The sequence below is a fragment of the Rattus norvegicus genome, chromosome 15 (assembly GCF_036323735.1).
Source record: "Rattus norvegicus strain BN/NHsdMcwi chromosome 15, GRCr8, whole genome shotgun sequence".
Lineage (NCBI taxonomy): Eukaryota > Metazoa > Chordata > Mammalia > Rodentia > Muridae > Rattus > Rattus norvegicus.
Window position 1 is genome coordinate 39,431,405 of NC_086033.1, and position 210,708 is coordinate 39,642,112.

At 44.7% G+C, this 210,708-nt stretch overlaps 2 protein-coding genes, 2 long non-coding RNA genes and 1 pseudogene across 15 annotated transcripts; 3 read left to right on the forward strand and 2 right to left on the reverse strand.

Annotated features, from left to right (window-relative positions):
• The first annotated feature begins 14,615 nt into the window (after nt 1–14,615).
• LOC102553894 (uncharacterized) lies at nt 14,616–24,142 on the forward strand. 2 transcript variants are annotated; one of them, XR_010057928.1, is made up of 4 exons: nt 14,616–14,723; nt 21,778–21,975; nt 22,220–22,330; nt 23,897–24,142. It is a non-coding gene; the product is annotated as an uncharacterized LOC102553894 (long non-coding RNA). The 2 variants fall into 2 exon arrangements; XR_001841344.3 differs by lacking the exon at nt 14,616–14,723 and adding an exon at nt 19,724–20,113.
• A 6,306-nt stretch (nt 24,143–30,448) lies between these two features.
• Sacs (sacsin molecular chaperone) lies at nt 30,449–115,015 on the forward strand. 10 transcript variants are annotated; one of them, XM_006252167.5, is made up of 11 exons: nt 30,449–30,758; nt 41,260–41,719; nt 70,754–70,904; nt 78,088–78,172; nt 79,742–79,827; nt 82,709–82,820; nt 88,314–88,460; nt 89,797–91,291; nt 92,160–92,251; nt 98,083–98,109; nt 102,216–115,012. In XM_006252167.5, the coding sequence occupies exons 2-11, from the start codon at nt 41,700–41,702 to the stop codon at nt 113,771–113,773; spliced, it is 13,773 nt and encodes a 4,590-aa protein (XP_006252229.1). In that variant the 5' UTR covers nt 30,449–30,758; nt 41,260–41,699; the 3' UTR covers nt 113,774–115,012. The 10 variants fall into 10 exon arrangements, with proteins under 10 accessions (XP_006252229.1, XP_063130346.1, XP_063130345.1 ...); XM_063274276.1 differs by having other exon boundaries at nt 30,455–30,758; nt 98,088–98,109; nt 102,216–102,420; XM_063274275.1 differs by lacking the exon at nt 102,216–115,012 and adding an exon at nt 101,058–101,804 and having other exon boundaries at nt 30,455–30,758.
• An 18,500-nt stretch (nt 115,016–133,515) lies between these two features.
• On the reverse strand, nt 133,516–179,745 carry Sgcg (sarcoglycan, gamma). The gene is made up of 8 exons (NM_001006993.1): nt 179,659–179,745; nt 163,672–163,869; nt 152,060–152,161; nt 148,585–148,672; nt 144,470–144,589; nt 140,598–140,673; nt 136,450–136,573; nt 133,516–134,219 (listed from the first exon to the last, which is right to left on the reverse strand). The coding sequence occupies exons 2-8, from the start codon at nt 163,864–163,866 to the stop codon at nt 134,046–134,048; spliced, it is 879 nt and encodes a 292-aa protein (NP_001006994.1). The 5' UTR covers nt 163,867–163,869; nt 179,659–179,745; the 3' UTR covers nt 133,516–134,045.
• Nucleotides 173,904–175,414, forward strand: LOC103693662 (ATP synthase F(0) complex subunit C3, mitochondrial pseudogene; annotated as a pseudogene).
• Nucleotides 179,746–185,121: 5,376 nt separating the features above from the next.
• LOC120097004 (uncharacterized) lies at nt 185,122–194,107 on the reverse strand. Of its 2 annotated transcripts, none has more exons than XR_005494001.2 (4): nt 192,674–194,107; nt 192,406–192,520; nt 190,303–190,497; nt 185,122–190,038 (listed from the first exon to the last, which is right to left on the reverse strand). It is a non-coding gene; the product is annotated as an uncharacterized LOC120097004 (long non-coding RNA). The 2 variants fall into 2 exon arrangements; XR_010057929.1 differs by having other exon boundaries at nt 192,396–192,520.
• Nucleotides 194,108–210,708: the final 16,601 nt, after the last annotated feature.

A 210,708-nucleotide genomic window follows, 5' to 3' on the forward strand; every position in this document is an offset into this window, starting at 1 on the left:
TTTAGCATGTGTGAAGAATACAAGACCAGTAAATAAAAATCAGTTGAAGTTACCAATGAAAAGTCCCCAAAATGAAATTAAAAAAGACTACTTTATTTAAAAAATAATAAAAGAGATTAAATGCTTAGAAACAAACTTAACAGAAGGAGTAGAAAACTTGTGTGGACTACTAACTATAAAACATGGCTGAAAGAAATTAAAGATCTACAGAAGTGCTAAGGCCTCATGCTCACAGGTCAGAAGAGTTAATATGGTAAGAGGGGAATTTGCCCGGAATTTGTCTGACAAACCCACACTGTCCCATGACAGGTATGAAACCCCTGCAAGCTGCCAATAACGCTCGAGATTTCACACTTTTCAGCTTCAGATTTTACTGAGAAGTTTTGGTCATCAAGACAGTGTGGTATAGTGATGTTGAGGGACGTCCGGACAGTGGGCCATGGTGGCAGTCCAGAGATACGCTTCTGCATTCATGGGCAAGTGACTGACAGAAACACCACCATGTTCACTAAGTGGGGCAAAGCCATCTTCCTGGCAGGGAGCTGGAGAATTGAACCTCCAAAACAGAGAATGCTCTTGGGCTCCTATCCGACACCATTTTAAAACACCAATCCAAATGGATAAGACCTACATATAAGAAATCCACATACAAGATTTCTAAAGAAAGCATGGGGCGGGGGGGGGGAGCGTATTTATGATTTAGTTAACGTCTCTTCGATATGTAAGCACCAAAACCAAAAGTGTCAGCTTGGACTTGGTCAACATCTTCTGTATTTGAAAGGACACCATGAAGAGAGCTGGCCCTGGGAAAAGAAAGACCACAAGATGAAACAAAATATCTGAGAATCATCCATCCGATGGGCATCTTCTATCCAGAACGTGTGAAGATCTCTCGCAGTCCACAAGGCAAAGGGATGCACAGGAACCCCTCTACCTGTAAGACTTGTCTTTTTCTAGTGAGCAAATGAGTTGACATTTCTCAAAAGAACGCATGAGTGGTTAAAAAGCACACGAAGAGATGGTGGTTGCAGTGGGAGGAAAAACCCTTGGTCCTGTCAAGGCTCGAGATGCCCCAGTGTAGGGGAAGGTCAGGGATATCGGGTTTCTGGAGGGGAAAGCGGGAAAGGGGATAACATTTAAAATGTAAATAAAAAATCCAATAAAAAGAAACCCAAAAACTGTAAAAAAAAGAAAGAAAGAAAGAAAGAAAGAAAGAAAAGAAAAGATAGTAGTTGCCAGTGGTTATTAATCAATCACTAGAGAAAGGCAAGTAGCAGCAGCAATGAGGTACTTACCATACATTTAACATATACCCGAGTGAGTATAATAAGTATTTTTACAAGGCAAATCAATGTTGGCAAGGATGTTGAGAAATGGAAACCTTCACAAGTTACTCATGGACCATAAAATGATGTCTTCAGTGTAGTTCAACATAAAGTTTCCATGTTGCTTGGTAATCTCATGCTTAGGAATATGACCAAGAAAACAGAATGCGTGTGTTCACACAGACACTTGTAGATGCATGTTCATAGCAGTATTGTTCGTAATGGCAGAAGTGCAATGGAAGCAGATGTCTGTAAACAGATGGGTAGCTGAACAAACTGTGGTATAGCCATGCAAAGGGATATGATCCACGCCCTGCCCCCGCAAAAGGAACGAGTATCCAGACATATGACATCATGCATGAAGCTTGAGAATGCTTTGCTAGCTCACAGAAGAAGCTAAGCATAAAGGCTGCTGTGTCTTACTGCCTTTACATGACAAGTTCTATGCAAAACCATGAAGACAGAATAAACCAGCACTTGTCAGGAGTGGGGGAGAAGGGACCACAGAATGATTGGTGTTAAGTATGAGGTCCTGGGTGTCGAAGATGCCCCTGAAATAGTCAGTGCTTCTGTGGCAGAGCTTATGGATGATACCAGGAACCACTAAAGGACAGGCTTCAAACTGCCAGGTTTACAGTATGTGGATGCGGCACTGTCAACAATCCATGGAGGCACCCTAAGTCTCAAAGCGAGCATCAGTACGTTTAGGGATGCAGCAGGCTGGTCTTGAACTCTTGGCCTTTCCGACTCAGCCTCCTAACGACTGGGATGTGTGAGCCACAATACCTGGCTGGCACACACACATTAATGTGAAAGTTGTCCGTTTTAATGACCTTCGTGCACACTTCCAATAGATGTGTGTTCTGTAAGTTTTCTGTGTACCAGCTGCCGACACCAACTGAGGTGTGCTCTTGTGTTTGGGCTCGAGCTTTCTGTGATTTCACTTTTAATTTTTTTCTAGTGTTTTTAAACAGTATTTTTAAAAGTAACGATCAACAATGGACAAGGAATCTAAAAATCAAGACTGGTCGTTCAGCAAAGGAAATTCCAGAAGCACTGGAATTGTGAACTTTGGTATGAAGGGGAACTGGCCTTAACGCTGTCTGTCTTAGTGGTCAGATGCAATCTAGATCGACTGGTGTTTCCATTTTTGTTTTTTTGACCAGAGCATACTCTGTGGCCGTCATCAGCCTGGACTTCTATGTAGCCCAGGCTCAAACTCAGCACCTCTATTGCTCTAAGTACTAATGTGTGGACCGGTCTCTCACCTTCATACTGTCTTAGGTGTATTCAGTACCAAATTTGCTCTTTTTTATTCCTTTATCTGCCTTCTGTAAGTTGTAAGAGGTTCGGTCCTCCGTTCCTCCACATACATGACTCATCGGTCTGGGACTCACCATCGTAGTTCAGGCTGGACCCAAACTCAGTCTCCTGGGTGCTGGCGTCAGCTCCCATGCCCAGCTCCATCTCTCAAGACTTGACATAAGTTATATTTGGTCTATTTTATATAGTTTAAACGTTTCTATGTTTGTAGATGTTTCTATTTCATTACTGGGATGGTTGTCAAATAGAGGAGGCTCGTGAGCTTCCGCTGTCTTTCTCCTTGTGTTAGCATTTTAGCTGGTGAATTCACAGGAATTCACCCATGAGGTTCCCAAGGCTGGAATAGCAGCATATAAAATTCCACTGGAGAGCCTTTAAAAGTCCCAGTGCCCTCTTCACACCACTGACAGGGAAGCCAGAAACTCAGAATCAGCATTAGATATCTGCATTTGATTTTAGGTCTTTGAGCCTGGGAATTGAACCCGGGGACCTTGTGCCTACTTGGCAATTACTCTATAACAAGCTATAGCTCTCAAGCCTTCATTTTTAATGGAAAGCACGATGAAAGATTTGATGACTTACGAAGTTTGTACACCCTCCTGTCTTTGCTTCCCCGAAGCTGGGATTACAAATGACTGCCACCCCCTAGGGAGTGTGGAGGGATGGGACTCTGGTCTTCATGTTTCTATAGCGAGAGCTTCATGGGCTGAGCTGTTTCCCAACCTTCATCTATGATACTTTTGACATTAACGGATGGAGTCCAGTAGCAATGGCTCCATGCACACTGGTCTCTCTGCTTGTGTCTCACTTCATTCTTCCCCTAAACCAATGAGAGAAAGCTGAGCATATGATCACCATCTTAAAAGCAGACCTAGCAGTATCCTGAGCTTAAGTGGCCTAGCTTCTCCATTCCCCTCACTATGGACTTTCAATTGGTCACCGAGGCGGAAGACAGCAGTAAAACCAATGTTAACTGACAAAGAAATGGAGTTCATGAACTAAAGTCTGTTTCCCAGCGTAAGTCTGATCCACACTGCCTTCTTCTGAACCCTCAATGGCTTCCATGTATCCAAAGGAAGGAAATTCCACGTGGCACAAAATCTGGTCCTTCCCTGCCTCCACCTCTCAAAGGAGCCCTGAGTGCCTTTCACTCCTTGCTGCAGAATCCTAAGTTCTCCATATGTGCTGGTTTGCTTCTGGTCCTGCGGGCTCCCCTTGTTCCTGCTAAAGGTTTTCTGCAAAAGCCTTCTCCCTCCTTCCCCATTTCCTCATTGGTGGACTGGCTTCGCTTTAGAGCAGGACTCAGCTTCAGGCCCACCTCGTCTGAGCTCACCTTCCCTGAATGTTTTGTAATTGCTGTTACCCAAGTAGACAGATCTTCACTCTCTATCCCTCACATCTGGAATACAATGCAAAATAAAACATAATATGTAGCCCACACCGACCTTGAACTTGTGATTCCCTTCTCTCAGCCTTTTGGCATGTGTTACCACTTCTGCCTAAAATATATTGTAATGTCTGATATGGGCCATTATCAGCAACTGCAGGAGACCTGCCAGTTGAACTAAAAGTTTTACCTATTAAACCCCTGCTTCTGCTCAGTCTCTGTCCTAGGCGCCAGAGGCTTTCCACAGAGTCTGTGGGTCAGTCACTTTCCCACGGACATGTTGTTTTTGGCTATTCTGGAGCTTTCTCCTTTCCTCAAAAGGAATCACAAAATGCAAGTAAATGAGTGCCGTGTCCTAAGAGTGTCTGGAAACAGAAGTGGCGACGTTCACACGCAGCCTGAGGTTTAGTGACTGACAATTGAGTCTGGACTGAGAAGATAGTTGGCTCAGTGAGAGCACTGTCTGCTTCCTAGGCAAGCATGAGGACCTGTCTTGATCTACAGGACCCACAGGAACATTGGATATACCCACACATGCTATAGCATGGCTGGGGCTTGCTGCCCATCATACTCTACATACAGTGAGACACCCTGTCTCTACAGACTAAGGCAGAGTGACATGGCATGCCCACCAGTGCACATAAGCACATATACGTGATAATACCATTTATTACCGACGTCAACTTCTCATTCCTGATAGCCAGTCTATGGACCACTGCTCAGGGACGTTTGGATTCCTGACTTCACTTAGAGTAGAATTTCAGGATGGGCCAGTGTGCAGCACAGTTGCCATTTATTAAGGAGAAATGTTTTTAGCATGGATTTAAACATGGGGGTTAATAGAAGAGGGGTGCTCAGGGGGAGGAGAAAAAAACCCAAGCTTGACTACAGTCTTCTTAAGAGACTTTGCATGTGTCCTCAGTAGGGATTTGGTGGTTCCTGAAGTTATGTCTTTTATAAAGAGCCGCTAAGAGACACTCCACTGAGAGCATCGGGCATCTCCAGGCCACCTGGGTTAGGGTGGAAGCTAAGATGTTTCCTTATAAACAAAAGCTATCGTCTTGCTTGTGAGAATCAGAGAAGGACAAGGGTGCATAGGCTCAGGCCCGGAACATGGTTCGTGGTTATTTTACATTGTTTTTAATTAGAGAGAGAGATTGAGAGAGGGGGAGAGAGAGCGATTGGGAGAAGGGAGGAGAGAGATAACAGAGATACATACACAGAAACACAGAGAGACAGAGACAGAGAGATGTGGGGGAGAAGGGGAGAGAAAGAAGGAGAATGTGCAGGTCACAGGGAGATCAGAGGACAACTTTGTTCTGAGTTCTGGGGATCAAACTTCAAGATTGTCAGGCTTGGTGAAAGCCTTTCCTTGCTGCTTCCTCACCAGCTGGTTCATGATATTCTAAAATTCTCCTTCAAGTGTCCCCGTTTCAAAGAAATGTTGTCACAAAGAAGTTTGATAACTGCTGTGGAAATATTCAGCTAGGAGACTTGAGCCAGACTCCAGAGTGAGGAGCTCCTGTCCCTCCCATGTCCCGTTAACTCTCCCTTCCTGTCCTACCTCAGCTTCTGGTGAGTGTGTGTATGTGTCTGTGAGTGAATGTATGAGTTTGTGTGTGTGTGTGTAAATGTGTGTGTAAATGTGTGTGTGCATGTGTGTAAATGTGTGTGTAAATGTGTGTGTGCATGTGTGTGTGCATGTGTGTGAATGTGAGTGTGTGTGAGTATGTGAGTGTAACTGTGTATAAATGTGTATGAGTGTGAGTGTGTGTATGTGAGTGTGTGAGTGAATGTATGAGTTTGTATGTGTGTGTGCATGTGTGTAAATTTGTGTGTGTAAATGTGTGTGAATGTGAGTGTGTGTGAGTATGTGAGTGTAAATGTGTATAAATGTGTATGAGTGTGTGTGTATGTGAGTGAATGTATGAGTTTGTGTGTATGTTTGTAAATTGAGTGTGTGAGAGTATGTGAGTGTAAATGTGTGTAAATGTGTGTGAATGTGAGTGTGTGTGCATGTGAGTGTGTGAGCGAATGTATGAGTTTGTATGTGTGTGCGTGTGTATAAATTTGTGTGTGTACATATGTGTGAATGTGAGTGTGTGTGTGTGTGTGTGTGTGTGTGTGTGTGTGTGTGTGTGTGTGTAGGATGGGCTAAAGCAGGTTCAGTCTGTGTTCCTGGACACACACCAACAGTTTGTAGCACAACTTCTTGTGCACAAAGCTGGGCATAGGTGCATGGGCCAATGCTATGCCTGCAGCCCAAGCCTCATTCTTCTGCAGAAAGTCCTGTCCTGGGGCACTCCCCCCAGTTTGTCGTGTGTGTGTGTGTGTGCCAACTGCAGGATTAATGACGATGAGAAACGTGCCTGGATCCCTGCACAAAAAATGATGTCTGAGTGAAAGGGCGCCAAGCATGGATTAGAAGTAAGAATGTGAAAGCATTCAGGACGCCATGCTGGAGTGATGAGTTGGAGTGATGTGGCTGGCTGTGCGGGGCCTGTGTTTTGTCCACAGATAAGACTGTCTCCTGATTCACTTCATGAGAAGCTGTTTTGTCCTTTAGATCGAGTGGGAAACAGGGATCTAGTGTAAATTTGAGAAGTTAATGTGGATCTGCATAAATATTTGTCAGATTGGAGGAAAGTAGAGAAGTAGACTTTTCTTAGTCCCGCTGCCAAGCACCACCCATTCTCCCTTGAGGTCCTTCCCACGATGCTTCATCCTTCTGGTACTCTGGTACTGGTTCTCCTTTCTGGAATCTTTGAAAAATGAAATAAAGCTTGTTCATTTGTTTAGTTGGTTGGTTGGGGTTTTTTGTTGTTTTTTGTAATGTAGCCCATGTCTACACTAGTTAGGTACACATTTTAATTAGCATATTAATCAGCTCTCTGGCTGTAACAAACAAAATTCAACCCCAAAATGTAACCATGGCACAAAGCTGCAACACAGACACAAAGCTGTGACACACAGTAGCGATTCCAACAATCTCCGTTCCTGCACAAGTCTGCCAGTCGACCCTGGTCAGACACAGGAGCAAAGAGACACAGTCCTCTCAGATCACCGACGCTGTGTCCCTGCACATTTCCCTTTGGTCAATCTCATTTGAGCAGATGCTGGGACTCACAGCAGTGAATAGTTGGGACAGTCATCCCTCTCCCCAAGTCTCTGTTGACCAAGGCTCTTTTCCAGAGGTTTGCTCATGCAAACCCACCTCTCACAAGGTTGATGTCATTCGTTATACTGTGGCGGAAATGCCTACCCTTTCCATTCCCACACCAGCCCTGAGGAGGAATATTCTTTATTCTTTATGAACATGAGAGTTCTTACTCGGAGAAATGCTGTTTACATTCAGTTTCTAGGAACAAAATTGTTTGAGACAGGATCTCATGATGTAATAATTCTGAGTTCTGGAACTAAGGACAGTTTCACCATGCCAGGTCTGGAAGAATTATTGTTATTGTGGTTTTTAAACTTATTTATTTTTATTGAAAATAGTTTTTTTCATACAATATATTTTGATACAGTTTTCCCTCCCCTAACTCCTCCCAGGTCCCCTTAACTTCCTCATTCACCTAAATTCACACTCTTTCTTTCTCTAATTATAATAAAAGCAAGCATCTAAAAACAATTAATATTAATAATAAAATATGATACAGACAGACAGAAAAAAAGAGCCAAAGAAAAGTCACAAGAAACACACACACATGTACACTCATAGAAAACACATAAAAAAAAAATCAGAAACTATTGTTGGTATTCTGTCTAAGTTCCACCCACACGGCTACCTGGGAACAGGCAGGTAAGCTCCGCCCTACAGTTGCCGGGCAACAGCCAGTTGTTCCTGACTATAAAGGAGGCTGCTTGCCCCCTCCTCTCTACTCCTCTCTTGCTCTTTGTTGTCTCTTCTCTTTTCCCCTCTCCCTGTCCCTTTTCTCCCCCTCCACCTCCCCACTTCCCTCCACATGCTCATGGCTGGCCTTTCCTTTCTCCATTCTTCTTCTCTCATTAAACCTCTCCTATGGAACCATGTTGGCTTGGTGTGCTTGGTCTGTGTGTGGGCTGAGATTTATACAACAACAACTATAATATATAAGCAAAATCTCTACAAGGTAAGGAGTGGGGAGCTAAGACGAAGCATGGTAAAACAAAACAAAACATAATCTTCCAAAATTGCCATTACCATTGACTTTATTTTGTGTTATCCATGTACTGCTTGCTGGGTCTGGGGCCTGCCTAAGAGTGGTTTGAAATTCCATTGGAGAAAACTATTTTCTTCTTTGCCAGAAGTTTTTTGTTTTTCATTTTTTGTTGTTTTTGTTTGTTTGTTTGTTTTGTTTTTTACTGGAGATAGCTTCTGAGGTTCATGTCTAACTTCCCTTTCAGCACTGGGGCCCTATCTGACTTAGACCTGCAGGCCCTATGTGTGCTGCCAGTCTCTGTGAATTCATATGTGTGCCAGCCCTGTGGTGTCGAGACGGCCTTGATTCTGTGTGGCCTCCTCCCCTCTGGCTCTTACGATCTTTCTGCTCCCTGTACCTCAGTGCCCTGAGCCCTGAAGGGAGGGATTTGATGGAGACCTCCCATTTAGGACTCTGCACACTGTCCAGTTGTGGGCTCTGTATTTGCTCTCATCTGCTGTAGGAGGAGGCTTCTCCGATGATGGCTGAGCAAGGCTCTGATCTATAGCATTACCAGAATGTCGTTAGGAGCCATGCCATGGCTACACTCCTTCAGCAGGACAGTCGTACTTTGCTATCCTGTAAGTCCATAGCCTCTCTAGTCTCAGGTTCCTGGCCACCTGGGTTGCGTCTGGCATGGATTTCACCTTTGCAGTGGGCCTAATTCCAAAATGATAGTGGTGAGTTACTTCTATAGCCTTTGTGTCACGACTGCACTGGTGTGTCTTTCAGACAGGCTACCACTGTGGAGTACAGAGTTTGTAGCTAGAAGGGTGTTTGCCTTCTGTTAGCTTACAAGTGGTTCTGCTAGGCTCCTCCTAGGGACCTAGCAATGGCCAGGTCATCACCTGCTATCATTACCTGCCTAAGGAAGGACAACTTGCTACTCTCTCCCTCCCTCCCTTCTTTTCTCCTCTCTCTGTCTCTCCCTCTCTGTCTCTCTGTCTCTCTCTCTCTCCTCTCTCTCTCTCTCTCTCTCTCTCTCTCTCTCTCTTACCTTTCTCTCTCTCCCTCTCCCCCTCCTCCCTCTCCTCCTCTGTCCCTGCTCTCTCTGTCCTCATGGCTCTGCTCCTGTCAGTCTGCCTCTATTCCTTCTTCGGGCCTTCACTCCCATCCCTTTCTCCAAACAAAGTCCCTTTTAATCAGGTCTGTTGCATGCTGTGATTTCTCAGGGGGACACCCTGGCATGGGCTGGACAGGTGCCCCCTCCACCACCACCGCATGATATGTCACCCTATTTGGTGCTATCACTCGGATTAAGATTCCCCTGTGCTTGTGCTTCCCGTAGGTCTAAGGCACACTCTGGAGCCCTATCTCCAGTCTGGCTGTTATAGGCTCTCTTTCCGGACACACAGTCACTGGATTTTCTGTATCCAATACAGACCAATTAGTGAGTTCCCTTGGCCACACTCTTTACCTTTGGTGAAGCTTCACTCTTCTACCAGCCCAGTTCCTTTTTCTAGTCTCCTAATTCTAGAGGAACCGTGTTCGCTTGGGCATCTTGCTCTGGTCCCTGTCCAGCCTCATGACAGCATGGCTGACCAGCTTGCACCAAGATAAAGACCACTGCTTTAAAAATATGTTTAGTCTTGTTTTTGCAAATGTTATTAAGCTAATGCATCTTTAGATTTTTAAAAGCTATAGGTTTTTATAATGGTATACCAAATAAAGGTCAGGAAAGCTCTTGGTCTCCGCATAGACTATATTTATAGATTAAAAAGTTTTATTTTTAAGAAGAGCTTCAATTCAGGAAAATGATTTTAAGGGCTCAAACCTAACAGTGTCTAGTCTCAAAAGCTACTATAATGGTTCTAGTCTCATTAAAGCTACTATAATTAATAAATGTAAGTCAATAGTAACCTTACAAGTGATCATATCTTAATATTTTCAGCATTATATTTAAAGTCACACTAAGAACTGTGATACAGTTCATTACAAGACTAAACTTTATTTAGCTTCCTGCTTTATGTTTGTAAGGTACAGTTTAGAGCAGACGACTAGAAACAAAGGTCATTTAACTCAGACATGTTTGGTAGGTAAGAGCCCTCACACCTATCAGAGATCTGCTGATTATGGCATTAAATGTTCAAACTTACTCTGACAGAGACTCCCAATTACTCGCAATGACCCCTTCCAAGGTCTCCAAGAAGATATGGGCACAGCAACAAGGACTCCACCAGGACTGTGGTACGCCAACCACTGGATGAGACTGCCCCAATGCCTTCTCCACTGTCAGAACTGTGGACAAACCTTGGACGCCCAGAGAGTTAATTGTCTTAGGTTGCCTAAGACGAGGGGAGGTCTTCTGCCCCATGTTCCTCCTCTACAGGAAAAAAAATGCCTCTCATCTTCTGGGCCTGGTGGCCAGACTGACTCTGCCTGTGTTGCCATAGACACCACAGGAACCTGGGAGAACAGTCTAGGTAGTGGACTATGGGCTAATCTGTCATTTCAATTAATATTTATTAATATTAGATTATAATTTACCTTTCTATGGTCTCTGATCACATTGATGGCTAAGCTAACTGTAGCTTGACAGTTAGAGAACAACAGGCAACTAGCTTTTTACTCCAAGCCACTCCACTACCATGGTAGCTCCTTAGCTGTTACTATCCATTGGCTAGTTAAAACAACCAGATCTCTTATTAGAGCAGATGCAACTTTTTACTATTCCTTTATCTCAAGGAACTCGCTGCTCCCAGTGATCCACCACCTGTGTCTCACTCGTGGTAAATAAATGGTTAGGAAAAAGCACAAAGTTTATGTAAGGTCTAAGGATATAAAAACTTAGGTTACAGGGATCTAAGAAGGTGTTTTGGGGTTGGTAAATACAGGTGAAAGCGTAAGTGGTGATAAAAAGTGATTTAAGGCATAGAAAAGGAAAGAAAACTGCTTCAAATTTCTTCCCCTTCACTGTGCTACTACATCAGGACTTTGAAAGTTCAAACGTTGATCAATGGAGTTCTAATAAGTCTTACTCTGGTAAAGCCTTTCACTGTACAGTCCACTATCACAGTCACAAGCTCAAGATTTAAGTTTCTTTTGGTTATCTTTTAAGTATAGACCTTTTTATAAAGCTGTATGTATGTATGTATGTATGTATGTATGTATGTATGTATGTATGTATGTAATATAAGTATACTGTAGCTGTCTTCAGACACACCAGAAGACAGCATTGGATCCCATTACAGATGGTTGTGAGCCACCATGTGGTTGCTGGGATTGGGTTTCCGGACCTCTGGAAAAGCAGTCAGTGCTCTTAACCACTGAGCCATCATCTCTCTAGCCCTTAAGTATAGACTTAAAGGTGTTTCTCATTATGCTAATTTACATGTACCCAGTTTTCTTGGTAGAGGGAAGAAGCCCCTCTTTCATGGTCTGTAGTCATATGAAAATCAGGATCGAGCGAGCTTTTGCCCCTTCTGCACCATGGAAGGTTTCTGTCTTTCCTGAGCTCTTACAGAATGTTCACACTTTTAACCAATTTATCACCTCTTGTAAACTTAAAGAGATTCTTATAAGCTTCAGGAAATCCACTCGGATCAAAGATAAGTACCCCTGTCAACCAACAGCCTACATTTCCCACCTACTGCCTATTCCAGAGGGCAGGATTCCTCCCTAGTTCCCTGGTTTGGGACTCCCTTCCCTGCGGCTACCAAGAACACGTACACCCAAGAAAACTTTTTTCTCCCTAACCTACTTAACTTTATTTTCTGCCTCTAATATGTGTATGTGTTTTAGTAACCTGCCAAGTCCAGGTGTTTACTCAAACCTGCACTGAGGACAGATCCAGAGAAGCCACCCACAAGTACCCTACCCTCGCAGACACTTCAACTGGCCTGCCCTTTCCTAGCCTCAGGTGGCCCCACACATCCTGGACAGCAGGGAGGCAGCCAGCTCGCCCAGGACTTGACCAGCATCCCAATTCTCTTAGTGTCTCCTAGTCAGCAGGACCTGAACACAAGACCTCACTCCTGCCCCACCATTACCCCTTCCCAGTTCCTCGTTTTTAATTAAATCAATAAGGGAAGAATGTTAGCTTTCAGGGGATTCTGCCAGGCTCCTCCCAGGGACCTAGCAACTGCTTATGTCATCATCTGCTGCCGTTACAAGTCATAGCCAGGTTCAGCTTGTTATGTAAAAAGACTGCTTGCTACCCCAGTTCTCTTTCCCTTTTCTCTATTTCCATGCATTCCTGGCTTGCACTCTCTCTCTCTCTCTCTCTCTCTCTCTCTCTCTCTCTCTCTCTCTGTTCTTTCTTCTGTCCTCTGTCCACTGTCTCTGTCCTCCCATCTGTCTGTGCCTGCCCCTTCTCCAGGCCATCACCCCCTCACTTCCTCCAAAGAAAGCGCCTTGAGCCTGTTGCTTGGCATGATTTCTCAGGGGTGCTCCTTGGCACGGGCCTGCCAGCACCCTCCTGCTGCCACATTATATTTGCTGACACCTTTCCCTCCCAGTAGCTCTCAGAGTAGCTTCCGGTACCACGGACCCTAGTCAGTAGGGGCGAAGGCTCTATGTAGTTATGTAGGCGTTTGCTTCTGGATGAAGAAGACCTCACCATCAGTTCCTGGAGAGCGACCAACAGCCTTGGCCACAGCCTGGGTTGTTTGGGGGTTTCCAAGGGGCCCCTTTGGCTCGTAACCTTGATAAATGTCACTCATTCCTGGCACCCGAGGACTCATTTGATGGTGAGAGATGTCGTGGTTGGGGCTCTGTCTTCCCCACTATTTGGTGGGTCCAATTAAGATTTCTTTAAAGAGGCTTCTACAGCACTAGGTTTCCAAGGACGCCTCAAATAGCCCTTAGTTTTAGCTGTCCCTTTTGCCTCTCCTTCTCCATTTGATCCTCCTGATCCAGGTCTCCCCTCTCCTTTTCCTCCCCCTAATGGTACTTCTATAACTATCTACCCTATTTGCCCTTTCCCCTGAAGGTTGTTCCTTCCCCCTAGTCCCTTACTCTATACCTAACCTCTGGTTGCTTACTGAATCAGCTAACATCTGCATATAAATGGATACATGCCATATTTACCTTGTTTCGGTCTCTACCTCACTCAGGATGATTTTTTTTTCTAGTTCCATCATTTACCTGCAATTTTATTTTTAAATAGCTGGATAATATTCCATTGTACAAATGTACCACTTTTTCTTTATCCATCTGTCTGTTGACAGACGCCTAGCCTGTTTCCAGTTTCCTGCTATTATGAATAGAGCAGCAATGACTATGGTTGAGGGTCCTGGAGACTGAGACGCCTCTGGGGCTGAGACCCTGCCCTTGAGCTTCCTTTCATCCAGGATAGAAAGTGTTGCTGAAATCCAGGTACATCTACTCTGGCTTTTCCCTGTGCTTCGTTTAGACAATGGCGGGGAGCGGTAAGGGGGCTCCCTGAATTGTTCTCCATTTGTAAACACCCATCACTGCTTCTCAGCAATCTCGGTTTGAGTTTATGGCACCAGCCGCTTTGCTCTTAAAATGATCCCGCAGCGCCCCCCTGTGGCCACAAGTCAGGTGGGCGGCTGTCCCCGAAGTCCGCAGGGCTCTGCAACTCTGCCTGGACCAATCAGGCATCCTTTCTTTCCCACCCCCACCCCCCCCCGGACTCCCCACTTTCGATTCCCCAGACAATTATACTTCTGCTTTCATGTATTAATATAAAATTAAGGTATAAAATTTAGGAACTACAAACGAGAGAAAAAAATGATGGTTTTGGGGCTGGGGATTTAGCTCAGTGGTAGAGCGCTTACCTAGGAAGCGCAAGGCCCTGGGTTCGGTCCCCAGCTCCGAAAAAAAAGAACCAAAAAAAAAAAAAATGATGGTTTTTTCAAGACTGAGTTAACTTATTTAAGGTCGGTAGTACCAAACAAACCCTAGCAGTTTCGGTCTTTGTGGTGGGAAACAAATACCAGTGTTTACATAGTCACCACCTTCCCCATCCATCCCGATGTCGGTGCCGCTGCATTTCCCCACCTTGTCTAGTCTGGAGGTTTGTCTTGGACTGGTGTAGTTTGCACACTTTGAGGAAAATGCGTCCAGGCCTGAGGAGGTGACTCAGTGACTACAGCACTTCCCGTTCTTCCAGAGCTATCTGAGTTCTGCTCACAATTGCCTGTAAGTCCAGTTCTAGGGGATCCAGCACCCTCTTTTGGCTTCCACAGGCATCTGAATTCATGTGCACATACCCTACACACGCAAATATAAACAAATGTTTTAAAAAATTAAAATTAATCTAATTTTTTTAGAAAAGAAAATACGTTCCAAGGACGCATTAATCAAACAGAACCTCATTAATAATCAGTATTCCAACTGATTTTTAAGACGATATATTTTATTACATATATTTATTTGTGTGTGTACACACGTCACAGTCACGTGACGTATCGTCACGACAACTTACAGGAGTCTGTTCTCTTTACCGCGTGGATCCTGGGAGCTAAACGCAGGTCATCAGGCATAGTGACAATTTTTTACTAAATGAGGCATCTTTCTTGGCCCCCAGTTGATTTTTCAAAGGTGACTATGTATTCTCTCTTTTTTTAAACCAGTTAAAACACTTATTACAAAATGGCCTTTAGGATGAAAGAAAACATTTCTATGAAAAAAATGTCTCCAACTTAAATTTCTAAAAATATTGTGAATTTAGCGCTAGAGCAGCAGCGTGGTAATCTGATAAGGCACAGATATTCACTATCATCCATCCTCCTGTGTGTCCTTTTCATGTACTTATTTACTCCATCAATCTATGCGTCTATAAGCTATGTATTAAGATATAGATATGATATATGATAATATAATTAATAAAAAATATAATATTGAAAAGAATATAGAAGAGAATATAAAATATAATAGAGAATAGAATATAGAATATAATGTATTAATTATAATATATAATTGATTAGATAGATAGATAGATAGATAGATAGATAGATAGATAGATAGATAGATAGATAATCAATATTTCTACGACAGGGTCTCACCCTCCAGGCCAGTCCTCTAAATCATGGCAGTCTCCTGACCTAGTCTCCTGATTATTAGCCATAATGCCCTGTTAGATATCTACATTCTTATTAAACATTAAATAAAGAGCTTGCAATTACATATATATATTCAAATATACATTTGTTTACAGTTGTGAGTTTAGTTCATAACTGCCTGTAACTCCACTTCCAGGGATCCCATTCCCTTTTCTGGCCTCCACAGGCATCAGCACTCATTCATGTGCACACTCCTCTGCCACACGTATGTACAAAATAAAAGTAAATCTAAAAAAGAATATAGAAAATAAATTTACTCTAAAGGTGCATTTAAATGACCAAAACCTCATTAGTAACGAAATTCTAAGTGATCTCAAGAAAGATCTATTTTATTACACGTGTGTTCTTGTTTTTTCTGGTTTTGTGTTTTTATTGGGGTTTATCATGGGCAGAAGGAGCTGCCACCATAAGGTTTGCCCCTCCCACCAAGCAGGTCCATTCTAATCCTCCTCCTGTGCCTTCTGGGACTTTTTCTTTTTCTTTGTGCTGCTCTCTGTGCAGTTAACAGCAGCCTCGGGCTCCTCAGAAAATTTCCTTTTCTTCTTACGGGACACATATGTATTTGTATGAGTGTTTCTTTTATTTTTAATGAGACAAGGTCTCATGTAGCCCAGGCTAGCCCAGAACTCGATACAGGATGGCCTGTACTCTAATCCTGCTTCCACCTTGCATGTGCTGGAATCTCAGAAGTGCGCAACCATGTCCAGCTTAAACATTGTCTTCTTGCTGTGTCCTTAGCTGACTTGGAATTTGTGTCAACCAGGCTAGGCTGATACTTGCAATCACTCCCCGGCCTCTGCCTCTTGAGTGCTAGATTATAGGCACGGGCCTCCACACCTGGTTCCACACTCCTATCTTGTGGGTTAGTGCACAGGCCAAGAGGAATCCTAGCGTGGATACTGCTGGTTGGACTCCATGACCATAACTGATGGTTGTAAAAACTCAAAGACCTTAAGAATAAATAAGAGTAAAGGATACTAGGAATTAACTCGTTTCTTGAAACATAGCATAGGGCTGAGGATTTAGCTCCATTGGTAATTGTTTGTCCCAAATTCACTGGTGCATTTGAGTTCAGTACCTTTGGTTTAATGCCCATCATTGAAAAGAATCAACATATTTGTTGAGTGTGGTGGAGCTTGCTAACACTTGAGACCACAAGAAGAGTGCTACATGTTTGAGGCTAGCCTGTGCTACGCAATAAGTACTGGGTAAACAGGGCTACATAGTGACAGCAGATTCATGCCAGGTTTCAGTGCATACAGTTGGTAGGAGAGGATGCTGCAGTTGTCAGAGGGGCCTGAAGGTCATGGGAGGTGGCCATGACACTCACTACCAGAACCAGTCCAGGTGCAGTGCAAGTGAGCTTGCCTCCCCCTTTTCTTTCCAGGAGTTAGCGTGAGTCCTTATTTCTGACATTAGATCCTTTAGAGATCACTCATTGTTCAGACCAGTATGGATGATGACGACTTATAAGGTCTGCTTTCTGTTGCCATAAGAAAGTGCCAGAGACTTGATAATTCATGAAGAATGGGGGCGTATCTGGTTCTGTGTCTGAAGGCTTGGAAGTTCAAGAGCTCATCAACCCTGTTCCTGGCATCAAATGAGAATCTGGTGCTACATCGTGACTCAATGAGCGAATCTTTCAGGGAAGACAATGTCTCACCAACCATCAATCACTGAGCACCTAGCCAGCCTACATCCTCTGCCCTAATATGACTGGCAAGCCTCCAGGCAGACATGTATTTGGAGACACATCCATATCTACCTTTGGCCACAGCACCCTCACCGGCCCCTCCCCCTCTCCTCCTCCCCCATGCCGCTGCAGTGAGCACCACTGGAGAAGCCTCTCACTGGGAACTTCTTCACCACCCACCCAAGACTTCACTGGGGTCTCTCCACAGCCTCATGGCCTTCTGTGGAGCAGAACTCAAGATCCCAGCACCTGGTTAGACACTACTGGCCCAAATGCATCCCATTCAGCAGAAACAGCGGGTGTCTTGTCTCACTTCTCCAACTTCTTCCTTGCAGGTGTCTGGACCTCAGCTCTTGCTGGAGGGTCTCTTAACACCCTCATCTCATAAGTCAAGCCCAAGCCAGAACTCTGACTGCAGCTAGCTGCCTGGGAAGAAGGGGCAGCCTGGGCGAGTTAGTTCCCTGGAAATCAAGAGAGCAGGAGGTGGCTGGCAGCAGACTTTGCTTGAATGTTTGCACTCATGAGGCCAGCGAACAGAGCGTCTGTACTAACTGACATTTGTGTGCAGAGCTTAGATGACTCCTCTTTGGTCTGATCTCCCCTGTAACCAGGCAAGACCAGCATAGGGAAGAGTCTTTTGCCTTCTCAGGGCCCCATCCCCTGGGCACCCAGCCCTAAAGTAAAAACCCCATTGGAAAATGCAGGAGTCAGCACAGTGGCCGTGAAGCGGGACCGTTTTGCACAGTCAGTTAACTGGACCTGGGAGACTGACAATATTCAGCCAGGAGCTATCAACATACCACCGCCACACAGACAATCCAATCTTTTTTTTCCAAACTTGAATCAAGGGTAGCAGGTGGGCATCAGACATGGGGCACCTCTTGGACGTACAGTCTGAGAGAGGCAGGCGTGTCTATGGAGAGGCCACATCCCCTCACAGGTGGAGCCGGTAATCCCATGCTGAACCCATCATCGATCCAGGCTCCCAGCACGAATGCTCAGCCGGCAGGGAGGCCACGTTCTCTTTGCCGGAGTATGTGGTGCGTACTCGCCTCTCTGATGCACAGGACATTTTCAGTGCATGCGCATCCTGTCCAGAGTTCCCCAGCTGGTCAGGCATCGTGGGGACCGTCTTGGTCTACTCTATTTCTTGCTTGTTCCTCAGGACCTGCCTTGCTAATATTTTGCAGTGTTACAAGTCTCATAGCTGAGACTAGCTCTAAATTTAGAACCAAAACGACAAGAGTGGTTTCCAAAATTGGAAATGCGTTTTCCATCCAGGCTTCTAGTTAAAATTCTTGAATTGTCTTTCAAGTAGTTGGTCCTTCTGCTCTGAGGACGCCCTGAATTGACTTTCCATGACTCCAACTGGCTTGAAGGGAAGACCTTGGGATAAGCAATGACCTTGACATTCAGAATAAAATGGAGTTGTGGCAACAACAGGTCAAAGAAGGATTCGCCTCTAAGCACCGAGCACAGCCTGGCCAGCCATTGCAAGAATCTACAAGCAGAATCCAGCAGGTTCACACATGCAGGACAAGGATGTCAAACGATCTCATGCTATCCCCAAGAGGAGGAGAAGACACAGCTACAGGCTGAGCTGGGAGCTTTACAAACTTGAGATTACCTTTGAAAGTATTTTTACCACATTTCACCGCAAGAGAAATGCAGCTCAGTATAAAGTCAGTGGGCCTCAGGCGTAAAGGAGCGATGCTGGAGGCAGTCACACCGGCCTCAAATCCCCTACTCCCTTCATGCCGCATCAACTGACTTTCGGTGATCGATACCCCACTAACATTTGAGAAGTATATTTTTCAGATCTGCTGTAATCATCTGTTATTTGAGCATAATGGTGGTTATTAATAACGAAGAAGCTGTGCGGCAAGGCACCCAAGAATGGGGGAGTTAAAACTGTGCAGCCGAAGGGGCCTCTCCTCCTCCTGGCTGCATTTTGGACTTGTTCCTTCTCTTGTGTGCACTAACATTCTCACCACAAAATGGGGTTACACAAGGTATAATGTCGAATTCAGAGGAAAATGTTCTTAGGAAGTTTACTACTTTGTATGCTAATTAAAAGCATTAGTAAAACTAGCAGGAGGGGCCGCCAAGATGGTTCAGTGGGTAAAGGAGCTTGCCGCTCAAGCCCGAGTTCAATCTCGAGGGAAAGTGGAAGGAGAGAACCGACTCCACAAAGTTGTTCTATGACCTCCACGAGTACACAGTCCCACCCCCAACATATCATACATAGGCACATTAATAATAAAATAAAATTTAAAGGTAGCACGCAGAAGTGATGGTGCATTTTGTGACATTCGTTAACCTGGACTCATTTAACATCTGCTGCTCTCCTGTTCACAGGCAAAGTTCACTAAAACCAAAATCACCATTATAGAAAGGAAACCCCTTAGGTGAGTCTATAAACTTTCTAATGCTTTTCCTTTTAGATTATACTTTCCCCAAAGGTTATGAAACATAGGGAAATGTACAAATTGAGGAAAGACGATTCCACTAAACTCATTCCGTGATTTATGAGGTAAGCTCACGACTGTTGAATTAAACGGTTGTGATAATGTAAGTGATTTTTGCCTCGTGGGGTTGGAAGTGTCAAACGAGATGTCATAGCTACGACGCCTAGACACTGCAAGAAGGAAGATGCCCACAGAAGCTCCTATTACTAATATCTACTATGCTTAATGATCGGGCAGAAGGATGCTGACTCCATGCCAGCTGTCGCCTGTGGCACTGTATCTAAGCAACTACAGAATTCCGCCAAAGCCCCACCTACTCAATAGCTTAACAGGGACTCGAGTAGGTTCCATATTAATAGTTAATCTTCACCCACCCTCAGGGTGGGTCTTTCCTCCGCAACTACATGGTTTTGGAGACTCCCTCGGAAGTACGCCGAGTGATGTATTTCTGTGGTGATTGTAAAGTCTGTCAAGCTGACAATTAGGATAAAATAAGCAAGACGTAAATTCTAAAACTATGATTTCAGAACAATGAAACCAACAACTGCCTCAATATCGGTGCTGAAGAATAAATTTCGTGTTTGGTGTTTCAAGGTTGCAGTGGCGATGACTCATCATAGACCCCAGTGTCAGTAGAGGCTCAAAGTCTCTCATACAAAATGGCTGAAGCCGCACAATTGTTCTCTTAGTGGGTCGGCCATTTTCCAGGTAGGTTTTCACCTGGTGCAGGAACACACAGGTTCCTGGGCTGAGAAACTCCACACATTCGGATTAATTGCTCCCTGACCCCAGACACCAGGTTCAGCCCTGCAAGATGGCCTCCACCTCCCATGGAAAGGGATATCTGTGCCCATAGTCCTGGGCTTTTACTTGGCCCAGCCCCTTAATGAATTCCTTTGCTCACTCCGGGATATCTGCAGTTACCAGTTGTTACACCACCCGTCTGAGCTTGTGCCTGATAATCTGATCAGTTAGAGAGCAGACCCTGTTCAGGCTGTTCAGAGAGGAAGGTGGAGACACCTCACACCGGGACTCCAGTGGCTTGTGTTTCCTGCTAGTTGGTTCAGGTGGGAGACACTGGAGTCAACCGTACACCTCTTTTCTCAGTTCCACCGCCATGACAGAGCCACCCCAGCCTCTGACTTCCTGCCATATTGGACTATATTCTCTGAAATCACAAACCAAGGCTAATCACTTCTCCCTTAAGTTGCCTCTGTCAGGTATTTTATCAGTCGTGAGAAAAGCCAATGCACTGTAAGTGGCTGTTACACTGTCTTGTTTGAGGAGTATGGGTAAGAGGAAAGGAACAGTGTGTGTGTTCTCTGCATAATGGTCCCTGTGGATACAATCATCGTGTCTGTGTTCACCATGTATCTGTCTGCGTCCGTCATGTTTATTATGGACATGTTCCCAATAGACTGACTCTTCCCCCCTGTATATATTTCTGGTCCACAGTTGATTGATTTCACAAATGTGGAACCCACAGATATGGAGGGTCCATGACAGTTACAATGTGTATAACATAAACAAATCAAAAAAACCTGGCAACACTCATATAAACCTCATGGTGCAGTTAAAAACATGGTACCCAGTACCATGCTTGTTCACACCAGCTTGTTCCAGTTTTACTCAAATGACACACAATTAAGATAATTTGTGACTTGCATCATACGTTTATCTGATTCATAGGAGCCTTTCAGGTATACAGGGAGGTTTTCTTAAACTATTGCTTACGAGAATAGCTGCAATTTCACGTTTACGAGGCAGAACTCTCGTTTAGTTGTAAATGTTTTCTCAGTAGAGAGCTGAGACTCAGTAGAATCCTAGTATTCATTTCCTAAAATAATAAGATTTATAAATTGGATTATAAAGTAAAGGAAAAATTAGATTTTAAATCATGTAGCAAATGAAGTGAATGCTAATTTGGAAGACGAATAATATTAAAGAAATATTCTTGTCTGTGAAAACCACTCCCTCCTGGGGATATTTAATGGCGTTTCATTGTTGCCTGCCTTTCTACGCCTTGTCCCTAGCCCTTGGTACATATGCACAGTTGTGTACAGGTCACAGCTACTGTGTAAGTGCCTGAGATCCCCTTTCTCGAGAGCTGGTCTTCCTCGGAGCAGGAATCAGTCTTATTTCTCTTGCACTAAGCGGGCTCAGGACGGTTGCTCCAGGAGTCCATAGCAGAGGACTGAAGAGGGAAGGGCTGTCCTCTGACGAACTGGGGCAGGTGTGGAAGGGAGGCTGAGGCTGCTCTGACTGGCCTGGCTTCACAATGGCTTCGCTTTCGGGCTTCATGTGCCTCTGCAGCTGCTGTGTCCTAGCTTTGGGTCTGTGTAATCCTAAGTGTGGCCTTCTCCACATTCCAGACGATCACTCACCAGGAGGTTATTCCAGCACTAGCCCGGACACCATTCGTCGAGAGATTCACTAAAGCCTGACACTCCATGGCCTGATGCAGCTGTCCTGGCCCACCAGAAGCTACCGTCTCAGAGAAACAACATCTGCCCCCTTCACGGTCCCAGAGAGAGTGCCCTGTACACCCCCTGCCCTGATAACTTATTACTGTAGGTGGAATAATTTGTAAAGAACAGATTGATTTGGATCATGGGTCTAAATGTGGAGGTACTTGGGAGAAGGCTGCAGTGTCTGCTTGTAGGGCTGTCTGCAGGGTTCCATAGTGACACAAGATATCACACGGTGACACTGAGCATCCAAGTTCAGCCCTTTCTCCCTCTTGTCAGAAAGACATGGTCCCACTGGGTTAGAGCTCCAGATTTTGGACCTACCTAATCTTATTCTCTGCTACAGGCACCAAACAGAACAGTTGGAGTAATCTCCTACCTTCTTAACACCGAAGACATGAACTTTCCAATAACGTTCTGATGAAGACATTTAAACTACTGTGGGAAGTAAAAGCAGGTGTGTGAATATTTGGGTATAAATAACATTTCTTATTCAGCATGTTTATGTTTTAATTTTTAGAATACTTTATTAGTTTCTGTAATCAAACTCTGGATAGAAAACACTACATTCATATGTAGTACTATGTGTTACTCTTATACAAATGGGGAAAATAAGTTTAAAGTTTCAAAACCAATATAAGTTTCTATGAAATGCTAACCCAACATGATAAATTGTAACATGTTTTGCCAAGTTAGCATATATATGTATGTGTGTATATATATATTATTTGAAAAATGTAATTGAAATACATATAATTTAAAATATATAACTTAAATATATATAATTTGAAATATATGTACATAATAGTAGTATGTTATGTATATATTATATGTATCAAATATGTATATATTAATATTATATATATATAAAATCAGTATTATGTTATACTCCAAGAGCAGTAACAACTTTTTCAGGCTCTGCAAAAATTTGAACAATTTGAACAAAATTGTAGAAACATCCAGTGTACTCCATTTTAACAGAAAAAGGAAAAACCAAATCCCAGAAAACAGCACAGTTGTTACTGTGCTCTGACACCATTTTTTTTATTAGCTTCTCAGTCATCATCTGCAAAGACCATAGTCTAATAACGTCATTTTTCAGGCCACTCATGCGCTGCAGGTGCAGGTGTAGTCTAATTTACATTCGTGGGGTGGGGATGGGGGTACACAGCCATCTTCCATCTGCAACACTGTAAGACACACCAGAGAGTAAGGCTTGGTTCTACTTTTCCAGCAGAGGGCGGGGAGGCCAGGGCTCTGTAAAGAAGTGTGCCCTCATAGCGGCGACTTCCTTTCTCTGGTGGTGCAGCTCTGAGGCTCCACTCTCTTCCGGATGTTAAATCCGTATTTGTTTTTGTAGAACAGCTGGCTATGAAAAAAAAAACGAGACAAACTTCAGGGTGTCGAGTGGGTGTGGTTTTCACCTCGTGATTATGCCTGGGGTGGGGCTGTAGAGATGGCCCCCTGCTGAGGTCGCATAATAACGCAATTGTCCGAAGAAGTGAGGGATGAGTAGGTAAGGTCCGGAGGTGGCTGTGAAGGTGGCGCTCACCCCACTGTGCACAGTCCCCCTTCCTTGCTTCCAGACTGAGGGCTACCTGCCTTGTTCCTCAACTCTGTGTGTGGGTCTGGAACCTGAGCCAATCTGAGTCAATTCAAGGGTTCCATAGGCTTCCTCCTCCATGGGCCTCAACAGAGGGGACCAAACAGAAAAGAGAGAAAGAGGGGGAAGAAGGGGAGAAGAGGGGGAAGAGAGCGCGCAGAGGGACACAGAGAGGGAAACAGCCTTTCAAGCCCCGATTTACTAATCTCTGAGGTCGTTAGTCTTTATACTAGCTTGAGGTAGCCATTTTTAAGGACAGAGCCCTTGCAAATAGACGTAGCTGGTGCTGGTGTTGACAGCTTACGTCCCGGGTGCGTCTATGTACTAGCTGCTTTTCTAAATGCTCAACAGTTGTTAGCCAACTTAAATGCTTGTGAAAATTGTAGGAAGTTAAATATTTTGTATTGATTTTTTTTTAAGATGAAGAATCAGGACCTATTGAGTGAAAGTCATCTGTCAAGTTCACCCAGGCGTTAAGAGAAGCGCTCAAACCCAGACAGCTGGAAAGCCAGGCAGCTGACGCTAGCTAGCACAAGTGCCTAACCGAAGCCATACGACCTGCGTCCTGTGCTCCAGCCTTTGTAATAATGATAAGCTTGGTGAGCTCTTCCCTCCAGAGGGACATTAGGCGGGAGGGAACCTAATTATAAAGGCCATCTGCAGTTATCTGTTTCTGTTTCAAGCATTTTGGATACTCGATTGTCACAGCGGCATGGCCAGCGATATCCTTGGCAAATGACATCGTCAATCACCAGTGTTTCTCTTTACAAATGGCACATTCAGTGGCCAGGAACATCCTCTACAAATTTAGGCGTGCTGTGCCTCCATGTCAGACAAGACTGGAGAACTGTTTTGAAGTAAAATGAATGTTATGACCAGACACCTCTGAGGTGGGTGAGTTAAGGGAAGAGACGTTTATTTTGGCTCTCAGTTGGAGGCGATACAGTCCGTGATGTTGAGGAAGGCATAGCCAGGGAAATGGATCTTAGGTGTCAAAGCAGGATGTGTGGTTGCTTGCCTCACATCCAGACAGATGAGTGAGCAGATAGACAGACAGACAGACACAAGTGGATGTCCACCTCACTTTCTCCTGTTGTTTTTATTAGTCAAAGACCCAGGCAATGAGATGCTGCAGTCCATGTCTGGGGTAATCCTTCTCCTAACTTAATACACTCTTTAAAAGAAGCACCAAAGGTTTACTTCACTCAATCTAATCCAGTTGACAATCAAAATTAACTCTCCCAGTTCCCTCTCACAAGTCCTTCCTACACAGCTGATCACAGGCGTTCACTGCAGAGCCCTTACTGACTTCTGACTTAGAAAGCTTCTGTAACTTTCTCCCTCTCCCTCTTCTTCTGATCTCCCTTCTCCAGTGCCAAATTCCAAACTCGATCATTTTATTATTTCTCTTCCGAATTTCAAACACTCTTAAATTGCTTTTTAATATGTAGGACCAAGAGCCTGTGGAAAGGGACATTGTATCCTATGGTGACACTTCCACCATATCAGGAGCAGGGACAACCTTGCAGTCCTTTATGCAGTGCAGGGGACACCTTGGCTGTAACCCATCACTGGGACTGAAAGGTGGTATATCATGGCCAGGGTAGTTGCATGAAGTGCTGTTGAATTCGGAGGCCTTCTTGAGTTGGGATGATGACTTTTGGTTAGTGCAGCGTGTGATACATTATGACAGACCTGGGGAGAAGAGAAGAGGCACAGATGGGGACAGGTAAAGGGTCTTGGGCCTGACTGAGTCCAGGGTGGGTCCTGGTTTCTGAAGCTTCATGCGGATTTACAGCTGACCAATGCCTTCTATTTCGCCTCATAATCATCACTGCTATTGTCATAGTTAATTTTAATATGCATATTAAATATTCAATATTCATATACAAATTGTCTTATTCTATTTGGGCATTCAATTTCTCTCTGATGCCTCAGAACAAAGGCAAAAGGTAAATATATAACCATATAGTTAGTTAAAAACATTTGAGGAACTCCATCTGTACTGAACGTGTGTCAACTTTTCTCCTTAAGAACGTCCCCCAAATGGAGGCTCCTGCAGTGATTGGATGTGCCAGAGTGGGCTGATAACCAATGAGGGAGGCCTTCCCCTTCTTAGAAGAGAAGGGAGGATGAAAAAATGGACTGTGTGAGGGAAAACTTGGAGGAGAGGAGGCTGCAATGGAATGTAAAGTCAATAAATAAATTAATGGATAAAAAGGAAAGTCCCCCGAAGAACACAATAGAACGACTCTGTGTTGCCTTGCACATAACTGTATTTGGTATTATGACCATATGGAGATGAATTACAGTTAATAGAAAGATGAAATGAGGTTATATATAAATACAAACACATGTTACATAAGGTATTCAAGCGACAGTCCCCTAGGGTGCCTCAGTGAATGTGGGTATGGGGGTTGGGACTCTGAAGTCAGTCCCTTGCAGACATTGAGGGATGGACCTGATAATTGAGCACTTCTTACAAGTGCCTCTCGTAAGAAATTCTCGAACTTTTCACCTGAGTGAAAGCATTGTTTTAACCAGGAGTCTGCCTCACAGGGAATATTGGATTAAAATGTTGAACAAATGTCTTGGGCTGCTGCTGGTAGACATAGAAACAGCAAAGAAGCGGTCACTCCTTGCTAGTGTTTACAGAACTGTACAGAAAGCCTTCTGCACGTACATCATCCTCACTGCATACGTGAGAAACTGAGGCAGGCAGGTGACGTTGCCAGGTCCCCAGCTATAAGTTGAGAACTAGGGCTTGAGCACAGTGGGCATGCTTTCACTTCCACCTGCCATGTTGAGTGTATGCCAGTGTCTTAGTCAGGGTTTCTATTCCTGCGCAAACATCATGACCAAGAAGCAAGTTGGGGAGGAAAGGGTTTATTCAGCTTACACTTCCACATTGCTGTTCATCACCAAAGAAGTCGGGACTGGAACTCAAGCAGGCCAGGAAGCAGGAGCTGATGCAGAGGCCATGGAGGGATGCTACTTACTGACTTGCTTTTTTATAGAACCCAAGACTACAGCCCAGGGACCCACAATGGGCTGGGTCCTCCCCTCTTGATCACTAATTGAAAAAATGCCTTACAGCTGGATCTCATGGAGGCATTTCCTCAAGGGAGCCTCCTTTCTCTGTGATAACTCCAGCTTGTGTCAAGTTGACACACAGAACCGGCCAGTGCAGCCAGTGCAGAGCCCTTCCCCTAAGCAGAGGATTCAGTCCCTTCAACAAAGTACTCACAATTCTGCCTCCGTGAGCAAAACCCAGGGAACGCTCTGGAATGCTTCTCTAAAAGTGGATATAGTCATTCTACTCTGCTAATAGGATGGCCTACCTGCAGTCCTGTATAAAACTTTGGAGAGTCTCACATAGGGCATATTAAACTTGTTTGTTTCCTTGGAATCACCATTAACTTCAAGGAATATACAATCAGGAATCCAGCCCCAAGAAGTGTGATCCATCTGAAATCTAGGACAGTAGAGAAGCAGTTAATAACATTATAATGTGGCTACCGAGATGGGATACTTTGCTCCATGAGTCTTTTAAACGAATACTTCAAACAGAAAGGCACATCCATGTTGTCTTTGTAAGCAGCATAAAATAGTAGCCATCATGTAAGGAGAAAAACCCTAATGTTGCTTAATTGCCAACAGCACACCCAGATGAAGGCTGGCACAAGTGCCAAGGGTGAATAAGTGGCAGTTCCTGTGAGGGTAGATGTTGTGAGCCAAACCTATCTGTTCTTCCTGTCTGTCCAGAGTTCTTGGGAAACTGAACCCTGATGGTTACAGTGTATATTAAAGGCAGTGAGGAAGCATTTAGAGTCTCCCATGCTTGTGAGGCTAATCCACCTGTCCCTGGACTATGACAAGGCAGATGGTGTGCAGGGTTGCCCATTAGGGGAGGGGTCATGAGGGCATGCTGTACAAAGTCCTATCCAAATCACCCAGGCGTGTTTACTCTCACTTGACCGGACGGAGAATCACCTAGGAGACAGGCCTTTGGTCCCACCTGTGCAGGAGGTGGGACAGGTGGGTTGGGTTAATTAAGGGGGAGGTACCATTCCCTGGGCTTGAGTCCTAGACTGCATAAAGAGAAAAAAGCGATCACTATTCATTCATCACTTTCAGTTTCCTGACAGTAGATTCCACGTAGGCAACTGCCTTAATTCCCCACCACCAGAGCTTCCCCTCCATGATGGACTGGGATGAAAAGGAGGACATCACTGCTCCTAGGCAGGATTGAAGAGGAGGTCTGTTATGAGGCAAGAACAGCCAGAGGCATCTGGAATGGTCCAGGCTGAACTGGGCCATGAGAAGGGGAAAGGAGGAGTGGAAGAGGAAGAGAAAGTCCAGAGGACACATGGACCAAGAGAGATTTAGGAGTGCAGCCAGCCAAGATCCAAGAGAGCACATAGCCAAAATGGCTGAAGTATACGGGCAGGAGAAGCTGTGAGGAGGGAAGCAGAAGCCCAGCTCTCGGGCTGGAGAGATTTAGAGTATGGGGAGGGTGAGAAGTGCTGGGAGGAGCCACAGTATTGAGCCTTGCCCAGGCTTCTTTGAGACCCAGTAGACTGCAGCCTCAAACTGTGACCCAGAATGCGCCCTTTCTCCCTTGAGCTACTCTTGGGAGGGTGGGAAGGAACTGAAGCTCTTTGTAAGCTGCTATGATTTCAATACGCTCTCTCCCCACGGAAACCAAGCCTTCTGTACTCAGTGAAGAAGGTTGGGAGTGGCACCTAGTGGAGGCCTGAGGTCATGGAGGCAGAATCTTATGGGTCAGTTAAGCATCCCTCTTGGCCAAGAGCTCTGCTCCACTGCACTTCAGCTACCTGGGGTTCGTGCACCCCACCCCCAGCCAGAACAGCAAAGAGCCTTCCCAGGTGGACCCCTGAGTGTCGTTCTTTACAGCCTCAGAAACCAGCCAAGTAAACTCTTCTTTTTATAGATTACTCACTCTTGGATATTCTGTTACAGCAAAAGAAAAACATCTGAATATAATCTAAATATAGCCAGTATCGTGTCACATTCCGATGGTCCTGAGCCCCAACTGCAAATGTATGGAGGAGAAATGAGAGTTTTTAAAAATTAAATTAAATTAGATTTTCTTTTACATCTATGTACTAATTGGTTAATTGATTGTGTGTGTGTGTGTGTGTGTGTGTGTGTGCACGTGCTCGCATGTGTTTACTGCACTCACAGTACATACAGTGCATATGCGAAGATCAGAGGACACTTTCAGGAATTAGTTTTTGGGTTTTCTATTCTGTGCATCCTGGGACTCGAACTCAGATGGTCCGGCTTGGCAGCAAGCACCTTACTTGCTGAGCCATCTCACCCATGCTTTTTTTTAAAGAATATTTTCTGTGTTTCTTTCTTACAAATCACCTGTCAAAGCAACACTTTGGCTCTTGTCTCACTTTCGTTTTTCCAGCCTTCGCTCCCCCTCCCAGCTGCCTGGATTTTGCTGTTCCCAGGATGGAGATCTTGGAGTTGCCTCTAAGCCGGGCGGCACTCTTGTACAAAGGATCCAGTTCTCTTCCTGGCTGCAGTTTAGCCATCAGTATTCCTATGTGGAATGAAACAGAGGATCTTCCTCAGGACCTCCTTGCTGGGGAAGCCATGATGTAAAGTGTATGCGTGTGTGTGTGTGTGTGTGTGTGTGTGTGTGTGTGTGTGTGTGTGTGTCTCACTGATCTGGAAGAGTTCAGGAGACAGGAAGCTCTACCTGTCTTAACATTCTTGAGCTAAGAGCTGACAGGCACACAGCCCCACCGCACGTTTTGTCGGTACTAGGCATTTGAACTTGGGTACTCACATTTGTGCAGAGTGGCCTTACCCACTGTGCCATTCCAAGCACATCCCTCTACTGTCCCCTTTAAGATAAGGACCTTGGGCATCTTTGGATTTTGGCAGCTTCAAAAAAAAATTTCCATGGACGCCGAGGGATGACTAATAGGAGTCTGTGGTGTGGAAGAAATGCCATTAGATTTGGTATCGTCAGTGTCCCCTGGGAAGGGCTAGACTACAGCAGAGGAGGCTGGCCTTTCTGAAGTCAGTGCCTTTCCCCAGAGATGTCATTTGAGCCTGCACAGAGCTGGCTGAGCTGAATTGGGTAATTTCCCCAAGGGCACAGCAAACAGAAGCCTCCAATCTTCTGAAGCTCTCACCGGTGTACACTCCCCATTCACAGGGTGCCGAGGCTGTTCTGCCCGAAACTATAACTAGAGCACAGTGCACCCAAGGGCAGCCGAGGAACGGGGCTGCACACAAAGCCTGGAGCTGTAGGGATTCCATGTCTCCGTTTGCGGGAAGCAGGTGTCTATTGCCTCAGTGTCCTCATTACTCAACCAACAAGAACCAGTTTGCAACTGTAGAACATTTTACAAGACGCAGCACATTTTGAGTGAATTCTTTTTTTTTTTTTAATTTATTTGGAACCTTGGGTCCACATCCAACAATGAACAAAGGCACCGTGTAACATAGAATGTGCTGTTTTTTTCTAGGCATGTGCTTCTGGTACTATCATATAGCTATCATTTGTCACCTATCCATCCATCCATCTATCCATCCATCCATCTACCCATCCATCCATCTATTTTGGGACCAGCTGTCCTTGAACTCACTATGTACAGGAGGCTGATCTTGAGCTCTTGATCCTCCTGTCTTCAGACTGGGCAGTGTCTATTCAGAACTCTTTATGGGGCTGAGGAGGCCCACACCAAGCCCCTAGCACCAACCTTCTATGGGGAATGACTTTGTTTTAAGCTTTATGCCTTCCACAAAGTTAATCTTTGCAAAACCAAAAAAAAAAAAAAACTAAAAATAAAAACTAAAAATAAAACTTCCATCATGACTTTTTACCTCAGTGACCCACAGCACTGGGTCTGTGGCATCCTGGCATTCTCTGAAGCTGCTATCTCTTTAACTTAAAAAAAAAAAGCAAGGTAGGGGGAGCTGTGACTGCCGCACTCTGCCGGTCCTGCGCTGAATGCAGTGGCGGTCACGCTGGGACTCGTTGTTGGTACAAAAGGCACACAAAGGGCAGGCGACCAGGTTGACGATGGCCACAGTGAGACTCTGAGGGTCCTTCGGACTGCGTCTGGTCTAGGAACAGCTGTATCGGGTGTTGCGCCCCGCCAGAGCCGGGCGGCCCAGTCGCCCCCGCAGCCGCTGCCGGTCCAGGCCGGTCTCTGGACAAGTGGACCACGGTCCTCAGCATCCACACCCCCAGGGAAGACAGAACAGCTCTGGCATGTAGTGCCGCAGCGCACCGGTGAGGAGTTGCTACATGGCATCCTTGGGTGGGGTGGGTCCCGCGCTACCTCCTCCTCTTAGTTCCAGAGGGGCTCGGACTGCAGGCTTTGTCTTTTTAATTTCCACTCCAAGTTGCCAAGAGTGGTCACAATGGGCCCCGCTGTAATGCAGAGCGGGGGTCCGGACTATTGGTGGCATTCTCAGAATAGTTTTTTACTTAGTCTGTAATTGCCCTAATTTTAGTCTCATGTTCTTAAAGGCCAGTTTTCATTGCCTTATATAATGATACTCGAAAACCTTGTGGCGAAAACATTCTCCTTATTTCATTTCATTCTAGGGGATAATTAAATTCTTAGAAAGAGTTCTGTAATTTTAGCAAAGTTCTCTCCCACTCTCCTGCTGTCCTTTTTGCTTGTCTGCGTGTTTTCTTAAAACAAGGTCAGTGAGGAGCGTTGCCTTCAAGCCTGATATGGTGATGATTTTAGTTTTACTCTTACTTTGTGTGTCTCTGAAAATGGGAAAAAGGTCTTCCATTTCTGCCAAAGACAGGCTGGGGGTTGGTTCCAGGTGTTTTCCAAGCATAAGCTGACACAAACCCATATTGATCTCTTTATTTCTGCGCCAATCAGTATAGAAATAACTCAGGCTCAGCTCCATTTGTCTTAGGAGTTTTAAAAGCACCCCCTGGCAGCAGATAAGAATGAGGACAGTGTGAGGTTCTCATGTCTCCTGGGTGTTGCCGTTGACTAAGCAGCCCTCTTTCCTTTGCCTTGACCGTTAGCTCCATTCTGCGTGGTTCCTTGTCTTCTTTTTTTTTTTTTTTTTGGTTCTTTTTTTTGGAGCTGGGGACCGAACCCAGGGCCTTGAGCTTCCTAGGTAAGCGCTCTATCACTGAGCTAAATCCCCAGTCCCGTTCCTTGTCTTCTTTATCCTTTCTTTACTTCTCTTGGCTCTTGGTTTTTGGCTGCCCAAGTCGCCCCACCCCCATGATCCTCAAAGGCTCTATGTCCCTTTCAAAGGAACCAAGTTAGCTTATGCCACATTCCTGCTTCTCTCCTGTTGTGCTCATCTTTTGAGAACAGCTGTAATAACTGTTGAACGGTTGTTTCCCATTTTTCCCATTAGAAGAAAAGCACAGTTAAAGCTTTCGAAGAACACAGACAGCTTACAGGAGTCCTTTGCTTTCTGCTGGACTGACCCTCAGCAGCCCTGTGCTCAAATGTTAGCTCGACTGGACCTTCATGCACCCTAGAAGTCGCTAACAATCTGTACCTCAGTTTCTATTCTATCCAAGACACTGATAGGCATTGCTCACATGATGGTGGTATCACTGAGACACCAAAAGTTTGTGAGGATATCTAGCTTGGAGTAGGCAGTGTGTTGCTAGTATTTGATTCATTCCATCCTGTCCGTCCGTCCATCCATCCATCCATCCATCCATCCATCCATCCACACATCCATCATCCATCCATCCATCCACACATCCATTCACTCATCTTTCCACTCATCCATCCACACATCCATCCATCTATCCATCTATCCATCTATCCATCCATCCACACATCCATTTACTTGTCCTTCCACACATCCATACATACATATGTCCAGCAACTTATCCATCCACACATCCATCCATCCATCCACACATCCATCCATCCACTCATCCATCCGCACATCCATCTATTCATTCAATCTATGAAACACACCAAATAGCTCCATTTATTAGTTCTCCCTCAAAAACTGAATTTACAAATGGGCTTTGGCTGAGTGCATCCTAAACAGCCCTTGCTTTGGGCTCTTCACTGTCCTATCAAGCTGTTTTTATACCTTTGACCTATGAAGGCAGGGTTAAAAGTGCTAAAACTTCCTCATTGACATGGGACTGTTCTCTGAGGGGAAGGAAGGCCGATTCCTCTTGCATACCATTCCCTAAACACATCATGGTGGCAGTGACAAAGGCTATCCTGGCCATGTCCAACACGAGTCCAAGTCAGGACAGTTAAATGTGCTCAAATGTGCCAAATTGGAAGTCAGAACAAGTCCCATTACTGTTCTGATCTTGGCCACTCACTCTTTATAGGCATTGCCAATCCTGTGACTATTTTTCATCTCTACTCTGTCTTTCTCCTTTCTCTTTGCTGTTTTTCCTTAAACTCTACATTTAACATGTGCTGGGTTTTAGTGTCTAGGAGGGAGGCATTGTACCCTTCCCCGAGTGAGAAGGAAAACAGAGAAACTGGAAAAGGCACTGGATTGGGAACCAGAAAGTGACTTTAGCTCTGCTGGCTTTTCTTTGCCCATAACAGAAAACCATTTTTCCTCTTAGCTAAGATAAGAGGTTTGGAGAGAGACTCTAACTTTCCTTAGAGTCCTAAGTATATGATCTTAACAGCTCTCTGGACTCTGCATACTGCCTCAGAAGTATTCAATCAAAAAATCCTCTTCCCTTGTGTGGTCAAAATTAGAAATGATTCAATAGCCCCATTTTGTTGGTTACAAAATGCAAAATTGAAAGAGTAGAAACTCAGTGTATTCTTATTTGAAAAAGAAGAGGTCTACTCAATGTAGCTTTCCTTGCTGAAGATCACTGGGCTCTCAGACCCCAAACCCCAAGTTCTGGCATTGTGTTCTTCCCACTGCACTTAGGATTTAGGGTGACAGGAGATCTGAGGGCTCACACTGTCTGCCAGTTTTGTACAGAGCCATCTTTAGTCCCCTTATAGCATGCAGACAGACATTTGCTTTTAAAATCCTGCTTCTGATTGTGTTGTGTCTCTCTCTCACCTTGGCCAGAAGACAAAGGCTCTGAAGTCCACGGCCTTTCACTTCTTCCAAAAAGATAAAAGCTTAAAGTCAGTCAGGCACCTTGTGAGTGGTGACTTAAATTTCACGTGCACCTTTATTTCACTAAACTGCTGAGCACTAGAAAGGAACGCACGGAGAATATTATAGGTCTCTGGGATTTTTGGACATTTCTACACAATAGTAAGTTTAGCATTTTCCCTGTTTAACACGAGGATACATTTAACTGTTAGAAATCCCCAATGAGACAAAGGAAATATTGGATAAAGTGTGCGCACACTAAAATATTATTCACTGTCTGGAACTGAAGCTTAACAGGTATACACATATTAATAACTTTATAATACTGCAGAAGCAAACATTTAACTGTTGGATTAAACAATAGTTGCTTTGCACGTAAGGACCTTAAATTGTTATATTTTATATAAGTACCGCGCGCTAACCGATTGCACCACTGGAGCTCCAAATTGTTATATTTTGAAGCACGGCATGTAAATTTTATTCAGTCTATGTCGGCTCACACACACACACTTATTTTTCCTTATCAGTGCTTTTGTTAGGTGCTTGTGCTGGTGAACACTTTAGGAGAACTCTAGTCCTGGAGAACTTACTTGTTCAACTCATTATAATCCTCAGAGACCCATCTAAGAATGAAAACAGGATAGCCCGAGACTCTGAATAGATTTATGCTGAGACAGACTTGGGTTAGCAAGATGGCTTCTCATCATAGCAGTTCTGACATTTAGCCCCTGGAGCTTCCAGGTTCCTGCTTTTGAAAGGAGACTGAGAACAGATCAGGAACCTAACCTCAGCGGATCAGGTAACGGGACATAGCCCCTGGCATGGTGTTGCAGGGTAGGCTTCTCCAGCAAGGTAGCTTTTAACAACAATAAGTAAATTCTTTGTGGGGTTGGGGATTTAGCTCAGTGGTAGAGCGCTTACCTAGGAAGCACAAGGCCCTGGGTTCGGTCCCCAGCTCCGAAAAAAAGAACCAAAAAAAAAAAAAATAAAAAAATTTAAAAAAAGTACATTCTTTGTGTCTTCTAAAAGCTACGTGATATGCACCAACTCTTGCCAAATTTAGGAGATTTTAGCCATATTTATTTTAATGTTATTTTTAGCAGCTTTACCAAGATTGTATCCATATGCCATACAATTCTCTTGTATGTTACGTTTATAAATTTTTATCTGTGAACATAGACAGGGCTTTTTTTTTTTTTGCCAGTGTCAGACCCTGCCTACCACAGTCATCGCTACGTATCACAGAGTCAACTTGAACTTGATTCAAGGTATAAACCTAGGCGTTTGTTCTTATGATGTGGGAATGAGAGTTTCTGCACGTTGGTGCAATTTGTACACCAAGTTGCTAAACTGTTCGCACTGTCGAATGCCTCCTGCATCCACGATCAAGAGCCTGAAACAGAGAGCAGAAGAGGAGTCAGACGGCTTTGAGGAACTGATAGCAAAGGAAACAAGAGAGGCCTGGGTTGCACAAAGGGCAGCTTCAGAACACCAGGAGTTACACTTAGCTGTGTTCCTCATTTAGCCTGAAGTAGGTGTTTCCATGGCCATTCCGTGGAAATCTGTGTGCCTGTGTACACACTAAGTACACTTCACCTTTAGCTCCTTGTTGAGGTGTTGACGTAAACACATTTTATTTCTGCGTTTGATTGCCCAGGTATATGAGGGCAAATCTGGTTGTGGTGACCATGTGTCCTCCAGCCTATGGCCCACGGCACTGACCCTGGTGACACAGGCGGGGCCTACTGTGCTAGATCTTACTCTGTTGATTCATTGGGTGAATTCATCTGACTTTGCCATTTTGCAAAGATTCGGTTTCAACCTGTTCATCTCTGCTGACTCATGCTTTGCTGTGTCCTGAGAGGATAGGTCAGTCTTTCTTGATAGATCAGTGGAGGCCAAGGGCTAGAAGTCTGTCTGCCTTTGGCTTCTTGCTACTGTATTGCAGACATTCGAAGGGAAGCTTTTGTCATGCCCAGCAGGGTTTACTGCTTGCAAATTTGTTTACACTGTGGAATTTTAGTGTTATCCTCGGATAAATGTGTACACTACTCTCAGGGGAGGGCCAGGTGCAATGCTACACCCAGTTGTTATAAATGGGTTAGCTGCCTGCTTCTGGGGACACTGGGGCCGTTTTGATAGGTTAAGCCGCAGCGAGCTGTAGCTGTTCAGCATGGCAGCATTTGTGAAGGGCCTCAGGAGAGGCTACCCCTGCATCCCACCTGAGTCCTCTCCATACATCCTCTGCTTCGCCAGGTCCCCAGTGTTTCGAGTCTATTTAAAAGGCTCTGCAATGTAACAGAAACCCTAAATAGGATAAAGCGCTATGGTGGCTCTAGTTATGTTTCTGTGCCAATCCCGTAGGAAGGCCTAGCTTCTCGTTTCCTTGGTAACAGCCAAGTGTCCGTGTTGTAGCTTCTAGGAGGTCAGCGTTGACCTCGATGTTTCAGTTCATTTTATTGCAGCCTAGACCCTTTTTGTCTTCCACCCACTACGCACTGCTTACCTCTACGGAAGCACGGCCTTGGATTCGGGGATCCTGGCCCATTGGTTACTGATGGTGCCTTAAGCACCGGGACTCCTGGCTGTTTGTCTCAATCGGTGTAATTCACAGACACTTTCGCATCAGTTAGTGGGTGAAATTGGCATGTCTTTCTTCCTACTCCCCAGATGAAAGCACACAGTGCCAAACCTTGCTGTGAAGCTCAGGTTGCCAAAGTGGGATGATTCTGCTGAGAAGGCAGAAGGGGCGCGGCGTAGACACGATGCTAATGTCAACAGTGGAGAGAGGCTCCAGATTTCGGAGCCAAATGAATGACCGATTCAGCAGCTGGCCAGGAGGAGTGTCCACCTCATTCCCTCACAGTCACCGCAGGGCACCCCGTTGTTTACGCCTTGAAGGAAGAGTGTGAATTGGTGGACAGAAACCGTCCCCATGCCATTTCCTCGGTACGTGGGAGGCAATGTACACAAGTCCAGACGGCGGCATCTAGAAGTTGCACTGGATACGCGCGCTCTGCTAGGTGCTTCCAGACACAGTTCAATAGCTTTTTTATGGAGACATTGTTCACGGGCGGCACACGGCCACGTGTTACAGATGTAGAAAACTTAGGCACAAAGAGATTGTAGGATTGGCAAGTGGTGAGAAGGCTCCAGAAAGTTATATGATGCTTTGTTCTTGCCCAAATGATGGGGACCAGCAGGCTTCCCTCTCCTTTGAGCGTTAGAGGCCATCTGAATGCCTGGGTGATCCCGGGAAACTGGCAGGGTGTTCTGTGACGGATCTCTGGTGCGCTGGCCCAGTGCTCGCTCTCAGCCTTGGTTCTAACTTCCTGTTTCCTTATGATCAATCCTCATGGCGTCTGCCAACTTCAGTAGCGTCTTTCTAGAACCAACTCTGTCCCCTTCCCATATTTTCGTCGGAATTAATCCTGTGACCTTATTTCTCAGCTCTGTAAGTTAAAACTTAACCCAGTCTTCGACCATCCTTCCTTCTGAATGAAATCATGGAAGACTATATACTTCTAAGAAATGCACTGTTCCCAATTCTAATAACGAGCCCACAGGTGAGGGCTGTGTATCCAGTCTGAATTATAGGTCTGTGTGCTTTTGTTTTGGCTTTAGGTGGTCACCTGGTACTGCGTTTGTGTATAGAGATGGACTGTTTCCATTCATAATTTGTTTGGAGCTGAGGGTGCTTTGTATTCTGTTGCTACTAAAACACCACAGCCTCGGTAAATTATAAAGAAAAGATCAAGCCTCACAGATCTGGTTGAATGTCAAGTGGCACTTTTGTGTGTCCTTGTTGCTTCTTGCTGGTAGAGTCCCCAGGCTAAGTGGGTCATCATGTGTCAGAAACAAGGAGCGTGTGTGCCTTCTCTGTTCTCAGTCTCTTCTGATAAAAGCTCTAGCAGTCAGTCGTGGGCATCATTCTTGTTCTTTACCACATCAGCTCCCCAGGGCCCCTCTAAACTCTAAACTGGGTTAAGTCTCTTCCTTCTACAGGCTTTGTAGTGGGGATGAGACTTGAGCATGTGTTATGAACCTGCATCTGCTCTATTGTGTTTGCCTTTAAAATAAACATTTAAGGAACAAAGCCATTTTCATTTTAGGGGAAAAACCCCACCGTTTCACTGCTAGCTTTAGAAAACAGCACTGATCGGCTTTTATGAATGCCAATCAAAATGTCCTGTAAAAAATTAAACTACACCAAATCACTGAGAAATTGTCTTCAGGGATGGGTCTACTATAGCATTTGGTGATTAATCCACTCTAATCTCCCAGGTAGTAATAGTGTGAATTCCTTGCTACCCATTCCAATGCTCTGGATTCCTGAATAAAAGACACACACACATACACACACACATACACAGACACACACACACACAGACATACACACAGACACACACATACACATTCACACAGACACACACATACACATACACACAGACACACACAGAGAGACACACACAGACACAGAGGCACACACAGACACACAGACATACACAGACACACATACACACACAGAGACACACACAGACACAGACACATACAGAGACACACACAGACACACACACAGACATATACACAGACACACACACAGACACACACACAGAGACACACACAGACATACAGACATACACAGACACACAGATATACACAGACACACAGACACACACACACACAGACACACACACACAGACACAGACACAGACACACACAGAGACACACACAGACACACACACACACACCCTTACTTTTACTATGCCTTAATGAGCTCAATGGCTGGGCTACCCCGCAGTCCATGTTGCTAACACCTTCCCTCCGACCCTCCTGAATTATTGCTAACTAAACCTACACTCCATCTTTGTTACCTCAGACCCAGTTTGGGGACCTCCTCTCTTCCTGCAGCTCTCAAGCCCAGATCTGATTCCTTCCCTGACATAGGTAGAGATTCTCCTTTTTTCTCTCTCTCCTGAGCTCCTTGCCCAGGAACCTAAAAGTCCCACATTGTCTCCCTTCCCAGTCATCGTTTGCTGGCAACTTTATTTATCAATCGAAGCCAACAGGAGAGGAGGGCAGGGGCCCTCAGCGTCTTACATGCAGATATGTGGGTTCCCATGTAATTTGAACCAAATGAACACAAGTGGCAATTAGAACCAATCCACAACAGTCTACACTGAGTTTTAAGTTCTCCGTCTAGATTTTACTGATCATCCAGAGATGATGACTCGCTAGAGCTTCCGTGATCACTCCTGCAGACATCTTCTCCAGTGGGAGCGAGGGCAGCTTGGGATATACCGAGTGGTAGAGTGCCTGAGAGCATGTGTGAGGCCCTGGGTTCCATCATCAGCATCACCGCAGTGAGTAAACAGACGGGCACACTGGACACACAGACGGGAGGCCCAGGAGCTGAGTCGCTACATCTTCAGCCTTTCACCTTCCTCCTGGAACGTGATTAAACAAAATCGCATAGTTTCCAAATTTCCTTAACATATTACCAATCCCACCTCCCTTCAAACAGCTCTCACATGTGGTCATGTCTAAGAAGTATAAAGTATTTTGTGACCATTATAGTATAAATGTATAAATAGAAAATTCAGTCTCCTGACTTACTGTCATTGCAAAGGTTTGTGATTTCCCCATTTTGTTTCTTAAAAGGTGAGGCTGTTTCAAAGATTAGTGGTTTTTAAGATCTTCCAACAGGGGGTTGGGGATTTAGCTCAGTGGTAGAGCGCTTGCCTAGGAAGCACAAGGCCCTGGGTTCGGTCCCCAGCTCCGAAAAAAAGAACAAAAAAAAAAAAAAAAAAGATCTTCCAACAGGCACACTCTAAGACAATGTGTGTGTGTATGTGCGTGCGTGTATATATGTGCATATGTATATACTACGTGTAGCTGCCCACATGTTTCTTTTCATGGTTCTGGGTATCCAGACTCTGGTCTTCATACTTGGACAACCTGCACTTGACTCCCTGAGCTGTCTCCCAACCTTAGTATCTGTCTTTCAAACGTGAGATTTTTGTCTGTGTTGACTTGAGGTCTGGATTTTAAGAATGCTTTCTGGGTCCGGCATGGCCGCCTAAGGGGAGGTGTGACACGGTTCCAGCCCTGCAGCACTGCCAGGCTGTTGGTCCCCATGGTCTCCATGTGTGCTGATGGTTGCTGGCACCCTGAAGCTGATCTGCTTTCTTTACTACTTTACCTCTGATCCTTTTTCCCTAGGGAATATACTCCCCACATCACTCAGAGCTCATCACACCTAATAAATGAAACAGATGGGGTTCTCAGAAATGAGGAATGGAGGTGGTCATGAGGCTATGGAAGACGAGGAACAGTCCCTCCACTTGGCCTTCACCACCATGGGGAAGGATCTAGGCAACATAGCCACAAAAGTCATAAAAACCTACAGGATTCTTTGTAGAAAAAGTTCACTGCTAGACTTGGCCTTGAATTGGCAATCTGGAGGAGACACATATACCCTCTGGCCCAATGACTGCTGCATTAATTAGCCAGGGTGAATTTGGCAACATTAGGATAGAGAATTAAAGTGGTCTCAAGAAAAAAGAGGCATGGATAGAAAAAATGGGAATCTATAAAATACGAGCAAAGGATAGATGGGTTTATCTATAGGAGTCGGGCTTGCATGTGATCTAGAAGTAAACAGGATTGGAAGGGGAGTATATGAGGCTATGGAACTGCTAAGCTGAGGAAACAGAGATCAGAGAATTAAAAGACGGAATAGAAGTATATAAAAAGTTAGTACCTTGCACCTTCTCCTAGCTACTTGAAGGACTGGAGATGATGATGCCTGGAGAGATAGAAGAGAGAGCTAACTGTTTTACTTACAAAGATTCTAAAACTTTGTAGGGAGTAATTTTAATTTTAGCAGTCTGTTGTCTTACTGTTTTTACATGAAAACAGTTACTAAAGACCACTGTCTGCTACAGTAGGAAACCACAAGAGCTGTGCCCAGCTACCTGTGAAGAGGAGGCTGTGTAAAACCTATAAGGAAATAGTGCTTCTGCTTTGTGTTTAGTTCTGTTCTAAGAAAGCAGGAGCTGGGATTATTGATCCGGGACTCATAGAATTAGAATTTATGTAAATCCAAGGATTTAAAAAATTATTAACAATGATCAAAGCCTGAGTGATGTAATTTAAAAAAAATAGAAGACAGGGTTCAAGCTCTGATGAGAAAGGAGGAGGAAAGATGAGAATCCTCAGGGAGCAGAGAGAGCTCCTGAACTGAAAGCTTGCAGCCCCTACTGACTCTGAGCCATTACTGATCAGCCCTGCTGCCTTTCCTGCCTTTCTCAGGACCCTCCTCATGCTGAGGATGGAGCTCAGCAAATGCTGTTTCTCCGAGAAGGTATATGGTGTGGGAAGTAGGATTACAGTAGGGAGAGATCACGGAAAGAGAGCTCGTGAGGCAGGTTGACAGATGCATTTATTATTTCAGAAGCCTCCAGGTCTAGTAACGCAAGTGTGTTTGTTGATGTGTGTTTTGTTGGGAGGCTGGGGACAGAGGGGAATGTCATGCCGGTTGGCAGAGGTGCAGCACAATGATACTTTATATTTAATAGGTCACTCAAGCTAAGGGCCCGGCTGTCTTCTGTGCAGGCTGCGTTCTCGGCATACACATTATTCTTTTCCTTACCTTGTTTTTTTGTTTTTTTTTTGTTTGTTTGTTTTTCTTTCAGAGTCCCCGAGATAAAGCCAAGATGCTAGTAGCTCCAGACCTGGGAGAAGTGCTCTCAACGGCAAGCATCTTGTATCTCCTGAGATGAGGGTGGGCGGCATCTGCCCTCTGCAGTTCCAGCAAGGAATACAGAAGAGCCAGAGAGGAGGAACACGTTAAGGTTGCCCCTGGAAAAAGCCCAAAACTGCCAGCCAGCTGATACTGGTTTGCTTTAAAAAGGCAACCTTATCAGATCAGAGCAGCATACAGAACACAGGAACAAAACACAATGTTTTCTGATGTCACACGGTGACAGATGCTGGGGAAGACTGGCTTTTCATCAGCCAGGAAGAGCTTCGTTCAGAGTGCACATCGACAAGAAACACAGGAAGCACAAAGGACCCTTAAGCAGAAGGAAGCGGGAACCGTCTATGGTTTGCAAGGACAACTGCTCCAGTGACCATGGGGACCGAGGAGACTAGGTGACTAGTTACCGTTTTAAATGGGATTTATTCACTTATTTATGTGCATGTGCAGTCGTGAGTGTGGGGGACGAGGGACTAGTTTCAGAAGTCAGATGTCTTTCTTTCTCCAATGTGGGTTCCAGGAAGGAAATTCAGGCTATCAGCTTGGTAGAGGGTAAAGGGCACTTTTGTTCTCTGAGCCATCTTGCTGTCCCCACAGTTATTTATAAGAGTAATACCTGCTCTCACAAGCTTAGGACTAATTTAAAATTATGTTTACTGATTGTTACTGAAATGTATATGGGCCTTTCTTCATTTTGAATGTTTTAAATTGAAATAGAATTACATCGCTTTCCCCCTCCTTTCTCTGCCTTCAGACCCTTCCAGCTACCCTCCCTTGAACTCCTCCCACATCCCACTCCTCATGTTATAGCATAGTTTCCTTTAATAATTATTGGTGTGTGTGCGCGTGTGTGTGTGTGTGTGTGTGTGTGTGTGTGTGTGTGTGTGTGAGACTCTGCAAATACATATAAACATGCTGTCCCCTAGTCATATAACAGAGTGGTACTCTTTTATTTCTGTTTCCTTGTTTCTTGGTCTTTTTTTTTTTTTTTTTTTTTTTTGAGACAGATTTCTCTGTGTAGCCCTGGCTGTCTTAGTATTTGCTCTGTAGACCAGGCTGAACCCAAACTCGGATCTGCCTGCTCTGCCTCCTGAGTGCTGGGATTAAAAGCATTTGATACCACAACTGGACCAGAGCGCTACTTGTATTCAAATGGTGTACTGAAGTAACCAGTTCAAAAATTGAATTTTTAGTACTATAAAAACAAGAAAGACTTCACATCTTAGCCTAACGATATCAGCAGATTAAAAGACTTTCCAAATTTTATTTCCCACACTTGAAATACTAAATTAACTTTTTAAAAGCGAACTCGTTTTTCTATACTAGTTTTTGGAGACCGCACGTTAAACAGGAGCACCGTTACTTTGGGGAGTAGCTGCTCTCTAGCATTGTCAAGAGGATTCATGGAACTGATTCTTCCCATGCACCCCAGACTGACCTTGAACTTGCCCTTCCCGCAGTGCTGGGATTACAAGCCGAGCCATCTCATTTAGCTGTTTTTACAGTGTGTGAATGCACACGGGTGCCATCAAATGCAGGCATACTCAGGTGTCTTCTGTATTTACCACAGCAGCGAGAAGTCACCTGAATCAAGTCCTTTACTAGTACCGATGCTGTCGTTAAGCACGAGAGGCATGAGCACAGTTCTCACCACCCATGGCTCTTTGCAGCATCTTGTAGATTTTCAAGAAAAAACTTTCCCAGGCACTTCCATAGTGCCACCCACTCCCTTAATTTTGGAAGTAGATACTCTTTTTTTTTTTTTTTTTTTTTTTGGTTCTTTTTTTCGGAGCTGGGGACCGAACCCAGGGCCTTGTGCTTCCTAGGTAAGCGCTCTACCACTGAGCTAAATCCCCAGCCCGGAAGTAGATACTCTTACAAATAAAGAGTGAACTGCTTTTCTTTAGCTTAACAGTTGGCCCATTTGTTTTATGAAATTTCATTTGCAGTAATTACGTGGCACCACCTGACACTAACCAGGATGTGTCAATCACCAGCAATGTAGTTTCTCTTGCCATCGCTATCATGGTTGGTAAATTCTATTTGTATCTATATCTACATTATATCTACATGTTTATAAAAGGAAATATGAGTCAAATTTGAATGTGCTTTTTCTGAGGATGGCATTAGATGGGCTGTAGGTACTTTTGAATTCTTACTTTACTAAGAACCATAATGTCAGTAACCAACAACACACACATACATGTAAGTACATTTTTCTACACACACAACAGTACAGCCACTGACAGCTTCACTCAGCCTGCTGACTGTAGATCCCTCATGTCTCTGCACGTGTTCAGGCTTGAGCTGATCTGAATGAATACTAACAGAGGCAGTAGGGAAAATTACCGAGAAGAGACAGGCGGAAGGAAGGAAGGTTCTTGCTAAACTGGATCCGACAGAATGATCACATGGTTTGGGTGACAAGGGTGGATTCTAAGGGGACTTAGTGGTTGCTTGCTGAAGCTAGGCCAGGTAGGCTGGAGACAGGACCAGGTTGAATAGAGATGGACTGGAATTTAGTTAAGGAGAATCTTGTCATCGCTCCTCTTATTCAAAGAAATATGAGACGGCCTTCTCCAAGTCTATTCCTCAGCCCATCCTCATGTTTATTGCCGACCATTGAGAGCATCTGTAGAGACTTCAGGGTTCAAGAAGACAGGCATTTAACGAAGGAATTCCTATGAACATCAAAAGAAAGGCAAAGACCTTTGGGATAAATTATAAAGCTAATTTCTGAGTCTGAGGGGTGGCAGTTGAAATTTCTAGATGAGTCAGATGCTTCCTCAGATGATGGAGTCGGGGCACCATGGATCCTGTGGACGTCCTGTTCAAATGTCTCTGAAGATGGAGTGGACGCCAGTGCTAGTCGTGGTCACTGCCTGGAGCAGAGGGTGAGGATGCAGGAGGAGGCTGATGGATGGAGTGTGGTTTTTCAGGAATAATCGGAGCACAAGAGCAACTATGAGTTAGTGGTAGGAGACTTGGGGTGCGGTGGTTAAAGAGCAGAGACCATGTAACAAGAGGATAACGTGTTGTCTGTAGATCCTAAGGTTTGCAAGTAAGAACCAGAATTGTGATAAATAGCATGATGCTAGGACATGTCGTGGGAAAGGCATTTTCTAAGTGTATGGTAAAACTTCTTCAGTAGCTGTAAAATCAGTATTACCTCCCTGTATGTCTAGAGAAAGGTAAGAGCCTTTAGAAGATTTGATACTGTGTTGTACTCTATTCAATATGCTAAATAAACCTTACTAGTCTTATAATAATGACTTTATTAGTCATTAAAATAATAACTTTATTAGACTTATAACAATGAACACTCATTTCATTAGGCAGAGAAAAAATTTGGGGGATTGCTTTGCCTCCTGGGAAATCTCAAGGTCAACTCGAGAGATAGATTCATTTAGAATCTAACTTGGAGAAGGCATAAAAATAATGTCAAAAGTATCAAAAGGTTTGAACATTTAACTAAATGGAATCTTAGTTTACTGTGATGAAAATTTTGTCTACTGAACCAAAGTAACAAAGATTCAAAAGAAGAAAACAGTTATATACAAATAAGCAAACAAACAAACGAACGAACTTCAGAGACTGGAGGGACGGCACTGCACTTAAGAGCGCACGCTTCTCTTTCAGAGGACCTGAGTTCAGTTCCTAGCATCCACATAATGGCTAACAATCATTTCTAACTCCAGTCCCAGAGGCAGTTGTGAGCTGTCCAACAGGGCTGCTGGGAACTGAACTCAGGTCGTCTGAAAGAGTAGTGCATACTCTCAACTGCTGATCCATCCCTTCAGCCTCAAACTATAACACTGAACAACTGATAATCACAATTTTATTGTGAGCATGCACATGCACATACATGTATGTTTTTGTGTTCATGCGTGCATGCATGAGCACATGCATGGGGTTGGGGATTTAGCTCAGCGGTAGAGCGCTTGCCTAGCGAGCACAAGGCCCTGGGTTCGGTCCCCAGCTCCGAAAAAAAAAATGAGCACATGCATGTGGAGGCTAGAAGTGAACCTCAGTTGTTGCTCTTCATGAGTCATTCACCTTGTTTCTTTTGAGGCATGGTCTCTCATTGGTCCAGGGTGTGCTGAGTAGGCAATGCTGGCTTCCCATCATGCACCAGGGATTCAGATCTGGGACTATAGATGAGCATTACTATGTCTAATCTTTTACATGGGTTCTGAAGTTCTTATGTTTGCATGGTAAGCACCTTGTGGATCGAAGCTATTCATAGCTCCCTGATAACCCTTTATTAATAGTTTTAGCAAAATAGGACCTACACATGGTGAATTGCTTGGTATTTATTAGTCAGTGTTGCAGAGAAAACTTTCTTATTTTCTTCTGACACCATCACAGTGTTTATAGGCAGGCTGATTTGTAGTATAAGGTTTTATATTTCTCAAGACAGAGTTGGCAAGTCTATGCAATATAAAAATAAGCTAATACCACATAATCCCGTATGTAGTAATGAGTGTGTCCGCAGTGTGTTTTACTTAGAGATTATGTAGCGCAACTCTAAGTTTGCAAGTTGCAAAAAGATTTTGGAGCCTTTCCAGCAGGCATGTTATGACACTAAAAAGCCTAGCTACCACTTCTAGTAACTGGCCTTTTAACTGTATACAGCATAGGTATGTCAGTCATATATTAAGAAAGAGAAGGGGGAGAAGAAAACATAAAACCTGAAAATGAGAAATACACCAACTTTGGTTTGTTTCTTCACTGCTCTGGATGTCCGTGTAGTTGGCTGGCATCCAGCAATTCATCTTTTACTTATGCATCTGTTGTAGCTTAAATTCATAATTTCATTTAAAAGATTTATTTTATTTCTTAGTTCTGTATATGTTTGTGTGTGCACATGTGAGTACAGGTAGCCGCAGAAGCCAGAGAGGATGTTGGGTTCCCTGAATTACCGCTGGTTGTGAGCTATAGCATGTGGATGCTAAGAACCGAACTCCGGTCCTCTGAAAGGTTAAGATGGCTCTTAACCACTAGGCCATCTCTTCAGCCCCTTAACAATAGTTTCAAACGCTTTGCTATATAGTATTGTTGACTGTTAAATTGAATACAGACAATTGAAAACACACCCCTTTTTAAACTCGAGCAGTAATTCCAAACAGGTCTTGTTTACTAAAGATTTACTTAAGTCATCTGAACCTGGAAAATGTTGGAATTCTTTTCTACTGTCTTAGGAAGTTGGGAGTTTCCCTCATGTACGTGTTTCACTGTTGCTGGGCCAGTTTTCACATATATGAGTACACTGTAGCTGTCTTCAGATACAAGAAGAGGGCATCGGATCCCATTACAGATGGTTGTGAGCCACCATGTGCTTGCTGGGAATTGAACTCAGGACCTCTGAAAGAGCAGTCAGTGCTCTTAACCGCTGAGCATCTCTCCAGCCCCTGCCGGGCCGGTTTTAACAGCACCTTGTAAAGGGATTCCGAAGTTAATATGGGGATGCCTTGGTGAAGTAGAAAATCATACATACTAACACATGTACACATGTAAGCACACAACGGCTGTTCTAAGTTTTTATCACAGGTGGCAGGCAGATGACAGTCACTAGATTTTGTGAGGCAGTTGGCTCTCATCTTCATCTGACCTTGCATTATTTGGTGTTCGGTTTTGTTTGTTTGTTTGGTTTTGTTTTTTGTTTGGTTTTGTTTGGTTTGGTTTTGATGTTACATATGGAGGGTGTTTCCAGATGCTGTTTGTCCTGATACCCAGCTTTGGGGCCTCTGAGTCCTTTTGAGAACCCTGATGGCAGTAGTCTCAAATTCAAATAGCTGTGTGGAATGGAGAGGCTGGCATAGGAGGGAAGGGGTCTGTTGGGTGGGCTGAGGAAGTGGGCGGCAGATTCGAAGAGGATTGGAAGAGAACACTAAGCTGGATGATGGGAGGAGAATGGGGATACAGCTGGTGAAATAGAGCCAGTTTGAGGATGTCATTGGTGGTCAGAGTCATCCTTAGTAAATCAGCCACAAGAAGGGACTTCAGTGAGAGTGTCATGAGCACGGTGTGCACAGTCACACAGTGGGGGTGGCAGGTATTCAGATCTCAGAGGGCTTCCTGTATACTTAATTAAGGGTCCTCTGCAAACAAATACTCAGGACAGCTGTCCCTGCACAAACCCAGCCTCCATGAGCTTGAGTCTCTGATGGAGTCTCTATCTACTCAAAACTCCGACAGCCTCTAGCATGTTCCACTCAGGACTGTGGGGAGTAGATTCACCTCTCATTCTCCTTCCAGGAGATGTCATGGGAGCAATGGCTCAGGAGTATGATCTCCCATTGACTGCCGATCAGTCAGTCAGAAAAGACAACTGGAGTCTTCCAAAGTGTGCATTTGGGGTTCTGGCTCTGAGAGCCCAGTGATGAACTTGATCTTTCTTGCACAAGGCATGGCACCATGATTGTTACAGAGTGCATTGTTCCTGACTCTTGTTACAACAGTGAGGAAGAGTAGGACTGCAGGGACAGGTACCAAGACTTCGAAAATGGGGGTGGAATGTAAGCTCAACTTCTAAGGCATCACAGCAGCTGAGTGTCCCAGCCAATGGGCAGTGGGAGGGATCTATGGAAAACCATGAAGGGATTCTTGTTAAACAGACTGCACAGGATTCCTGAGGCAGGAAGCAGAGTATCTAGGCCAGGGGATTCTCCCTGAACTAACTGAATAGTTCCTATCATGACCTTACCATTCCTACTGACCTTAGACAGGACAAAGACAGCCTACCTATTTAATAGGGGTCTATCTGTAGTTGGTAAAGAAACTCCTGGGCTTGGCCCAGAAGAGCCCCTCATCAGACTCACATGGAGGCATTCCCAGCCTCCTCTCCTGTCTTTCTTTGCGTGAGACTTTACTTTCTTTGAGTAGGACCTCAGCATACTGGGAATTCTCTAAACAGTTCTGTCTTCAGAACCATGCATTCAACTATCACGGATTAAGGATTTGTTTTACACCAAGGCCCTGGATTAGATACAGGAATAAAACTAACACAGACATCAGTTTTTTTATTTTGTCTTTTTTTCCCCCAAGGCTGAGGACCGAACCCAGGGCCTTGGGCTTGCTAGGCAAGGGCTCTACCACTGAACTAAATCCCCAACTCAGACATCAGTTTTAATGAATCTTACGTATTAGCAGGGTGTGCCGGTTGACTTTTGTTTTTTGTCAACTTGACACACACTAGAGACACTTGGGAAGAGGAAAGCTTCATTAAGGAATTGTCTCTACCAGACTGACTTATCTGTGGGGCATTTTTTGATTGATTGATTGATTGATTGATTGATGAGTGATTGATTGATGAGTGATTGATTGGTGTGAGAGGACCCAGCTGACTGTGGGTGGTGACACAACTGGACAACTGTCCCTAGATTGTATAAGGAAGTAGGTTAGATAAACCATGGGAGCAAGCCACGAAGCAGCATTTCCCTTAGTTCCTACCTTTGCTCCTGCTTGAGATCCTGCCCTGACTTCCTTCAGTGATGGACTGTGATTGGGACATGTGAGCCATATAAATCCTTACCTTCCTTCCTAAGTCACCTTTGGTCATGGTGTGCACCACATCGACAGAAAGCAAAGAAAAACAGTGGGCAAAAGAGCAGGAGAAAAGGTAATAAGTTACACAGCGTATGGCTATGATGGGACCAAGCGGGGAAACGGGGACACCTGCTGTGGCTCAGTGGGACCAAGAGCCACAGTTTTAAATAGCATGGTTAGACAAGGACACTTGGTGATTAGTGGAGGTGACAGCTGAGCAGGCATTGAAGGCAAGGAGAGATTGGGTCATAAGCTGTGTGGGGAAGAATGTTCCAGTGACCAGGCCCTGGGTTCCTGTAATAGAGAGCCATTCTCCAATGTCCCTGTAGCTGATCTGTTCAGGAGCAGAGGTAGACACTGGGAAGTCAAGCACAAGATGTAACACTCCAGACAAGTGATGGTAGCTCTGGCCAACAGGCTGAATGTCAGAGATGCTGACCCAGTGGCTGTGGGCTGGCCCACTCGTCAGTCTCTCCAAAGAGACTATTTCCTGGGTGCATCAGAATACTGACTATACCTCAAAAGAATGTCAGCACCGGGCTATTATAAAAGTTGTAGTGGTTTTCCCAGAAACAACAGTAATTTTCATATCCATTGGGTGGCCCACACTTCAGTTTTGACACTAGCTACCCAGAGTTAGCCCAACCCCTGGATATTAAAGCCTGAGTCCCAATGAGACTGTACCCACCTGAGATGTCAGCTATGAACGGATGAGATGCCCCGACCACCTACACGTCTGCCTGACCAGCTGAAACTCAGAGAATGCCTAAGATGGGCCCTAAACCCGGGTTTCATAATCTGTTGAAACAACTTAACCCCGAGGAAAGCGTTCTTCCTAAGACTGCGTCGTATTACTGTAAGGACTCTGTACGTTCTGCCTGCTCCACAAACACTGAACTGAAAGGGACACAGGATGTAGTGTGGAGAAGGTGGTGGCATGAGTCTTCCTGCCCTCCTCCGAGAATCCTCCCTCCCAGCGCCTTGATACATTCACCAATTACAAACTCGCTTAAGCTCCATCGCCTCAGAGTTTGTATTAAGCTTCCATTGAAATAACTCAGTCATTGGCTGTTGGTGATTGAATCCAATCTCCCTTTCATTTTTTTTCTCCTTGGGATTTCTTATGGATGGGAAAGAAAAGGGGGCTTAAATACATGGTTTGTTCCCCTGGCTATTAGCCCCCATTTGAGGTCACTGAGAGTCACCTCTGCACTTGCACTGAAGGTCCAAAGGAGCCTTGTGAATAACTAAGTGCGCTCTCCCATTACTCAGCAAGACTCAAAGGCGCTCTGTGCCAGGAACCAGATACTAAAACCAACTACATACGTGTATGCTCCCAAAATGGAAATAACACATCTGCAGAAGGGAGAGCGGTCTCTTCACCATGGCAGATCTGCAGCCCAAGAAGCTGAAAAACAGGTACAGACAGGGAGAGGCAGGTGGATGGGCGAGGGCCAAGACATCCTGCTAACCCAGCATGCCGGATGAAGGACAGACACAGAGGTCATTCAGGCTTCAAGCCATGATCAAGTAGCAGTGCCCAGTGCTGGGGCAAGGCTGGGCCAGTGGCTTAGAGATTACTCCATGCCTCCTGGGTCCATGACTAAAAGTAAGGGCAGTTAGTGCGCACCGTGTGTTCGTCTGGCTCCAAGCCTTCTCCTGTGCAACGGGACCCCAAATCTCTTCCTCTGTCATCTGCTTCAATTTTCCCTCAGCTATTTCTGGGTGTGCTCCGGGCAGGGATACTGCACAAGAGTTCAGGGATAAGTTTGTTCATGTTCTTTCCACTTGAGTCTCTTGGCCCTAGAGTCTGCAGCTGGTGTTCTGGGCAAGATGTCATCTCTATGGTCCCAGTGGAGCCCTGGAACCCTAGGCTACTTATAGTGGGCGGGTGGGAGCAGGCGCCCGTGTGGTAGCCCTGCGTGAAGGCAGTCTTGCCCTCTATTTTTTTATCAAAGAATTTTATTACTATAGATTTACTATAGAAAACAGTTTCATCGTGGCATTTTCCACGAAAGCTTATCACAGCCACCTTTGTCATATCTTTTCTTGTCCCCCTCCCTCTCCGATCCCTTTCTGCTTTCATGAATATAATTCTTTTTTTTTTTTTGGTTCTTTTTTTCGGAGCTGGGGACCGAACCCAGGGCCTTGCACTTCCTAGGTAAGCGCTCTACCACTGAGCTAAATCCCCAGCCCCATGAATATAATTCTTAAATCTACATTCTTCATGCGAGAGAACACACGGGACATTTGTCTTTCTGGGTCTCTGTCCCTTATTGCCTGGGCACTGTGGCTTCACCTTGTATTGTCCCAGGCTCAGAGCCATTGCCCTGTCTGTGGCCAGGAAAGAGGAATGTGGGACCTGCCCTGTCCCTAAGTCTCCCCTTTGCCTTAGAAACAGCCACGTCCAAACAGTGCAAAACAAGCTCCCTGGAAGTCCCCTTCCATCTCTGTGAGGGGAAGAGCATGGTGGACCAGCGTAAGCCAAGCTGCCTCTGCTTGCTTTGACTCTCTGCTTTGCCGTTTGTCGTGGTGCAGACATGAATCTGACCTCCGTCATTGTGAGAAAAACCATCCTGACAATTCTGTTGAGTTGGACCCGTGATTCCGCACAGTTGAGCTTCTGTTCACCTGCCTCATGGCTCCTTGTCATTAACAGGGAGCTGCCGTGTAAATGCTCAGTCCCCACCATTACCTCATGTGTTTGGATACCTGGCCTCAGCTGGTGGCGCTGTTCCGGGAAGTTATGGAACCTCTAGGATGGTGGCTCAGAAAGAAGTGGGGAGCTACAGTCAGTCACTGAAAGCTTTGCCTGCTGCTGGTTCCCGCCTGAGTCCCTTCATTTTGGTCTGTTGCCGTGTGAGCAGCTACTACACACTCCAGCCTTGCCTGTCTGAAACCCTGAGCCAGAATAGACCCTCCCTTCAGTAGCCTCTGTCAAGTACTCTGTCATTACGACCAGGAAAGTAGCACAGGGAGCTTGTTTTACCGTCTTCCTTGGATGTTGAGTAGACAGCTCTTCCTTGCTCACATGCTTGGGGCCAGCTTTACTGATGCTGACCAACTCTCCCGAGAGCTGCAGCCAGTGAGGGGCAAGGTTTTTGCTATTGTTCTGTTTGTTTGACTAGGGTAGTTATATAGAATTGGTTCTTTCTAAACTCAGAAAGACAGCAACTGTCCTTTCTTCAGCCTACTGACCAGAGTCACTAGAAGACAAAAACACTCAGAGAATCATCTAGTTAAACTTTGCTTTGATAGTTTCACACATGTATACAATGTATACAATGTATCTTGGTCATGGCCACTCCCAACTCCTCTACTCATTCCCCCTGGACTCATGTTCTCTCTTCACCTTCCTGTCCTCTTTTAAGTGTTGTTGAAACCCACTGAGTCCAGTAAGTACTTCTTTCTTTTACTTTCCTTTTTTTGTTGTTGTTGTTTTTGTTTTGTTTTGTCTTGTTTTGTTGACACAGCATCTCGCTGTGTAGCCTTAGCTGGCTTGGAGCTCAGATTGTGTTGAGGTGGTTAGGAGCAGAGCTCTGGCTGTCCCTGCCTCCTGATGGTGGGATTAAGGGCATGGACCACCACCCCAACTCAGTTCGTGCTTCCTTTTGGAATGTGACTGACTTTGTTGGCCTGACCTTGTGTGGGTAGCCACGGTGTGTTCCTGAGTGCAGCCATGATGTTGTGACCACCACACTCCTCCCATTCACTCCTTCCCCTCTTCCAGCTCTGGCATCCTTCCCTCCTCTCTTCCCTGGTGTTCACTGACAATCCCTTAGGGAAGCCTGAAGGGTGTGAAACTACAGCTCCTTAGCCAGGCCACGACTGTGAGGTAGATTCTCTAGGAGACACCGTGGGCCAGTCGGCTGGTTGATTAAACTATGCCTGGTTGCTAGTTGTTTCTTCTTAGTTTTAAACAGTGAAAATGAAGTGACAAACATTCACGTTTTTAAAAATCTTTCTAAGGAGTTTTAACATTTGTTGCTTATGTAGACATGTTAAAACATCAGCTATAGAGTTAATCATTAGGTTAAGTTGCACATCATGCTTACAGACAGCATTCTCTGGATCCAGCTGTCCCCAAATGAACTGCAGGGACCCTACTCATAAGCTGTATCACTGCACCAAACCATTACCCTGCCTAGTCTTAACATCAGCCATATGCAAAAAAGCAGAAAGAAACGTTTAGGGTGTTTCCGAAGAGTCCTGTTAAGCAAACAAAATCTGAGCTATATTCTTTTTCTCTGAGTGATTTTTGTTGATGGGTACTTTGTGTAAATCACTCAATAGTTATATTTATAATAATTAAGAAAATAGTGGACAATGACAGGTTTTTTAATGAGTTTTGAATAAAATACACTTTTATTTATCTTAATCGCTAGTGAGATGATAGATAACTTCCCATTTTATATCTATGTAATGTGAGCACTTAGAGCCTGAAGAGAAATAGTTCTGGAAGCGAGTAAATGGTGGGTGCTTCTGTTTGAGTGGAGTGGTACTGAAAGACACAGCCATCCTGGTTTTTATGAACTCATCCCCAGTTTTCCTTAAAATAAAAAATAGCTGCCCCTTCTCCCCCCATTCCTACCTGGCTTCTTCTCTAGTGGATGCTGCCGGTGTCTGTAACAGCTGAGGTGGCACAGGCATGCGCTGTCTAGACCCTCAGCTATGTGAGGGAGGGGCGGCACGTGCTCCCCTCTTCTCCAGACCTGTTATTCCCCGGCTCTGTATTTCCGGGTGTGTGATTTCCACAATTTCCTGTCCCAAGCCATTGTAACAATGGGATAGGAAGACACAGCATAGGAACCCTTGATCTGCTTCTTGACAACCCCAGATGTTTAGAAATAGTACAAGCCAAACATGGATGTATTATTTTAAATAATCTGTAGCTGGGATGAAGGTGTAGCATAGCAGCAGGCCTGTGTCTCCCATAAGGCCCTGGGCTTGATCCGTAGTAATGAAAAGAAGCCCCTCCTACACCAACAGTAAAAATCTCATAAGCAAGAAATTTAAAAAGATGACAAAAACTAGTACCTTGCATTTTTTAAATAAAGTTTACATTTCTCAGTGATTTCTGACTAGAGAATATTTAACCAAATCATACTCTTGAGGTCCTCTCTGATATTTCAAAGCAAAGCAGGAGAGGGTGTGTTTTTAGACAAGTAGCTTAGCTCAGTAGACATGGGCACTTGTAAGAGGTTTTAGGTATAGATGATTACAAAATGTTTGCTGAATATCTGCTTTGTAATTTCTATTCGTACATGTATCCTACACAGTTGGCATAAGTTGATGAAATCAAATCACAGAAGTATAAAATCCTAAAATGCTCAAAAACCCTTTTTTTTTCAAGGTCTTGGATGGAGCATTACAGAGGAAGGTGTGCTAAAAATCATTGTGTAAAATTACCTTTAGGCTACGTGTATAAGACGCATCCGAATCACAAATTCCTGTCTAAACTCAGGTCTCTTCCCAAAATAACTCCTTATATGTGCACACATATTACAAAATTGGAACAACCCCAGATCTCAAACAGTTCTAGTCCCAAGTATTTCTTTTAAGACATAAACTGTTGTAGGAAACATTTAATCTGAATTCCGGGCTTCTACCCACCTCGAATCAATCAGTTCCTGGATAAAAGACACGCACGACATTTATATTTATAGTAAGCCTTGATTAGCACTAGCACTGAGCAGATACCTACCCTCTATGCTATTCAAATCCACTTCCTATTGATAGCCCCGGGTTATTACTATGCTTCATCTGGGCTGCACTTAACTCCAATTGGCCGGCCCTCAGGGATGTGTGGAGTGGTAATTTTTTAATCCCCTCTGAACTCCCCACACTTAGCGTGACAATACACAGAACAGGCCAAACCTCAACATAAACTGTAGTCATGTTTTCTATTGCATACATGAGGGCTTCTATATCCAGCCAGACTCTAAAAGCACCATGTTCTTGGGAATTTAAACTGTCCTTGTAGCCGTTAGGTGAGAACTTTGGGTACTGCTGTCTCTGAAGAACACTGTCCCCAGAGAACACTGACTATGGTCTCCGACAACCTAAGTAGAGTGTCACTTCAAAGTAGAAGACACACAATGGCACAGGAGACACCGACCAATCCAGGCTCCACGTTTCCTCACACTCACTCTCCCAGATGCCAGGCTTTAGATATGACTGTGGACAATAGCGCCTCCTTGCAGGGCTTTCTGGTTATTAAATATGACAGTGTGGAGGATTCAGAATGTATTGGGTGGTCAGTGATTAAAAACGAGAATGGTTCCGATTATTGCTGTCTCTTTTGTCGACTGCAAATGTGAATACCTGGTTGCCAGGGACTGGGGTAGCATTTTGAGAGTGAATAGGAAGGTCTGATGTGCACTGTCTGAGCGCTCAGATTGACAGTGGGCGCTGTTCGCTCTCACAGGGCCTTCCTTTCGGTCTCTTCCTTCAACTGCTGCTGAAATTGAACCACTCCACAGTGTGGTTTCAGAGGCAACGGGGCAGAAACCTTCCAAGATATGAGCCCCACGTTCCACACAGTAGCAGACATTAAAATCCCCCATTAATGTGCAAACATTTTTGGGAGAGGTGACTGTTGTCTTCCCATGTACAGTGATTTAATGCCACCAGTGCTGCTAGCAGACACCCCCTCTAACCCAATAGAGGGGGAAAATCAACTCCAATTATAAATGCACATGTGCACACACAGGCCTGCAAATACACACACACAGGCCTAGAAGGGAAGGCCAGAGCCATTCTGAAGAGATACTTTGCCCCTGAGCAGGAGGGAAATAGAGGAACTGGAGCCTGGTCTTGATGGGGACACTGCAGAACCAATGACAAAATATGATACCCAGATGTTGCTCTGAAGTGTGCTTGGGAAGAAACAATAAGGGAAGAAGAAGAAAAGAGCTCTTCAGATGCAAGCCGACCTTTAGGACAGTTGCTGTTGGCTCGGGGCAGCCGAGTCAGTGGAAGACACCCTCCGCACACTGAAGAGCGGCTGCTGATTACGCCGGTTTCCATGACATCGGCACCTGCCCTTGTGGGGCAGTTCTGTTGGTCATATTTGTCGATTTCCCCTGCACAAGCAGGGATGGTGCTAGGATCACCACCATCCTAGGTTTCCCAGCACCCATAGGTCCTGTTTACTGAGCTCATCAGAACGGGAGGGGGGGACGGCACTGGGGGGAAAAGCAAAGCACAATGGGAAAGATGCCAAGCTGAGATGATAATGGGTGTAAGGCTCTCAAGACCCTCTTGCCTACTTTTATATTAATCTCGATTGCTTGATGATCAAGCCAGAGAGGAGGGAAGGAAGAGGCCCAGGGGGAGAAGAGCAGGGAGCCTGCCACCCACTTGGTCACGTTCCTTGGGAAGCAGTGTGATCATGAAGCATGGCAACAGAGAAAAGGCTACAGGAGGGCAGCTGTGGGCTTCTCAGCCTATCCTCTTTTTTCTACATTGTGCTGTCTCATCCGTTTTGTGATGGAAGGACTTTTCTGTGACCTGCCTTGGTCTGAGCCTCTCTTATCGTATACTGTTCATTTGGACACATTCCTGCTACAGCCAGCTCACTCTATTCTTCTGAAGCCAACTCACCACAGTCCTGCATTTCCTATAATAATTGCAAAAGAGGAAGTTTAATCAGCATCCGTCATAAATTCAAAAACCACACGTGGGCACAAGATGTGTCAGCTCACAAAGTCTGGGGGCTTTGAGTCATGGCTTTCCCTTCTAATGCAAAGTGCCCTGTATCACTTAATGGCGGTGGTAGGTCTACAAGGCTGTTACTGGTTAGTCTTACTTTGGCAGAGCTGCCTTTCAGGATTTTTGGCATCTAAACACCCGGCTCTCATTAAAATTAATGGTGGAGTCAGAAGCCTCATGTGAAGTCTGGACCATCCTATTTTGAGGTGACTTTGCAGCACTCCAGGGAATCCATAATGCCCCTCTTTGGAAGTAGAAAAGGCAGGAATGCGAACTCAGAAACATGACCTCATTTCTCAAGGCATGCTTAATGACACTAAAAATAAACCGTATCTGACTCTGCCTACATGAGCACAAGGGCAAGGGAAGTTCGGCCCCTGTCAGGCTTCCCGGGGAGCGAGTGTGGCCTGCTGGGTGATCTCTACCCAGGTCCTCTGGGCCTGCTGAGTCTGCGATGCACGCGTGCTGAAGAGGGGGTGAGACATACTGGGCAATGCCTCCTGAAGCGCCAGGCATCCCCCGCAAGGACAATGCATTGGATTGGAAGGACTGAGAGCAGAGGAAGGAGAGTATGCAAAGGTTATGGAGAAAAACTTGGCAACTAGATGTCCTGGGTCCAGCACAGAATGAGGAGAGGAAGCCATGGGGAAGCAGGACACAGGAGGGAAAGGACCCGTGTGCTGATGGAAGCAGCTGGAGTTGCTTTGTGTGCATGAGAGAGCGAGGGCATCTGTGGGTGACTATTCTGGTTGTGGACTGAGGATTTTGAAAGACAGCTAAAACAGGCAAACAAACAAACACTGCACCAAAACGACGACGACGACAACAGCAGCAACCACTGAGTCCCGTAGAAAAGCCAGTGCAACTAAGTTAGAGTGTTTTGCTCGCAGAGGGATCCTACACATAGTAACCTGGGGGCAGATGGGGGCAGACTTTTCTTTCACAACAGCTATGGAGTTTAATTCTTTCAAATATTATTCACCCTATGAAACATATCATTTTAACGCATATAGGTTGCTTTTTTTAGACTATCACAATATTGCAAAAACTATTGCCACCCTCTAACTCTAGAATACATTTGCCACCCTGCAAAGGAGTCCCAAACTAATGAGCATCCACAAGTCATTTCCACTCCCCATAGTCTCTGGCAATCACCCCTCTGCTTTTGGTCTATATGAATCTACCAACGCTGGACAGGTAAACAAATGCAGCCATACAGTATGTGGTCATTCATGACTGGATTTTTTTTTAACTTGGTGAAATGTTTTCAAAGTCATCTTTATGGGTTCAGTAATTCACACAACTCTTGCGGTTTATGATCTTCCAACTGGAGGGGAGGCCCTTGAGGGGAGGAGGGATCCAGCGACGCAGACTCCCAGCATGCTGTGTGCAGAGGCACAGCGTGTGGGCAGTAGTCAGGGGTAATTCAGCTAGTTGTGCAGCCATGTTTAAATTGAGCATTTCTGATGCTGTGGACTGACGTCATGTTTGTGTCGCCTTACAGTTCATGTGTTTCTCAGCTGAACCTTCAAGGCAATGGTGTCATTGGAGGTCACTGGCTGGATTTGGGGCTTGCAGAGTCTTGGTGCGTTATTTAGAGAATTGAAACGTACACAGGGGGTTTGGGAGAGACAGACAGATAGACAAAGATAGACAGAGACACACAGAGAGACAGAAAGACAGAGACACAGGGGGACAGCAAGACATTTTATTGAGAGCGACAGGAAAGCATAACTTTAGACACACTGCCAGGAAAGGCACTGAGCCTGGGAGAAGACTCAGGGCCTTGGATATTACTGAGAATTTCTTTCTCAGGGTCCAAGACAAGGAGTTGACTGTTAGGAGTGTAGCTGCGGTGATTCTGTTTTGATTGGCAGTTTGGGTTATATAGCCTTTTTCTCTTCTACTGTGCATATCCCTTCCCATGATGCATCTGATTTTAATTATCTGTGTACACCTGTTATAGGCATATGATGGCAAAGAGATTTTCCTAAGATTCATTCAGAAGACATGATTTGCCTTCCTGAATATGTATCCCTTGTCTTGGTTAGGGTTTACTACTGTGAAGAGACACAATGACCAAGGCAACTCTTATAAAGGACAACATTTAATTGAGGCTGGCTTACAGGTTCAGTCCATTATCATCAAGGTGGGAGCATGGCAGTGTGCAGGGAGATGTGGGAGTGGTGGAACTGAGAGTTCTACATCTTCATCCAAAAGCGACAAAAGACTGGCTTCCAGACAGCTATGCCACACCTACTCCAACAAGGCCACACCTACTCCAACAAGGCCACACCTACTCCAACAAGGCCACACCTCCAAATAGAGCAGCTCCCTGGACCAAGCATATTCAAACCACCTCAATTCTCAAACCCGTTTAGGTCAGATCTGCCCAATGTCTCCTAATCCCAGATACATCCAGAAGCATGTTCGAATAGGTTGCTAAGGGGAATTACTTATTTCCATTGTTTAAGTCAATCATGTGGCTTAACACATGTGACTTTAAGTCAGTCACATGTGTGCGCGTGAGTCCCAGGTAACTAAGCTTTTCTGATACTTGCCAGCCTCGGTAGCATTCAAAGGTAAGGTATTTTAACAGGGTAATTCGGATCAGATGAGTTTGTAAGGGTGGGGATCCATGATGGTATTGGTACCCTCACAAGCAGGTCACAGACAGGGCAAAGAGGCTATGTGGCTAAGCTAGGAAGAGATGCAGGGATGCGACCTTTCTTACATGCACTTTGACCTAGAACTCCAAGTCCTCAGTACCAGGAGGGGCACATAGTTCAGTTCATCCTGCTTGTGGTGTTCTGTGGGTGGCAACCTCAAGCAGACTGAGGCTCTGTGGCACATCAGGCCTTGTCACCTGCCCCCTCTCCCTCCAGTGCTTGGAAAGGGAGCACTTAGACTTGAACATGTCAGCGTCGCTCTGGGGAACACAGAGCAACCTTGTGGATGAGGTAAACAAAAAAGATGAATGCACATCTGAGGGTAGCTACGAGAGCGGGGATAAGGCAATTCAAGGAAACTTTGGGGGAGAGTGGGGCTGCATTAAGGGTGTTGCTGTTTTTATAGAGCAGTAGAGGCAGCTTTCGGACTGTCAGTCAAAGAATGGTGCCTAGGTGTAGACAGAAGTCGGTGAGGGAGTGGGAAAGGCCCAAAGGTGGAGGAGCCATGTGAAGACCTGGGTGAATACCTGTGCTTTGGTATTTGAGACTTCAAATGCCAAATGTGGTGACCTTGGTAGACTGAGATCAGAAAGCTGGGGTGGGGTGGGACAATGCTCAGTCTGGGAAGAGCAAGCTGGTATGAAGCAGCAATTGACCAAGACCGTAGGATCGGTCAGGTTGTTGACAGTGGTTCTGAGTGATAGTCCACACTGGCTTTTCTCTGAAGCCACATCTTCCTAAAGACCCCAAATGCCAACCCCTGCAGTTCTCAGTCATGCTTTTGTGTGGACATTAGATTGCCAGACAGTTTTGCATGGAGTCACATGAACTCAAAATTGTTTGTCCGGGTGGGCATTTATATCTGAGTATTCATCTAGAAAGTGCTGTGGGCAGAAAAAGAGAGGCTGACAGTGCTGAGTGTGGCACAGATGGGGAATGGGCGGGCAGTGGGAAGGCAGAGGGAAGGTGTTGGCAAGTCACAGGCCAGTGCAGAGGAAAACCTGGCAGGGGCCCAGCCTGCCTGAGAGAAGAGAGCCCTTCTTGGTTCCTGAAGAGCAGGAGACTGATGGAAAGCAGTAATGAAGAGTGGTCAAACAAGGAAGGTAGACCTGGGGGGATGGAAAGAAGAAGGCCGAGAAGTCAGATGCATAACTTCACACCGGCCAAGATGAAATACCACTCAGGGAACTGGGTAGCGCCGAGCCCTGCCTTGCTGTCAAGGCATCCATGTGGGCTCTTCTCAGTCACACGTATAAACCGCATCTGCTACTGATGACCTATCGTCTGGCTGTTGGTCCTGCATTTGGCTTCTATCAATTTTAACAGTTCACAATGGCCTAGAGTCCAAAAGGCTTACAGTGTGTTTTGTTTTGTTTTAAAGCAGCAATCACCATATACCACATACCAAAGCGCACACACACTTGTATACATACAATCTCATGCACACAAGCTGTCTTGTAGGAACAAACACCCATGGAATTGTTCCTCCTAAAGAGACATCGTGCTTGGTTTGTCTTCATTGTCAATTTGAATGGATGTGGAATGCGTCTGGGTGCATCTGTGACAGTGTTTGTAGAGATATTCACCAGAGTAATGGAGACCCACCGTGAGCATGGATGGTACCTTCCTGTGGGCTGGAGTCCTGGGCTGAATAAAAAGCAGGAAAGGGGGAAGCCAGCAGAATGCCAGCATTCATTTGTCTCTGCTTCCTGCTTGTGGATGCAATGTGACCAGCTACCACAGTGCCTTCCCTTCTGTGATAGACTGTAACCTCACAGTGTGACCCAAAACCAAATCCTCCCTTCTTGTTTTGTCAAGTAATGCATACTTAAAAACCAATATTACACAGGAATACACACCAGTTTGAAGAATTCCTCAATTAAGAAGGTAGTTTGACTGTGGAGAGATTTTCCACACAGAGATTTGTACTGGATATGAAATGTCATATCCTGTAAAGAAACTTGAAGCATGCTGAAAATTAGATACTCTGTATCAGTCAGGATCTCTAGAGTCACAGAACTTATGGGATGTCTCTATATATTAAGGGAATTTATTGAAATGACTTACAGTCTGCAGTCCAACTAACTCAACAATGGGCAGCTATGAATGGGAAGTCCAAGAATCTAGTAGTTGCTGGTCCCATGAGGCGGGTGTTTCTGCTGGTCTTCTGGATAAGCCGGAAACCTGAAGAAGTAGGTTCCAACAGATGTGCTGGCAAGCAAGTGCAAGCAGGCAGAGAAGAAGGAAGCCTTCCTTCTGCCATTGTCCTTCTGTAGGCCTCCAGCAGAAGATGTGTCCCAGAGTAAAGGTGTTTCCAGAGGACAAACACCTAAGCTGTTTATAGGTATGTCCCACCTTGCCAGGGCCACTATGCCTCAAGATCCAGATCAAAAGCGTGTATCGTCCCATGTCAAGATCCAGATCAGAAGCCTGTGTCTTCCAGCCTCAAGATCTGGATCACAGGTGTCCCTCCATCTCTGGATTGCAGTCCGTTCCAGATATAGTCAAGTTGACGAGTGGGAATAGCTGTCTCACTGTGCAACAAATTTGTAGTGGATGGGTGTCTTAGTTAGGGTCTTACTGCTGTGAGCAGACACCGTGACCAATGTAAGTTTTATAAAGGACAACATTTAATCGGGACTGGCTTACAGGTTCAGAGGTTCAGTCCATTATCATCAAGGCAGGAACATGGCAGCATCCAGGCACACATGGTGCAGGAGGAGCTGAGAGTTCTACATCTTCACTCGAAGGCAGCCAGGAACAGACTGAGCACCCTCAGGCAGCTAGGAGGAGGGTCTCCAAGCCCACCTCCACAGTGACACACTTCCTCCAACAAGACCACACCTTCTAATAGTGCCACTCCCTGGGCCAAGCATATGCCAACCATCACAAATGGATTCTGATATGATTGTCACCTCAATTTTATGTACTTTAAGCAGAGGTTATATAAGGAGCCAAATTAAGTAGAATGAACAGGAGTGGCTATTCATAATTTCCCTTGTATGGAAAAGTCATTCCTTTGCCCTTGGCCTTGGGGAACCCATGTTTCCAAAGTTACCAGTAACATCTTAGTGCTTTTTTCAAAAGGTGTCCTCAGAGCTTTGGTTCTCTTCACAGAGGGCATGCATATCAGAGCAGCCTAATCAATTCAGACATTTTCTGTTACTTTGCTCATATCTCAATGGTATTTATCTTGGCTAGGCAGGGCAGCCTTACCCTTCCCTTTCCAGCTCTCCAGCTCTGGCCAGTGAGACAGCTGCCTCCTCCCCAGGTAGAGATGGCCTGAGTGAGGAGAGGTGATCTTTGAAGGAGATGGGAGGTTGGACCATATGCCTTTGGCTGGGTTTGTTCTAGTTCTAGAATTGAGACAATGTTTTAAAAGTGGTCTCAAGACTGTCATTCTAGGAGAAGGGTTTGAAAGACATGATTTGCCAACGTGAGATAAAGTCACCTGCATGAAATGTCCTCCCTCCCCTACGCCTTTGAAAATGTGTTTTATGTTACTAAGCAGGTTTGACGGTTTTCCGGTTACTGCTTTCTGACATTCTTGCTGACACTTTGAATGTACTCTCCCCCGAGTTTTCCCATCCACTGCAGCACTGTAGATGGCACAGTCAGAAGATTTAGCCATCGTTCCCCGTCGCCTCTTGATAAAACCATCTGCTACAAAGGCTTGAAAAGCTATCGTGTCCTCTGCTTACCTTGCAGCTATTGTTGGTCATGTGACACATGATCAATGTCTTAATTTCTGAGGCAGAGCTGCGCTGCTGCAGGTTTCCCTCCCTGGTGGGTTCTTGGTCACCATGGTTTCACATGTGCTGATCCTTATCTTAAAGGTCATTTCCTTTGTCTACATGGCTTACACCTTTCACTTGTTCTGAGGACTTTGAGGGATACCCATACTTCAAATGAATACTATTTTGTGTGTGCGGAGTGTATGTCCCGCACTCTGTGTGGATTCCAGAGGACAATGTTGTGGGGCTGTCTCTCTTTAACACAGGCTCTGGGGATCACACTTGTCATTAGGCTTGCAAGACAAGCCTTTACCATGCAGAGTCAGTTTCTAGAACACCCTCACTTTAATTTTCAGGTAATAGCCTCGTGCCGACTCACTAAGCAAAGGAGCAATGATCGGCTCTATTTTTGTCTCTGCCTAATTGGTGAGGGGAAGAGGCGATGGTTCTCTACTGGGAAGACAAGCCGCAGGACTCAACTCACAGACCCTCGGCATCCTGGGAGTGGCTCTCCTCCTCATTCCAAGCAGAAGAAATACAAATATTTAAACTTGTTTTTTCCAAGTTTTCTGGGCATTTTATTCCTCCTTGTTTCCTCCCTCCTAATCTCTCAGCCCAGTAGGTTTCCCTAAGGGGCCAATCAGATGGAGGCTTTTTCTCATCTGAAGTTCCCTCTTTGCAGATGATACTGGCTTGAGGCAAGTTGATAAAATCTAAGTAGGACACCCTTCTTCCTTCTCCCCCTTCCCATGCCCCTCCCATTTCCCTTCCCAGCCCCTTTCTCCTTCCCCTTTCTCTCCTTTCTTCTCAACCCCCACTTTCCTTGCCTACCTTCCTTTCATTCCTTCCCCTTCCCTCCTTCCCTCTTTTCTTTCCCTCCCATTTGTATTTTCTCTATCCCCTTCTCCATCTTCCCTCCCTCACCTTTCCCTGCCCCTCTCCTTCTTCCATTATCTTTTCCCCTTCCCTGTCTTCCATAGTTTCCTTCTTCTTCCCTCCCCCTCCTTCTCCTCCCCTTCCCTTCCCTCCCTTTCTGTCTTCCATTGTTTCCCTTCCTCTTCCCTCCCCCCTTCTTCCTTTTTTCTCTGTCCCTCCCTTTCTTATTCCATTTCTGTTTCCCCTCCTTCCCATTACCACCCCTCTCTCTTTTCTGCCTCTTTGCCCTTCCAGTCCTCTCCTTCCTTTCTCTCTCTCCCTACCCTTTTCCACTTCCCCTCCCTTTCCCCTTCCTCCCATTTACCTCCTGTCCTTTTCCCCACATCCTCTCCCCTTTCCTCCCTCCCTCTGCTCTTCTTCCTGCCTTTCCCCTCCCTCACATATTCCTTCCTTTTTTTCCCATCTCCTGTTCTTTCCTGGCTTCTTTTCTCCCTTTCTCCTTCCTTCCCCTCTTTCTTCATAACCCTCTTCATACTCTCTCCCTCTTATTTCTCAATGCTCTTTTTTCCCACTCCACCATTCTTTTTCTCTCTGTGTTTCATTTCCTTTTCTTCTCTCACCCCTTCCTCTTTTTTGATATTTTATTTATTTACATTTCAAATGTTATACCCTTTCCTGGTTGGTTTCCCCTCTGCAAAGCCCCTATCCTATCCCCCTTACCCTGCTTCTGTGAGGGTGCTCCCCCACCCACCTACCCACTCCTACCTCACTGCCCTGGCATTCCCCTACACTGGGGCATCGAGCTCTCACAGGACCAAGGGCCTCCCCTCCCACTGAGCCCTTTCATCTCCTTCTTAGTCCTTCCCCTAACTCCTCCACTGGGGTCTCTGTGATCAAGATGGTTGCCTTCAAGCATCAGACTTCAAGGATCTGGCAGAGCCTCTCAGGAGACAGCTGTATCAGACTCCTGTGTGCTTTTCTTGGCTTCAGCAATGGTGTCTGGGTTTGGTGGCTGCATGTGGGATGGATCCCCAGGTGGGGCAGTCTCTGGATGGCCTTTCCTTCAGTCTCTCCCCTTCCTTGCCCATCGTTTCCTTTTTGTCTATTCCCTTCCTTCTTTCCTTCTCACTTACATTTCCAGCCCCTAACCTTCTACCACCACCCCTCCCTTTGAATCCCCCTTTTCACTCCCTTCCCCTTTCAATCCTCCTATCCTTTCCCTAGTCCCTTTTCCCTCAACCCCTTCTCTGACCTCTCCCTTACTTTAATCTCCACATTTCCCCTTTCATTTCTTCTTCCTGCACCCTTCCTTCCTTACTCCTTTGTTCTCTTCTTTCCTTCCTCCCATCTCCCCTTCCCTTTTCTCTTCCTCCCCTCCCTTCTCTTCATCCATCCCTTTATCTCCCCATCTCCCATTCTCCCTCATTTCCCTCCATCCTTTTTGTCTCTTTCTGCCTCCAATTTACCTCCCTCCACTTTTTTCTTTCCACCTCTCCCCTCCTCCCCCTTCCTTCTTTCTATCCATTATTTCCTCTACTTTTAGCCTTCATCCATTTCCTTCCTGTTTTCCTCCCCCATGGCCTTTTCCTTCTCTCTCCTCCTTTTCCTGTTATCTCCATTTCTTCCTCTGCCTCCCTTTAAAAAATCCTGTTCTTTCCCCCTTCCTTCATTCTTTCCCTCCTTCTTCTTGCAGTTTTGTTTTTCCTCCCTCCCTCCCTCTCACCCTTTCATTTTTTTCTGCCTCTTCCTCTGTCTCTCTCCTCCCTTTCTTGTGGTGGTTTGAATAAGAATTGTCCCCATGGGCTCATATGTTTAAATTCTTGGTCCCTAGTTAGTGGAACTCTTTAGGAAATGTCTTAGTTAGGGTTTTTATTGCTGTAATGAAACACCATGGCCAAAAAAGCAAGTTGGGGAGTGTGGTGGTTTGAATATGCTTGGCCCAGGGAGTGGCACTATTAGGAGGTTCAGAGAAGTAGGCCCTGTTGGAGTAGGTGTGGCCTTGTTGGATTCGGAAGTGTGTCACTTTTGCATTGAGACCTTTCTCCTAGCTGCCTAGAAGACAGTCTTCTCCAGCAACTTTCAGATCAATGTAGAACTCTCAGCTCCTCCTGTGCCATACCCACCTGGGCACTGCCAGGCTCCTGCCTTAATGATAATGGACTGAACCTCTAAACCTGTAAGCCAGCCCCAACTACATGTTGTCCACTTAAGAGTTGCCTTGGTCACAGTGTCTCTTCATAGCAATGAAAACCCTAGCTAAGACAGGGAGGAAAGGGTTTATTTGGCTTACACTTCTACATCACTCTTCATCCCCAAAGGAAGACAGGACTGGAACTCAAGCAGGGCAGGAACCAAGAGGCACGAGCTGATGCAGAGGCCATGGAGAGGTGCTGCTTGCTGGCTTGCTTGGCTAGCTTTCTTATAGAACCCAGGACCACAGCCCAGAAATAGCACTACGTACAATAGGCTGGGCCCTCGCCCATCAATCACTAATCAAGAAAATATCATATAGATCTTATGGAGGCATTTTCTCAATTAAGGTTCTCTCTTTTCAAATAATTCCAGTTTGTGCGTCAAGCTGACACAAGGTTAGCCAGCACAGGAAGGATTAGGAGGTGTGGCTTGTTGGAAGAAGTGTGTCACTGGGGGTGGGCTTTGAGGTTTTAAAAGCCAATATGAGACCTTAGTCTCTCTCTGTCCCTCACTCTGACCACACTCCAAGCTCACCCACCTCCTGCTTGTGGACCAGATGTGGGCGCTCAGCTACTGTACCAGTGCCATGCCTACTTGCCTGCTGCCTTGCTCCCCTCCATGATGCCTCCATGATGTTCATGGACTCACCCAATGAAACTGTAAGCAATCCCTCTCCCAATTAAATGCTCTCTCAAGTGGCCTTGGTCATGGTGTCTCCTCCACTACAGTCCACAGTGACTAAGATCCTTTCCTCATCCATCCTTTTCTTTTTTTCTTTCCTTCCTCTTTCATTCATTACTCCCCTCCCTTCCATTTCTCCTACACCTCCTTCTCTTCCTCTTTCTCCTTTTCCTTTCCATTCTTTCTATTCCTTCCCTCTGTCCATTCAGTCCATTTTCCCCTCTTCCCCTCCTTCATCTTGCTTCTCCTTTTCTTTCCTTCCTTTTTCTCTGCTAGTTCTTCTTCCTTCCTCCTCCTCTCCTTCTTTCTTCCCTTTTTTCTCCTCTCTCACCTTTCCTTCACTTCTCTCTCTCTTCTTCCCCCTTTCCTCTTAGCCCTCTTTTTCTCTTCCTTTCTTCCTCCTCTCCCTCTCTCTTCTTTCCCTCTTTCCTCCTCCTTTCTCCCACACTCTCCCCTTTTCCTTCATCATCCTTCTCTTCCTTCCCAGTTCCTCCCTCCCTCGTTCTCTTCTCTTTTCTTACTTACTCCTTTCTTCTCCTTCCTTCCTTTCTTCACCCTTTCCTCCCCTCCCCATCCTTTCTCTTCTTTCCTCTCTATTCTTCTCTTCCTCATTTTCTTTATTTCCACCTTCCTTTCCCTCCCTCCCTCTCTCTTTCTCCCCTCCATTTAAGCCTCCCTCTTTCCCACTTCTCTTTTTTCCCTCACCCTGTTCCTCTCCCCTTTTATCCTTTTCTTTCATTTTCTCTTCCCTTCCTCCTCCTTCCCTTCTTCCTCCTTCTGTGCTTCCTGTCCTTTATTCTTTCTTTACTTTTCACCTTTTCTTCCTGTTTCTTACAATGTGGATGTGAAAACAAGCGTCATGTATGTTGTCTCTGGGTCCCTTTCTTCAATGCATGGAGCTATGTAAGCTCCACTTCATTTTCTTCAAGCCTCTAATTAAGGTTTTCTCTCAGAGTGGAACAGTTCAAGCACTCACCTTCACTGTGGACAGTGGCGTGTCTTGCTACCTGACATTAGTAATGTGTCTACTTGCTTATTGTTTCTTTCCCTTCCTTGGAATGTAAGCATAAAATTGGCTGCTTTAGTTACTTTCATTGTTTATTAAAATATGGTGCTTCACGATCCCCACCAGCACTATGTCTCCTGCATGGGAGGAGCTCGCAGCGCAGAGTCAGTCTTTATTGTTTCCAAGCTGCACGGTTTTCAGGATACATCAGATTCATGAAGATCCTCACTAAAGATGGATCCCCCTCAGTAGAATATGCATGGCCCATGTCCATGCATGTGCATATGTGCACGGATGTGTGGCTTGTTTTCATCCTTTATTTCTTCATGTTGTTTTGAGAAAAGGTCTCTGCACTGAACTTGGAGATCACTGGTTGATTAGACTGGCTGACCAGTAACCTCAGAGATCTGTCTAGCTCCACTCAGCCCCTGCCTTCCTGATTACAGAAACCAGGAAGTGCCTTTTATGTGCAGGGGTGGGGAGTACTAGTTCAGATCCTCACACATACATGGCAAGCACTTTACCCACTGATCCATCTTCCCAGCCCCGAATGAACTCATTTATTTATTGATGGCTTCTGTCAAAATAGCCATGTCATTTATTTAGGTGTAAGACATATTGCAAGGTGTGGTGGTGCATACCTTTAATGAGTTCAAAGCCATCTAGGTTTATGTAGTAAATTCTAGGCCAGCCAGGGATACATGGTAAGACTCTGTCTCAAACAAACAAACAAACAAACAAACAATAAGACCTTGCGAGTACAGAAAGTAGAACCCCCACCCCACACAAATAGACTAATGATTATCCTGTTGCTACTTTGCCACTTTGTCCTAGTCACCTGCTAGCTGCTCAAGTTTATCTTTGCAGTCTTTTGTATCTTATTGCTACCTGCCAGTCAATATGTAATAGAAAACCATTGTAAGAGGACTCATGTGGTCACTGCCCTGCCGCCTGCCTTTCATGTTTCTGCCTCCAAACCTTGACAGCTGTTCTTATCAACTTCCTTTAGTGTCTCTGTGCTACCTAAAAATATTGGGAAAGAAAGGGGGGAAACCAGCTCACTATATGACCATGTAGCCTATCCTAGCACTTAGGAGGCAGAGGCAGAACAATCCCAATACTTCAGAACCGCCCCATGCTTTGTCTCAGCAAACAAAATGGAAAAGATATTTTAATATGCCGGTACACGTAGGAGAACCTCAGAATCATTTTTGAATACTGCAGTTCTGTGGTATTACAGTCATGATATTGGGTAACCACCAGCATGTTCATGTCCAGAATTCTATCTGGTAAAATTGCAACCCCGTGTCTATTCAAACAGTTGCTTAGGATACGTTGTCTCACTCCTTGGGTGTCCTTGTCATTCAGGAATGTAGCCAGTTGGGATACAGTAGCGTTTCCCGTGAGTAATGACATTGTGAGATGTGTCCCAAAGGCAGTCTGCTCTAGAGGTTCAAAGCTGTTTCTGATCAGCCTCCTTGTAGGCTGACTCTGCCTCTCTGTGGCATGCCTGATGGCTGAGGTCATCCCTCCCTTTCAGGGTTTCCACTCTTTGCCTGGGTTCTATTGTGACGACATCCTGCTTGGTGCTCAGAGAAAGACCTTATGGGAAGGCAGAGGAATAGGGGTGCATCCTGAACTCTAAAGACTTTTAACCTGGAGATTCGTCATGGTACATGTGGTACATGTCACATCACAGGTGCTAAGCATGGAGTTTGGGAGGAGCTTGGGATGGGGAGAATCTGACTTCATAGACAAAATTCCATGTTTTTTCCTATTTGTTGATATCCTGATGCATTCACTTGTACAGGCTTATCTGATTTAAAAATCAAGTATTTGTCTACCGGGGTTTCTAGGCAGGATCTTTTTACTGAGTTTCTGTATTTTCCTCTAATTGATGAAACTGATCCCTTCCAACTGCGAAAGTAAAGATTGACTAAGATTATGGTCTCCTAAAGAGCTCTCAGGATAGTTTTTACTCCTAATGATGAATTCTGACTATATGGAAGGGAGACAAGAGAAGTGGTAATTAATATCGTTTTTAGGGTTAACTCTAAAATGGCGTTTTTATTCCAGGAGAATATGTCAAGTAACAGGCATTTACTATTAACACTGTGTGGCTTTTGCGTTGCTGTAATAGATGAGTTTGTTTTGCTATTTTCATCAGTATCTGAGGGAAGTTAAGTGGAAGAAGGTATCTGGGTGAGGCGTAGCTTTTGGGGTAGTGCAGCTCCTCAGTATAGTTAGGTAAGGTAGATCAAGCTGCTCTTTGCACTCCTGTGTGGAGAGTTCGGGAGAGGTGTGGCCTAGAGGGAGCCGTTGGTGCTGCTCCTGAGTGAATAGCCTGGGAGAGAAGGAGAGGCAAAAGCCAGACCCAAGCAAGGATCCTAGCAATAGACAGCCTCTCCTGGGAGGGGCGTGGCTTGGCGCCGGCGCAGGGCGGTCCTTAGCCTCCCGGGAACGGGGCGGGGTCGAGGCAGGGCTTGAGTCTCCTTAGAACAGCCGCAGTCTGCGAGGTGTGTCAGAGGAAGGCGTGGCCTGAGGAGGGGGCGGGACCGTCCTTTGGCATCCAGGAGAGAGGCGGAGCCGAGGCGGGGCCTGAGGCTCCTCCAAGAACAGTAGCAGCTTTTAGGGCGCGTCTAGGAAGGCGTGGCTACGCGGAAGGGCTGCTCCCCAGATAACGGTCCCGGGGCTGCGCATGCCTGCGGGCGACGCCTGGATGGCCCTTTACAGCCCTGAGCGCGCGGCGCGCTAGAGCTCGCTCCTCCTCCCCAGCAGCGCCTTCCTCTGCCCTTCTGCGGGCTGCGGCAGAGCGCTGCGGCGGAACAGGCCTCTGCCATGAGGATCCCCGCCTCAGGGCCAGTGGCGGGCCTCTCGGAGCAGCGGGGCTGGGCGTGAGGAGGAGGCCTGGGAAGCCCGCCATGGGGGACAGGTGATGAGACCCCGGGAGGGAGGGCGGGCAGGCCGGCCGCGCGCGAACCCCGCTGACCGTCCCTTTGCCTGTCGCAGGTGGGTCCGCGTGACCGTGCTCCGCGGCTGCGTGGGCTGCAGGACCGTGGCGGTGCGGGCCACCGCAACCGGGCGGGACCTCAAGGAGCGCATCTTCGCTGAGACCGGCTTCCCGGTGGCGGAGCAGCGACTGTGGCGCGGAGACAGGGAGGTAGGTCAGCGCCAGGCCTGCCCTCTTAGATGGGCGCAGTCGCCTGCTGGCGGCAGGAAATTCACCGGCTCCTGTCTGTCACGGAAGACTGATGCTCAGATGATTCAATAGAGCTTTGTGAATAGCTGGAGCTTGGGAATGGCAGGAGCGCCATTGTAGGTTGTTAGGGGGTTTTTGGTGTGTGTGTGTGTGTGTGTGTGTGTGTGTGTGTGTGTGTGTGTTTTGGGGGGGGGGGTGTGCATTTACAGTTTCCACATTTGTGAATCTTCACTGCCCAAAACCAAGACACGATTTTTGATGGGCGTTGTGAACCAAGGAATTTTTAAGTTTCACAGACATCACCATCCATAGAATGGAATCATCATTTATAGTTTTCAGTTTCTAAGTTTAACAAGAGTCGTGTTTTTAAAACAGCCTATTCTGGAGCCCTTCCCACTCCCTTTGTGGATCTGGGACTGAGACCTATGGCTTTGCATGTGCTGGGCAAATACTCTACACCAATTACTTTGAACCACAGAAATTTACAGCTGAAAAGAGTCTTCAGACATAACTTAATACCCAAATTGTTATTTTGAGGAGAAAACCTAAAACTTTTGAAGTGCTAATGAGTGACTTCGTTCACCAGTACTTAGGAAGGCGAGAACATTTCACATGCTCAGTTGTAGTCTTAAATGATGGGGCAAGTCCTTCCTTGAGAGGGAAGTTTAAGTTTTATTGGAAATGCTCTTGTTCTTTAACTCTAATATCTTTCCTTTCTTGGTGATAAAGGCCATCATTTCCAGGACTTAGAAAGTCAAATAAAATTACAGGAGTAACTTGAGTATTGTGGATGGCATTTCTAGTTGGGTTTCCATACTGCTCAATTCAGAGCCCTCCAGGGTGGTCTTGAATTCTTCTACACCTGGGTCAGTTTTCTGGTTTCCTGTTCATTAGACATAGATTTCTGATGAATGAGCTCTCAAGCCCCTCTACAGACAGGTTATTTCTTATCACTTTCCTCAGGGGTGTTTGCTGCTGTGCAGACATTGGCTTGCCCAAGGAGTTAAGGCAGAACTGCAGAGGAACACACTGCTAAGGCTTTGTCTGTGCCACCTTCATTCTTCCTGGCTGCCATGGGTCTGCTCTTCGGTGTCTATGCCCACACTACTCCTGGGTCCTTTGTCATTGTGTTCCCTAGATGCATATGCTAACATGACTCAGTTGTAGCTCTTGACACTGGATTAGTTTCTTGCAGGTGCCTTTGCAAGACTCAGATTTGGGGTGGTTGAAGTGGTCATATTGTTTGGGTTGGGTGGTTGTGAGGGTGAAAGAGACCCAGGTGCATCACTGATCTGGTTTGAGGTCATGAGGTTCTAGACTTAGGCTGTGAAGGTGAATCGGAAAGCAGGGGGTAGGGGAAGGGAGATGCTCAGTGCTGTGCCAGCCTGGCAACTGAACTTAAGCTGGGAACCCATGTGAAAGTGGAGGGAGAGAGCCATCTCTACAGGCTTGTTCTCTGACCTTCACACATGTGCCCTCCTCATACACACATAACACACCATTCACACATATATGCATACCACACACAACCACACACACCATATAAAACACATACCAGACACCCACACAACATACATACATACATACATACATACATACATACATACACTACACACACTACACACACTACACACACATACCACACACATACCACACACATACCACACACATATTCACATACCACACACAACCACACACACCATATATATACACATACTAGACACACACACAACACACATACAAAAATACATATACCACACATGCTACACACATGCTACACACATACATATACACATATACCATGCACATACATACATATATACATACATCCCACAGACACTACACACAAACCATACATACACACATCACACACATATACCTTATGCACACCACACACACATACATATATACACACACATACTACACACACCATATATACATGGATACATACACACATACCACACACTACACACATACCACGCATATACACATATATACATACATACACATACACACACCATACACAATACAACACACACATACATGCACACACAACACACACACATACATGCACACACAACACACACACATACACACACCATACACAATACAACACACACATACATGCACACACAACACATACACATACATGCACACACATACCACACACATACACACACACCATACACATACATATACCGCACACACATACCACACATATACACACACACCATACACATGCATACACACCACACCACACACACACCACACACTACAAATAAGCAAATGAAGGACACATTGTAAAGGACAGACATGGGTGGTTGGTACCACATAGATCTAAAGGAAGGAGAGTGGGAGTAAACGAAGGCAGAAGGCTGTGTGGAGCATGTTTGCAAGCCTGGAGTCAGAGCAGGAGAGCAAGGGTCCCTTAGCAGATGACAAAGGCAGTTCATTCTGGAAGAAGTGTGGAGCTAGGAAAATGCACAGAATGGAGAAGTGGGTGACCCAGACCCTGCTTGCCACCACCATGTATGGATAAGAAAAGTCAGTTCATGTGTCAGAATCTGCCTTCCCATTTGAGAGTCTAGTCAGTCATGGTCTGTGACTCTGAGGACTGAAAGGCAGCTCACAGCTGCAGATGGAATCGGAAAGAGAGGTCAGAACTGGAGAGAGGACTCAGCGTCCTGGGCTTAGCATTTCTCCCTTTCTGTATTTGGGGAGTGTGTGGGAAGAGGATTATAGAGCTCCGTGCCCTGTTCTATGACCTCTACACCCTGCTGAGCTCCAGACACTGTTCTGTGGCCTCTCCATCTACCACCTCATTTAAGCTCTGAAGAAACCTTGCATGCTGCCATTCTCTTCACCGGTGGGCTTTACCTTTCAGTTCCATGTTGCTTAGAATCTTTTAGATTGACATTATTAAATTCTGAATATTTCAGTGTGAGCAGCAGATGATAACAGATAGCAGACGAAGATTTAGCTTTTCTCTTTTAATTCATCACAAGTGTGTCACGTCCCTTCCCCGACCCCCAGCTTTCAACTCTTGAACACCCTCCCCCCCTGTGTCTTTGACATTTAGAAAAAGGAAGAGGCCTTGGGTGATCTGCAGAAGTTATATTATCACGCTATTTAATAATTTGAATAGAGTCACTACTTGTTAGTAATTGAAGATGCCCATCTGAGGTTCATAATGGAGAATGAGGATGGCAAGATCAAGCTTCTGATGATTTTATACTCACTTAAAAACACTGATTCAGGCACTTTGAATAGAAGCTACATGGCATCTGGGGAGAATAGGGACATTTTCTTTGCTCAGTTTTAGTATCCAGAAGGGAAGGGAAGGCCTATACAGACCCCACATCTTGGCACACTCCATAGAGTTAGCATGGCTGAGGATGTCTCCATAGCCAGCCTGCTTATCTCTTCCCTGTGACAGCAACAGAGACTATAGTCTACCAGATTGTTGATTGTCAGACCTACAGTTATATCTGGTTAAACAGATGCACTTATATTAGGTATCTAGTTCCTTGTAGTTGATTCTCTTTAAAACCTGGAAACTTCACAGTTTCCTTCCTTTGCACTTTGTGCCATTTTTTTTCTCCCAGTGCACCTTAGTGATCCCAAATTGGACTAATGAGTGCTGGACTATGTATTACTTCCTTTTGTAATTAATTAGATGGTTAATTGACCAGTGGAATGATCACCCATGAAGACATAATGGGTATCTTTATGCTTGCATTTCATATGCATGTGTAACCTAAATATATAACCCAAACAATATTCCATTCACTTTTGCTGGTTGTGCCTGTTAGAAGAAGCTTATCATTCTTTTTTTTTATTTTTTTTTTATTTATTTTTATTATTATTAACTTGAGTATTTCTTATATACATTTCGAGTGTTATTCCCTTTCCCAGTTTCCGGGCAAACATCCCCCTCCCCCCTCCCCTTTCTTATCGGTGTTCCCCTCCCCACCCTCCCCCCATTGTCCCCCTCCCCCCAACAGTCTAGTTCACTGGGAGTTCAGTCTTAGCAGGACCCAGGGCTTCCCCTTCCACTGGTGCTCTTACTAGGATATTCATTGCTACCTATGAGGTCAGAGTCCAGGGTCAGTCCATGTATAGTCTTTAGGTAGTGGCTTAGTCCCTGGAAGCTCTGGTTGCTTGGCATTGTTGTACATATGGGGTCTCGAGCCCCTTCAAGCTCTTCCAGTTCTTTCTCTGATTCCTTCAACGGGGGTCCTATTCTCAGTTCAGTGGTTTGCTGCTGGTATTTGCCTCTGTATTTGCTGTATTCTGGCTGTGTCTCTCAGGAGCGATCTACATCCGGCTCCTGTCGGTCTGCTCTTTGCTTCATCCATCTTGTCTAATTGGATGGCTGTATATGCATGGGCCACATGTGGGGCAGACTCTGAATGGGTGTTCCTTCAGTCTCTGTTTTAATCTTTGCCTCTCTCTTCCCTGCCAAGGGTATTCTTGTTCCCCTTTTAAAGAAGGAGTGAACCATTCACATTTTGATCATCTGTCTTGAGTTTCATTTGTTCTAGGCATCTAGGGTAATTCAAGCATTTGGGCTAATAGCCACTTATCAGTGAGTGCATACCATGTATGTCTTTCTGTGTTTGGGTTAGCTCACTCAGGATGATATTTTCCAGTTCCAGCCATTTGCCTACGAATTTCATAAAGTCGTTGTTTTTGATAGCTGAGTAATATTCCATTGTGTAGATGTACCACATTTTCTGTATCCATTCCTCTGTTGAAGGGCATCTGGGTTCTTTCCAGCTTCTGGCTATTATAAATAAGGCTGCAATGAACATAGTGGAGCACGTGTCTTTTTTATATGTTGGGGCATCTTTTGGGTATATGCCCAAGAGAGGTATAGCTGGATCCTCAGGCAGTTCAATGTCCAATTTTCTGAGGATCCTCCAGACTGATTTCCAGAATGGTTGTACCAGTTTGCAATCCCACCAACAATGGAGGAGTGTTCCTCTTTCTCCACATCCTCGCCAGCATCTGTTGTCCCCTGAGTTTTTGATCTTAGCCATTCTCACTGGTGTGAGGTGAAATCTCAGGGTTGTTTTGATTTGCATTTCCCTTATGACTAAAGATGTTGAACATTTCTTTAGGTGTTTCTCCGCCATTCGGCATTCCTCAGCTGTGAATTCTTTGTTTAGCTCTGAGCCCCATTTTTTAATAGGGTTATTTGTTTCCCTGTGGTCTAACTTCTTGAGTTCTTTGTATATTTTGGATATAAGGCCTCTATCTGTTGTAGGATTGGTAAAGATCTTTTCCCAATCTGTTGGTTGCTGTTTTGTCCTAACCACAGTGTCCTTTGCCTTACAGAGAAGCTTATCATTCTTTAGGGAATAAGCTGGGCAGCTTTTTTTCACTCAGTATTTCAATATTAGTATCCATGTAAAGTGTACATATCTCGGCTGTTTGGTATTCATTGTTGTGTGATTGTTTGCCATGCAAATATATGACAGCATTTGGGCTATTTCTCAGTTGGTTTTGTTCTGTTGTTGTTGTTTTCTCTCATTAGTGGCAGTCAGTATTCTCATCTATGCCTCTTTGAGTGCCAGTGTAAGACACGCACAGGTTTTCACAGGACAGTCCCCAGGGTCAGCAGGTGTATGATGTGACCATGCTTTACAACCGAGGACGTACAGGAAGTAAGGAGATCAAATGGGAAATGGTTATTAAAGCCCAGGAGATGTGGATCAGCTGCTCCTGGGAGTGGGGACCTGCAGCTTGGACTGGAGAGACTGGAGCGTGTGTGCGTGGGCCTGGAAGTAACTGTAGAGAGATGTCCCCTGAAGTGACTATTGGTGGTGACACTGTTGGTCGCAGTGTGAAATAAAGATAGGGTGCTAGAGGTTTCAAAAGCGGTGAGCTCGCAATTTTCCAGGTCGAGTTTTTAAAGTACCTGCCTTTATTAGGAACAGGAAGGCAAGCACTGGGGCATTTTTCAGGGAAGTTACAGCTCACTGCCATCCTTTCAGGGGCATTTGTGGTAATGCTGTCCAAAGGGAATGTCTAGGAACACAATTCTGTGGAGTTCCCTGAAAATAATGGGAAATGCACTGCTATTTTAGGGAAATGCCATGTAGATTAACCCAAGAAAGTCTCCATGAATATTAATATGCCAGAGTTCTGTCCTCTGATCTGTTGCTGTCGTTGCCTGGAGCATTGCAGATACACCAAATGCACCTCCATATCACTGGCCAAAAAGGTGTTTGTGTTGATGATCTTACACATATTTGAAACTGAATTTGAGATGACTGGGGCTGGGGGTGTAGATCAGTGGTAGAATACTTGCCTAGCCTGTCAAAGAGAAGGCGGGAACAAAGGAAGGGGGTGGACTGTACGGTAGAAGAAAAATAGATGTGTTTTTATTTGTAATTACTTGAAGGAAAATCCTAACTTAAACTTAGATAATTTAATTATTCCCTGAACTAAAATTCTGTTCTGCCCTCTGGAACATTCCTATCAGAACAGCTGATTTCTTGGTAAGGATAGTAAGTGTTACTTGAATGAAAAACATTTGAGGAAGTTTTGAAGTGACAGTATTGATGTTATTGAGAGACCAAATTTTTTTGGGTTCAGACTCCATCTTTGAAGACCTGACCTAAGTTTAAACTCAAGTAAACTAGTAGGCTGGTACCTAGCTCCAGTTTCCAGGTTACCCCCCAATAAAACCTGAGCCTAGCTCAAGTTTCCAGGCTACCTCCCAACAAGAGGTTATTCCCCAACAAATCTGCACCCTCAGGTTACAGGCCTGCCCCTTCCTAACAACCACCAATCAGGAGGAAAGCAGAAATGAAGTTTACGGTATGGCTCCCTGTACCAGCCCATCATGTTAAAGGTCACAGTAGCCCCGGCACCAATTAGATGCTTGCCAAGCTAGAGACACTCACCCCTCACTTTTCATTTTCTATAAAACCTTGTCCCATGAGTGTTGGGGCTTTTCTCCACCGGAACCATCCTGTGGGTCAGCAGTGAGCAGTAAGCCCATGCTCGAGTGGGTGAATGAAGACCCTGGTGGGGTTGCGTCGGATCAGCTCCTGATTGGTTTTTCGGGGCTCATGAACACTTCCTTGGAACTACATTACGTTGCTTCTTACGCATTTTCTGTTCCCTTTTTCAGATACCTGATTGGATCAAGATTGGAGATCTGACTTCTAAAACCTGTCTTTTTGTAAACCTTCAATCAAAAGGCTTAAAAGGGGGAGGTATAATATTGACTTAATCTGAAGTATATGCCACAATTTAGTCCATTAAAGATTTTAGGGAGGATAGTGGCTGCCTAGAACTGGGAAGAGGGTGAAATGAAGAGGTGTTGGTCCAAAAGAATAAAATTTCAGGTTTGCAAAACAGATGAGAAGTGAAGATCTGCCGCACAGTGAAGGGCCCAGCTATGGCGGTGGTAGTATGTACCCGACAGCTTGCTAGGGACAGCCGAGCGTAGTGGCACACGCTTGTAATCTCAGTATACAGGAGGCAGACTCAGGCTAGGCTACCTAGCAAGATGCTGTTTCAAAAATAATCAAGCAAACAAATAAAGTAATAACATTGTTAAGAAGGAACATCTTAAATGCTTTTCCACAAAAGGAATAAAGTCAAAACAAAATGGAGTTGAGAGAAACGTTTGATAAGGTGTGGTGATGATGATAGTGACGTTTCGATAGTTTCATGGGTCTATACTGACCTCCAACTTCATGCATTAAGTATTTGTAACATTTTGTACACACCTCAGTAAAGTAGCCTGAACTAAAGGTTTTATTTTAAACACGAAATGAGAGCATATTATGGAATGCAGGGAGGGGCTGCCCAAGCCAGAAGAAACAGGTGAATGTAGCCAGTTCTATGATAAGCGAGAGAAATCTGTTGACATAGTCTTGCTTAGTCTTGGTCTTGGTGATGATTGTGTCAAAATTATATAAATCTGTTGGATATGGTTGAGGATCCCTAATGTAGAAATCTAAAGTAGGCCAAAGGCACTTGGCATGATGCCAACAACAAAAAGTTCCATATTTGACCTCATGGCAGTTTATAGTAAAAACACAGGCACAGTAAAAATTTTATATAGCTCACCCTCAGGCTATGGACCTTAGGTGTATATTAGATATACATGGATGTCTTATTTGGCCTTGGATCAAAGTATCCTTAAGATACTTTATTAACTAGTGCAAATATTCTGACGTCTGAAGAACAGGATACTCTGGTTCCAGCCTGTGGTGATGGTTACTTGTGTAAGCACGTTATTACTTTTTATTTATATGCAGATTTTAAATTTTTGTTGTTCTTATGAAAGTTTTTCTCCATCCTCCTCTTCACATCTTCCTGCTGAAGACAGCTGGGGTAGAACAGTGCAGGCAGGACTTGGTGATTAACCTAGTCAGTCATTGGGCTTCAGCACCATCGGTCACATCCGAAAGTAATAAGAACATGACAATAGGTGACATGATTTCTGGCTTGTTTTTCACCACAGGGCAATAAACAGCAGCAGTAATTTAATTGCCTTACACAATAGTAGCATCTTTGTCCTTCTGCCATGCTGCTTGCTGTCGAATTATCCTTTCGTGAAAGTATGCCTTAGAAAGATCCTTAACACCCGATGGGCCACTTAGTTACATGTCTTGAGATCTGGTAACACGGAGTTGACTTTGCTGCCCCTTGAGTTGGTCTTAGGATTCTGTTGTGCCATACATGAAACCATGCAACGGAGCCAGATAACCCCCAGGAGGAAAGTCATGAAATCCTATTTTTCTAAATCTTTTAAAATATATTCTGCATTTTAGGTCGATTTGGTCAAACAACACCACCACTTGTCGATTTTCTCAAGGATATTTTAAGAAGATATCCAGAAGGAGGACAGATCCTTAAGGTAGGAGATCTGGCAGAGTCCCGTGTGGTTTACCTTCAGAGGGAAACACTTAGTGTTTGCATTTGATTATATCACCTTGCCTCCACGGCTACAGTGCACAGCTGAGTGGAGTAGATTGGAGAATACAGTTGGCACGATGGGAGGAGGACTTGTGGGTGCAGGACTACACTAAGCCGCTGCAGGTGACCCTCTTTAAACAGTTTCCTAGTCTAGGAGTGCTTCTGCAGAGCACTGAGCCCTGGTGTCACACACCAGCCATCAATCAAATAACCAACCAAGAGTTCAGCAGCCTGATGCCAGTCCACATAGAGGTCAGGATGTAAGGCTTGTTTGGCCTCTGGATTTAGAGGCTTGTTTGGTGAGGGAGTTTACTTTAATTAGGTAATTTCTTATTTGTTTATATACATATGATCACAGTATTTTTTTTCTCCAGAATGGAGTGGAATTCTCTTTGTAGTCCAGGTTGGCCTCAAGTTCACAATGCCTCTGCTTCAGTCTCAGTGGTGGGATATGGACATGGCTTAGAATATATTCTTCAAGTGTGAATATGCTCATGAAGAGGAAAGAAGTAGACATCTACAGAAAAGGCAATGGAAGAAGATTTTTGCAGAAATTAGGTTTGGTGTTAGTAAGAGCCCTTCCTAGTGAACTGGGGCAGTAGGTCAGTTACTGTGTATGCGCCCTCCTTGTTATTCCCATCCTCAGTGTTTCAGCCCTTGCTTCTCTCCCAGCTTAGCAATGTTTTAAGGTCTAGTAGCTCATGTCATGCTGAGATAGGCACAAAGGTTGTGCTGTCAGGGCCTGTCTTAAGGCACACTGGAGTAGCTTCTTCAGTGCGGCTCTCAGAGTCGGAGCCAGTGACTTTCAGGGCAGTGTTCGTAGACGGCTAGTTTGAAAGCTGTTTCTTTATATTGGTTGCTGGAGAAATGAAGGGTATGATTATGGAATTGTCATGGGGCTGGGGAGGACTGAATGACCCACACGGATTCAGAGTGACAATTCAGTTGTTGATTATAGGAGTTGGGTCAGAAGAGTAGGATCCTTACATCCAGGAAGAATGTGCCAGGTTGCCTGGGGTTGGCCTCCTTTGCTCTTCTTGTGATGTTTTTATTGTAGCCTGTTCAATGGCATCTCCATTCCTTGGGTATTTTAGTGCTGGGCTCAGTGTTGCCTGTAGGTCAACCTCCACCTTCTATGGTGTTTGATAAAGTGGGTCCAGATTTTTAGGGACCTGCTGCCTCCTGGAATCCATAACAGTGATCCCCTAAGGGTTACCACCTTGGAGGAGCTCATTAATCCTTACTTGTTGTACAGCCTGGGATTGGCATTTGGGGCCTGGAACTTAGTGTATTATCTTCAGTTTTCAAATTTTCCTAATCCCTGCTTCCTATAATACACATAAGTCCTGAGGACAGACTCTATGAGCTGCTTTCATTTTTGTAAGCTAACGTAGTATTCTACCCATCATTTAGTTCTTACTGTCCACCCGTCATATTAACATCTTGCTCAGTTTTAAAGACTTTCTTGGACTGAACAGAAAACAAAGGGATCTAAGCCATTAAAACACCTATGAGAAATGGCAGCTGTGTAACTAGGAACCATAGCTGCAAATGGACGTGTGGGTACTTAGGAAGGTTCGGGTGTTTATATTCAGGGTTAGATGTATGGCTGCTGGCCCAAATCTCCAGCTCTCAGTTTTTTGATTCTGAGGCTCAAACCCAGGACCTTTCATATGCCAGACAAGCATGTACCCTCGAGCTATACTGAAGTACCCACAAGGCCACTGAATGTGCTTGGTGAACCTGGTCAGCCCAATCCTAGCCTGGCTGTTTAAGTCTCTTCTTCCTGAGTTCTCTGACATTCGTTCTCTTGTAGAGACTGTGCTATTGCTTCAGTACTGGCTGATGTGCCCCTTAATTTAGTAATTCCAAGGTTTCGGGGAAATAAAAAAGACTTTCCCTAATGTCTGGTGTCGATGAATTATCATGGGGTGAGTGTGTGTGTGTGTGTGTGTGTGTGTGTGTGTGTGTGTACTTTTCTAAACACCCACATATTCAGTTAAAGGGGTGGCCCTCAGTTTGCTTTATTCTAAGTAGGAGCCTGTTCAGGAATTTCTCATGTGATGATTTTCCCTCACAGAGCCTATAGACAGGGTGGTTCCAGAGAGCCATTCAAGCTTGATGAGTGTGGGCGCATCTCTAGGACTTGGATCTTATTTCAGCTGTAGCTTGCTTCTAGTTGACCAGCATGTGTTGTTAGGAAGTATTTGGGTGGTTAGGACTGAGAATTTTGTTGATGCCCTTGCCTTTCCTTTCTAGGTCACAGATGTCTAGGCACCCACCACTCACCCATATCCAACAAAAGATCAACCCTACTCCCTTATGAATGGTTCTCGGTGCTAAGACACTTCCTGCCTCAGGCATGTCAGGCTGCCATGCCTATTAAGGGTGCATGTAGACTAATACCATCGAGTATCCTTGTTTCTAGGAGAAAAAAAGGAATATGGGATTCTTTTTTAAAGTTGGTAAACAATTGAGAGCTAGTGCTCTATTTTTGGAAGCCGTTTAAGCATAAGCTGTCTCAGAATAATCTGTACGAGCTTTGAGTTAGAGTTGTCTCCTTTGAACAGGCTTTGGGTGGGTTTGTCGCACTTCCAGGATTTGTAGTCAGAGGTTAGATGATAGCAGTTTCCAAGGTGAGGTTCAGGTGTGATGCTGGGAAAGTTCCCAGCTCCTGTGTGTGTGGAACTCCTCCAGTAAGGAGCCTGACTAGAGCGAGGTTTTTCCTCTTATACATACTTTCTTTTTAGATATTGTAGGTGAAACAAAGTTGGACAGTAGATTACTACATTAATGTAACTTTTGGTGTATTTCATGGTTAGGAATTAATTCAGAATGCAGAAGATGCTGGGGCCACAGAGGTTAAATTTTTATATGATGAAACACAATATGGAACGGAGACTCTTTGGTCAAAAGATATGGCGCAATATCAGGGTAAGAATAAATTGAAGTAAATTTTATCTTTTATACTAATGGTGGTTTTTAATACTTTGTTTAATAAAAAGTGTAATTATCGTGTGTACTTCTTGACATGTTTACTTCAGTGTTGTTGTTGTTTCCCTCTGCTTTTGCTGGGAAGACTTTTTTTGCCAGTCGGTAGTAACCTTAGAGAAAAAAATAAAAATTAAATGGCTAGCAATGTAATCACATAGCCTCCCATTCTTGTTGGTCAACCTGTACTTCATATTATGAATAAGACAAAGGACACTGCTTCTATATAAAGATCATCTCTTATGCATTTGGTAAGAAGTTGTAAAAAGCTCTGCTTTTATACATTATCTTCTACTTTTGGGCTGCCCTTCTGCTGGGAGAGAGAACATAGCCTCACAGGAAGAGGGGAGAAGGGAAAGAGGCGTTACCTGTCGGTGCTTGCCAGCTTGTTCAAACTCTGAAATGTGGAAAACGCGTATGTAACTTGGCTCCGCTCTGAAGTTGGGGGTGATTGTGCATGTGATGGACAGCAACTGTGAAAAAGAAGGCTTAGCTCCTTTTCTTAGATGTGGCTGAGAGAAGTTTAGGTAACAAAACGGTGTTTCGTGAAGGTAGTCGCCATTGCTATTGGATACTTAGTGCTTATTGCCATGGCTGCTGTCATTCTGACATTAGTTTTAGGACTTGGCAGTGGAACTTTGATCTGGAAGAAGAGATGTGTATGTTGTGGTAATATCACGAGGCTTGCACCCCGGTTCTGAGTCCTGCCACCTTGCTGACTCTAGTGCTGGCCTCCAGAGTCCAGTCATTCAGTGGTGAGAGGAGCTTGTAGTTTCTTGGCTCTAATTTTATTCTCTAATGTTGCCTCCTGCAATCATGTTCAGTTTGCATTCAGGGGACTGCAGGCCACCTCCTGGTCCTATACAGCCCTACCCATTGCACAGCCCCACAGGCAGTGACATACCAGGCAGTCCCTCTGATCTCCATGTCCCCCTGTGAAAAACTAGTGACAGAAAGGGCAATTTTTCTTCCTAGTTCTTCTTAGGAGAAATTGGGGGAGAAAATGCTGTGATGGGCTATCCTCATGCCCAGGTGATCTGTGTTCATTGTTCTGATGTGCTGTGCTGGTGAGGATATGGAGCTCCTAGAAGCATTTGTTCAGGTTTTTTGCTTCCTGCCTTCAAAGAAAATATTGAAACAGCTGCATATAGTGGTGCACACTTTTAGTCCCAACAGTCAGGCTGGTGGATTCTGTGAATTTAAAGCTGTATAATGAGTTCTGGGCCAGCCAGACCTTCACTTAGCATTTCGATATACTACCACCACAACCACCACCAAAAGATTGAAACAGTCATACACATTCCTCCCACGGCTGAGGGATCACCTCACACGGGGAGGTGGTGTTAGGGCCCCTGTAAGCCTCACAGCCAGCAGGGAAGTGAGAGATGAAGAGAGAAATTGGAGTCATCATCACTTTTACAAGCTCTGGGTAAGAACTTCCAGAGTCTGGCCTCAGGGTTTATTTTTCTTACACATTTAAGCACAGTAAAGGGACTGCCCCACCTGGGGATCCAGTCCCTATATGTATGTATAGCCCCCAAGCCCAGACAATATTGCTGATGCCAAGAAGTGCATGCTGGCAGGAACCTGGTATAGCTGTCTCCTGAGAGGCTCTGCCAGAGCCTGACAAATACAGAGGTGGACGCTCATAGCCAACCATTGAACTGAGAATGGGGTCCCCATTGGAGGAGTTAGAGAAAGGACTGAAGGAGCTGAAGGGGTTTGCAACCCCCTAAGAACAACAGTACCAGCCAACCAGAGCTCCCAGGGACTAAACCACCATCCAGAGAGTACACATGGACACACCCATGGCTCCAGCTGCATATGTAGCAGAGGATGGCCTTGTTGGGCACCAATAGAAGGAGAAGCCCTTGGTCCTGCCAAGGCTGGACCCTGCCTCCCCTCCCCCCAGTGTAGGGGAATGCCAGGGCGAGGAGGAGTAGGTAAATGGGTAGAGGATACCCTCATAGAAGAAGGGAAAAGAGGGGATGGGATAGGGGGTTTATAGATAGAAAACCTGGAAAGGGGATAACATTCAAAATGTAAATAAATTAAAAAAAATCCAATTAAAAAAGCTTTGGGGGCTGGGGATTTAGCTCAGTGGTAGAGCGCTTACCTAGGAAGCGCAAGGCCCTGGGTTCGGTCCCCAGCTCCGAAAAAAAGAACTAAAAAAAAAAAAAAAAAAGCTTTGGAAATAAAGAAGTTGTGACAAAGCTTTAGTCATAGCTACATAGAAACTTGCAAGCAAAGTAGCAAAGCACCTGTGACCTTTACAATGTGAGTGAGTTCTAGTGACTGATAAATAGTGCTCAGGGCAGGAGCCTAGGAGGAAGGGCTTGTAATGAGCACAGGGTAGATTCTTTTGGTGGAGAATGCAGAGTCCCTAGGGCCTCTTTCATAGGCCTGGGTTCTCTTTACTGAGAGACTAAGCTTAGGACCAGGGCCTAAACAATGCTCACGACACTGGGGGATTCCGGAAGGCTGGCCCCATAGAACAGCAAAAGGATTACTGGGTTGTTAGACAACACCCACTCCAACTTCCTGGGTGACCAGGGATCAGTCACTTTTCTTCCTTTGAAGAAAATAGGTCTGAATGTTTAATAAGTCTGGTTCTTCCAATTTTTCGTAATCTGTGCCTTCTAGAAAAGTGAGAAGACTGCATGAGCCAGAGGCATAAAGTGTTTTCTGGACATTCATAAGTAAAGTGATGGCAGCCATGACTCCATGCACAAGCTCAAGCCTGATTGTCCAGGACAGGGGGGGAGTAGTCAGGAGTCCCGCCCCTAAGTGAGGGTCTGTGCTCTTAGCTTTCCTGTTGGCTCTAGGAGGGAAGATGACTGTTCCCTCCCCAGTGGTGCTCTGATATGTATAGTACTGGTGACTCTGCTGGGCTTCTCAGTTCCCTTCTAGAGATCCTAAAGTTGTATAGGTTTTTTTTTCTAGATTCTGGCAAGAAATTCACTCCCGGGCCTGTTCTGTGATTTTCCTTTTGTGTCTGATGTTTTTAGTATAGAGAGAGTGAGTGGGCAGAACCATATAGTATTTGACAGATGCCATTTTGTATTAGCTGTATTTAGCTATTGGATATTAAGGAGTCATTTATTAGTATTTTGCATATTATGTAAAATTATATATGATATAACAAAGATTAATATTGTAGTGAAGACTTCTGTGTCATAATAGAAATAGCTGACAATTTAGGGGATCTTCTCTATGGTGTGTGCTGTGGTGAGCCTTTATTTATGCCATAGTGGATTCCTAACACTCGTGTGTGGGGAGGCAGAGCTCCACTGTTGGTCTAGATGAAGAAACTGAGCCTGCGGCTGTCATTGGTAACAGTGAGTGAATCTGGTGACGCCGGACCCCCTAGACCCCTGAGTACTTTTTCACTGCTGTGTGCTTGTCTTTTTCAAAATAGTTGTTGCAGCCTTGATCAATTTCATGTCCTGACTCTGTTTTAAAGACAGCAGTTGCACTAATTAAAACAACCACAACAGGGGTTGGGGATTTAGCTCAGCGGTAGAGCGCTTGCCTAGCAAGCACAAGGCCCCAGGTTTGGTCCCTACCTCCGGGAAAAACAACAACAACAACAACAACAACAACAACAACAACAACAACAACAACAAAAACACAACAAACACCAGACCAGGCCAACATTCTGTGTTTAAAGAAGCTTGCGGAGAGATGTCCTTTGGGTATTGTGTGTTCTGGTAGTTCATTAGCTTGGAGGTTGCACAGGTCTAAGGATATACATATCTACTCTGTGCTTTATTGTGTCTGTGTTCTTTTTAAGCAACTTTCAAAGGAAAACATTGATCACATTTAAAGTTGACATAGTTGCTTATACTTAGATAATGTTAGGATTTCTGAAAACAGGTCTCAAAAGAGAGTATTTGCTCAGAATTATACATACAATATATTGTTAAAGAAACCACTTTGGAGGTAGCATTATAATTTAAAATAATCTATTTAAATATATACCAAATGCATGACTATTTAAATTACACCATCAATGTCTTTTTTTTTTTTTTTGGTTCTTTTTTTTTTTCGGAGCTGGGGACCGAACCCAGGGCCTTGCGCTTCCTAAGTAAGCACTCTACCACTGAGCTAAATCCCCAGCCCCCATCAATGTCTTTTATAGAAATCAAGTAAAGCAAAATCAAAACCACACAACCCAAATTTTCACAAGGTGATTACTAATATTAGTAAGCAATTACTTTCAACTTTATGAAAAAATACAGTGACAAAGTTATTTAGGTTGTACATTTTCCTAATACATTATTCTATACATCTAGAGAATGATCTATGCTTGTCAGACCTTCAGTTTTGAATGAATGAACTTATTCAGTATACATAAAAAGTAAGAGAATAAATAGCAACAAATGGATGGATGAATGGATGGATAGATAGATAGATAGATAAATACATAGATAGATACAGAGAAAGAGGGAGAGAGAGAGAGAGAGAGAGAGAGAGAGATGAAAAGCATCACATCACTTGGCTGAAAGCATCCAGCAGAAATTTATTGAGAAAGCCCCTTTAAGACAGTCTTCTGGAGTTCCCAATAGAGAGTCTGGGGCAGAACAGAGTCTGCCCTCAGAATGGTGTCCAAGTAAAAGAACAAATAGCAACTACTAGAGATGACATCATCAAATTGGACACAATATACAACAGAAAATGACTAGGGATATTGAGGCAGTCAGACTGGAATTCCTCATTGAACTTTCTCCCCATGGATGAGCACAGTGGAACTGGTCCTCTTTCCCATTGCAGAACTTTTCTATCATGGGATAAGTGGTAGTAATGTTGGTTAGAAACACTACCTTCTAGCTATTCACTAGGACACAATGTTTTTACCCATGTACTCTTTTACTGTTCTTATCCCTTCCTGTCATAGAGGTAGGGGACCCCAGACTTCCTCACAAGAGGCCTTGGAGAGGCACTGGCACAAGCATGGTTGGGTCTAAAATGGAAGGGGACAGCACTGATCCCGGAGCTAGCTCCTTGGTGAGCTCCAACAGCACATTACAGTCCGATGTGCACTGCACACATTTCCCAGAAATTCCTCCTACAAAGACGATTTAAATATGGGATTCAGAAGAGTTTTCACAGAGTGTGGTGCACTGGGGAATAGCCTTGTTTGCTCTGTATTTTTTGGTATTTAAGTTCCATAATTCTCTTAATTTCTTCTTTCAGAACGTTTGACAAATAATATATGTCTCTGACTGGTAGCTTTTACCAATTTTATTCTTATTTTTATTTTGAAGACAACTGAAATAATAATGCAAAATTTAGTCTGTACTCTGTGTCTCTGTTTTTTCATGGAATCATGTTTGTTTGTTTGTTTTGTTTTTGTATGGATGAGTCTCCTGAAGCAGACCTGTCCTTTCTGGTGTACTCCTTGCTGAGTATCTGCTTGTGCCTTTCAACACCCAGGGTCGGCTCTCTATGTGTACAACAATGCGGTTTTCACCCCAGAGGACTGGCATGGCATTCAGGAAATAGCAAGAAGCAGGAAAAAAGATGATCCCTTGAAGGTTGGAAGATTTGGAATTGGGTTTAATTCTGTCTACCATATAACAGGTGCAGTATTGGGTGTGGGCAAGTGGGGAGTAGAGTCAGCCAGACTATAGATAAATGTTAGTAAATCTACCCTGTTTATATTAACATCGATATTTTGTTTCATATTGACTATGCGACATATTAAAGTTATTGTTATACAGTAAAATATGGCTGTCACACATGAGTCTTAACGTTGTATTTATAGATTCATCTTTGGAAGCTCATCTTCAGGGCTCTAAGTGATGGTTTGCTTGTACATGTTGAAGTACACCAGAGGACTACACAAATGTAGAGACTTAACAAAAATTTAGAGCAGGTCAACTGCCCCGTGTGTGTAGCTCAGTGTTTTTTTGTCCTCTACGTGACAGTGAACACACTGATGAGGGCCATTTGCTGGAGGCTCTTCTGCAGTCTAGAGATTTGAGAAAGCCACAGGCTATGCTTTCACAGTGTCGGAAGTCTCTCTGACTTGACTCAGTATGGGTGTGTCATGTGGCATTGTGCAAAGGGTCTACAGACAAATATATCCGACATTGTACTGTTGCTGGGTTTACTGGACATCAGATTTGCTACTTAAGATGAATAAGAATTTAGGTGATTGTCACAGCAGTACTTGCATTTGACAAGTACACATCTTAAAGAGGTGGCAGACTTTACTAGGGTTGCACTGTGCTTGGAGATCAGGGGCTAAAGTCTGAATGGGAGAAAAAACACACCGGAATTATCCATGGGAAGCCCTTTGAGCAGCACCATGGATAAGAGTTTCTTTCAGTGTGAGAAATCTGACAAAGCCAGTTCTGCCAGTGTAGAAATATCACTGTCTTTAGAAGCGGTTGACATTAGCTTAGAGGCCATGTGGTAACGAGTGGCTCTTTACGAACTGGAGCCGTACACCGTGTGAGTCCTTCCCCTGCAAAGCTCATTGCTTCCTGGCTGTGGGGTCTGTACCTGCTCAGTTTCGTGGCAGTGGAACAACCTGCACTTAGTAGAAAGTTAAGTCTTTAATTTCAAGCATAGGTTGTAACTCTTTTCTTTCTAACTGGCCTTATGTGGCAGTGAGCACTGAGTATAAATATCTAAAGAGTATTTAATCTTACACTTAATGAGAATTTAAAGATATAGCACATACTATTATAAAAACATAGAAGTTTCTATTCCTGACTCTTACTAGATTGCCTCAAACCAGAAACCATTCTGTATCACTTTCAAAGTATGAAGTTACTTGTAGAAGAATTTTATGTATCGGACGACTTCTTATGTAATATTTCAATAATACTTATCATTTCATCATGACTGCAGTTACAGTTGTTCATTGTACTTCTGAGTTGGTCATATGCTTTGTTTTTCAATTTTACAGATGTTCCTTGTATCTTTAGTGGTGACCAGATAGGAATGCTAGACCCTCATCAAACACTTTTTGGCCCCCACGAATCAGGCCAATGTTGGAATCTCAAAGATGACATCAAAGAAATAAATGAGCTTCCGGATCAGTTTGCACCGTTCATTGGTGTTTTTGGAAGCACCAAGGAAACCTTTACAAACGGCAGCTTCCCAGGGACGTTTTTCCGTTTCCCTCTGCGCTTACAACCTTCCCAGCTTAGCAGCAATCTCTACACTAAGCAGAAGGTTCTGGAGTTGTTCGACTCTTTCCGGGCGGATGCAGACACAGTGCTGCTCTTCCTGAAGAGCGTGCAGGCTGTGTCTTTACATGTCCGAGAGGCCGATGGGACAGAAAAACTGGTCTTTAGAGTAACTGCTAGTGAGAATAAGACCCTGAAGCATGAACGGCCAAATTCTATTAAGATTCTGGGAACGGCTATAAGTAACTATTGTAAAAAGATCCCAAGCAACAGTGTAACCTGTGTAACATATCATATAAACATAGCTCTAGAGGATGAGAGTACAAAAGATGCCCAGAAGACATCTTGGTTGGTATGTAACAGTGTGGGTGGGCGGGGCATTAGTAGTAAACTGGATTCTTTGGCTGATGAGTTGAAATTTGTCCCAATCATTGGTCTAGCCATGTCTTTATCAGGCAGGGATGAAGAGAATGGAGCAACATCCGATTTCTCAGGAAAAGCATTTTGTTTTCTTCCCTTGCCTCCTGGTGAGGAAAGCAGAACAGGGCTTCCAGTTCATATCAGTGGCTTCTTTGGCCTGACTGACAACCGCAGGAGCATAAAATGGAGAGAGCTGGACCAATGGAGGGACCCTGCGGCCTTGTGGAATCAATTTCTTATTGTGAATGTTGTTCCCAAAGCTTATGCTACTCTCATCCTGGATTCAATAAAACGCCTGGAGACAGAGAAGAGCTCTGATTTCCCCTTATCAGTGGACGCCATCTACAAACTTTGGCCTGAGGCCAGCAAGGTCAAGGCACACTGGCATCCAGTGTTGGGTCCTCTGTTTAGCGAACTGTTCCAGCATGCTGTCATTTACTCAGTCGGTGGCGAGTGGGTGAAGCTGGAGCAGGTGCACTTCTCAGAACTCGATGAAAGTTTAGAATCCACACAGTCTGTGCTCAACTACCTCCAGCGCTCAGGGAAGCAGATTGCCAGGGTACCGGGGAACTTGGCTGCTGCTGTTCAGCTCAGTGCAGCCTCTGCCACCTCCACTGCATCTCCTGTGAGGAAGGTGACGCCTGTGTGGGTGCGGCAGGTGCTGAGGAAGTGTGCCCACCTGGGCAGTGCCGAAGAAAAGCTCCATCTTCTGGAGTTTGTGCTTTCTGACCAAGCCTACAGTGAGCTGCTTGGCCTGGAGCTGCTGCCTTTACAGAGTGGGGCTTTTGTCCCCTTCTCCTCATCTGTCTCTGACCAAGATGTTGTTTACATCACCTCAGAAGAATTCCCAAGGTAGATACCGTGTGGCTCAGACACTGCTTGACCTAGGCAGTGGGGGGCCGTCTTTTCTACAGAGTTCTTCACTGCCAGGTGTCTGTGTGGATTCTGTGGGTGGGCAAGGCTTGAAGTGTTAAAGATACATTTTACATTTTAAAATGAAAAGCATTCTGGCATTGCCAATCACATGATAACATGAAAGCTGGGTCTTGCCTTGTGTTGGCAGTCCCAGCTGGTGGGAGGCATTGGCAGGAGGAGCACTTGAGCCTGGGAATCCCAAGACAACATAGTAATATCTTGTCTGAAAACCATTATTCGAGTAGCTATTTGTCAGACACAGCACTAAAACAATTACTGTAAAGAGCTAATCGAAGTAAGGTCAGTTAGGATTACTGTCTTGAAATCTAATTTTTTTTTCTTTTTTCTTTTTTTTTTAAATTAACGAGTATTTCTTATATACATTTCGAGTGTTATTCCCTTTCCCGGTTTCCAGGCAAACTTGAAATCTAAATTTGATACATTAAATAATTATTTCTTTGTAATTTTCAGACAGAGTGCCATGGTGTATCCCAGACTACCCTGGAAACAGTTTTCTTGTTTCAGCCACCCAAGTTCTAGGGTTACCTGTGTACATCATCATACTTGGCTTCAGCAACTGTGTTTCTTATAGTGAGGGTATAGAGTGTTGAATATGAGACTGTTTTTGAGTTTTCGTGGTGTATGATGCCCTCATATTTTAAAGCAAAGCCTAAAGCAAAGTTTGGTGTGAACTATAATTCACATAAAATAAAATAGCAGGTTTAACTGGCTTGAAATTATATGGTGGATGCTTTTAACCATAGAACTGTTAGAACCGTAACTGCCGTGTGCTTCTTGATTCTAGGTCCCTTTTCCCAGGTCTTGAAGCAAGACTTATTTTGGAGAACTTGAAGCCTCATCTTCTAGCTGCTTTAAAAGAAGCTGCCCAGACCCGAGGTATAATAACTGTTCAGTGCTTTTCTTATGTTTTTGATTGTGAGCCTAACCTTTAACGGCTGAGCCATTTCTCTAGCCCTCAGTGCTTTTCTTAAACAACCCTCTTTCTAAAAGTACAAACAGCTTTTATAGGATTTCTTCTAATAACTATCCGTTTTAGACCTATAAACCTGAGTCCATATGGCTCAGCCTAGGAGAATTGTTCACTTTAAGATGTCAGGAGCCATGCTAGCACTAACAAGGATCCAAAGGCAGTGTCATTGAGAGCCTTGTGTCAGCTCTTGGTAGTGGCATTTGCAGAAAATGTATGTTAACCTGCACAGTGCTTTTGGGTTCTTGCTTTTAGTTCTTTTCGGACCCTCCTATCCTCAGATCTTGCAGCATATGTGATAATGATGAAAGTGATTGTTAAGTTTCACAGATGAGAGGAAAAGGTTTTTCTTTCTTCAGGGTTTTAGATGAGTACAGGAGACCAGGTTTCTGCCGTGTCTCCCCTGTCTGCTATACCTCATTCCGGAGCAGTTAGAGGTGGTTAGCTACCGGATGTGACCACCTTCCAAGAACTGTGTTCCAGTCAAATTCCAAGACACTGCCAGGGAAAGGGACTGAGAAGACCTAGGAAGGATAGAAATACCCGTGATAGGGAATGATTTGGGGGAAATGACAGGAATTTGGAGGGAAAAGTACCATGGTTCTGACTCTAATTCTATCTCCCAACTTCTGCAAATATTCTATCACCTATGAGACTACTGTCTGGACTTTTCTTTCTTTCTTTCTTTCTTTTTTTTCATATCAGATTGATTTTATTTTCATCAGCATCAAAGCACTGTGTAGCAACTGGTGAGTCTACACAGTTTGACATTGTTCAGCTGCCAGACCTTTGAGCAGATTTCCAGGTCTTTGTTGGCTTGCTGAGTCTATTGGCTTTCCTCATCACTAGTTGACTCAGTGGAGCTGTGTGAACTAGTCGGCTCAGCTTCTGTTTCAGTGCTAGTGGTCATCTCATCCATTAGGTGGCGGCGGCGATGAAATAGTGCTTCACATTTGGCCCGTTTAGTCTTCTTTTTCGGTGGTGCAGTTTTCTTCGAAGCTTTCTTTTTTGGGATACTTGGCAGGGTGTTCTTGGCCTTCTTTATCATCCTTTGTATCTTCCCACTACATTTGGAACAAGACTGAGGACTCTTCTTGCTTCTAGTTCTGGTTTTGGGTTGATGGCAAGTCTTAGTTTTCTTGGGTTTGGCACTTGAAGTTGATGGCTCGATATCTGGTGTAGTGTTCTGTGAATTCTTGGTTGGTTTCGCCATGCTGAAGGCTAGGGTGTTCTGGTCTGGACTTTTCTTAAGTTAGACATTTGCCCCCAGATTTCAGAACTTGTCTTACGAAGGAGTTTATTCTTTGTGATAAGTCTTAGATAACACATAACCTTTTCCTTTCAATATAATAGTTTATATTTTTATTCATTGAAATATGCATGAAAGGATTTGGAATTTGCCAGGGGAATGAGGTTGGAGTTAAAGGTGAGACCAAACATGAGCAGACAGATGTCTCTTGTCACAGGACTTGTGCCTGTGAGAGCTGCAGTAACACTGGTTTCCCGCTCCAGGTGATTCATTTGTGAATTGTTCTTTTCAGGAAAGCCTATTGAGGTATTTAAACATGGATCCCCTCTGATCCTTCCACTCATCCCCCTCTCTATTCTCCTTTTTATGTCAAGTTCTATTGCTTTATGTTGATGAGGGTTGGGAAGAACTTGGCGGCATTCACTGCCCATCTACTGAGTTTGATTCTAATTTGCATAGTTCCAGCAAGGCAGGCTACTTAAAAGTGTTACTCTAGTAGCACATGGTAGGCATTCCTGTGAGGCCCAGATCGTGTAGAGAGAAGTGTTAGTCCAGTCCAGTGCCTAGCACATAACTGCCTGCACGTGGAAGCTGTTGTGATCACTTTGATTGGAGGTCCATAAGTATTTTAAAATCAGAATGTCAGCCATAGCCCTCTCCTTTCCTCTTATTTCTCCTCTCGTGTGACCCCTTGAAGTGTACTCCACAGTGAACCATTGCGTTATCATCTTGGTTCTGCAGCTGTAGGTCCTATCCAACAATTCATAGAAGCTTGGTTTGTCCTCTTGTCTGTGGATCTGCCACTGTCGTGCTTTCTTGTGACGCTACCTCACCTTTGGAATTGACCGTGGCTGTGGCACTCACTCTTCATGTGACTGTGACACTCAGCTGCTGTGGGTTGTCCATGGATTCTGATCAAACTGAGATCAGCCTTACCTTGCTGGTGTGAGTCAGATGGCTTTCCATGACTGAACTTTGCATGATAGTGATCAGCTGTGATTCTGAACCTGCGTGATTGTGAACTGATGTGTCAGTGGCCTCAGTCCATTTAGGGTCCCTCTCTCTTCTAGTCTTGGAAGTGCACAAGCATCTGAGCCTGAATGCTTCCTGATTTCAGGAGAGCAGTGAGACTGGTCAGACTTGTGTCCACTGTATCACGGTCTGTCTAACACGCTGTATCACGGTCTGTCTAACACGCTGTATCCACTTTAAGGACTGAGCTCGGCCACTGTTTTAAGCCTATGTGAGCACTTTCTCCTCTCTGTACTTATCCACCCAGCATTTGTTTTGCTAGGAAGCCTTTTTTCCATCCTATACTTTGTCATTAACTTCTCTGTCTGTTCTTCGTGATTGAACTCCAGGCTGCCTGCAGCCGGGCAAGTGCTTTTCCACTGAGCTACATCTGCAGCTCCTCACACACTTTTAATTCAGCCTTTAAGTGACACAGAAAGAGAAACATGGCATGTTTATAGGGCAACATGTGACATATACACACAACGTAATATTCAAGCCACACCTGCCTTCTTAAATATTTTTCATTTCTTCAATGAAATGGAAAATCCTCAAGTGTTTTGAAACATACAATATATCATTTTTATCCATAGTTAGCTTACTACGCCATAGTACCCAGACTTTTTACCTGACCTGTAACAATGCCAACTGACCACCCTCTATCTGTGTGTCCCACACTTCCATGTGCGCTCTCTCAGCATCTGGTAACCACAGAGAAAGCGTGGGAGGCACTCATGAGCTTGACACTAACATAGAAGTAAAAGGAGGCTGGGGGAGAAGCCTGCTCCAAGGCTGTCAGTGAAGCATGCTGGGACACGAGTCCGTCCTACTGCTGTGCAGGTCTCTGTCCAGTGCTGGAAAGGCGCTTAAGACTTCTGTTTTCTGCCTGGGGCTGAGTCTCACTGTAGCAGCCCCGACCCTGAACTCCAAGGTGAAGTTCAGGCCTGCTTTCCTAGAATGTTTCCTAGGAGATGGAGCCTTTGCCCAAGAGTGGGAGCGGGGGCTGGGGCAGTGCTTGAGCCGCACAGTACATGTGATTCTGCAGGCCCTGAGAGGTATATATAGATAATATCATGGAGGGATGGTCTGCAGGCCCTGAGAGGTATATATAGATAATATCATGGAGGGATGGTCTGCAGGCCCTGAGAGGTATATATAGATAATATCATGGAGGGATGGTCTGCAGGCCCTGAGAGGTATATATAGATAATATCATGGAGGGATGGTCTTGGAGCTCTGTCTGGTTTTAGATGCTATGATGCTGGATTTGGTAGTGGGCTTCAAGTCCAAGACTTGTCTTAGTTCCTTCTTCTTTCTCAGGTAGAAGACATGGTTTGTGATGAGCATCTTTGTTGTTTGCTCTCCCCAGCCCTGAGGTACCAGAGCTTCTGTCCTCTCCACTTGCAAAGCTCAAGGAAATAGAAGGTTTTCAGTAACCTGAGATGCAGTTGGAGGCACATTTCTGTCTTTGTTTTCTCCTTTATGTGTGAATGAGATCATTTGTGCTTTAAATCACATGAGTAAATGAATGAATAGCTGAAGTCAGGTGACAGATGGCTAGTTAAATAATTCTGCCAGCAAATGGGTTTTAACTAAGCAACTAGGGAAAATAAGCAGTTAAGTGAGACAACTTCTGGTGGAGTGGCAGCAGGATCCTACATATATCTTTCTTAATTTTCAAGCTTTTTAAAAAATTAGGTAAGATTACATTCTCTGTTACAATTCTGACTCAAAATTCCTTATATGGTTCATTGTCCTGTATATACCAAGCATTATGCCAAATGAAACTAATAGACAGATGAAAACCTGGAGCTGCCTGAGGTATGGTTATGACTCCACACTGTCCTTCCTGCAGCGGGCGCTGAGACGTCAGATGCTCAGAGTGGACTGGGCCTGCTCAGCTGGCAGCATATCAGGGAGGGTGTTGTATTTTTTGTCTGGTCCCTACCCTCATGTCTCAGGGGACAACATGTTTTCAGTGATGACTCTGACACAACGTTCTTATGATGAATACTTTTGAAGAGTCGATGACCTCATATGCATGCATCCAAACCTTCAGAAAATGTTGCCAGCCTCTGGCATACAGATAGTTATATTTGACACATGATTTGTGGAGATGTTTGAGACTACCATGCCCATAATATACATGTTGGAGAAAAGGACCATGTGCTAGGAAGAGTCTGTTCAAAGCCTACGTCCTACTGCCGTCTCCCCCTGAAATGCAGGCATAACCGTGCTATCTCGCACAGCCATGCTTACTTCTCCAGTTAGCACAGCATTGTGAGAACTTACCTTTCTAAACCATTGCTTTCCCCACCTTGTATCAAAATCTTTGAAAGGCTTCTTGTTTTTCTTATATAAAAAAGGTCAAAGTCCTCGGCATTGACCATCAGGCTGTTTTATTTCCTGGTTCTATTTTTTTCTGCCTGGTACCCAGGAATGCTAAGCGAGTGTTTGCTGTTACCCATCTCCTTCCTTGACTCCCCCCCACCCCCATCACTCCCATATTTAAAGAACACTTATTTTTCTCCATTAGGCACACACACCTGATTTTAGCCCCTGTGTGCGCCTGCTTCATCTCCTGTTTCATGCAACCTATGCATGCTTTGTAACACTGACTCAGCACGGCACCACACGCCCGCACGTGTGTGCTTACTTGTAATCATTTCTCTAATCTGCCTTCCTCGTGAGATACAGACAAGGCCTGAGAACATGTCTACGTGTTTATGTCCAGCACCCTAGCACTTAGTACTTCCTGACTGACGAATACTGCTGAAGTAGTTATTCTGGTGAGACTTACAGTCTCCGTCTTAGCCCTGAAATTGAGTCCAAGGAACCCCAGTGCACAAGGAACCCCAGTGCACAAGGAACCCCAGTGCACAAGGAACCCCAGTGCACAAGGAACCCCAGTGCACAAGCACATTCCACAAAGACGCAGCGACTCGATAAAATGAGTGACTTGCCTTAGTTGTCCATGGGTGGGATTCTTAGAACTCTATGATTATTGATGTCAGAATTGTTTGATACTCACCTTTTTCTTATCATACTGAGAATTATGTGTAATTTAACTTTGGGTAAATGTTAAAGTACTTCTAAAATTCTATTTTCTCCCTCTTTCAATTCTTCTCTTGGCCCTCTGTGTTTTATGCTGAGAGCCTGTGAAAAGCCCACGGATAGCTTCCAGATTGCTGTGAACACTGAGTAATTTGTGCTCGTAAGCATGCACTCCCCCTCCCCTTCTTTGCTGTTTTATGAACTAAGTCTCCGTTCTTATGTAGTTTGGGGTTAATTTGCATCAGAATAGATCTTTAAATCTTAAATGCATATACTGTTTGGAACTTGTTTACACCTTTTCTTTTGCATACTGCTGTGTGGAGATTCTGCACACAGCATTGCTGTAACATGCAGAGTCCTCTCTTAGTGAGCTTGTGAGTACTGAATGTTCTGGCCTCTCTAAGCATGGATTCAATTATATTCTAGCACAGCAGCTTCTCTGGGGATACTCAGGTAGGATCACGACCGAATGTTTGTTCATTTGAAACCTGATTTGTTTCTTTGTCTTTCTATCCATCTATCTTTCTATCTATCTATCTATCTTTCTATCTATCTATCTATCTATCTATCTATCTATCTATCTATCTATCTATTATTATCATTTGTTGGTGTGCTGAATCCCATGTAGTTTTGTTTTTAACCTAACTAGCTAGAAATTCTGTCAGTCTTTTTTGTTGTCGTTGTTTTGTTTTCCTTGCTGGAAATAACTTTTAAAGGAGAGAGGAAACTACTGATACAGGCTTTTGTTATTACAAACACTGATTTTTAAAAAAACACACACTTAAATGACTTGAAAGCTTTCATAATTATTTAGTCTCAAATAAAAGACACTTGTGGAATTTGTATCTTAGACTGCTTAGATGGGAGAGAGTGGTGTCACTGCACTTCTGTTATGCACACAAATGCTCAGAGGAGAAATGAGGGAGGGGAACACATTCTGAAAACTATTAGGATTGAAGCCTAAGCTACAAGGAGCACTAAGTGGCCAGTCTCCGAGCCTTAGGGCTAGTCAGCTGACCTTACAACCTGTGTCATTTTATTCATTGCCCATCCTTGTTTGTTTTGTCTTACTAAATACCTTTATTATTATTTTTCCAATGTTCCTGCTTTACTTGGAAATTTAAAGGATGCAAGATTTGCTTTATAGAAATTGTTTTTATACATATACTGAAATGGATTATACATTTATACATATATAAAATTAGGAACTAAGTCATTATTAGAGTGATGATTTCTATAAATATTAAATTTGGCTTCTACTTTATATTGAAATATATCTAATGCTTTATCAATAGCTCTTGTACTGGGAAAGTGTAGTAAAAGAGACAGCAGAGTCCTGATGTAAGTAGCTACCTCTTAACGCCTGCCCTAGGGACCGTCCCATTTTGGTTACTGAATCTCTGTTGCTTAGGAGATCTATTCAAGCCCAAGTCAAGCCTGATAGTGTAGGTCTGTAGTACCCGCTGTTTGAGGTTAAGGTAGGAAGATTATAAGATTGTAAGTTCAAGACCAACCTGAACTACAAAGTGAGTTCAAGGCCAGCCTAGCAAACTTAGTGAAAATCTGTGGAAGGAAAAGTAAAAGGAGGGTTTGGATATCACTCAGTGGTAGGGTTTTTGCCTAACTTGCATGAGACCTATTAGTCAGTGCCCAGTGTTACAAGAAAAGCAACACCCATAGGCCAAAGCCGAGAAGTTAGTGGCAGAGCATTAGTGCAGACTTTCTGAGAGGCAGTAGGGCCATTAGAGCTAGGATGCATGCTTCTGATGGGCCCAGGGGCCAAATAGCACCACATCTAGACGTGAGTGCTGCTGGAGTCCTGACTGGCAGGCCCTGGACGACCTTTTCCTTCCCCCAAGCCTCCAGATTGATTTTTTCTCTTTCTTTGTTCTTTTTTGTTTTGTTTTATTTTTAAAGATGTGACTGAGAAGGGACTAAGAGGAGAGGAGGGATGGTAAACTGTGGTTAAGATGTAAAAATAATAATAAAAAATTAAAAAACAAAAAGGAAAAAGATGTAACTCATATATAGTGTATCATTTAACTGGACTTTTCTTGTTCATGTGTATTTACGAAGACTTGAATTTTCTATATAACAGTGCATTATTAGAACTCACCAGCATCAAAGCTGTCATTGCCACTGTGTACCCAAAAAGCAAAAGAATTTCCTTGTATTCAGCACCTTGGTTTAGCATTGTCTAGTTGGGTGCATCTTTGAAGGAGTTCACTTAAAGCATTTGAAACTAAAACATTATTGTTAAATGGATTTTTGCACCAACTGATATTTCTACTTTCTGACCACATTGCATTTATGCTCAAGGCTAACAAGGGTCATAGACTGTGATAACAGAAATAGTGTAGCCTCTAAGTAGAGACTGGTCACATTCATACTGGTTTCAGTTCATACCTGCTACAGTTTTCTGTCCTTAGGAACAGTTTTTCAGATGCAATGTTTTGACATTGCTGTTAATTGTGAAAGCCACAAAGCCCACAAGTCATTTATTAAAATGCCTGAGATCTGTTCTGTTCATCCTAGTAGAGATGCCTTGGGAGCATTCTAATGGGGGGTGGGGAGACGCCTGTGGGACCATTTATACTTCAGGGTTAGACGCAGTAGCCAGAACCTAGGACTGAAGCCCGAATTAACTTCATGGGCTTGGGTTTGTGCCTCTGCACATTTTCTCTCTCCTTTACTTCCTGTTGTTTTCCAGTTGAGCATGACTGATGTGTAGGTTGCATGCCATGTGTGAGCTGTGTGTGTGTTGACATTTTATTTACATATTCATACCAAGTTATTTTCCTAAAGGTAAGTATATGTTGTATAAATTGCCAAATTTTATGCAAGCGTTATCTATGAGATGCATGTGATGTGGCAATTTACATGGAACATATATGAGACATATTTATGACTTTGCTTTCTACGTATTCTGAATTTTAGTTTTCAACATTTTTATATCTTTAAAATTCTGTCTTAACTTACGACTTAGACATTCAGTATAGCTAATTCTATTCAGTAAGCACTTGAGGAAACATTATTATAAATTAAATTTAATTCACTTCATAACCCAAAGAAACTATATTGATTATATTACTAACATTTTCATTTTTAAAGTATTACTTAAGTTATTCTGATACATGACACAGAAACTGGAAATGTGTCTGAATCCAGATGTTATTACTCTCTTTCTTCGTTGAGATTTCTATGACAGTGGTTCAAAAATAGCATGACAGGTAATTTTGGGGTAGAGAGTAGAGCCTTTGAAACGAAGATGTCCTTCCTTGATTAAAACATGCTAGAGTGGGGCAAGGGAAATGTGGGAGTGATATGAACAAGTCCAGCATCTAGCTACTATGTACTGAAGAGGGTCAGCTTCTAACCCTGAAGTATAAATGCTCACACAGGAGTCTCCAGGTCCTACATTAGAAGACCCGTACAGAACCTCACCTATGGCATTCTCAAGGGAAAAAAAAGTTACACACAAAAGTTCCAAGAGCCTAAGGTATACCCCTGTTAAAGTGTCTCCCAAATTTACTCCTAAGGAACTGAAATTATTTGCACATAGAGGAAAGACAAATGTTAGTTTTCACATAACTGATTTTGAGATATTTTATTTTCCTGTATGTACAACAAATTCATACCTAAAGCTATGTAGTCACATTTCTATTTTGTTACTGATGTTAAATGTCACAAATACTCTGACATACAAAATACAGCTAAATAAATGTTAATTTCTAGGCAATCTATTAAGCAACTGTTCCCCCAAGAGGAAAAATTCTCTTGGTCTCCTAGTTTACAAGCATTCAGAAGCAGAGTTGTTTTGGTGGGAGAATGCCTGTCCTTACAGAGACGCTCACATGTTCAGTTTTGCCTCCCTGACACGTTTCTACAAAGTCCCACGCTTGTGCAGAGCACACTTTAATAAATAGCCACCTTGGAGAAACTGAACCCTTCCCTTTATAGAACAGTCTGCTTTTCCAGAATGCCGAGTTCAATTCTCTAAGACATTAACTGACACCCAGTTGCATATCTGTTAGAGGCTGACAGGAAATTCCATGAGTCACTGCTACCTGCATTTCAGAAAGTGTTAGCGTCTGTGCTGACTTTGAGCCCTTCTTCCTATACAGCCCCACAGGTGAGGTGCTGAAAATACAGAGCAACCCAAACATATTTGTGTTGAATCTGCTTATCAATGATTAGCCACAAAATGAAAAATATGTAACTTTTATCTGCATTTTTGGTACTTTTACTCGTGGACAACTAAACGTTAAACTTTTTGTTGTTGTTGCTACTAATTCCATCTACAGAAACTTTAGGTTCTCTTGAAAAAATATTTTATAACCCTTTTATGTTTACTTAAATTAAGCACTATGTGGTGAGAATGACTTCTTTTAGAGGTTAGTATGAGTTTCTGTATAGACTGTCGTCATTTTAAAATTATTTTAGTCTACTTATACCAAATATGTCACTTTCTTTAAGCAGCTTTCTAGTGGCATTTTAAGTTTGAGACTAGAGGAGTTTAAAGTAGAATTGTGCATAACATTTCTGTGTGTGATCTACAGGAAGACCATGTACTCAGCTGCAGCTTCTAAATCCAGAGCGATTTGCACGTCTTATTAAAGAAGTAATGAATACATTCTGGCCTGGTCGAGAGTTGGTGGTTCAGTGGTATCCATTGAGTGAAGACAAACATCACCCGTCCATTTCATGGCTTAAGATGGTTTGGAAGAATCTCTACATACATTTCTCAGAGGATTTGACTTTATTTGATGAGATGCCACTTATCCCCAGAACTCCACTGGATGCAGATCAGACGTGTGTGGAACTCATTAGACTCAGGGTCCCATCAGTAGTCATTTTAGATGATGAAACTGAAGCTCAGCTTCCGGAATTCCTAGCAGACATTGTACAAAAACTTGGAGGCATTGTCCTGAAAAGATTAGATACCTCTCTTCAGCATCCGCTTGTTAAAAAATACATTCATTCCCCACTGCCGAGTGCTATTTTGCAGATAATGGAGAAGATACCACTGCAGAAGTTGTGTAATCAAATAGCATCATTACTTCCAACCCACAAAGATGCTCTAAGGAAGTTTTTGGCCAGCTTAACTGATACCAGTGAAAAAGAGAAAAGAATAATTCAAGAATTGACAATATTCAAGAGAATTAATCATTCATCTGATCAAGGAATTTCCTCTTACACAAAACTAAAAGGATGTAAAGTTTTGGATCATACCGCCAAGCTTCCAACAGAACTACGGCTCTCAGTTTCAGTAATAGATAGTAGTGATGAAGCCACCATTCGTTTGGCAAACATGCTGAAAATTGAAAAGTTAAAGACTACAAGCTGTTTAAAGTTTGTTTTAAAAGATATTGAAAATGCATTTTATACACAGGAAGAGGTAACACGGCTTATGCTGTGGATCCTTGAGAATCTATCTTCTCTTAAAAATGAGAATCCAAGTGTGCTTGATTGGTTAATGCCACTAAAATTCATTCATATGTCACAGGAGCATGTGGTAGCAGCCAGTGACCTCTTTGATCCTGATATAGAAGTCCTAAGGGATCTCTTTTATAACGAAGAGGAAGCCTGTTTCCCTCCTGCAGTTTTTACCTCACCAGATATCCTTCACTCTTTGAGACAGATTGGCTTAAAAAATGAAGCCAGCCTAAAAGAGAAAGATGTCGTACAGGTGGCCAAAAAAATTGAAGCTTTACAGGTCAGTTCCTGTCAGAATCAGGATGTTCTCCTGAAGAAAGCCAAAACACTCTTGCTGGTCTTGAATAAAAACCATACACTCTTGCAGTCTTCTGAGGGGAAGATGGCATTGAAGAAAATAAAATGGGTTCCAGCCTGCAAGGAAAGACCCCCAAATTATCCAGGTTCTTTAGTCTGGAAAGGGGATCTCTGTAATCTTTGTGCACCTCCAGATATGTGTGATGCAGCTCACGCAGTTCTAGTGGGCTCCTCACTTCCTCTTGTTGAGAGTGCCCATGTGAGCTTGGAGAAGACCCTCGGCATCTTCACGAAGCCTACCATCAGTGCTGTCTTAAAACACTTTAAAATTGTTGTTGACTGGTATACTTCAAAAACCTTTAGTGACGAAGATTACTATCAGTTCCAACATATTTTGCTTGAAATTTATGGGTTCATGCATGATCATCTGAGTGAAGGGAAGGATTCTTTTAAAGCCTTGAAATACCCCTGGGTTTGGACAGGCAAAAACTTTTGTCCTCTTGCCCAGGCTGTGATAAAGCCAATCCATGATCTGGACCTTCAGCCTTATTTATATAATGTGCCTAAAACCATGGCAAAATTCCACCAGCTGTTCAAGGCTTGTGGCTCAATAGAAGAGTTGACATCAGATCATATTTCCATGGTCATTCAGAAAGTTTATCTCAAAAGTGACCAGGAGTTGAGTGAGGAAGAAAGTAAGCAAAATCTTCATCTCATGTTGAATATCATGAGATGGCTGTACAGCAATCAGATCCCAGCAAGCCCTAATACCCCAGTTCCTATTTATCACAGCAAAAATCCTTCCAAACTTGTCATGAAGCCAATTCATGAGTGCTGTTATTGTGATATCAAAGTTGATGACCTTAATGACTTGCTTGAAGACTCAGTGGAACCAATCATTTTGGTACATGAGGACATACCCATGAAAACTGCAGAGTGGCTAAAAGTTCCGTGCCTTAGTACAAGACTGATCAATCCTGAAAACATGGGGTTTGAGCAGTCAGGGCAAAGAGAGCCTCTTACTGTAAGGATTAAAAACATTTTGGAAGAATACCCTTCAGTGTCAGATATTTTTAAAGAGCTGCTTCAAAATGCTGATGATGCGAATGCCACCGAATGCAGCTTCATGATTGATATGAGAAGAAATATGGACATAAGGGAAAATCTCCTAGACCCAGGGATGGCAGCTTGTCATGGACCTGCTCTGTGGTCATTCAACAATTCTGAATTCTCAGATTCAGATTTCATAAACATTACCAGGTTAGGAGAATCTTTAAAAAGGGGAGAAGTTGACAAGGTTGGAAAATTTGGTCTTGGTTTTAATTCTGTGTACCACATTACTGACATTCCCATCATTATGAGCCGAGAATTTATGATAATGTTTGATCCAAACATAAATCACATCAGTAAACACATTAAAGATAGATCTAATCCTGGAATCAAAATTAATTGGAGTAAACAGCAGAAAAGACTTAGGAAATTCCCCAATCAGTTCAAACCATTTATAGATGTATTTGGTTGTCAGCTGCCTTTGGCCGTAGAAGCTCCTTACAGCTACAATGGGACTCTCTTCCGACTGTCCTTTAGAACGCAGCAGGAAGCAAAAGTGAGTGAAGTTAGCAGTACTTGTTATAACACTGCGGATATTTACTCCCTGGTGGATGAATTTAGTCTTTGTGGGCACAGACTTATCATTTTTACTCAGAGTGTAAACTCAATGTATTTGAAATACTTGAAAATTGAAGAAACCAATCCTACCTTAGCACAAGATACAATAATAATTAAGAAAAAAGCTTGCCCCTCCAAAGCATTGAATGCACCAGTTTTAAGTGTTTTAAAAGAAGCTGCTAAACTCATGAAGACTTGTAGCAGCAGCAACAAGAAGCTTCCCACTGATGTACCAAAGTCATCTTGCATTCTTCAGATCACAGTTGAGGAATTTCACCATGTGTTCAGGAGGATTGCTGACTTACAGTCACCACTGTTCAGAGGTCCAGATGATGACCCAGCTACTCTCTTTGAAATGGCTAAGTCTGGCCAATCAAAAAAGCCATCAGATGAGTTGCCACAAAAGACAGTAGATTGTACCACATGGCTTATATGCACATGCATGGACACAGGAGAAGCTCTCAAGTTTTCTTTGAATGAAAGTGGAAGAAGATTAGGGCTGGTTCCTTGTGGGGCAGTAGGAGTTCTTTTGCATGAAACCCAGGAGCAGAAGTGGACTGTGAAACCACATATAGGAGAGGTGTTCTGCTATTTACCTTTACGAATAAAAACAGGGTTGCCAATTCACATCAATGGGTGCTTTGCTGTTACTTCAAATAGGAAAGAAATCTGGAAGACAGATACAAAAGGTCGATGGAATACCACTTTCATGAGGCACGTCATTGTGAAAGCTTACTTACAAGCACTCAGTGTTTTACGGGACCTGGCCATTAGCGGTGAGCTGATTGATTATACTTACTATGCTGTGTGGCCTGATCCTGACGTAGTTCATGATGACTTCTCTGTGATCTGTCAAGGATTTTATGAAGATATAGCTCATGGGAAGGGGAAGGACCTGACCAGAGTCTTCTCTGATGGATCTATGTGGGTTTCCATGAAGAATGTGAGATTTCTAGATGACTCTATTCTTCAAAGGAAAGATGTTGGCTCAGCAGCCTTCAAGATATTCCTGAAGTACCTCAAGAAGACAGGCTCCAAAAACCTCTGTGCTGTTGAGCTTCCTTCTTCGGTAAAAGTAGGATTTGAAGAGGCTGGCTGCAAACAGATACTGCTAGAAAATACATTTTCAGAGAAACAGTTCTTTTCAGAAGTCTTCTTTCCTAATATTCAGGAAATCGAAGCAGAACTTAGAGATCCTCTGATGAATTTTGTCTTAAATGAGAAACTTGATGAGTTCTCAGGAATTCTTCGTGTTACCCCTTGTGTCCCTTGCTCCTTGGAAGGCCATCCTTTGGTTTTGCCTTCAAGATTGATCCATCCTGAAGGACGAGTTGCAAAGTTATTTGATATTAAAGATGGGAGATTCCCTTATGGGTCCACACAGGATTACCTCAATCCTATTATTTTGATCAAGCTCGTTCAGTTAGGCATGGCAAAAGATGATATTTTGTGGGATGACATGCTAGAGCGTGCAGAGTCCGTAGCTGAGATTAATAAAAGTGACCATGCTGCCGCCTGCTTAAGGAGTAGTATTCTACTAAGCCTCATTGATGAGAAGCTAAAAATAAGGGATCCTAGAGCAAAGGATTTTGCTGCAAAATACCAAACAATTCCCTTCCTCCCATTTCTGACAAAGCCAGCGGGTTTTTCTTTAGAGTGGAAAGGGAACAGTTTTAAGCCTGAAACCATGTTTGCAGCAACTGACCTTTACACTGCTGAATATCAAGATATAGTCTGTCTTTTGCAACCAATTCTCAATGAAAATTCCCATTCCTTTAGAGGCTGTGGTTCAGTGTCATTGGCTGTTAAAGAGTTTTTGGGTTTGCTAAAGAAGCCAACAGTTGATCTGGTAATAAACCAGTTGAAGCAAGTTGCAAAATCAGTTGATGATGGTATTACATTGTACCAGGAAAATATCACCAATGCTTGCTACAAGTACCTCCATGAAGCAATATTGCAAAATGAAATGGCCAAGGCAACAATTATTGAAAAGCTAAAACCATTTTGTTTCATTCTGGTTGAGAATGTATATGTTGAGTCAGAAAAGGTTTCTTTTCATTTGAACTTTGAAGCAGCGCCATACCTTTATCAGTTACCTAACAAGTATAAAAATAATTTCCGGGAGCTTTTTGAAAGTGTGGGTGTGCGGCAGTCATTTACTGTTGAAGATTTTGCCTTAGTCTTGGAGTCTATTGATCAAGAAAGAGGAAAAAAACAAATAACAGAAGAGAATTTTCAGCTTTGCCGACGAATAATCAGTGAAGGAATCTGGAGTCTCATCAGAGAAAAGAGACAAGAATTCTGTGAGAAAAATTATGGTAAAATATTACTGCCGGATACTAATCTGCTGCTGCTCCCTGCTAAGTCATTATGCTACAATGACTGTCCCTGGATAAAAGTAAAGGATTCTTCTGTTAAGTATTGCCATGCCGACATACCCCGGGAAGTAGCTGTAAAACTAGGTGCAATACCAAAGAGACATAAAGCCTTAGAAAGATACGCATCCAACATCTGTTTCACAGCTCCAGGTACAGAATTCGGGCAGAAAGAAAAACTGACCAGCAGAATTAAGAGCATTCTCAATGCCTATCCTTCAGAAAAGGAAATGCTGAAAGAGCTTCTTCAGAATGCTGATGATGCGAAGGCCACGGAGATCTGCTTTGTGTTTGATCCTAGACAGCATCCTGTTGACCGAATATTTGATGATAAGTGGGCCCCACTGCAAGGGCCAGCACTGTGTGTTTACAATAACCAGCCATTTACAGAAGATGATGTTAGAGGAATTCAGAACCTTGGGAAAGGCACCAAAGAAGGAAACCCTTGCAAAACAGGACAATATGGAATTGGGTTCAATTCCGTGTACCACATTACAGACTGCCCTTCTTTTATTTCTGGCAATGACATCCTGTGTATTTTTGATCCCCATGCCAGATATGCACCAGGAGCCACATCAGTTAGCCCTGGACGAATGTTTAGAGATTTGGATGCAGACTTTAGAACCCAGTTCTCAGATGTTCTAGATCTTTACTTGGGAAACCACTTTAAACTGGACAATTGTACAATGTTTAGATTTCCTCTGCGTAATGCAGAAATGGCACAAGTTTCAGAAATTTCCTCAGTTCCATCATCAGACAGAATGGTCCAGAATCTTTTGGACAAATTACGGTCTGATGGGGCAGAACTTCTAATGTTTCTCAACCACATGGAAAAAATATCTATTTGTGAAATAGATAAGGCCACAGGAGGTCTGAATGTGCTCTATTCAGTAAAAGGCAAGATCACTGATGGAGACCGGTTGAAGAGGAAGCAGTTCCATGCCTCTGTAATTGACAGCGTTACTAAAAAGAGACAGCTCAAGGACATACCAGTCCAACAGATAACCTACACCATGGATACTGAGGATTCTGAAGGGAATCTGACCACGTGGCTCATCTGTAATAGATCAGGTTTTTCAAGTATGGACAAAGTATCCAAGAGTGTTATATCGGCTCACAGGAACCAAGATATCACCCTCTTCCCACGTGGTGGAGTCGCTGCCTGCATTACTCACAATTATAAAAAGCCCCACCGAGCCTTCTGCTTTCTGCCTCTCTCTTTGGAGACAGGGCTGCCATTTCATGTGAATGGCCATTTTGCTCTAGATTCAGCCAGAAGAAACTTGTGGCGTGATGATAATGGAGTTGGTGTCCGCAGTGACTGGAACAATAGTTTAATGACAGCCTTAATAGCGCCTGCATATGTTGAATTACTAATCCAGTTAAAAAAACGGTATTTCCCTGGTTCTGACCCAACATTATCAGTTTTACAGAACACACCCATTCATGTTGTAAAGGACACATTAAAGAAGTTCCTGTCCTTCTTTCCAGTTAACAGGCTGGATCTGCAGCCGGATCTATATTGCTTAGTGAAAGCTCTTTACAGTTGCATTCATGAAGACATGAAACGTCTTTTACCTGTTGTTCGGGCTCCAAATATTGATGGCTCTGATTTGCATTCTGCAGTCATAATTACTTGGATCAATATGTCTACTTCAAATAAAACTAAACCATTTTTTGATAACTTGCTACAGGATGAATTACAGCACCTTAAAAATGCCGATTATAACATCACAACTCGCAAAACAGTTGCAGAGAATGTCTACAGACTGAAGCACCTGCTTTTAGAAATTGGTTTCAACTTGGTTTATAACTGTGATGAAACTGCTAACCTTTACCACTGCCTTGTAGATGCGGCTATCCCCGTTAGCTATGTGACTCCTGCGGATGTTAGGTCCTTCTTAATGACATTCTCTTCTCCCGATACCAACTGCCATATTGGGAAGCTGCCTTGTCGTCTTCAGCAAACCAACTTAAAACTTTTTCACAGTTTAAAACTTTTAGTTGATTACTGTTTTAAAGATGCTGAAGAAAGTGAGTTTGAAGTTGAGGGACTGCCCCTGCTCATTACACTGGACAGTGTCTTGCAGATTTTTGATGGTAAACGACCCAAGTTTCTCACTACATACCATGAATTAATCCCATCACGTAAAGACTTGTTTATGAACACCTTATACTTGAAATACAGTAGTGTGTTGTTGAACTGCAAAGTTGCAAAAGTGTTCGACATTTCCAGCTTTGCTGACTTACTCTCTTCTGTGTTGCCTCGTGAGTATAAGACCAAGAACTGTGCAAAGTGGAAAGACAATTTTGCCAGTGAGTCTTGGCTTAAGAATGCATGGCACTTTATCAGCGAATCAGTAAGTGTGACAGATGATCAGGAAGAACCAAAGCCAGCGTTTGATGTCATTGTTGACATCCTGAAAGACTGGGCATTGCTTCCAGGAACAAAGTTCACTGTGTCAGCCAGCCAGCTTGTGGTTCCGGAGGGGGATGTGCTGATCCCCCTGAGCCTCATGCACATTGCCGTGTTCCCCAATGCTCAGAGTGACAAGGTTTTTCACGCTCTGATGAAAGCAGGCTGTATTCAGCTGGCCTTGAACAAAATCTGCTCTAAAGACAGTGCATTAGTCCCTTTGTTGTCATGCCACACAGCAAACATAGATAGCCCTGCAAGCATCTTGAAAGCTGTACATTATATGGTTCAGACTTCAACATTTAGAACTGAAAAACTAGTAGAAAATGACTTTGAAGCACTTTTGATGTATTTCAACTGTAATTTGAGTCACCTGATGTCCCAGGATGACCTAAAAATTTTAAAGTCCCTTCCATGCTACAAATCCATCAGTGGCCGCTATATGAGCATTGCAAAATTTGGAACGTGCTATGTGCTTACCAAAAGTATTCCTTCAGCTGAAGTGGAAAAATGGACACAGTCATCATCGTCTGCATTTCTTGAAGAAAAGGTACATTTAAAAGAACTGTATGAGGTGCTTGGCTGTGTGCCAGTAGATGATCTGGAGGTGTATTTGAAACATCTTCTGCCAAAAATTGAGAATCTCTCTTATGATGCAAAATTGGAGCACTTGATCTATCTGAAGAATAGACTGGCAAGCATTGAGGAGCTGTCGGAGACTAAGGAGCAACTTTTTGAGAAACTGGAAAGCTTATTGATTATTCATGATGCCAACAACCGACTAAAGCAAGCGAAGCACTTCTATGATAGGACTGTGAGAGTTTTTGAAGTTATGCTTCCTGAAAAATTGTTTATTCCTAAAGAGTTCTTTAAAAAGTTGGAACAAGTAATAAAACCTAAAAATCAAGTTGTGTTTATGACATCCTGGGTGGAATTCTTGAGAAATATCGGGCTAAAGCATGTGCTTTCCCAGCAGCAGTTGTTACAGTTTGCCAAGGAAATCAGTGTGCGGGCAAATACGGAAAACTGGTCTAAAGAAACGCTGCAGAATACAGTTGACATCCTGCTCCATCACATATTCCAAGAACGAACGGATTTGCTATCTGGAAACTTTCTGAAAGAGCTGTCCTTAATACCCTTCTTGTGTCCGGAGCGGGCCCCTGCGGAATACATCCGCTTTCACCCTCAGTACCAGGAGGTAAATGGAACACTTCCTCTTATCAAGTTCAATGGAGCACAGGTGAACCCAAAGTTCAAGCAGTGCGACGTTCTCCAGCTGCTGTGGACATCTTGCCCTATTCTTCCGGAGAAAGCCACGCCGCTGAGCATCAAAGAACAAGAAGGCAGCAGCCTTGCCCCACAGGAACAGCTTGAACAAGTTTTAAATATGCTGAATGTTAACCTGGACCCCCCTCTTGATAAGGTCATTAATAACTGCAGAAACATATGCAACATAACAACTCTGGATGAGGAAATGGTAAAAACTAGAGCAAAGGTCCTAAGGAGCATATATGAATTTCTCAGTGCAGAAAAACGGGAGTTCCGTTTTCAGCTTCGGGGCGTGGCCTTTGTAATGGTAGAAGATGGCTGGAAACTTCTGAAGCCTGAGGAAGTGGTGATAAACCTGGAGTACGAAGCTGATTTTAAACCTTACTTGTACAAGCTGCCTTTGGAGCTCGGCACTTTTCATCAGCTGTTCAAGCATTTAGGTACTGAAGATATCATCTCAACTAAGCAATACGTTGAAGTACTCAGCCGAATATTCAAAAACTCTGAAGGAAAGCAGCTAGACCCTAATGAAATGCGCACAGTTAAAAGAGTGGTTTCTGGTCTGTTCAAGAGTCTACAAAACGATTCAGTTAAAGTGAGGAGCGATCTGGAGAACGCCCGGGACCTCGCACTCTACCTTCCGAGCCAGGATGGTAGGTTGGTGAAGTCGAGCATCTTGGTGTTCGATGATGCACCACATTATAAAAGTAGAATCCAGGGTAATATTGGTGTGCAAATGCTAGTTGATCTTAGCCAGTGCTACTTAGGGAAAGACCACGGATTCCACACTAAGCTGATAATGCTCTTCCCTCAAAAGCTTCGACCTCGTCTGCTGAGCAGTATACTTGAAGAGCAGCTCGATGAGGAGACCCCCAAAGTGTGCCAGTTTGGAGCATTGTGCTCTCTTCAGGGAAGACTGCAGCTTCTCCTGTCTTCAGAGCAGTTCATCACAGGACTCATTAGAATCATGAAGCACGAGAATGACAATGCTTTCCTGGCCAATGAAGAAAAGGCCATACGACTTTGCAAAGCTCTAAGAGAGGGGCTGAAAGTTTCCTGTTTTGAAAAGCTTCAGACAACATTACGGGTTAAAGGTTTCAATCCTATTCCGCATAGCAGGAGTGAAACTTTCGCTTTTCTAAAGCGATTTGGCAATGCCGTCATCTTGCTCTACATCCAGCATTCAGACAGTAAAGACATTAACTTTCTGCTAGCCTTAGCGATGACACTTAAATCAGCAACTGACAACTTGATTTCTGACACATCATACTTAATTGCTATGCTGGGATGCAATGACATTTACAGGATCAGTGAGAAACTTGACAGTTTAGGGGTTAAATATGACTCCTCAGAGCCATCCAAACTGGAGCTTCCCATGCCTGGCACACCAATACCTGCTGAGATCCACTATACACTACTTATGGATCCAATGAATGTTTTCTATCCTGGGGAATATGTTGGGTACCTTGTGGATGCTGAAGGTGGTGATATCTACGGGTCATACCAGCCAACATACACATATGCAATCATTGTGCAAGAAGTTGAAAGAGAAGATGCTGACAATGCTAGTTTCTTGGGGAAGATCTATCAGATCGATATTGGCTACAGTGAATATAAGATAGTCAGCTCTCTGGATCTGTACAAGTTCTCACGGCCTGATGAAAGCTCCCAGAGCAGAGACAGTGCTCCTACCACACCAACGAGCCCCACGGAATTCCTGACTCCCGGTCTGAGAAGCATCCCTCCTCTTTTCTCTGGCAAAGAGAGCCACAAGCCTGCCTCCTCCAAACACCACTCCCCCAGAAAGCTCAAGGTGAATGCTTTACCAGAAATCCTGAAAGAAGTGACGTCAGTGGTGGAGCAAGCTTGGAAGCTTCCCGAGTCAGAACGGAAGAAGATCATTAGACGCTTGTATCTGAAGTGGCACCCTGACAAAAACCCAGAAAATCATGACATCGCTAATGAAGTGTTCAAGCATCTGCAGAATGAAATCAACAGACTAGAAAAACAGGCTTTTCTGGATCAAAATGCAGACAGAGCTTCAAGAAGAACGTTTTCAACCTCTGCATCCCGATTTCAGTCAGACAAGTACTCATTTCAAAGATTTTATACTTCGTGGAATCAAGAAGCCACAAGTCATAAATCTGAAAGGCAACAGCAAAGTAAAGAGAAATGCCCTCCCTCTGCTGGACAGACATACTCTCAAAGGTTCTTTGTTCCTCCCACCTTCAAGTCTGTGGGCAATCCAGTGGAAGCCCGGAGATGGTTAAGACAAGCCAGAGCAAACTTCTCAGCTGCCAGGAATGACCTTCACAAAAATGCCAATGAGTGGGTGTGCTTCAAGTGCTACCTTTCCACCAAGCTGGCTTTGATTGCAGCCGACTATGCCGTCAGGGGGAAATCTGATAAAGACGTAAAGCCCACGGCGCTGGCCCAAAAGATAGAGGAGTATAGTCAGCAGCTGGAGGGGCTGACAAACGATGTGCACACACTGGAAGCTTACGGTGTAGACAGCTTGAAAACAAGGTACCCTGATCTGCTTCCTTTTCCCCAGATCCCCAATGACAGGTTCACGTCTGAGGTCGCCATGAGGGTGATGGAATGTACTGCCTGCATCATCATAAAACTTGAAAATTTTATACAACAGAAGGTATGAAAGTGAAGAAAGCAGAGCCAGCTCCTGGGCGTGGTATAGCACAATCATGAATTGCTACACTCCATTCAGCTTCGTCGCCAGTGTCCAGGAATCGGGAAGCACAACGCGGAGTGTTCTGGAAGCATTCTGAAGCTGTATGACTCCTAATAGATGGTTACAGAGCTGGAAACCGACTTTGAAGACGGCGGTGAGCTGCAGAGTCTCTAGGTGTGTGGAAACGATTGGGTAGCACATTATTGATCTGCACTTTATGTAACCAAAGCTTAGCAGTCTGTTAGATAAGAGTCTGCACATGTCTCGGAGAGGAGGGAGTTAATTCTGTGTTTTTAAACATGTTTTTGAAGTAGTTAAAGAAACACTGGACAGACTGATTTGGACATAAGATAGGGACTTGGGTTTGGGGACTTATCACTTTGTAAATGGACACTTTCAGATGCATTGTTTTATCAGCTGGATCTGATTATGAGTTTGTTGCAGTTTCACGTCTTTAGTTGGACATTTACAGTATTTAATCCTGACTATTACTTGACTGAGTATGAAGATAGTCCTGGGGTGCACTGGGTGCATTCTCCACCCTTGTTTTGATTTTTTATACCTTGTGTTTCTGGGCTTCCTGACTCGTGAAGATAACCTATGGATATCTCAGAGTGCTGGTACATACTACCAGATATTGCTTCTAAAACTGCTTCCCAATGTGACATTTAGCAGAAGACCGTTGGAGTTTGTGTACATATCTTTCACAGATGTCATAATTTGTATAGAGTGGCTGAACAGGATGCAATCTTTTGTCTAAAGGTGCTGCAGTGAAAAAAAACCCAACTGTCTTTCAATATGGCACTTAGTGGGAATTTAAACATTTTTACTTTAAGTATATTAAAAATGCTCAAATTGTTGAGGTGATATGCAGACGTTTACAAAGGGAATTATCAGCTTGTACTGTCCCCCACGAGTGATTGAGAACTGACATTTAATTTTCATAATGTTCAAAATACCTAGCAAACATATTTAACATATTCTTTTGCATAAAGTCAAAGAAAGGAAATATAGTTTATGTAAGTGCACTGGCTGTAAATGATGCTAATATATTTTATGCAATTAAGGGCTTACATACAGAACATGTTAGATTTTTTTTATTTCATTTGTAAAAAAGGAATGTTAATTGCTTCTGGATGTGAATCATGAATATTTCTGCTGTTAATATTAAGTGCCATGATTTTAATAAAAAATGTATATAGAAAATCATTTTGACTGGTTATTTTAAAATGTTTGTTTTGAGACTTTATTTTTATTTTATGTGTATGGGTGTTTTGCCTGCATGTGTCTGTGTACCACCTGTATGTAATGAACATCAGATCCTCTGGGACTGGGCCAGAAGAAAACATCGGATCCTCTGGGACTAGAATAACAAATGATCGTTAGCCACCATGTGTTTGCTGGGAATTGAACTGGGGACCTCTGGAAGAGCATCCAGGGCTCTTAACTGCTGAGCCATCTCTCTAGCCCTTGGGTTATTTCTTGAGAAATACAATTTGTTAGAAATCAAACTCGTTTTCTCCTGTTAAGATTCTTGGTGCGCGTGTGTGTCTGTTCATCGGGAGTTTGGGGATAGCACTGTCCTGTATGTTTTATGCTGGGATGTAGGTTTCAGTACATGATGTATGCAGCCTTACTAGTTACTCACTGATTTGCTTAAGAGCTTGCTTCAACTCTGAAGGGAACAGAATTGGTTGATTTAACTGTTGGGGTGGGTTTAAAAACCCCTGCCGTGACTGGCATCTCTTGACAGTTCCTGTGTCTCAGGACAGCACGGTGCTTGGTGCTGGCTCACATCTGAGCCCTAACTTGCAGGGAATGTTTCATCCTTCAGACACCAGACTTCTGAAGTTAAGTGGCTGAGGGATAACTATTCCTTTGTGGTGCTAGCCCATTCTACTTTCCTAAAATGTGTGTGCTCAGATCCAGCACTTAGAACCTTCTCTGTCTGACCTTGGTGATAGCTGATGTAGTTAAAAACAAACCACAAACAACACAGGCCCACAATCCACAAACTACACAGGCCCGCAATCCACAAACTACACAGGCCCGCAAACCACAAACTACACAGGCCCGCAATCCACAAACTACACAGGCCCGCAATCCACAAACTACACAGGCCCGCAATCCACAAACTACACAGGCCCGCAAACCACAAACTACACAGGCCCACAATCCACAAACTACACAGGCCCGTAATCCACAAGCTACACAGGTCCGCAATCCCTTGCATGACGTATTGAGTCCAAATGAGTTTCAGGTTTTCACTTCAGTGAACTAATCTGAGGGTTTGTATGTTTGTTTTAGTTTTTAGACTTATTTTAAATTTATTTTATTTTGCTATCTTATATGTTTGGGTGTTTGACTTGCATGTATGTTTGTGTGCCATGTGCATATATGCAGTGCCCAAGGAGGCCAGAAGAATCAGATCCCATGGAACTGAAGTAACAGATGGTTGTGAGCCACCATGTGGGTGCTGGGAATTTAACTGAGGACCTCTGGAAGAGCATCCAGGGCTCTTAACTGCTGAGCCATCTCTTTAGGCCTGTGAGATCATGTATGTTTTTAACAAAATATCTTCATGAGATTTGACAGCACCCTGCAATCCTCTGTAGTAAGCCTGTGAATATCCAAGTTAGATTGACTACAAAATTTTCATAAATAGCCTTGCAGAATCGAGGTCAGATTTCATCACTAATTTGACAACAGCAGCAGATATGTTTAAAAAGGGTTATTTTTCAGATTTTTTAGAGTTTGAAATTGAGAATAAAGAATTTCTGCCCTCAATAAATGTGTGCATTTTACTCTCTCTAGCCTTTAAAAAACATATTTGTTTTTGTTTTTAATGGTAAGGGAAGCTAGATGCCTGAAGCAGATGCCCCTGAGTTAAGATGGGATAGGACTGAGCCTTTCCTGGGGATGAAACAGGGCGCCCAGCAAGGATGGGTGTCCTGGCTGAATCAGGCAAGCTTGTGCACAGTGCAAGTGGTGTGGAGGACAAGGATGTTGAGCCCAAGAATTATTCTAGTGAAATGTTCACAACAGTGGGAAGTTGCTCTCAGTTGCCATGGGGATAGATAACATTGGTTCCGGTGCTGCTGGTGAGCTATGCTCTGTAAATGTCTGATACAAACCCCATGGTACATCTGTAGTCCCGGCAGAAATTGGCAGTCATGGTAGGTATACTAGCTGGTTTTGTGTCAACTTACAGAGGCTGGAGTCATCACAGAACAAAGGAACCTCTCCTGAGGAAATGCCTCCATGAGATCCAGCTGTAAGGCATTTTCTCAATTAGTGATCAAAGGTGGGAGGGCCCATTGTGGGTGGTGCCATCCTTGGGTTGGAGTCTTGGGTTCTATAAGAGAGCAAGCTGAGCAAGCCAGGGGAAGCAAGCCAGTAAGCAGCTCCCTCCGTGCCTCTGCGTCAGCTCCTGCCTCCAAGTTCCTGCCCTGTGTAAGTTCCTGTCCTGACTTCCTTTGGTGATGAACAGCAATGTGGAAGTATAAGCCAAATAAACCCTTTCCTCCCCAACTTGCTTTTTGGTCATGATGTTTGTGCAGGAATAGAAACCCTGACTAAGAGTAGGTTTTAGTTACCATGTATCAGTCAGAACTAGTAACATGTATATGAGGAGACTCACTGCCTAGCATTGCCTGCAAAAGTGTAGAATCCACTAACCCATGTGAAGGCTGTGTAGAAGCTCACACACATTCTGAAGATGGAATTTCTTAATACTTTGGTTCCTAAACTTGTAGCCCATTTGTCTTAATAGATCTGACTTAAGGTGTTATACTTCATTTATCTTTAAAAAAAACTGTATTAAGACTGAACTGATAGGATGAAGTAATATACATCTATAAATTAGCAACAGATTTATCAGGGTGGTTTATAAGCTGTGGTTTAAATAGTCTAACAATGGCTGTCTAGTGATAGAAAGGCCAGTGACCCATATTTGTTCATTCCATGAGACTGGGTATCTTAGCAATCTGATGCTGGAGTCCCAGAGAAGTCCTAGCAAGCTGCCAGTTTTTAGTCCACACTGGAGTACCAAAGAAGTAGGTTCACACCAGCAAAGGAATGGGTCAGGATGGATTAGCAGTTCAGTGAGAGTGAGGGTAACCAGGCAAAGAGCACAAGCTTCTTCTGTGTCCTTTTATGTGGGTCGTCACCAGAAGATGTGGGCCAGATTTAGGTTGGGTCTTCTACCTCAGTAATCCAAACAATAAAAATCGCCCACAGGTGTGCCCAGCTATTTGGGCATTAGATATTTCAGAATGTAAATGAGTTGACACCAAGATTAGCCATCACACAGACCCCCTGAGCACACTGAAGGTAAACCCTGGGATAAGGCTGGGGAATATAGTGTGGGTGTTCCAGCCTGGCTGTCTCAGACCAAAGCCTGGTATAACTTACCTAGCAACACAAACTAATCTACATACATTCTAAAGCCAAATTAGATAGCTTTTAGCCAAAGATCATAAGTGTAAATAGAGAATAGTGGTGGGAAAGGGTTCAGGAAATTCCCTTTCCTTACCGCTTTGAATTCAAAGCCATAGCCTCTAAGAAGCCAGAAATAAAGTGTGTCTACTCTGTTAACAGTGTGCTTTAAACACAGAGCTCACACCATTTAAAACATCGGCTTATACTTGATGCGAAGTTCATTTGTGTACCAAGCTATGAGTGTAGCTAGTGAAATTCGTAGCTAGTGAAATTTGAGACATCTAAGGCATGGCTGAGGCCAGTCTAGGCCCACTGCTATTTTAAATCAGGGAAGGGAGACAGCCACACAAAGCAGATACTACTGAGAACAATGAAGAGTTATGCCCTCTCTGCTGTTCCCTGAGACAGATGGGTGAATCGAGGGGGGCTGTGGAGAGCCACAATAACATTCGCCACCACAAGATGGTGCTGGCCTCCGCCGCGCCAGCCGACTTCCTTTCAGGAAGTTAACTGTGTGCGCATGTGCAAGAGTGCCTTCATGCCAGGTCTTTGCCCACTCCGGGGCGTGCCTAATGAGATCATGGGTAAGCGACCAATCAGGTGTGGATGCGCCGTGCTAGGGTGTATATAAGCTGCGCCATGCTGGTGTCCCGGGCCCTCTCTTTAAGATACAATAAACGCTTTTGCTGCAGAAGGATTCGTGTGTCCCCGCGTGTTCTTGCTGGCAAGATAGCGCGGGACATCTGGTGCTGAAACCCGGGAAAAAACGCCACATCATCGCTAGGCGCCGAGGAGGGGTCCTCTGTCCGTGGAGAGAATCCAGAACTGTAGTGTTTAAGGTAAGCTCTGAAAGATATGTTTGGTCTTGATCTGTTCCACTTCTCTCCCCCACTAGAAGATGCGGCGGAAGTTTTTGTTATCGTTTTAGCAGCCTTCATGCTTTCTCTTTTGATTTTTGATTTTGTGGCTGCTGCTAGACAACGTCAGAGGTCGTGCCTGGAAGATGGGAGCTGCCCAACTGTAATAGCAGGACAGAGAGTGCTAGGGAAGTTACAAGGCAGCATGTCAGAAACAGAGCGGGATAAAAAATTAAAGAGCTCAAAGAGAAAAGATAAATATAAGCAAAAAGACCCTTCCAAAGACTTCAGATCTGAGGGAGTGAGAGGTTGGGGAAAGAACGCCCTGGGAGAGAAACAGAGAAAGGAGAAAAAAGTTTTGAAAAGGAGAAGCCTTTATCCGGTAAAGGAGTTAGAGGCTTTAGAGCTTGATAGCTCAGAAACAGATGAGCTTGGCTCCTCTGAGGAAGAGGATTTAGAAGATGAGGCAGCTGGCTATGAAGAAGAGCTTCACAGAGTCATACTGATCAGATTTGATAGAGGTAGACCGCCTGAAAAACTTATTCAGGAGAATCAAACAAAAAGATTCACTTCCATACCATTTGTGAATGTCAGTCGTGCTGCTCAGATATCACATAATATATCTCAGTATCTTACAGGAATTTGGTTTCAACACGTTGATGGACTAGTCCAGGAATTGAGACAATCCATCGTCCATATCAACTCCACTCGAGTGGATGGTCACCGTGGAAGTGGTGGGAAAGGGGAAATCCTACCTCTCTGCTGACTCCTATTGGAACCTGGGTTCCTTTTCTGGGACACCATCTAGTTTTTCCCCTTTGTCTATTGTCTGTCCTTGGTGCACCAAGCTGTTCATGTATGTCAGTTTATGTCTGTGGTTTTGTTTCTTGTTGCTTAAATTTTTTTTTGTTTTTTTTTTTTTTGGTTCTTTTTTTCGGAGCTGGGGACCGAACCCAGGGCCTTGCGCTTCCTAGGTAAGCGCTCTACCACTGAGCTAAATCCCCAGCCCCATTGCTTAAATGTTTTATGTTTCATGTTCAAAAGAGAAAATGGTAAAAACTTTATCTGCCAATCGTTCACATCTTGATTTGGTTTTAACTCATTTGAAAAAAGGAACAAATCAATAAAAAGCTTTTAAGTTATTGGATATGGTTAAAAAGGTATAATATTGGTAACAGAAAGTTGACATAAAACTGGTAATTTGGATGGAGTCATTCTAGACAACATGTGGCATGAGCCAACCTAGGGAAACCGGTCTAAATTGAGGTAATATTTTTATGGAATTCTTATTCTAGAAACCAGGCTTCTAAAAGAATTTAGGACAATGTCTCTTTGTTGAGGTACTGGAGACTACACCATCGTGCGATCATATGTAGGAATTGGCAGTCAAACGTTGTAACATGAAGGATAGACTCGGTGTCTTGGAGACTGGATTTTAGAGACTAGATTGTTGGAGGTTGAGTTTTGCTTTCCAAAGTTGTGGTTTGCCCTGAAGCTATCTGTATTTTGATGCTAATTCCACTGCCCAAAGAACAGCTGCCTAGTCACTACTCAGAACTCAGGTGACCTTGTGGTTGTGCTCTGGTGTTACAAGGAGAACTGAAAGATTGTGATTAAAGATTGCCAGTGTTGGGGCTGGGGATTTGGCTCAGTGGTAGAGCGCTTGCCTAGGAAGTGCAAGGTCCTGGGTTCGATCCCCAGCCCCGAAAAAAAAAAAAGATTGCCAGTGTTACATTGACTAACTCAAACTTATTTAAAATTGAGAAAAAAATCAAACAGGTAGAGATTGTTACAGGATTTACAAAGGATTGATGAGGTTTTGGAACTTGTGAGAGCATTACAGCCAGTTTGCTTACTTCAACTGCCATTTCAAGATAGATTTAGAGGATTGTTTTTATGCAATTCATTTACGTCCTGGCAATTGTGAGTTTTCATTTTGTGAGCTTGCTTATAATTTTAGAGAGCCCATAAAGTGATATCATTAGGAATGCCTAACAGCCTTGTATTATGTAATTTTGTTGCTTCTTCAATGTAAGAAGTTAGAACTTTAAATCCTTCAGTGTATATGGAAATTTTTACTACAAACCTTTGCTCTCAAAATGAGCTTTGATATTTGGGAGTAACTGTTACACTACTCCAGAAAAGAATATTTAAAACTAATTTTAAGCTTCTAAGGATATGTTTATTGGCTAAGTACCTTACCTTACCAGAGGACTTAGGTCCTTGTTTGTTATCCACATTGGAGATAAAGCTTCAGTTGTGTTAATACAAAATTGTAGGGTAGAGTCATGGAAGTATTTTAAAAAGAAACCTGGTGAAACATACCTTATTCCAAACAACAGTTAAATTGGTTATTACAAAATACTGATATTTGGCCTATTACATATACAAATTTTTCAGACAAAATTGATAATTTTACTCTTTACATGCTTTTGTATTTACTGTAAATTTGTACATGCTACCCATAGAAAATGCGCTTATTGTATTTAAAGTGGTTCATCTAATGAAAAGGCTACATATATGATTAGATCACTTGTTTATTCTCTTGAGTTTCTGTTGCTTCAGCATAGATTATTAAATTCCGTGCTTTAGCCACTGTTTTTAAATCAAGCTTTCAACTCACATACTGATAGCCAATGTGTGGCTTGTGGTTTACAATTGATTTCAATTACTTAATGCTTTACTAGAGACAAGTTTTATACATGAAATCAGTGAGTGATGATTTCAGTGTGAATTGTCTGACAACTCACTGTCCTTTCAGTGCTCTGGTTCAGACAACTAAACAAAACCATAGACCCAGCTCTTTGAAAATGGTAATGGAGTTATATGAAAAGAGGAAGACTCCATTTGCTTACTTTCAATTCCCAGCCTCACCCTGCCAGCTCAGGGATTTCTAGTAAGACTGAAATTAGACAATATTTACAGGTTTTGACATTTCTAATTAATGCTTATGTTTAGGTAAATAAAGTTTGTGAGGTGCTAGAGAAATGGCTTAGTGGTTAAGAACACTAAATACTGTTACTTTATAGGACATTAAGAACTCAAACTAGATTGCCTAGACTCCTTAACAAGGAAGGGCAATGATACCAGACAGATTATAGGCCTTACATAGGAACAATTAGTCAAAAAATCTCATTCTTTATATATCCAAAACAATAATGCTAGAGACAATAATTTGGTATACAAGTCAATTTATAAATACAAGTGTTCAGTGTCCTCAATTTAATCCTCGAGGACTTACCTTAATAAATAATATCTTTACTATATCTTAATAAATAAAAAGGGGGAGTTATCCCTGTATGCTAAATAATGCTCCTTTTATTTCAATTTTAAAATTTGGATGCCAAGGAACTCTGAGTGTTTATAACACTCTACAACTAGGCGTACTTCTGCCTAGGTGAAATAGAAATATCCACATATTGACATGATCCTGTCCAGGTATTTTGATGGGGAAGAGGGAATGTTTGTGTTTTTTCTACAGGATGCTACAAGAGTATGCCAGCTGCCAGAGGTGATTGCTGAGACTTGCTGATCCTGGGAGCATGAAGATTCAGCTCTCGTGGTTCGGGTCCCTAGAGTCATTCCTGCCCTGAGAGGAAGATGGAAGATTCCCCCTCATCTTTTGTCATCACAGAGATTTTGGCGTTGCTACAGTCAGTGTTACCGCTGCGTGTGTCCCGTCCCACTGTGGCCTACGCTCAGACCCTCTGTGCACTGCTGCTTGCTGGAGAAGACTGGACTCCAGCTGTTACTCCTGTCCCCCTCATTTCCCTGGTGACTCTTGCTACCCTGACTGGTGTTGTCATTTTTCAGTCTATAGCTTCACAGGAATGCCGCCTGCGTTAAGCTGTTGTGGACTGGGGAACTCTGCCCTGGTTGTGCAGATCTCAGAAATGGTTCCATTGTCTGCTGGTTGTTCCAGAGAAGAATGACTGATCCTGAACTGTCCTGGGAAAGACCTTGTTATTTTCACTGCTATTGTAGCAGCCATTTACTGCTGCAGCCATTGTGTCTACAGTGTCTGGAGTTACCCTCCCCCCATTCTATTGTTAGGCAAGCACAGTGGGTGAACTTTCTGGAGTAGTTGCTAACAATTGAGAATTCTAAATTTTATTATAGGAGCGGCTTGACTACGGCCCTTGGTGGTAACAGCTGAGGAGAACCAGATGAGGTGCCCACTACTTATCGGGGGTGGCTCTGTTTGGTGCAGCCCTATGCTGTGGATTAGTGTTCATGCTATGGTTGGTTTGCAAACTCAGATCTCAACAGAAACGTGATAAGGTCGTTATCACTCAAGCACTTGTGGCCATTGAACAAGGGGCCTCCCCTGGAATTTGGTTATCTATGCTCAGGAATTAGTCGGTGTCGCGCGCCTAATGTCCCGCCAGTAAGAACGACGCGCGGCAACAGGATTCTTCTGCGAGCAAACCTTTACTGTGTTACAGCTCTTCTTAGTGTTACAGCTCTCTTAGTGTTACAGCTCTCTTGAACAGGGACTCCGAGCAGCAAAATCGCTCGGCTTATATAGACAACAGTATGCTAATTATCTCTCAGGGATTGGTGGGGCTTGGATCACCCCACTACTTGTCCTCCAGGGATTGGCGGAGAATGAATCACCTCATTAGCATATTAACGGTCAACTAACACCTGGTGCATAAACCGCACATGTGCAGTACCGCTGTTCACCACTAGAGGGAGCCCTAGCAAGGGGACAAGCCTGCACATGCGCAGTAAGTCGTTTATATCCAGACAAGGCTGGATGTCGGCGCCATCTTTGTTTCGCCGCGCCGCTCTCTACATCTCCCCCTTTTTTGTTTAATAAAATGACTGGTCTAGATCTGGGTGTCACGTCAATCTTGTCATTGCTCCTGTCTTAGGTCGTTCTCATCCAAACTCGGCCTTACCCGTCATAGAGTTACCCTATCGCCACCGGGCCCCGTGTCTTAGGTTGGTCCGAGTTCGAGGAAAGTTGCCCGTCCCTGGATACAATGACTCCACATGACTGTGACAAAAATGATCTAGGGCGAACTCTTGATCTTTCAAAGAGGCCAGCCATATGTTGGGAGAAGTACCCTTTTTAATGGTGGTCATAGCCTGGTAAACAACCACTTTGTGTCTGGCATGTTCTCTTTTTTAAACAGCCAATAAGCCAGAGACCTACTCCGCATCCCAGGAGGACAATAGCTCCCCAGGACAAACATGCCCACCCACTCCTTAACAAGGGAGAAAGCATTGGTAATCCATGAGGTAAAGTCTTCAACTGTGATGGGGTCCAGCCTAGTGCTGTTGAGGACAGCAATCTGCATCAGCAATTGACATGATAGTTGCTCTGCTTTCATGGACCAGTTTCCTTTCAGATAATTCGAGATTTCTTTGCTCTGTTGAAAATTCTGAGAAAAGTTAGCTCGCAAAGGAATAATGCATAAATCTCTAAGGGAGGAAACACAAGACAGCTGTGTCATATGATACAGTGCTTCAATTTGTTCTTGAACTAAATCTATCCTTTGATTGGCTAATAGAAGGCCAGATGCCAAATGGGCATTAAATTCTTCTTGTATCTCTAGTGCCATTGCAGTTCTTTCTACAATCTGATTGACAGTCTCAGCCGTCTGTCTTTAATTGGTCATAGCGATTGCAGCTGTGGTAGCTGCGGCAGCAGACAGCACAATGGCTGAAATTATGACTGCTGTAATTCCAAAATCTCTTTTGGCTCTCAGCAAATTAAGAATAGGAAAACTATCTGGGTTTGCCTCCACTGGGATTGGCACAAAGGAGGGAATCTTAACCATCACTGCGGTGTCATTGGTGCCATCCCAGCATTCAGCTAAATAGCAGACTACATCAGAGCTATTACAATTTAAAGCACCACTGCTTACATTAGTGCTTATCAGAAAAAAGGTGATCTAGCACATTCTGAAGTACTAGTGGCAGTATTATTTACCAAGAGGTTATTATATTGAATATTGGTCAACCTGGTATCACCTTTTCTGGTAGCTGAAACATTATACAGCACGAAGTTCTCTCCCATCAACCTAGCAAAAGGGGTCAGGGATATATATGCCCCTTGCTCATTGGACAGCACCCATTGAAACCAAGGCCAAGATTATGCTTGCCAGTCTTATTTTCAAAACAGTAGAATTGCTATGAACTGGCATGGGTACTGGCCAGGATCTGGCAATAGCCCACAGAGTGAGCGAATTAACCTGTATTACCATTCCCAGTAGTAATAGTAGGGTTCGTAGTCTCATCTTCAGGAAGAGCAGAAGGCAATTTTCGAGTCAAACGCTCAGGTACCCAAATTGGATTTTCTTGATTCTGCAGAAAAACACAAATCGCTTCCCTAGATCTCGAAATCACGGGATCTGGGCCACGCCATTCATCAGTTAAGACATCCTTCCACTTTCCTTCTGCATTAGTTATAGGTGTAGTAGTAGCATGGCGATCCGCAGCAGAGCGGCCATGCGCATCCAGAATTAAGAAATTTAGAGTAGAAAGAGCTAAAGAAAGTTGTTCTTTTGGTGTTCGGCTGCTGGCAATTCCCTCTTCTTGTTTTTGTATAAGCTTTTTTAAGGTACGATGTACTCTTTCCACAATTCCTTGACCTTGGGGATTGTATGGTAAGCCTGTACTATGACCAACCTGTATTGTCTGGCAAAATGCCTGAAAGGACTTTGCAGTGTAGGCAGACCCATTGTCTGTCTTGAGACTATCAGGCTTTCCCCAGGCTGCCCATGCCTCTAAGCAATGGCTAATGGTATTACGAGCCTTTTCACCAGTCATCAGAGTAGCGTGTATAATACCGGAACAGGTATCAACAGAAACATGAGCATATTTTAAATTTTACCAGTTTTATGTCAACTTTCTGTTATCAATGTTACATTTTTTTAAACCATATCCAATAACTTAAAAGCCAATAGTCCATAACCAAGTCATGTAGAGAATATTTATACATTTAAAACCAATCAGAAAACAAAATTGAAGTGGCTACACATATCTTAGCTACAGGTGCAAGGCTCCAAGGGCCGATTGAAACTGCTTTTTTAAGAGAAGCACCTTGTCACTTGCTAAATCTCCTTGAGACCAGGAATCCAAGTAGGCACACTCAAGTTTATCTTTTTGTTTGATTCTCCTGAATAAATTTTCAGGCGGTCTACCTCTATCAAATCTGATCAGTATGACTCTGTGAGGTTTCCAGTGCCTAATCACATACCTAGCAATAGCCTCAACTTGAGCCACAACAAAAGCTGCACTGACCCCATTTTTTATCTCTGCCTTCTCTCTGTTCCTTTTATCTCCTTTTCTTTTCTTTTTTTCTTTTGAGACCGTTTCTCCCTCTGACATACTTTCTTGTTGTTCTGCAAGGACCCTCTGACCTGTCCTAACGGCTCTAATGGCTTCCTCACAGCGTTTATCCTCTAAGCAGGCAGGGACCATTCGCCAAAGAGGTTTTGGTCCGGGCTTAAGATTGCTGTCAGTGGCTTCTCTATCCCACACAAAGAAAAAAAGAAACAAAATTACCAGCCTTGCCCACAAAGGATCCATAACTTTAGGTTTCTTCACAGTGGCTCTCCACCTAGGCCCATATCTTTCTTCCTCATATATGGCTGCCTCTTCCTCTAATTCCTCCTCCTCCGACTCTGACAACTCTTGCTCAGAGTCACTGCCAGCCAGTTCTAAGGCTTCTAATTCTTTTAATGGATACAAAGTATCCTCTCCAGATGACTTGTACTTCGTCCTCCGGGGTATGCCTATTTTTTCCTCCAGCAGCGTTTCTTCCGCCTTTTGTATCTCTTTCACTTTTGTTTTAGTAACCTTTTCCTTTTTTGCGCGCTCCTAATTTCTCACTCTGCTCCGTTTCTGACATGCTCTGTTAAATCCAAAAAGGGGCATGTCCCTCGGAAGCCTAATTTCTCACTCTGCTCCGTTTCTGACATGCTCTCTTAAATCCAAAAAGGGGCATACCTCTCGGAAGCCTAATTTCTCACTCCGCTCCGTTTCTGACATGCTCTCTTAAATCCAAAAAGGGGCATGCCTCTTGGAAGCCTAATTTCTCACTCTGCTCCGTTTCTGACATGCTCTCTTCCAAAAAGGGGCATGCCTCTTGAAGCTTACCTTTTAATTTACCTTCTCGCAGTTCTGAATCCTCTTCAGCACACTGAAAGGTGCCCTCGGCACCGGCGATGTTGGTCCCGGGTTTCGGCACCACTTGTCTTCACAAGTCGGTATCTGAGTTCTCTGCTCTTGCACCCCATGGATCTGTGGGTCCATTGCACTGGGATGAGAGAGACTCAATGATTCTTTGATCAGCCCATCTACATCGCTGAGGTTTCCTCATTGCACGCGATAGGGTGATCATGATTTCCCCACTAACTCATTTTCTGGCTGGCCTCTTTTATAGAGTTCGCCCTAGGTCATTTAACAGTTACTGTCACACAGCACTGCGGTATCCAGAGACGGGCAACTTTCCTCATGCACAGACCAATCTAAGACACGGGGCCCGGTGGCGATAGGGTTACCCTTCGACGGATAAGGCTGTGACATAGAGGAATGACCTAAGACAGGAGCCACAGCAGATGGGCGTAACTGCAGGGACCTAGACCAGCCTCTTATTAGTAAAACAATAAGTGGGAGATGTGGAGAGCCGCAATAACATTCACCACCACAAGATGGCGCTGGCCTCCGCCACGCCAGCCGACTTCCTTTCAGGAAGTTAACTGTGTGCGCATGTGCAAGAGTGCCTTTGTGCCAGGTCTTTGCCCACTCCGGGGCGTGCCTAATGAGATCATGGGTAAGCGACCAATCAGGTGTGGATGCGCCGCGCTAGGGTGTATATAAGCCGCGCCATGCTGGCGCCCCGGGCCCTCTCTTTAAGATACAATAAACGTTTTTGCTGCAGAAGGATTCGTGTGTCCCCGCGTGTTCTTGCTGGCGAGATAGCGCGGGACAGGGGGCTCTGCCAGCATTCCTCTGCCCTAAGCATGGCATAACTCTGCCCATAAGAGCTGGCAGCCTTCAGAAAATGCTGGGTGTCTGTCCCAGTCAGTCAGTGACTTCTGTATTAGTGTCCATTCATGAAGAGACACCATGATGGCAGCAACTCTAATAAAGGAAGGCATTTGGTCGAACTCCCTTACAGTTTCAGAGGTTTAGTGCACTTCCACTATGGCAGGAAGCATGGCAGCACACAGGCAGACACAGTGCTGAAGAAGGACCTGAGAGTCCCAGATCCACGGGCAGCAGAAAAGAGAGAGCCATTGGGCCTGGCTTGAGCTTTTGAAACCCAAAGCCCAACCACAGTGACACACTTCCTCCAACAAGGCCACACCCCCCAGTCCCTCTCAGGTATTACCACTTCCTGAGGACCAAGAAGTAAAATATATGAGCTTCTGGGGGCCATTCTCATTCAAACCACCAGTATCCATTAGACGGGCTGCTGCGGGGTGGGGGATGGAGGTGGGGCCTCCATTTTGCTGTATTCACTGGACTGTAAAACCAGTGTCTGTGCAGCCATCTTCAGCACGTGTCTTCAAGATTCAGGCTGGCTTCGCTCCACAGATGCAGCTGTCCTTGCTGGTTGTCCCATAGTACCGGCATCTCCAAAATGCTGGGGTCTCTGCTGTATTTTGTTGCACCTTCACCAGGAGTCTCAGATGGGTTCTCTCCAGGGACCCTAACCCTGTCATGTGGTACCAAACAGCAATTTCTCTCTATGACTCCTCTAATACTGGGCTTCTACTGCAACTGAGGCTGTGCCTTCACCGACGGCCTCTCCTGGCCTCTCCTGGCACCAAGCCTCAGCTGTTCTCCATGACCCCTTCGTGCTTTGGAGTGGAGACCTGGGAGACACTTACACACTACCAACTTCATCCCAGCACAAGGTACAGCTTAGCCCTTCTGGATTCCAGCTTCTATGTGCTGACTTTGATTTAAAAATTAATTAATGAGACCAGCATAACTGAAGTAGAATCTGTGGAATGTTTCCTCCGTGTCTACACAGAGAAGTTGTGACCCAGAGTGGTGCAAGGCTCTTCCAGCATCACTTTTGCCTCAGTGATGCTGCTCCTTTCTTAATCACAGTTGACTGCTCAGCCTCTGATGGCCAGGATTGATTTTTCCAGCAAAGTTTTCACTTTAGCAGTTCTTAATTCAAAATCATATAGCCAGCCTCCCTCAGGTTTTTGAGGGACTCTCAAACATCTTTCCGAAACTTCGCAGGTCAGGCTTCCCTCTTCTGGGAGTTCTCGGGTTTGTCTTCTAAGTTCCCACAGCAGCTCACTAAGTGTGAACACTCAGTGGCTCTTCTAGCCTGAAGTTCCACAATCCTTCCACAATCCCCCCAAACACAGGTCTGGTCTGTTAGACAAATAGCCCACTCTCTGTACCAGTCTCTGTCTCACAGTTTCTAATGCTGTGATGAAACACCAAGACTAAAAGCAGCCCATGGAGGAAGGAGATTATTTTAGCTTACATGTCCTCATCACAGTCTATTGTGAAGGGAAGTCAGGGCAGGAACTCAAGACAGGAACATGAGGTAAGTACTGAAGCAGCAGCCATGGAGGGTGCTGCTTACTGGCTTGCTTCCCATGGCTTGCTCAGATTTCTTCCTTACACAACCAGGACCATCTGAAAGGAGATGACAACACCCACAATGGGCTTGTCTGTCCCACATCAACCACTAATTTAAAAAATGCCCTACGTGCCAATTTTTTTTAGCTTATAGTTACATCATTGTCCCCTTCCCTTTCCTTCCTATAAACCCTCACATATCCCCCTCCTTGCTCTTTCTCAAACTCATGTTTTCTTCTACTCTCACACCAAACTCCCTGATCTCTGGCTCTTTCTGTCCCCCAGCCAATTGTGGAAGGATTTTCTCGATTGCGATTCTTCTAAGACAACACTATCTTGAGTGGAGTTGAAAAAACAAACCTAGGACAGAGTATTTGTCTTTATAAGTCTTACCAGGTATGCTCTAGGTGTATTCTTGAATGTGAGAAAAATTTAAATTCCATGTATCTAACATGTATCTATACCTTTATATTAGGGTCTATCTATTGGTTCTACCAAAGGATAAATTGCTTACCACTCTGGACAATGTTATGTATGCACGGCATCTTCCAAGGTAGTTTATCAAGCCAAGGAGCACAGAAAGTTGAATGTTTTATCTATCCATGCCTTCTATTCTGTTTTTCTTTTAGTGTGTGTGTGTGTGTGTGTGTGTGTGTGTGTGTGTGTGTGCGCGCGCGCGCGTGCATACACAAGTGCATGTGCATCTGCCTATAGAGATTAAAAAATACCCTAAGGTTTTTATCTCAGGAATCTTCATTGACTGCTCTATATTCTTTGAGGCAGGGTCTCAGTCAAACGGAGAGCTCCCTGGTAGGGCTGGCCTCACTAGCCAGCTTGCTCTCTCTGGGTATTCCACCTCTGCCCTCCTACTCTGATATTACATGTGGATGGCTACACCCACCTGTTCTTTAGTCTTGGAATTGGACTCCAGTCCTCTGAGCCACCTCCCCAGATCCTGTCTTCCACCCCCATTCTCTCTCCAACCTCACTTTACCTTTGGAGCCTTTGTGGCTTGTGCGAGAACAAAGATTACTTAAGCGAACCTGTGTTAGGTCATGTGGACATAGCATTGGTAAGGCAGAGACTGGGACAACAGAGTAAATAATAACAAAATGGCTAACAGACTTTGACAAGGGACATATCAGAAATCAGAGATAAAAAAAAAAATTTAACCAAATGAAGATGCCCACCCCTGTGATCCAAGAACGCTGTGCACACAGGTGTTTGTTCCCAATTTCATAGGAAAGGCCGGATTTTTATTTTGCTGTTTTCTGTGTGCTGTCCGCAAGCACTTCAATGGGGTTTGAAAAGCAGCATTAAGGCAACACCTTATTAAAGCAACATTAAAAAGAGTTTACTTGGGCTGGAGAGATGGCTCAGCCGTTAAAGGCTAGGCTCACAACCAAAAAAAAAGAGTTTACTTTTCCTCCTTCTCCTGACTCTGCGATGACAAGGCACGTTTGACTGGTGTTAGCGTTACAGATCTGCGGGGGCAGGGCAGCTGCAGGACTAGGGGGAAACATGGAGTTGGCCTCCCCCAAGAAGCATGTGTCAGGGTTTTCAGGGCAGAGTCCATGGCTCCTGGGGCACTGTGTGACTTCTAGGTCCTATGAGGCCAACTCACCCCCTCAGGCAGTGAAGAGGTCAGACTGTTTTGTGTTTCTCTGTATGTTCTCTTAGAAGTTAAAGAAACCTGGAAACCTGACAGGCAGTTGGTCTTAGACATTAATCTTGTCAACCAAGACATTAAGCTTGCAAACTTCGTTGTTTCCTTGCAACTGTATTGATCCTGGCCATTGCCCTTATACTGTTTCTGATAAAGCTATAAAACATCTCATTGTTCTCAATAAAAATTGCCACAGCCTCAGTGACATCCAGAGCCTGGTTTCATTCCTCACAGTCATATCAGGTGACCTCACAGGACAGTTGATTAACTCCATCTTAATCAGTCTGAGGTTCTTCTAAAACTGTTCAAGCAAGCAGCTTCTGTCACCTTCTTTTTTTTAATGATGGGCATTTTAAAAAGGCCTTTAAACATTTAAAATTATATGTATTTGGATGTGTCTGTGTGGGGGGATGAGCATTGGTGCTGGGAACCAAATTGGTCCTTGCAGGAGGAGTTGTATCCACTTAGCCATTGAACCATTTCTCAAGACGCATGATGGGCATTTCATTGTGAGTGAATGGCCTCCACAGAGACGTAGGAATGTGCTGTGTTTTCATTTTTATCAACTTACACAGTAACAGGCACTGCATGCATTCACACACTGCATGCACTCACACACTGCATGCATTCACACACTGCATGCATTCACACACTGCATGCATTCACACACTGCATGCACTCACACACTGCATGCACTCACACACTGCATGCATTCACACACTGCATGCACTCACACACTGCATGCATTCACACACTGATTGTTCACATACTGCATTATTCACACACTGCATGCATTCACACACTGCATGCACTCACACACTGCATGCATTCACACACTGCATGCATTCACACACTGCATGCATTCACACACTGCATCCACTCACACACTGCATGCATTCACACACTGCATTGTTCACACATTGCATGCACTCACACACTGCATGCGTTCACACACTGCATGCATTCACACACTGCATGCGTTCACACACTGCATGCACTCACACACTGCATTGTTCACACACTGCATGCACTCACACACTGCATGCATTCACACACTGCATGCATTCACACACTGCATGCGTTCACACACTGCATGCATTCACACACTGCATGCGTTCACACACTGCATGCGTTCACACACTGCATGCACTCACACACTGCATGCACTCACACACTGCATGCACTCACACACTGCATGCACTCACACACTGCATGCACTCACACACTGCATGCACTCACACACTGCATGCATTCACACACTGCATACATTCACACTCTGCATGCATTCACACACTGCATGCGTTCACACACTGCATGCACTCACACACTGCATTGTTCACACACTGCATGCACTCACACACTGCATGCATTCACACACTGCATGCATTCACACACTGCATGCATTCACACACTGCATGCATTCACACACTGCATGCGTTCACACACTGCATGCGTTCACACACTGCATGCACTCACACACTGCATGCACTCACACACTGCATGCATTCACACACTGCATGCACTCACACACTGCATGCACTCACACACTGCATGCATTCACACACTGCATACATTCACACTGCATGCATTCACACACTGCATGTACTCACACACTGCATGCATTCACACTCTGCATGCATAACTACTTCTATGTAACTGCACCCAGCCTCCCCTGTTTGTAGAATTTGCATGGCTGCTTCCAGGCAGCTTCACCCCTTCTTCCCTGTTTCTGGGAGACAGGCTAGGCCTGGCAGGCAGAGGCTCACCATTTCCTTTGATGCTGTGAGTGGAAGGCCCTTGGGCACCAGCTCAGTATGTCAGGTTAGCATCATGTATCTATGCAGGCCGCTATCGTAGTTGGTGTTTCGGCTAGGGTGAGTCTATCAGAGCTCTCCAAGGAAAAATGGCCCTGCCAATTTAGGGTCACATTTTGAGTTAATCTCAGTGGTTGACTGGGACCTCAGGCCTTGTGACCGGCTGGCTTGAGTCTTTGTCATCAAAAGAAATTTGAGGGGGCTGGGGATTTAGCTCAGTGGTAGAGTGCTTACCTAGGAAGCACAAGGCCCTGGGTTCGGTCCCCAGCTCCGGAAAAAAAAGAACCAAAAAAAAAAAAGAAAGAAATTTGAGGAGATTTTCCTACCCAGGAGCACCAAAACCAGTAAGACACTTTTAAACATTGATCTGGAAAAGTGTCATTTTTATTGCTCATAGGTGTGTGTATATAGAAGGCATGACTAAATTTGTGTCATTTCTCTCCTTAGCTCCATATTGAAAATCACATTGACCTTAAACTCCCTGCAAACCCTGGAGATCTCTTGGTGAATCAGACACATTGCACTCAGCTGAAGGGAGCCCTTGAGGTTTAATCTAAAGGAGGAGGTGTGCACAGTTGGGGCATGTTAGAGTCCTCCAGCCAACCGTTCGTTTGGGAGGAGACAGATGTCTGCCATTGAGTACTATAAATTGTTTGCGGGTAGCAGTTCATTGTGAGAGATCTGGAGCAGGGCTAGAAAGAGGAATACAGTGAATGCATTCCTGCCATTTCTTTGGATCGTTCTAAAACCAGGTAGACTTCGGCCCAACAGTCCCGTGGGCACGCTCCCCTGCGCGCTTCTAAGTGTTTTGGCAGTGAGTCCAGCTCCAATCCAGCTGTGGGACACAGCTGTGGTCTCTCCGGGACACCGTAGGTGCTCTGCAGAAGAGGGAGTGGTCAGAGACAGATGTGGCTGTGTTCCTCGCAAGTGGTGGCCTCGCCAGCCATAGACAGGTACAGCTTCCCATCAGGACATGCACAGATCTCATAGACTCCATTTGAGCTGCCAGGGGGACCCTGTGTCCCCTGCTTCAACTTGGCCAAACCCACAGTTTCAGCATCGAGCACCAGCTGTTTGGGAGAAAGTGAGACGTGAGGACGGAGGAACGAACCACACCAAGGGAAATTCATGTTCCCAGCACATTCCAAGAAAGGTAGTTTCCTCCCATGGAAAAGGAGCTGGGCTCCGAGCTGGGCGCCTGCCTGTACTTGCTTCCTATCAGAATGGCCTGCTTCTTTTAACTCGAAGTTCTATTCTTTGTGCAGGCCGGGCTGAGCACCCGTTTCCAGTGTGGAGAGAGGCCGTGTTCTCCTCTACCTTCTAGCCAGAAAAGCTGACCCATGCATGGTTTTACAATGAGTTCAGCAAACTAGATTGCTTTCCAGTTCTATTGCTTCATCTTTTATATTTAACAAGATGCCTTTTGAAGTTATTTGGCAACACTGACAGAACTGTTGTGCTAATTCACACTTGTGATCCTCGCTGAATTTATGTTAAACTGTCTCCTGCCCTTTAGGATAACATACAATCCATAGAAATGGGCTCATCTTTATTTTTACCTGTGGATCTCAGACTTTCTCCTGATTTAATTTGTGCTTTTTTTTAAGTGAGACAATTGAATTCACCCGACTAGCTGTTAACTGTTTCTCTAAACTCTTAGAATTATTTGAAACCCTTCTGCCTTCTCTTAAGTACTGAATGAACTAGACCCTAAGACTAAAGCAGTCACCATGGGAACCACCGGGTTTAATTAAATAGGAATGTTAGCAAAGAGCCCTTGAGGAGGCAGGGGAACCATTCTGCCAAGGGTTTGAGAAAAGCCGCCTTCAGTAGATGGCCCCTTCCTCCCAAGACACACTGGTTAAAAGGAGATGGATACTTTGTAGGTTGGCATAATGTCTTTATTGTCCAATAGCTTAGCGCTCTCTTTCATCCCTCTAGCTCTCAATGAGAAATTCCCATCTCCTAATGAGCTGTCAGAGCATTGTGGCAGGACAGACAGCTTACTCTGTGCAGCCTTGCTTAGGCAGGGGGAGTCCAGTGGGCACCGTGCAGTGCCAGGGGATCTCGTTTTCCCTGGTGGGCTAGTAAGTCGGCCTCCCCGCCTCTCCTGTTTCATGGCTCGTAGGATAATTGTGTCCACTCGTTTCTTTTCTTCCACTGACAGCCCACAGTGTTTTGCTCCTCACCATGTTAGGCAGGAGTCTGGATACCTGTCCTCCCCAGTTCAGCTCCTACTCCTGGGGAGTGGCAACTGGGATTGTAGGTCTCACTGTGGGCTACACGCAAAAGTGCTGCACGATTTCACAGATGGAAATGTGGCCATTTAAAAACCGGAGCTTCCTGCAGTGTGTGATAATACCGGGCCTCGATAGCAAGATTACAAAACCTTTGATCTCATCTTTGACCTCGCCAGCTCCGGATCTCATAAGTTCCTTCGCTTTGTTTGTAGATGATGCTCGTGTCTTCCCTGTAAATCCCTGTCCTATGGATTCTGTCCGCATACTTGGAGTGACTTCTCATGACCTTTAGGACATGACATTGCATCCTAACTACATTTTCCTATTATGTTAAATGAACGTCAATTGAAAATGTTACACTAGTGTCTCAAGACCACAAGACATGTTTAAGCAAACATTTCCCCCATTTGTTTAATGAGGAGACGGGCACAGAGAGCCAGCAAGCCTTCCCTATTTACATATATCTTTACAGCATAGCACTGATAAACCACAGGGGCTTCGCGATTTGCAACTTCCCTGGACCTGGAATGTGTGGGCTCCCACTGACTAACACCAAGCTTTCGACTCCTATTAATAAGGTTCTACAAATCATGGTATAGGGTGTATCTGTTATACTACCTTTCTGGGTTCGAGTCCCACATAGGAACCTTACTGTAGTTGACCTTTGAAAAGCTTTCATTTTATTTTGCACTAAATTCTGTGCAAGCAAACACGGTGCTCTGGGCAACAACAGAGGACAGCTGTCATTTACAAGCAACCCCTGTGATGCCCACTCAGGGAAACACCGAGCCACTGGGAAATGGAAAAATTGATGCTGCCTTCGGTGCTTTCTCACAAATGAGAATAAGGAGTGTCTTGGCAATGCGGATGCCAGTGTAGGAGAGTGAGCCCACTAGGGAAGGAATATAACCTTCCATGGCCTTCTTCTCCACCTCACTGTCTGTACGATGCCTTTTATCATGGCTCACTACAAACCAGAGGTTAGCACACTGACATCCTGGTGGGGGCAGCATTCGGCTGCCTCATCAAAGTACGATGGCAGCTTCCTCAGAGAACTCACCACTCCATCACTACTCTGCAAGACGATGTCCATCTGAGAAAGGGCCTCCATTTTTCCAGCACGAGCTTCAATGTGAACGCCCCTTGGGGCATCCATGCTGAGACTCCGAGTTGGGGATTCCAACCTGAAATGAGAAAAAAAAATATTTTTAAGGCACCTTTTCTTTTGGAACTTGAACCCCGGGGTGGGGGTGGGGGTGGGGGATGTACTTTGCAAAAGTCAACAAAATGGGGACTGGATAAATGGTTCAGCAGTTAAGAGCACAGGCTGCTCTTCCAGGGGACCCAGGTTCGATTTCTAGCACCCACATGGTGGCTTTCAGTTCTCTGTATCTGAATTTCTAGGGGATCCAATGCCCTCTTCTGGCCTCATGCCTGTGGTTCAGAGACAAACATGCAGGCAAAACACTCATACACATAAAATAAAAATAAATCTAAAAAAAAAAAATTAACAAAACAGCCAGGTATGTCAGCATTTTGGAGGGTGAAGCAGGAGGATCATGAGTTTGAGGCCAACCTGGGCTACATAGGAAGACCCTGTTTTTTTGGGGGGGTTGTTTTTGTTTTTGTTTTGTTTTTTAAATAATAAGCCAACTAAACATGTTGGTGAAATTAAATAAGTATTTCCAAGGATACAAAAAAGGAGAAAAATGTAAAAGCAACATTGAAGCAAAATGGAAGCTTGGGTGGAAAGGGCTTTCTACATTTTTATATTTGTAAAGAAATGTATTGATTTAAACTTGGTTAGAAGGTAATTTTCTTCGTGCATATGAAAATACCCAGCACAATTACTAAATGTAGAGTCATGGAATGAAATTTGGGTGGAGAACAAGGAAAGGCCGGCTAGCCCAACAAAACAAGGAAAGGCCGGCTGGCCCAACAAAGGAGAGAAAGACGAAAGAACCAGCACAGAAAATAAAACAGGGTGGCTGCAAGAAGAGTAAGTATGGCTAAATTCACCCAGTAAGGGTAAATCTCAGATTTACGAATGTTCGTGTGATGGCTGGTCTCAACCGTCAACCTGAGATCCAGTCATCTGGGAGGTAGGACTCTGAGCATGCCTGTGGGATTGCCTTGCTTAAGTTAACTGAGGGGCCGAGACCTACTCACTAGTCACAACCATTCCCTGGGATGGTGGTTTCAATATGCTTGGCCCAAGCAGTGGCATTATTAGGTGTGTCCTTGTTGGAGTTGGTGTAGCCTTGTTGGAATGGGTGTAGCCTTTTCGGAATTGGAGGAAGTGTGTCACGGTGGGTATGGGCTTTAAGGCTCAGATGCTCAAACTCCTCCCAATGCAGGAGAGACCCTCCTCCTAGCTGCCCTGAGATCAGGATGTTGAACTCTCAGCTCCTCCACTACCAGGTCTGCCTGCACCAATGCCATGCTTCCTGCCATGATGATAAGGGACTGAACCTCTGAAACCGTAAGCCAGCCCTAGTTAAATGTTGTCATTTATAAGAGTTGCCTTGGTCACGGTGTCTCTTCACAGCAGTGGAAACCCTAAGATACCTGGGTTGGGTGCAAGGCTGTACAAAAAGGATTAAGTAAGTTGGGCATAGGCATTTGTCCTTATCCACATCCCAGTTGGGGGTAGGTGTAGTCAGACCAACTACTTCAGGCATCTGACTTACCAGACTATGAGCTTAAATCAACCTTTTCTTGATTTTGTCAGGATAATTGATCATAGAAACAAGGCAAGGAACTAAGACAGCACTCATAGAGAAATGCAAATTAAAATAACATCATGACTACATATGATTCCCCCTTTTCATGGTGCCTTCTAGGTGACCCACTGTGTCAAGATGAGGCTGAATATCTCCTTCCCAGCCACCAGTAGTTGGGGACTAAAAGAGAGAGAAGAAACCAAAATCTTTTCAGTCTCTCTCAAGAAGTTGATGTCTGTCAACATGTCTGAAAGCTGTTAAATAAAAAAGGTAAGAAGCCCAAGACTCGGTGTTTTGTTATTCTGCATATCATGTAACACAGACACCCACATATTGGGTGTCACTAGATGTTGGTATGGAGGTTCCTGGAAGGAGAGCGACCACATGACCCAGCTATAATACACCTCGGTATATACCCAAGGACCCTGCCAGCACACTCATGGACACTTGCACATCCTTGTTTACTGCTACATTGTTCCCAGGAGTCAAAATATGGAACCGTCCCAGATGCCCATCAACAGATGAAGAATATGAAAATGTGTGACACACTGACACAGTGGAGCTGTGAGGAGCGTGTGACACACTGACACAGTGGAGCTGTGAGGAGTGTGATTACACACTGACACAGTGGAGCTGTGAGGAGTGTGATTACACACTGACACAGTGGAGCTGTGAGGAGTGTGATTACACACTGATACAGTGGAGCTGTGAGGAGCGTGTGACACACTGACATAGTGGAGCTGTGAGGAGCGTGTGACACACTGACACAGTGGAGCTGTGAGGAGTGTGTTACACACTGACACAGTGGAGCTGTGAGGAGTGTGTGAGACACTGACACAGTGGAGCTGTGAGGAATGTGATTACACACTGACACAGTGGAGCTGTGAGGAGTGTGATTACACACTGACACAGTGGAGCTGTGAGGAGCGTGTGACACACTGACACAGTGGAGTTGTGAGGAGTGTGTGACACACTGACACAGTGGAGCTGTGAGGAGCGTGTGACACACTGACACAGTGGAGCTGTGAGGAGCGTGTGACACACTGATACAGTGGAGCTGTGAGGAGCGTGTGACACACTGATACAGTGGATCTTTATGAGATATTGAATGATCTTATGACTTAAGAAAATATTCTTCATCCTCAGTGACATAATTTTTTAGCGTTGACCTTATTACCCTTTATAACATTAATGAGCATTATTATAATTCAATAATCCTCACTATGGATTTTTGTTACAAATGCCTCTAGATGGATAAAATGTTGAAATAGTACTAAAAGGTTAGTCTGGCTAAGGAACTAGGATTATCCACGTATAGTGAAGAATGCAGCCAGATGCGTTATCAGAATATAGCACAAATGGCCTGTAGCTCAATTTTGATAGAATCCCTGAGCCTGTCTAAACTCCATGATCTATATTTACGCTCTGTATTTCTGGAGTGTTCTGGTGTTCTGAACATCCACCAGAATCGTCCACTAAACTCTGTGTACAACATTTTAGGACACCATTAGCATGTAGAAACGTCTCTCTTCCATATTTACTAACTGGCGCCAAAGGGCCACAGCTCTACGGTCAGGTTACTACAACAACGACCCCATGTGACGGTTCCGATTCTCTGTTGCCTTTTCCTCTCTGATAAAATACTTGTAAGAAGCAACTTAAAAGATGAAGGATCTGTTTTGGCTCGTGGTTTAGGGAGGTGCAGTCCATCATGATGGGGACAGCATGGCAGCAAGCACTCTATGACACTGGAAGCTTGAGATGGTTTGCTTACATCTTGGTAGGTGAAGAATCAAAGGGTCCTTGGGTCAGAATCTGGTTAAAACTCACATAGCCCTAACCATTCCTTATAACCAAGACCCACCTCCTAAAGGTTTTATACCTTGCCCAAACAGTGCCACTAACTGGGGAGCCTGAACAGAGGCAGTGGGGACAAGAGAAGAAGAGCATGAAGCCACATCAAAGTTCAGATCCGACAGGGCTTTGGACTTGCCTTGGGTTCTAATAATCAATAACCAGTTAGTTAATATGCAGGAATCCCTGAAAGTAAAGGTGACCAACACTGCCGCGCCCACCTCGGCCAGCAAGGAAGACGAAACACGGTCAGATTCTTCTCAACAGCCTTTATTGCAGGACCACCTCTTTGCTGATACGGGGACCTCGAGCGCTTTCGAGCGGCAAAAGCGCTCGTCCTATATACACAACAGGCTGGGGCTATGCTAATTGTCTTTCAGGGATTGGCGGAGCACGAATCATCCCACTATCACACCTGCTATTTGTCCTCCAGGGATTGGCGGAGAACGAATCACCTCATTAGCATGGTACCATCCTGGCCAACTGACGCCAGGTGCAAAATCCACGCATGCGTAGTACTGTTGTTCACCACAGGAGGGCGCCCTACACAACGCAGTAAGGCTGAGGTGGGGACACTATGGATACACCTCATTGTTTCCTAGAAGAGCGTTGGTTTATATTAAACTCTTACCTAAGGTCTTGAAATGGGTGCTCAGCTCTGACAAGGGGTGTCTCCACTGAGTGTTCAAAAAGAGCTCCTTCTGGCCCTAAAAGAAAACCCAGAGATGTGTCAGGAACAAAACTACAAGAAGTCACATCGGCCAAATTAACAGTCAGTCCAGCCAGGAAGGCTGAGCGTCCCTAGTCCCAGAATCCAGAGTTTTTGAGAACCGGCTTAACCATCAAGGTAAGCGGAAAATACCAGCTCATATCCTATTGTTAGCTATTGTTGGAGACCAGAGTTCACATTTCAGATCTGCACACTGTAGCACTGCATTACCTAACAAGCAATGCTGGCTGGAACGCCATGCTGTGGTTGGAGCACAGCTACGAATCAACTGTAAGGCAGCAGGGCAGGCTATGGCCCTGGGCAGTCAATGTGAGCCTTAAGATAGTCACATGTGACATACGCAGTGTGCAGGTAAGGATCCACACAAGGCAGCAGGGCAGACGGTGCTGAGTTCACTGTGCTGGGCTCAGAGGTTCCTCGGGGCAATGCTAGCCTACTGCTCAGGTTATATTTAGAGTATGTCTTACCTTGAGTACCGTGGGCGCATGCACAGGTTTAAGCAGCTGTGTTTCATCTGTGTATTCTGGCTATGGTTTATGCTGTGGGTTATTTACCCACTAGGTTCTGCCAGGCCAAAGCTCAGCTCCTCCCTAGGTCTTACTCATTTTGACTCTGCAATTAATCCCGCCCTGTCCCAGGTTTAAGACACACTCTGGGTGGACCTCACCTCTAACCAGACCTCACCCTTGGTTTAGGCCACACCCCTGCCTGGGCCACGCCCTTGTACCAATTTCTGCCCTTCTTTGTTTTCTATTGTTTTAACCAAATAATGTGACCAAAAGCAACGTGGGAGGAAAAGGTTTATTTTAGTTTACAGTTCCAGGTCTTATCACTGATGGCCGCCTAGGAAATGTAGAGTCCTATATCAAACCTTCTTGTTTATGATTTAGATGTAAAATACTCCCCTGGGGTTATGTGTTTCATTACTAGGCCTCTAGTAATGGTGAGGTTGTGAGGTTTAAGAGGCTGGCCCAGCTGGAGGACGTGGTTTGCTAGGGGCAGGCCTTGGAGTTCGTTGCTCTTCTTATTTCTGATCTGGACTCTCTCTCTCTCTCTCTCTCTCTCTCTCTCTCTCTCTCTCTCTTCTGAACCTCTGAGATGTGTAAAGCTTTGCTGAGACATCAGCTCCCTCAGCCACGGAGCAAGCAGGTTCAGCCTCTGTACCTTCTCCCCCACAAGGGACTGTCTCTCCTGAACTGTAAGCCACAACAAGACTTTCCCCTTGAGCTGCTTCTGGCAGATGCTTTGTTATAGTGACAGGGAAAGCAGTGGAGACACTACTGAGACAGAGATTCCATTGACAAGTACGACAATACAGACAGCAAGCCCCTGAGGTGGCCCTGATGTGTGCAGGTCACTTACACTGCAACCACCCATCAGCTTCTGCATCTGCTTCACTTATAATGCTATCACCCGACAGAAGCCCTGGGCTAGGGAGTGGCTCATTCTCTGTAAAGGATGGCTGGGTTTGATGGAACCCATGTTCTGGTTATACCTTCTCTGCATTTTAATATCAATGCCTGCAGTGCAGTGACACTTTCCCAACGGCAAGAGCAGATTGGTCATACCAACACACTCTGACACATCAGGAGACAGACCTACTGACAACTTACATGCATCTAGTACAGAAATGGCAGCTAGGTCAGAAAAGCCAATGTTTCCTACACAGGCGGCCCTCAGCTTAGATCAGTGCTACACTCAATACTCATGTCATAACCTGATAATATCCCAAGTGGAAGATACATTGAATCTACCCAACATAACAACGATGCCATCTCAGCAGCATAGCTCCTCTGTACTGAGTGGTTCATTCATGTGAGATCCACGGGCTGACTAGCAGGTGCAGCCTTGTCCTCTGTAGCAGTCCAGCTATAAGGATGGGACCTCCTAGTGCTAGTGCAGGAAAATATCCCCATTAAAACTTCCAGTTACCTTCTACTAACTTTCCGTGTGTCATGTCTCCATCACTACCAGGTAGACAAGTTGGACCATCACAAGTCAGAGACTTGTGCAAGTCCCAGCAACCACATGGTAGCTTACAACCATCTGGATTGGGGTCTGACGTGTAGTTTGGGCCAATGGATTCATGTCAGATGCTTAGCTGCTGGCTCTTTTACTTAGTAAGCAGTAATTGTGCCTGTCTGTGAGCACGTGTGTGAGTGTGTGTGTATGTGTGTATGAGTGTGTGTGTATGTGTGAGTATGTGTATGTATGAGTGTGTGAGTGTGTCTGTGTGAGTGTGTCTGTGTGAGTGTGTGTGTATGTGTGTGAGTGTATGTATATGTGTGTATGAGTGTGTGTGTATGTGCGAGTGTGTGTGTGTATGTGTATGTGTGTGTATGTGTGTGTATATGTGTGTATGAGTGTGTGTGTGAGTGTGTGTATATGTATGAGTGTGTGAGTGTGTATGTGTGTGTATGTATGAGTGTGTGAGTGTGTATGTGTGAGTGTATGTATGTATGAGTGTGTGAGTGTGTCTGTGTGAGTGTGTCTGTGTGAGTGTGTGTGTATGTGTGTGAGTGTATGTATATGTGTGTATGAGTGTGTGTGTATGTGCGAGTGTGTGTGTGTATGTGTATGTGTGTGTATGTGTGTGTATATGTGTGTATGAGTGTGTGTGTGTGAGTGTGTGTATATGTATGAGTGTGTGAGTGTGTATGTGTGTATGTATGAGTGTGTGAGTGTGTATGTGTGAGTGTGTATGTGTGAGTGTGTGTATGTATGAGTGTGTGAGTGTGTCTGTATGAGTGTGTCTGTGTGAGTGTGTGTATGTGTGTGAGTGTGTGTATATGTGTGTATGAGTGTGTGTGTATGTGTGTGTATATGTTTGTATGAGTGTGTGTGTATGTGTGAGTGTGAGTGTATGTATGAGTGTGAGTGTGTATGTGTGTGTATGTATGAGTGTGTGTGTATCTGTGTGTATGTATGAGTGTGAGTGTGTATGTGTGTGTATGTCTGTGTGTGTCTGTGTGAGTGTGTGTGTATGTGTGAGTGTGTGAGTGTGTGTGTGTGTGTGTGTATTCACATCTCACCATGCAGCCCAAGTCTGAAATTCATGACCTTCTGCCCCTGTCATCTGAGTGTTGGGACTACAGGCACATGTCCCCTCCTGACCCTTGCTTTACTTTATTATCATTGGCTTCTTTCCTAGAATGTTTTAGAAAAAAAAAAAGGAAGCCAGGACACTGCTTCTGAGACGTAGGCTACATTAGGCATGTGTTTGAGAATGATACATGTGTTATGTAAATTGTATATCAGGGTCTACTTCCTGGTAACACCGAGGGAGGGAGTAATACTATTGAAGACTTTATTTGTGCAGAAAAATTCAGAACGTGGCTTACTCACACGCACCTGCTTGCACCTCTAGTCTCCCAGAGGCATAGCAAGTGAGTTTACAACAGGTTCTGAAAATGGTTTTCATAGATTTTTTTTTTCTGCTGAAGGCGAGCCCAGTGAGCGCTGGATTCCACTTTTAACTCAGCCAGAGGAAAGGCTGCTGTGTAGACACATGGGGGAGTCAAGTACCTGCCACAATGGGGAAAATGCCAGAGGCAGACTGTACAGAGAAACGTGTAAGCCCTTGGCTACAGCGACTGGAAAGAGATAAAAGGGAAAGAAGGTGGGCCAAGCTCTGAGGAAGACCCCGTCCTTCAGATACAAACAGAATGTCAGAAGAAATGCAGGAAGAGCCGTCAGCACGGCTGCTGCCTCTCCTTAGCAGAGTGCAGAGCAGAGCTAGGAACCCTCAGCCGCAGCTAGCCGGCTCCACGTACCTGTAACCCGCAGTCTGCCGGTGCCGACCACGACGCCCTGCTCCTCGGCGGTGAACAGCGGCTTGCCATCTTCAGAACTGATCTGTAAGTGCTGGCTCTGGACTTCTACCATCTGGGCACCTTAACGACCAATTGACAAAAAAAGTTAGGAAAATGTAGGGTAACTCCTCCGAGCAGGCTCACTGCTTCGTTCACACAAGAACGATAGACTGCCAGTGTGTGCATCCGCTCATCTCCATGAAAGACACACTGGGTAAAATGGAAAGTGGCCACACGGCCATCTCTCCAGCTCCCTTTCATCCTGGGGACATTTTGTGGCCATGGTAAGAATCCTTGAGTGACGGTACACAAGTGGTTTCCTGGCCCATGTTACTCATCCTAACATTGCAACATGGGCACTGAGTTTCCCCCACCCGGTTCATAAGGTGGGTTTCCGGAGCCCTTCCTGGGTTAGACCTCAGTAAGCGTTAACGATGGTGGTCCTTTACGAGGGTGCTAGCCACCTCTTGGCAAGTTCTTGCTTCTTCATGGAGGAGTGAGGCATCTCCACAGACCGACTTAGACGTCCCACTCTGCCCCCACACTGGTACTTTCATCCATCTCTGCCATTTTCTCAACTTCTAGAAATTCTCCTCTTTGATGCAATGCTTAGCCCCGCCCCCTTCTCCATGTTTGACACTCTTCCTTCTACAAAGGCCTCAGAAGTTTTCTGTGCCCTCTGGGGTTTGGTTTTTAGAAGAGCGGGTTCCAAGTTCTAGCAGGGGCTGTCACATGCTGGTGTTTTCCCATGGGCCACTCTCAGAAATTGTTTGTTATCTGTCTTGTTGCTACAACAAGACACCCAACAGAAGCAGGAAAGGTTTATTCCGGCGTCCGCTTCTAGAGGTTGTAGCAGGAACTGGTATGGGGGAGAGCAAGAGACAATGGTCACACTGCATTAGCAGGCAGGACGGAGAGTAAACGGAAGGAGGGGCTTGGCTGTAAAACCCCAAGTCCATCCACAGTGACCCACTCTCTTCAATGAGCCCTCACTTCCTAATGGTTCCACAACCTTCAAAAACAGGGTCACTAACTGGAGACCAAGTGTTAAAACACATCAGTCTAAGGAGGACACTTCCATTCAAACCACAACACAAAGGTGGTCCCAACAACACCTTTTCATATTGTGGATTCCCCCTGTCATGACTCCCCATGGCTTCTCCCCTCCCTGTCCCCATAAAACTGACAGGGCTTTCCCCTCCTTTTCCCAGGCTGCTCTCTGTCCTCTAATCCATAAGAGGGTTTGAGTCCCCCCAAAACTGTCTTTCCACCCATGGAGTGGTCTAGTTTGGTGTTTTCACTGATAACTGTTAGCAGCTGAGATATTTTCTAGGAGGAAGGATTTTCCACCCCAAAGGGGATAGGAACCCCACTAGAAGACCAATGAGGCAACTAACCTGGAATTTTGGGGTCTCTCAGAGTCTTAACCACCAACCAATGAACACACACAGGCTTGACCTAGACCTCCCTGATCATATGTAACAGATGTGCAGCTTGACCTTCATGTGGGTCCTGAACAACTAGAATGGGGGTGGAGGCTATCCCAAAAGTTGTTGCCTGTATGTGGGGTATGTTCTACTATCTGGACTGCTTTGATGGACTCGTTTTTTTAAAGGTGTATTTATTATATATAAGTACACTGTAGCTGTCTTCAGATACACCAGAAGACGGCATCGGATCCCATTACAGATGGTTGTGAGCCACCATGTGGATACTGGGATTTGAACTCAGGACCTCTGGAAGAGCAGTCAGTGCTCTTAACCACTGAGCCATCTCTCCAGCCCGCCTTGATGGACTCATTGGGAGAAGAAGTGCCTGACCTCAAACAGACTAAAGTGCCAGGGTATCAGGGGATACCTAAGGGCTCTCCCACCCGCTCAGAGGAGAAAGGATGGAGCTGTGGGAGGATTGTGGGAGGGAATGGCTGGGAGGGGCACAGTGAGCGGGATGTAGTGAATAAAAAAGATATTAAATTAAATTAAAAAGAAAACACTTTCAGTGAGAAACTTTTTGTTTAAACATGTGTAGCTCCTGACTTGTTCTTGGAGGCGGGAATGGGAATCACATGTGTGGCTAATGACAGTGCCACCGTTGTGGGACACAGATGGAGGAGGGCAGGGCAGATGCAGCTGCGGAAGGGGCTAGTCTGGGTCCGTCCTCGTGGACTGTTCTTCCAGCTCCCCGAATGTGAAAAGATTCCCCTTCCATCTATAAATACAGAAATACTGTGTTATGGCTGGAGATTGTTCAGTGAGCAAAGCTTGTGCCCGCGAGTGTAAGGACCGGAGACCCGCACACCGCGTCAGCGCTGCTGGGCGTGGCAGTCCACGTGGTCTCAGCAGCAGAGATGAGGGAATCCTGAAGCTGCATAGCTGGGAAGGTCTGAGCTCTAGGCTCAAGTGAGAGGCCCTGCCTCCATGTTTAAGGTGGAAGGTGATAGAAGAAGACACCCGATGTCAACCTGTGGCTTTACCCATAGTGTGCACAGAAGACATAAATACATGTGTCCTCCAACACACATGTGGGACACATCCACACATGCATGCACAGCCCACACACATAGAGATGCAAGTTTCTCCCCCTTGTGGGAAGGGAATGAATGTGAACTAAATACATTATATGATCTTCTCCAAGAACTAATCCTTTAAAACATGTAATTAAAAATTTTGCCGTATATGTCTTCATTTCTGTATTAATACATAAGATTGTTTTCCATTAAATGTTTCTCATAGACTATAAAAAGAAAAAGAAAAAAATTCCATTTCTGAACATCCAGTTTCCAACCTATACAGCACAGGTATTTTATCAACATCCAGACTCCCTGATCACATTAAAAATAAATAAACAAGAATAAGCAAATAAGTAAGCAATTTTAAGGGTCTGGAAAGATTCCTCTGCCCCTTATATGTTATTAAATAGTGTTGTTATTTGACCACATATGGAATCCAGGACAGACACATTCAACAAATGCTCACCGAGTGAATGAGAAAAATGAACAATGCCCCTCAAATATCTAAAGCCTGCAGCTGATTAAGGACTTAACAAATAACCTAAGAGGACTGCAGTGGGCACCTAGAGTTTTCCTACTTGGAGACCAATGGCTGCTTCTGAAAACCACAGCCAAGTGGATGAGAACTGGGGAAGAGCTGGATGCCCTGTAAGTTGCAGTCATTGTGCCCTGCAGGGCAAGGACCAAGATGGGGTAAGGGAGCAGAGGGCAGAGGGGAAGGGGGGAGAAGAAGGGAAAGAGGGGGGAAGAGATGAGAAGGGATAGAGAAAGTGTGGATATGCCTCTGGCTCTGGGCCAAGGCCTCTGTTCTCTTGGGCCTAGCTAACTTGGTCACTGGCAGATATATAGTCTTTTGAATATAATACTCTTATTTCTACTGCTAACCTTCATAGGCCTCTATTGCCTGGAACTGAAATTGTTTTGATGAAAGTATCAGGCACTAGGGAGGTTCTCAGTGGGCAAACTGTTTGCCGTGCACTCAATGAGGACCCAAATCTCCAGCTAGCACCAATGTAAAAGCTGAGTGCGGCAAGTCATGCATATAACCCCAGCTCTGAAGGTATGGAGATGGGGGAGAGGGTGTCCCAGAACTCACTAGTCAGCCAGTCTAACCAAATGGGTGAGCTCCAGGTTCAGTGAGAGATCTTGTCCTCAACTGAGGAAGACAGCAGCAGTCAGCCTCCTGCCTCCACACTCACAGGCACACACACACACACACACACACACACACACATACACACACACACACACTCACACACACTCTCACACATGCACGTACTCTCTTACACACACATGCATGCACACATACAGAAACACACATACACACACTGACACACACACATGCACGCTCTTTCTCTTACACACACATGCATGCATGCACACACACAGACACACATACACCTCTGCCTCTTGGTTCTAACTGTTCTCTATGAACAGCATGAAAGCTAGAAGGCTCGTGTTTTATTATTTCTAAATAAACTTGCAATTCTTTAGAAGAAATCTCCGTCTGCTCAGCACCGTCTGTGGACCTGGGTCAAGTGAGCTGCTGTGAGGATGGTGGACTCACCCACTTTCACCCTGCCTGTGACCTCCCCTTCTGAGTTGCGAGCATTGACTGTCACGTTCTGAGTTGACTGCAGAAGCAGAGATGAGTCCTGGAAAGGATTTACAAAATTAACAAAATACAATCTTTATATTTGCATATAATTTGCATATGTTTGCATATTTGCACTTTCTATATCATTACACACACACTCGCACTCACACGCGTGCATGCGCACACACACACATACACACACACACACACACACCACTGGGATCCTAACATTTGCATTAAAAACTTTTTTAAAAAAAAACTCAGACATATTATTTTCAGTGTATAAATATATTAATTTTTGAAAATAGGTTATAACAATCCTTTGAGTTTGAAAATACTGCTCCTAGCATGTTAGTTAGTTCTCAAGGCAAACAGGTTCTAATGAGCACTGTTTCTTTGCCAAGCCAGTCATAGTGTTTGTTGTCAGTGTTCTTTATGTTGAGACATTTGAGGAGATAGACCAGAGAACAGTTAGATAGTCTCCAAGAAATACCACACTGCCTACGGTCAAAGGGCAAAGGTTTCTCAAAAGAGAAACAAAAGGCCTGACCCAGCAAGACAAGTACCACAGGAGCCTGCAGCTGTGCGGTCTGAAGAAGATGGTGGCTTAGGAGGTGGAGGAGGTTCATCGGTGGGTGTGAGTGATAGTTCACAGGAACCAGATGCTGAGTGGTGCTATGGAGCAACAGATAACAGCGTGACATACATAGTTCACGTTGTAACAGTGATGCACTGTCGATGCCCGCACCGACACGGCACCGAGAACCGGGCAAAAGCCTGCGGGATTAAAGAAACACACACACACACACACACACACACACACACACACACACACACACACACACACACACAGGTTATCGTGTTAAGCAGGAAAAGGAAGGGGTTCCTGTAGCTTTACTCACCAAATATATATCCCAAGTTAACCAGGTAGAGGTCTGGGATGCACAGTGGGAAACCCTGGCTTGAGACTTTGGTAACTAAAGACTGACTACCGCCCTGAATTAACTAGGGAGAAATCCAGGAAGACCAGCCTAAATCTCAAAAACAAAAGACGGGGAAGACAAGAGACAGGAAGGAAGTGGCCATCGCCCAGGTGTGTCGGTACCTGGCCAGGCTTATGCACTGCACATTTCAAAAAGCTAGAAGACATCACTTTTAATGTTGCCACAATAAAGACAGGATAACTTTTGGTGGAAATAGTTTGACCTAGTTCCAACATTACCCAACGTATCTATGTGTTGAAAACATCCCAAGGTACTCTTTAAAATGTAAGTTTGGGGAAGGTAAGATGTCTTGTTTGATAAAAAGCTTCTTGTGCAGGACTGACCACCTGACTTCGATCCCAGCATCATGGAGGCAGAGCGACAACTTCCAAACGTTGTCCCCTGTCAACACACACACACACACACACACACACACACACACACACACACACAAATAGTAAATAAAGTGTTGGAGATATATGTAATGTGTGTTTCCTGGTGCTTCATGAGTGTGTCCTTGAGAGTAGGGACACCATGACTGTGCAAACTCAGATCCTCATGCTCATGAGGTAGGCGCGTTACCAACTGAGCCATCTCCCCAGCCCCACACACTGCTTTGGAGAGCGCTACAAAGCCAGTGTTAGAGGCCAGAGCAACTTCATGAAGAAGACGTTCTTTCAGCTCAGCACCATAGATCGATATTGAAAGGCAAACTCTTCAGATTGATAAGGGAGCACATCCTCTAGGATTTTATAGAAAACCACTCCCCGGAAACGCGTAACTTACACACTGGATGCCACAGGTTCCTGAGGGGCAGATCTGTTCTTCACGCATTAGTGTTGGTACAAACTGCTACGCACAGCTAAGTTATGTTCATTGCGCCTGTACTTTATGTCCTGGCTGACACCGATGTCACATTGTGAGTCCTTAATATGTGGTTGGTTTTCTGACTTACTTTCTAATTGTATCCCCTGTTCTTCTTAAAGCATTCTGAAAATGGCAGCCTGATAAAAACACAACTGAAGTTGTTCATTCTAGAAGGTCCCATCTGCTATGATCTATTTACCTGACTTTAGTCACCAGGCCCTCAGGGATCAATCCACATGAGTTGGGAAAGTGGGGAGAATGAGCTCTCATATTTTAATTTATTCAGACCTGACTTTCTAACAAAAACTTGTGCTAATTTCCCTTGTCCTCATGCAGCAGTGCTCTGAACATTTCCAAGGATGTACTTCAAGTCGTACAGCATCTCCTACCATGGTTACTGTAAGTGCACTGCAGCAAAACGCTCAGATCTGATTCACCCACGAATCAGCCACAGTTACAGAAGGTCTGCACCCTGGATAAGACTTCCCCTAAGTTCTGCCTGCCCTAGAGCCTCCCCTTTGTGTCAATGCTGACTGTGGTTCTTGAAGGACTCTAATAGACCAGAGCACGGCAAACATGACTCTCCAAGGCCTTGCCCTTCCCCCACTCCCTCTGCCTTGCTAAACCCTTAGGCTACATTCCTAAAGCTAGCCACCAAGGTCTGGTCCCTTATTTGGCCTCTTCCTCCCCTGAGGCTGACCACCAGGTTCCAACTATCTGAAACATTGGAATCCAACAATCAAAAGACCCCTTTGGCTCACCTAATTCACATGCCCAATCAAGACAAACCAACTCATCCTAACAGGGTGGGAGGGGTGAGGGTGGGGCCTCCTTTTCCCTTCATAACTGTCATTTGCCCATGGGCCATGTCTGTCTTCTCTCTGCCTAGAGTTAATCCTTCATCCCTCCAGGTCAAATATCCCTTCCCCTCTCTGTTTTTCCTCTTCCCTTCTTCTTTGGCCTCTATCTCCTGTCTGTGTATCTTGCTCCCTGTCCTCTGTCCTTCTAGGGCAAGTAAGTTTCCTTTGGCTGAGAACTTGGTCCTAGGGGGCCTTGTGCTAATATGGGTTCTTACAATTCTCACCCTGCAGCCGGTAGGACACCCTGGTGTGCGCTCTGACGGATCTTTAGGAGTAGCTCTGTGACATTGTTTTAGTTCCAGGGAGGCTTTTCAAGTTCATGATGATTTCCTAGCGACTGATGTGGACCTGTCTCAGGCTCACAGACCTCTAAGTCGCACAACAAATGCAGAATGTCTGTCTGTCTGACTGGAGTTTCTCCCGAGACCCTCAGAGAGCCCTGAGTGCCACAAACCAAGGTTATTTGGTTGCTTGCACCAGTGAGGAATTGTTCTGAGTAAGGATCTTTTAATCTTAAATTAGGCTAAATTGCTGAAGCTACTAACCTCAGAGCAGAAGCATTTAAGAACAAAATCTTTACAGCACGTATTCTATGAAGTCTACTGTCCAATAGCACAGCATTAGACAGAACATACCATGAATGTGTGTACACAACTACTTGCTAAAACTCCCCTCTGAAAAGCAGAATTGCTGTGCTTAACTAGTTCTTCACATTCTGAGACACAATCTTCTTACCACTCTGGAGCGTATTTCTTTGGCGTACAGCGGAAATAAAAACTCTGACTCCCCTTCCAGCCGAAGTCCATCTGCCGTAACATGCAGGTGACCCATTCCTATCTGGTAAGGAAAAGCGTCATAAGTTTCCATTGTTTTATTTTTCGCTTCTTTACAATTAACTAAAATCACATGGGCATCTTCATACACTCATTCCGTTTTTCTGTATTTCTCCTAAATTCTAGTTGAAACTTTAGTTGCTTATTTTCAATATTTATTTAAAAAGTCTTTTTGTAAGTACAGAAGTTTATTTGAGAGATGGGTATAAGATTTAACAAATCATTTTATAATAAACACCTAAGACCCATGACCACATTTAAAACCTTACTATAACTGTTTAATTTTAAGGACATTGATGGCTGATTGGTTGATTGATTGATTGATTGATTGATTGATTGAGGTCACATATGTACCGTGGCGTCTGTGCAGAGGTCAGAGGACAACTTGTAGAAGTTGGTTCTCTCCCTTGGCCATGTGGGTCCCAGGAACCAAACTCAGGTTGTCAGGCTAGGCCTGTCCCTTCGCCTCCTGAGCAACTCTCCATGTGGAGAACACAGGAAGCCTTGAGAGGACTCGCAAAGAACAGAAGTCCTGAGTGAGAACCCAGTGCCACAGACAGGCCTATGGGAGGGTCAAAGCCCCCCGCCAGGCACGGATCTGATTAAAATGGCTGCCAACCTCTCTGGTTCACATCCGGATGTTGACAGTGTGCAAACCCAGCAACTGCAGCTTCCGTCCCAAATAATTGCAACCTGGGACTTCTGCCATTACGAGACCTCCTACGGGGACAAGACAGCCCCTCCCCTGTGCACTGCAAGGAAACTTCTGAGGAGGTTGTGGTGCTGGTCCAGCAGAGGGAGCACAGCCCATCCATCCCAGCTTCTCTGAATGTGTGTCTGTCTGTCTGTCTGTCCAGTCTTCATTCCCTCACCACCCTAGTCAGGTTTCTGGGACCAAGCTGTGTTGGACCTGACACCTCGACCCTCCTTCTTAATTTTTAAATAAAGACATAATTAAATGGACTTTCCTGAGGTGTACAGCTCTAGAAGTTTTCACTCACGTATATAATTATGCGAACCACACACACAATTAGGACTTATTCTCCCTCAAGACATCCTAAACACCCATTTAAGGCTGCATGTTGACTGTGTTCATGATGAAATACGCATTCACTGAAGAACTTTAACTGAGAAGCACTTTCAGGAAGAGCGAAAGAAGTCTGTGTTCCCAGGGGCTGCATTCACCAAGTCTACAGTCACAAAGGGCCAGTAAACCAAAGACAAAACCACAGAGATCACAGCAGCCACCATGCTGTAAAACCATCTGGGGTAACTCAGCTTCGCTCCCTGTGCATTCCTGGCCGCACTGGACCACTTCTTTCTTTGGTGTGGGTAGCCTTGGAAGGACCATATTACACGCTCATGCTGGGGCACTGATTCCCATGTTCTGAAATACGGCCATGGATGACGGTCGTCACCGAGGTCATCCTCACCCCTGCCGTCCTTCTCATGCATTTCGCCCAAGAATTCAAAACAGGCCTCCACGCTGACTGGATGGGATTTCCCACATGGTGAAGAGGCTCAGAGCAGATGGGGCAGCAGCCTCGAAGTTGAGATCCGAGTAGGGAAAGTCCAGGAAAATCCATGATTAGTAGCGCTTTATGGCCTGAGGCAGGAGCACTGTGTCAGTTGTGAGCAGTCCTGCTGTCCTCATCCTCCTGAACACTTGATAGACACACAAATCGTGCTATGGGGTAAACTCCTCTCCATAGATTTCAGAAGGAACGCCTTAAAGAATATAGTTCTTGTCTTCTACAGTGTGATAGTTTTCTTCCCTCTATAGAGTTAGAGATGGCTATGTGTCTGTTTACAGATATCTACTTCTGGTTTTTACCTGTTGCATACTACCCCATAGTACGAATGCTACATCTCCTTACTGTTTCCACTGTTCAAGAATTCCACTAATGCATACTGCATGGTGGTAAAATCTATCCCGTTCTCTCCCGCTCCTCTCCTATCCTTCTCTACTTTTCCTTCCCAACTTCCCAACTCATAGAAGACTTTAATCTATTGTTTTACTTAGGAATGGAGGGATGCTGGATTGTAACGTTTCCTCCCAATTTGTACAAAAGTATAACAATTACCTCAGTGCATTTGCAGAGACCTGGAAGTTTGTGGGGACACGTTATGGTCCAGCCACTATCCTATTATTTTAATAGAATATAGATCAAAAGACTTCTTATAATATCCTAGGCTAGACAGCATGTCTGAAAAACCCAAAGTAATTTTGTGGTATCAACCTAGTACCAAACTTCTTAACATCCATGACTGTATACACACTCACTCCTGAAAAGGTCATCTAACCTTTCATTTCTTTTTATGCTCTAGAATCAGAAAGTATTTATTGAGTACCTAATTGCATCCAATATACTTGGATATGGATAAGGAGGCAGGAAGTACAATGTCCTATCGGTTCCTAAGTTTTTTTGTGGCAAGAATGCGATGTAACCATAAGGTAGACAATTAAGAGCATAGTGAAGTATGTGGGAACTGCAGTGTGGGGAACTGCATTGTGGGACTTACTCAGCTAAGCTAAAAGGGTGAGTCTTCGGGGAATTCTGTGTTGCGGTATAATTTAAAAAGGTTTATTTTATCCCAAACTAGGGCTGACACCATAGGGCTACATGGCATCCGTGGGATATTTTCATCTCAGTCAGCAAAGCCTCTCACCCGCTAAGCTTTATCCCATGTCACACTATTGATGGCTTCTCTCTGAGCCTGGCAACAATCTCTCTACCCATCTATTTCCCAAGGCAGATTGTCACCATGCCAGGCATACACATCCCAATTCTGTGGTGGGCCCAGTGTGTCCCGCCACCACACACTCTCTTGAACTCAATTAAGTCGCCACATGAAAGAACACATCACACCGTAACCTCTGATCCAATTAATAAGATATAATTGCCCATCTAAATAGCACAAAATCCTGTACACACCCATCCCTTTAGAATAGTCATAACAACCTGTAAATGTGCAGAGAGGAAACTTAACATCCGCTGCCATGTTCTCTCAGCTGCTCCCTCCTCTGGCTCTGGTCTCCTCCTCCTCTAAAACTTTTCTCCCTCCCATCCTTCCTTCTCGTCCAATGACAGGCCTTGTTCTATCCTGTACCTGCCTTCACCTGCATAATGATATCAACCTTCAATTTTGTTTAATGGAATGTGGACAGTAAACTGTGTGTGAGCTGGGTTCTGAGTTCAGGCTGATGCGACCACTCTTGAAAGGAAAAGCCGGAAGCTCAGGCAGCTTCTGTGGTGCCTGTGCCTTCTTTGTCTTCACAACATGGCTACTCAGAGGACAAATGGCACCAGCTGGCAAGTTGAAGACACGGGCTGTAACGAGAAGCCTGGTGCTGTTTGTACCATCAGACACCAGTGATCACCGGGTTTGTACTGGTGACCCCAGTGATGGGACATGCTGCACATGGGGGGTTTATCTCTCTCCTCCAAACTCGGCCTCGAGGATAGCCTGTCCCCTTAACCAGAGGATGAAAAGAGCATTTCAGTCTTTTCTCTGCTTCAATCCCATCCTGGTAGCAATAACACTTAAAATCAAGACTTTCTATTTGGTTTTTAGACTGAAAGCACTAATAAACTAAAATACCCTTTAGAAAGACATACATGGATAGCCTAGGAAGAAGCCAAGGGAATAGTTGAAATTCCAGAGTGCCACGTTTTTCTTTCAATCATAGTTTCTGTCCATTTGAAAGGCAAAGGAGAAGAAGAGGCAGAGAGTGTATGGTGTCCATGTCAGACCAACAGCATGGGATGACGGTCAGGCTAGGCATCCAACAGGCAGAGTGGAGGAGGGCGGGCCATTCTCCAGGGCCAGCACAGTCCTAGAAAATGGCATCAGATTAGTGGTAAAGGACTGCCAAATGGGGCCATCGCCCAGGTTAGTTCAGTGAAGAATCGAGAACCTAGGGGATGAGCATTCAGCTCAGGGCCTGGCGTGCGCAAAGCCCTGGGTTATGTCCCCAGCATAAAGGAAGGAAATAAAAAAGGGAAAGTGACAAGGGAGGGAAGCAGTCACTTCCTCGGTCTCTGCTCCAGGTTGCACCCCATTGTCTCCCCTTCTTACATGTGGCCTCCTGCAGGCTCTGGCTAACATTGTGCCTCTCCCCTGGCCAGTATCACAGATGCCTGTTTCCAGCTAAGGCATTGCAGTGGACAAAGGAGTCTTAACATATCCCAATGAACAAGCCACTAAAATGTGATATATGGACTAATTTTCATATAACTATTGCCATGAGATTTTCAAAACACAACACCCTCTCCCTATAAGAACAAAACTCTTAAAATATAGAACACCCTGGCATTTTAGAAATAATTTGCAGTTTGTCTTGATTTTTGTCTTTCAAGTTTAATGAAGGAGCAAAGTTTGACAGAGAAATATAATTCTGACAGCTCGTATGTCGTCTCTTCTATTGGATGAAGCAAACCAAAGGCCTGGCCACACACAAGGGCCTTACACTCGAGGTTACAGTGGATATAACCCAGCAGGTAGGTATCATGGAGACATATTAGAATTTTGCCAACTAAGTTATTAAGAAGGAAATAAAGGTATCTGAAAGTAAAGATTTGTAACAAGGCAAAGGCATTTAGTGGCTATTATGATAACCATTTAATTGATTTTATAATTCTGTGCAGAAAATCATAAAAAGTTAGGATTCAATGCAGAATTTGTACAGTAATAAAACAACAAAGGTTTTATGTGATTAGGTATCCGGGTCCACAAAAATAAGAAACTAATACTTCATTAAAACCCACAAGCAAAATATATGGCCAACAAATCATCAGTTCTAAACCAGGATGGACCACAGAACCATTCGTGAGTTTGCCCACCAGGTTCAGGATGTTGGATCCTTGGTGTCGCCCAGTAGGTGGCGCTGTTAGAAGAGGTTTAGGAAATGCAACTCTGCAGAAGAGAGTCTGTTACTGTCTTTGAGGTGCCTTCCTCACTGACTTCCAATTCACTCTCTATGTTTGCCGTTGAAGACGTTAGCTTCTAGTTTCCTGCTCTGGCTACCACACCTGCCTGCAGCCATGCTTCCCCACCATGATGGTGGAGTCATAGTCTTCCAGAACTATAAACCCAAATAAACTTGGTTATAGTGGTTTATCTCAGCAATAGACAAGTAACTCAGGCAGAAGCAAAGGGCACCGAGGTAAATACTTCCTGCGAGCTTTCTCACGGGGTTGGTACAATGTTTTTGAAAGTTTTTTGTTTTTATTGTATCTCTTGTTGACTGTCACATTCTAAAACATGTCATCACACCTCTGAAGGGACACACGGTTATTGTAAAGAATCCCAGAGGACCCTCTGAGGGGCTTCAATCACATCAACATAGAGGAGGCTCTGGCTTGACATGTGCTAGAGAATGGAAGGATCTGGCTGTCCCCAACTGCTGGTCATAGAGAGAATGGCTCGGTGCTGTTCTGGGCTCCATCATAAGATGAGGTCCATCAATGCTCAGTTCCCCACCAGTGTACTCACCGGAGAGAATGGGTCTCCATTGAAGTATCTAGATTGAAAAACACAGAATATAAAAATATTCTGGGTCTCAAGCTCAAGAAGATGAGTCAAGTCTTGGAGGAAATGATGCGTTCTTGCTTACGATTTCAGCTGCTTGACTTGGCAAGCAACATCATTAAAGCCAAGGCCATCAGGAAACTTACATCCGTGTTGGGTCATAGGATCTGAGTTACCCAGGGGCAGGAAAGGATCCTGCATTAGAACAATCAGTGGCATTGCAACACTGAGTTAGATTCAATTCCAAAGAGCTTTTGAGAGTCGAGAGTGGGATTTTAGAAGAAACACAGAGGTGATTTTGGGGGTGGGGTGCTGAGCAGTGACTTCAAATTTTCATGCACATTGGGTGTCTTCTTCACTGAGCTGGACTTCCATGCCAAACACACAAACACTTTTGGCTTTTTGAGACAGTCTCATGTTGTCTAGGGTGTCCTTGGACTATACACCTGATTACTTTGAGCTCCAGATCCTCCTGCCTCTCCCACTATGTTCTGGGATTACACGTGTGCGCCACCATGCCTGTGTCAACTGTAGCATCTGCATGCTCTCCCAGGATCACCATACACTCACCAAAGCCTGGGGACAGCTGCATACCTTCATTCTTTTCTGAGTTTTCAATTCTCTCCCAATTATGCCAACTTAGGTTAAAATAAAAATCTTCAGGATGTTATCTAATTCATTCCCAAGCTCCCGGTAAAGAATTACCAACTGCTTAATGACACTTATCTAAGGAAATGCCATAGAGGCTTAAAAATGCTGCACTCTGCTGCCAAGTGATAGATTCTGAACTGCACAGTTCTCAGTTGCTACACAGTAATGGAAATTAGTTTCAAACCCTTGAAGTTTCAAAACCTTGAAATTAAATTAAATTAGTTTCAAAACCTTGAAATTAAATTAAAATTAGTTTCAAAACCTTGAAATCCACCTAGAGTCTTCAGCCTTTCAGAAAGGGCAATGTCACCCATTACAACAATAGAGGGCAGCAAAAAACAACTAGCCAACAGAATATTTTATAGAAATATGAACTTACTGACACAGCATTATATTCTGTTTTGATTATTTATATCCCTTTCCCGAATACAAATGCTCTCCGGATTTATTTTTTAAGGTCAATATACTTAGATCAGTACCATTAATCTTATTTTGTTATAGTTACATTCATTAAATGCTGTAAAATAATCATGAGTGAGAAAATGCCCGTGACTATAAAGTTTTCAAAGTTTGTGTGGGTGCAGGAGCTGAAAATCAGGGCCACAGACACGCAGGCAAGCTCTGTACCACTGAACTAGAAGCCTAGGTGCACGCTGATTGTTTTAATGTCCATTTATCTTTTATAACAACTACCGTGCAGTCCTCTAGCACCTCAGTGCTCAGCATCGGTTGTTACATTTCCCAAGTATTTGCAGTCAACAGTAATTGTGTGCACTGGTGTTCCATGACATTTTAGTTCTAAGGGCTGAATGTGTGAGATGCTGTGATCTGAGTCCTTCAAAAGGCAGAAGCTGGGCTCAGCCTCACCAGGCTCCATTCACTTCTCGGTTATAGTGCTCGAGTCTCCTGTAATTCTGTCCTTTTCCATTGTCAGTATTCTGTTATCCTTTTGGGACTTCATTCTGATAGTTTTTTTGTCACCTTGAAACAACAGAGTTGGGCTGGCTCAGCAGTTAAGAGCACTGACTGTTCTTCCAAAGGTCCGGAGTTCAATTCCCAGCAACAACATGGTGGCTCACAACCATCCGTAATGGGATCTGATGCCCTCTTCTGGTGTGTCTGAAGACCGCAACAATATACTTATATATAATAAAGAGATAAATCTTTGAAACAACAGAGTTTTCTGAGAAGAGAGAACCTCAATTGAGAAAATGGTTCCATTGGATGGAGCTGTAGGTAAGCTTGTGAGGTATTTTCTTAATCAGTGACTGATAGGGGAGGCCCCAGCCCATTGTGGGCAAGAGCAGCCCTGAAAGGTGGGCCTGGATAGTATAAGAAAATGGGCTGAACAGCCATGAAGAGCAGGCCAGTGAGCAGCACTCCTCCCCAGCCTTTGCCTCAGCTCCTCCTCCCAGTTCCTGCCTTGGACTCCTGCCCTGACTTTCCTCAGTGGCAGAGTGTGATCTGAGAACTGTGAGCTGCTTTTGGTCATGGTATTTTATGACAGCAATAGTTTAATCACTAATTAAGCTGTCTTTCTCCTGATTTCCCGTTTAGGTTTGTCTTAGTATTATGGATTTTTTTTTTAAGTAGTCTTACTCTGTAGCTCTAGCTGTCTTGAGTTCTTGACTCTCCGGGCTTGCAACATTGGGATTATTGACCCACATCACCATGCTAGAAAGATCTCCAGGTGTGATATGTTAAGTCTGAAAGTGCCACATGGAGACCATCACCCACCAATTAGCAAGAGTGTTTTTATTTCACAGAAGCAAGAAGCTGCATGCAGAGATCAGCCACTTACAAAACTGGCAACAAATCCAGTCAAAGGCATTCAGGCCTTTGTCTAAGGAACTAGGGGGACTTTGGCTAGGTTTAGGTCATCTAAAACTTCATCGGTGGGTGCCAGGGATGTTACAGGGGTTGGTTTCTGATTGGCTTGCATTCAGTTGGTCAGTGGACTGCATTCCTGTATCATGAACAATTTCAACCACAGGATGAGATACCCAAGCCATATAATGCTGCCCAGCACAGATGGCCCATCCTGAGATAAGATGTTTCCCATTCTTGTGGTTCTCTCCAGGCTGTTCTCTGGATGGGGGATTTGATGACCTTGTTCCTGGAATTTATGGTCTGTTCCTGGAGCTGGTGGCTTATAGCCTAGTTCCTGGGACTGATAATTTAGGGGGCTTTTATGGTCAGTTCCTGGAATGGAATAGCTTTCCTTTTGAAGTCTTTTGCTACTTCACAACTGTAATTTTGCTACTGCCGTGAACTATAAATAAATATAAATACCAGTGTTTTCAGACGGTCTTAGGTGACCCCTTTGAAAGGGCTGTTTGACCCCCAAAGGGGTCTCAACCCACAGGTTGAGAACTGCTGCTTTTGTATTCTTGTGAATCCAGGTTTCCCTGCGCTGCTCCACCACCCTTCCTCCAGCACTGGGCCCTCCAGGCAAACCTCGGCTGACTCATTCCTGGGGTCTGTACTCTGTCCTACAGTTCTACCGGCTCTCGTTTGCCTCTGTCATCCTTTACTGCTTAGGTTTGTAACTTGTTTCTGCAACAGTGATTGTGAGTGACGCATCCAAATTAGGTCATCTTGTCAAGATGACTTGGCTCCTTGGGGTCTTCTGTGGTTCTATGTAGATAAATGGCTTGAATAGAAATGACCACCAAAGGCCCGTGTGCTAGTGGCACTATTTGAAATTATTTGGGTTAGAAGGTGTAGCCTTGTTGTCACTGGGTGTAGGCTGTAAAAAGTCCATGCTAGGCCCAGTTTCCTCCCCCATCCCTTTTCTCCCTGCTACCTGCTGATCTGAATGTAGAACTCTCAGCTTCTTTTCCAGTATGTCTGCCTGTGTGCCACCATGCTCCCCACCATGGTGGTAATGAACTAAGCCTCTGAAACAGTAAGCCAGCTCAAGTTAAATACTTCCCTTTGTAAGGTTTGACATGGTCACAGTGTCTCTTCACAGCAATAGAACATTGACTAAGACAGATTGTATTTTTCTATTTCTATAAACAGTGCATGAGAGTTTTGACATGGTTACATTGATTCTGGGAATAACTTTGGGTTATATGGAAAGCTTAAGAATATTTGGGTTTATTGTTTTTTGTAAAAAATAAAATTTTTTGAGACAAGATCTTGCTATACATATATTAGAAATTATTAGAAATTGTTTATTTATAACAATTAATAATTTATTTATAATAAATTATTTATTTATAATAATTTCTAATATATGCATAGTAAGTACAATTATATACAAATATAATACAAATATACAATATTTGTATACAATATATTCATATCCAATATAATACAAATACAAATACAAATGTAATAAATATATCTAAGAATGCTCCTCAAGTATATTTTAAATTCGTGAGTAATTACCAGAATGTGTAGAAGTGCAAATGTTTATTACATGAAGACAGTGATGGTAGCTATTGGCTTAAACCATGACGTGACAGAAACAAGGGCATAGAAAACGTAGGGTTCATGAAGTGCACTTCAAACTAAACCTCAGACGATAGCTGTCATTCTTGGGAAGACTCTGGGCACACATCACATCCCAGCTGCTTGAGAAACGCATACTAAACTGTGATGTTCCTCGTATTTTTATCTCAGTGGATCTATCTTGCCAAATTGATGTATCGTATATTAAATGATAACCCCATCCCAGAATGCACCAAACAAGGGCTTCTTGCGACATAGCTTAATGGTAGTGCACTTGCCTAACATGCAAAAGGTCTTGTGTTCAATTCCCAGCACCACGAAATAAACAAAATGTACACAAAATATCAAGGCAAATAAAGTTGTGCAATTATTTTTAACATATGGGGATATTTAGATTAAGATAGATTCTGTAAGACTGATGGCATTTTATTTACTAAATGTGTTGTGAATATTGAAGTTTTTGCACACACATTTATGTGCATCAGAACAGAGTGCTGAAAACATGCAAATATTACATTCCTTTGGCTTGGGTGTGGTTTAAGTGTGTCCTCCAAGGCAGTGCATATGGGTCAAATGATTCTTTCACGGGAGTCATCTAAAACCATTGGAAATGTCAGATATTTACATTATGATTCATAATGGTGGTAAAATTACCATTATGAAGTAGCAACAAAAATAATTGTATGGTTGGGGATTTCCATAGATAGCATGTGTATTAAAGAGTTGCAGCATTCGGAACGTTGAGAACCACTGCTCCTGTCAACACAGTTTGCTCACTGGGGTAGTAGCTTTCTGGACTTCTGAGAGGTCATGAAGGCCCTGGGGTCAGTGGCAGGTTGCACTTGAATCTGAGCTGTCTGGGGGCCCAGTTAGCTCTCAGGGGAAGGTTGTGGTAAAATCCCCAGCTAGGCCCCACCCAGGCTTTCGTGTTTTCTGCCGATTGGATTCTTCCTGCATGTGCAATCTTGCACTCCCACCAGGCATCAGAGCTGAGGCTAAGTCCTTAAACCTCCAAAATCATGAGCTGAACAAGCAAGCCTCTTCTCTGGATTAAGTCACTGGCTCTAAAGGGGACATCTCTATGAACTCCCTACCCCAAAGGCTCAGGGCACATCAGCACGAGGACTAAGAAAGAGAGTAAGAGCGGGAGGGAGGAGTTCAGGGAAAGCTCTTGGGCATGGCCTACTGGGTGCACTCCAGAACTCACGGTAGCTGTGGTTATCTGTACAAGACCAAGACAGCCAAACTTCTGGCATAGACAGGTGGACAATCTCTGGGCCACAACCCTTACTGTGTAGCCAGACAATGGATAACTATAGAAGAAGAATCATTCTTCTCAGAGGATGTGGTCAGGTAGGTAGGTGTCGAATGCTCCAGTGGAGACCGCATCCCTGCACTTATGGCCAGCACTAATTGGATTTACTAAGTAATAAAAATAATGATTTGAAATTGGGAATTGGGTCTGTTAGAGAGATATGGAGAGAATTATAGGAGGGGATAGGGATAAATATGATCATATTTTAATGTATACATATTTAATGTATAGATTATCAAGAATAAAGGAAAATTAAATGAAAATCCTCTTCTTTAAAAACAAATAAACACTTGCCTCAGGTATTTCATTACAGTAATTTAATTTAGATGAGAGCAGGCATTGCAAACGTTAAACTATAGGACTAATGACATTAGGAAACTCCAGTCCTACAGATTGTAAACTGTAAATGACCACTAAGACATCTTGACAGAATCAACCACAAATTCAAAATTAGAAGTTTTCTACCCCATAGAGATAATGACTAATGGAAAATACAGCACAATAAATAAAATAATCAATGCAATAATTTACAATGAGTCAGAGAAAGCAATACTCACTGGAGAAAACCACATCACTCTCAGAATCCAGATGGTGAGAGCGAGATTCACGACGAGGATGGTGAGGAGGATAAGAACAAATAGGTACAGACAGCGCTTCCTCCATCCATAAATGCCGATCTTGTAGACATGCTGGTTCTCAGGCCGCTCTATGTGAGTCCCCTCTGTGACCGTGGTGTACTGTTCTCGCACCATCCTCTAGGGAGGGGAGGAGGGAGGGCAGAGGACTTAGTTGTCAGTACTGATATATCGTGAGTCCAGAAAACAATTTTACCCCAGACCAGAAACCAGATATGATGTATACACTTGTAATCCCAGAGCTCTGGGGGTGGGGGGGAGCAGGAGTTCAAGGGAGTCCTTGGTTACACAGTGAACGCAAGGTCAGCTACATAAGTCTCTGTCTCAAAGGAAGAACAAAGAAGAGAGAGAGGGGTAATATTACGTTGAAACAAGTCATACTGTTTCAACCACAAGAAGATACTTAATTTGTCACTTAAGATAATTTAAATGTGACCAATTCACTTAAAATCCAGTGGCCATATTTTCAGATTTTAATCAATTTCACACACATGCATGTGCACACACATGTACACACAAACATACACACGCACACACACACAAACGCTATGGCTTCCAAACCTCTGCCAAGCTGAACTTGACATCAAAGCATCAACCTTTAAGCCAAGTTATCAAATAGGAATTAAAATCAAGTCGGCAACCATATATTTTTTTTAACCTAATTACCCGGTTTGATTCTGAATAGTTAAATTATATCTTCTCTCAACTAAATTACAAAATTTTTGCCAGAACTGAACCCCAAACAGTAAGATACACGAGGGTCTGGATTTTCTTTTACGGGCATGTGGAGATGTGTTCCAGGGGAGTTGTGCATAGGTGGTGACCATGTCCCGAGGAGGCTCCACAGGCTCACTGCACTCACAGGCCCTAGGCCCACTTCCTGAGTCCAATCCATGTGCCACACACCACCCTTCAGGGGCTTGGAGACACCTCTGCTCCTCCCTCGTCTAAGCTGCATTTACCTGAACCATTTCCTTTGGCTGTTCAACGTGCCTGTTGTTAAATTTGTACCAGTTGTACTATTTGTATATGGTTTTGGGTTGTTTTGGTTTTTTTTGAGACAAGACTCACTCTGTGGACTAGAATTCACTCTTGCCCTGGTTGTCTTCAAATTTGTGACAGTCCTCTGACCTCTGCTTCCTGAGTGCTGGGATTACAGCCATGAACCATTGCACCCCATGCCTATTATTAGCCCCACGTTTTATCATTGCCTCTTTAATGTTTTTGCCTAACTTGTTACCCGCTGATGTCATATTGAAAAGACCTTTCTCCAGGGGCTGGAGAGATGGCTCAGTGATTAGCAGCACTCACTGTTCTTCCTGAGTTCAATTCCCAGTCCCCATGGGGAAGCTCACAACTGGCTGATTCCCTCTTCTGGTATAGATGTAAATGCAGACAAAATACCCAATATATAAACAGTATAAACAAACAAACAAACAGATTAATAAATCTTTTTTAAACAAGTTTAGCTCTCCTTTAAAGAAAAGAAAAGACCTTCCTCCTGAGAAGTGTGAGTTGAATGACCAGGTAGCATACAATATTAATAGTTTTACTAATGAGCTGATTTTGTTGTTTGTACTGACACCAAATGCCTGTGAAAAGGACCTGAGAAATTGAGACAATGGGCACCACTGGGCAGAATGCCAGTTCCCCAGGGTTTTGAGGTCTTACAAAGTGAAACTCATGTTGGCAAGAGACCGTGCTGACCTGAAAACACAGAGCGCTCTGTGATCTATTTATAACCTTGTACACAGTAACAGAGGGAGTGAATATTCTGGAATTCCTACTTATATTCAGTGACAAGGAAATAACTCTGTGTTTAATATGTATATATTGAACAAAATTTAATTTTATAAACTAGTTTTAAATAAGTTATGTTAGCAGTAAAAGTTATACTCCCTGTTAACTATCCTTCAAAGTGTGCTGATGTTAACTTTTACTACTTTTTTTTTTTCTTTTTGGAGCTAGGTACCGAACCCAGGGCCTTGTGTTTGCTAGGCAAACGCTCTACCACTGAGCTAAATCCCCAACCTGAAACTTTTAAATGCATTGCTCAAATATAAATATCAGGGGTTTTGGTTGGGTTTTTTTTTTGTTTTGTTTTGTTTTGTTTTGGTTGGTTGGTTGGTTGGTTTGGATATTCAAGACAGGGTTTCTCAGTGTAGGTTTGGCTTCTCTAGAACTCATTCTGTAGACCAGGCTGGCATCAAATTCACAGAGATCCACCTGCCTCTACCTCCCAAGTGCTGAGATTAAAGGCGTGAGCCACCACTGCCTGCCCTAATTATCAGTATTTTTACAATTTGAACATTAGATATAAATCATTAGTGTTTTTACATAAACAGCAGCTTTCCTTCACTTGTACATTCATAGCTCTCTATTTGCTGTGTAAGCAAAACAATCTTACAGATAAGTGTTCTATCTTACACGTTTGATTTCATTTCATATGTAGAAGAGTCTTGCCTGATGTATGTCTGAGTATTTATGTGTACTCAGTGCACCCTGGAGGCCAGAAGAGGGTGTTGAATGTTCTAGAACAGGAGTTACAAATGCTTGTGTGTGCTGGGAAATAAACCCAGAATCTCTGGAAGAGCAACAAATGCTCTTAACCACCGAGCTATCACGCCAGCCTCATCTCTGATTCTTCTTATACAGGCAAACGATTGAATGTATTGCCCATTCTATCTTGCTAAATAAAGGCTGGCCAATGGCATTCTGTATTTCAACCAGCACCTACTTACTTGTCTGCTCAAGACAAGTCACTTCCAGGAGCTGGGCAACCAAGATGACTAACACAGGAGTCATGCTCCAAAGGAGTTACTATCACATGATCTTAAAAGGAGCCAGGTGTGAGGATGTATGCTGACAATTCTATCGCTTAGCCCCCCCGGACAGTAGGGACTTGAGTTCAAGTTCAGATTGAGATACACAGCCAGTCTTTCAAACAAACAAAAAACAAAACACCAAAACATAAGGGGGAGGTATAGGCATAATTTTCTCTCAACTGTGGAAAGCTCTTGGTGCTGCTTCTAAGATATTGGCAAGAATTTGACATTGGGCTAGGATAAGGAAGTAGGCTCAAGATCTTCATCATCTTGATAAGTCCCTGAATAGCATGGGGCCTTTGTTTATGCCTGGCTTGTCCTTGACTGCTTCGCCTTGACCTGGAGCTAACCCTATTCTTTGCATGTACCTAGAGCGACATAAAAGCAGATTGGGAAAAATTAAAGCCACTTCATACTGGCTTGAGTCATGCTATAATGTTGTCTAATTGTCTTTTTTCTCTCTTTAATCCTCACTCTCTTCCTCAAGACCCTGTTGACTGACTGAGCAGGCTTAGTCTCTCAACCTACTTTAATAAGCATTCAACCTTCCCAGAAGTAGTAAAAGAGAAAAGTTACTGGGACATGGGGAGGTAGACCTGTTTAGAAATAGTTCTTTGGGGGCAAGTCCAATCTTCATTGTCAGGATATCCGAAGGTCAGTCCAGTCCTCTCAGCAGTCACCACACATGAACTAGCAAAGGCGGTTCAATCCAGAAGAAACCCCAAGGGTCACCAACCAGCCAGGGTCTATAGAAGCAGCAAGAAGCCACTGGAACCTCATGGGAAGTTCCTTGGTGGTGAGTTTCCCTCTATGGTGTCACCACGAGCTTAGCTCAGAGATGCAAGGTGAACCAATACTGACTAATTTGTTAGTGAAGAATAGCAAAGTAGAGCAAAGTGAACCAATGGTCCGGCTCCCACTGTCTGTGGGGTCATATTTATACTCCTTCACCATGCGTCCTGCAGCCTGCTTTAGCAAAACATCTTTCACCTGTCTTCCCCAGCAAAACATCACTGGGCATAAGTGACTTTCCAAAAAAACCAGAAGTTTCTAATTCAAGGAGGTATTTTTTTAAAGGCTAGTCAGATTCCTGAAAAATTACAAATTCGATTATATCTAAGATCTCAAAGGGTGATTTATGTAGTTTACAATTACAGAATACATTGGGTCCCACATATCTGGCAGGTTATACATAACTGTGCACTAGTGTTTTTCCAACTAAGCCACACCCACTCCAACAAGGCCACCTCCTAATAGTGCCACTCCCTATGGGTCAATTGGGGCCATTTTCAGTCAAACCACCATGTCATTCCCAGCCCCATAGGCTTGTAGCAACATCATAATGCAGAAATATATAAAGTACAACTTTAAAAGATTCCAGAATTGATAAGTCTCAACCCTGTAAATGTCCAAAGTCTCTTGAAACTCATGCAATCTTCTAACTGTAATTCCCTAGCAGATCACATGCCTCCAACATATAATTGCATAGGATATAAATTACCATCCAAAAGCAAGGAAAGGGAACATAATGAGGAAATACTGGACCAAAGCAAGACCAGAAACCAGCTGGGACACTCGAGACCTGTATCTCCATGTCTGCCATCAAGGCGCCCTTCAGACGCCCCAAGCACTTTCAGTTTTGTTGACTGCAATACACTTCTCTCTCTTGAGCTGGTTCCTCTCCCTGTCAGAACAGATCTCCTCAGCAGGTATCCCCCGGCTCTGGCCATCTCCAACATTTTGGGGTCTCCAAGGTAACCCAGGCTCCACCTGCACAGCTTCACACAATGGCCTTCCTGGGCCTCCATACAGGGACTCTGATGACACATGCCGGCTCAAGGCTTTCCCTAGTTGCAGGAGGAGATTCTGTAACCCCTTTCTTCTGTCTTTGATGCTAAAACCAGAACCACGTGGCCAAAACTGCCAAGCTCTGCTGCTTGCTGGGGCTGCAACACAGCCCCCTCATTGATTACGTCTCCACCAGCTTTCTGGTCTTGATGGCTCCCTTCACTGCCTAAGCTTGACTGTCCTGGAACTTAACTCTATAGACCCAGCTGGCCTTGAACTCAAAGATCCACCTGCTTCTGCCTACAGAGTGCTAGGATTAAGGGCGTTAATTCCTTTCCACAGATTAGAAGCTTATCTGGGTGGGATCTTGCCTTGAGGTCACCACTCCCTTCGTTCCACTTAGCATTAGGAATTCCTTTAATCTGTTTATCTCCTTGAACACTGGATTATAGCTCCATTCCATTTCCTGGTGCCCCTTTTCTCCTCAAAGTGAACATTTTCTATTTTTCCTTACTCAGTTTGCTCCTTTTCACTATAGATCTGCACAAGAGTGACCACTAAGAACCACGTAACAGAGTCAATACTAGGCTTTTTTTGAGATTTCTTCTGCCAATTAAATTAATTTCAAATTCTTCAATTCAGTTTCAAAGCAGACTTTTGGACAAGGGCAGAAAGCAGCCACATTCTTTGCCAGAATATCACAAGAATGGTCTCTTGGCCATGGACTAATATTTTGCTCCTCTGAAACCTCTTGAGCCAGGCCCCCACAGTTCAACTCCCTCTCAGCACCACAGCCTTGCATGTTCCTACTAGGATCACCCATTAAGCCCCACTTAAAGAATTCATCTGCTTTTCTAGTCCAAAGTCCCAATGTCCACATTCATCCAAAGCACAGCCAGGCCTATCAGAGAGTGCCCCGGTCCCTGGTACCAACTTTTATATTAGTTACAATTTTTATGCTGTGAAGAGACACCATAGCCACAACAACTCTTAGAAAGGAAGGCATTTAGTTGGGGCTGGTTTACAGTGTCAAAGGTTTAGCCCATTATCTTCATGGCAGGAAGCATGGCAGCGTACAGGCAGACATGGGGTTGAAGAAGGAGCTAAAGAGTTCTACATCTGGATTTACAGACAACAGGAAGAGACCCATGAGCCACTGGCCTGGCTTGAGCATCTGAGACCTCAAAGCCCACCCCCTAGTGACACACTTCCTCTAAGAAAGCCACACTGACTCCAAGTCCACTTCCTAATGAAAAGCTCTCAGGGAGAACTTTCCCTCGGGATGGAGATCCTCTAACTCCAAAGACCAGACCGAGACACCACAGGATGCAATCAGCAAGAGGATTTGGTTTATTGTCGGGATACACAGGCACAGGCACCTGCGGGCGCTTCAGTCACTCGGGGGACTGGCGCGCCCCACGGAACCAAGGATGGGCTTTTTATAGGATTTTGGGGAGCAGAAGCAAGCATACAGAAGCAGATGCATGGTTACAGGGATATAATTGGTGGATTCTAATATGGCAAGGGTTCAGCCCGGGGGCAAGTTTCCTAGCTACCTTCCTGAAACATAACGGCTGACTCGGCCCCCCACCAGGGTGTGGGACCTCTCCCAGGGCTTTTTTTTCATTGTCAGGTGCTCAACCGAAGTCGTCCTGTTGCCAGGCCTTCAACCAAACACATCCTGCTTGGCAGCCGCTGTGTACTCAGTGTTCTAACCTTTCCCTGAACCAGTCATCTTAAGTACAGCCTTGCAAAATGGCGTTACTGCTGCTAAGCTGGGGTCTTTCACTAATAGTGAATGGCCTATAGGGGCCATTATTCAAATCACCACAATTTGTAAGGGTTTGTTGTTTTTTGTGGTTCCTGGTTCTGCCTCTCCTCCAAGAATGTGTAAATGCTGCCTGTATATCAGCTTGGAGAGGACAGGGTGAGGTTCACTGAACAGTTGAGGTCTGCCCCTTCCCTCCTGAGTGTCAGACAGGCTAGAAGGGGGAATCAGAATCCAAGACAAATGTGTGGTTCCAAGTCTTCTGCTTTTCCCTTCTCAGAGTGCCCAGGCATCACTGCGCACCAGGCTGAAAGAGTCTGGAACAGGCAGGATTCTAGTCCAGTTGGAGTGAGTGCTGGGGGATGTGGGGGAGAGAGAAGGCCTTCTCCAAGAATCTTAGTGTGACAGCTCTTTTAGGTGAAGGCTTTCTCTGAACACCTTTAATGAAGCAGCTCTCTGAGGTGATCTTAGCTTGTGGTGTATTTCTTTATTCAGGCTTGGTTTGAATGTGAAAGACCCCAGCTTAGCAGCAGTAACGCCATTTTGCAAGGCTGTATTTAAGATGACTGGTTCAGAGAAAGGTTAGAACACTGAGTACACAGCGGCTGCCAAACAAGATGTGTTTGGTTGAAGGCCTGGCAACAGGAGGACTGCCGTTGAGCACCTGACAATGAGAAAAGACCCAGGAGAGGTCCCACACCCTGGTGGGGGGCCGAGTCAGTCGTTATGTTCCAAGAAGGTAGCTAAGAAACTTGCCCCCGGGCTGAACCCTTGGGGGGCCGAGTCAGTCCTTATGTTTCAGGAAGGTAGCTAGGAAACTTGCCCCCGGGCTGAACCCTTGCCACATTAGAATCCACCAATTATATCCCTGTAACCATGCATCTGCTTCTGTATGCTTGCTTCTGCTCCCCAAAATCCTATAAAAAGCCCATCCTTGGTTCCGTGGGGCGCGCCAGTCCCCCGAGTGACTGAAGCGCCCGCAGGTGCCTGTGCCTGTGTATCCCGACAATAAACCAAATCCTCTTGCTGATTGCATCCTGTGGTGTCTCGGTCTGGTCTTTGGAGTTGGAGGGTCTCCATCCCGAGGGAAAGTTCTCCCTGAGAGCTTTTCAAATGCATACACATTATTTGGGGTGAACCAAGGTTATATAGCTTTGAGGGAGGGATGAAACTATCCAGGGAGGGAGAAAGTCATTGGCTGAAGGCTACTGAGATGACTCATTTGCATGGGGAAGAATTCCAGGTGCTGTGCTATGTGACTGACTACCTATGATCTCCTGGTTGGGATCTGTGCTCTGAGGCACGAATGACAACAGGGAGGGAGTTCCACTCCTGCTGGTCTCACGTTTTTGAGATTTCTGGGGTTTGGACCTGTTCCATCTTGCCAGTTCTGTGCAAATTCCTTTTGAGGCACGGTCCACGTGCCCCGCCGCTTGTTTGTTTGTTCATTTGTTTGTTTTTGTTTTTGTTTTTCTTTATTTCGGAGCTGGGGACTGAACCCAGGGCCTTGCGCTTGCTAGGCAAGCGCTCTACCACTGAGCTAAATCCCCAACCATTTGTTTTTTAATCAACTTGACACAACTTGACATCTGGGAATCAGGAAATTCAGCTGAGAAAATGCCTCATCCGATTGGCCTATAGGAAGGCCTGCAGGGACATTTCTTGACTAATGATTGATGTGAGAAAGCTTAGCTCACCATGGGCAGATCATCTCTGGGAATAAACAAGCTGACCTGAGCCTGGAGAGCAAGCCAATAATCAGAACTCTCCATGGCTTCTGCTTCAGTTCCTGTCTCCAGGTTCCTGCCTTAAGTTCCTGCCCTGACTTCCCCCAGCGAGGGAGTGTGATTAGGACCTCTGTGCCAAATAAATATTTTTGTTGTATCGCGGCAATAGAAAGTGCTTTATTACTTTTCTATTCCTGAACACACTTTGACCAAGGCAACTTGTAGAAGAAAGATTTATTTGGGGCTCACAGTTTTAGAGGATTAGAGTCCTTGACCAAGATAGCTGGGAGCATGGCAGCAGGCCTGTAGCCAATGGCCCTGAGGCAGTAACTAAGAGCTTATGACTTGAGACAACACCATGAGGTAGAGAGAGAGAGAGAGAGACAGACAGACAGACAGACTGACAGACAGACTGACAGACAGACAGACAGACAGACATACTGGTAATGGTGAGGATTTTTAAAACCTCAAAGCCCAGGTTTGGGGAATTAGCTCAGTGGTAGAGCACTTGCCTAGCAAGCTCAAGGCCCTGGGTTCGGTCCCCAGTTCCGAAAAAAAGAAAAGGAAAAAAAAAAAAAAAACCTCAAAGCCCATCTCCAGTGACACACCTCCTCCATAAGGATAAGGCCACACCTTTTCATCCTTCCCAAATATCTATATCTGAAGGTAGATCTTTGAAACTAGCACAGACACAGAGCCTGGTAGCTGGGGTAAGAGAGTGGCAGGTATGCAGTTAGTCTGTGAGCTTGTCTAAAGCTGTCATTTCTCCTGATCCCTATTGCTCGATCCAGACAAGGCTGAAGTATGACTATGTACCCCAAGTGTGTCTCCTGTCTTGGGGCACCTGCCATCCTCCTCTCGTGGATTCATGGGACTGAGCCATAAATATGCATATATACTCACATGTACACACACACACACAGTACTTTTCATAGTGGAATAAATAATATGAATTTATTTTTGTCATCATCCCAAATTCATGACCATATTTCAATGACCAAATAGTTATAGAGATATCTGTTCCATTTTTACATTAGTCACTCTGCCTGGCATACCTAAATACAGCAAGGCTGCTGGGTAATCTCTGGACTCTATCCAAGCTGTCTGGTTATAAAAACAGCACCTTGTTATACATGTACACAAGTGACACAGGGAACCCGTATGCCTGCTCACAAACACCCACATTAGAAGGTCATGCAAGAGGTTGGGGATTTAGCTGAGTGGTAGAGCGCTTGCCTAGCAAGCACAAGGCCCTGGGTTCGGTCCCCAGCTCCGAAAAAAAAAGAGAAGAAAAAAAAAAAAAAAGGTCATGCAACTGTTCTTGCTCTTTTAACAGTGGTATTGACTTTTAAAATAAGATGGCAGGTTTTAGCTGTTTTGTTTTGTTTTTTTTTTTTTTTTTTTTAGAAGAATAAAGTCCTTGAGAAGTATACCAAAGCAGCAGAACCCAGCACTCGGCCCCTGACAGACATGAGCAGAAGTCTCTTCAGAAGGGACGGAATGGAAGGACCAGAGATCCAGCTGACGGCCCTACCATCTTCAGCTTAGAACACATTTATCCAGCTTTGTTCACTTCAGCTACGGGCTCATTCTAAAACACAGTGGTATGTTTACAAAAGTAAGCAATTCGAATTCTCTCCTTCTCTCAGGCTTTTGTCCCATCTTATTCAGCACACTCAGAAACCTGAAGCTTTTACTGTGTAAGCACGTAGTGCTTGACCGAGGGTCATCATCAGCACCAAGAGGCTGAGCTGGCGGAAACAGCACAGCACAGCCAACAGCTAAGAACAGCACTCAAGTTGTCACAGGGAGCGCTGTGTGTTAAAAGGCTGTAATGAAGACGGTGGCATGTGGCCTCCTTAGCCTTAAACACAACCAAGAGTCACTTGGTACCAACTTGGCTGTCATTCCTAGCATGGTTATAACAAGCATCAGTCACCGACTTACTGCATACACATCAGGTGGGACAGGAAAGTTGTAAGTGGCTATAGTGGCTGGTGACAAAAATGCTGTGAGCAACTGCTGACACAACTGCTTAAACACAACATGTCTGCATCAGGCAACAGTGGGAGCCGACAGCCTAGTGCTTCCTTCTGTGCAGTGATAGCGAATGCCTACTGTTTGCTTGTTTTTTTCTGAGTCATTGTAAAGGGTGCTTAAGTTTCCCGTGTCAGGTGACTGTGGGCACCTTCTGTTTCCCTCTTAGTTTTGTTGTGGGAGTCTGGGTGTGGTGGCTGAAAGACTCAACACTTTTGTGGTTCTTTCTGCGAATTCAAGCTAGATGACTATGGCTTTCCTCTGTGTGATATCAGAATACCCACCCATTCTTCCTAATATGTTATGGGAGATTCCCAGATTTTCTTCTGCATCATATTATAGTCAGCACCTACTATAGTCTGTGACAATATATACAATATTTTCCTGTGATTTCTGTATACAATAGCTGAAGATGTGAGTACCTACTCTCCTCTTGTCTACACTCTGAAGACTCTACCTCAGCTCTTTGTGATGTGGTCCTACTGTCTGCCATGTGAGCCCATCTCCAGCATCACTGTTGTATAACAGAGGGTGATCAACTGGGATGTATTGTCAGTCTAGACATAGAGATTACAACTGGGAAGGCATGACATCCAAGAAAGCCACTATCTCTCAAATATTCCAAAACTTGATGCAAACACCCAGTGGATCACCTGACCCCTAGACACTAATTAAACCTCATCATCAAAGGAAGTCATGGCAGGAGCTGAAGCAGGAGCCCAGAGGCAAGAACTCAAACAGGAGCCTGGAGGAAAGCTGACTACTGGCCTCCTCCTCATGGCTTATTCAGCCTGCTCTCTTGTACCATCCAGGACCGCCATCCCAGGGGTGGCATCACGCACAGTGAGCTGGGCCCTCCCACATAAACCATTAATAAAGAAAACGTCCTTCAGACATACCCACAGCTAATCCAATAGAGGCAATTTGTCAATAGAGGAGTCTTCTTCCCAGGTGACTCTCGCTTGTCAAGTTGACAAAAGATACAATCAATCACTATTCAAACCTATAGTAGTAGCATCATGTTGATTAGAACAGTGATTATAAACCCCACTGCTTAGACCTCTGCCACTGCCCATCACCTGTCACCTACATCCACACCGTGTTTGCCTGTGCCAAGCTTGCCCACACCCCTACTCTGATCCAAGCCAGACCTAGAGTTGCATATAGACCAATTTCTGCATCAGTGTTATCTCAACCAGAGACTAGGACTGGAGAGGGCTCTACAGTATTTAATGGGGACCAGAATGCTCTGTGTCAGCTGACTGGAAGGGAGTTCCAGACCAGTGTAATCAACAGAGATGATACTGATGCCAAACTCATTGGTGTGGGCACTGCCACAGTAGGAGTTGCTGGTTCTAGTGCTGGTATTGGGAGTCTTTGGCAGTCTTATCATTGGTTTTGCCAGAGACCCTTGACTGAAGCAGCAGCTGTTCTCAGACGCTCTCCTGGGATTTGCCTTGTCTGAAGCTATGGGTATCTTTTGTTTGATGGTTGCATTCTTGATCTTGTTTCCCAAGTAACAGAAGTTACTGCCTGACATGTTGGCATTCATAGTCATGGATGTGATTCTATGTATCTTGCTGTGACTCTGAGGAGTGTAGCACTGGTGTCATGGAAATGCATGTTACTTCCAAAGTCATTTCATTAAAGATGAAAATTTTAAATTAAAAAAACCCAGCTATTTAAAAAAAGAAAGAAAGATCACAAATGTTTGGTGAAAATGTGGAGAAGCTAGCGCTCTTTTATAGCATGGGTGGAATGTAAATTAGCATAGAAATTAGGCTTAAAAAATATGCAGTTTCCTCAGAAAGTTAAAAACAGAACATCCATGTGACCCTGCAACCCCATTACAGAGTCCATATGCAGGAGAACTGTATTGACTGGTTTTATGTGTCAACTTAACACAAGCTGAAGTTATCACAGAAAAGGGAGTCTCAGTTGTGGAAATGCCTCCATGAGATCCAGCTGTAAGGCATTTTCTCAATTAGTGATCAAGCTGGGAGGGCCCAGCCCCTTGTAGGTAGTGTTGTCCCTGGGCTGGTGGTCTTGAGTTCTATAAGAAAGCATGCTGAGCAAGCCAGGGGGAGCAAGCCAGTAAGAAACATCCCTCCATGGCCTCTGTATCAGCTCCTGCTTCCTGACCTGCTTGAATTCCAGTCCTGACTTCCTTTGGTGATGAACAGCAGTGTGGAAAGTGTAAGCTGAATAAACCCTTTCCTCCCCAACTTGCTTCTTGGTCATGATGTTTGTGCAGGAATAGAAACCCTGACTAAGACAAGAACTAAGATCAATGGAATGTTGGTGAGTGACAGAGAATATGCAGCATGTGTAAATACAATGGAATGTTCTTCAGCCTCAAAAAAGGACAAACTCCTGTTGCTTGTGACAATACAGATAGTATTGGACATGGCAATTTTTAAGTGGGATAAACCAGGCACAGAAAGCCAGGCACCACATGACTTTACTTGTATAGAACAGAAAGAGCTGGGCATGGTGGTACACCCTTCAATCCCAGCTCTCAGGAAGCAGATCTCTGTGAGTTCAAGGCAGCCTGGTCTACATAGTGAGTTCTAGGACAGGCCAAAATACATAGTAAGACCCTGTCTGGGGAGGGGGTCAGGGGGAGGTATTTCATAGAAGTTAAGAGTGGAATGTTGGTTTCCACGGTTTGGGAAAGTTGAGGTAGCGAGGGATGAAGAGAGGCCGATCAACAGGTGCTAAGTTACCTTTGGGAGAAATAGCATTTTATGGTCTATCTCACGGTAGGTTAAAAATGATTTTCATTGTCAGGTTGACTGGATTTAGAATCACCTAGGAGACACACCTTTGGGTGAGGGTACCTCTAGAGAAGTTTAACTGGGAGAATATTCATTTTGCATGGTAGGAACTTGGATCTTGGGCTGAATAAAGGGTGGGACCAACTAAGCACCAACTCTCACCTTCCCTGTTCGTGACTGTAAATGCAGTGGTTGACCAGCTGTCTCTGCTCCTGTAGCCATGCCTTCTCCACAATGATGAACTATATTTCTTCTAACCATGAGCTAAATAAACCTTTCCTTCCTCGAGTTGCCCTTGGTCTGATTTTTCTCATAGCAACAAGCATATTATTATCTGCAGCTTTAAAGATGCATCATATGTTTCAAGATAACCAGAAGCTAAAATTTGGAGTGTTATCACTACAAAGCATGTGTCATTCCAAAAATAATGGATATCTTAATCATCCTGATTTCATGTATAGACATTAAAATATTATACCCTACCCTGCAACTATGTGTTAATCAAAAGAAAAGACTTTCCAATATCAATTTACTTCATGAAGTTATCAATTTAGTTTTTAAGTCCATTTGTGTTTTGCCTGCACATATGCCTGTTTACCCCTACAGGCCAGCTGACTTACATGTTTTGAGGGAGATTGAGAGAAGTATGGCAGCCTTTATAAAGTCACCCACTATCGCGGTGTCTTTGTACAGCTTGGGTCCCAGAACCCTGATTTTGGGCAATGAGGGAATGAAGAAAAGACAGACACATGGACACAGAAAAGCTGGCACTGGGTGGTCTGATGGAGAAGCCCCAGGAGCCCAGTGTGTTTATTATATGCATTTGAATGGGGGCGGGGTCATTGCATACAACTGAAGCACGGTGAGATGGGGTTATGACATCCAGACAAACAGGAGTTACTATAGACAGCTGAGAGGGATTCAGGCATAGCTAATCACAGCAGGAACAGTTGGGGAGCAGGCAGGGGAAGCTGTGGTGGCTGTTTTCTTCACTCGGTATCAACGCCCACACAGAGCAACGCTTTGCCATCACTCTGGGCACAGCCCTGGAGAGGCCTTGCCATTTCCCTTAGGTCTAAGGCACCGGGGGCCTTGACATGGCTGGGCCCTTATCAGGCAACACACATTTACTCAGGACGTTACTCATCCCCATCTCCTACCTCTTCTGTTCTCCCAACCAGCATCTGTATAGCTGGATCCTTCTCTGGCCCAGTGGCAAGGCCCTATAGTTCTCTGGTCCCACGTTTGACATTTCTTCCTACAGATGCCTTTTAATTTTTTTCATGTTATATGGTAGAGAATTTTCTTGGAAAAACTCTACAGGAATAATTTGTACTTTGTAAGGAATATAGCTTAATGACCTGAGGTCATTAAGGGGTCAGGTGTCCTTCTATGTCTCTATATCATTTATCTGTCTGTCTGTCTGTCTATCTAAGTTTCAAACCTAGGACAAAAGGCTGAGATGCCTTCTATTTAAAATATCAAATTGGATCTACCTGCCAGGTTCTCCCAGCATCCCTCAGTCACTACCCATTACAGGGTATGGCGGACTTACCCCACCCTCGACCCTGAACTCTCCAGCCTGGGCCTGGGCTAGCCTTCGCCTAGAAGCTCTTCCCTATATAATCCAGGTTACCTGCTCATTTTGTGCCTTTGACCTCCTGGTTGATGCACCTGGTTTCTCTTTTTCCCCCTTTTCCCTCCCCTATCCCTCTTTCACGTGGCTCAGGGTCATGACCTCTCTGGACTCTCCCAGATGTGTTTGCCTCTGCCTCTGCTCTCCCCTTCTTGGACAATGAACTTTCTCCTCCACCATACCTAGGAGCAGTCTTGCCCTTTCCTCTTCTTTTTATTTCTTTGTTGACGTTGCTGTTGTTCCTTCACTGCCATCACCTACTTATTTGTGAACCCAGGACTTCACATATGCTAGGCGAACACGGTGCTACAGAACCATACTTCAAGCCACAGGAAGTGTCATTTTATAGGACAAGATACAAAGGTATCATTTTCCCTATTTAACTGCCATCTTTGTCAAGGTCACTTGGGAGCGTGACAGTCTTCAGAATCATAGATATAACCAGCATAAGAAACTATTTCTCTTTGGCTTTGGAAAGAAAATTTCAAACCATTCTCCACTAAATTAACCCCACTTGAACCACTAGTTTCGAAATTCTCCAAGTGGACTTCCTTGTATCTAGATGTTTCTAAGAAGCAAAGGGTAAATAGGCTTTTGTAGTTCCTGCAACCCAGATTCGCCCCATCCTGGGGGTGAATCTTTCAGCCAGTCCAGTTGGTCTTTCGCTGGCCTTTCATCATTCCTTTAAAAGTAACTCATATTTTCCAAGCACCACACAGTAACTTAGTAACACAAAGAAATCACCCGAGTTTGAGCACTGGAAAGCAACAGTTCCTCTTTACTGTCACCCCACAGGATGGCTGTCCTCAGTGCTTACCACTTTCTTTTCCCCAAATCTTGAGAGGGAAACAGTCCCAGAGCAGTTGGGGAGCTGGCTTGACAGTTGGCTCTTGTGTTATTTATTCCAAGTTACAAAACACCTCAACCTTTGGTCTCATTTTCATCCGTCAGTGTCTCCAAGAAAACCACACCAAGTCTGAAGCACCAGACTGAGTCTATCAGAGAGGTTTGAGTAGACTTGAACATGATTTTCCAGAGTGTACCTTCTCTGATTATCAGTCAACATCCCATAATACAGTCATTGGTCAAGACAAGTGTGTAAATGCCATCAACGTGTCCTGCTAAATGCATAGCACAGGAAACTCTGGGACAACTTGCACAGGTAAAATGTGAGGGAGACTGGATTTTGTTAATAACTAAAATATAGTTGAGATCCTCAACTTATCCAGCATTATTTTAGATTATTAACCATTATGCCATCTGTGAAGGAAAAACTAAGAAAGCCTGTGCCTACCTGACTTACAAGTTACATGCTAATTCTATAAAATCCGAGTGGAAACTGATTACTTACCTCAGCCACTCAGAAACCACACTGATGAAATGATCCCGATGAGGGCCTGAGCTCTGTGGAGGTGGAGAGATTTAAACTCCCATTTTGTGTAGGGCAAGACAGACAGTGAGTTCCCGGCTTCTCCAGCGAGAAAAGGCTCTTTGGCTCAGGTTTCTGCCCCTCCTGTAGCAACAGGCGAATCTAAATTTACCCAGTGACTTCAATTGTTCAGACTCTCTTAAAACTGGGAACCAATTCCAGCCGGCAGCCTCGGGTGTGCCAAATAACAAGCCAGAGCCAAACAGAATCCCAACCACTGGGGCAAAGCCAGCACCTCAACATGTAACCCTGGGCCACTTCCTGAGAAGCTTTGGGCCATCTTTGGTGAATTCTAATGTCAAGCCTCACCTCAATGACTTAGAACTCGCACGCAGCACTCAGAACTGGGGCTTCACTGCTTTATGGGTTCCCTGTCCTTACCCAGAGACAGAAAACTATCCGATAACAGAAGGTCTGTCTTTGGAAACTCTTTAAGCCCCACCCTAAGTAAGAAACTGTATTATTCGAGAAGAAACTTGCATTGTGGTTACTAACAAGAAACAGAAGGTACATAAACATTACATATTAAAATGATGACAGCTTTTAATAATGTATCAGTTTAACACATTGTGTGAATGTAACCGTCTGATGCTGAATGTCTTTAAAAAGATACATAGATCATATAATTTTTATCAGGCATAATATATCAACTTTTTGAATCATAATAATCTTTTATTTTGAGTTCTTTTCATGCTGCCTGGAAGCATGAGTTAAAATGGACTAAATTACACAACTAGAGATGTATATCTTAGCATCAAACCTTGCCTAGAAGAGACAACTGCACAAGGATGCACACTGTTAATTCTAACTTTCTCCTTGGGACACTCTCCTTTTGCTGCTATTTGCATTGTGACTTTGTAACAGTTTGTAACTGTTTGAAACTTGATGCGTCTCTTACAGGAACAGCTGCAGGCCTTAAATTAAACCAGGACAGTTTCAACTAATCTTATATTTATAGGGCACTTAGAACCCTTTTCATAGATCTGCTACACACAATTTTGTCCACTGTGACAATTCAAAATGACAATCAGAGTATAACAATCAGTTATTAACCAAAAAATGTTTAACCTCTTTGTAAGTGATGCCACCTTGACCATGCAGACTGATGGAAAAACACAAGTTTGAAAGTCCTGATTCAATATTCTGATTGAAATGTGACAGACACTCTGAAAGGTTTCGATGTTGCTCTTTTCACAAAATTCACAAAATGAATTTGTAAGCACGTTCTTGTCATTGGTTCACTTTTTGATGCCAGTCAACCATTGTGTGCGTTTCCCACTCACATAATTTCATACCATCAATGTCAAATCCAGTACTCTGAGCGAAACCGACTCAAGCACGTCTCCGCTTTTATGGGTTAATTGAAGTGATTATGACAAGATCTTCAGTGTTTCAGATGTAGTTCTAGCTCAGGTTTGAAACTCAAGTGTGATGTTGTTTTCAATAGGAGGAAAGCATTTTAAAGATAGAAATGACCTTAAAGTAACTCTAGTCTAAGTCCAAGTAATGTGTTCAAGCTTCCATGGCTAATGAGGCATGAATAGAAAAGACTAGAAAGTCTGCTAGCCTTCCATACCGATTTGGTACTCTGCATACCCATGTGACCCATGATTATGTCATACTTCTGTGGTCTAGCCTGGTGTCATCGCATTTTCCCCATTTTCTTGCACTACACTGTGGTGCCTACAGTCTCTATCTGGGTCCCCCTCTTTCAAGTTTTCTCAGTGTGAATAATCAAAGGTTTGGGTGGCGATGTCACCGGGAGGACTTAGATTCTAACACTCAACACATCTAAAAGAAATCAAGGTGCAAACTGATTAATGAAAACGGGCTTATGTCGTGAGTATGCTGTGTCAGAAACAGGCAGACACGTCTGTGTCCTTCCACAATGTCCGAATGTATTGTTATCCAATAAATACTGAAGGTAAGGAACTTTCACTGGCTTCAATTTGCCAAGTAAGCTCAATGTACTTGGCAGGGATCCAGAGAAAGATAAACTACTCTCAGTCTATCCTGTTCACAAGTTCCTGGGTCTGTCTTCCTACCGGGTTTTAATATGTGCAGCTGAGCCAGTGTAATGCAACGTTTTCTCTTTCCAAACTTAACTATTACTGTTATTCTCAGATGATACTTGATGTGCTACACAGTAAAAAAGAAAAGGCACACCCCCCCCCACTTCCCTCATTACAGAATGGCTACAAAGTATCAGAAAGGTCACGGCAGAGTTCAAGGAGCTTAGAAGAGGACTGAGAGGCAGAACCAGGGAGTCAACCGAGATGAGTTAGGAGCAGTCAAGACAACCAGCTATCCTGGAGGTCTGCTGGACACTGATGCGACTGGGGAAGAGTTGAGCCCAGACTCAAGCATTGATTATAGCAAACAGAAGCGGTGTGTGTGTGTGTGTGTGTGTGTGTGTGTGTGTGTGTGTGTGTGTAGCTGAAGAGGCAAAGGACAGGTCTAGATCCAGATGAACAGATGGACTGACAGACAAGTGGCAATTCAAGCAGGCTGTGTTAACAGCTTAACCGTGGACGCTAGCTGTCCTGAAGTCCCTGGGGCAGTGGAAACTCTCTGCCTGTTGGTCTCTTGGTGCTCACACTTGGAGGTCCGGTAACAGGTTGCTGGGCCATCACCATCTCAGTGTTTCGGGTCCTCTGCTTGTGGGGTCCAGGGAAAGATGTTCTATTCTCAGTCTACTGTGTTCACAAGTTCTTGGGTCTGTTTGCCTGATCGGGTTTTAATATGTGCAAGTGCGCACACGGCCCCGTCATCTTGCTAAATGCATAGGACACTGCAGTTCCATTTTGAACTGCTAACTATATAAGGTAGTATCTTTTGACTTTAGGAACGTAACATATATCTGTCGGTCTGTGTGTCTGTCTGTCTTACAAACTGGACAAATGAGGTTGGAGGTGGCGTTGAGAGCATATTGCATAAACTGATGGCTTTTTCTTTTTAGATTGTACTTGTCCTCAGAAGAGCAGATTTGGGTCTGTTTTGAGGATAAAGGATGACTGAGTCCACAACTGGATAGGCACATAACCAGCACCATTTTCCAGGCACACCCATGCAGCACAGACTGATCAAACACTGATTTCTAGAAGAGAGTGCCACATATCAGCTTACCAAGGTGAATTGAGATTTAGGAGCACATGACGGGGTTGGGGATTTAGCTCAGTGGTAGAGGCCCCGGGTTCGGTCCCCAGCTCCGAAAAAATGAAAGAAAAAAAAAAAAGAAAGAAAGGAGCACATGGCATCTTAAAATCTTATCAGGAAAAACAGGCCCGAGGACTTAGCTCATCAGGCTGAGGAAAGGGTCCAATTCTCTCATCCTGGCTCCGTAAGGAGGAAGACATCTTTGGTGTTTTGAATAAAATCATAGATCCATTGGGGGTGGCACTATTAGGAGGTGTGGCCTTTGTTGGAGGAGGCTTGTTACTGGGGGTGGGCTTTGCAATCGCAGAAGTCAATCTCTTTCCTGCTGCCTGTGGATCAAGATGAACTCTCAGCTCCTCCAGCACCATCTGCCTGGACACTGCCATGTTTCCCACCTTAATGATAATGGACTCAACCTCTGAAACTGCAAGCCACCCCAATCAAATGTTTGCCGTTGTAAGAGTTGCCATGGTCATGGTGTCTCTTCACAAAAATAGAACCCTAAGTAAGACAAAAGTGAAAAGGAATTAAAGAAAAGCTTAGGGCCAGGCCTGGTGGTGCACACCTTTAATCCAGGAACTCAGAAAGTAAGAAGACTAAGTTCTAGGCCAGCCTAGTCTGCAGAGTGAGTTTCAGAACGGCTAAGCTTAGGCTGTGAAGGAAGCCATTGAAAACAAAGCTGATAAAGGTGTAATTGAAAAAGGTCCAGGTCCAGCAAGCAGCAGAACTTGGCAACTTTGGCTAATGGCTCTGTCTTTAGAATCAAGGATAGAAGAAAGGAGTTATAGACTCTCCCCCCACAACTAGAGAAAGCCTCTGAGGCCAGGTGTATGTCAGGGGTTTCTCTGAATTGAGGTCTAGAGTGGCCACTGCATGAAGCTATGAAGGTGAAGCCTGGGTTGCCTTGGAGACCACAACGTGTTGGAGGTGCCAGGCCCACATCTAGCTTCATCACTGTGATGGCCCCACTCACCTGTTGGTGCACCACTATCTGTGTGCATTAAGGACCACTCACAGAGCACACCCAACTCTTCAGGGTCCATCTTGCTTTAGTACCCACATCTGATGTGGCTTGAGTTGTCCCCTGCCTGTTTACCTGTCTAACCTGCCGTTCACCCACCAAATATTGGTTCACCTGGACCCAGTCCTGTCCTTTCTCCTCAGTAGCTGAACTCAAGTCTACAAATCTGCCCTGACCCTCTAGGCTGACTTTGCAATAGACTGAAGCAGAAATGCTACCCCACTGTGGACGCACCACCTAGCATAGGTTGAAAATATCACAGCATGCGGTGTATGTTTGTGTGTTATTGTATGTGTGTGTATGATATGTACATATGTACCTGTGTACCTGTGTGTATACATGTGTGCCAGTGGATGTTCATGCACATAAATGCACATGCATGTGGAAGCCAAAGGTTGACCTGAGGGATCTTTCTTAGTCTCTGTCCTTCTATGTCTGTCTGTCTGTCTGTCTGTCTGTCTCTCTCTCTCTCTCTCTCTCTCTCTCTCTCTCTCTCTCTCTCTCCAGGCTTTCATGGGACTGTGGTTCAGGAATAGATCCATGTGAGAATTCTGAGTGCTTGTGAGAAAACTTCAAGAAAACAAGAATCTTGTGACTTAGTTTCTTCAAAACACAGAATTGTTCCTGGAGTATGTTTTCCTGCTCGCCTCGGATGTGGGGGATGGGTGAGCTTACTTCAGATACTCATTATTGCCTGCTGGTGTCATTCAATTAAATGTTTATGGCTCTATGGGAAAGCATGTCTTTGCCGTGCGTGTGCAGCTTGTCCTTGTAAGTACATTATATTCATGTGAGTCTTCTTAACCCTCAGAGTGTAAATTGTCTGATGTCCTGAATAAATCTGAATGAATGAATTGGCTCCACTCTTCCTAGTCCCAAAAGCAGTGACCGGATTCTCACTGAACCAGCAATTCATCCCACACCATTTATCTGCTTAAAGCCCTCAAAGAGTCTTGAAGATATGGTACCAACTTTTTAAGACACATGCATTCCTCAGTGTTACCTGATCTCATGCTGATTTCTATTTAGCTCGCTGGTCCATGTGATCTCTGTTACATGAAATTATATGAAGCGAGGAAGACAAGTGGAGGCAGAACCTGAGGCAGTCTCCAGGGTGAGAATGGACAATGACCAAAGGGATTATTCCTATTTTATCTCTATTGCTTTAATAAGATATCCTGACAAAAATCAACTTAGGCGGGAAAGAGTGTTTTTTAGCTCACAGTTTCAATTTATTGTCCATTATTGTGGAGCAGTCAAAGAAATAGGAAGTTGAAGCAGCCAATCACAGTATAGCTACATTCAAGGGCAGAGAAATAAATACGTATATGCTCACTTGGGCTCAACTAATTTTCTCTGCGCTTATAAAGTTCAAGAGTCTGTTGAAGATGTGGACAATGAGAAAAGCTGTTTAAAGAAGGCGAGGTATAGGATAGCTCTGTGCTTCTGGTCAGTTCTGCTAAAGAGTCCACAGTGCTCTAAAATGCACAGTTTTGAGAAAAGAGTTGGACAAGCAAGGTGTGATTTAGGCAGGAGGCCACAGCTCAGGGGCAAGAAGGCTCTCGCACTAATACAGATCATAGCATAGAGATGGGGTAGGCAGTGAGTGGCAGAGCGAGCTGGAAGCTGAGTAAGGAAGAATGCTGGAACCACCCTCAGAGGTCCATCAAAAACACCTGCCTGCCATTCCGCCAGACATTCTGTTGTTTGGTATTGATGAAGTCCTGTTCTTTAAAGTCTCCTAATTGCTCTAAGGGCCAGCCAGGGTCATCCGCCACTGCTGTGAAACATTGTTGCCCATGGGAAAGAGCAGGTTTAACTCAGAGACAACTGAAGTAACAAAGCAAAAGGTTCACCTCTGTCAGGGAACGTCCTTCATCTTTCCTACGATTCCTTTTCCTCAAGGGTGGTTGGCTCTCTGCCATCAGCTAGCTCAGTGCCAGGGAGAATATATTGTGGTCTGGCTGGAATTTTCTTCATGACCAGACTCATTGCATTTGCTGACTTTTACTTCTCTCTTGGCCATTCCCCTTCTTTGACGAGTGTTTCCCCGTGGCAGCCAGAGTGCCCTAGAGACAGACGGATTCTCAGCGTGGCTCCTCATTTGCTGTCTCCTAGACATGCTGCTGCCAGAGCTTGAATCTCACTCTCAGTTCTGTGTCATAAATAGCCATTCAGACTCCACACAGAGCAGGATGTGCCCTTTCCCTGTGAAGGGCATCGGCTGCCATCTTTGAAACCTGTTGTAGGTCCTTGGCTCCTTGGCCACATACCCTCTCAAATGCTAGTAGTTTTGTCAGCTTTACTTCTCGGAATTGGTTTTCTCTGTTGCTTTTGAATGGTTTCCTGACGTCTGTGTGTAAACAGTTTCACACTGTGGATCCTTGCTGGAAGACTGATGACCCACATTTCATTGCAGGGGTGAGTGGGGCCTCCTAGGTGTTCGTCTAAGCTACCTAACAGCCCTTCTCTGTGCTCTTTTCTGGAGCCTTCCTCTCGTAGGAATAATGGGTTTTCACGAAGTTTTAGATGCCTGAGGCTGCGTGATCTATAAACAACCAAATATCCTTTCTCATGGTCCCGGTAGCTGAGAACAAGATGCCAACGTGTTCGGGTCCTGGGTTAGAAAGGTGGCTTCTCATTGCTTCTTGAGGAAGAGCAAAAGGTCAAAGGCTTCCTCTGGTCCCTTCAATCAGAGCACTCATTCCAGAGGGGTCTATCCTCATGGCCTCTATACCAGCTAAAGATCCACCCATCTAGCTGTACCATACAATGGAAGGAGTGAGGTTCCAACCATGCACTCCGGGAGAATAAGTTCAATGCACAGACACGATGATCTCACCTCCAGGAAAGCCCAAGAATAGCAAAGAGTTGAGAGTGAAGTGGTGGTGATCATTATACACACCCCTGTGCACCAGACCTTCAGGGTGCTGAGTCCTCACTGTCTCCTGCCCCCATGCTGGGCAACAGATCACTCTCTTGGGGATACCATTCTCTTCAGCTCCCCTTTACGCCCAGAAGTATGACTGAAGGCTTTGTCAATTTTGACCTTGGTTTCAACCAATAGAATGTAGTATTTGTTCTGCATTCCCATGGTGACACCTATGAGGCCTCTTTCAATAAAATGATTATGTTTAAAAATCACATCCAGGCTGTGCTGTGCAGGCACATTGCCACTGGTGGTTTCCAGTAATACAGATTCAATTTCTCTATGGGGAAGGCAAGGGACAAGTTCTCTAAGTGGCCATACAAGAGACCTGTGTGTCTGAATCCTCTCCCCAGGACTTCACAAGTTTTCTTTCTTTGGCCTCAGATCAGCTGGGTTTCTCAGGAAAGAGTTCTTATTCCCTGGGCCGAATCCAAGTGCGATGTGTTTTGATATATTCCTGGCATTAGGAACATAAATGGGACCATGAATAATGTCTGTGTTCTGTGGAACATCAGACAATGAATGTCCCTACCATGTTAAGGTCAAACTGCTTCAAAGCATCCCCAGAACATACCAGATTGCAACTGGTTTCTAAGAAGATATTTAAGCTTGCCAACAAACTTCCAGGACACAACCAGTTATTGGGATCCAAAATATACACCAGGAGGAATATCATTCCAAGTATTTTTCTGTTTATGTCATAATTAAAAGTAAAATCCACCTGTTATGGAAAGAAAAGTCTTTTTTGCTTTAAGAATTCAACATTCATCAAAAGTCTTAGTTTGGTTCTGTTCTCCAGCTTGACACTCTCCTCAGACAATATAGGCACTTGTTGTTTGCTCAATAACTAGCTTGCAGACAATGACGTCATATCCCTTTATTTACGCCCTTTCACTTGTCAAAACTGGCTTAAAATGTTCTTGCTGAAATGTTTCCATATTATACTAAATTATGTTGGTTATTATTTTTTAAAAATTTACACATCAGCGTTGGAGAGATGGCTCAGTGGTTAAGAGCACTGACTGCTCTTCCAGAGGTCCTGAGTTCAATTCCCAGCAACCACATGGTGGCTCACAACCATCTGTAATGAGATCTAATGCCCTCTTCTGGTGTGTCTGAAGACAGCGACAATATACTCATGTAAATAAAAAAATAATAAAAAAAATGTACACATCAACATGGCCTCAGAGAGACTGACTTAAGCTTTCCATCACTGAGCTGATGTAGGCTGAAGATCTCTAATGCAGGTGTCTGAAACTCATAATGATCCAAAATCAAAAACTTTTTAGTGTCCATGTATAGCAGTAAGTCTGGTGCTTTGTGAACATTGTGCCTGTCAAAGTTTGTATCTTGAGTGTCCCCTGGGACCCACAGGTTAAAGGCCTCATTCTTCACTTGATGGGGAGATGGTGGCACGTTTAGGTGGTGAAGCTCGTAAGAGGGAAGTTGGGCCACTTGCGGACACACCTTTGAGAAGAATATTGGAACCCCGACCACTCCCCCTTTTGCCTCCCAGCTACCACAAATTGAGCAGCTTCTTGTCACGTCCTCCTTGCCAGAGCAAGGTCTGAAAGTCTGGTCCTAAATAAACCTTTCCTCACCGTAAGTTACCTCAAGCATCTTGTTACACTGATGCAAAGCTGAGCAACACAGTAGGCAAACTTGCTTTCATGGACAAAGTAACTTAAAACATTCTATCAGGTTACCTGCAGACTGTGTGCAATGTGTCTCACATCTAGACTTGGGTCTCATCCTCAAGATGTCTCTATGTATATGCAAATATTCCAATCCTACCTCCTAGAAAGCCCCTAAAACTATTCTGGTCCCACTGTCTGGGAGAAGAGATATTCAATCTGCAGCTATCTTTCCATTTTCTGTCTCCGCTGAGCTAGTCTCCTGTCTAGAGAGTGTACAGTTCTTATCCTAAACAAAGTGATAAGTAGGTGCTTTGGGGTCTCGCTATCCTCTCACACAGACTGCAATGTGAAGAGGGGGCAGGCAGGGTTGGGCAGAGGGAGCTGGATGCTGAGTCAGGAAGACTTACCCTCAGGAATGCACCAACCCCCTGCCTGCAATTCCTGCAGACATTCTGTGGTTTAGCATTCTGAACTCCCTGAGCTCTGCATTCTTTTCACCCTAAATGATTGCGTTGCAGAATAAGGCATTAGACTCAGTGGTTACTGGATGCTACACACAAATCCCGACCCTGGTGTGGCCCTTACATGAGGCTCACACATGCAGAGCCACCTTTGTCATCTATGAGATAGACGCTTACCCTTAGGGGTGTGGACGTTAGAGGACAACTTGCAGGAGTAAGATCTTTGCTTCCATTTGTGGATGTGTGTCAGGTTGGTCTGGGGCTGCTTGCACCAAATGCTAAACTCTGTACCCCAAGATCTGGTTGCTCCAAGACAAGGGGATCCTCACGCATACCAGCTTTTGTTGTGTAAACCTTGCTCCCAGGTTATCTGTGATTGGTTAATAAAGATGCCTACAGCCTGGGATGGGCAGAAGAGAGAGGGACAGAGCAAAGCTTCCTGGGCTTGGAATCTCAGGCAGGGACCATGAAGAAGAGAGAAAGAAGAAAGAAGTCGCCTTGGGGTAGGTGGACAGTGAGTGCATAGCCATGAGAGACGGCCTGGTGGAGTAAGAGCTGCCCAGACAGAACACAGTAAATGATATCTTGGTTATAGTCAGGGAAGTAGACAAAAAGCATAGAGGATTGATATCTGTCCAGCTCTAGTGCTTTAAGGCTTATTGTAAATGTAAAGATTTTTGTGTCTTTTATTTGGGAACCACATGGTCCATATGAGATAGAAACCCCCAAATAATATTTTCCACAGCAAACGTGGATCCGGGATCAAACACTGTCACCAGGCTGTCTGCAAGCATGTCCTCCTCTTGCTTCTTCCGCCCCGTGTCCCTGGATGTGAGGCCTCTTTTCTCTTGATCAGGATGGATTGATTACTAGCACTCATTTACACAAGAAGAATGTCATTTGTCTAGGATGCTATGACATGACAGGAGGCTGCTTTGGTACCCACTCTGAAACTTACCACGGGCTCTGGCATAGCCTTCTACATATTATCCAGGGGTCAAAAGCCCAGGGTATGGGACATGTGGATGAAATACAACAGCCTCACTATCTGGTTTCAGGGAGAGGCTGGGGCACTGTGATCTACACCTCATCTTCTTCCTGCACGTACATGAGAGGTCATCCGAGAATTAATTGATTGGATATTTACATCGAACCATTCAGACCAAGGGAGGTTTGTAAAGAAACAGAGCCAAAGGGCTAGTGAGATAGCTCTATAGGTAAAGTGCTCACTGTAGAAATCTGATTACCTGCAGTTGATTCCCGGAACCCAAGCAAAGGTGAAATACAGAACCGACCCCTGAAAGTTGTTCTCTAACCAGGGCACACACGCTCCCCTTCCCTACATGTATGTCGTATACATACCATGATGATGATGGTGCTGATGGTGATGATGGTGATAGAGGTGATGACAGTGATAAGGTAATGGTGATGATGATGGTGATGGTGGTGATGACGGTGATAGTGATGATGATGGTGATGATGGTGGTAATGATGGTGGTGGCGGCGGTGGCGGCAGCAGCGGCAATTATACGTATTTAAAATATTTTACAGGAACTCCTGAGGAAAGAACTGAAGTGTGCCCAGGAGAGCCAGGCAGGAGGGTGGGAAGTGCCCAGCAGTCCTTTCAACTGTTTCCAATTAGTCTAATATTTAATTTGGTTTCAGTCCTCCGAGGGGATGCTCAGGACTGAGACAGCCCAATTTAAACCTCAGCATGTGGACAGGCATGGTTTCTGAACACTTCACATTTGCTGTCTCCTCTCTCCTCAGGTCACCGACTACAGTGAGTGAATTATTAATCTTAGAAAGGGGGGTCAGCCAGGTGCGGTCCCTTTTTTTTTTTTTTTCAGGGACAAATCCATGAGAGCCATAGATTTGAAAGGGGACCTATGGCCTCAAGCAGTTAAGAAGCATTGAGTTGATATTCCTGCTTTTCCCTCTCTCTCCTTCTTTAACAGGACATTTCCCTCAGGTACAGCAAAACGACATTATAAAGCACAAACTGGAATGCAGTGACGTCATTTCCTAATTAAGTGTCACATCCAGGAGAGTGACTTTTGAAAGTACCTCAAACCGGGGACACCGGAAGAGAAAACATACCAGGGCCAACACCAGTCCCGTTGGGTTCACGCTCTGTAAATTCAGCTACAGGAGGAGCTAAGGAAATGGACATTTTAGGATACAGTGTTTGCACAGGTCACATTCTACGACACCATTCCAGAAAAGCAACAGAATTATGTCCACCTTTTTGTTTCAGTGGAACTGTATCTGCCACACTTAGCCTACAGTACAGGACTTCAAGCCCTGTGGGACAGTCTAACGTGGCTGAGGTCTAAATGATGTCTGCTAAATTAAAGAATTCCCGGGGCTGGGGATTTAGCTCAGTGGTAGAGCGCTTGCCTAGGAAGCGCAAGGCCCTGGGTTCGGTCCCCAGCTCCGAAAAAAAGAACCAAAAAAAAAAAAAAAAAAAAAAAAAAAGAATTCCCAAGCTAACAAAACACTGCTAATTCAAATGTAAAATGTGTGTGTAGTGTGCCTTCTTGTGTGAACTGAGTGGTTAAACTTTGTTCTCTGAGTGGTATTTTGACAGTTTTAGTAAAAAGCAAAGTTTTTGGTAAACACTAAAGTTTGTTTTCTCCACTACAGTTGGCTGTGGATTCCTAAGGTTTCACTCAGTGGATCATCAGGAATGTCTCCCCCAGCCCCTCTCCCAGGCTAACGTTTCTCATAGACCACAATGGTGGTTCAGAGCCCTCTCTGCATGTAAGTGCCACATCAGCTAGGATTTGCGTGTAGCACCCACTAACGTCTAATGTCTTCTTCAAGACATCATTTAAGGCAAAAAGTATGCAGGGCTCAGGGAGTTCAAAATACTCCATGTCAACATGTGATTTTCAAAGTTGACAGGAGCTCCCAGTGTGGAGGACACGTCTCTCAGGCAGCCGCCACATTTAGAGGGATACATTGTTAAAAAAGGAAGCTCCCACACCTGGCTGAGCATTCCCGTAAACTCTCCCATCTCTCGAGTGTGTTTCTTCAGACTGACGGTGTAGGGTACTGTTGGTGGTTTACTCAGGAAGAGTCACCCACACAGTCTGCCGGAAATACAGTTCTGCACTTTACAGGTTTGTCTCCTTTCAGAAACATCAAGACTGGGTCCTCACTATGGGATTTAGAATATCACTTGAGGAGTGGTTGTTTCTCTGATAAATTGAGATCACACTGATGTTTGTAAAACTCGGGATGTCTATCTAATAGGATTCAGAAGCAGCATGCATTCCTAATGCAGCATGCAAATACATAAGCGCCAACCTTTCGAGGTAACTGAACACGGTTGGGAGACGTTATTAAGCCTGAGATATAACATTGGTCACCAGCGTTTTGGGGACACTGGTTTCTTTCCAAGACCCCAAAGCAAACCTGCGGAACCTTTGCGCTTAGTGCAAACTGCTTACCCAAAGTTACCTGCGGGCTCCTCTGCAAATTCACGCACAGAACAGATTCCCTCCATTGTCTCACAGTACTCAGCACTCACACGGAGTTAAATCTCATCTCTGAGTGTACAGCAGACAGCAGTCTTCTGGCAAAGCAAGGCCTCGGCTAAACTTCACTGCAGCCCTCCCAGTTCTCCGTAGAGGAGCGGGTTGTGCAGCCCAGAGAGGAGGGGGCGTCGGGGCGGAGGCAGAGGTGGACAAGAGGTCCTAGGAAGGCTAAAGCTGGACTGGAGCCTTACCTTGGTGACCTTGATTAGAGAAGAGAGCAGTTTGTGCTGAGCGACGGATGGTGGCCGTCCACTTTACGCTGTTGTGCTTTGGGGGTCTGTGGTGCAAACAGCCCTGAATTCCCCTGCTTTCCAGACACAGACACTTTCTTGCTCCGGAGCAACCTGGACTTCGGTTGGCGCCTCCCTGCCCAACATCTACGTTGACAACTCTGCTCCAGGTAGAGTGGTCCCCGATGCCGGTGTACACATCCCAGGGGTGCTGGTCACAGCTTCCCCAGGACGGGGGATATGGGGGGGGGCGTCACTGCACACCCTGGGAACCCAGCCGCCGTCACGAGTCGGTAGCGGGACCCATCACTCTTTTTCTGACCTCCACGCTCCTATAAGTCCCAACAGTGCACACGGCCCGCCTGCGCCCCGCCCGCGACGACCCCTCCTCGAGGATGCTGCGAGTAGCTCTTGCAGATTTTCTCAGCGCTCCCCCTACCCTAAGAATCTAAGCGCCTCCTCCAAGTGCTTCCCTCAGCCACTCTGCATCCCTCTCTACCCGGGCCAGGACCCCAGCATCACCTTTCACCCCCTCTACGCTCTCCACGCCCCTCAGGAATTTCTGCGTCTGTGCACTGACTCTTCTCTCTAGGTTATGCAGCCTGACTCCTCAGCTCCTAGTGTGGGGGGCATCAGGCCTCCCACTGCCTGAGCCTTAGCTTAAGTCCCTGCAGCGGCGGTGACTCAATTTGGGGGCTTGCAGCAAAGAGGACCTGGAGCCATCCGGGGTCCCATCTCAGCCGGGTGCAATGACCGGTGGCACACACCCCCAGGTTATCTGGGTTTTAAGGGGCTCAGGTGCAGAAGGGTTTTCTTTTGCGGTCTTTCCCAGGCTGCTCTCTCCAGAACTTCCTGCATCCGCTTAGCTCGGTTTACGTTCCTTCTTTAGCGCTCCTTCTGACAAGCCATCGGAAGATGCCCCGACGAGTGAGAGATGACAGTGGCAAAGGTTTGACTGCTCAGCCAGTAGTTGGAGGAGCTACTTTATTGTAATTTTCTCCAGGCAGGAAGGGATGCTGTGAGCTGTGATTAGCGCCTGACTGTGTTGTTTATTTATCTGTGACACCCGTTGGGGGGCACCACAGGACAGCCGGGTGCCGTTAGCAGTTTCCTGCGACTAGCCTGAATGTGGGAAGCTGCTCCACGAATGCATGTGAGACACTGATCATCACACGCGATCCCGGAAGGTGCATGCTAGAGAGGTTTATGATTTCAAGTGAGAGAAAAAAATGCTCTCTCCAAAGCTACTGGTGACATTTGAAATGTTTCTCTTGTGATAAAGTGGAAATGTCTACCCTTTGCAGCTCAAATGTTTACAATTTTTAGATCACAGTTTAAGAAATTCAGTCGGTTTGCTGAAAAAGTCCGGTGAACAGCTTCACTGTAGCGATTGCGCAAAACGTTCGGTCGGTCAGCAAGACGGTCTGCTTTTGTTTCATTTATTTTACATCTCCATTGCAGCGTCCCCTCCCTCCCCTCCTCCCACCCCTCCCTCTCACCCCGCCCTCCCCAATCCTTCCTCCTCTTTCCTCAGAAAAGGGAATCCTCCCATAGATATCAACTGGCCCCAGCATATCAAGTTTCTGTAAAAGTAGGTGCATCGTCTCCCGGAGGCTAGATAAGGCAGCCCAGTCAGGGGAAAAGGATCCGAAGAACAATCCCACCCCCCCCACCCCCCAGGAGTTTTCAATTCATTCCAGCATTATTGGGCCATCTATGTCTGACATTTGAGGCAGAACTGTGGGGTAGAATGACCATGTGCTGGATATTGGGGGGATTATTCCTGTATAAGAAAGTAATGTGCCTTCCAACTCAGCTGCAGTGGGTGACAGGAACAGGTGTGTTACTCATGGAGGTGGGAGGAGAGGCTATGGTACTGTGGGGGTGGGGCATGGAGGTGGGAGGAGAGGCTATGGTACTGTGGGGGTGGGGCATGGAGGTGGGAGGAGAGGCTATGGTACTGTGGGGGTGGGGCATGGAGGTGAGGGGAGAGGCTATGGTACTGTGGGGGTGGGGCATGGAGGTGAGGGGAGAGGCTATGGTACTGTGGGGGTGGGGCATGGAGGTTGGAGGAGAGGCTATGGTACTGTGGGGGTGGGGCATGGAGGTTGGAGGAGAGGCTATGGTACTGTGGGGGTGGGGCATGGAGGTGAGGGGAGAGGCTATGGTACTGTGGGGGTGGGGCATGGAGGTGAGGGGAGAGGCTATGGTACTGTGGGGGTGGGGCATGGAGGTGAGGGGAGAGGCTATGGTACTGTGGGGGTGGGGCATGGAGGTTGGAGGAGAGGCTATGGTACTGTGGGGGTGGGGCATGGAGGTGAGGGGAGAGGCTATGGTACTGTGGGGGTGGGGCATGGAGGTGAGGGGAGAGGCTATGGTACTGTGGGGGTGGGGCATGGAGGTGGGAGGAGAGGCTATGGTACTGTGGGGGTGGGGCATGGAGGTGAGGGGAGATGCTATGGTACTGTGGGGGTGGGGCATGGAGGTGAGGGGAGAGGCTATGGTACTGTGGGGGTGGGGCATGGAGGTGAGGGGAGAGGCTATGGTACTGTGGGGGTGGGGCATGGAGGTGAGGGGAGAGGCTATGGTACTGTGGGGGTGGGGTATGGAGGTGAGGGGAGATGCTTTGGTACTGTGGGGGTGAGGGAGGTTGGGAAAGAAGAGGACGCCTGTGCTGAGTGGCCAAGGCAATGTATCAGGGACTGTCACATCTGTATATGGATTTTATGCTCCAAGTTGGTGGGTTTTGATTTCAGAGTCAGGTTCGGTGTGAAGAAGCAAGAGTCTGGAGTTGGGAGATCATTTGAACAAGCCTGGAGGGCTGCCCCACCCCTCTTATTCTTTAGTTGAAGGATTTAAATGACCTCATTTAAAATTCTAAATCTCCACATGTTTATATAAAATCTTCCACCCCAAATTTGGTTGATTCACTCAAAAAGCAAGCTGTATGCTCCTCCCCAACCCCACTGGCTGCAGCACACAGGAGAGCAGCCTCCCCCCAGCACACACACACACACACACACACACACACACACATCACCTAGGGAAGCACAGTAGAGCTGGCCCTGGTGGGGGGGACACAGGTGAGGCAGCCTCAAGGCTATAAACATGGGTAGCTGGCCGTGCCCCTCACCTGGGCAGCATGGGAGAGCTGGCCCAGATGGTGTGAGCATGAGAGAGCTGTCAGCCTGAGCAACTCAGCTACTACCCCAGACCCAGATCCAGGGCTTTGAGCTGGTCCACCCCAACATCTACCCCATCTATGAACTGCCGGAGTGTGTGAAAGGGCCAGGCTGGCAGTCCACAGCTGCAGTATCTCCATTACACAGGGCAACAACAGGATATCCAAAAGGAGTCCGATGACCCAATACTGATGATGCAGCAGAAGCTGGAGGCCTTGCACCAGACTCACGGCAACGATCTTTTGCAAGAAAAGCTGTTTGGGCAAAAGGGTGTAGTGTGTGACCCAGTGTGACACACTGCAGTGTCCACAGTGAGCTTTTTTGTGTTTTGTTTGTTTGTTGTTTTGTTTTTGTTTTTTAAAGTAATTTATTTATATTATTTAATTTTTTTGTTTTCTTTGGGGGGGGGTTCAAGGGTGGAGGGCAGCTTGAGGGATGGGAGATGAGTGGGGTTGGAGTGCATGGTGTGAAACTCACAAAGAATCGATAGAGTTCTTAGAAAGAAAAAAGAGAGAGAAAGAAAAAGTTGTTGGTCAAAGCTGCCTAAGGGACTCTCAAAACATACAGCCTGTTGCCACTGGCTTTGGTCGCCCTCTAGAGCTAGACAGTAAGTCCCTTCCGCTAAAGACACCATGCACTTCAGAGCCCAGAGAGCCCCTGAACTGGGACTGACTTGAATGCCTCCCTCCTGAGGGCTAGCTTTTTGTGGTACTGGAAGGGGTCATGCAAACTTCCAAAGGAGGGAGGCAACCCAGTCCTACCCGGCCATGATGCTTATGGACCACATCAACCCCCGGTATGGTATAACCCCATGGTGCAGTAGTGGCATGCATCCCTCGTTGGTAACCCCTGGTTCTCTGACTGGATTTGAGACATCTCAACAAAATAGAAACCATGGCAGGTACTGGAAGCCCAGCTACCCACTCAGTGCGAGTGAAGTGATGTATATTAGAAAAGAATCTACAATCGCTACTTTATTAAACCAGCATAATCCTTCAACAACCTAAGCGTGTCTTCATACATACAGAGAAGTAGGTGTTGGCTCCAATCCTCATCAATTAAACTTCTCTTTGCAACAGATGGAGAACATTACAGAAAACAACAATCAATAAAAAACGCAGCTGTGGAGCCCAGGCCCAATGAATTCATTCACAAAACACTTCTGCACCTAAAACACAGGGAACACTGGGGAAAAAGATAAAAAGACTGAAAACAGACTGACCAATAGGAACAGAGTTTGATGTGAGGATGTTTCCCTGGTGATGCCAAAAGTTACACCCATAAATTCTTACCATCGTGATTGCCCAAGAGTGAGGTAACCAAGGTCCGCACAGATGAACATGCCAGACTGGGGAAAGGCCCACAAGGTCGCTGCCCTACACAACCACAGACCACTAAGGAATGCTGGGAGCAGGAGAAATGGTCTGCCCCAGGGAAGGCACACCGATTGCTATCCAACACCAAAGATCAACCCTGAAAACATGCATCTAAGTAACAGTAACACACAGAGCAGCCTCTATTAGTGATATATATGCATATATGTGTAAATGTGTATACAGATATGCATGCAGTAACAATACAAAAAGAAGAGAACACAAATTGTAAAAAGAGAAAGCAGAAGTATATGTTAAAGGGAGGAAAGGGAAGGAGAAACATTGTATTACAATCTCAAAAATCAATTAACACAATACAGAGGAAAATCCTATGGTATAAGCCCTCGAGATTAATCCTGTTCACCTGTGGGCACTTGGTCACCTCATGGCCAGCTTGATGGTGTTCATGAGCATGGTTTCTCTGTCACCCACAGGAAAGTATGTGTGACCCTTGTGTTGAAGAGGTGGGGAAAGTGTGGCTTAACGAGCTGCACTGATTGGATTCTCTTATAGATTTAGGGTTCAATTATAAGTTATTCCATGTATTAATTTTTATGTGCATAGAACCTCTCTAAGAATCACCACCACCACCACCACCATCATCATCATCATCATTGTGGTCTTAGTAAAGAGTTGCTACTGGGCTAAAACATCATGACCAAAAGCAACTGGTGGAAGACACTGTTTATTTCCTCTTAGGACTCTCAGATCATTGAGGGAAGTCAGGGCAGGAACTCAAGACTGGAAACAGTAGGCTGGAAGAACCCCAGAGCCCATGGAGGAGTGCTGCTTACTGAGTTACTCTCCATGGCTTGCTCAGCTTGTTCTTTTATACTAAGTGCCCAGGAGGAACACTGCCCACAGTGGGCTGGGTCCTCCCACATCAATCACCATTGCTACAGAGATGCAAATTGGAGATTCAGTAGAACTAGAGCATTTCAAAAAAAAAAAAAAAAAAAAAAAAGAACTAGAGCATTTCATTGTTCAAGGATATCATTACTGAAATCCCATGAAGCCTTTTCTCCGGATAACTCAGAGTTCAAAGCAGAGCCAGAGATTTAATGAAAAACACACAAAAGCGTTCTCATCGCTATCACCAGACGTGCTCAGCACACAGAAGGTCATGGCCGAATGGAGGCTGTCCACAGAATGGCTTTGAGTTACACTAAGCTATGCTGTGAGGGGGCAGGGTGGACATCTTGCCCACAGCATACCTTGGCTGGGAGAGGCCTGTAACAGTATTTTTTGACTACTTCATTGGGTTCTTATATCTAACACCCTTCTCCATGCCCCAACACTAGTGAATCGAGAAAGAGGGTTAGAGGATGTCTTAGTTAGGGTCTTATTGCTGTGAACAGACACCATGACCAATGTAAGTTTCATAAAGACAACGTTTAATTGCGGCTGGCTTACAGGTTCAGAGGTTCAGTCAAGTATGAGCAAGGTGGGGACCATGGCAGCATCCAGGCAGGCATGGTGCAGGAGAAGCTGAGTTCTACATCTTCACCCGAAGGAAGCCAGGAACAGACTGAGCATCCTCCGGCATCTAGGAGGAGGCTCTCCAAGCCCACCCCTACAGTGACACACTTCCTTCAACAAGGCCACACCTTCCAATAGTGCCACTCCCTGGGCCAAGCATATGCAAACCATCACAGAGGAGAAAAGGAGCATAGACCCTTTGAGACCACTTCCTGCTCCTTAGGGGCTTTGGAGTTCCTTGGGACAAGTTTGGTCTTCACTGTCAGGATAACCAGTTTCTTCTCATCACTTTGCTCGAAACCACCTGAGAAACTGCAATAGGGGAGGAACCAGCAGCAGGGGGAGCAGCACCCCCCACAGGCCCCCTCCAGTCTCTCAAATTTACAGCCTCTCAAGAGTCTCCAGAATGCCAAACAGAAACTATCTGCAGCTGGCAAACCACACCCCTTCCAGAACACGAGCACAGTTAGCAGCTGTGGACAGTCGAAGGCAGCCCCATATCCCACACCTGAGATTAAAACAAACAAAAAACGAGGTCACGTAACAGAACTGGGTTTTTAAAAGAAACCAAAATTCTCACTACAGAGGCCTTCCTCCCAGGGGAACAGGATCACAGGGCAGGACAACCAACACAATTGTCACCCCACTTTGCAGAGAAATACGGTACCTTTGCAAGGCTTGTAGCTAGTAAATGAGAGAGCCTGGATTTGAACTCCATATGCTCAGTAAGTCTGTTACACTCATTTTGGAGGATTACTCGGGACCTTTGAGCAGTCCTCTTGAGGAATGCATTTACAGACTTTTGCTACAGGTTTGCCCCTTCCTGGTCCATATTTTGTACGTGCCAGGCCCAAGACTGTTCAAGTAGACAAGTGTGAGGAAAAGCAAATGTGACCAGACAGGGAACAGTAGCACCTTGAGATGAGAACCATGCTGTTAGCTGTTATGTAAAACTCTTACTGTCTGTACGTTAACAGTATATCTGGAAGAAAAACATGTGGATTTTGTTAAGGAAAGGGTGACCTAAGACAGGAAAATTGCTAATGACTCTCAGGTTTGTAGTAAGAATGGATTGAAACCCTGCCATCCTGAAGTACCCTCATGGCAGTCACTCAGTCAGCCTCTCTTTAATGCAAAGTTTCTAACCAGTATTGCTATTAGACTGCCACTTCAATAAACCTCAGGCTTTCGTGGAAAAAACCCTTGAGGTCTAAATTTATGAAACTGAATGTGCTGACTTCAGCATGTCCTGAGCAAACGAGAAAAAAAGAAGAAATAACAATAAGAATGGATTCTGGGAAGCAATGCAGAGTCAGCAGCCAGAGAGGCGTGTGCGGGCAGTACATTTGCGAGTAAGAGAAGGCGGAAGTCGCTTGTTGGTTCAGACCAGATGCGGTGTGAAATGGTTACTATCCCAACAGCAGCACACCGTTGGAAACAGCCACGAGTTTGTCACCTTGCTGGGTGTCTTAGTCAGGGCTTCTATTCCTGCACAAACATCGTGACCAAGAAGCAAGTCAGGGAGGAAAAAGTTTATCAATTAACACTTACACACTCTGTTCATCACCAAAGGGAGTCAGGATTGGAACTCACACAGGGCAAGAACTTGGAGGCAGACGCTGATAGTGACATGGAGGGATGTTATGTACTGGTTTGCTTTCCCTGCCTTGCTCAGCTTGCTTCTTATAGAACCCAGGACTATACTCCAGGGGACAACCCACAATGGGCTAGGCCCTCGCCCCTTGATCACTAGTTGACCTTGAATAAGTATTTAACCTCCACCCCAGGCTTCTGAACCTCTAAATAGCTCTGCAGAGTTTCCCTTTATGGAGACAGACATTACACCTCTCAGTAACCACACCTTCGCTTTGCCATGTGATGTTTTACATATCTTGAAACTGCTGTCCCAGGGATAAAAATATGAGTAGATTGGGTACTTAATTGTGCCCAAAATGACAATAAAATTTCAGAAGACTATAATCAGCCACAATTGCTGACACTGGAGAAGGAAAAGAGAACTCGATTTTGATCTTGACACTAAGGAGTCATCAAAACATACATAAATATCCCAGAGGAAGGGGGGGCGTGGTATTCAGTGCTCCACAAGTCAGCAGATTTGAATGTCATAAAGCAAAACTAAAGTGTATTTGAGCAGGTACCATGAGAATATATAGTAATAAAGGTCCGTTAAAAATGACTCCTGGAAAGAACTCCCTACAGGAGGTAAGGGATTAACTCGAATATTCCAAGGAGACTTCTTCCCTTAATAAAATGCACAACAACACTAAGATGTATGAAAACTCGCCTTTGTGAAAATTCTGGACTGAGAAGCTCTCATGTCTTATTACACAGAATAGAGAGGCATTGGAATTTTGTTGTATTTGAAATCCCATTTACATTTATAATAGGCGAACTTCTAAATCTCATTTAGAAAAGAGAAAGATGCATGAATAAGGGCCCTTGGAGAACTTCAACTTCTCTCTTTCCTCTTTGTTTCTGTAAAGGTATAAAAAAACAAAAACAACGACAAAAAAAAAAAAAAAAAAACCCAAGCTGTCTTTTACCCCACACTAGGTCCGGTACCACAGTGTCCCCAGATATCTGGTAGACATCTTCATCTCAGTCAGCAAAGCGTCTCATCGGCCTGCTCCAGCCCACATCGCACTGCTGAAGGCCCCTCTCTGAGCCTGACAGCAATCCCTCCACCCATCCAGCTCCCTAGGCAGGCTGCCACCACCATGCCAAAAGTACACATCCCAGTTCCGTGGTGGCCTAGTGTCCCAGCCACCACACACTCTCCCAAACTCAAATCGCCACAAGAAAGAACACGCAACCCAATAACCTCTGATCCAATTGATAAGATATAATTGCCCACCTAGACATACCAAGCCCTGGACACAGCCATCCCTTAAGAACATTCTAACAACCTGTAAAGGTACGGCGTGGAAACGTAACATCTGCCTCCATGTTCTCTTGGCAGCTTCCCCACCTCCTCCTCTTCCCTCAAACTTTTCTCCCGTCCATTCTTCCTTCTCGTCCAGTGACAGGCCTTGTTCTGTCTTGTACCTGCCTTCACCTGTATAACGTCTTACACCTCTGCATGTACAATTATGCTATGAAATATTGAAGTGTACCACATATTAGGATCTATCCCAGTTTTATAGGCGTATATACAAAAATAGTGTCAGTTAACAACATTGGGGACAAGCAATGAGCCACCTTCTTTCCAAGTTAAATTCTTTAGGTTCACTGGTGCCAGTTCAGCTTGGTGCTCCCAGGAAGGGCCGGGCAAGTGAAGCAGGAGCTGGCTTCTGGAACGATATACCGTCCGTATCTGTATTGTTCCTCCACAGAAATCAGTTGTTATAAGTCCATCAGTAAATGTAATGAAATATTAGTTTTAAACGTAACATCTTTGTTTTGTTTTGTTTTTTTTGTTTTTTGGAGCTGAGGACCGAACCCAGGGCCTTGCGCTTGCTAGGCAAGCGCTCTACCACTGAGCTAAATCCCCAACCCTAAACATAACATTTTAAGCCATGCTTTTGGCAGCTCGATATTATCTACTACGAAATCCTACTCCCACGGGGCCTTTAAAAATCTGTAGTGACCTAATTTCTTTCTAATCTCACCCAAACTAACGTCTCATGTTGTCTAGATCAAATTAACTTGGATCCACTTCTCTTGTCTAGCACTAGCTATCTGAAGGTCTCTCTGTCTTCCTTGCTTGGAAAGGGTTGGTTTTTCTTCTTCTTCTTCTTCTTCTTCTTCTTCTTCTTCTTCTTCTTCTTCTTCTTCTTCTTCTTCTTCTTCTTCTTCTTCTTCTTCTTCTTCTTCTGTGCTTTTCAAAGTTTCTATGATCCAACTTCAAGTTCACTGTGCAGGATTCATGTCTCTTCTCAGCAGAGCCTGTAGCCTGTGCTCTACGTGGCTCCAAGCATGCATCCTTTCTAGTACCACAGAGGCTACATGACTCAGAACATGGAGAGCAGAAATGTAGCCAGTCTGTAGTTGGCGAGCACTTTCAACTAAACCCTGTTATAGTTATGAAAACTTACGGGTTTTATTTAATCTGTTCTTCTTACTCTTTCTCTCTCTCTCTTTTTTAAAGATTTGTTTGTTTATTTCATGAGGTCATCAGATCCTATTACAGATGAGTGTGAGCCACCATGTGGGTGCTGGGATTTGAACTCAGGTTCTCTGGTAGAGCAACCTCTTAACCACTGAGCCATCTTTCCAGCCCCTTCTTATTCTTTCTATTGAGATATTCGGATTTAGAGCCAAACAAATTAAGCCACAGAGAACATGAAAATGCAAGGTATTTGCTCAACCCACATAGTCATCACTCAACTCCGTGAGAGTGAAAGTTGCGTGCACAGCCGAGTGTGGACGCTAGTGTCAAGGTTTAAGTGTAAAATTAAACATGCAGTGTCCCGTGCGGGCTCACGTGCTTCAGCGTGGTTCCTAGTGGACAGGGCTGTGTGGGTGTGGGTGGAACTGTTAGGTGGTAGGGCCCTGCTGGAGGAAGGACATTGCTAGGGACAGGCCTTATGGGTTCTAGCCCAGGCCCCAGCCTGGCCTGACCTCTCTGCCTCCCATTGAGAGGTGAGCAAGCCCTGATACAAGATCCTCCACAGCAGCTCCACCCTCTGTCCTGCCTTCCTCTTCAAACTGTGAAGCCAAAGCCATGCTTCCCCTAAAACTGCCATTGCTAGGGTAATTAGTCTTAGCACTGAGAAAGGTAACAAACATACCCAGAAGGTGTATGTGCATGTGTCTGAAAACAGAACTCTACAGCACAGAAGGTAAAAAACAAACAAAAATAAGATAAAAGGTAACAACTGCCGGCCTGTCATGGCCCCTCCTGCCCACAGATCTGCACACCCACCAGTTGTGCTCAGAGAGAGAAGGAAATTGTCTGAACCACCTTATTCCACATCCTCTTCTGTGTGACTGCCTTCCCTCCACTGAAGCTTTAGGGTGAAGGTCGTTTTGAAAATTAGAAAATGGAGGTATTTTCTCAACTCATCTTTTCTCATCCAAAGTCACTCACCTACCTTCTGGGAGAGTTGGGATGATGAGAGTCCGGGCTGGCTCCAGGGGCTGTCACCTCCCACTTTACAACATGGAATGTTAGCACGTGACTCTATCATAGATGGTGGGGTGGGGTTGCTTAGCAATTGTCTCCTGTGGCACCAGAATTTTCCCCCTTGATGCAGGAATGAATTTGAGACTTGTCTCCTATCTCTCTCCCTGGCTATGTTTCTTTTTTTTTTTTTTCCCGGAGCTGGGGACCGAACCCAGGGCCTTGCGCTTCTTAGGCAAGCGCTCTACCACTGAGCTAAATCCCCAACCCCGCTATGTTTCTTTCTATAGCTCCCCACCTAGCGGGTACATTGCATGAAGCTGTCCTCCATTTTTCTCCATTAAATTAACAAGATGGTATAACACACTAACACATTTAATGACTGTTTTGCCTTCACTCTCATTGTGTGATTCCAGGAAACACCCGGAGTTCCAGTTCCTGGACCCCCCTCAGATTCTCACTCTTCTCATGGACCACCTCTTGTCGTCCTCTCAGCCCGCACCCCTACGCTCTGCCCCTTCTCCCCACCCTTTCTCCCCTTCTCACTGTTAGCTCTCGTCCCCCCCTTGCTGGGATTGTCAAAACTGCCTCCTCTCGGTTATTCTGGCTTAGTCCCACTCTGATCTGTTGACGATGTAGGTCTATGACCCTTTAAAACCTTATCTCGGTCTGTCCCACTCCTGAGCTCATGTCGTGTGGGTAACTCACCATCACACAGAGAATGAGGAGCACTAAGGGTTTCACCAGGACCTGCACCACACCACCTCACGCGCTCAGTATGTGTCGTCTCTGTTGTCCGCTGCAGCAGACCGCTACCTTTCCCTCCTCAGGGCTTTTGCCCCTACCGTAGCGTTTCTGCCGTTACATGACACTCAGGGTCTCCATGCACTTTAACTAAAGCCTTTCTCCAACCACACCTTCCACAGAGACAGTCTTGTGGGTGGCGCGCAGTTTCAACTCCCGCCCATGCCGCTCTCCCTGCTTCCTGCTCTTCATTTCTCCTTATTATCCTTCCTCAGACCTATGCTCATTTCACGGGCCCAGAACCTTCTCGTGTAGCTCTGTGAGGACGGGTCTTTTCTGCTTGCTGCTTCTCTGTGTTGGTTGCATGACTTAGGAAAGATCTGAGAGAATAGCACCCACGTCACCCCAAGTCAGCAACTCCACGAGAGAGTAAGCCTTCCCATTCCTCTGCTCACCTTCAGTTGCCATATCAGGATTTTTTTTTTTTTTTCCGGAGCTTGGGACCGAACCCAGGGCCTTGTGCTTGCTAGGCAAGCACTCTACCACTGAGCTAAATCCCCAACCCCACATATCAGGATCTTTGATGTTTTCTCAGGGATACCCGTTTTTGCTCTGTTTTTGTGCGTGCTTCTCATTTACTGGCAGATGCAATACATGGTATCAGCTGATGTATTAGGCAAGAATGTACAATATTTCCAAAGAGTCACAAAGGACTCTGTGTTTGGGCCTGCAGACCATATTTAGACTGCAAGTGGACTTGGCTGCACAGAAAAGGAAAAGCCAATGTGATCCAAGCAGAAGGGAGGCGATCTGAATGAGTCTGTGCTTGATGCAAATCATACGCTCTTTTTGGAGACAGTCTTGCAGTGTAGCCCAGACTATCCTCCGATTCACAATCCTCCTGCTCCACTTCTTTAGTGCAAGTGCTGCGGTTACAGGGCTGTGTAATGTGCATGTGTCTGTCTCACTCAGGTAAAACCATTCCTTGTGAAAACTTAGCTATTCGCCTGGTGGAGATTCCAGGGTACAATGCACTCTCCTCCATCTAGAGAGATGTCAAGACTCAGATGCTACGGAGGAGAGAAGATCGTCCGGGCTTGACGTCACACTACTCTTCTGACCAGATTGATGACATCCACATGTCTGTCCTTGAGACAAGGTGAATGTACTCTCCACAGTGCACAGCGGAAGCAAAGCCAGGCTCAAAAACAGGCTCCGACTGTGTAGACATATGGTGCCTGCTACTCAGGGATAATCCAGTGTCTCTGATGGCGACTGCTAGAGACTGAGTACTTTATCATCACGAAAAGGAAAGGTCAGCATTTGAGGTCTGGAAAGTACAGCCTCCCCAGCAGGACTTCCTTGTTCTTATATTGCCTATATTTCTACTTTTAAAAATACCTCTTTTTTTTAACTATAAAAAGCCTTTATTTGGCATTATAGCCTTAATAAACAAACCCCATTTAAATATCAGAATCTGTTATCCCTCTGAGGTAAGGGGCTCTCCCTAGATTCCATCATTATCACTGTCTTCATGATTTGGGGATCTACCCGCAAGGATGCCTTTCATAGTAAGACACCAGCATGGTAGATTTTATTTTTATGTTTGTGGTGATTAAAATATTAAGGAGGCCTTTTGGGCTAAGTGCTAGTTTGGGGGTGGAGGTGAAGTGAAATGAGGCAGGAGACGTCCCCTACACTTGGCTAGGCAGGACCTAAGGTGAGCTCCACAGGAGCCAGGCCAGAGGGTGAAGGAAGGGTGGGGAGGAGAGAGCCTGACCTAGGAGAGTTTCACACAGGACCAAAGGAAACAAACATTCTTCAGAATTGTGAGGTAACAGGTGAGCGCGGTGGCAACTGGGGATGATCCGTAAAAATGAATGCAGGAGAGATAGAGAGGAAATAACTGGGTTTTGACAGGGCCAAGGAGACATCTTTCTCAGTATCAGGAAGGAAACAGAACATGGAGGACACAATAAGTGTGGAATAAGAAAAGGGCTCTGATCGGCTTCGTTTTTCTCAGTGAAGGACAAGGAGCTGCTCAGGTGTGGTCAGGAGGACACGGTGACTTCCGTGTGTCTACCTTCTCCAATCTGTAAAGTGTTGATTCCATGAATTGTCACTGACATAATCTACGGGGAAACCCAGCTCACTTCCGGCTCGGAAACCCGTACTGAACTCTGCTGTTGACTTCCTGACCTATATACTTGATCCCTTTACCTGTATTGCCCTCTGGTTTATAGTAGTGTGGGAATAAAATGGCAAGCAACGGATGAGACTTAGCATTAATTATAAGTCAGAGACTTAGCATTAATTATAAGTCAAAGCATAACGAGAGATAAAAACTTGATGTTCGTTGTGGGCTGTATTCGCCATGTGCTGGGTTTCTGTTAAGTCTGCATATTGGAAAACAAATTCCTGTATGACTGGAAAGTTCCTCAGTAAAACAAGAGCATATGGCATAACCTCTGCTCCCGTGAGTCAAGCGAAGGTTTGCCTTTTGCTTTTTGCCAAGGAGGACGTTGCTTCCAGTATGGCAAAGTAAAGAGGTTGGGGCTGAGGTTCCTCTGCCCAGGCTGTTCTCAGAATCAGTCAACAGCAACTCTCCCACCTTGCTTTGAAGCACAGCTTCCTTCATTACTAAACTAAGCTACTTTTGATGTCTGATGATAATGTATTCACCCATTTACAATGTTATGCTTCCACTTTCAAAGAGATAACGAAAATTCTAGCCACTAGTGAGGTGTCTCCGAAAACCCTGGCACACAAATGTGTCTATTGTTTAAAGAGGATGCTTGGATCTTCTCAGAGTGTTTTGGTTGTTGTTGTTTTTGTTTTGTTTTGTTTCTGGCACATACATATCTGAGGCATGACTTCAAATGTAGAACACCATGGTGCACGCCATCGGAATTGACCAAGTACTCCTTATGTTATGGTATCAAAAACCAGGATCTAGCACTGAGATGTTGCAAGGTAAAAATTTTATTTATGGCCAGGCCAAACTTACAGTCTCCCGTGGTAGAAGAATGAAGAACCCAGATCAGAAACGAGAAGGTGGTTACAACGGTGGAATTTTGCTGTTATGTTTTATGCTCATGGGAAAGGAACATGGGGTTTATGGTCAGAAAGTTGACTCGTCATGAAACATTTTATGGTCAGTCAATTCTCAGAACAATGGAAGCAATAATTTATGATGTGTAATTCACAAGATTATTGAGAAAGTACAACACAAAACCAAGTTGATCTCTAGTTAAGGACGTGCTTAGAGAGAAGTAAATCAAAGTCTAACAGTTTAACTAAACAGAAAATGGAGTCAGCTGTCCCTTAACAATTAATCAAAGTTAAGTAAAAAGACAATAATCACAAAAACCATACACAATGACAGTAATAGGATAGGACTACAAAAAACAGGTGCTAAAAAGTGTTTATGAGTGTACCCTACAAATTTCAAAACATTTTAAAGCAAAACATCAAACCCAAAATACTTAGTAATCTATTATCCTCTGCTCCTCTCTGTGTAGGAAAACAACAGCCTCCTTCTACCCACTTGGGTATTTGATTTACCTACTTGGGTATTTATTTATTTTGTGTTCCCCTCCCCATCACCCCCTCTTCCAGCCCCCCCCCCACTCCCCTACACCAGGGGTCCAGCTTTGGTAGGACCAAGGGCCTCTCCTCCCATTGGTGCCCAACAAGGTCATCGTCTGCTACATATGCAGCTGGAGCCATGGGTCTGTCTATGTGTACTCTTTGGATGGTGGTTTGGTCCCTGGAAGCTCTGGTTGGTCAATATTCTTATGGGGTTGCAGGCCCCTTCAGCTCCTTCAATCCTTTCTCTAATTCCTCCAAAAGGGATCCCGTTCTCAGCTCAATGTTTTGCTGCTAGCATTCACCTCTGTATTTGACATGTGTAGTGAGATTTGGGCCTGGCCGCTTTGTAACTGCACGGCCACAGTTAAGAAGTCATGGGATTGTTGGACAGAGGCCTCTCCCATGTATTTACGGCACAGGAAGAAAAGACCAAGTAGTAACACCCAGTGTCTCCACTGCATGACCTCTGCTGAGCCCGGCTGATGCATGTGGAACTGACACACCTGGACCACACCTGGGTGGTGGTCAATTTACTTCTGCCTTTTACTTCCTCAGCCTTTATCCTGGAGATTTAGGCTGGTCTTCTGGGATTTCTCCCTAATTAATTCAGGTCTCATAGTTGGTCTTTTGTTACCGAAGTCACGAGCCAGGGTTTCCCACTGTGCTTCCCAGTTATTTTCTACCTGGAGACTTGGGTATATAAGTGGTGAATAAAGCTACAGGAGACTCTCACTCTTCTTCCTCACTCTCACTCTTCCTTCCGCTCTTCCACTCTCTCTCTCTCTCTCTCTCTCTCTCTCTCTCTCTCTCTCTCTCTCTCTTCCTCTCCTCCTGGCTTGACATGATAACCTGTGTGTGTGTGTGTGTGTGTGTGTGTGTGTGTGTGTGTGTGTGTGTGTGTGTGTTTCTTTCATCCTGTAGGCTTTCGCCCGATTCTCGGTACTGTGTCGGTGCTGGCGCCGACAGACATGCTCTGGCTGTGTCTCTCAGGAGAGATCTATATCCGGTTCCTGTCAGCATGCACTTCTTAGCTTCATCAATCTTATCTAGTTTTGGTGGCTGTATATATATTGGCTGTATACCCATGTGGGGGAGGTTCTGAATGGCTGTTCCTTCAGTCTCTGCTCCAAACTTTGCCTCTATATCTCCTCCTAAGAATATTTTTGTTCCCCCTTTTAAGAAGGAGTAAAGCATCTGCATTTTGGTCATCCTTCTTGAGCTTCATGTGGTCTGTGGATTGTATCTTGGATAATTTGAGCTTTTGGGCTAATATCCACTTATCAGTGAGTGCATACAATGAGTGTTTTTCTGTGATTGGGTTACCTCACTCAGGATGATATTTTCTTTCAGAATGCTTCATTTAAAATTCATATCACATCAAAACTCCCAATACAAGCCACTAAAATTAATGAATATTTCTCAAGCCCTGAGGATTAGCAGGAAAAATGAGGTCTCTGGGTGGAAATGACCTCAGCCTAGAGCCACCCCACAGCCTGCCACACCCCAGGGTGGGAATGGCTTCCACACAGTGTGAGCGTTATGGCTGCCCTCTCTCCCGAATGCTTGTTTCTGTCAAAGGTCTTATTGGTCCCTTTTCTCCCACTCAATAGCCTTTGGCAATACGCTTTAATTGTGTAAGTATCGGGACACTTGTGTTCTCTGGCCTCTGATCTGTTTCTTCAGCTTTTAGATGATACAGAGCTCCTTTCCCCCTCCATCTCTTACAAGACGGAGGCCATGGTTGCCTCCTGTGCAGTTCTTCAGTCTGGGGCCATCACTGCTTCTCCCTAACCCACTGAAATTATTCCCATTATCATATTGTCTAGTTTTTACCTGGTGCGGATGAACACCACTCAATGCGCCATTTTCAAGGTCAGAAAAGTTTGGGATTGAGGAGGACTGTGCTTCAAAAAGAGCCGCTGCTTCAGTGGGTGGTGTGAGAGATGGCCTGCCTTCAGGGAAGAGCGGCGAGCACAGGAGGGTGGGGGCACAGTGAGCACGGGAGGGCGGGGGCACGGGGTGGGGGACAGGCCTGGGGTGGGGCGGAGTACACGTCTATTACTCATCTAAAGAGGCTGCCTTGGTATTTGCTTTTCTTTCCCTTTTTGGGGGTGGCAGTGGAAGGTGGTTTGTTGTAGAGCCCAGGCTTGGTCTCAGGGTCCCAGTAATTAGCTTCTGATTTCTTTTTCCATCTCAAAGCAAGCAACAGGAAGATAGGATTTTCTGATTTGTGTATGAATAAGTCACCCCCATTCTCCATAAGCAAAGGCAGTGAGGCTGGATCAGGTAAACAGGCTGTACCCTGGCTCTAGGGATCCCCACGCTTTGGCCTTGGGGGAAGCACTCAATTTCCCCATTTATGTGGACAGGACTTGAATACACATAGTGTCTGGGTCATTCAAGGCAGACTCTGGGCCTGGGGCTGGATGCCCAAGCGAGTAGATTCCTTCTGTCATCTCAACAAGGGAAGGCATCTCAACAGGCTATGTTCTTCACCTCCCAGGTCCTCAGTTTATGAATCTGTGAGATGGAAATGATAGTGGC

What these genes read in the sequence shown, in the direction of transcription:
- Sgcg (NM_001006993.1), bottom strand. Translation starts at nt 163,866, where the DNA reads ATGGTGCGAGAACAGTACACCACGGTCACAGAGGGGACTCACATAGAG. An exon ending in AAGAAATACGCTCCAGAGTG is followed by an intron (nt 148,673 to 152,059) that starts GTAAGAAGATTG and finishes AATCCTTTCCAG; the next exon opens with GACTCATCTCTGCTTCTGCA. An exon ending in CACCCATTTCAAGACCTTAG is followed by an intron (nt 136,574 to 140,597) that starts GTAAGAGTTTAA and finishes TTCTCATTTCAG; the next exon opens with GTTGGAATCCCCAACTCGGA.
- Sacs (XM_006252167.5), top strand. Translation starts at nt 41,700, where the DNA reads ATGGGGACCGAGGAGACTAG. An exon ending in AAGGAGGACAGATCCTTAAG is followed by an intron (nt 79,828 to 82,708) that starts GTAGGAGATCTG and finishes TTTCATGGTTAG; the next exon opens with GAATTAATTCAGAATGCAGA. An exon ending in TTCTGTCTACCATATAACAG is followed by an intron (nt 88,461 to 89,796) that starts GTGCAGTATTGG and finishes TCAATTTTACAG; the next exon opens with ATGTTCCTTGTATCTTTAGT.